This window comes from Dryobates pubescens, chromosome 10 (genome assembly GCF_014839835.1).
Source record: "Dryobates pubescens isolate bDryPub1 chromosome 10, bDryPub1.pri, whole genome shotgun sequence".
Lineage (NCBI taxonomy): Eukaryota > Metazoa > Chordata > Aves > Piciformes > Picidae > Dryobates > Dryobates pubescens.
In genome coordinates this window covers 27,205,592-27,474,384 of record NC_071621.1, presented here as the reverse complement: position 1 = coordinate 27,474,384, position 268,793 = coordinate 27,205,592, and the positions used below count along the sequence as shown (strand labels likewise).

General features: G+C 41.7%; 1 protein-coding gene across 1 annotated transcript; it reads left to right on the top strand.

Moving 5' to 3' along the window:
* Window positions 1-51,160: 51,160 nt before the first annotated feature.
* On the top strand, window positions 51,161-243,349 carry DDX10 (DEAD-box helicase 10). Its single transcript, XM_054164752.1, has 18 exons — window positions 51,161-51,346; window positions 54,227-54,287; window positions 54,516-54,646; window positions 56,578-56,736; window positions 57,857-57,977; window positions 60,805-60,994; window positions 63,881-64,007; window positions 64,824-64,986; window positions 66,008-66,092; window positions 84,305-84,406; window positions 91,012-91,099; window positions 91,689-91,777; window positions 103,574-104,027; window positions 162,795-162,908; window positions 165,484-165,645; window positions 181,098-181,154; window positions 230,983-231,116; window positions 242,880-243,349. The coding sequence occupies exons 1-18, from the start codon at window positions 51,161-51,163 to the stop codon at window positions 243,067-243,069; spliced, it is 2,613 nt and encodes an 870-aa protein (XP_054020727.1). The 3' UTR covers window positions 243,070-243,349.
* Window positions 243,350-268,793: the final 25,444 nt, after the last annotated feature.

The following is a 268,793-nucleotide window of genomic DNA, read 5'->3' as shown; positions in this document are numbered from 1 at the left end:
CCTAGAGTCCTAAGAGCACTCTGCACTAGCCAGAATGGTCTAGGGATGTAGACAGAGCAAGGCTCTGTGGGTAGAAGTAGTACCTTTTGTTAAACCAATTTATACAGTTGGAAATTAAGCCTTGGAGGCACACAACCCCTTCTTCAGATCTGAAATAGAAACAACAGCTTTCAAAAGGAAATACCAGGAAAAATCACACAGAGTTTATTTAGCTAATGCACCAATTGGACCACCTCTGAAAGAGAAAAACAGAGAAAAATAGTAGACTAGAGGGGATGCTGGGGAAGAAAGGTCAGGAAAAAGAAAGATCTGTTCTCTGTTTCAGGAAAATGTCACTTTTCTTTTGAATTCCTGGCTCTGCTTCCAGTTGCTATAAAGCACAAACAGGAAGGGCTCAATGGAAAACATGTGGGATGTGAGTGGAAGAAAAGCATATATTGGTTATCAAAACTATCTGAATGAAAGATGAAAGACAATGCAGAATGCTATGCTTGGTATAGTGACACCGTGGTTCTTGTGCATATTCATTTTGGATGGGCAACTGAAGCCATGAAATGAGATCTCCAGAAGTTGCTTCCTGGTCAGCCCAACTTTTCAGCCTTTGTCACCTGCCCTGATAATCAGCACTGGCAGGCCTTTAATCCAGTGTTACCAGGAAGAGCTTTCCATGGAACAGTCAACCCTCCCTCACACAAATCTAGATTACCTGTTTATCCCAAAGATCATTTAGCTGTAAGTTTCTTTAAGAAAACAAGGTAAAATTTAAACACTTTAATTTAAACAAAGTAAACATTACTCCTTTGATTCTGAAACCACCGCTGTATTCACTATAGTTACAGCACCTCCATCTTGCCACAGAATCATAGAATTGTTTTGGTTGAAAAAGACCTCTAGGATCATCTTAAGAAAAAAAAAAATTGAAACAGTGAGGACAATCAATCACTGGAACAACCTCCCCAGGGATGTAGTAGAGTCCCTAATGCTGGAGGTTTTGAAGGTGTCACTGGACTGTTGGGTTAGATAATCTCATCTAGGCTCCCTTTGCCATGAAAGGTTACATAGAATAGAATAAACTAGGTTGGAAGAGACATAGAATACATAGAATAAACCAGGTTGGAAGAGACCTTCAAGATCATCGCGTCCAACCCATCAACCAATCCAACACCGCCCAAACAACTAACCCATGGCACCAAGCACCCCATCAAGTCTCCTCCTGAAAACCTCCAGTGATGGCGACTCCACCACCTCCCCAGGCAGCCCATTCCAATGGGCAATCACTCTCTCTGTATAGAACTTCTTCCTAACATCCAACCTAAACCTCCCCTGGTGCAGCCTGAGACTGTGTCCTCTTGTTCTGGTACTGGCTGCCTGGGAGAAGAGACCAACATCTGCCTGTCTACAACCTCCCTTCAGGTAGTTGTAGAGAGTGATAAGGTTTATTCTATTCTAAGATACTGTTTTGGTGATAATGATAGTATAGAAAAGGAAATGGCAAAATACAACTCACTGATGGTTTTGCTCTTCTTTAGCTGATGCTCTAATGGTAGTTTTAGCATTCTATTGACGTCTGTGTAATGCTGAAATTTCTTTCTTTGTATTTCTTCAAACCATTCTCCAGTCACTCCTGGCAGCCCTGTGTCAGACTTCTTTCTCTTCTGAAGTTTGCTAGGAAGTAAAACAAAAAAATGTTATTTTTAAGCCATTTTAGACATTACAGGCACACCATCGGTGACTCTTCCTGTTGCTCATTTCAAGTTTTTACAGTGTACTTCTAGACATAAGGACTTTTTAAAAGATACACTGGGACATGACACATTCATAGCAATCTCATGGAAGTTTTAGTGACAGCAGAATTCTCCATGTTTAGAATGAGATTATGTGACCAGGATAAGTGGACAACTCATATGCTTGCATTATTCTCTGCCTTAAAGAAGTGCCTCCTTCTTCATTCATTTAAAAAATGAGGTAATAATTCATAAGCATTATAAAACTAATTGAAAGTAAGATTAAGTTCAGCCAACAATTGAATTAGAATAACTAGTACTCTAACAAAGCAATTCCTGGTTTATTCACTTAGTTAAGCAGAAGCAATAACAAGGTTGTTCAGGTTTCCAAAAGGAAGCTCACTGAGGCCCTGACAGTGAGGTGCCCACCACACCTTTTCTATGTGACTGAGAGTAATAATTGTTAAATTCAGCGAACAGGTTCTCCTGCAACATGTTCAACAAGTTTATTGCATTTCCATAGATCCATAGAATGATTTATAGAATGGATTAGGTTGAAAGGGACCTCAAAGATTATCCAGTTCCAACCCACCTGCCATGGGCAGGGACACCCTCCACCAGACCAGGGTGCCCAAGGCCCCATCCAGCCTCACCCCAAATACCTCCAGGGAGGGGGCATCCATGACCTTCCTATACAACCTCTCCAGTGTCTCACCACCCACACTGGAAAGAACCTCCTCCTAATCTCCAGTCTAAATCCACCCTCCCCAAGCTGCAATCCATTCCATTTTGTCCTACCACTACAAGCCCTTGTAAAGAGTGCCTTCCCAGCCCTCCTGTAGGCCCCCTTCAGACACCAGAAGGCTGCGCTAAGGTCTCATTGGAACCCTCTTGTCTTCAGGCTGAACAGCCCCAACTCTCTCAGCCCATCCCCACAGCGGAGGCTCTCCAACCCTCTGATCATCTTCATGGCCCTCCTCAAGACCCCCTCACAGCAGCTCCACATCTCTCATATGCTCGGGGCCCCAGCTGGACACAGTACTCCAGATGAGGTCTCACAAGAGCAGATTAGCGAGGCAGAATCACCTCCTTCAACATGGTGGCCACACTTCTTTTGATGCAGCCCAGGATGTGATTATACTTCACATAATCACAGAAACATTCAGGTTAGAAGAGACCCTCAGGATTACCAAGTCAAACCAATAACCCTACTCTACAAGGTTCATCCCTAAACCATATCCCCAAGCACCACATCCAAACGACCCTTAAACACATCCAGAGTTGGCAACTCAACCATCTCCCTGAGCAGTCCATTCCAATGCCTGACCACTCTTTCCATGATTTTTTTTCCCCTAATGTCCAGTCTAAACCTACCAAAGTTGCATCTTGAGGCTGTTCCCTCTTGTTTTATCACTAATTACCTGTGAGAAGAGACCAGCACCAGCTTCTCTATAATGTCCTTTCAGGTAGTTGTAGACAGCATTAAGGTCTCTCCTCAGCCTCTTCTTTTTCAAACTAAACAGCTCCAGCTCCTTCAGTTGCTTTTCATAACATTTATTCTCTAGGTGCTTCACCAGCATCATTGCCCTCCTCTGCACTTGCTCCAGCACCTCCACATCTCTCCTGTATTGAGGTGCCCAAAACTGAACACAATACTCAAGGTGTGGCCTCACCAGAGCTGAGTACAAGGGGACAATCACCTCCCTACTCCTGCTGGACACAGCATTTCTAATACAAGCCAGGATGCCATTGGCCTTCTTGGCCACCTGGGCACACTGCTTGCTCATATTCAGTTTCTTGTTGATTAGAACCCCCAGGTCCCTTTCTGTCAGACAGCCTTCCAGCCACACTTCCCCAAGCCTGTAGAGCGTTGCTTGGGGTTACTGTGACCCAAGTGCAGGACCTGGCATTTGGCCTTCAAAGTAGTTCCAAGAGAATAGAGTAGTTCTGTAATTTAATTGAATCAAAATTCTAGTAAAACTCCTCCATACAGATTAAGAAAATCTTCAACAGAAGTTTCATAGGTTTCTATGACACTGCTAGAAACAACCAAAAGATTAGACAGCAGCATGGCCTCAGCAAGAAGGAAGTCAGCCATACCAGCCATCAGTTAGGACAAAAGAACCTTTTAGAACAGAAGACACTGTGAACTGAATAGGCATAATTAATACAAAAAACCCACACACAATCTTAAGTTATTCACCTGTTTTAACAGTATTTTTAAAAGCAGCAATAATCATTACAGCCCACATGTTTAATACCTGACATGAGTGAAATAAGTCTTTGTCCAGCCTCATGTGATGCCCTTGGTGTACGGATTCGGTCTATCCACTGCTATTCTGGGTCTTCATTAACTACAAGTTCTTCCACAAATCCATGAATTATTACTGCTCTGTAACACTTAGGAACTGACACAGTGTAAAAAAACTTGACTCCACAGGATGACTGCCTAAATCTGTTTGAATCAGAGATCTACTTTCACCACAACAGTGATGCCCCCCACGTATACCGTGAATGGTATTGTATTTTCCTCTCTCCTTACTGCATAGCTATTTTACCTGTGTTTACTATGTATGGAAGCAACTAATAATGAATATAAATGTTCTGCCACACAGTAATGAAGCCTGAACAAGCTACACACGGGCTGCAACTGAACAATCTTCTAGTAGCAAGTTTAGTTTTTAGACCAAGAAATCACAGGAATGAATTGTTTGTTTATCTGGGCATAAAAGTACAAGGTACAGGTGAAAAAGAGTTGGAATAGTGCAATGGAGATGCAAGTGACTTGTTTCCAACTTAGATTACACAGGTGCCTAAAGTACAAATCCATGTCCCAGCTGATTCTAATGGCTTCAGAACAAAGACTTTGTGCACAGCCTGGGGATGCAATACCAACGTTTTAGCAAGTCTTTTATGTGAATCTTCCACTTTAATTAGTGGTAAACCCCATGTCTAGGTATACAGGTGCTCACAGGTAACATGTATTTTTTTTTCAGTTATCACTTTAAATAAGAATTCACATTCTCTGAGACATTACTTGCTGGAACGTGTCCAGAGGAGAGCAACAAAGCTGGTGAGGGGTTTGGAGCACAAGCCCTATGAGGAGAGGCTGAGGGAGCTGGGGTTGCTTAGCCTGGAGAAGAGGAGGCTCAGAGGAGACCTTATTGCTGTCTACAACTACCTGAAGGGAGGTTGTAGACAGGTGGGGGTTGGTCTCTTCTCCCAGGCGGCCAGCACTAGAACAAGAGGACACAGTCTCAAGCTGCACCAGGGGAGGTTTAGGCTGGATGTTAGGAAGAAGTTCTTCACAGAAAGAGTGATTGCCCATGGGGATGTGCTGCCCAGGGAGGTGGTGGAGTCACCATCACTGGAGGCGTTTGGGAAGAGACTTGTTGGGGTGCTTGGTGCCATGGTTTAGTTGATTAGATAGTGTTGGATGATAGGTTGGACTCTGATCTTGAAGGTTCTCTTCCAACCTGGTTAATTCTATTCTAGTCTAGTCTAGTCTAGTCTAGTCTAGTTCCTCACAAAACCAAACTTAAAATTAAATATCTAGCCTGGATGTTCTTTCACATGGAATTAATACATGGTGTATTGTCCCTGCTAGTACCTAATGTTTATCTGGTAGCATCTGAAGAATAGGAGGGCAGGAGAAGACTTTTTTGGTAAATGAGTATTTCCCTACAGAGGGTTAGGCAGACACATGCACGAGTACTAGCCATTTGAAATAAGCTTACTACGAAGGCAAAAATGTTAATCATCACAGATATTGCCGCACCACAGGAGTGACTAAACACCATAAACGCCATCTGCAGTACTGAAAACAGCCTGGCAGTAATGTGAAACGGGAGAGGCGAGGAACAAAGTGCTCTCAAGCGCCAACTTCATGACCTCACTCCTGCGGCCTCAGCAAAGGGGATCCAAGATACCAGGAGTAAGAGCGCACAGAGCCAGGCATGAGGTACTTTGGGAGTGGCTGCAGTCCCAGCGATTGCCCGGAAAGCAAGCCCACAGCAGTGTTGCAGACCATCTCTCACACGCCCCTCGCGTCCTTCCTGAGCCATGCAGAGCGAACCGGTTTCCCCGCCGACCGCCGTGGGTTAGCTTGGGCCCCCCGCGCCACCTAGCGGCGGCTGCCGGAGCCTCGGCCTCCGGTGCCCTTATTCCGGGTGGATCTGCAACCGACCCCCTCAGGGGAAGCGGACAGCCCCTGTGTTTAAACTGATGTTCGCTTGACCTCTGGCTTCTGGAGAGAAAGGAAAAAAAACAAGCCCTACGCTTAATCTAACAGCGACAGAGTCGGGCGTTGTACGGACATGCCTTCCACTGAAAAACGTATTACACGTCTTGCACAAACACCGTCATCAATGTTTAAGCCCTGTAAAGTCTTTATTGGTACACACTTGGCACGATCTTCAGGCATTATCTGTGAAGGAACTGCTTTTGAATTGTGCTGGCATGCCCAACTCGTGCCATAAACCCTTTAAATTACCTGTGTATATTTACATTTGCACACGCATGCAGGCCCCATGTACTGAACCCTATATATAGTTATGTGACTACCAAATAATATTAATGTGATACATGATGTGTAATTGCAATATCACATGACTATTAAATATATATTTGTGATGATTCCCAGCCAAACCACAACATTTCCCTATATACTTGCTCTGTCAAGTCTACATGCCCCCTCATGATACTAATGAACAACAGTTGTGCAGTGGAAGGAAAGCCTGTCTCAAGAAACAATTACAGCAGAAGATGGTATCTGCAGTCAGTATTACAGTGAATTTGCCTTTAAGGCAGCGCTATTGTTAGTTGGATTGCAGATTATATATTGAGACACTGCTCCCTCTGAGTGTCAAAACAACTAATGCCCTCTAAACCAAACGTACTAAGCCTGCTTTCCTGTCTGCTCCATCCATCCTTCCTCTTCATTTCTCTACAGCTGCTTTGGACACTCAGATCCACTTCTTTTCGAGATGACACAGTAGCATTGTGACTGAGAAAAGTACCTGCAAGCTGTTGCAGGATTAAAGGCAATGCCATTCCCAGGAGAACTTAGAGGAGACTGCTCCACAAACCAGTGAAGGCAGCAATCCCGAATGACTTCACAGGGTATACACCTCATTACCTTTCCCCATCTATTATCCTACACAGCATCTAAACTAATGAATCACTTGGGAGCAATTCCTTTGCATTGTTTTTAAAAACAACTCTTCCTTATTGGCACAAGGGTGTCTCAGTATTTCTTACACAGACATTTCCAGGGAAACGTTAAATGTTTGTATGTACTAGACTTTCATGTGGGTTATCATAAATATTGTGAGAGGAGCTGCAGCCTCCCCTGCCACTTCCTGTTAGGATAATAAGGAGCTTTAATTACTACTGTAAGAGGAAAGGTATTTTCTCTACCATCTTTGTCCTGAATATAAAGCAGAAGAGAGATGCGTAAGGTAGTAGAACCTGGGTTGCCAACTAGGGCATCTGGGGACATCTCTGCTATTTGTAGCGGACAGAACTTGATTCCACTTTTGCCCTAGTAGAAATTATGATTCCTATTGATTTCTGCAGTAGCAGGATTTGGCTCTGAAGGTCTCTTACCACACACCTCACAAGAGAAGAGATAAACAGCAACGGCTGAGCATGAGGAATTGCACTGAGTGAAGGATAAGCAGAACAGTACTTGCTTATTGCATCAAAGCTCTCGGTGTCTAAGAAGACAAGGCTGGAAGGATTGCAGATAAAAACAGTGCCAAAAGCATCACACAAAAAACTACAGCAGTGCAGATAACTTGCAAAAACAAGTTTCTGTCTTTACTTTGTTTGTATTCCTTAGGTTGTCAGTGAGAAAAGGCAGTGACTGAAGAACCAATTCTTCCCTATTTTTTTCCCTTCAACTTACCACCTTCCCATGGCTTTATACATTATGCTGCACTGTTGAACTGTACATCTCTACCATTACTATGGTCAGTTAATTAAAAAAAAATCCTGGCTGTCACCACAGCCACAGGCAGCTCTAAAATTCATATGCAGGTTTCCCCCCCTCCCCTTACAATTCCTTTTAATTTTATAATTTAAAGACATACTCTCAGGTTGTCACCTTACTTGGAAAAAAAAAGGGGAAAAGAAGTATTACTGACAACAGCTGAAGCACTTTGAAATAATGATTATCCAGCACTTCATATAAACATATAGTAGCAAAAGCAACAACATTCTGGTTTCCAAGGTGCTGGAGAAACTCCTATGGCAGGTTAATCCTCCCAGCAGGAAAAACAGCAATTCGTAGAGCCAAGATAGTTTTTCCTAACACATCAGATACACAATAGGTCTGTTTTCTAAGGCAGTCTTCATGCTTAGTAGATGGTGTATTATTACTTACATTAAAGCAATCTTTTGTTGATTTTTCTTTGTTACTGTTTTCTGTTTGTTTAATATCAATAAATCAAATCAGCTTCATTATTACATGTATGCAGAACATTATGCAGAAGCAGGTGAATCACTGCACATAGTATAACACAATGCAAAAAGATCTAAATGAAAAGGCAAAATTGTTTTTGCTTTTGTACTGGTAAAACTAAGTATAGAATAGAATTAACCAGGTTGGAAAAGACCTTTGAGATTATCAAGTCCAACCTATCATCCAACACCATCTAATCAACTAAACCATGGCACCAAGCACCCCATCCAGTCTCTTCTTAAGCACCTCCAGTGATGGTGACTCCACAACCTCCCTGGGCAGCACATTCCAATGGCCAATCACTCTGTGAAGAACCTCTTCCTAACATTCAGCCTAAACCTCCCCTGGCACAGCTTGAGACTGTGTCCTCTTGTTCTGGTGCTGGTTGCCTGGGAGAAGAGACCAACCCCCACCTGTCTACAACCTCCCTTCAGGTAGTTGTAGACAGCAATAAGGTCTCCTCTGAGCCTCTTCTTCTCCAAGCTAAGCAAGCCCAGCTCCCTCAGCTCTCCTCATAGGGCTTGTGCTCCAAACAGTATTTCTCTGAAAACTCAATGCTGCCTCTGTTTTGGTGAACAAAATCTTGTATTGCCAATAATTCTTCAATCTAACCTGCTAAAGTTATTGCTGATCCACCACTCAGATTTAGTTCTCTCTTCTCCCAAAATACTAGTCCTCTGCCTAAGTCCTCATCTTTTTTATGATTACTGCTGCTGTCATTTTTGTTATTATGTATTGATTTTTAAAAGGCCATTAACCTACAAAATTGCCTTAAGACATATTTGTCTGAGTAAATGGCCAATACAACTAAAGATGCATATGGGCAAAGAGGATGTGACACTGGAGAAGAGTAGGCTCAGGGGTGACCTCATTGCTCTCTACAGCTACCTGAAAGGAGGTTGTAGCCAGGAAGGGGTTGGTCTCTTCTCTCTAGCAACCAGCACCAGAACAAGGGGACACAGTCTCAAGCTGCACCAGGGGAAGTTTAGGCTCGAGGTGAGGAGAAAGTTCTTCATGGAGGGAGTCATTCATCATTGGAATGTGCTGCCCAGGGAGGTGGTGGAGTCACCATCCCTGGAGGCATTCAGGAGGGGACTGGACGTGGCACTTGGTGCCATGGTCTAGTCATGAGGTTTGTGGTGACAGGTTGGACTTGATGATCTTTGAGGTCTCTTCCAACCTTGGTGATACTACAGTGTTTCTTTCTGACCATGAAGCAAGTAATAGGTCCATGCAATGGAAGGACTTTCACTGTTGTGAATAGGCATCTGGTCAGGCTGCTGGAGAGTCACCTAGTGGTCACAGCCCTGGATGGAAAGGTGTTACTGGAAGTGCCAAGAAAAGTTCCCCTGAAAGGCAGGGTAAACACCTAACAGTCCTGCACTGAACTGTGTATGTTTTCAATCCTACTTTGATGGACATATCAAGTTGCCATTTTACAATTATACCTAAATATTTAGATTCCAGAAATGTGCAAAACCAGGATATGGAAGTAGCAACAAAGTGGAAAGGGAATTAGTCTTCTAGACTGTATATACAGTAGACAGAACTACTTTAAACACAAAGGTACCACTTCTGCACATGATTTTGATACCCACTCTGTAATACCTTTTCAAGCAGCAAGTAGGGCTACGTAAGCAGAGAGCTGCAAACAGTAATTATCATTTTATCCCCAGAACACTTCCCTGATAATAGACATCAGATTGTGAGTTGTGATATGTGAGTTAAAGGCAGAACATCTTTTCTGCCCTTACCCAAGTTCTACCTTGGCTATTCATGGAGAACATTGTTCTATTTCCACCTCTCATCCTTTTAATTAAAAAGTTGAAAAATCACAAAATCTGAGATCATTATGCTATCTTTACTCAGCAGATATATTCTTCTAAATTAAAGCTGATTAGCTGCTTTGAAGTAGCCTAATACAGTGGCAATGTGCACACTGATTACGTACAATCCGCAGAGAGACTATCAGTGTAAAGGAAACATCAGCCTCTCACTGTGTGTTGGATACTTCTTTCTGCTCTGTAACCCACAATGCCTTTTTGTGTCCATAATTTGTTTATTTAAGCACTCCATGTACAGTGTCTGAAAGCTACCTCTGTTTTTCCCCAAAGCATTAACTTCTGATATTAAACTAGATGAATATACTCCAGGCAACTCATTCTAGCTGCTGTTTTCCTTCACTGAGTCCATTTTCCCTTGATACTTTTGTCTGTTCTCCAGACTAACACTTTTCTTTGAAACAGAAAGCTAGGAAATGTTGTAAGGGCAAGGAAGAGGTTCATTCTCCTGCTGACCACATAACTCCTGTTTGCTCTGGCAATTCAGGAATAGAATAGAGTAGAATAGAGTAGAGTAGAGTAGAGTAGAATAGAATAGAATAGAATAGAATAGAATAGAATAGAATAGAATAGAATAGAATAGAATAGAATAGAATAGAATAGAATAAACCAAGTTGGAAAAGATCTTTGAGATCATCAAGTCCAACCTATCATCCAACACTATCTAATCAACTAAACCATGGCACCAAGTGCCCCATCCAGTCTCTTCCTAAACACCTCCAGTGATGGTGACTCCACCACCTCCCTGGGCAGCCCATTCCAATGACCAATCACTTTTTCTATGAGTTCTATGAAGAACTTCTTCCTAATAGCCAGCCTAAACCTCCCCTGGTGGGAATCAGTACTTCTCAGTTAAAGCTCAGAAATCAGGAGCTCAATGACTATCTTCATAAAGTTTCTAAAGCACAGAGCACTGTGCTGAGGGTGATTAATCACTCATCTCAAGCTGTAACAATGCCTCAAAATACTATTTTTGACATGAAACTATAGCAGCTACCTTGGGTTTACAGTGAAAACATTATTTCATCACTGATGGAACAAATAGAAAAGGCTGTAAGTATATATATCTTTTAATTGAGTTTACACATACTTAGAATATCAAAGCTCACAGTCCTTTTGGGCTGTTGGTCAACAAGAGTGAATGAGGTGAAATACTGCGAGTAATGTCACAACTGTTGGTGACTCTCCAGCTTGGGCTGACAGCCATTTCCTCTACAGTGAGTGCAGAACAGAGGGAAAGTTCTACCCTGAAAAAGTTTTACAGATTGTTTACAACCTGTGTACAGGCTGCAGATATGTTAAAAAAACCAAACCAAACCCAAAATCAAAACAAAGGTGTTTCTCTATTACGTAGTCAACACTCACAAGCAACCTACCAATATCATATGGTAATAACAAAACAAATCCATGATGCAACGGAAAGGAAGACTGCCTATCATTTTTAAAGTGTTTCACATAGTTTCTGAATGGTAGCAATTAATATCTCCAAGGAGATGACTTCATTAATAGGAATTCCCATTAGCATTAGTACATGCTAATAGGTGCAACAGAGAAAGTTCTCCATGCAAGGAGTCTGATTTGTTTGCAGGGATAGATGTAGTCTCAATCCAAAAACATCACATGACAGGAGTAAGTCTTGAATGTCTGTCCCAGCAATTCTACACAGAAATACAGATGTATGATGTGTATGCCATATGATGGGTGGAAGGCTGTGGATTAGGCCTTCTTGGGTGTCTCAGTGGATCAGAAGGTAATGATTAACAGCAGACATATTTACTCTTCCAGGGTAGAGCAGCTAGTTGATTGTGAGACCTGTTATAAAGATTGATAGCATGCAAAGAGACAGTGCAAGTCATTTACAGTATGGCCATGTATTACAAATTTAACTGCTTTACAAAGACATAAAAGGCAGAAACTAGTCATCATGATACTGTGCAATTGTCATTATGCAAAACCATTCCAAGGCAACAGTGTAAGGGGAAACCCAAGAAAACAGACACAGGTCTGGTGAGGAGCTATGAATGAGGGGAATTCATATCCAATGAAGAGCGAGTCTCATCTCTGCAAGCAGATTTGTGTATGAAAGACCATGGGTCTGGACAGAGCTGAGAGCTTAGCTGGAGCTAGAGGCTCCAGACTGGCTTAGGTGTTTGTAGAAAGTAAGCTTGAAGCCTAAGTCTCTCAAAACACACCTTCACAATCTCAGGTAACTGTGCAGAGCCTCACACAGAGCAGAAGCAAGATTCTGGTGACAAAAGTAAGACAGAAGGTCAGAATACACTCACACACGATTAGAAATACTTTTGATGTGAACATTTACATGCACAAATCCTCAGGGAAGGTCCCAGTTCTTCCCTACTTGCTTTAATACCTTTCTCACATGAAATCTGTAAGTTGCAAAACTTTGCAGATGGTCAACTACAAAGAATTAAGTAATTTTTCAATTTAAAACAAGTAGAAGAAAGGCCAAAATGAGGCCAGTCCTTAGTCTATATAGACCCATATTAAAGTTATGGAACACAGAAGAAACTGAGATGTGCCCAATGTTCAAAACTGCATTGGGCCAAACTCCATTTGATTTGAAAATGAGATTCAGGGAGCAAAAAGATTCTAAAGGATGATTAAATTCAGTATACATAAACCACAAACCCTACATTTTAAAAGAGGCAGATATATGCAGCGATTTTCAAATGCTATCAGAACAGTATCACACAGAAACCAAAGAACATCAGCTGAGGTCCTGACATACAGCCCAACAAGCTTTGCTTCCAGCCATTAGCCAGGTCTCTTCAAGAGCCACATCTACAGGAGGTGCTAGGGCTGCATGTCTAGACAAACCCAAGAATCTGAAGTACCTCAGAGACCAAACCCAACAAAACTCCAGCGCCTTGGGCTTTACCGTGGAAAAGCATGTGCTGCAGTCTCTGAGAGGATTACCAGACACATATAACCTGAACACACCAACCACTGCATCCCAGCTGTGCCAGTACCTGGGGAGATACCAGCCACTCTGAACATGAACCAGACTTGTTCTTTTGCCACACCTTTTTGACTTCCTGGCATTCATATGTTTTAGATACATAAGAACTTGAAGGTGCTGATACATAGTGTGTAGACCTGTCAATACCTGGAAACACTCCTGGGGTCTTTCCAAGGTTGCTCACTATTCCTTACAACAGTGACAGGCATTATCTTCCAGAGGCCCAGTGACTCTATCACACTTGCCACTAGCATTACAAACTTTTAATAGATACGTATAAGAAAGTTAAGCTAACATGAAAATGATCATACTTTATCGACATTTTCCATATTTCAGGCAGTTCTCCATGCATCTCCATCACTTAGCTTGCTCAGCATGAAAGCTGCAATGCCAATTATCATTTTAACTTCTGCACCTGAGTTGTGGAGGAGACAGAGGGAGTTGAGAACATAGAGGTATTACTATTGGAGTGGTCAAGCCTGGGAAAGGCACCAACTTCCTACAAGGTGCACGAGTCCTTAACTGGGTTACAGCTCCACAGAAAAACTAACAAAACCAGACTGTTCTGCATTAGCTAGTCCAAAATAACTCCCTGTATTGACTGCCCACTCAGTAGTTACTGCTAGTTTGCACTACTCTGCCTGACCTATTTATTCTTGAAGCCTGGTCAATTTATCCACATGGAAGCTCGATTCTACTTTCGCCATTAATTCTGACCTGGAAATGTCAAGCCATGGTCTTACCAGAATACAGAATTAACCAGGTTGGAAAAGACATTCTAGATCAAGTCCATTCTAGATCAAGTCCAAGCTATCACCCAACACCATCTAAACTAAACCATGGCACTAAGTGACTCATCCAGTCTCTTTTTAAACACTTCCAGGGACGGCAACCACACCACCTCCCTGGGCAGCCCATTCCAATGGCCAATCACTCTTTCTGTGAAGAACTTCTTCCTAACATGCAGCTTAAACCTCCCCTGGTGCAGCTGTGGTGTGGCTGACCACAGTCATTGTCACTAAGCCTGACCCTGATGTGACTTCATGGCTTGACCTTGGCCCTGCACCATCACCATGGCCCTGGCCTGTGATCGCCAGGCTGTGGTGGACCCAACTATCCTCCCTAGGCCTGATCCTGACCCTGACTCGTCCTCAAGCCTGGCCTGGGCCCTACTGTGCCACAATGATGATCAAGCTGGAGCTGCCCCTGTCTCTCACTGGAGCAGTGGGATGGTGGGGCAGGTGCTGGTGGTGAAGCCCTGCCAGCCCTGTGGGGATTCTCTGCTGCCCCAACAAGAAGAAATACATTCAGTGCACTATCAGATAGACTCTTCCAAACAAAACACACCTCAAAAGGTGTTTCTGGGTCTCATTCTGCCACCACACACACTGTGGAAAAACCACTGCTCTCAAACACACAGAAGTGCAAAGCTTTGGTGGAAAGGATTGACATTTTGTTAACAGTGAAATTAGTTTACTCTGAATGGACAAGACCAACAAGATAGCAGCAATGCTGGTTCAGCCCCTGCCCTGTATGTGTAAAACTGGAGTTCTACCACAAACTTGAGTTTAGCTAGTCCAAATGCACAGGGCTTAAAACCAAAGCAGAAAATGGCATGTGCTGTGGCTTTGGCTGTTAATATCTGCTCTCCTGCAGGCCCCAGTCCTTAACTCCGAGCCCTACCACAAGATAGGATTATTAAAAAACAGTGATGAGGAAAAAACTTGATTTGCAACTTAACTAATTGCCTTTGGCTACAGTACCCCTACTCAATCAAGAGAAGTCCAAAAGTGGGATTATTTATGACAGTAATTGTTTACCAAACCAATTAAAGGTCATAGTCTTTCCTGCTATTTTTGCTTCCATTTACACTTCTTTAGCATATTAGCCCTTCTGGGCTTCAAGGACCTATTTTTGTAAGTGTTTACAAACCACTAAACATGCCAGTGGTACGGTATCAATAACAAAGAATAATAGTACCTCCTCCACAAACAAGACACAACAGCACACTTGTGCCCTGAAACATCCCGGGTGGAGTATCTCTTATGAAAGAATGTCTTTATGAATGCTTTGTCCAGAGAGGGAGCTCCACCAGAATGACAGTACACCCAAGTGGTGCTGCCCTCACCCATGTAGCTTATGAGTATTTTGGGGTGGATTATAAGAATTCTTTATGATTGTAAAGAGTTGGGGCCCTAATCCAGATCTCTAACACCCAAGAAGTTAGTTACTGAGGTGCTGGGAGAGGGTCAAGAGGACTACTTTTGAGAACAAGCCAAAATAAAGGCTGCAATGTCAGACTCCTCAAACTGTAAGCAGTACAAATAACTGAAGCGCCAAGAAGATGCTGAGTATGCCTGCATCCCTGCAACAAATGCCTTCCAAGGTCATGAACATGGAAAAAGGGAAACGATGAAGTGCATTCCCTATGCAGTGGTTTATTCCCACCTTCTATTGCCAGACCTGTGAGAGAAAATGTCAGTCAAGAGAATACAATAAGTAATTACTTGCAACAAATGCACTCAGTAACTGATCTGCCATAAGGCAGAACAGTTGTGTTCCTGAAACAAATAACTAGTTCCAAATTATTTGTTGCAGAGACTGTCTAGAACAAAGCAAAGAGGGGATTCATTTTTCCCCACAAGAATTTTGTTTTGTTAATGGGTCACCAAGAGGGAAGCAATGAATGGTGCTGACTATACCTTACAATTAATTTCTTCTGCTGTTCTTTTTAAAATTGAGGATAAACTAAAACCAATCTCTTGCTTTGTTGCCTTCTATTCTCATTGTCATAGATCTATACTGATAAATAGACTAAATAAAAAACAAATCTGGAAGTATGCAAAACAAATCAAAGAGAACGAGTGCTCTTTCTGCCCCAAAGCTCCACTTCCCTTTCCACTTTCTTTTCATTTCTAGCTAGACAGTGGCTAATGCCTAACATACATTCTAGAGTTGGTAATTACATTTTTTTTCTATTCTTCCTAATAAAAAAAAAGGAAAAAATTCCTTGCCCAATACAGGCATAGTTACTTCTCAAAACATAATCTAGCAAGCAAACTGCTGTCCTGGGAGACAGGTTAATTTCCCTGCTCAGTTGCTCTGTCTCTCATTTATTTTCAGTGTCTAGTTTGAAAGCAAAGCTAACAATATTTCAATTTTTCTGAAGGAATACTATACTAAAATGGCACAAGGCTATTGTATGTAGTCATAATAGGAGCATTATATAAACCAGACAAAACTCCTAAATTAAACTTAATAGTTAAAGAATTCAGAGCTCTTCTGCCCTTTTAAATACATTTTCTTATTTATCCATTGCTTTTCTGCTGTATCTTCCAACTGTACATTTTTTGGACAGTCAGCAAATGTTTCAGCTCCCTGTTCCCATGCCACAAACCCCTACCTGATGCCTCTTTTAAGGAGGTGGCTCCATGTCTCCTGGCTCCTCTCATCTCAGCTGCTTCCTCTTGGCCCTCGTTCTGTTTCATCAGTGGATGTGCTTCTATGCACCCAGTGCTCAGATGGACACATCAGAGCCCCAGAGCTGACTGGGAAGACAACCTGCTCTGGCACTCTCCACCTCTCTACACTCAGCAGAGGGAGGAGCTGTTTCAGGAATAAAAGGCAGCAGCTCCACCTCTGTACCCTGTAGCTTCATAACCTATCGCTGCTGAGTCTTGCTACAGGGACGGCTAGTCCCTCTGCTACCTGCCAGGCTCTGATGTGCTGTCCTAAAGAGATGGGAAGCAGTCAGCCTCCCTTGCCACCCTGCTCATCAGCTTCTTGGAAAAGGGACAGAAAACACAGGCATGTACAGGTTTGTTAAGCCTTTGGGACTTGGGGCTTTGCATGCAAATATCAGCTGTCAATTCTATTTTTAATTACTGTCCCCAGCAGCTGCAGAACAAAGCTTGAGAAGATGAGATGGGTGTACCCTGAAGCCTTGAAACCAAAAAGTCGAATATGACCTGGAATGTTTTTATGTCATAATTTTCAGGCCTATTTCATTATGGATGGCAAGTTGACCCGTGGTATTAATAACTGTGCCTACAGCATGCATTCATTGTCTCCTCAGGGAAACGGAATTGCTACAGAGCCATCTGACCACAATGCCTTCTGAACATGCTGCATTCCTCCTATCTCCCTCCGTCCATGCATCTAACTGTGATTGAAATATTTGGGAGATGCTTCTTTCACAACCATCTTGCAAACCCATCAGTTTCAATAATTAGGCTTACTAATATAGCATTTTGTGACTTGAGTTGGACTTCTGTCTTAACATTGCAATAATTATGACAGAACAATGTATGTATACTGATACACAGAACCTACATTCCCCTTTTTCTCCCATGCTAATGTTTACAATGCTTGAGGTTTTCTCCAAGTTGGTATTATGAACGAGACTCCATTTGATGAACAAAGAATACTGAAGCTGGCTGTTACCTGTGTTGAAAACTACTGTGCATTTTTCCCCTTTAAATTATTAAATATGTGATCACTAAGTTTCTAAACTATTTTCAGTATATAGTGAAACAGTGAACATCCATGTGATTTATACCAAAACTGACTGTTGCTGCTTCTCTGAACATGTTCCATGGGAGCAGTCAGGTACATCTGGTTTGCTGCTGATGTTCACAGGTACTGCCGAGAAGAGCCACGAGAGGGCACTAGAAAGGAGAAAACAGGCAAAAAAAATGCAGTCCTGGGAACCAGCAGCCCAAGGCACATCAGAAGCTTCAGCTCCCTGTCAGTAGCGAGAGCAAATAAAGATCCAACAGGTCACACAGTTAATTTCTGCATAAAAGAGGAAGCAATACTGAGAGGTCATTCAAGCCAGGCTTAGAGGTCTGAAGCTTGAGAAGGGAGCTGAGAAAGGAATGATGATACCCAGAGGACGTGCTAGGGCATCATAAAGAGCAGGGAGGGACAGCATAAAGTGGGGCCCAAAGCTCCACAAATGTGCACAACTGGCCGCACAAGTCACACATTGCCACTCCACACAAAGGCTGCAGACAGGAAGAAAAAGGGAGATGGAAAGGGGTTGTGTAAACCAGCTAGCATTTTCTCAGAGAATGCTTCCAATATGCATTTACTTTCCTCAAGGCATGGGCTGCCTGGGTGAAGAGGATCCAGTGGTTCTATCAAATTTCCAGTGTTGTTAAGTAATAGAAATAAAGAACTACATATATACACACACATATATATCTCCATCTGGAAACAATTATGATTACATATCTGAGAGCTCTCAATGCATTTGAGGAGAAATTCGTGCTCAGTATTTCATAATCCACTGCAATGCCTTTGTGTTTATGTGAAAATCAACTCCCATGAACCATGGTTAGAATTTGTTGGACACAATAAGCCATCTTTTGATCTTATTTCTGAATTTGTCTTTCAAAATTAACTGGTGTAAACCTTTTCATTTATTTATTTATTTAATGTACAAAATTGAGCTTGTAAAAAGAAAAAAGCTTGTTCCTGGGTTTGGTTCCTGAGGTTTTTTTATTCCAGACTTGTACCTGGGAATGGATTTACACTGATCTCTTAAGAGCTCTGCAGACAGCTATGTGCTGGCTCATATGGCATCAAACTGCACACAAAAGATCAGTGCAGTCATTAGAACCTGCCTTGGGGTCTGCCAGCAAACTTCTCATTCCTCCTCTCCATACAGCTCAGATTGTGTATCCAGGTGCACGCCACATTGTAAATAAACACGGTCACTTCACAAACTTCACCAGGGAGCCTGCTGCTTATTACTGACTTACTCTCTGGCCCTGCCCAATTCCAACTAGCTCTTTGGAAAACCATGCTCAGGAGTAGTTTGTGGGGCAACTCACTTCAGTGACTTCATGCAATAAAGTAGTACTGATGAAACTGCTCCTTCGATTCCACAACAGGACATAAATCAAATAGCTTCAAAATCACACTTTGAAAGCATCCCAGGAGGAGGCTGCCACAGTGGCCAGGCATTATTTTTAACCTTTTGAACCGAAAAAAATGTGTACAAAGTCAATTATCAAAATAATAGTAATAAGAAGGACACAGAATCAAGGGAGAGGGTATATGGGACTAGGAGGAGCAAATGCAGTTTTCTTTAGAGCCTCTGAAGCTCACAGTAGTCATATAGGAATTGTAGGATTTGGCCCTTGAGGGTGATCACTGTTATTACTTAGATTATAGTAGCACAGGATAACTCTACACCGCCTGGAACCCGTCTGCTCCTAATGGAGTCCCCTGGCCTGAAGAACTTAGAGTCTAAATAAGACCAGGTAGACAAGTGGAGTGAGAAAGAAAGTACTTTTATTAGGCCCAAGATCGATTAAGAAACTTGCCCAAGGACACATACAAAGACTTTGACATATCCAGTGTTTAACCTAGGTTTTGGTATGCTGCCTTGATCACAAACATTTCACCTATCTTCTCCTCAGCTGCTGAATTCCTCTTCAGCTGAGATTTAAACCAGACTCCATCTCAGTAAAGCATCACTAGAACATCCACTTACATCATGTTAATTTTGACAGCTTTTGCATAAAGAGAAATCACTTTCCATGGACTCAGCACTAAGTACACAGACAGAGAAACAAATACAAATTTGGGGGCAGGTGAAAGCCTGGAGTTCAAGAGCAGACTGTTTTTTCCCACAAGCTTCTACGTCATTGGAAGCCTCAGTGCATTTGCTCCAGCTTTAGTCTCATAATGCTCCAGCTTTAGTCTCATCCAGAGTTTTAAACTTGGAACCATTAAGCAGAGTAGTCCTCCATATCCAGCAAAATATTTCTCCTTTTTTAGGTTATAATGGGACACATGAAACAGAAATTAATGAAAGAAAGAAAGGTAACACCAAACTATGGAAGAAAGAAATCACAAAACTTAACTCAGTCCAGGCTCACATGCTGCAGAAAACTAAGGAAAGTTTTGGGTGCAAGTTAGTGTTGACACATAATGTTTAACTATGCCCATCATAAAATCCACTTGATTGAAACGAAAAAGACACAGTACAAAAATCCACTTGACACAAATGTTACTCATTAAACACTCCTTCTACACCTTACAGGAAAGTATTACTTGTGAAGAGTGCCCACATATGAATCTGAGAGAACACTACCTTTTGCTTGCAAACTGCCCACAAGGTACCCCAAGTCATATTTGAAGGAAGAAAGTATAACCTTTAATAATAAATAGCTCATTTTCCAGCATTATTTTTATTAATTCTTAGATCTTTGCCTTCACCATCAGCACACATGGCTTTAATGATTGCTCAGAACAGAAATGGGTGCTAGATAAAAGGTCAGGGTAGTTCTGTTTCTTCATTATGGCTCATGTAAGATGTTGTGACTTGTGTACCTGAATGCGGAGGCGAATCAGTTAAATCACTTGAAAGAGTTTTGTGAACAACCTTTCAGTTCAGCCTGGCTTGGCTTCCAAAAGCTGCCAGGATTGGCTCCGGGAGATGCCCAAGAGCCGCCGACCCGCCAAGTTATATAGAATCATAGAATCGTTAGGGTTGAAGGAACCTCAAGGATCATCTAGTTCCAACCCCTCTGCAAGGTCCCGCAAAACTTCCTCGTCCCCATTGTCTCCCCGGGTACCAGTGTTCAGCCTACAGTCCCTGTTAGCGACACGGTGAAAGGCAGAAGCAGTTTCCTCCTCGAGGAAGGGCGAGAGCCACGGGGAGCAGCAGCCGTGACCGAGAGCCGTCCCTGCCACAACGCGCCATTCTCCAAACGTCCCGAAGCCACAGATGCCCGAGACGGGCGGCTCCGGGGACCCCGCCGTGCCCCGACAGGTCGCAGCTGCCCGCCTGCCACCTCTTTTCCGCTTCACTTCAGTGGGACGAGGCAGCAGCCGCTGCCAGCCCGCGCCGCCCGACCCGGGGCCGTCCCAAGTCCCGCTGGCCCCGCACCTCCGACCCGCGCCTTAACAGTACCTGATTCTGTCCTTCTCAGCCCGCCGGAGCTCCGAGTCCCTTTGCAGTACCTGAAAAATCGCCCTGGCTTCCTCCTCGTTTAAAAAGCTGAGATCTAGCTCCTGGGGCGCTGCGGTCATGGCTTTACTTATTTTCGGACAGGTGGGCGGAGGCAGGCGGGCAGCGCTGACCTCCTCGGAGCTTGGAGCGACACCAGCATGGCCAAGCCCCGGGAGGATCGCGCACGCCAGCACCCACGGGACTCGCTTCCCGGAGCTGTAGCCGTCCCCTACCGCGCCGTTGCGCGTTGGCCAACACCCTGCGGTGCGAGTGAGTCCCGGCGGGTCGGGGCGGGGCAGGGTGCGGAGGCCGCCCCGCTGCCGTGGCCGTTGCCGAAGCAGCCGCTCACCCTGTGCTTGCGCCCCCGTCGGGGGCGGGCCAGCGCTTGAGTCAGGTGTTCGCGCCGAGCGTTTGGCGCGATGTTTACCTTGGCGCTGCCAGGCGGAGCACAGGACGCCCAGGGGGACCGCTGCGGAGCGGTGCGCATTCCCCAGTGGAACGGTGCAGTACGCCGGCGCGACAGTGTGAGCACCTCCGCGGGACGGTGCGGGCCCCTCTGCGGCGGTTATGGCGCAGGTCCAGCCGGGCATCCCTGCGGCCGTGAGCGCTCCCCACGGCACCGGCACTCTGCCTGACCGCCGCTCGGCCCCTCGGCGTCCCGCCTCCGCGGGGCCGCCTCTCTCGGTGCCACTGCAGGACATACCTATGGGTTTGCAGACTCGATGCAAAGCCGAAACTTTTCCAAGACGGGAAAGAACTAGTCAGTGTTTCAGATTTACTGTCCTTTATGTATTCCCGAAGAAATAATGGAGAACAGAAGTCCTTGACCTGGGCGTTATAATCACCTTTCAGAAATATCATCCTGATTTCATTCTGATCGTTATAATGCAACTGCTGGTGCCAGCGGGAGCTGCACAAACAGGTGTGTGTCTCTCTAGTATGTATCTATCTAGTATGCTAGACTGGTAATAGAATGGTAATAAGACCTCTGAAAGTTTTCCGTTGAAGAAGGGTTTTACTCTGCACCAAACTGCAGATGTGAGCACAGCTGTACAGAGAAAGAAAATGAAATAGGAATTTGTTACGGGAAAGTGAGTCAGTGGAAACATCAGCATGGTGCTGTGCAGCCAGAGCCAGGCTGAGCTGTATCCGACCACCTTCCCACCCTGCAGCAGTCTGATGTGGGGGCTGTGTAAGAGTGTTTCTCCACTAGGAAGTCATGTGGTGCAAGTGGAAATAAGGACCTCAAAGCATAGTGTGAATAGGTTGCAGGAGGCTCCACCTTTCTGTGTAGCTTCTGGCATCAGTAATCTGGCCCAAAGAAGAATTTACCTGATTCTTGGTGACCAAACAACAAAAATAAGGCAGTGAGACAACTGGTGTGTCGTATCAGCATTACAAAGTTTGTGTTGGTTCATGACTAGAAACAGCTGCTCTCTATGGAGTTGTCTACCAGAAGTTTGTTCTGTGAACAAACCTTGCTTCTCCATATGTCTCTTCGTTACTCCACCTCATTTTAACGTATTTTTAATGTCTTTTTCATATATGGATCATGATGGCAAGGGAACAGCCTGTATTCCAGTATTTAGAATCTCTAGCACCTTATGTGTTTTGAATTTGTTGTGTAAACCCAAGACACTGATTATTTGTTTTAAATGTTTCATAGCTAACAGCTGTTCCAGGAAGATACAGAAATGTTTTCTTGTAAGCAAGTAGCATTTCTTCTGTTTAGCAACCTGAAACACAGCAACAAAATAGCATATGAGAGGCTGCAGACATGAGACGTCTATTAGTAATGTTAATTGCGAGTGCCACGAAGGAGGATGCTGACACACTGTCCTTAATTATAGGGCAAATTCTTCAAAACCTGCATTTCACAAATACTGTTGTATAATGGGTGGTGTCAACCCTCCTTACTTTCAGTGGAGGATTTCAAACTGCAAGACTCCAGAAAGCCATAAGGGCTGTTTCTAAAAGCTGATTAGTAACTAGAGAGTTGAGGGGAATGTGCAGGAGGGTAGGTTGCATCTAGTAGTAATTGACCTTGAGGCTCGTATCAACCTTGAGGCTTGGAAGAACTGTAAAGTCTTGTCTGTTCCTGTTGAACTAATTGCTGTGTAAATTGTCACACAGATTAGTGAAGGCTACTTTAATTAACTCCCTGTGTTAAGTGAAAAAGGCTTCATGACAAGGCAAAGAATAAAGATGAAGGGCCTTTCATTTAAAATGTATTAAATCTGCTTATTGTGTTTGAAATACTTTTAAAACTAACCTGGGTCAAAAATAGTTTGATCATACTACACATAAAAACAAAAGCAGTGCCTCTCCCTCTTACAAGCCTGTCATTTAGATCTCAATTTACTCTAATAGTCATTATTGATTTATGTGTTTTAAATTAACAACTAGAAGTCTAGATGGGTTTCTGGATGTGGTGCCTTGCAGTGCATAGCTCCCACTGCCACAGGTAGACATTTCCACTGAACAGTGAGTATCCTTCAGGGTCTGTCATGAGGGCCCCAGCTGTCACTTCAAAAGAGCTTTGGACTTTCATTTAGGCATTTTAACTGTGAAGTAGTGCACTTTGAAGATTGACTGTATGTTCAACATCCAAATGCTGCTTCTGTTATTAGACCCATTTGTGTGCTACACAGCATCTTGTGAGGCAAGGAGGGAGCCAAGACCAGGCTGAGCAAGCTGCAGAGTGTAGGCCATTGTTGTCCACCCTGAAACTGCCACAGGCAGTGAGCCTGTTCCCAAAGGGAAAGCCAATCTTCAAGGTGTACCACATTCACAAGTCACATCTTGCAGCCTGTGTGGCTGCATACTGCTTCTCTTAACAATTTCCTCAAGCACTTCCTCCCTCTGAGTCTCTTCATTCACCTGCTTTTCTTTTCCTCCCAATCCCTTGAGCGTGGGCTGCTCCTTTCCCCATATTTAGGCTCTGCCCTACAAATATGGCAGGTTTCCTCACCTTACAAGTACTTCTTGCTGCTTCTGCCTCTCATCCTAATGCTTTCCTACCCTATACACTGTCTATATGAACTTCTGTGTTTGTTTGGTTTTTTCCCAGTACTGTGTTATTTCTGCTGAAACAGATTTGTTGATCCCTTAGAATGGCAAAAGGGCATCATGCCAAAAGGGCATCATGCCAAAAATGTGACCTGGTTTTTGACCACCAGAAGAAAGGTAAGAGGGATATCCCAAAAGCAGATTAGCACTGCATGGCAGTAAGAAGTCACTGTGAGAGCAATCTCTGAAATAGTGGCTGTGCTCTTCCCCTTGCACTTTGTGATGCTGCTTTTAGTGTATTGGTGCTGCTTTGGACTCCATCCCACCCCTTTGTTTTGCCTTTTTTTTTGTTTGTTTATGACTGTCTTTCTTCCTCTGCTCCTTCCAACAGTTATCTAATGCTACCAAATCTAGGGCTAAGCCATGTCCCTGTGCACTACATCTATGCATCTTTTAAACACCTCCATCTACCTGGAGAGCCTGTTCCATTGTTCAATAACCCTTTTGGTGAAGCAGTTTCTTCTAATACCCAATCTAAACCTTCCCTGGTGCAACTTGAAGCCATTTGCTCTTGTCCTATCACGTTACTAGGGAGAAGAGACAGCCACCTTGCTACAACCTCCTTTCAGGTAGTTGTAGACAGCAAGAAGGTCTCCCCTGAATCTCCTTTTCTCCAGACTAAACAACCTCAGTTCCCTCAGCTGCTACTTGTAAAACTTGTTTTCCAGACCCTTCACCAGCTTTTTTTGCCATTCTCTGGACCCACTCCAGCAACTTGATGTCTTTCTTGTAGTGAGCTCTCCCAGATGGAACACAGTACTCCAGGTGTGGCCTCACCAGTGCTGAGTGGAGGAGGAGAACCACTTCCCTGGTCCTGCTTGTCAAAGGATGCTATTTGCCTTCTTGTCTACCTCAGCACACAGCTGAGTCATATTCAGCTGGCTGTCAATCAGTTCTGATTCCAATTTGAATGCTCATTGGGACTGCACTTTCTGTGGACTGGAGAGAAGACTGCAAGCAGGATCCCTTGCAAGGCAAAACAAGTTGGGTTTTTAGGAGGTCGCTGCAACGAGCTGTGTCCTGGAGAGGTATGTGAAGAAGGCAGTTACCAGTACATCTCTGGAATATAAGAGCACTGGGTGGAATGGGAGGAGGAACACGTTTTGCTGAAATGATGCAGGATTTCTGCTTTATTGTAGGTCTGATGTCTTGACTGTCAGAGCCATAGGTTGGCTAATAGTGTGTAAAACATCTGGTCTCTTGGCAGAAACTATATAATCTTCTCTTGCTGCTTAACTAATAGGCACATCATCACCAGAGGCCAATGCCTTTGACATGGCTGAATTATGCATTAAATATAATAAGGCTATATGCCAATGTGTGCAACTTATTAAAAGAGGCTTGGGTAAAGGTAAAAAGAACTAAGCATGACTAACAGTATGAAAGAGATGTTATTAGAAGCAAGAAGGCAACCTTTAAAACACTGAAGTCATATCCAGCTGGAGAAATCAGAAAAATTCATAAATCCTGCCATAAAATTAAGCAGACCAATAAAAAACAAGAAGAAAGGGTTGGGATGAACGACTTGCTAGAGGACTCTAAGGCAGCACTAAGAACAAACAGTTCAAGAAGGTAAAAGAAGCACTGCAGAGGGAGATAACCTTTGCAGAGCAGAAAATTATGTTCCCTGTGGAGGAAACTAGGAAAACGCACATGCCAGAGTCCTTTTCCAAGAGATGACATGACTGAAACTGAAGTGACTGCACAGGAGTTTATGTGAGTTATTTGCAACATGAACACTAACAAACAACCAATAATAGAAGTTATTTCATCCACTGGTTCTGAGAAGGCTTACCATAGTCTTATAACAGCTCACTAGAGTTCTTGCTACCTGAGGACTGGAATGTGGCAAATAGAAAGCAGCTATAAAACTGTTTTTGGAGAGAATCAAGGCATCTACAGGGTTATGCATCAGACCTCTGGGCAAATTTGTGAAAAATGTAAGTAAGGACAGGATGAGTGGTTACCTGAATTGATACAAGTTACCCTGGCAGAGCCAGTGTGGCTTCTAAAAAGGGAAGTCCTACTTTACAATCCTCTTTTTGAAAGGCGTTAGCTAATATTTGGACAATGACAGCAAAGATGACCCAATCTGCTTGGAGTTTTGAAGACTTTTGACAGTACCATCATCAACAGTTTCCAAGGAAGCTTAGTAATCATCAGTTTAAGTAAAAGGTTCTTTTGTGGGTAAGTAACAGGTTAAAAGAAGGCTAAAAAGGTTAGGAGGAAGGTCACTGCTGGAGTTTCCCAGAGCTCGCTATGGGAATTCATGTTGTTCATTACACTCTTTAGTGGCATGGGAAAGTGGGCAGTGAGGTGAGCAAGTTTGCTGATGTGGTATGAAAGTTTGTGATATGAAGAATGATAAGGACAAATCTGGGAGGAGTGGCTGAGACTCCATAAGGCTGTGCTTCTATTCAGTGAGATCTGGACAAGCTGAAGAGCTGGGCAGAAAGAAATGTAATGAATTTCAACAATGACAAGTGTAGGATTTTGCACCTAGGGAGCAATAACCCCAAGAACCAGTAGAGGTTAGGGACTGACATGCTGGAACGCAGCTCCACAGAGGACCTGGGGAGTCCTGGTGGTTAACATGTCAACCATGAGCCAGCAATGTGCCCTTGTGGCCACAAATGTATCTTGGGATCCATTAAGAAGAGTGTGGCCTGCAGGTCAAGGGAGATTCTCCTCCCCCCTCTACACTGGCCTAATGAGGCTACATTAGGAGTGTTATGTCAAATTGTGGGCTCCCCAGTTCAAGAGAGACAAGGAACTACTGGAGAGAGTCCATCAGATGGCTATGAAGATGACTAGGGGACTGGAGAACCTCTTTATGACAGAACACTGGAACAAGGTTGTGGAGTCTCTTTTTTGGAGATACTCAAAATTCACATGGATGTGATCCGTGCCACCCTCTCTACATGAACCTGATATAGCAGGGAAGTTGAACTATATGATCTCCAAAAGCCTCTTCCAACTCTTGTCATTCTGTGACTCTGTGACAAAGGCAGACTGTGAGGGACCACAAAAGGCCTTTGTGCAACAAAGTGGCTGAGAAATGTGTGTGGGAAAAAATCGTGGCTTCATATATCAGTTAGCTTTTACATATAAGAAATTAACTCTGAACTGACTGTTACCATTTGGAAGCAAAGTCTTTATGGTATGCATAACTTGTGAAAACTCTTCTCACAAGTAAGCAGCGAATAGAATAGAATAGAATAGACCAGATTGGAAGAGACCTTCAAGATCATTGTGTCCAACCTATCATCCAACACCACCTAATCAACTAAACCATGCAACCAAGCACCCTATCAATTCCACAAGAGAAAGTGGCCTCAAGTAATAATGCCAGGGGAGTTTTAGATCAAACATTAGGAAAAAAGCATTAGAACAGGAAAGTGGTGAGGTCATCTTCACTGGAGGTGTTCAAAACATGGCACTTCAGGACACGGTTTAGTGGGCATGGTGATGTTGGGTTGATGGTTGGACTTGATGACCTTAGAGGTCTTTTCCAACCTTAATGATTCTATGATTCTACAGTATGGAATTCTGTATGGACTATAGATTATATTACTTATGTACAGTATGAACATTGATTAATGTATTTATATATTCATATATATATTCATATATATTTTCTATACAGATTATGTAATTCTATATGTTCTATATTTCTATTTGGCATAGAACAAGTGGAAAGGAGTTGACTTTGGCATTTCTTCCATTATAGGTGCCATCAAATGGACTTAATAGAAGCTGATTTCAGCACAAAGGAGATGAACTTGTGCAACTCCTTGCTGAAGGATTTTATGGATGCAAAAGGCTTCAAGGGGAGACTGTGTAAGTAGATAAAAGAGAGAGTCATTCCAGATTATTTAATAAAGAAACCACTTTGGAAAATCCCTGAGCTGAGAATAGATTCACTTTTGTCCTTAGACGTTTTCTTATGACCACATCTGGCAATGGTTATACTGTGATAATAGCATGCTGAACTAGATGGACATGTGGTCAGAATCATTATGAGCATTTGCATGTTCTGACAAACATGCTTGGAGAGCATCTGTGTGAAACCTGGGGCAATGGGTGCCATCACTTCTGGATATGAGTTGGACTAGCTGGGCTAGCCTTAGCTGGGTGTTCTTTGAGAAAAATAATTCCTCAGTGTTAAAGATCTGTCTCTGGGGTCTCACCTGCTATACAGCTAGATACATTCAGCAGTCATGAATATATTATTTATGGGGCTGCAGAGGGCTTCTTGTCTTAGATGAGACATTGCTGAGGTTTTATCTTCTTTTGTGCCTTTTGTTCAGCTGTTCTGATAATGGGATCATGACCAGTTGCCATGAGGTCTTGTTAGAGTGGCCATCCTCAAACAGTTTCCAGGTATTTACAAGTAATACTAAATATTACATCCTTGGGACCAAACAGATCCCTTGTTGATACCTGACATTATTCATGGTCAAAGTCTTGACAATTTCACAGCTCATCAACTACAGGTAACAGAAGTGTGTCAGAGTTGAAGGAGAGTGGTGTCAAGATATGAATGCATACAGAGAGATAGGTGAGGCTGCTCTGTATGATGGGATAACTTTGCAGGATTTGGAGTAGAGTTGTGCATTTTCTTATAACTGAACTGCTTACAGGAATTAGATTCAAACTCAAAACTCCTCTAGTTGTATCTGAATTCCTTATCAGGATAGCTTCCTTGCTTATGCTAGACCAGCACATGGGGAGTATAGGCAAGGCATGCAAATTCAGGTCCATGATAGTACAGACATAACTCAAGAGTCTTTGTGCTTCCCTCTGCAAAAACTAGCCCAAATCTGACTGCTGCATCATAAAGCTATCTATAGCCCTTGGAGCTTCTGTAGCTATGTAGGGTGATATATTTATTCCTTCTTCACAAAAAACCTGATAGAGTTTAAGAGCAGCCTTCATCACAGATATCTGGATGCCTTCAATGATGAGATAATTGCTTTGGGGTGATAGGTGAACAATGGACATTGGTTATTTTGACTTTAGCAAGACTATCAAGACTATCTTTGGTTGTATTCTTGTAATCACACTTAAGAGAGACAGGATGCAAGGTTGATGAGAAAGTTATTGGATCATCAGGCTCAAAGTGTTCTGAAAGTCTAACTGGCAGAAAATTCTTGAAGTTGAAATAGGTGGGTGAAGGAAAAATAAGGGCAAGTAAATAAACAAAGCTTCTCTAAAGCGCTATCTGAGCATGAAAAATGCTATGCCACCATACATTTTGAGAACAAGCAGGCTAGAAGGCTGCCTTTCAGGAAAGGACCTGGGGGTCATGGGGAACAACCAGAAAGTGAGCCAGCAACGTGCCCCTGCAGCAATGAAAGCAAAGTGCATATTGGGCTGCATTAGTAAGAGTGTGGCCAGCAGGCCAAGGGGAAAGGGTATTCCCTGGGAACTCAGGAGGCTGCATGTGGAATATTATGTCTGCTTTTGGACTCTCAAGTAGAAGACACATTATCATACTGGAGCAAGTCCAGTGGTGGGGCAAAAAGCTGGCTGCACATGAGGCTGAATGAAATGGGTTTGTTCAATCTGAAGAAAAGCTTAAGGTGATCTAATTATTTTGTACAACTTTCTAATGGGTGATTACAGAGAGATCTGCCTGGAGGTCCACCACAAAATGACAAGGAACAATGGGCATAAATGGCATCAAAACATTCCTATTTACCATTATGAAAAAGAAAATTCATAGTGTCATATAATAGTTTGTGCTGGAAGGGGCCTCTAAAGATCAGCTAGTCCAATCCCACTCCTGGGCAGGGACACCTGTAACTACATTAGATTGCTTATGCTCCAAGCCCCACTCAGCCTGACTTTGGGCATTTGATTCAATACAGATGGTTCAGGGAGGTTGCAGACACAAAAGACTTGCTTAGGGAAGGCACTGGACATCTAACATTGAAATTAGCTCTGCTTTGAGCAGGGAATTCAGTCTGCTGACCTCCTCAAGTCAACAAAGTATGCTTCTGTGATTCTAAGTGGTTTATAGCATATATGTCACACTTACATCTTCAAAACAGATTTGTAGGGATACATAATGCTTCTGTGTACTGACTGCAAGATGTGAATGTAGCCCATTGTGAGGAAGTTTGTTTCATGGCACACACCAGCTCATCTTTGACTAGAGAATCATAACCAGATTATCAGAGATAGTAACTATTGTCAACAGTGATTGATGTCCTTAGAATCTCATCATGTGCAATGCTAGGTGAAGAAGAAAGGTAGCAAATCTAAATAAAACCCAAACAATTAGTTCAGTTTTAATTTAATCAAGAAAATGAAAAGAAACCAAACAACAAAAGCCTCACAATCTAAACTAAAGGTGCATAACAGAAAAACTTAATGATATATTTAGCTACATTGTTTGAACTAAAAGCATATCATTCTTTGTTTAGCTCCTGAAGCAAGTACAGTTATTAATACTCCAGAGAAAACTCTGGTTTTATTTACATGCTCTGTTTTGGAGGAGCAACTATGATTTAGCAAAATCAGAATGTCTCTGTAAATATACCACAGGAAATGAATATAAATTGTGGAGTGAAAAATGCCTCCCATTCCAGCAAAGAAACAGGTCGTCTAGAACTTAATTACACCACAGATATTTCTGTGATCTTTTGTAGCTCTTAACTCTAAGAGTGCTTTTATTGCAGGAGGATCACTAGTATAAGGCAGGATCCTTACTCTACTTGGTTTACATAAATACTCCTAACAGTGGAAGTTGGAGGAGTATCCCGTTCACATAACTCTTTAAAATATCAGTGGCTATTGATGTTGATCAGCTATGAATATGGCATGTGTGGCAGTTTGGGCTGGGTGCCCCACTGCTGCTGCCACATAAGACGCACCTCTGGTGTCCTGAGGGTCCAGCCCAGTGGGACACAGGAAGCTGTGTATTTCATCCCATAATGTCCTGCTCCCTATAAATCCACCTGCAAAGTCCTACACTTCCTCTTTCTTCCCTTGCTGCCCTTGTGGGAGATGCTCCCTGTCTGGTAATGGAGGGGGAGTTATCGCACGGCCTTTTAGGCCTTGCTAGGCTTAATGCCAAGAGGAAAAGGGGGAAGGGCAATCTCAGATCTGGCCAACTGAGATTAGCCTAACAGTGGAGGAGGGGAAGAAAGAGCCCTGGGGGTTCTGGGTGTACCCTCAGGTGGGGAAAGGGGAGTGCTGGGAGGCTTCTGGGTATGCTTTGGGATCTCCTTTGTCACTGTGCTTGTAGCTTCTGTAAACCACTCACTGCTTTTCCATTTAAACTTCCCATCACTTCTGCAATCCATTTGTTTGAGTCTCATTTTTCTGTCCCGGTGGGAGGCAAGGGAGGATCTGCCTCAAACTGGGACAGCATGTCAGAAGAACAAACATAAAGAGTAATACTGACTAAAACCATATTTTTTTTTTAATAGCAAGCAAATTCCACATAGAAGATGAGGTAAAAGACACATTTGTGGTTCAGTTCAACTCACTAGTTAATCCTCTTCTACATAACACTGACAATGAGTCTAAACATCTTCAGCGGCCAGAGAAAATATTCATCTCACTAAATGTAAACACTGTCGTGTAGACAGCTCTAATTGCCTTTATATTCAATGAAGAATACCAAATGCTTACAGTACACAATTTATCTGATTCTGTAGTAGACATCTAAAAGAGGTCAGATGAATCATGCCTTAAAAGAGGCTCTTTCTCTCTACTGAATATAAAGGGAGACTAGCATGACTTGTTCCGAATTGTACACTCTGTATGCCTAAAGTTAGGTGAGAGGAATCCCATCCCACCTGTTGGTACACTTAATAAAAGAACAATACCAGTACAGTATAAAAATAAACAAACTGTCCCCCAGGCCTTAAAACAAGTTTTGGGTTGTTTATTTTTAATCTTGAGCAATTCAGCTTTTAATGTAGGGTTTGGTTCAACTCCCATTGAAGTCAATAGCTATATGTTTTAAGAATAATTTAATGAGGCTTGTCAATTATTTTTGTTTACTCTCTCATAAAGGCTACTTACCTAAATTCAGTGATAAATAGATAGCAACTGCTTAATGAGAAAGGATATCCTATAAATACAGGTTATACTTTAAAAACACATTTTTGTAGATTAGATTTTTTTTTCCCCTTCCATCTCTGAAATGAAATATGTAAGCAGGGTAGATAAATCCTTAGAGATAAATGTCCTTAATAGTTCTAATTCATGTAACACCAGAAGGTTCAGGTGGTTTTGTTTTCTTTCCACAGGATGATTAGCTTTTTAATTAATATGAGTAATATATTAAAGTCCAGCAGGATGTTACTGCTCTGCTTAAGTGATGATTCTGAAATTTGCTCTGCCCTTGTCAGTTTCACAGAGCTCCTCAGTCCTTGAACCCAAGTAGGAACAGGCATGTAGTGTTATTATAACACAGACTACAATGGAGCTGTCACTGGAAAGTCTGCCCAAAATTTTAAAGGCCTAGTGCAGGTGGTGAAAATGAAGGGCTAACTGAAGGTTTACTATGTAGCCTGGGTGCAAGCCAGTCCTCCGTGAGTGTGACTGTGATATGTAACTAGGAGCCTGTGCTGGCACTAATGGGAGAAATAAAGCCAAACAATTTGTGTTTTCTTTCCTCCTTGCTGAATCCATGCTAAATATCTAACTGGCTTTGTAGTTAATTGATTTGCATGTGCAACTGGTATAGGTGTCTTGGAGGAGGGTAAAGAAGGAATTCTGTTGAAATTAACATCTGGGTGAGATTAACAAATGTCAGAGTTAAACTGTAAACTTCTATTCACTAATTCAGCTTATATTTGTACTTGAAAATCTGCTTCAGCATAATACAGGCTTCAGGTTCTGAAGCCAGAACATTACCAGGAGCTGTGTGAGCAGTGTGAGAGAGAAGGCTCTTTCCTGGGCTCTGTGCTGAGAATTGTGCGTTACAGATTCCCCAGCCACCCCCTGTTTGACAGTCCTGTTGCAAAGGCAAAAGAGGTTAGCTCTTTTAAACATATTAAAAAATCAAATAACAGCCTTGCATATTAATAACAGGTTAAATTTCAAGAACTAGAATAGTATGGGAGTGTTGATGGCAAAGGACCCTCTCCAGTGCACTTGGTAGTAAAAGAAGAGAATTTAACTAGGCGAGGAAATCAAAGCAGCTTTGAGAGGTTAGAAACAAATAATGATGCAAAATCAAATGCTTTTATTCTCCCTACTTCATTCTTGTAGAATGAGATTTTTGCTAAACAATGAGTTCTGTAGATGAGCTCTGCTGTGCCTTGGCTTTCATCCACTCAACATCCTAGCTACCTTTGATTGCAGCACCAAATCCAGCTACTTGTGAATAGTCAGTCTGTGTAAGCATGCAAGGGAGAACCGTGTGCTCTGCAGAGCTCTTTAGTGGGGAGAACTGAAGATGACAGCATGTAATACTAGTAGGGTAACGTCAGCACACCTCTCCTCCTGGGGAGCTCTGTGCTGAAGTTGTTCTAATTGTGTCAACCTGTATTTAAGAAAATTTGGTGCAGTCTAACTGAAACTCTGAGTCCTGAAGGGATGCAGAATTAAGAAGTCTTTCCTGTCCCAATTGAATGACATTAGTAGTTTTCCTGCAAATTATCACTTTGTTAATGAACCTTACAGACTTTGTATTTCATACTGAATGAAACATGATGTTTGTGTGGATTAAAAGTGACAGTGCTATGTAATCCATTATTTTATTTTTTTTTAATGAGGAATAATGAAAAACAGAGGAATTATATCAATAATCCACAGGGAATGTGTTAGAAACTGCATGTATATATAGAGAGATAGATAGATAGATAGATAGGTACATAGATATAGACACAGATATAACTACAGCATTTTTTCTAGTAACTTTTGGTAGAGTGACATGTTGAAGAATTTGAGCTGCACCCTCAGCAAGTTTGCTGATGACACCAAGCTGTGTGGTGCAGCAGACACGCTGGAAGGAAGGGATGCCATCCAGAGGGGCCTTGACAGGCTGGAGAGGTGGGCACAAGCCAACCTCATGAGGTTCAACAAGACCAAGTGCAGGGTCCTGCATCTGGGTCGAGGCAATCCCAGGCACAAATCCAGGCTGGGCAGTGACTGGCTGGAAAGCAGCCCTGAGGAGAGAGACTTGGGGGTGCTGGTGGATGAGAAGCTCAACATGAGCTCTCAGTGTGCACTTGCAGCCCAGAAAGCCAATCAGATCCTGGGCTGCATCAAGAGAAGTGTGGCCAGCAGGTCAAGGGAGGTGATTCTTCCCCTCTACTCAGCTCTGGTGAGACCCCACCTGGAGTACTGCATCCAGTTCTGGAGCCCCTATTACAAGAGGGATATGGAGGTGCTGGAGCGTGTCCAGAGAAGGGCCACAAGGATGATCAGAGGGCTGGAGCACCTCTCCTGTGAGGACAGACTGAAGGAGTTGGGGCTGTTCAGTCTGGAGAAGAAAAGGCTCCGAGGTGACCTAATTGTGGCCTTCCAGTATCTGAAGGGGGCCTACAAGAAGGCTGGGGAGGGACTTCTCAGGATCTCAGGTAGTGATAGGACTAGGGGGAATGGAATGAAGCTGGAGGTGGGGACATTCAGGCTGGATGTGAGGAGGAAGTTCTTTACCATGAGAGTGGTGAAGCCCTGGAATGGGTTGCCCAGGGAGGTGGTTGGGGTGCCATCCCTGGAGGTGTTTAAGACCAGGCTGGATGAGGCTCTGGCCAGCCTGATCTGGTGTGAGGTGTCCCTGCCCATGGCAGGGGGGTTGGAACTAGATGATCCTTGTGGTCCCTTCCAACCCTGACTGATACTATGATACTATGACATATAATCTCATTTTCCTGTCTATACATTTTGTCTTATTCAGATCTATTTCATCAGACAAAAGAATTACACACAAATTTTGTAACACTGTAAAAATGGGATGGGTTTCACCTTATTAAGTACTGTCACAAAAATGCTAGTAAAAGCATTTTGATGCCACAAGAGCTATCAGAATAATTGATTCAGTTTTAGCTTCTTGGTTTATTTACCACATGAACGACATAAAAGCCTTTCTTAAGAGCAAATGAGAAATGCAGAACCAAGATGGCAAAGTCTTAGTGATGGCTGGGCTTTAAAGGCAAGGGGGTTTATATGAGATGTTCAGTAAACAATCATATTCATCTTCTCTGATTGATTTGCTGGTGTAGGTGTTGCCACATGGCCACATGGTAAAATTGCACAATAATGATTTTGTGCCACACATAGCATGGAAATTCTATCTAATATCAGAGGTGAATCCACAAGGACTTGCCCACCATGTAGGTCCTTTGATACTAGTCTTATGGCTGTATAAGAGATCCATATATAGTGGTGGTGGGATACCTGGCAACCTGGTTTTGAGATCAGTTGCTGCCCCAGGAAATGGAAAATTGCACTGGCAGGATTGACTCTTAATCTGGCAGGACTGACAACCTTAAGTGTTTTAGCAGGTTGGAATGCAACATGTTGCATTACCCAGGTGACATGCTATTACTCAGCAACGGCAGCAGCTGCCAGAAGCAGTGGAAATAGCAGGATGGCTCCCAGCTGGACAGTTTTTAAATTCATCTGGAGGGAGTCAGGAGCTGCCTGTTACCTTCAATGTATCTCCCCTGTATGGGCAACCTCTGGTAATGGTAGCAACTTTTCTTATGATCTTAAAAATCATAATGTTGTTAAGTGCTGGGCATGCTGTTCTGGGGATGGGAAGAACAGTAATGAAAATACAGTAGGTTTCTAAGGAGCAGCTGAATCCTGCTACTCAGAACAGCTAAATTTTCCCCTCTTGCCTTAATTTCCTTGGTGCTGTGATCTCCACAAAAGAGCCTTGAAATGGAGGCAAAAATAATTCTATGGCTTTGCAATTAACCTTTGTCATGTATGATTAGGTCAAAGTAGCAAAAATACTTTTTCATTCAAACACCTCATTCAAGATGAGAAACAAAACCAGCTCTTCCTCCATGCCCTGATGGTGACACGTGTACCTGTTTTCCATCAGCCTTGATGAAAGAGAACAGGACAATTAAATGACTGTCAGGCAAGGCCATTGTAGTTTGAGTGCTGTCATAGGCTGACCCTGGCTAGCAGTTGGGTCCCCACCCAGTCTCTTGTTTGCTCCCATCAAGAGGGCTGGGGAAGAGACTTGGAATAACAAAAGCTGAAAACTCAGGGGTTGAGATAAAGGCAGTTTAACAGACAAAGTAAAGTTGCCTGTGCAAGAAAAGCTGTTGGACAGGTGTCCAGACATTTTCTGGGAAGCAGGACCTCAGCATGCATAATGGTTACTTGGGAAGACAAATGCTTTAACGGAAAACATCCACCTTTCCTACTCCTTTCCTCGAGGTTTTATTGCTGAGCACAATGTTGTATGGCATGGAATATCCCTTTGATCAGTTTGGGTTGGCTATCACGGTTGCTGCCCATCCTCAGCCTACTTGCTGGTGGTAGGGCAGAGTATGGAAAATAAACAAAACAGAAGTCTTGATGCCATGTAAACACTGCTCAGCAGTATTCAAAACACAGATGTGTTAAAAACACTGTTCTAGCCCCAAATGCAAAGCACAATAGGCTTCTATGGAGGTTAACTCAGTCTCAGCCAGAGCCTGTACAAGTATTCAAAAACCATATAGGCATGGCATTTTGTGACATGGTTTAATGGCCATGGTGGTGTTAGGTCAGTGGTTGGACTCAACGATCTTGGGGGTCTTTTACAGCTGAACCAGTTCTATTATTTTGTGATTTTAAGTGCTGATCATGTTCTACTGCTACAGCAAAAGTCATCACAAGCAAAAAGGAGCTCTTGTGCTGGAAGACATACCTGATGTCTGGGGATGGTATGTCACTGTCAACCTACAAATCAACTGTAAGTCCATAACATGTGAGTTGTCTGGTTGATGTTTATCTGGAAGAGAAACACACTGTTCTCTCCTTTTCTCAAGCTTAATACATTATAATTGTACCTATGTATATGCTTTGTCTGCATTCAAAATTCAAGCAATCAGGCACTACAGCTTGATGGGCACACGCTCATTTCCACTGATAGGTAAATGCTTGGAGGAAGCAGCAAGGAAGCACAAAGCTAAGGGTATAGGGAGGAGCCCAGCCTGGGGCATGGCTTCACAGGTGGGGCAAATGCAGAGTGTCTGAGCCAGGACCAGGAGTGGCTCCACTGCAGGAGTGTAGTGAGGGGTGCAGCCCCAGGCACAGCTCCAGAGGTGAGGTAGGCATAAAGACATGAGGTCTAGGGTGGGGTGCATGCTGGCAAAGTGCACAGATCTTGGCTCTGTGATGGAAAACAATAGAAGAGGAAACCAGGAAAGAACCTAACAAATAACCTTCTTACCTGGGAAACCTAATTTTGGCTCCAGTGTGGGCTATTGTGATACCTTGCTGGTGTATGAGATGGTGGAAGCAACAACAAGAGCTGGGGATGGAACAAAACAGGTTCTGAGAGAGGCCAATAGGTGGAGAGGTTGAGTAAGATATTGGGAAAATTCAGAATGAGTTAAAGGAAAATATTAAATCAGAACCCTCAGCATCCAAATCCAAGAATCACCAGCAAGCACTGATGGCTAGGAGGGAGGGTAGGAGAAACTGATGAAAAGGATGGTGAAACAGCTGTGGAGAGTCTCACAGGTCACTTGTACAGGGAGGCAATGCCTAATCTGTAGTGTGTCAATAACGTAACAACATATTTGGCATAACTTTGAACTGGGAAAATACTTTTGACTAGGTCATTGATTTGTGTCATGAAGGTTAAGTGTTACTGACCTAGTTGTAGGAGGCTTCATCTCTACTCTAGTGGATGATCAAGCAGAGTGACTTCTAGGGTGGGAAGGATGTTGAGAATCAGACTGTGTGAGTATATTAAATCAACCAGGAGGTTAGAAAGTGCACTGCAGAGCACTAGTACTGTGGCCTGAAGGGAAAGTCAAAAGGAGTAAGTCTTAGGCACTGGCTTACAGCCTTCTTCAAATCCTGCTCTGGATTTTTAATTCACATTACTTAATGACATGTAATTTTCTGTTATCACTAGCATATGATTACATAATTTTGATTTCACAGAAAACAGCAAGGATCAAATTCATGTTCATGCTTGTATTTCACTACAGGATAAAACAGTGAAATCAGAGCTAGGCTTCTGAATATGGAAGCTACCCTCCTGGTAGTGCAATGAGGCTGGTGAGAGGCCTTGAGCACAAGCCCTACGAGGAGAGGCTGAGGGAGCTGGGGTTGTTTAGCCTGGAGAAGAAGAGGCTCAGGCAAGACCTCATTGCTGTCTACAACTACCTGAAAGGCAGTTGTAGCCAGGAGGGAGTTGCTCTCTTCTCTCAAGCAATCAGCACCAGAACAAGAGGACACAGTCTCAAGCTGTGCCAGGGGAAGTTTAGGCTCGAGGTGAGGAGAAAGTTCTTCTCAGGAAAAGTTGTTAGCCATTGGAATGTGCTGCCCAGGGAGGTGGTGGAGTCACCGTCCCTGGAGGTGTTCAAGAGGGGATTGGACGTGGCCCTTGGTGCCATGGTTTAGTCATGAGGTCTATGGTGACGGGTTGGACTCGATGATCTTTGAGGTCTCTTCCAACCTTGGTGATACTGTGATACTGTAGTTAGGAAACAGGTGTCTGGATAGATGATTTACACAACCAAGGTATGCTGAGAGAGAACAGGTAAAGCTTTTCCAGTGAAAATGACCCAACAGAATAGTCCTGAATACTGTCTAGCTGCTTGTGTTAAAGGCAAATGCAGTTTGTATATACTGAAGTATTTGCAAACTAGCTGAGTAACTTCCTATCAATAATCTGTCAGTAACTTCGTGAAATAAGATCTCACTCCAGTGCAAAGTGACTATAAGTTGGAGGCATTGTTAGTAACAGTACTAGCGTGTTATGTTCATGTGGTGATAATGTAAACTCTTGTTCAAAGTACAAGGCAAAGGAGCCATTGAGGGTTTTTCCTATCTTCTATTTATAATTTCCCTAAATATTATGTTTATTTTCCACCTACTGCTCTTGTCTTCCTGATGAAAAGATAACCCCCATATTTCCAGTACGACTGCATATGATTTTACTGTAATGATGGATTTCTAGCTTATTTGAATCACTTTACTCTGTGTTCTTTGTCCTTTCACTACACCCCCTGATACAGTCTCCCCAGAGACTTCTATTCTCCAGACTGAACAACCAACCCAAACTCAGCCTATCCTCAAAGTGGAGGTTCTCCAGCCCTCTGATCATCTTTGTGGCCCTCCTCTGGCCTATGTCTTTTGTATGCTGGGATCCTTAGAGCTGAATGCATTACTCCATGTGGGGTTTCACGAGAGCAGAGGAGAATCACCTCCCTTGACCTGCTGGTCACACTTCTCTTGATACACCCCAGGATATAATTGGCTTTCTGGGTTGTGAGCACGCCAATTCATCCCACTAAGTGTGGTATCAGCACAGGTATTCATTTAAACATTTATGAATAATGTAACTTAACAGCTGTACAGCTTCTATATAACAACCTACATATCATAGTATGTAGGTAAGCTATGGATGTCATAAGCAGCAGCAAAGCAAAAAAATTACAGTAATATCTTAGAAATTATGTAGCAACTTTATGGCTTCGACTGGAAGCTCTTGGAAGACCAAACCAGCAAATTACTGAATAAATCCATAAAATTATTTTAAAACATTAGCATATGCCACTGATTTTGGAGGAACCCTCTTGTAAGAAAGCAAAAGCTGATTTTCTTTGTTTTGAAACTCAGGAGAGGTCACCAGTTCTCATCTGTATGTATACATACATGTCTGATATAAACAAACACAACTTCTGTGTCTGCATTCTTCACTGAAAAACTGTTAATGCTGAATTCTATATGAGGAACTACTTTAACACTGCTATCTTGATAACCGTTGGTAGGAGCCTTCTACCATTTCTATCCAGCCTGTAAAGCACCTTCCCAAATTACTTTTGGTAATAAAATTAAAGTCTCTTCTGGGTTTTGTTCCTCTCTTTGAATAATCTGCTATTGCTCCTTTTATTGTTTCTGTGTTTACAATCTGCAGAGATAAAATTATATGATTAAGTGGTCAGGGTAATAAACTCTGAGCTTTTATTAATGGTCTCCTACTGCTGAAGAAAGTAATGAAATAAATCCAAGACATTTATATTAAAGCAAATATAAGCCACTACTGGAGCAAAATTTACAACCTGTTAATGTTGATCCTAGACCACAGAATATGAAAGCTTAAAGGTTTCAGGGCAGTTTCCATCTGTCCAGTAAAAAGTTAATCCAACACAGCAATAGCAACTGAGACCACTGAAATGCTTCAGAAGCAATATACTGTGAATACTCCTTGCATGTTTAAGCTGCTAAAGACAAGAAAAATGGTGATAAATTTATAGCATAGACCTTTAGGAAGAGACTGGATGGGGTGCTTGGTGCCATAGTTTAGTCAATTAGATGGTGTTGGATGATAGGTTAGACTCAATGATCTTGAAGATCTTTTCCAACCTGGTCTGGTCTGGTCTATTCTATTCTATTCTATTCTATTCTATTCTCAAATGTGCAGCTTATCAGAAATCTACCTGTTCACGAGTTCTAATACTCTGAGTCTAAGCTCCTCCTGGCAGCTGTAAGAACTGCGAATGCCTGCTCTTCCACACTCCCATGTAGCCTGGTGCTGAGCTGTTGTAAGAATTGGAGTCATGCGTTGGATTTAAGCATCTCAGTTGCTATATTGGCAAGGAAGGTTTGAGGTCAGGTACCACAAGGAACCATTTGCCTGAACTCTTTAGATAAATACTTTGCACATCAAACCATCATGTAGAGAGTAAAAAAAACCCAACCCTGCCTATTTGCCAAGGATTTGATAGTTCATTATGTGGTTAGTCTGTAATTCCTTTAAAAGGTACAATTAGCTATGTCTATCACTGGATTTATAAAAGCTTTTCTGTCTTTCTAGAAAGAGTATATATTCCAACATCTTATTTTTCACTGCATTTTTTAAATGTAAATTGATGCTCATGGCCCTCATGAATTACAGTATATCTCCAAGGTCTTTATTTGGCAAAGCATATTTCTCCAGTCCATACTGGCCAAGAACAGACACTGAATCTGTTCATCCTGCATAAGGATTTTTGGGGGCCTAAAATAATACATTTGCATATTCCAACCTTTAGCAGTTGCCTTGCCTACCTCACAACCTTGAGGAGTGTGAACAGCTTTTAAAAATCTATTGACGACAGTCATCTGCCTTCCGTGTTGCATTCGTTGCCCATTGAACCCCTCCCTGAAGCTGCAGTAATAGGATTCATTACAGAAGGGCACCCATGAACAGGAAGTTTCTTGTTAATATTACTGCAAGGAATGGGGTGGAGTGGTTAGAACAAAGATGCAAAATAACTGCTATCAAGAGCGAAGATCAAAGAGAAGGTGATGAATGGGTGGTTTTGGTTGTTACTGCTTTTGAAAGGTGACTGAAGGATAAAGCAAAACACACACGAAAATTGTTGTGAGTAAGTTAAAGCTATTGGTCTGGATTCTCAGTCCACCAAATTCACTTGTGCTGCCCTGATTAAAACAATTCCACATTATGGGAAGCAAATTGATTTATTCGCTTATGTGAGAACATGAATAGCAACTCAAATGTCTCCCTTTTCCTAAATTTAAACTTATCACACTATCCTGGTTTTGATTCTCTGTTCTGTACTTCTCAAGCATGTGTTTTTTTAAGCCAGACTTGTCTTTTTCATTATCTCTGTGGCTCATTCAGTAGCATTATCACAGTATCACTAAGGTTGGAAGAGACCCCAAGGATCATCGAGTCCAACCTGTCTCCACAGACCTCATGACTAGACCATGGCACCAAGTGCCACATCCAATCCCCTCTTGAACACCTGCAGGGACGGTGACTCCTCCAGCTCCCTGGGCAGCACATTCCAATGACAAATGACTCTCTCCGTGAAGAACTTTCTCCTCACCTTGAGTCTAAACCTCTCCTGGCGCAGCTTGAGACTGTGTCCTCTTGTTCTGGTGCTGGTTGCCTGGGAGAAGAGACCAACCCCTTCCTGGCTACAACCACCTTTCAGGTAGTTGTAGAGGGCAATGAGGTCACCCCCGAGCTTCCTCTTCTCCAGGCTAAACAATCCCAGTTGCCATATTATACTGATACATATTATGTACATTTTTATAGCATAACAAGCAGCACAGATTTATAGTAAAACACAGTAGCAGCAATAAATGATAGGAATAACAGAAGCTTTTTTTCACTACAGATTTGAAATTAATTTCTCTGAACTTGTTGAAGCTATGCTGAGCACAGTGGTGGAGTCACTGTCCCTGGAGGTGTTCAAGAGGGGATTGGACATGACTTGGTGCCATTGTTTAGTCATGATGTCTGTGGTGACAGGTTGGATGTGATCTTTGAGGTCTCTTCCAACCTTGGTGATTCTGTGATTCTTGCCACAATGTGTTCCTGTGAATACTCTGTCATTAGATGTGCCTCTTATGTGTCCCTAAAAGGAGCTACCTTCTTTCCACATCTGAGGTATTGCAATGAGAGTGAAACCCAAGCCTTGTGGATGTGGACACCTATAGCAAACTCCAGTAAGGAATGGATTTCAAGTATTAGCAGGTTTTGAGTTGCTGTGTTTAAGAAGCAGCAAGTGTTCTGGGTCTTCTAAGAGAAGCTAAGCTATTAAGATGTTCTCTAGTTTATTTACCTCTTCTGTGCACTGTTTTCCTGATGTCACAAGGCTGTTGAGGAGCCAGATATTATGGAAAACCCAAACTGACAAATACAGTTTGATGTGAATGAATACATACAGTATTCTCCTGTGCCAGACAGAGAAAGCCAGAGCACAGAATATTTGCTTTGTACTTCACTGCCTGACATAAATTCTTCACAAACCATTTGCAGTCTGGGGAGTAGAAAGCCGAGTGCTGTTTCTATTAAAGCTCTACATGTAGCCATCCCACTGGACAACTTGCATCTATACAACATAATGGTGTACAGCAATAGCACTGGCCCTTTGTTAATTTACTTTCAGGTTCTCCTATTTGTGCCTCACAGGACAGAGAGACAGTGATTACATAAATAAGATTTTTATAATGCAAAGAGTTTCTTCATAATACCAGGTTTTATGGGTTGTGAAAATCAGCTCAGAGCCCATCACTGCTACATATAAAATTAGAACAGCTTTTCCTCATGTATATAATTTCATCTTTGTTTACACTGAATTTTAATTGCTGATTTATCGCCAAGCAAATTATTCTACAGTCTTCACAGGAAATTCTTTGTCAAACCAGATAATATGCTCTTGAGAACAGCAAGGCTGCTCTGCAAGAAAAGGTGAGCTAGGAGTGGAGTGACAGCGAGGTGGGTAGGGACAGTGTCCTCCTCACTGATGAGCCATGGTCCCACAATGCTTGAGCAGGGAAAACAGAGCAAGTCCCATAGTGGCATTTAGCTCAGCGGCATGTCAGACACACAAGTCAAGTCAAGGAGTCAACAGAACAAGAGGACACAGTCTCAAGCTGCACCAGGGGAGGTTTAGGCTGGATGTTAGGAAGAAGTTCTTCACAGAAAGAGTGATTTGCCATTAGAATGTGCTGCCCAGGGAGGTTGTGGAGTCACCATCACTGGAGGTGTTTAAGAGGAGACTGGATGAGGCACTTGGTGCCATGGTTTAGTTAAGATGGTGTTGGGTGATAGGTTGGACTTGATGATCTCAAAGGTCTTTTCCAACCTGGTCCTACTCTATTCTATTCCACGCATCAGAGTTTGTGTCTAGGTCACTGAGGTGCATGGCCAGGCACAGGCATACTTGCAGTGTAGCTCCAAGACCGCTACTAAGGCTTTGCCTCCTTGTTCCTAACTCTGCAGATTGCTTCTGAATATGTTGAAAATCATGGCCCAGAAAAGACCCTACAGATTGCCAGTGGTGCTTTCCTTTTACTTTTGAAATGTTTATGCAAAAGACACCTATAACTTAGCTATTGTTCAGGCATATTTGATTTGCTCCTTTGTGAGCAAAATAGGAGATTGCCAAGTAATACCTGCATAGATAGGTGCTGACAGTTGCATGGTTATCCACATCTCCCCTTAGAAGCCATAAACCTGAGCTTTGTGGTGGGAAATTTATACTGCCAAACTCTACTGACAGAGCTTGTAAGCCCAGGCTGAGTGGCTGTGGCTGTCAAGCTCCTGAATTTGGCTCCTGCCAAATTAATCTTCTGTAGAGCTCTTACAGGATTTTTGTTTGCTTGTTTTTATGAGTTGTCAAACCTGTATGATTTAAATCTGAAACAGAGATGCTACTTGCATTAAAGAATAATGAACATTTTGTGAACTGGATACAAAAATTAGACACTGAAAGATTTGTCTAGGCTTTAACTTTGCCTGTGAATCAACCACATCTGCTGAAATAAATTGTTTCCTGAGTGTTATTGTTGATGCTCAAATTTAAAGGATTGCTAAATGAAATGAAACTGGAACACTAATCTGCTGAGAAGCTCAGTGAAGCTTTTTAGGTCCATGTTTTCACATGTCTCTTATTGAGTCTTTACATTCGGTGAACATTAAATGCTTTGGGGAAGGATGTGGCACAGTCAGTTCCAGCTTGTAGGCACTTAAATGTTGTGTCTATATAGACTTCCATTACAGTGACTGGAGATTGAGTCAATACAGCTAATGGACACTATATGGGATTCAAATGACTAAATGAGATGTCTCATTCAAAATAAACCAAATAGCTCTACAGTTTCCAGCAGGATTAAATGTAAGCATCTAGTGCCCTAGAGCATAGAAGCATCTACGCAAGGCTGGCGCACACAACATGAGGCATACACAACATGGTGGACACAACATGAGACATTAGAGCTCCCAAACAGAGAGGGACCTGGGGGTGCTGATTGACAGATGCCTAAACATGAGCCAGCAGTGTGCCCAGGTGGCCAAGAAGGCCAGCAGCATCGTGGCCTGCATTAGGAATAGTGTGGCCAGCAGGAGCAGGGAAGTCATTGTGCCCCTGTACTCTGCATTGGTTAGGCCACACCTTGAGTACTGTGTCCAGTTCTGGGCCCCTCAGTTTAGGAAGGACATTGAGACACTTGAACGTGTCCAGAGAAGGGCAGCAAGGCTGGGGAGAGGCCTTGAGCACAAGCCCTATGAGGAGAGGCTGAGGGAGCTGGGATTGTTTAGCCTGGAGAGGAGGAAGCTCAGGGGTGACCTCATTGCTCTCCACAACTACCTGAAAGGTGGTTGTGGTCAGGAAGGGGTTGGTCTCTTCTCTCTAGCAACCAGCACCAGAACGAGGGGACACAGTCTCAAGCTGCACCAGGGGAAGTTTAGGCTCGAGGCGAGGAGAAAGTGCTTCACTGAGAGAGTCATTTGTCATTGGAATGTGCTGCCCAGGGAGGTGGTGGAGTCACCATCTGTGGAGGTGTTCAAGAGGGGATTGGACGTGGCACTTGGTGCCATGGTCTAGTCATGAGGTCTGTGGTGACAGGTTGGACTCGGTGATCTTTGAGGTCTCTTCCAACCTCGGTGATACTGTGATACAGGCAATCTGTGGCTAAAGCTGCCTTACAGCATCTCAGATGGCAACAGAGAAGCTGAACTAAGCCTCTCTATTTAGATGCCTATATGTATGTATGGGAGCTGAATCCCACCTCTAGGATTTGATTGTTAAGAAATGTTAAATCATTATGTTGGTTTGTCCAACAGAAATATCCTGAATGTCCCATTAAAAACCCCCAGCATTTTTCATAACAATATTTCTGGGTTTGCCTCTTCCTGTGTTCAACCAGCAGTAGAACAGAAATGTTAGATGAGAAATCACAGTATCACAGTATGACTAAGGTTGGAAGAGACCCCAAAGATCATCGAGTCCAACCTGAAATATCCAGGCACGTGGCTGTACTCCATCCATCATCAACTAACCTTCAGTAGGGAACTGTAGACAAATTGGCACAGCTTTGTTACCATACTGCTTCCCTGAAAGAAAACCTTGTACCCTGTCCTTGCATTAGTAGGTGTGTAGGTGAGGCGATTTAGCACAGCAGTTTTCTGTTTGCGTTTTTTAGAACACTGTGATCATTCTGGTTTGTGGAGGTCACATGCAGCTACTCATGCTATGGTGGCAGTACCCTTTTCATTTGACAGCACCTTCTACCTGAGAAATCTAGTACAACTGAAACAATAAAGCATTCAGATCAATTAATGTGACTTTGCATTTATAGATGAGACTAATTTGGTTTGAGAACGTTTACATGCAGCTGCTATCCCTGTGGGCCCACACTGAATTCCTACCAGTGCATGAGTATAGGATTGTCAGTAGGAATGGTTGAGTGTTTGCCCTCATCTCCATCACTGTAAACAGGCCCTACAAGGTAGTTTATCTTCAATTTCCTTTTGCCTTCCCATGTTGCCTGCCTGTGACTGATTCCCTGTCTCTGCTCTAAAATGGGTCTCATACTGTTAAATATGGGTCTAATGAGCATCAACATTTAACCCAAATTTAATTTCTACAGCTAGAAATATGCAGATAGATAGGGTAGGTTGGGTGGATTACACTTCAGAGCCACACGAAGAGGTATTATTAAGTCATTATAAATAGCCGAGAAACGTGCACCTCAGAGTTGAGCAATACACCTAGTGAATAAACTACAGAAACTAAATAATAAACTATGACTCTTCTTCCAAATGCAAGAATAATCAAGCATATAAAACCAAGGATAATAGGGCATAAGTGTCTGCTGCATAAAGATGAAATGCCAGTTTTTACATGACTGACAAACTAAAATGTAATATTGTACTATGCTAATGGACTGGGAAAACCAATGCATTAACTGTCTCCTGAAATGACTCTGAAATACAAAGACCTCAAAGAACTGGGCTAAATGCAAGTCCTTTCCACCCCCCCCCCCCTAAAGTTCCTTTCTAATTGAAAGGCAGCATTTATGTGTGTCATTTTTACATTAAGCCTCTGTAGCACCATGCTGTACACCTTTCTGTTTCAGCAATGGCTTTCTTCCAAGATGTGTGATTGTCTGAAAGGTTAACTAATCTTTCGTAATTTGATTTGTCAACTCTGTATCTGAGTCAGGAAATCAGCTCAGTTTGCGAAAGAACTGTCAAACATGTTCAGAATTAAACACCTATATATGGAGTTCCCTGGACTGGAATAACAGCCTGTGCCCTGGGACTATACACAGATCCCAGCCATCACAGAAAGCAGGCCTGATTATTTAATGGTTCTTTCTCGGCCTATCTGTTACCATCACAGTGTATTACTCATTTGTATTTCTGGGTATTACTCATTTATATTTCTTACAGATCTGTTACGGCCCCTAGTGGCTTAGACATACTTAAACACCATCGTGGTCCTGGCACCAAAAGCCCAGAGAAGTGCAAAGTGCTGCAGGGCAGACTGTAGGTAGTAGTGAAGTGACAGGGCCTGCAGAAGCTGGGTGTGTTTGACATGAGGGGAAACAAGTTTCAGCAAACCTCGTCATCTATTTCTTGTGAGGTTTGTCATGCTTATTTCAATATGAAATCATTTCAATCAACTCCACTTCTGTTGGCTGAAAGGAAAAAATGTTTCAATTTTTGTATTTGTCTTAACCTCCATCCTGTGGCTTTAAAAAAAAAAAAGAATCTACATATAACATTTTGAAGAGACAGTTTTATTTAAAGACTGAAAGTGTGACATGGTAAATCATTCATTTTTTCAATTACTTTCCATTTTATAGGCGGCCACTTTGTCTGAAAATCTGAGTGAAAGCTTTTTGCATGACTGTTCTCTTTGGTTAGGGATTTCATCACAACTTCCCCAACATTCAGGTGGGGACTTATAGGCAAGAAGTTCATTTCGAGGTCCAAAGACAAGCTGGGAAATAAATTTACTCATCAGGGTCAGTTTCAGGATGAGGATGAGATTCAGGAGCAGGTAGGGTGGCCATAATTGGAGGCAGGCACAGCTGTTGAGGACCAGGCATGTCCACAGTGAGAAAGCAGGTCCCAGGGCAAGCCAGGAAGTTAATCTGCACCTCAGCATCTCCATCAGTGGGGTCTAAGGCCAAAACCAGCTATAGGTGTGGTTCAGCTGGGGACCAACATGACAGATGACATAACTCAGAGCCTGAAGCCACAAGGTGGAGCTGGTCCAGGGTATGGGGGGAAAGCCTCAGGTGAGGCTAGCCAGGGCCATTAAGGTCTATGAGTGTTCTCAGGGTGCTGACCTTCATACTTGGTGCCCCTTGTCCTCCTTGTCACCATGAATAAACTTGCCCACACATACACATTTGTTATTATGAGTAGGAAAGACAGCACATGTGGGAGTGGAATCTATGGAGAACAACTGCTACTGAAATAGATCTTGTCTAAAAAAACGTTGCTGTCTTCTCTGTGGTCTGATATAGAGATTTGTTACATTTATTGTTATAGCTAAAATCCCTTCCTTCATTTCTCCAAACCACAAGCAAGCAACTGTGCTTGAATCATGTATTTGTTGGCTTGTAAAACCAAATCTGTCTTCTCTCTCTTGCTCTTTATTACTCAGGATGGTCTTTGGTTTTGCCACAGTTTCAGGGATAGTGCTGTTACATGGCAACTGAAGTAGTCTTGCACAGCATAAATAAATCAAATTATGACAGTAGAATTTTTTCCTGTATAAAAGAGAAACTTTTACAAACCACTGACTCTTTCTCAGGCAAGCCCCTCAGGGTGAGAGGACAGCAGAAAAAAAAATTAGAAAGGTGTTTCTTAGGCCTTTTCAGGTTCTCAGACCTCCAACAAAGGGCCTAGAGGTTCTCCAGCATTTAACCTTCTACTGTAGGATACAGGGCAGGCTGCTTTTGACTTTGTTTTTCCTTTCCTGGCATATGGACCTCTTGGCTAATAAGCAAACACGTTATTAAAAAGGATCGGAAACATATAAGCATAATTAACAGTGTTTTTCATTACAGCAGCATAAAAAGTTGTTTTAGAAATAGGACAGCAAGGCATTATTTTTCATATAACTTTTCCATTGAGGATTTGCATCCACAGTGACTCAGAGAACACTGCTGCTCCTCTTCTATGAGGGAGATGAGCCTGCAGGCAAAACATAGGCCAGGTGAGCAAAGACAGCATGTTCAGACACAGCACTTTTGCTGGTGCATTTCCTTACAAAAAGGTTAAAATCACTGCAGTGCTTCAACAGCAGGAATGCTTCACAGGGAGGCTTTCATTTGTTTGTTTTTCTACTACAGGCAGACAGATAGAAACCCTCAAAGTGGCAGTTGAGCCTCGTGTCAGTCTGATCATCTTAGATGGAGACCTTGTTTTATATGTCTAGCTAATGTGCTGTAATCGTGGGAAAGATGTGTCACCCCCAGAAGCACATCCTCGGGGTGGGACAGCACCTCCTGCAGACAGTTTTTCACAAGGTACTTCTGCAAAATAAACATTTTTGTTTCAAGAATAAAATCTTCAGTATCTTTCCTTATTCATCTTAACAGCAAATAAACCCCTAGAGAAAACCATTGCATTCAAGCTGTACCTAGTAGGAGAGATCCCATTGAGGCATATTTAATGGAGATTGTTCCAGCCCTTCCTGAAATTAGGAACTTAATATTTTAAAGGGAAACCAAACATTTCTGTGATTACAGGTTTCCCTGATCTCAGGGAGGAGGGAAAAACATCTTCACTTGACACATGTATGGCAAAAGTAGAGCTAATTAAGAGACACTCCCTTTTCCCTCGGCTTTCTGGAATTCCAAACCCTCATCAGAGACAGTAATTATTTTAGGAGTCTTTCACTGCTCCCCTCATCAACTTGTTTACTTCCTTCTTGTGACATGGCATAAATATGGTTGTAATTTTCTACTCCTGCCGTGGCACAATAACTCTGCAGCCTTACTTTGTTTTTAATCCTGTGTGCTGATGAAGTTCTCAAACTGACTCAGCAAATTGTTTCTGACTGTAGAACAACTGCAAAGCAAAGCAAAGCAGACCTTCCCAGTAGGGAGGGGTTAAGAATTCATGCACGTAAGGATACCATAATATAATTTTGCCGGGTGGTACATGTCTCCTATAGAGACCACCCTTACACCACCCAGCCTTAAACAACACCGTCTGTTTGCAGTATGCCCTGTGATACTCTGCCAGCCCTTTAACAGTTCATGGCTCTGAGCCAAAGCCAACAAGATTGACAACTGCATTATGGTTGAAACACATCAAACTGAGCTGAAATCCAGTGCCTTGAACACAAGGCCCACCCTGTGTCTTCCCATTGCTTTTTAGTTCCCAAATTCGTCATTTTTCGCCTGTGACCAAATAGCAGAGACAGCATTATCAGGCTTGTCACAGAAGCCTTGCTCCCCACGCCACCGTGTTGTGGAGGACAACCTTTATGCCAGTACTAAGCTGGGGTTGCTTAGCCTGGAGAAGAGGAGACTCAGGGGTGACCTTATTACTCTCTACAACTACCTGAAGGGAGGTTGTAGACAGACAGATGTTGGTCTCTTCTCCCAGGCAAGCAGTACCAGAACAAGAGGACACAGTCTCAGGCTGCGCCAGGGGAGGTTCAGGCTGGATGTTAGAAAAAAGTTCTATACAGAAAGAGTGATTGCCCATTGGAATGGGCTGCCTGGGGAGGTGGTGGAGTCGCCATCACTGGAGGTTTTTAGGAGAAGACTTGACAGGGTGCTTGGTGCTGTGGGTTAGTTGCTTGGGCGGTGTTGGATTGGTGATGGGTTGGGCGCGATGATCTTGAAGGTCTCTTCCAACCTGGTTTATTCTATGTATTCTATGTATTCTACTAAGCACATACTCCTCATCTATTAAGGCTTTTATTTTTTTCACTGAGGTATTTTTCCCCTTCGTTTTATAATCTCGATCACAGAGCACATTTTGCATGCCGTGCCGGGAACTCATTTTTGGGGTAAGAGTACACAAAGTCTTGTTCTTCTTCAACTCTCGCCCCTCAGGGCGCGGGAACCCTGGCAACCCAGCCGAGCGGAGCCGGCCCCGCCTCTCCACGGCGGCGCGGCCGGTGACGCGCTACCCCTGCGCCCGGCTCCGCCCCCGGCTGGCGTGTGCGCCCCATGCGGGGCGGTGGGCGCAGCATGGGGCGGGTTGGCGGCGATGGCGGCGGCCCGGCGGCACTGGACCCGGTGCGCAGCTTCGAGCGCTGGAAGAAGAAGTACACCCGTCGGACGAAGAGGCTGCGGCTGCAGCGGAAGGAGAGGAAGCGGCCTGAGTGGCAGGTGGAGCGGGAGGGCATCGCCCGCCTGGTGCAGCGCTACCCCGAGGTACGGCAGGGGTGGGCGGCTGGTGCTGCTGGGTCGGGACGAGGACTCGGGGTCTTTGCGGTGGGGACAGGAGGACACCCGTCGGGCGCGCGTGGTGGGCCTGCAGGGCTGAAAAAGTATCCCCTTTCCTCGTGTGGGTTGGTGGGGTAAGGGGAGGAGGGATCTGTGGCTGGGAGGGGGACTCCTGCGCAGGTATGAGGAGCATCTCTGGTTGGCAGGGCTGTTCCTCTGGCTGTCGGCGGTGCCTGTCGGTAACAGGTGTGTTGGGTCCTGTGGCGGGCAGAAGGGCTTTCACCTCCATGAGGAAGGGAATCTGCTATTCCTTTAACTTTACCCCCACCGGGCAGAAGAGAGGGAAGCAACGGCAGTCCCAGTGGTTCTGTTGGAGGTGACCGTGGGAGCCGGGGATAGTGACACCCTCATGAGGGGAGAATCATAGAATCCTAGAACTGTTTTGTCTGGAAAAGACCTTTAAGATCATCAGCTGTCAACCTAAGATCACCCTGGCCATCAAACCACATCCCAACGTGCCATGTTCACAGGGTTCTTGAACACTTCCAGGGATGACGACTCCACCACTTCCCTGGATGATTGTGGCCTTCCAGTATCTTGAGGGAGCCTACAAGAAGGCTGGTGAGGGACTTTTTAGTGTGTCGGGTAGTTACAGGTCTAGGGGGAATGGAACAAAACCAGAAATGGGTACATTCAGAGTGGATGTTAGGAAGAAGTTCTTCACCATGAGAGTGGTGAGATACAGGTTGCCCAGGGAGGTGGTCAGCATGAAATATGTAAAAAATGGGTTTATATAATAGTGTTACTGCTTTTTATCTAGAGATAAATTAATGCATAAAATTACTTCTTTTGTTTTCACTAGAGAGAAGTAGTTTGCAAAAGAGTAATATTGTCATCAGGGTGCTTTAAACAGGTATAAATCCTCAGTTTCCTGCAATAGACAGAGCCTACAGGCAGCTTAGTACTTCAAGCATATACAAGGCTCATCTGATGGATCCGTAGCTCTTCATTTGATATCTTCCCTATGAGAAGAGGCTAAGGGAGCTGGGATTGTTTAGCCTGGAGAAGAGGAGGCTCAGGGGAGACCTTATTGCTGTCTACAACTAGCTGAAGGGAGGTTGTAGCCAGGAGGCGCTTGGTCTTTTCTCCCAGGCAACCAGCACTAGAACAAGAGGACACAGTTTCAAACTATGCCAGGGGAAGTTTAGGCTCGAGGTGAGGAGAAGGTTCTTCACAGAGTGTTGTTAGCCTTTGGAATGTGCTGCCCTGGGAGGTGGTGGAGTCACTGTCCCTGGAGGTGTTCAAAAAGGAATTGGACGTGGCACTTGGTGCCATGGTTTAGTAGTCATGAGGTATTGGGTGACAGGTTGGACTTGATGATCTTTGAGGTCTTATCCAACCTTATTGATTCTATGATTCTGTAAGTGGCAGGAATGCTTGGTTCCCATGTTGGGACACTGCTGTTCAGCAGTCTGTTAGAGGTAAATGATACCCATTAGAAATGCATGAGTTGTGTAAGCTCCAAGTTTGACATTTGGAAATCTTGGTTTATGGGTGCTAGTCACTATGCATTCAGAGCTGTGTAGTCTTGCTTCCTCTTCATCTGCTCAGGCTTTGTAGATTTTTTTGTTAAAAATAGATTATTTTTTTGTTAGTTTTGTTTGGTTTTTTCTGAGTTCTGTGGCATTTTTTCCTGTCTTGCTGCTCTTGGTTGTTGTGTACTTCACCAGTAGAAGCTGTCCACATCTTTTGGTGATCTCCTGTCTGCTAGAGCAGACTTGAAAATATTACATTTTTCTTAAGGTCTCTACTTGACACCTCAGTATTTTTATAAATCATTGAGCCAACTCATGGACTCAAGCAGATGCTCTTGGGGGTTTTGTGTTTGTGTAATTAACATCTTTCAAGTATACTATGGAGGTGGATGCATACAGAGAAGTAACTTAGATGTTTGGGAAATGCACAATTTTTAAAGTATGTTTTGTACCCAATAGAACACCTTAAAAATCTTCAAGAGTACCTAGAGCTAAAGGCTGATGTATCTGGTGAGCTTTAGAATATAGGTAGGCTCTTCTTGTCCCAGTTTTGTAGATACGAGACTGCTGCAGTTCTGGATGCCCAAGTATGGGAGGCTACAAAGTTGGATTTTGGGAGATACTGTATGTATGTGAAAAGTTTAGCATGAGGTTTAGGTGCAGGTTCTGCCTGGGGTTTGTGGCATCTGGCATTGTAGACAATTTAGACCTGGCATACTGCAGTATTTGTTAAAAATGTGATTAAAATGTTGTGATTTTTTTTTTGGGTATTTTTTTTTCCCTGAAGAATACTACCTCTCATCTTGCAAACTCACCCAAATAAGAAAAAGATACCAGTAAATGGAACCAGTTCAGTGGAGGGCCATTGAAATGGTGGAGGCTGGAGCACTTGGCCTGTGGGGAAAGGCTAGGGGAGCTAGACCATCAGATTGCCTTGGAGCTGGGATAGGGACTTTGCAGGAGCTGTTAGTGTCCATTGGGAGATCATGGAGAGGATGGCACAGGGTGGAATAATAACAGGTGTAAGCTGACAGAAGAGAGGCTCAGCCTGGAACACTTTTTCCCCAGGAGAACAGTCAGAAGCACAGGTTGCCTGGAGAGGCTGAGCAATTTCTCTCCTTGAACAGTTTCAAGACTGGACTGGATGAAGCCCTGAGCAGCCTCATCTGACCTCAGAACTGATCTGCAGTGAGGGGGAGATTGGAGTAGAGGCCTCCTATGACCACTTCCAAGTCATACTAAACTACTATATGTTAACAGAAGCTTAACAGTACTATTTAATGTCTCTGTTATGCTTAGATTGTAAGCACTAATTAATCTTGCTTTGTTTCAGATAAATCCAAGTGAAATTCAAAGATTTTCAGATTTTCCATTGTCAAAGAAAACACTGAAAGGTGAGTTAAGTCTTCTTTGGAAAGCAAGTTATGTAAAAGTGAATCTGAACGCTTTTTTTGGGTTTTAAACTGAGATTTAAGTAAGTATTTTCATGCACAGTGTTTTTGAAATGGAGAGGTACCTCTCTGGGAAACACAAAAGTAATTTATTTTTGTTTGTTTGGTTTTTTTTCTTTCTTTCTTTCCTTTCCCCTCCTGCACTCTCTTCTCTTCCCACACTGCAAATAGGATTGCAGGAAGCTCAGTATCGCATGGTAACGGAGATACAGAGGCAAACCATAGGTTTGGCTTTACAAGGCAAGGATGTACTTGGAGCTGCAAAGACTGGATCAGGAAAAACCTTGGCTTTTATTGTCCCAGTGAGTAATTTACATCCTTCTATTTGTAACTAAACTAAGTTGTCCAGGAAGAATTCGATGTCAAACATCTCAGGTTAATAGGTCGTGAGAGAAAAGTTGTAATCCAGCAGATCTAGATGTTCCAGGAAAGCCAAGATACTAATTCAGTGAAACTGCTTGAGGTTCAGAAAAAGGTAGATTTTTGGCCCTATGAATATTCTGAGACAGATAAATTCTGGTTTGATCCTTGTGTTAGCAGACCCTGTGTGACTGAGGCAGGGCTTTGTTTTTCTCTCAGGAATCTGTTTTCCTGGAGCACCTTTAGTTGTCCAGTTCTTTTAAAATCTGAAAAATAAGTGTGTGAAATAGCAGGGTGAAGATTCTCCAGTTCCTTACACTTTTTTTTTTTTTTTAGGTAAGTGTTTTTCACTATGATAAAGGTTGAGAATTTGGACCTTGTGTAGCAAAGTTGAGCTTTGTCATTGTGGGCTTAATTTCTTGTCTTTTGTAAACTCCTTAGAAACCACTCCTAGGTGCATGCAGGAAACAGGAAACCTCTGTTATGGAGAATATGTTTGACTGTTTTACTCAAAACATCATTTTTTTCTTTTTGAAGTTGGAAGTATAATTGAGATATTTACTTGTAAGGGGATCTCAATGTCCTTCTTAAGTTGAGGGGCCCAGACCTGGACACAGGACTCAAGGTGTGGCCTAACCAGTGCTGAGTACAGGGGCACAATGACTTCCATGTTCCTGCTGGCCACACTATTTCTGATGCAGGCCAGGATGCCATTGGCCTTCTTGGCCACCTGAGCACACAGCTGGCTCATGTTCAGCTGTCAATCAGTACCCCCAGGTCCCTTTCTTCCTGGCTCCTCTCCAGCCACTCTGACCCCAGCCTGAAGTGCTGCATGGGGTTATTGTGCAGCACTCGGCACTTGGACTTGTTAAATGCCATCCTGTTGGACTCTGCCCATCTGTCCAGCCTGTCAACGTCCCTCTGCAGAGCCCTTCTACCCTCTAACAGATCAACACCTGCTCCAAACTTGGTGTCATCTGCAAATTTACTAATGGTGGACTCAATCCCCTCGTCCAGATCATCAATAAAGAGATTGAATAGGATGGGTCCCAGAACTGATGCCTGGGGGACACCACTAGTGACTGGCCTCCAGCTGGATGTGGCACCATTCACCACCACTCTCTGGGCCAGCCAGTTCCTAACCCAGCACAGAGTGCTGCTGCCGAAGCCACGGGCTGACAGCTTGGCCAGGAGTTTAAGTCCTTTGTTTACAAACTGTATTTTAAAGCAGTTTTGGAGGGGAAAAGTGGTAAGAGAGAAGATGAAGAGTCAAAAAAGATAATTGTACAAGGATAGCTTACAGCCTTCAGTATTTCTGAGTGCTTCTGGTATTCACATCTATGAAGTCTGTGTTAGGATTAGCAGAGTAAGACAGTGTTTCTGCAGTGTGAATGCATGAGAGGAGGAATGATCCCTGTCTGAGGTGTATGGCAGCTTTATCTGTAATACTCTCTATATAGCAGGACCTTCAGAATTGAAGCTGCAATAATTGACTTTCTTTTAGTTGCTTGTTCTGTTTCTGGTTCCCACAAAAACTTCATTAGCAGGGAAGTTTCTTGTGTTTTTCTACATCTGATTTCTATTCTCATATGAATGATTAGGGCTTAATTTCCAGAATTTAGCAGAGAAGGATTACTGATGCAGTAAAGTGCTTATGATTTGCCACTCATTACTGCCTGATTGGTACTGAGGAACTTTGCTGCAGCAAGTATCATTACCATTAGTTAGAACTGATTCATAATCAAACGATGTGATGTGTATGCTGATGTTTCTTCAAGTCATTATTTTACAGCTTGACTTTGTTACAGATCTCTTGTTACATGTTTTCTCTCTGGGATTTTTAGAATGAGATTATGGTGATTTTTTTGTCTAGGCTTTGGAACTCCTGTATCGGCATCAGTGGACTTCAGCAGATGGACTGGGGGTTCTGATAATATCACCCACCCGGGAGCTGGCCTATCAAACCTTCAAGGTTCTGCGTAAAGTTGGAAGGAATCATGAGTTCTCAGCTGGCCTTATCATTGGAGGAAAGGTGTGTCCTTTCTTGGAGTTTGTACAGAAGCACAAATGAATGTTAAATTAGATACTGCTTTAGGAAAGAAACCCTGGAAATGAAAAGTCAGGGAGGAGAGCAGTTAGTGAGAATTTATCAATGACTCACACATTTTAGAATAGAATAGAATAGAATAGAATAGAATAGAATAGAATAGAATAGAATAGAATAGACCAGGTTGGAAGAGACCTTTGAGATCATCAAGTCCAACCTATCACCCAACACCATCTAATCAACTAAACCGTGGCACCAAGTGCCCCATCCAGTCTCTTAAATACCTCCAGTGACTCCACCACCTCCCTGGGCAGCCCATTCCAATGGCCAATCACTCTTTCTGTGAAGAACTTCTTCCTAACATCCAGCCTAAACCTCCCCTGGTGCAGCTTGAGACTGTATCCTCTTGTTCTGGTGCTGGTTGCCTGGGAGAAGAGACCAACCCCCACCTGGCTACAGCCTCCCTTCAGGTAGTTGTAGACAGCAATAAGGTCTCCTCTGAGCCCTCTCTTCTCCAGGCTAGGCAACCCCAGCTCCCTCAGCCTCTCCTCATAGGGCTCGTGCTCCAAACCCCTCACCAGCTTTGTTGCCTTTCTCTGGACATTTTCCAGCAAGTCAACATCTTTCCTAAACTGAGGGGCCCAGAACTGGACACAGGACTCAGGGTGTGGCCTAACCACTGCAGAGTACAGGGGCAGAATGACTTCCCTGCTCCTGCTGGCCATACTATTCCTGATACAGGCCAGGATGCCATTGGCCTTCTTGTTCACCTGAGCACACTGCTGTCTCATGTTCAGCCTACTATCAACCAGTACTTCCCTTGGAAGCTTTTGCATATATGTGGTCTTTCTGCATGACTGGATGGACCTTCCTGCCAAGCTTCCCAGGACTATCCTGTTAATTTAGATTATTCTGAAATAACTTTTTGCTTCAGCCACAAATGTGAGCATGCTAAAGAAATTGTGATGTCTCTGTAGAAAGAGGAAAGGCTGATCCTTTACAGGTTTTTGTAAGAGCTGTCAATACGTTAAGGGGGCCAGACTGTCTCTGTTACTGGGCTTGTAGTGTGAACATTTAGAGCTGAGGTAGTTTAACTCCTTTCCAGGATCTGAAAGAAGAGTCTGAAAGAATCCACAACATAAATATGCTAATTTGCACTCCGGGACGGCTTCTACAGCACATGGATGAAACTTCGTATTTCTATGCATCTGATCTGCAAATGTTGAGTAAGTATTTTACTCAGAAATATTTTGGAACAGTTCATAATTGCATGGAGCACTTCCTAGAATAAAAATTTATCCTAGTCATGGTATGTAGATGAAATGTTATGTAAGTTCATGTGTGCTAATTGTTAGCAGGAAATGTGAACCAGCCTGTCTTGTGTGTGCTTTCTCTCAAAGCGATTGCTGAGCCTGCCTTCTTTAGGGTAAGAAGTAGTAGGTGAGCTAGTGAGGAACCCAAAATCAAATTTAATGCCCCATATTATCTTTTAGATATGTCTTGGCTAACACTATCCTCTCCTTTCTGGCTATGGCTGCCGTGTTATCCCTGACATGATCGTTAACTGTATGGAACACCCATTACAATGTGTGTATTTTGGGCCAGTTCTGGAAAATGCATTGCTTTGAATTTTAGACTGAGTGCTGTCCCTTTCATTGTTTTGTTAGCATTCTTAACATTGCTTCTTTTCATCCTTCCAACCTGAATAAAAATTCCAGTGTAATGGAAAGGTTTGCCTGCCTCTAAGAGCTGTGCATAATCTTTAGCATAGCTTGAGGAACTTTGAAGTAATTAAGAAGCTAATGAAGCTGATAAAGTGTGAAATTATGCTTGTTACACTGAGTACCATTCATGGCAGTTAGACAAGAACTGTATTAAACATGGGCCCTTTTCTTAAAGCTTTGTCTCTTTACTACTCTTTTATTCCCTGTGTTTCAATGGTAAATTCACCTTGGGTACAGGAGTCTGGTTTGCTCTGTCATGGGTTGTATAGCACTGTTTTGTATTCCATGCTTTTGTTTCAGTAACAGGAGAGGGATTTTTCAATTTGCAAGTTTTTGAACTGTTTACATGCTAAATGCTTCAGCATTTGAAACTGAGGGCTGCAGTGCATAGATATTGGGAAATGCTATGACTTGCTGTTTATCTGATGTTGTAGTTTGAGCTGGGTGCCCCCCTGGTGCATTCACTTCCTGTGTCCAGAAGTCCAGCCCAGAGGGATGGACACAGGAAATTGTGTATTCCCTACCATAATTCTTTGCACCACTATAAGATCCAGTGCGGAGTCTGGCACTTCCTCTTTCCTTCCCTCTCCGAGACTTGGTAACTGGGGGAGAGATCTCCCGGCCATGGGCCTGATTGGGCCCAAGGCCACAGGGGGATGGGCAGTCTCAGGCCTGGCCAGCTGAGACTAGCCCAGCAGAGGGAGGGGGAAGAAGGAGCCCTGGGGGTTTTGCATGCACCCTCAGGTGGGGATGGGATCTTTCTTTGTCACTGTGCTTTGGGTGTTTCTGTAACATTCACTGCTTCCTATTTAAACTTTCATCACTTTTGCAATCCGTTTGCCTGAGTCGTTATTTCTGCCTGTGGTGGGGAGGGGATCTGCCCCAACCCATTACATTTTGGCGCCCAACGTGGGGCCAACTGCAGCTCGGATTGCAAAAGATGGAGAGTTTAAATTTAGTTCTGGGCGTCGGTTTGGGTTTGGAAAGTTGGGGCTCAGGTTTTGTGTTACTGGGGCGACTGTGTGAACTCCTGTGGGCTGCAGAAGGATAGCTGGTGCGTAGCTGATGGCATGGAAGTCCCTCCTGTTGTTTGGGAACAGCGAGGGGTGGTTCTTTCTGTGACTTTCTGCCCAGGGTAGCTTAAGAATGCTCGAGTAGCCTAAGAAGGCGAGACCTGCCTTCTCCTCGTTCTCTGCGGAGCGGCGGGGAGCGGAGGAGGGGCAGCGGCAAGCAGAGTGTGGTCGGCCCGCGGCCGCTGCGGGGAGCGGACACCCGCAGCGAGCGGGCAAGCGACTGCTGGAGGTGACTCGGACTCTGCATCGCGGCGACAGAGACGGCGGGGGCCGGGCCAGGCCGCGTTCAAGCGGCGGCGGCGGCACCGCCCGAGCCGGGCTGCGTTCAGGCGGCGGCGGCAGCTGTAAATCTTTCCCTGGTGTTTTCGGACGTGTTCCGAAAATGGCGCCGAGCACCTGGCTCCGCCTCCCTGCTTCTTCAGCGGGCTGTGGCGCAGCTCCTCCCTCTTCCGGGGGTGGAGGTTGTGCAGCCAGATGCTGTCCTGCCTCGGTACGCGAGCGCCCAGCCGGGGGGTGCGGAGTGCCTCTGACATGCATCCGTGTAGCTTTGGTCCGCGTGAAAGCGGTTGGCTGCGGCACCCTGGATGGATTGAAAAAGGCAGTCGTGGAGCCGGATTGTTCCGACTGGCCTGCCCCAGGGGTGGAGAATTTGCCGCTGAATAGGAGAGTAAAGGCTTAGCTGAGAAGTTGTGAGGTATTTCCAGGTGACCAGGATGTCCCAAGGAGTCCACAAGGAATTCACACTGCAGGAGAAGGACTGCGTCTCTGGGAGGTTCCATCACATGAGGAAGAACAACTGGAATGGACTGATGCTTGAGCCTGAATGAGAGACTGTTTGAGTGGATGCCCAGATGAAGATATGGACTCTGCCAGACATGTCATCAGAAGTTTTCTGATCTGATGATGTGTTTGGGTGCAAAGATTATGGTATGAAATACAGGGGTGGCATGTTGTAGTTTGAGCTGGGTGCCCCCCTGGTGCATTCACTTCCTGTGTCCAGAAGTCCAGCCCAGAGGCAATCCGTTTGCCTGAGTCGTTATTTCTGCCTGTGGTGGGGAGGGGATCTGCCCCAACCCATTACATCTGAAAACGTCTTTCATGGAGGACGTGAATATATGAAGAAAGTTCTGCCGTATACAGTAGTTAAGTTCACCTCAGCAGTTTAAGTAGGCACGGAGTTTTGTACCATAGGGATTTAGTGTATGATTATTATTGATTGCCTGTGTGATTATTATCCATTCTGTCTCTCAATTCAGTTCTTGATGAAGCTGACAGGATTCTAGACATGGGGTTTGCTGAGACTATGAATGCAATCATAGAAAACCTGCCTAAGAAACGCCAGACCTTGCTGTTTTCGGCAACACAAACGAAATCTGTGAAGGACCTTGCAAGACTGAGTCTGAAAGATCCAGAATATGTCTGGGTTCATGAGAAAGCCAAATTCAGGTATGTTAGTATAATGTTCTCTTTGGGGGAGAAAGAGGAGAGGAGTGCAATGAATGTTAAACAGACAGTGATCCTACCTAACCGCTTCTCTGACTGTTGGTTCCTTGAATCAGAAGTTACCTTGTGCATCTTTCTCCTTCCCTCAGTATCTGATCCTGTTGTGTGCCTTCCTGAAAGCAAGGAATTTCCAGATAAAGGAACACTAGTTTTGACTGATTGATTCCTGGGAGGCTGAAGCTGCACTCTTCTCGTGGCTTCTGGGAAACCTTTTCAGACTCAATTGTTTTTTTCTCAGGAGCAAGCATCAGAACGAATTATAGCTTGGGTGGTGTAGTGTCCTGGGTATAACAGCACTCCTGAATTGCTGCTTTTTTTGTTGTTTGGCTTTCTTGCCTCCTAGCATGCATTCTGACTGTGTGGTGGGTTGAAGTTTCTCCCCAGCATTAACTTTGCCAGACCAACTCAGTTAGAAGCAAATGAAGCTGTGTTTACAAGCAAAAACTACCCTCTAGGATGGAATGCAATGAATATGTACAAAATATACAGTATTTACAACATTATACAGGTATTTACAATTAGCAAAGAACATGGAAACCCCCCATGTTAGAGACCAGGGAAGCCGTTCCACTGCCCTTCACTGCCTTACCCCCTTGTCCCAAGAGAGAGAAGGAGCAGAGAGAAAGCAGAGGACAGCAAAAATGGTGAGGGATTTGGAGCACAAGCCCTATGGGGAGAGGCTGAGGGAGCTGGGGTTGCTTAGCCTGGAGAAGAGAGGGCTCAGAGGAGACCTTATTGCTGTCTACAACTAGCTGAAGGGAGGTTGTAGCCAGGTGGGAGTTGGTCTCTTCTCCCAGGCAACCAGCACCAGAACAAGAGGACACAGTTTCAAACTATACCAGGGGAAGTTTAGGCTCGAGGTGAGGAGAAAGTTCTCTACAGAGAGAGTTGTTAGCCATTGGAATGTGCTGCCCAGGGAGGTGGTGGAGTCACTGTTGCTGGAGGTGTTCAAGAGGGGATTGGATGTGGCACTTGGTGGCATGGTTTAGAAGTCATGAGGTGTTGGGTGACAGGTTGGACTTGATGATATTTGAGGTCTCTTCCAACCTTATTGATTCTATGATTCTAAATGAAGTGTGTGGTCTGGCAAGCTCAAAAAATTTCCTGTCACTAAATGAAAAAATGTGTGCAGTGGTGTTTTGCCACTTCTTTTTTTTTTGTTTTGAGATCTAGGTGGACAGTATTTCCTATTTTGCATTTATGTGGGCTCAATCACATAAGGGTCAAATTGCTTATGGATAGGTATGATTCTTTTTCAAGTTCTTCCATGTAAATACACATATATTTCCATACATAAGATGCAAGAGGAAAGTGGAGCACAAGGATAAAAATGGCTTTCATAAGAGCAAATGAGAAATCATCAGCAAAATGAACAGTAGAACCAGTTTAAATCTTGAGGCAGTTTTAACTATTTGATTTATTTCTTTATTGTACTGTAAATACCTTTTTATAAATTGGTAGTACTGTCAAAGGCATGAATAGAATAGAATAGAATTAACCAGGTTGGAAAAGACATTTGAGATCATTGAGTCCCACCTATCACCCAACACCATCTAATCAACTAAACCATAGCACCAAGCACCCCATCCAGTCTCTTCCTAAACACCTCCAGTGATGGTGACTCCACCACTTCCCTGGGCAGCCCATTCCAATGGCCAATCACTCTTTCCATGAAGAACTTCTTCCTAACATCCAGCCTAAACCTCCCCTGGCACAGCTTGAGACTGTGTCCTCTTGTTCTGTTGCTGGTTGCCTGGGAGAAGACTGCCAGAAAAAAATAGTGTGCTTAATATCCTCTTAGGAGAAGAGGCTGTATAAGCCTAGTATGTAGTCTTCATTTTGAGGACTGACTATACATGGGTCTCATGGATCTCGCGTTTTGTGAAGTCTATTTTAAAGTACATCTAACATTTTAAAATATTTGGGAGAGGGCAGTTAGAGAATAAAGTGAATCAACAAAAGGAAAGTATTAATTTCCTTTAGAATTTACTGCCTTGGTGTGTAGCAGGGTTATTGCCTTAGGGAAGCAGTTTCCCCTGAAACACTTAGAAAGCGAAAGGCACTGTGATATAATTAAATTGAATAGCAGAACAAAAACTGGAGGAGTGTCTTGTAATTTCATCCTCCAGAGTGGTCACCTTTACTAAAATGATTTTGAATACCTTTGGTCTGCTTAGAGTGAAGCAGAGAGGGACTGCAAGAGATGAGCATTTAGATAGATTTCAAGGGCAAGTATGCCAAAGGATTTTTTACTTTTCTAAAAATCTTCCTTTGTAAGGAAGGAAAGGTGAGTTAGGATGACAGTTCAGAGCTTTACAAAGTCACTTTGCATGTCAGGATTTAATCAGTAGAAGTACATCAATGCTTTGTGTGTGTGTGTGTGTGTGCATGATTAGACTGTGTTTTGACATTGCCTTAAGCGCAAATGATGCTTTAATAGGATTAATAGAAAAAAACTGTATTTTAAGTCAAGGCAATTTGAATGTCACTGCTTAGACATGGGAAGAGCAGTAAATGAATTTAGAAGTAACGTCAAAAGTTGTCCACCTCCCCCCACAGGCTTTGAGTAAGGAAATTGATTTGTCTTTCAAGAGAAGCTTTTTTTGTGGAGCTGCCAAGACTTGTTCCTCAGACAGGGAGAACGTTTCAGCCCAACTCTTCTTTTCTTCTTTTTCTGGGTATTTGTCAGATACTCTTGACTTAGAACAAAGGTCAGACAGCTCTCTAGACAATTGTCTGTATATTCTCTCTCTTCCCTTCTTTTCTTTCTTGTTGTAGATGATTTGGGAACTAAGGGAATCTAAATGTACTTTTGGGGTTTGTTTTCAGCACCCCGGCAACTTTGGATCAGAACTATGTTGTTTGCGAGCTTCAGCAAAAAGTAAACATGTTATATTCTTTCCTGAGAAGTCACTTGAAAAAGAAGACCATTGTGTTTTTTGCAAGCTGTAAAGAGGTATGGCTGTTCCACCCATTCTCCTGTGTGTAGCATTTTAAAACTTGAAAAATGAAGATATTTGTGTAGATGTTAGGGTGTCATAGAGGCGAGATTCTGGACTAGTTTGCAACAGGAAATTGGGGGAAGAACCAAATAGCATCTACTCCTGTAAGCATGTCATGCAGGCCCTGTCTGCTGGGAAGGTCAGTGACCAGGGCTCAATAGAATAGAATACAATGGAATAGAATAGAATTAACCAGGTTGGAAAAGACTTTTGAGATCATTGAGTCCAACCTATCACCCAACACTATCTAATCAACTAAACCATGGCACCAAGCACCCCATCCAGTCTCTTCCTAAACACCTCCAGTGATGGTGGCTCCACCACCTCCCTGGGCAGCCCATTCCAATGGCCAATCACTCATTCTGTGAAGAACTTCTTCCTAACACCCAGCCTAAACCTCCCCTGGCACAGCTTGAGGCTGTGTCCTCTTGTTCTGTTGCTGGTTGCCTGGGAGAAGATTGCCATTAAAAAATAGTGTGCTTAATATCCTCTTAGGAGAAGAGGCTGTACAAGTCATTTTTACAGTTACCTGCTCTGGCTCCTTTTAGGAAATGTCATCAAAAGGCATACCAATCTTTTGCTAATTGCCTCTTGTACCTGGGCATGTGACAAATTCTCAAAATATCATCTCTTGGCTCTGATGTGGAGAAAAGTGTATTCCATTTGATGTGCTGACTGTATACTGGGTATGATCTTAACACGTTTAACATGGACTGATAAGGTTTGGGGCTTTTATTTTACATTATTTTTTTTCCTGATTTGTTGAGTAGGTCCAGTATCTATTCAGAGTGTTCTGTAAGCTTCAGCCTGGTCTTACCGTACTGGCCCTCCATGGCAAGCAGCATCAGATGAAGAGAATGGAAGTCTACACTTGTTTTGTTCGGAAAAAGGCAGCAGTGCTTTTCGCTACAGATATTGCAGCTCGTGGCCTGGGTATGTACCCACAGAAGCAGGAGTTGGTCACTTAGTGGTAATCTCACCCTACTGAGTTTTTATCAGTCTTTATGTTCTGAAGACCAGCTTAATTTTTAAGAAATGAAGCTGTAGTTTGCTTAAGGCCTCATTAGGTTATCTCAGGAGAGACAGGCTTCTTAGAGTTCTGCTCTTTCTTTACTCTGAAGATGCCCACTTCATTTCTACTTACTTTATATTTTTGTCCCAGAAAGACTTAACATCGTCACTAGTTTTGTAATGGCATTTGTTAGTGAGCTGGAAGCTGGAAGTTAGTTAGTTAGTTAGTTAGTTAGTTAGTTAGTTATAAAAATCTATAGACAACCTAGTTTTTCCAGCCTAGTTTTTTTGGGCTTAGAGTGCAGGTATAATTGTGGAATACAGTGCATGTACAAACTTGGTCAGGAAAACACAGACTGACTCCAATGCAAAGCCTGTTGCTGCTGGGTGAAGAGAAGCAGCTGGAAAATGATTATTAATGATACTCACATTCAGTGTTGACTTCTTTGTCAGGCTTGATCATGCCCTCCTGTCTTTGAGAGCGTGATATTTCTAATGTGGGCAGCTGAAGTAGTGCTGTCTTGCCACGACTAACTTTAAACCATGGTGGTGTGAGATATTGATGCTGTATTTGAAAAGTGGGTCAGATACTGTTATTTAATTATTAAATGTAGTGATATTCTATCATGTGTGACACAAAGCATGTCTGTTGTTGTCAAGTGTGAAATTATATTCCATTCAGTGCCCTGTCATAATTTAGGAAACGAATACACATTAATTTTAGCTTTCTGTGATGAAGAGAATGATTGTTTATGATATGCTAATACATGCAATTAACTTTATTTCAGAAGTTGCACCCAGTGTCTGTGAATTTGTCTAAATGATGGTTCTTCAGGAATCAATGCTCCAAAATAATATGTTTGCTCTCGAATAGGAGGTTTTTGAGTACAATGAGCTTAAATTTTTGATGGTTTGTTTCTTTTTTTTCCCTTTCTTTACCCAGATTTTCCAGCAGTGAACTGGGTGATTCAGTTTGATTGTCCAGAAGATGCAAATACATACATCCACAGAGTGGGAAGAACAGCCAGGTTGGTTTTCACTTTTCATTAAAATATTAGTGTTTGAAACTAGATCACTGTAGAGACAGATAATTGGCTAGGGACTCCTTTGAAAAAAAATCAAGGTATGAATTGGAAAGAAACAAAGTTTATTATCACCAAAGCACTATTTTGATTATTTAAGAGTAATAAATTGACTTAATAATTTCTTAGTAAGCTTCAGACATTCATTACAGCAGACAGAAACAATGCCCCAATTTAATCTGATCATGGAAGATTAATAACAAAGAAGCAAAAAAATCTCCTTTTGTGCTTGGCAACAGGCAAAGGTTGAGCTGTGCATGTTTGGTGGAAAAGCTTGTTTTGCCACTGTCCTTTATAGATAAATAAGGCTTTAGTCCCTGGATGCAATTTTTGGAGCCATTGAAGACTCTTCAAAAGAATGGAAATATTTCTTCTTTAATTTGTGGGGGGAAAGAAAACAAACAGTGTTAATTACAGGTTAATTTTTCAATGTTCTGAAGTTTTTGTAGAATCATACTCTTAAGGATAGCTTTAGTTAAAATATTTGTGGTTAAGCCTTTATGATGGAAGGTAGTTACCCAAATACAACCTGGTCCTTCATCACAGGAGTAGTTTTCTAAGAGAAAGAGGACCTGTTATTGTGTAGATCAAAAAGTTTATGCAATTGTCTGAAGGACAAAATGCAAGACTTGGCATTATCTCTTGTATGGAACTTAATTTGTAGTATGGTTTGCAGTACAGGCAGTTTTCAAACCTAATGGCAGGTCAATTGCTCAGAATAGGGCTTCAGCACTGTACTGTAGGGATTTGAAACCAGGCTTCCTGGAGCAGATGGCATTAAATTTTGGTGACTGTAGTTGGAGTGTGCACTTACAGCCCCCTTTCATCATGTGGAAATTCTAGCCATGTTTTCATTGTAGTTGGTAACTTTTCTGCCCCATCCTGTCCTGTGCTCTCCATTTTCCTGACTATTTGTTGTAATAGAAGAGAATAATAATTTTTGAAATGTTTTAAATTTTGATTATTTTTAAAAATAACTATCTGGAAACAGAATTGGTGAATCAGAGAATCATTTAGGTTGGAACCATTGACCTAACACCATCATGGCCATTAAACTGTGTCCCAAAGTGCCACATCTACATGTTTTTTTGAACACTTCCAGGGACAGTGATTCCACCACAGGCTGCCCAGTGGGCAGCCTGTTCCAAAGCCTGACCACTCTTTTAGTAAAGAAATTTTTCCTAATACCCAATCTAAAATTTCCTTGGCACAATTTGAGGCCATTTTCTCTCATTTTATCACTTGAGATTAGGGAGAAGAAACCAACGCCCACCTCTCTACAACCTCCTTTCAAGTAGTTGTAGAAAGCAAGAAGGTCTCCTTTCAGCCTCTTCTCCAGGATAAACAATCCCACTGCTTCCAGATACTCCTCATAAGTCTTGTTCTTCAGACCCTTCATCAGTTTCGTTGTGCTCTCTGGACACACTCCAGTAACTTAATCCCTTTCTTGTAATAAGGGGCCAAAACTAAACACAGTACTTAAGGTGCAGCTTCACCATGCCAAATACAGGGGCATGATCATTTCCCTGCTCTAGCTGGCCACACTATTACTATGCCAGGATGCTGTTGGCCTTCTTTACCACCTGAGAACTCGAATTTCTCATGTTCATACAGCTGCCAACCAGCACATCCAGGTCCTTTTCTGCTGGGCAGCTTTCCATCCACTGTTCCCTAAACCTGTAGTGTTGCATGGTGTTGGCATGACCCAAGTGCGGAACCCAGTGCTTGGCTTGTTAAGCCTTGTACGACTGACCTTGGCCCATTGATCTAGCCTGTCCAGATGCCTCTGCAGAGCATTCCTGCCCTCAAGCAGATCAGTGCTCTCACCCAGTTTGGGGACATTTGCAAACTGATTGAGAATGCACTCAATCTCCTCGTCCAGATCATTGATAAAGACACTAAACAAGACTGGGCCCAGTACTGAGCCCTGGGGAATACCACTGCTGACTAGCTGCCAACTGGATTTAACTCCATTCACCACCACTCTTTGGGCTCAGCCACCCAGTTTTTAACTGAGGGAAGTGCCCACCCATCCAAGCTATGAGCAGCCAGTTTTTTTAGGAGGATGCTGTGGGAGACAGTGTGAAAGGCTTTACTAAGGAGTGCAGGTAAACAACAGCCTCATCAACTAGGCAGGTCACCTTGTCATAGAAGGAGATCAGGTTTGTCAAGCAGGATGTGCCCTTTGTGAACCCATGCTGACTGGACCAAATCACCTGGTTACCCTGCACATTCTGCATAATGGCATTCAAGATGATCTGCTCCATGACCTTCCCTGGCACCAAGGTCAGGCTGACAGGTCTGTAGTTCCCCAGGTCCTCCTTCCAGCCCTTCTTGTAGATGAGCATCATGTTTACCAATCTTAGATCAGCCATGTTTGTTACATCAAATCAGCTAAAACTTGTAACTGATTGTGTAAATCTAGGTATAATCTCATGCATGATAATTGAGGAAAAACCCTGTATAGGCTAAGTTAGAATTCTGGAGTTTGTTTTGTTTAGTTTTTGTTTTGTTTTGTTTTTATGTTTGTTTGGTGTTTGTTTGTTCAGGTGTATTATTGTTTTGTTGGTTTTTTTTCCCCACTCTGTTTTTAATTTAATCCTGTATGGCTTCCACAGAAGCTTTGTAATGTTTTTCTGTGTGGCATACTGTCATCGTGGGAGGGAAAGCAATGTATTGGCACATTTTTTAAACTGACAGTTTACAGGAGGCTTGTTGAGCTCTTTTCAAGCCTCATCACTGAGTTATAGCACCTTCATAGAATCATAGATTGGTTTGGGTTGGAAGGGACCTCCAAAAGTCATCCAGTCCAACCCCCCTGCAGTGAGCAGGGACATCCTCTTCCTTGAGTTACAATCCTCAGGCCTTTTTCCATTTCTCATTAGACACTGAGAAGGGCAATTGTAAGTGGGTTTAGAGATGGGAAGCAGCTATATAAAGATAAGTAACTCCCCCTTTCCATAGTGCTTCTAGTAACGTCTGACCCTGACAAGGACCTTAGCCTTGCGACCTTAAGCATCTGTCTTGAGGAACTTCTTAAATACAACTGTGACAGTTTTAGGCTGTGCCTTTAAGGACAGGATAGCTACAGAATACTCTAGCTGAATGCTTTGGTGTAAAAAGGAAAACAAAGAGAATTCTAAACGAATTTCATTGGTAGATCAGTAGGAATGTATCTTTAAGGATTTAGTCTGAGTTCAGTCTGTGTAGCTGCTTTCTTTCTGTTGTGTTCTTGGCGGTGCTGAACTTGGACTTCTGAGATAAGAAAACTAATTTTTTTTCCCCCCTTAACAATTGCTTTGAACTAACAAAATTTCCCCTAATATCCATTTGCTCTCTTTAATCCTTTTTAGAAAAAGGGGAGGAAGGGGGAAAAGGGGTTTTGGGGGGAACCTAGAGGGGGAATTCTCCTCCAGAGGGAGTTTCTGTGTTATGTTCTTTCCTGTATATTTTTGTATATACTATAAATACTGTACATTTTGTATATATTCACTGCATTTCATTCTGCTTGTAAAATACAGCCTTTTTTCATTCACTTCTCTGACTGAGTTAGCTGTGGCTTGTGTTGTGTGGCGGGAGGGTTGAACTTTCTCACTACCACAACAACCTTCTGTGATTGCTTAATCACTACAGAAAATTGAGGCAGAAGGTCTGTCTGTAGGCCATGTGCTGTGCTGAATGCCTGCCCCTGGCTTGCTAGGCTGTTGTTTACATTTCCTTTGAAGTTAATTTTTTTGGTTGCCACACTTTACTGAAATTGGGAGTACATGGGAGTGAATGATACCAAAAAGCAATTTCCTTCTGTAGGAAAAGCTGTATGGGTACTTTATGTTTCTTAATCTGATGCAAAGATCAAGGAATGGAGAAACATGCAGACTCTGCCCTTAAAGTAAAGCAGTCCTGGAAAGCGTGTTGTTTACTGAACTTAAGGACATGACATGAGTCTTTGACAATGCAACAATGGAGATGTCTGGAGTTGTAAGTGAACAGCATGCACTAAGTAAATATGCTAAGTGCAGTTTTGGATGTGGCTGCTTGAGAGTGTACTTACCTGTGAAAGTGTTGAGTAGGAGACTTTACTTGTTTTCAGTAGCCATGATTAGTATGAGAAGCTTGTGGGTTTTTTCTAGAAACTTGATAAAAATGAACTGCCTGCAGTTTAGTAGCCCTCATTAATGGGGTTAGAGATAATTACAAATTTTCATGGCTTATGAGAGTGTGTAATTGCACAGAATGAAAGCTAAATTAAATATCTTGGCTAATTAAGAGACTGTGTTAAGCTGCAATTAAAATTGGGCTGCCAAATAGTGTTTACTTTTGAAATCAAGTTGTTCTGTGTTACCAAAGTAAATACAAAAATCAAGAGAGAAATTATTTTGGGAAGGGAATAGAATAGAATAGAATAGACCAGGTTGGAAGATCATTGTGTCCAACCTATCATCCAACACCACCTAATCAACTAAACCATGCAACCAAGCACCCTATCAAGTCTCCTCCTGAGCACCTCCCTGGGCAGCCCATTCCAATGGCCAATCACTCTTTCTATGAAGAACTTCTTCCTAACATCCAGCCTAAACCTCCCCTGGTGCAGCTTGGGTCTGTGTCCTCTTGTTCTGGTACTGGTTGCCTGGGAGAAGAGACCCCGATGGGGCTGAAAAACCTAAGGCTGGCAGTTGGGAATGTGTTCTCACATCTGTTCTATGGTTTTGCAAAGCTGTATCTAAGATGAAAGAGAATTATTTAGAAAAAAGAGAAAATATTTTATGTTAAGTGGTTAAGGCCACCATGTTCCCTAAGTAGCATTTTACTTGCATTTTATCCTGATGTAGAACATAAATTGCAACTTCTGCATCTTTGATTTACAGTAAAGTAGTATGAAGAAAATCTGGGTCTTCTCCAGTAATGCTTTTAGTGGAGAATTGGCATATCTTGATTTTTTTTTTCCCTGTCTTTTTGTCACACAGTCTCTTAGAAAAGTCTGTAATTTAAAATACTATCTCACAAGTGTTTTCCTTTGGGTTTTAGTTTCACAAATTCTGTGTAAGTAAGAGCTACTTGTAGCAGTTGTCTGCCTAGCTGATTTATTCTGGCTTTTAATTTGTGTCATCGCCCTCTGTTCTGTAGCCTACAGAGCCTGCAGTTCAAAACATTCTTTGATCAATTTTTGTGAAACAAGTTACAGTGCCACTAGGGGACAGCAGAAGATTGTAATTTGTGAAGCACACTGATAACTTCTTTTTCCAGCTGTTCTTCCAACCATAACTTGTGAGTTATGTGGCATAAGAAAACCATACCGGGTTGTTTTTCTCTCAGTCGTAACTTCATTGATGAGTAGAAAAGCACTGAAAAGTCGCTTTTATCTTTCTATTCATCCTAAATATCTTGTATTTTGGATGTGCCTATACCCTGGCACATCTCAGTAATTAATTTCTTTCCTATTACGACATTCCTCCCTTTGCTATACATTTTTGTTTCTTTTTTTTCCCCCTTTTCTCTTCCTCCTTCTCCTTCAGGAGGAGACTATTAAACAACTGCAGTTCAGTGAAGTTTAGTTATTTTGCTCTCAGGCCTCAGTGTTTTTAAAAGACATTGACAGTGAATGTTAAACATAATAAATCTTTTTGCTCCACAGTTTTTATTTGTGGTATGTCCAGGATGTTCAATAGAATAGAATAGAATAAACCAGGTTGGAAGAGACCTTCAAGATCATCGTGTCCAACCTATTATCCAACTGACCTAATCAGTTAAGCCATGCAACCAAGCAGCCTATCAAGTCTCCTCCTGAACACCTCCAATGATGGTGACTCCACCACCTCCCTGGGCAGCCCATTCAAATGGGCAATCACTCTCTGTAGAACTTCTTCCTAACCTCCAGCCTAAACCTCCCCTGGCGCAGCTTGAGACTGTGTCCTCTTCTTGTTCTGGTGCTGGTTACCTGGGAGAAGAGACCAACCTCTGCCTGTCCACAACCTCCCTTCAGGTAGTCGTAGAAAGCAATAAGGACTCCCCTGAGACTCCTCCAGGCTAAGTAACCCCAGCTCCCTCAGTCTCTCCTCACAGGGCTTGTGCTCCAAACCCTTCACCAACTTTGTTGCCCTTCTCTGGACACCCTCCAGCAACTCAACATCTTTCCTAAACTGAGGGGCCCAGAACTGGACACAGCACTCAAGGTGTGGCCTAACCAGTGCTGAGTACAGGGGCAGAATCACCTCCCTGCTCCTGCTGGCCACCCTGTTCCTGATACAGGCCAGGATGCCATTGGCCCTCTTGGCCACCTGGGCACACTGCAGGCTCATGTTCAACCTACCACCAACCAGTACCTGTAGGTCCCTCTCTGCCTGGCTGCTCTCCAGCCACTCTGACCCCAGCCTGTAGCGCTGCATGGGGTTGTTGTGACCAATGTGCAGAACCTGGCTCTTGGATGTGTTAAATCTCATGCTGTTGGACTCTGCCCATCTGTCCAGCCTGTCAAGGTCCCTCTGCAGAGCCTCTCTACCCTCCAGTGGGTCAGCATCTGCTCCCAGCTTGGTGTTGTCCGCAAGTTTACTGATGATGGACTCAATGCCCTCATCCAGATCATCAATAAAGATGTTAAAGAGCACTTAGATCGGACCTGGGCTCAGACTTCTGATAGTATTTAATCAAGGCTAAGTTTCTCAGGTGCTTAAACTGAGGGAGGAAAGTCACTGTAATTTTGTTGTTGTCATCATTAAACGTAGTGTATATACAGACATGTCTGTTCTGCTTAGCTCTCCATATGCTTTTTTTCCTTTTGATAAATTATATTCTGAAAACAAATGGAATAATAAAAGCTTGTGTTCCCAAAGCAGGATATACTATTACCTACTATCTTTGTACCTGCTGGTATGATGATTAGAGCCAAGAAGTATGAATAAATACTTAAAGAGGTCTACAGCTGAGGGGATTCTTTTGTGTATTGTGAATATTGAAGAGTTTTGGAAAGGTGAAAGGGGTAGGTCATGTAATGATCTTATTCTGTCATGAAACAAAATGCTTTGAAGCATGCTCATTGGGGCTCTCCTTAAGTAATTGGACATTATATGTGTGAAAATGAGACTAATGAGCCTTTAAGCTTTTAGAGTAATCCTTTAAAGTGGCAATAAAGCATTTAAAAGTGCAAGTAACCTAATGGAACCTTTTTCTAATGGAGGAAGCTTGATTTTTATTATTTTTTTTTTAATTAAAAAAAAAAAATTAAATTGCACAATACATCCCACATGTCTTGGGTCAGGATTGAAGATTCTTGGTGGTTTTGTTTTGAAGATATTTAAGACCCTTTGAAACGCATTTGCTTACGTTTCTTTACAAGTGATGCAGTATTCAGACTACCTCATGTTATGTTGCAGCCAAGTCATCCTCCTGACTCAACTTAAGTGAAAGCAGCTGCTCTTGGAGGTCACAAGAAGTTGTTGACACCACATATTTAACTTGAAATTCACGTTATTAAATTCTCTGAAATTAAACATGGTACCCTAGCTACATTCCTGACAGTGGTCTGTGATGCTGTAGTAGTACTGACTGGCCCTGTCTTATCCATTAGAGTTCTCTTCATAATGGCATAGTATGAATGTTGCAGTACACTGAAATATTAAGTGGGAAAGGTTATTACCTGCTGACATGAAGCTATCCTGTAAAACGTAATAAAAAATAAATAGGCACATGCATTTTAATTCAGTAGAGTGGACACAGCTGCTGTGGAAAATGGATTGCTTACAGTCTGGGCTGGAGGACACAACAACCTCCCAAGGCCTTTGGAATTCAGTTTATTCTGAGACTAGCATGATGAGGTTGGTGAGCCACTGTCTATTGTTGTTCGTTATTTCCTGTGACTTAAGTCTGTCTGGCCAGCAAGGACACCTAGCCAGCATGACAGAATGAGGGAGATAGGGGTGGTGGTATGAATAAAACCCAGTTGTATTGCTCTCAGAACTTGGCAATAGATGTAAATATGCCACTGTCCAGAGACAAGGGAAAGGATATGAAGTGATCAGAGGGGAAAAAACCAACCACAGAACAGCCTCAAAATAAACAAACTCCAAAGCAACCTCTTGACTTCATAGCAAGATCTACTGATAAATTTTTAAGATACTGAACTGAAGGTCTGTGTGATGAAGAAATAGGAGAGAACAAAGCATTAGAAGCAAGATGAAGGATAAACCAAAAAATTAAGCCAGTTCACTTTTGCTGTTTATTTAAATGCTTCTTGGGATGTCGGCCTGTTTACAACCTACGGGAAAGAGGTCGTCTCCCTGGCTGAGTAGAGGAACCGGCAGCAAACAAGAGCTGTCTGTAGCGTTTGCTCAGCTGTGAATGGCAAGCACACTTTGGGGTCTGTTGTCAGTTCTGCTGGGATGCTTCAATAGGTGTTGCTGCACAGTTTCCATCAGCAGTGCACACAGATCTCTTGTTAAAGATTTGTTGTTTTGAAGAAAAATATCTATTGCAGAAAGAGATCATTGATCACATGGATGGGATAGAAATTCCAATAGTCATGCATTTGTTTTTTGTCAGTTACATAGAATAAAAAATTACCATGTTGGGGAAGAAACCCAGCAGTGTAGAAGGTATGATAAACTCTTCGTGCTCCTGGGCTTAAAGAAATAGTGTTTTCTTGGTTTGAAGCTTAGCTTTCACCAGTCCTCATCATGTCAGAAGGCTTGGAAGGTAGTAAAATTGGAATCAAAGTTTTGCCTGAACTGATACTACTATGAGAGACCTAAAGCTCTTTAGGAGTTGTGTTTAAAAGTGGTAGCTTACATAATCAGGTGTAATAGTTGAATTCTGAAACAAAACTATGAATGCTTGTATTTCTGTGGAAGGCCTTAGGGGTAGGTATAGGTATTAGTTTCTCTTTGTTGAGGGATAATGTGTGGGCGAACAAGTTTATTTGTATACCTGTCTGGTTAAAATAGGTCTGCTCAGAATAAAACTGTCCATTTTGATATGTTTTGGATGGTTTTTTTTATAGATGTATTCTACTGTTCCTTTATATAGAGTGCAAAGAGTACAATATAGACAAATGTCTGTTTTCACTACTGTTAGTATTTTATCAAGAAATTGAAAATAATGCTAGAAATAATAGAATTCTAATCACTGTAACTTTTTCCCTAGTCCATATTATATTAAGCATGATTATTAGGTTACCTTTTAGCTGACCTATAGATTGGGAAGTCACTATTTGTAGCCTAGCTTCTGAAAACTAGATGTATATTTGTGTGTTCAGATGGTGATTCTGTCTTTTCACAAACTTCTTTCAAGAGCTGAAGAAACATACCATGTCAGGTTTTTGCTCCTCATTGTTAAGTCTGAACTGCAATAGTGTGTAGACCTTATTGCTGTCTATGACTACCTGAAGGGAGGTTGTAGCCAGGTGGGGGGTGGTATCTTCTCTCAGGCAACCGGCAACAGAACAAGAGGACACAGTCTCAAGCTGTGCAAGGGGAAGTTTAGGCTTGATTTTAGAAGTTCTTCACAGAAAGAGTGATTGCCCAGGGAGGTGGTAGGGGCAATGTCCCTGGAGGTGTTTAAGAAAAGACTGGATGAAGCACTTAGTGCCATGGTTTAGTTGATTAATTAGGGTTGGGTGATTGTTTGAACTTGATGATCTTGGAGGTCTCTTCCAACCTGGTGATTCTGTGCAATACCTTTATAATTTCATGGGCATATTGTTTCAGTCTTTAGAGGAGTACCTCTTTGCTTTAGAAGGAGGTGTCTATGTTGCTTTTGGAATTTTGCTAGTGAGTTATTCCACATCATGGACATGTCTTGTTCTGGATTCTTCATGTAAGCTGAAATGGAATGCAAAGATGTAAGGAACATTATTCTGGCAATATCAAGTGTTTCAGAATATTGATGTTCTGAGAATGACATGAGTGGTCTGCAGTGAATAAATGGTTGCCCTACATGGTGAATAATTGGATTCACAGTGGAAGTAAGTATTAAGTGATTTTGTATGAATAGTTTGACAACCCTGTATCGTGAGCAGAGGGTCCAGCGGAAGAGTGAAGCTATGCAGAGTGTATCATAACGTGCATGCAAACCCAGGCATATTTAGTGGGCTTGGTTTTGATGCTGTTCCAAATGCTTAACTTACTGACCTTAATGTTTTAAGGAAAGCAGTCTATAGCTGACTTGTGATAAGGCTCTAACAAATTTGATCTGGGTGAGAAAGAGACAGCTGAGAAGTTGATATGGTTTCCTTGATGTCTTTCGCTGAGGGACCTACTGTGCTGAGTTTCTGCATTCCTAATGTATCTGAAGGTGGCTCATTGGCTTGGAATACAGAACTTTTTTAAGGAATGGGCTTTGATTTAAGCTCACAAGTTTTTTCAGTGATATCTTACTTCCTTCTGGGTCTTCTGACAGATGAGATGACAGCGTATGTTGATGCTTCCATCCTGACCCAGTTAGGCTAAAATTAGGTCCGTAATGAAATCTTGGTAAAGTCCCATTTAAGTTACAGATGGAAAAAATGCACAAACCATTTTTATTTTATTTATTTACTTATTATGAGGGGAGATATGTGACCTCCAAAGCATAAAAATGATGTACTTATCATTCCTTGTATGGTTGTGTGTGGTAAATACCTTCAAAAGCATTGTCACCTCATTTATACTGAGTTTTCTGCAATGGGAAATATTCCAGTTCAGGGAATTGTAATGCAAGTATCTTTATATCTGCATCCCTCCTCCCCTAAATTTTGTAATTATCATCTCAGTTCTCTCCTTTGCCAGTTTCTAAAATAGGTACTTTTTCCCCCCTTGCCAAACAAAGCATCAATACTGCCTTTCACTCTCTTGAAATTTGGCATCAACTTACATCCTCTGAAATACAAATGTTAGGGAAACGTTGCAATACATCTGTTCAGGACAACCTGTATAAGATTTCATGTATGGTTTACATATCCATGCAGGGTGCCCTTCAGTTCTCTTTCCATTGCTTGCTGGTGGTTTGTTGTTTTTTTCTCCCTGCCCCCCTTTCCTCCGCCTCCTGGAGAGGTCTACCCTGAAGCAGAGCATTGGTTCCCATTCCTATTTTACTCTGGTATCCCTGTGACTTGTCTGTCACTGACAGTTAAAATACGGTGCATTTGACTGAGCTATATGTTGTGATGGTTATGGCAAAGATGGAAAAATTACTCAGTGTGTCTAGAACAAGCTCAACTCTAGATGCATGGCAAGGTGGAATTAACAACCACAGTACATTTCATCTATTGCTTTTGTGCTGGTGGTAGTATTGTTTGCTTTAATAGTATTGGCAGTGGGTATATGCAACCTCTGGATGCAATCAAAATGTGGGGAGAGGGGATTTCATAAATGTTTATGAATATCTGAGGGCTGGGTGTCAAGAGGCAGGGGACAGGCTCTTCTCAGTTGCACCCTGTGATAGGACAAGGGGTAATGGATATAAACTACAGCACGGGAGGTTCTACCTCAATGTGAGGGAGAACTTCTTCCCTGTGAGGGTCACAGATCACCAAAACAGGCTGCCCAGGAGGGTTGTGGAGTCTCCAACTGTACAACACAGTCTCAAGCTGCGCCAGGGGAGGTTTAGGCTCGAGGTGAGGAGAAGGTTCTTCACCGAGTCATTCGTCATTGGAATGGGCTGCCCAGGGAGGTGGTGGAGTCACCATCCCTGGAGGTGTTCAAGAGGGGATTGGACTTGGCACTTGGTGCCATGATCTAGTCATGAGGTCTGTGGTGACAGGTTGGACTCGATGATCTTTGAGGTCTCTTCCAACCTTAGTGATACTGTGATACTGTGAACCTGTGCTAGATTCTATGGTCCTGCTCCGGCAGGGGGGGTTGGACATGATGATCTTCATTGATCCCTTCCAACTGCTGACATCCTGTGATCAGTTCTGTGTTGGTGAATAAACTATCCTCTTGATTTTACTGTGGTTTTTTTTTTTTCCTTTTTTTTTTTTGTTTTTTCCCTTCTGTATGAAACCAAACTACTTGGCAGCAGTCTTTCTTGCTAGGAAACTGATGTTCCTGACCTTTACAACAGTATGCTCTACTTAAAATTAGCCAGTACCACATTGTCCTAAATAATGTATCCTGCTTCCTTCTTGTCCAGCCTTTGTTGCTTGCCCTTGATTGTAGACATCCTTTTTCTCATCTGCAGTCAGTGTAAATGTATTGTTACTACCCTTTGCTTTGTATCACTAATGATGATTTGCCATAGCTTCCTTATTAGGGAGTCAACGTTGAATTGAAGTTGTCTTGAATTGAGCTTATCCTCAAGACCTTAGCACAGTGTTAAGTTGTTCTTTTCTGAGAAATAATAGGCTGCCTTTTGATAAACATTGAAGCCTGTAGATGCTAGAAAGTAAGGAAGGTAATGAAGTAGAAGTATGTGAGTGTTGTTTTTTCTTCTTCAAGACTTTGTGCAAGTAAGATGCAGCTTTGCACAGAACTGAAATGAATTGGAAAAGAAACTGTTAAAGTTGCAACGCAAAGATGAGTCCCTGCTCTGGTTTTTTGATCACCTTGAGGAGATGACAAGATACATAATAACATCCATTACTACATAGTCCAGGAAAGTTTGATTACTTTGAGGTTTTTAATTTGCTTTTCTTCAGCACAGATGAAATGCATACTTGGTGAATAATGAATCACCAGAGCAAATTAGCCTTTTAGCACAGGTGTTTGGTTTTGGTGATGATGGACAACTTGCTGACAAGAGTCAGCAAGAATGGAGAGAACTTCTAATGTCTTCTCATCTGTAGAAGTAGTCCTCCTCCTGAAGAAATTTGGTGGGTACAGTTAATTCTTTTGCTGCTTTCTCATCTATAAAGGTTTAAAGGTTCTTTCCATTGAAAATAATTACAGAAATGCTAGTTTGTTTGATGTGGTGGAGAACTTTATTCCCTGTTCTTTTCTCCTGTGTTTTAGGCATTGTAGTAGAAACAAATTTTGAGCAGAAGATCTAAGTGTTCTTTATGGTTTGTGCCAGTAGCTTGTGCTTTCTTAAGTTTGCCAGTCTAGAAGCTTTTAGTATGAAAGACACAGAGAAAACTTTAGAAAACTTATATTTTCTGCTGCAAGCTCACTTTTGGAGGTTATCTTTAAGAGTAGAATTTTTTTATTAGCACGTTACTGTTATTATTTTCTGCGAAATGAGTTAATGGTCTATCCAAGTAAAAATCCTTTTGTAGGCTTGTGTTTTGCTTTAACTAAACACCCATTGAGGGCACTGAAACAGATGCAAACCTTCCCAGATGATATTTAAGCCTGTTTTGTTTTCAGCTTTCTCAGTTCTGTAATGAATTGATTTTCCTGTTAAGCTCCGAAGAACAGCATCAATATTAAACTATCTGCTTTAACTAATTAAATCATGCTCAGAATGTGAAAATGAACAAATGCAGTTCCTCCTTAACTTCAAGTACCTTTAAATTATTGACATTTCAAAGACTGAATGTTTCCAAAGAAGGTATGGGAAAAAAATTGCATTGCTTTGTTGCCAGATGTCTTTCAGTCTCTTTGTATTGCTGTAGGCATCAGCTTTAAGAAATATTTTGCTCAGAATTATGGTTGATTTTTTGTTTTTTCTTAGTAATAGCCAAAAGATGAGAAAGTACAGGTGTTTGGAAAACTCTGGCTTTTCTGTGCCTGTTTTTGTGTGATTGTGTCTTTACTTAGTTATAATATTATTTTCTCTGTATAAAGGCTTTGCAAGACTTAATGTAAATACTGAATTAGTTGATGCCCTCAGGTACCACATTTTAATTCTTGGGGGGTTTTTTGTGTGTCAAGTATCTGTGGAATGTGCCTTTAGAATTCTATCTCCTGAAAAGATAACTGACTCAGCATATAGTGTGTTAAGCACTAACACAAGAATACATTTCTGATTGCAGGTTCATCTCATCCTGCATCCTGTTTTGATGGGCACCTTGTGGGTCTTGTGGTAAACTTAATAAAACAATGCCAATGTAGAGTAGTATTTCATGTACTGTACCATTCCAGACTTTGGGGTTGTGGCTTGCAGAGAGGGTGTCTGCAGTCTCTGACCTGTAATGGCTATTTCTTCCTTTATTTGTATGGCACTGGCCTTTCATCCTGTGTTGCACATGGAATAGAATAAATATGAATAAACCAACAATTTAAGAATTCCAGGTTAGGCACTTCAATAGAAGACATTGTGGAAATAGCAAAACTACATATATCACTTCATGCTTTTGATTAAATTCAAGGAGTTCACAAAACTAATTCTCTGTAGGTGTTTATATAGTGTGATCAAGGTCTTTTTTGTCCTCTTGACAAATGAGGAATATTATTGTGAAGAGACTACACAGACATACTTTCTGGCCATTCACATCGATCAATTCAGAATCCTTTCCTTTTGCAGCATCTGTTTTGGGGAGAAGAGCAGAGCTGTGTGCTATTCTGTACTTTAAATTGGTGAGACTGCTGTTGGCAGAAACATTATCTCTGTTTTTCTGTTTAGTACAAGTCTTGGGCAGATAAAAGAGAATATTTTCATACTTCTTTCCACCAGTGCTCTGAGAGTGCAGGTTCTTTTGATGAATAATTAGCTGCCTTGGAACTGTGATCATCAGTTTTTGCAATAAAATGCTAAGTTCTCGAAGGTTCAGTGACTTTCCAGGATTTCATTGCTTGTTCAAGCAGTGATGATGTCTGACACATACCCACTTTGTGGAAACATCATCTGGAATTTGGCTGGGTTCCAGTATGTAGAGTTTTCTTAGAAGTTGCACTTGTTCTGTGTATGCAAGTCATTCCCAACCTTTATTGTTGTATAAAGGGCACAGGGTGTTTGGCCAACAGTGCATTGCCTTGGTAAAGATAAAAAATGGCCTTACACCAAGAATATGCATTGCTTTGGAACTCTTTTTTTGGAAAGATTTCTATAAGCTGTTATTTCTGCATTAAAAATGTCTTAGATCCACTAACTGAATGTATTAAAATCAAGTGACTGTAGTCTTTTGTACAGTTCCTCTCTCTTGCCCACAACCCTAAAGCAATATTTTTCGGGGCTAATGTCCTACCATTTCTTTTGGTGTTCTTGCCAAACCATATCTAAGCAGTAAATGTGCATAACGGTACGGCAGAGACTCTGCTCTTGAATCAGTTTGATTCTCATCTAAAATTTCAAAATATTAAATCTGAGCTTAAAATCTCACAATGAAAACATGTATTAAATGTTTTAAAATCACCTCCCTTTCTGGAGATACTCAAAACCTGCCTGGGTGCATTCCTGTGTGATCTGGTATCGGTTATCCTGCTCTGGCAGCAGGGTTGGACTAGATGATCTTTCAAGGTCTCTTCCCGCCCCTAACCTTCTGTGATCTTTACAAGTCAGTCCCCAAATGCAGCATGTGTGGAGGGGAGGCTGGGGGGGGAAGGCATCTGAGAGCATTTTTGTTGTGGTTTTTCAAATTCATCAAATGAAAACAGAGAGCTGTAATAAAAGCTGTCAGCCTGTTCCAACTGCAGATTTCATTGCTGCTCGCATTGCTTGTGGTGCTGTGACAGATAGCGTTTGTAGTTTTCAAGCGGTTGTGCGGTGCCGTTTTTGCCAAGCCATAACTGCTTATACTTGGAGAAAAATGGGCTCCCTATATTCCATCTGAAATGACTTTTATCAGTTAATGCTGTGATTGTTTGGTGTGCCTGAGGGCACTCTCTGGTCTCCAGTTTCACATCTTTCTTAAGACAAGGAATCTTGACTCTAATACTGCCTTAAACAGCACTTATGTCCACTTTTAGTGTACAGGTGCAGAACTGGTGTTTTCTTCTGTCGTTGCTGAGCTTTTATTGGAAAGAAATGTGACCTGCCCTGGCATAGCCTTGTTCTCTGTGCTCTGTGACCCAAAGAAAAACTCATGACATCTCCCAGACTTCTGCTGACAGTTTATGCCTTTTGTGTAATCTTTCCTTGATGGTTCTCTTGATGGGGAAGTGTGAATGCAGCTGGAGTAAAAACCCACCATGAGAGTGTATGATGGAGTAACAGAAGGTGAAGATGAAGGAAATGACAACAGAGTGGAATAAAAAGAGGGGTATTAGTTCAGTTTAACTGTAGAAAACAGAAAGGACAAACCAGATATGCTTAAGATGGATGAAAAGTTTTACCAGCAGAGGGAAAAAATAAAAGACAAATATGACTGGAATAGAAACCAAACCAAAGGCCTATTAAGGTAGTAAATGATTTGATATAAAATGACACTTGAAAAATAGTACAATGGGAATTTTCTTTTTCAAAGAAATGGAATAGTTGTAGTAATGGTGGTTTATATATAGGCTTGCAATCTGCTGCTGCCTTAGGACTTCCCTGTGAGTAGCTCTTGTCAGTTTAGAGCTGCTCTGCATAGGTTAACGTTCTTATTTTGCTTTGTTCCACACATCGCTTTCATCAGTTGGTTGTGAGCTGGATTTTGTCCAGATTTGGCATATTCCTGGAATTTAGTTGAATTGATGTTTTTTATGTAATGAATATTTTCCTATCAGTCAGTCTGTACTTGAGAACTATTTGTAAATGTAAATGAAGAAACACTGTATGTATTGTAATAGATTTGGACTTACAGAACGCAAATTACATCCTGGGCTGCATCAAAAGATGTGTTGCCAGCAGATCCAGAGAGGTGATTCTGCCACTTGGCTCTTGTGAGACCTCACCTGGTGTACTGTTTGCAGGTCTGGAGCCCTCAGTGTAGGAAGGACATAGACCTGATGGAGCTGGTCCAGAGGAGGGCCACGAGGATGATTAAGGGGTTGGAGCACCTCTGCTATGAGGACAGGCTGAGGTAACTGAGGTTCAGCCTGGAGAAGAGAAGGCTCCAAGGAGACCTAATAGCAGCCTTCCAGTACCTGAAGGGGGCCTACGAGAAGGGTGGAGAGAGTCTGTTTACAGAGGCATGCAGTGACAGGACGAGGGGCAATGGCTCTAAGCTGGAAAAGAGCAGATTTAGATTGGATGTTAGGAGCAGGTTCTTTACTATGAGGGTAGTGGAATGTTGGAACGGGTTGCCCAGGGAGGTGGTTGAGGCCCTTTCCCTGGAAATATACAAGGTGAGGCTCAATGAGGCCCTGGGCAGCCTGCTCTAGTTGAGGATGTCCCTGCTGGCTGCGTGGAGGTCAGACTAGATGACCTTTGGAGTTCCCTTCCAGCCCAGCCCATTCTATGATTCTAATGCATACAAGCTAACTCATCATTAATGCTTCTTTAGGAGGACATAAACCCATTTTCTGCTTGTTTGCCAATGCTGCTGGGTTTATTTGCTTTTTATGAAAACCCTCAAGTAGCAAAATGCACCAAAAAGCAGGAACTGTCATCTTCTTTTACAAAGAGAAAGTGAACAAGAAGATGCATTAGGAGTGAAACAGATTTTGGTTTTTAGTATTTTTGGGGGTTTTTTTGGTGTGCCTTTGCCAACCATGTATCTTGAGTACTTGCCCACTCAGCTCCATTTGATACAGCTGTTAAGTGCACCGAAGAGTGAATACTAGATATATTCTTACAGGATCAGTCTGATTGAATCTTTTCTTTTGCACCTAAAAATGGCTGCTACAAATGAAAGAACTCTGATGTGTTTCTTTCAGTTATGCTTCCTGCTATGACCTTTTAGAAGAGTAGCCTTTATTGAGCATAGAAGTAGGAGTTGTGGTTTGGGATCAAGGTGCTTAGCATTTCTTAGCCTTTACCTTCTTTCACTTGCAGGATATGCAAAAGAAAATGAGCTGTTACCGAGTGTTAAAACTTGCTTATTGTTAAAGGATGCATGCAGGTAGTTAGATCGTTTAGTGTTATAAGCTATGATCAAATGCTGTTTGATTACCACTAATATTTCTAATCTAGGGAGGAAAATATCTACAGATCTGAATGCATGTCTTAATCCCAGGTATTTAGAGCTCTAAATGGAGTTTTGAAATCAGCTCAAATGGAGATGCTAACAAGTCATGTAACTGGTGTGTCTCTTCTTCTCCCTTTGTGAAGTGAGGATTTTTTTGTCTGATTTTTTGAGCTTCTTTTAAGAAAGCAAATATAAATTCCCACTGGTATTGAGAACATCTTAAAAAAAAAACAAAGGTATTTTCTGCATTTTTGCTTGAGGGGTCTCATAAATGTTTGTTTCCCCCCCCCCCCTTTTTGTTTCTCTCCGTTGCTCTGATCAGATACAAAGAAGGTGGTGAAGCTTTGTTAGTATTGCTTCCCTCAGAAGAAAAAGGCATGGTGGAACAGCTGGCACAGAGGAAAGTACCTGTCACTGAAATCAAGTAAGTGATTAAAGGCCTGTCTGTTACTCAGCCTCCTGTCTGCAGGAATGTGTGATGCCTCTATGACAATCCTGATTGAATTGCCAAGTGCTTGAATTGCCTGGAGCTGGACAAACAAGCGAGATCATTTTGTCTTGATAGTGTTGTAGAAGAAAAAGACCTTGAGAGGTTACCTATTCCATCCCCTTTCCCAAAGGCAGGATCAGCTGCACAAGTCATTCTTATCAAATGCTTGTCTAACTTGCCAAATAGTTTCATCACAATTTTCCAAAGTGAGCTCATTTATACTCAGCAGTCCTTAATATTAATGTTTTTTTCTTCAAGTGTCTGATAAGCCTTACAAGTAATTTAAGTGGAGTATTTCCTTTGTCCTGTGCCAAGAATATATGAAAAATTATGCATTCTCATACTCTTTATGACTATTTTTTATGTAATTGAACATTATCATGCTATCTCCTTCTTGTCTTTTGCAGATTAAGCAATTACAATTTCTTTAATCTCTCCTTGTATGTTTTTTTCAGTGTCTGTACCATTCTCGTTTCTCTTGCCTGTCTTTGCTTTATTTCTAGATTGTTTCTCAATTTGTCCCAATCTTTTCAAATCAGTTAGCTGAAGAACAAGGAATAGAAGGTGTGGCTAAATGGTCACTGTACATACTTGAGTGCTTTTACCATTAGAGATCTCTGCCATCTGTACAGAAAAGAAAAAATTGCAGAAGCATATAATGATAGTATGTAAAAATTAAAAGGCACTTACTTTTCCAGTTTCTTTTGAGTATGGAGTAATGGACATGTAGGAAAGACAAAAATCCTAGCTGTATTGATCCATGTAAATCCAGATGAGATAGTAATTCAATTTTAATAAGGACAATATCTCACCCCTCCCTAATAAATGCATCTTCTGTTTCTAATCCAAGTTAAATGTGTCTCTGAAGGGATATCCATGAATGCATCTCATACATTTCTACTTCCCTCCCCCGCCCTGTTAAATATCACTCCCAAATACTCATTCTTTTACCATGCCACTAGGCATATGTATAATAAATACAACCAAGGAACATGCTGAACTGGAATAACTGTAAGCAAAGTCAGAGCTTTTGATTGATTATATGAAAGTATTAACAGCCTGCCTCAAGATCCAACTTTTCAATCTGCAAAACATGCCACATTAGTATTTGTAACAACATAATAAAGGAAATGCTTTCACTTAGAATTATCCATCTAGTGTGATTAAGACTTAAATGGTTTATCATTGTACTTGCAAGAGGCTAACTGAAGTCCTTAAAAACATTTTCTTGAAACTACTTGTGAATTGCAAACCAATTTCATCCTTTTTCACTGCAGATTTTCTTAGGTTGTTTACTTCTACCCAGTTTCTCTGTCAATACAACCCTGATGTGTTTTGTCAATTGATAAATTGTTGAAGAAGGTGCATCAACCCATGGATCATGTTCCTGGTTGTCTGTTGCAGTCTTCTGGTGGTGTTTATACATATTACCTTAATTACAGAATCTCAAGAATTGAGTCTTGTGAGTTAGAAGGTAATGAGCATTGCTTGCTGCTAATGGAGTTTAACTTTCCAAACTTCCGAAATTAGAATCATAGTATCAGTCAGGGTTGGAAGGGACCACAAGGATCATCTAGTTCCAACCCCCTGCCATGGGCAGGGTTACCTCACACTAGATCAGGCTGGCCAGAGCCTCATCCTGGTCTTAAACACCTCCAGGGATGGCACCCCAACCACCTCCGTGGACAACCCATTCCAGGGCATCACCACTCTCATAGTGAAGAACTTCCTCCTCACATCCAGTCTGAATCTCCCCACCTCCAGCTTCATTCCATTCCCCTAGTCCTATCACTACCTGATATCCTAAGAAGTTCCTCCCCAGCCTTCTTGTAGCCCCCCTTCAGATACTGGAAGGCCACAATAAGGTCACCTTGAAGCCTTCTTTTCTCCAGACTGAACAGCCCCAACTCTTTCAGTCTGTCCTCATAGGAGAGGTGCTCCAGCCCTCTGATCATCCTTGTGGCCCTACACAGAAATTCATTCTGAAAGCTTCTTATATCTCAAATTTCACTGTCAGTTAAAGTTTTCTTTGCTGTTCTTGTTAACCTGTTATCTGGAATAGGGATCACAAGAACCATTTTTATGTTAGTCTCCTTATTTTGTATTTTCTGACTTGCAAGCAGTTCTTAACATTTATTTTGACAGAGCTTTTAAAACTGTTCCATCATTTGAAAGGAGAAAGGGGAACAATGCATTTATTTTTCTGTATGTCTTTTCACAAGGGTAGAGTTTGGGCCTTTTTCTTAATTTTCAATTTCAAATCTGAGCTCCATGTAGAGCCTGTTCATATACAGTCCCTTTCTAAGCAGCACAAGCTGCCAATTTACAGGTAGTGCTTTTAACAATACATCTCTTTTTCATTGTTCAAGCAGAGCAAGAGAAAATGCAAAATATGTAATAACAGATACAACATTTTAGAGTGTTCAAATACAGCAAAAAGCTGCTCTGAAAGTATTAGATATTATGTACATAGAAGTAGTCTCTAATTTCAAAGTTTTAGATGCAAACTGTAAACTAAAATGATGAGACTACTTCATGGAATCCAGTTTTGCTGAATAACAAGATAAGAGCTGCTGCCTGAGGAGTTAGAACAGATTTTGTGTCCAGAAAATTTCACCAAAGGAAGTATATCTATATCCATAATGTAATATTGCTTTCTCTAATATGGTGACAAAAATGTGGTTCTTGTAGAAAATAACAGTAACAACAGCCCTCCCTTTTTTTCCTGACACTGGAGAATACAGGGGATATATATTCCTCATGACATGTATTAAAAGTTGATGCCTCTTGATGACTGTCATTACTGCAGAACAGTCCATTGGTGTCACTAGCCAGCATCGTTATGTACCTGTATATGATCTGCTGATGTGAGGCTGGCAACTCTAAGCAGCCTTCCTCATCTCTCCAGCCTTCCAAGTTGTCCAGTGTAATGATAGGGAGCCACTTTGCAGGCTGAGCACAGGGCAAAACATGCTGCTGCTTGGAAGCTCGGTGGAATGCAGAAACTGTTTTGCTACATCATGGTACCACGGTAGTTTTGGTGATTGTTGAGATTTTTTGTTGTTGTTTAAATTCCACTTTGGAGAGCATGGGGTAGATAGTGTATCTAGTTAAAGCGTTGCTTGTATCCTGATGTTAAAAACTTGGGAAATGAGAGAAAAGCTGCATGTATATCGACCATGAGATTGGAGTATTGCTCGATCAATTCATAAGACCCAGCAAGCTGTGTGCATATTTACATCATGGCACAGTCAAGTGTGGCTTTTTTGCAACTGCTATGTAAAACAGCACTTTCAAAAACCTATGCTGCTGCTTAAGTGCAAGATTGGTGCTACAGAGTAATGAAAGAGATAATCAGCCTAGTTAAAATGACAGTCAATGTCACAAAATGCCCTTCTAGTCTGTGCATGGTTGGTTGTAGCCCACTAGTCCTTAGCTGTTTAGGCAAGCTTGTAAATTTCAGTAATTCATTTCAGACTTTAAGTTTATCTTTCCAAGTAGTCACTTGTATATAAATAGAATAGAATTAACCAGGTTGGAAAAGACCTTCGAGATCATCAAGTCCAACCTATCACCCTACACCAGCTAATCAACTAAACCATGGCACCAAGTGCCTTATGCAGTCCACTCTTAAACATCTCCAGTGATGGTAACTCCACCACCTCCCTGGCCAGCCCATTCCAATGGCCAATCACTCTTTCTGTGAAGAATTTCTTCCTAACATGCAGCCTAAACCTCCCCTGGCACAGCTTGAGACTGTGTCCTCTTGTTCTGTTGGTGGTTGCCTGGGAGAAGAGACCAACCCCCACCTGGCTACAACCTCCCTTCAGGTAGTTGTAGACAGCAATAAGGTCTGCTCTGAGCCTCCTCTTCTCCAGGCTAAACAGCCCCAGCTCCCTCAGCCTCTCCTCACAGGGCTTGTGCTCCAAACCCCTCACCAGCTTTGTTGCCCTTCTCTGGATATGTTCCAGCTAGTCAACATCTTTCCTAACCTGAGGGGCTCAGAACTGGACACAGTACTCAAGGTGTGGCCTAACCAGTGCAGAGTACAGGGGCACAATGACTTCCCTGCTCCTGCTGGCCACACTATTCCTGATGCAGGCCAGGATGCCATTGGCCTTCTTGGCCACCTGGGCACACTGCTGGCTCGTGTTCAGCCTACACAAAGAGTTTTATTTGTTCAGAATGAAATAACATTCAAACTCTTTAAGCCCAAAATCCAACTCAACAATGACCAGCTTTCTTGTATTTTGTTTTTAATACCAGCATGAGACTGAGACAGCAGTGGGTGTCTGTCACGATACAGCACTGGAGAGTACAGAATCCCATATTATGACTCTTAATATTCTGTGTTGAAAATTTACCTACTTGTTAACAATTGCATAACCTCAAAATGTACCTCAGTTCCATATTCTTTGTTGACCTTGCTTAGACTTAACACCATTTTAGCTTGCTATGCTTTTAACTGTAAAGTATTTTATGTTTTCAACCTCTTTCAAACCTTTTTCTTGCAAGTTTCAAACAAATTACTCAAACTAAAATCTATGTGCAGACAACAAAAGACCATTGCATCTTGTCTAAGACTACTGTCCATTATGCTTGGAGCCCCAGTGATGTATTGTCTCCTATAAATAATGAATTGTATTCCTTCACTAATCAAGTCATAGAAAATAATGAGTAACTTGGTATGAATTTTGAGTTTAACAGTGACAACAGTGAGTAGCTGACAGTCCCAGCTCTGAGGCCAGTTCTGCATTTACTTGAAGATTTAGTGTAAACTGTTTCCCTAGCTTATGAGAATGTGCAACTGCCAGATGCTTTGCTGACATCAAATACAGCTAATGCAGCTATGGAGGATAATCAAACTGATTAGTCATGTTTTGTTTCTGACTAAGCCATTGTATGTTTGCTTATTTTCTGTAGGTGCATACAAATAGTTATTTTTTTGGTGTTAATAGAAAATGAAATCATTAACTTACCTCTTTTTTTTCTTCTTTTCTCCCCTTCTTTGAAGATGAGCAGTATTTACCTGTGTTGCCTCATCGAGTTTTATTTAACTTAGATGTATTCTCAAGAACAAATACAGCTATGACTCAACACTGTGCTTTGACATTCCCTCTAGTTGCTATGGAGCAAATTTCTCTTGACCCAGCTGATTTATCTAAGTGCCTGTTGTCCTGGGATTTGTGGTTCTGGTGTGACCTTAAACTGTGCTGTAGCTGTTGTTAGCTGTCTGATTGCAGCTGCCATTGAGTGAAGACAAGGCAAAAAGACACTGGCTTAATTTAAGTGCCTTGAGGTCATCTTTTATTAACTTTTCCATACTAAACATCAATCCTACACTACTTTGGACTGCTGTTCAAGTAGGGGTGTGAACTTTTTGTTTGTTTTGTTATTCATACTATCCTTTCTTTACTTTTTGTGTCTTATTTTGTACTTGTCATTCTGACTTTATCTCAGTGTGTTTGTTTTCTTTTTATACTGGCCCTCAGTTCTTCTTTAAGCTTTCTTCTGAAGCTTTAGGTCATTGTAAATATGTTGATTTCTTCTAGCCAGCCTTTTTATCCTTCCTCCTGTCTTTCCACTGAACTTGTTGCTTTCTAATGCAATTTGGTGTTAAGCTAGCCACTAAACATGATGCACAGCAGCAAGAACCAGAATAAGAAATCTGGTAGTTGTGCATCCATTTTGACCTCTGAGGGGTGACCTCCTACCATGTGTGATAGGTTGTCTGACACACTTGGCTGGCACTAACAGATCAAAACCAGAAGTAGATAGATAAGAAAAGATCTGGGCAAATAAACCTAGAATATTATAGGTGTGAAACTTGGAGCCTGGGAGAGGATTTACATAATTTACTAGGTTTCATGACATTTTCTATAGTAGTCACTGGTTTTTATTCACCTGATCAGTATCTTGAGGAGCTCTTAAATCTGTTTAATCTCCATGTCCTTTTTTTTTTTGCTCATCTGGCTGTAAGAGAAAAGTACTTAAATTTCACTGTTCCCAGGGCAATGGATCTTATTTGAGCTCTCAAAAATACTGATTGCTCTCTCAGTATAAGGTAGTGCTATAATTTATTATGCTTATTCTGTATTTCTTCTCAACATATTATAAATTCAGTAAGGTATTCACTGCTGATTTTGGCTTTGTGTAAATTTTACCACATTCACTGAAAACCAGATCGTTTTATGCTTATTAAAACAATGCAAAAGATGTGAAGGTACTCCTGAGTGTTTTTAGAACAGAATGGAATAGAATAGAATAAACCAGGTTGGAAAAGACCTTTGAGATCATCTAGTCCAACCTATCACCCAACACCATCTAATCAACTAAACCATGGCACCATCAGGTCTCCTCCTAAATACCTCCAGTGATGGAGACTCCACCACCTCCCTGGGCAGCCCATTCCAATGGGCAATCACTCTTTCTATGAAGAACTTCTTCCTAACATCCAGCTTAAATATTTTACTTAATAGCTGCTTTCTTTTGCATATTCTAAGAGTTAAAGCTGTCTGTCTTTATTTTTTTTAAATTAGAATTAATCCTGAGAAACTTACAGACATCCAAAAGAGGATGCAAGCTTTCTTGGCTCAGGATCAGGAGTTAAAAGAGAAAGCTCAAAGGGTAAGTTATCTGCTTCACTATGGCTCCTGAGGCACGCTAGTTGATTAGAACTGCTGCCGAAATAATTGACCTGCTAATAAATGCCCTAGCAGCAGTGTGTGGAACTGCTAAATTGTTCTAATGGTATGAGTTGAAACAATAATAATGTATTAGCAGTTTGTTGTAAGTATGTCTGTGTTGTAGCCTGTCTCTGTTGCCCTGGGCTCACAAATAGGCTTGTGATGCTAATGCCACCTGAATTACTGCTGTTCTGCCAAAGTTAAGACATGGGTAAGGACATATTTATTTTAGTGTCTTGGGTATGAAAGTAGTTTTTATTTACTAGTTACAGTTTATCAGCTGTTTGAAAGTTTTTACTCTTCTCTTTGAGTCTCTTCCCAGCTCTTTGAGATCTGAACCTGGGGTGGAAAAGCTCCATGGACCAGTACAGGCTAGGACCAAATGGCTGGAAAGCAACTCTGCAGAAAAGAGCCTGGGCAACAGGCTGTCCTAATGGACAACAGGCTGAACATGAGCCAACAATGACCCTTTGCAGTAAAGAAGGCAAACCACCCTCCTTTTTGTTAAATTCTTCTATTTCTTGTTTCAGTGTTTTGTATCCTACCTGCGGTCAGTTTACCTAATGAAGAATAAGGAAGTATTTGATGTCTTCAAATTACCTCTAGCAGAATATGCCCTGTAAGTATGATCAACTGGGACAGTGAAAACTGTATATTGAGGAGTTTTGCAGCTGGTGATAGCTTTAAATAGCTATTTTGACATGCTGATATGTTAACACAGAGAATCGGTCAGTCTTATAATGGTTTTACAGTTCCATATTTATGTTGTGAGTTGGCCTATTTTTGAAGACATTCTAACTAGAAATTATGTGTAAAAACAATCTATCTCTAGAGGGAGAAATAACTTACAGCAGAACATCTGCTATAGACAATTGAAGACAAAACTTGGGAAGTAAAAGGATGGAAAACAAGAAGTTTTGGTGTTTGTTTTGTTTTTGCTTTTTAAGACTCACCCTTCAGCCTCATAGCTAAATGCCAGCCTTTAGAGTCCATAATTTACAAATAAATGGGAGTATCTAAAGATGATATCTTAATGTTGCTCTTTAACATCTTTATTGATGACCTGGATGAGGGCATCGAGTCCATCATCAGTAAATTTGCTGACAACACCAAGCTGGGGGCAGGAGTTGATCTGCTGGAGGGTAGAGAGGCTTTGCAGAGGGACCTCAACAGGCTGGACAGATGGGCAGAGTCCAACGGCATGAGATTTAACACCTCCAAGAGCCAGGTTCGGCACATTGGCCACAACAACCCCATGCAGTGCTACAGGCTGGGGTCATAGTGGCTGGAGAGCAGCCAGGCAGAGAGGGACCTGGGGGTGCTGGTCAATGGTAGGCTGAACATGAGCCTGCAGTGTGCCCAGGCAGCCAGGAGGGCCAATGGCATCCTGGCCTGCATCAGGAACAGTGTGGCCAGCAGGAGCAGGGAGGTGATTCTACCCTTGTACACTGCACTGGTTAGGTCACACCTTGAGTACTGTGTCCAGTTTTGGGCCCCTCAGTTTAGGAAGGATGTTGACTTGCTGGAATGTGTCCAGAGAAGGGCAACAAAGTTGGTGAAGGGTTTGGAACACAAGCCCTATGGAGAGAGACTGAGGGAGCTGGGCTTGCTTAGCCTGGATGAGATTCAGTGGTGACCTTCTTGCTGTCTACAACTACCTGAAAGGAGGTTGTGGACAGGCAGAGGTTGGTCTCTTCTCCCAGGCAACCAGCACCAGAACAAGAGGACACAGTCTCAGGCTGCACCAGGGGAGGTTTAGGCTGGACGTTAGGAGGAAGTTCTACACAGAGTGATTGCCCATTGGAATGTGCTGCCTGAGGAGGTGGTGGTGTCACCATCACTGGAGGTGTTCAGGAGGAGACTTGATAGGGTGCTTGGTTGCATGGTTTAGTTGGTTGGGTGGTGTTGGATGATAGGTTGCGATGATCTTGAAGGTCTCTTCCAACCTGGTCTATCCCATCCCATCCCATCCCATCCCATCCCATCCCATCCCATCCCATCCCATCCCATCCCATCCCATCCCATCCCATCCCATCCCATCCCATCCTGCAGTCTCATTATGAGTGTGATTTGGACAATGCTCCTTGAACATACTTTACTTTTCAGAAAATTCACTGCACTTGGTAAAGATGAAACACCTGCACTGGGCTGAATAGCATCTACTTTGCAATGTCTCTCTTTTGTCCCTACATGAACCATTCTACATTTTGTATGGGTGGGGAATTAATTTTGACAGATTGTCTTTACACATGACAGCCATCTGAGGTTGTTTTAAGACATGAAGTTTTCAAATAATCTCTTGGGATGTAGGGTAGTCAAAAAGGGACAGGAAGATGCTCAGATGCATGGTAAATTAATTTTATGTCTCTGGAATTTCATACACAGAAGACTTAAGTCTTCAAACTTGTCAGCATGTGGCATAATGAACTAAAATGTGACAAATTACCAGACAATAGAACACCTGGTCTTCCTGTGCTGTGCTGCAATTAACATGATGTTCTTTAAGGTACATAAGAGTATTATCAAAGATGCTTTCTAACCTTACTGATTGAGAAATTTTTGCAAGGGAGAACTAGGAGAAACTTGAAAAATTTCACTACCCCTTTACCTGTGTGATTCGTCATCATCTTCAAAACTTTGTTGTTTGTTCTTCTATGTTGAATATAAGAGGTAGTGGCAGAAGATTAGGCCTAAGAGGGATCATGGAGTCATAGAATTGTTAGGGTTGGCAGGGACCTCAAGGATCATCCAGTTCAAACCTCCCTGCCATGGGCAGGGACACCTCACAGTAGATCAGGTTGCCCAGAGACACATCCAACCTGGCCTTACAAACTTCCAGTGATGAGGCTTCTGCCACCTCCCTGGGCAACCTGTTCCAGTGTCTCACCACCCTCATAGTGAAGAACTTCTTCCTATCATCTAATCTGAATCTACCCATTTCTAGTTTTGTTCCATTCTCCCATGTCCTATCATTACCTGACACCCTAAAAAGTCCCTCACCAGCTGTCTTGTAGGCCCCCTTAAGGTACTGGAACGCCACAATAAGGTCTCCTTGGAGCCTTCTCTTCTCCAGACTGAATAGTCCCAACTCCCTCAGTCTGTCCACATAGCAGAGGTGCTCCAGCCCTCTAATCATCCTCATGGCCCTTCTCTGGACACACTCCAACACCTCCAGATCCTTCCTGTAATAGTGGCTCCAGGACTGGACACAGTACTCCAGCTGTGGTCTCACCAGAGTGGAGCAGAGGGGAAGAATCACCTCCCTCGACCTGCTGGCTGTGCTTCTCTTGATGCATCCCAGGATGTGATTGGTTTTCTGGGCTGCAAGTGTACACTGGTGGCTCATGTTGAGTTTCTCATCCACCAGCACCCCTAGGTCCTTTTCTTCAGGGCTGCTCTCAAGCCAGTCCCTGCCCAGCCTATATCAGTGCCTGGGATTGCCCCCACCCAGATGCAGGACCTTGCACTTGGTCTTGTTGAACCTCGTGAGGTTGTCATGGGCCCACCTCTCCAGCCTCTCAAGGTCCCTCTGGATGGCATCCCTTCCCTCCAGCGTGTCTGCTGCACCACACAGCTTGGTGTCATCAGCAAACTTGCTGAGGGTGCACTCAATGCCACTGTTCGTGTCACCAACAAAGGTGTTAAACAAGACTGGTCCCAGTACTGATCCCTGAGGGACTCCACTTGCCACTGGCTTCCACTTGAATGACCACACAAATGTAACTAGTGTGCTAAGAAGGCAGTTGACACATGGTAGTAATCCTGAGTTTTTGCAATTCCAGTCCCTCTTTATGGATTCCATGGCATGCCATTGAGGATCTGATACTGATGTGGACAGAGAAATCTTGTCTTCTCTGGCCTCTGTTTCAGGATTTGGCCTTCATCAAAGTTAATTCTAATCCCAGCTTTGCAAGGCTATTATCAAGTCATGGAAGAAACCAGACAGTTGTTTGGAGAAAGTTGGAGAGGTTTAGTGACAACTGTGAAATAGGTGGAAGCATAATCAGAAAGAAGATAATATATCTGGGAGATAATTTGGGGATTCTGCTCCAAATGAACAGTTTCTTGACGCTCTTCGTCCCCACTTTCCAGATTCCTAGTCTACCTAAGAACACCCCACAGCTTGCTGGCTTTCAATTCATTGCACTTCCACTGAAGCAGTGGATCAGTCAACTTAATTTATCTGGAAGCCCTTAAAGTCTTGTGTGCTTGAATCCTGCATCCAGAAGCAACCTTGCTTTATGCTCTGCATACAAACTCATGGCAAAACCTGGAATAAGAAGCCTTTCTTCCCTTTACCTTCAGTGTGTATTCTCTGAAAATGTGTATTCTCAGTCTTTCTGTGAAGATTCAGTGCTGGCTTGATAGATATTACTCCACTGAAATCTTACAAAGCAAATAGGCTACTTAATGCCTTTATCAGGTTTTCATTTCAGTCTGTCAGGCTGTTGCCCACTTTATCTGTTGCTCTCTTGCCTGGTATGTCTGTGCACTGAGATTCTCTTAAACGCTGAGTCTGCAGAAAGGCAGCAGTCTTTTTGATTTCTATATAGTATATAAAAACATTGTATATCTAGAAAACAGTAAATGTATTGGAAAAGTGTGTATGTGCATATCTATACAGACACAGATTCTAGAGACTGATCACTTCTAAGATGTGGTAATTTAGTATTCTCTCCAGTATCTTCTCATTACAAATTGCTATCAAGAATAATTTGCTGGAGCAAGACCTGCCCAGGCCTTGTTAACAGAGGCAGCCTTTAAGATTGAAGGAGAACCTTGAGGCTTGCATAAAAGAGGAATTTTTCTTTTCATTGCAAAGGGCAGCTTTGAAAACATAAGAAAATGTAAACAACAGAGTGGAAAGGAATAATTGGTTAATCTGGCTTCCTGGATAGGAGACAGGGATTTGAAATGTTTCACTTTGTGGGCACTTAATTTTGTTAAATATGAACATATATACATCAGTGTCCATAGGCAGATCATAACAGTTGAATGTGCTGGATAGACAGGTGAGTCACGACTTTCAAGATGTTGCCAAGGAAGGTAAATTCCTCTGTGAATTTCCTCATGTCTCCTTGGAGGAAAGCAGCATATTTTTCTCTGTTTATCCTTGTATTGGTATCTGCAGAATAAATAAAGCAGCTTGAAGCCAAGTTATTTGGGAAATGTTTCATACATGCAACACCTGCTAATTTTGCAAGTGTTGTTTACACATCAGTGTTACAAAACAGTAGGTAGCTGCAGATGCTGTCAAGTCTGAAATGGATAATACCAGGATACCTGATCCATCTGTCCACATCTGTCCTCTTACTGCTTTCCCTCTTACATGGAAAGCACCCACTGCACTCTTATTCCAGTTCCCCTCACTGTGAATGTAGGCTTGGGCAGAAGGTTTCATTCATTGTCTTGCTCCATCTGCCATGAGCAAATGCAGGCCTGCCCACTGTGGCCCCCAGGCAGGGCTTATGAGAGGCTTTGCACATCTCATCCCTTTGTTGGTTCTTGGCTCTCCTTTTCATTGCCCTTATACTCAATTTCCTACACTTCAGCCTCCTTCCAACTAAAAAGCTTGCTCCTATTTACTTTTTCTCAGTTACTTCTAGTAACCTGTAACCAGACTTAGTATCTTTCATGCTGTTACATAGTTAATCTCAGCCTTATGCAGTATTACTCATACATGGACCTCCGTATTGCTTCCAACACTCTGTCGAGTTTGGGCATTTTGCACACAACTTCCCCTCAATCACTTGCAGATCCAGCAGTCCCTTTCTGAGCTTTTTGTAACTACTTCTGTAAGCTTCTGAGCTTTCTGATCCCGCAATACGGATCTCTGAAAAAGCTGCAGTCTCCTCTTTCAAAGTCCAGGGTCATTAGTCTCTTAGTCATCATCCTTGTTTTAGGATCTTGAACTACCTTTTCTCATTTTGCAACCAAGCATGCTGCTGACCTTCACTCACCTTAGAAGTAAATGTATTTTCATATGCATGAGTAGCAATTCCAGCAGAGTGCCTCTCAGAGATGGCTAATCCAACTAACTTGGGGAAATGGTCTTTAATGCATTCTAGAAATCTTCTGTGGTTTGTGCTCTGCTGTGTTGCCCTTTAAGAGAGTGTCATGATGGCTCGTGTACCAAGAGTGCCAGGGTCAGTAAATGCAATGTGGACATTCCTGGGATCTAGACAGCTTAGACAGATGATAAGGCCAACTGCCAGGTTCTGCACTTGGGTCATAACAACCCCATGGTAAGCTACAGGCTTGGGGATGCATGGTTGGAAAGCTGCAACCTGGAGAGGGAGTTGGGGATATTGGTTGATAGTTGACTAAATATGTCAGTGGTGTGCCCAGGTAGCCAAGAAGGCAGATGGCATCCTGGCTTGTACTAGAAACACTGTGGCCAGCAGGAACAGGGGGGTGATCATCCCCCTGTACTCAGCACTGGTGAAGCCACACCTTGAATATTGTGTTCAGTTCACTGTAAGGGCATTGATGTGCTGGAGCACATCCAGAGAAGGACAATACAGCTCATTAAGGACATAGAGCACAGGTCCTGCGAAGAGCATCTGAGGGAGGTGGGTTGTTCAGTCTGGAGAAGAGGAGTCTGCGAGGAGATGTCATCTCTCTAAAACTACCTTGAAGGGAGGTTGGAGCAAGGAGGGGACCAGCCTCTTCTCCTTGGTGACAAATGACAGGATCAGAAGAAATGGTTACAAGCTCTGGGTTTAGCCTGGATATGGGGAAATATTTCTTCACTGAAAGGGTTATCAAACATTGGAATGGTCTTCCCAGGGCAGTGGTAGAGGCACTATCCCTGGACGTGTTTAAGCAGCGCGTGGACCTGGTACCTGGGGATATGGTTTAGTGCTGACCCTTCAATACTGGACTGGATGATCTTGAAGGTCTCTTACAACCTAATATATTCTGTGATTTTGTCACTCTTCTAAGTGATTGGATTCCAGCCATGACATCCACTTTGTTGGCCTTCTCTTTGATCCTGACCCATAAACTCATGGCTAGCTTGATTCTCATTATTAGTGGAGTGCCATGCATTTGAGCTCCTTAACGCAGAGGGCTAAAGCTGGCTAGTGAAATAAATGACACAGCAAAAGTAATTTCTCTGTTTATTTTGGTTATTATTCAGACCATCTGGATAGTCTATTACATCAGATTTGTGTCATTTCTGTTGATTTGACTTCTGTTTTCAAATGGTTGTTCATACTGTCTTCTGAAAACATTTTAAATGTTAAATGTAGATGCAGCATACATTGCAAAGCAAGTAATACACATTTCTCTTATTGAAATAGCTTCTGGGAATATTTAACCTTTTTCAGGCTATTTTTATCTGTCTGAACCAGTTCTGCAGTGAAAGAAATCCCTGTCCTGTGTTTTTCTATGTTCAAATCATTTTGAAGAAGTTAACTCATGGAATATGTCTTACATTTAGTGAATGTAGTAACGATGTAGTAACTAGCATGAAGCACTGACTTGTGGAAAACTGTTGTGCAGCAGTTCTGCAGAGCCAACCTCACTGTTTACAGCTGGCTCATATTTCAAAAAGGGCTGGAAGTCTTCTAGGTGCAGATTAGCAACTCCTGTGAAACTTAAAAACTAGAAGATTTCACTGGTCTTAAATTTCCTGTTTAGTTTGGTTTGTGCAAAGGCAGGTCTTGCTGTGAGTGTCTACTGTTCCATCTTTTTAAAGAGTTAAGATAGATGCCCAGTTTTTCGTTCAGTCCAAGTACAGGCATGATGAAGGCTGGGAACAGACTCTGTAGAAGGGCTTGTAGCCATAGGATGAGGGGCAATGGTTTTAAACTGGAGCAGGGTAGCTATAGATTGATCATAAGGAGGAAGTTCTTTACAGTAAGAGTGGTAAAATACTGAAACAGGTTGCTCAGTGATGTGGTTGAGGCCCTATCCCATGAGACATTCAAAATCAGACTGATGTGGCTCTGTGCAGCCCGATCTAGTTGGAGGTGTCCCTGCTGACAGCAGAGGAGTTGGACAAGATGACCTTTGAGGGTCCCTTCCAACCCAATGCAATCTATGAATCTGTAAAATTATGGTGTTAATGTAAACCTACTCGAGATCTTTGTACAAGCATTAATTAACAAACCTCAGAAGTATTTTAAGTCTGATACACCATTTATTTGAATTAATTGTAAGAAATGTTTACTAATGTTTGATTTTCATTATTCAATAGCAAACAAAAGTGGTGTTCCTAAAGCCATCTAATGGTCTTCAGAGTTTTACACTTCTAACTTAACCTCCTGAGAATTTTTGTCAGCTTGCTTTGAATTGAAAGAGTTACCTGACCATTGTCGGTGTTTGCTTTAGTTACTTCTTTGCATTCCCTGATCAATGTTAGAGAACGATGATATCTGGCCACCTTGTTGTCTGCTGATGAATAGAACTGTCAGCTGTACTTCTATTTATATTAGCAAGATAATCTCTTTTCAATATTGCTTTTAGAAGCTGATTTAAGATGTGTTTCTGGAAGAGCTTGCTCCCAAGAAATTGTTGCACTTCACACCAAAATATGAACTTTGGTTGTTCAGCTTAATTTGTGCTATCATTTAAAAGCTATCTTAGTTGGAGGACTACACTTCCATGTTAGCATGTTTTTAGTGGGTTTTTTGTCTGTCTTCATAAGAAAACCTTGCACATTTCTTATTCTAGAATAGTGCGTGAAATGCTAACTCTAAAATCAAAGAAGAGCCGTAGCTTGAGTTGGAGTAGGGTTGTGGTCTGAGCAGCATCTAACGAATTAAAGAAAACTAATATTGCCCTTTCCAGTTGCTAGAAAGAAAAGCTGTTTTCATGTATTCAAGTTTTTTTAAATATGACTAGACTCTAGATGTAGCAAATGATTAAGACACACATTCTGAAGAAAGATAAATATTACATATGAGGAAGCTTTTAGCCATAGTAGAATGCATTTCTCCCAAATTGTTCTCCATTTGGACTATGGTATGGAAAAGAATTGTTCTCCATTTGGAATATAGTATGGAAAAGAGGCTCTGAGGACTCAAACCACTGACATTGATTTGAGAATGTCATTGAAAGACATTGGGCATTGTTTATACACAACTTCATTTAAGCTTATCTGCTATTACTTTCTTACCAAATTTGACAGTAACACCTTCCCTCTCCCCTAGATCTGAGGCCTGTGTTCTTTTGCTTGAGATGCAGTTTGAATTCTGATAGCACTGATCTTTTTTTGGTAGGGCTGCTAAGCACTGTAGAAAAATGGACCTACAATAGCTGATAATAAATTTTATGCAGTGAGACATCAGTGTGGAACAATCTGGCGGGTAGTGGAACGACAAAACCTGTGTTGAAGTTTCTTCCACATCATGGGCTACTCTTTTTCACTGTTTTTTTTAACTTCTGTTGTGGAGAGAATAGTTTCTTCAGCTTGTCAGACTTCAGTCTGCAGCCATGATCCTGATCTTTGATACTAACACTCGACACACAGAGTTTGCAACCGTGCATAGTGTGTGTTTGTCTGCGTGACAGCCTACTTGCAGTAATTTGTCAACAGCTGACAGAAATACTTTATGTAGAATAATGTTGTGGAATCTGGAAAAGCAAAAGAGTGTTTCTTCTGCAAAGGATTTGTTTTGCTACTTTGATCCCCCTGTCAAAGAGTTTGCGCATTCATTGACGTTGCAGCAGTCTCTTTATTCGTGTTTTACTGTGCCTGGTGTTAAGGCCCAATTCCAGGTTTGAATCTCCTCCAGCTGCTGCAGTAAAGCATTACATCTGCTTGCTTTGATTATTTTTGTTTCAGTCAATAGGCCAAACTTTAACACATGGTTTCGTTGCAGAGGTAATTACTGTTAGTTGTCAGACAGAGAAACAAGTTTCAGATTGCTGGTTGCTCCAATTTCAGTTCCCAAGTGTGTTGTGTTCCCCTCACAGCAGTGCACTGTCAGTAAATGTGCAAAATACACTGGATAAGGGCTTCCTTTTATAATTTTTTTCATAAACTTCTATGTGCTTTATTATTGCTGTAATCATTTGTAGAATAACATCACTGGCTTATCAGAAATACTTCAACAAAATTAACTTTGCATTAAAATGAAGACTTCATATATTGCAAAACTTACTCCTCATCCTAGCAGTGTGGGCTGCTTTTTTGGGGTCTGTGTCCACTTTTCTGTGTTTCAACCTCTGGCCAGTGCCAAAAGTGCCTTGTTTAACCACAGATGTGGTTGTGTTTGGGCTTTTATTTGTTATTTAAGCCAGGTGCCTTTCCTGCTGAGTAGTCTATGTCATTGACTGCCTTTAACACTTCAAGGGTCTCTGGGGCCTAGACTTTACTGTTGCTGCTCTGCAGTATCGTTTGGATGCTTCATGGACTGTTGGTAATTGCATTTCTGCTAGGGAATATAGATTTGATTTTTTTTCTTTCTCCTTTGACATAACCAAGGCTTCTTTATTCAGAGCTGACTGGTGGAGAGAAGGCATAAAGCTGTCTACTTGAAATGAGCAGCACTGAGAAGAGAGGTGGTATATAACTGCAGAATCTGAATTGCAAGAGTCTGGTCTTTTATATGTCTATGTGCATATGGATATACATAGCCATTTTATTTGTTTAAATACTCCCTTGCTAAGTGTCTGGTAAACTTGGAATGGGCTGCCCAGGGAGGTGGTGGAGTCACCATCACTGCAGGTGTTTAAGAAGGCACTGGATGTGGCACTTGGTGCCATGGTTTAGTTGATTAGATGGTGTTGGGTGATGGGTTAGACTCCATGATCTCAGGGGTCTTTTCCAACCTCGTTAATTCTTCTCTTCTCTTCTCGTCTCATCTCGCCTCTCCTCTCCGACCCTCTGCGACCCTCTGCGACCCTCTCCGACCCTCTCCTCTCCTCTCCGACCCTCTCCGACCCTCTCCTCTCCGACCCTCTCCTCTCCGACCCTCTCCTCTCCGACCCTCTCCTCTCCTCTCCGACCCTCTCCTCTCCGACCCTCTCCTCTCCGACCCTCTCCTCTCCGACCCTCTCCTCTCCTCTCCGACCCTCTCCAACCCGCTCCTCTCCGACCCTCTCCTCTCCTCTCCGACCCTCTCCAACCCTCTCCTCTCCGACCCTCTCCTCTCCGACCCTCTCCAACCCTCTCCTCTCCGACCCTCTCCTCTCCGACCCTCTCCTCTCCGACCCTCTCCTCTCCTCTCCGACCCTCTCCTCTCCGACCCTCTCCTCTCCGACCCTCTCCTCTTCTCTTCTCTTCTCTTCTCTTCTCTTCTCTTCTCTTCTCTTCTCTTCTCTTCTCTTCTCTTCTCTTCTCTTCTCTTCTCTTCTCTTCTCTTCTCTTCTCTTCTCTTCTCTTCTCTTCTCTTCTCTTCTCTTCTCTTCTCTTCTCTTCTCTTCTCTTCTCTTCTCTTCTCTTCTCTTCTCTTCTCTTCTCTTCTCTTCTCTTCTCTTCTCTTCTCTGCATTATCAGTTCTGTATTGTGATTGTAAATGTGGCTATGTTCTCTGCATTCCTTGCACAGTAGCAGTGTCTCCCCACATCTTTTATTTGCCTAATGAGAAGAGCCATTGTGAAGGAGACTTAAATACTGTGGTGTTTTTTTTTTATTTGGATTTGGTGTACAGTACTGGTGTGCAGTAATAGTTGGCAATTACAAAGTTTAGTGAAGGCAAATAATCTGTGTTCCTCTGCAATGCTCTCTGTTATTCTTGCTATACAGTATTTTTGCTTTGTGGCTGATTATTTTCACTTCCTGTGGAGAGTAGTAGTAGAACTTTGAATTGTTGTGAATAACTGGGTAAAATAGTGGTATTGTTGGCACTGTTAGTTAAATATTCTGTGAGGGAAAAGCCTTGCTGTAAAGGGATGCAGAGAGGTGATATTTCCTTCAGAGGAGAAATATTTCTTCCTTAGCTTTTTCTGTAATTAGTCCTTTATCCATGCTGTGTTTGTTCATCTAATCTCTCCATCACTGCAAGATGGTGAGGATGATATTCTGAGTGCACATCTAGCAGTGAAGGACGCTGACAGAGATCAGTGCTGTTCCAGTCCTTGACATTTCTTCAATACCTAATTTATATTGGTGTTTCTTCTACCATATTTTACTGTGAATCATAGATAATTTGCTCTCTCTTGTCTACAGTTTTTGAGGTTCTTTGTTTGCTTTTTTTATTCCCGGGAGGATTTGTAGTTACAAATCTTCCTTGAGAATTCTCAGTTATTTCATCTTCCTTCCTCTCCCAGTGCTGCATCTTTTAAGGTTGTCAGCCTGTTGTCAGCCAAATACTGTTTTGTAAATGAGTTGGCCCAGGTTTATCACTATGAATTACAACCATTAAAATTGAATCACTTGAGCCATCAGTGAAGGCTTCTAATTCGGTAACATTTTATGGATCTACCTTTCATAGTAACTGATTTGTTTCATTCCATGCTTTAGATCACTCGGCCTTGCAATGGCACCTCGTGTGAGATTTCTTCAAAAAGTTCAGAAACGGCTGCCTGTGAGTGAGGCAGCTGATGGGACAGATCACCTGAAGGAGGCAGAGCAAAATACAGATACCCTCTCCTCAACAAACGAGGGAGGAATGGAGAAGCATGGGACTAATTTGAATGGAAAAGTGCCTGTTAACAAAACAAAGGAAAAGGAGAGAAGGAAAGAAACTGAGGAGTGTTCAGCTTCCAGTGAAGCTGAGGAGAGTGGTGAGTCTGAGGATGAATCTAAAGAGTTATCTGAGGAGGAGGATGAAAAAGTTCCTGCACCAAGTGGGATACCAAACCCAGACACCATGCAGTTCTTTGAAGATGATGATGACGATGATGATGCTAAAGATCTTGATTTGCTGACAGTGAAACGACGGAATGTTTTTGGTGTGGAAGATAACCCAGCACTGGTAAGTGCACTTCTTACAGCGAGGCTCATGAATCTTAATGATTTTGTATTGGATATACTCCAAGTGAGGAGGAGGAGAAAGCAGAAAACTCTGCCCTTAGAAGAATACTTCCTTGAAGTCAGATGTGTTGTCCACAGGTCAGAAGTGCTCCCAAAGGAGAAGTGGTGTGATTTTACGCTTTTATCACTTTATGTGATTAGCATAAAGTTTTATTTGCATAGCGAACATCCTTGCAGTTACTTTAATTTATGAATAACCTGATTTGAATATCTAGGAAATGTGGAGAGTTTTAATTCTTATGATTTACTGATTCTTGTACCTCTCCAAATAGCTGCCACTTCCAGTCATAATTTCGATGCTATACCGCAGTGCCATAGCGCTGGGAAGCAAATTGAAATACATGATGAGCCATTTCCCGTAACAAATGATCTTTGCAATAATGTAACCTTCAAACCATTATTTTTACTTTCAACAGGACCTGTGCTATTAGGAATTAAGCCAGTATCAGAGAAAGTGAGAGAGGGTGCACACACTTACGGTGAAGCGTGGTTATAAAGGCTTATTAAAAGTATTCATGTAGATCTTTCATTTCCTTGTCAAGGAGCTTTATAGTTCAGGATTTCTCTGGGCTTGGTGTTCTGAGAAATGTTATTTTAAACACAGTGTTACAGTAAGCATAGTTTGGGGTGTTTGGGAAATTATAAAGCATATAGTGGATTTTTTTGTTGTGGTGGGTTTTGGGAATTACCCCCCTCAACAGGAGTTTGGAGAATTACCTTCAAAATAGATCACCAGACTAGCACAGAAGGTTTTGGAAGCAAACGAAGCTATATTTACAAGCAAACTAAAATCTAGGAATGTGAAATGCAATGACTATGTACAATATATCTGTATTTACATGTGTTTGAAATTTATAAACGACACAGAGACCCCTCTGGACAAAGCCAGGGGGCTGCTCAAAGCCAGGGGGCTGCTCACAACCTCTCCTCTGCCGTTCCCCTTCACCTCCGCCCCCCCCCACCCCCCCCCCCCGTCTAAACAGACAACAGTTCAGCTGGTATTCAAGGTCAGGAAAGAGATAAGGGAGCAATGCATAAACAGAGAGAAGAAGCGAAAAAAGAGATGGAATAGTTTATGCAACTGCTTTTTCTCCACATTAGGAAGTGAATAGAATGACACATACCTATTTGTGTTACTGTTCTGTGTCCAACGATCATTTATTTACCCTTTTACTCAAAAATGTCCAGAAAGTTCCTATTCTTGTTTTTGCAGTTCAGAACTAGGCAAAAGTTCCACCTTCAAGCCACAACATTTGTATATCCTTAACCATCTAGAAACAATATATCTTTTGTAAAGAGATTCCAGTGAAGCAGCCATCTGGTTTAGCAAGATTGTTTTCTGAACTGGTATACATGCCTTCTGTTTTGAGTGAAGTATTTCTTTTTCCAATGGGCATCTTAAATCTTTCTTTTTCTGTGCAGTTATTTAATAGCACAGGGCATTTGTCATGAACTTACTCTAATCATCCTACCAGCTGCATTTATAAGCAGCATCTTTCCTTTAGTATTTAGCAAAGTGTATAATCTAGTTTTATCAGCCTTGTCAAAGATGAGCAGTTGCACAGGAACCTAATCACTATCTGCACTCTCTTCTCTTCTGTGAGGAGGTGCCACAGATTGCCATCTTGTCCAAGAACAAGGGGAAGAGGATGCTTCTGGGATTACCTTTCTGTTCCTGTTATTCTAAGCCTGAGCTGTCCTGCCTCAGCAGAGCCACTGCCGGGCAGGAGCATTTATTAATATGTTTTATTTTCATGTAGAAAATAAATTGCTGGTTTAATAACAAAGTGGAGCAAAGAATTTATGCCTCAGTTGAAGAATGGTTTTCTCACAGCTTTCTTATTGCTCCCACAATTTTCCATGCTGAAATACACAGAGAATTTCATGTTGGTTTTATTTGTCGGAGAATGATTGGGGAAAGTTTGTTCAGGAGGTGGTGAAAGGAGAAACTTTGATGTAGAAGAGTGAAGGAAGAGAAATGTTATGAAAAGTACCAGTAATTTAAAAGTAATTCAGAAACTCACTGGCTACTTTTAAACAGTTTTTCAGTATTAAATGTAGGTGACTTTATGCTCAGGCAAGTCCCTCTGCAGCCTTCCTATAGGATCACTTCAGGTCTTGGAAGGCAGCTATAAGGTCCCCCCAGAGTCTTATCTTCTCTAGACTGAACAACCCTAGCTCACTCAGCCTATCCTTACAGCAGAGGTGTTTCAGCCAGCAGCTCTGTGTCCTTGGAGCAAGTGTGTAATTGTCTAATTGGGAGATTGTGAGTATGCCCACAAAGGTTGAATTCAGTTTGAATTTATGCTCTTAACTTGTGTGATTGTTAGATTCTGCAGCTTCTCTACTCTTACATTGTGCTTCTTGTTGACTGCAAAGCAGTCCCACTGTGACTGGTGAGCTTTAGGATGTTTCTGTAAATGGCAACATAGCATTCAGTTTCAATTTTGGAATAGCTCTTCTTAGAGATACCACTGGTTCCTCATTCTTGTGTCTTCCATGGAATATCCAGTGGAAGAATAGAATAGAATAAACCAGGTTGGAAGAGACCCTCGAGATCATCGTGTCCAACCTATTATCCATCCCACCTAATCAATTAAACCATGCAACCAAGCACCCTATCAAGTCTCCTCCTGAATACCTCCAGTAATGGTGACTCCACCACCTCCCTGGGCATTCCAATGGGCAGCCACTCTCTCTGTGTAGAACTTCTTCCTAACATCCATCCTAAACCTCCCCTGGTGCAGCTTGAGGCTGTGTCCTCTTGTTCTGGTGCTGGTTGCCTGGGAGAAGAGACCAACCTCCCCCTGCACAACCTCCATTCAGGTAGTTGTAGAGAGCAATAAGGTCTCCCCTGAGCCTCCTCCAGGCTAAGCAACCCCAGCTCCCTCAGCCTCTCCTCATAGGGCTTGTGTTCCAAACCCCTCACCAACTTTGTTGCCCTTCTCTGGACACGTTCCAGCAAGTCAACATCCTTCCTAAACTGAGGGGCCCAGAACTGGACACAGGACTCAAGGTGTGGCCTGACCAGTGCAGTGTACAGGGACAGAATGACCTCCCTGCTCCTGCTGGCCACCTGTTCCTGATGCAGGCCAGGATGCCATTGGCCCTCTTGGCCACCTGGGCACACTGCAGGCTTATGTTGAGCCTATCATCGATCAGCACCCCCCGGTCCCTCTCTGCCTGGCTGCCCCCCAGCCACTCTGACCCCAGCCTGTAGCACTGCATGGAGTTGCTGTGGCAAATGTGCAGAAGGAGGATAAGGACATGTTAGGCTGGCTCTGAGTAGTTCATGTGGTGGTGTGGTGCCCTGATCATTGATTGCACATGGGTCACAGAATCACCAAGGTTAGAAGAGACCTCAAAGATCATCAAGTCCAACCTGTCACCACAGACCCCATGACTAAACCATGGTCGATCTTTGTAATGAGGGAAAAGAACCAGGCAAAAAGAGCAGGGTTATTTAAACTGATGGTGGAGTAGAAGAGGATTTGCATGATTTTTATTTTGTTTTTTAGAAGAATGTCCATGCTACCCAACCTAACAGTGAAAGGTAGGTCGTGGTGTTAAATGAGACATCTGTGATGTTAGTTCATCTAATAGCATGACTTGTGGCTCGGTTCCACTCTTTCCCCTGGATAGGTGTGTATGCTGTTTCCCTTGTTTTGTGACAACAGATAAAAAGAAATATCTGTTCTCTGCATTGCTGTTTAAAAGAACACACCTTGGATAAGGTGAAAGACCTTGGCTGATACTACAATTTCATTCGAGCTTCTGAGCTTGTTTTTTTAAGATGTGCTCACTAGCTGCCCTAATGGAATTTTACTTACAAATACGTCAGGATTTTTAGCTAGTGATATAACTCATGGGGCTTATTTAGAAGCACAGTGTTCTTATGCATAAAAAGAAGGTCAGCTATATGCTTAGAGCCATTAACTGATATGCAATATTTAGCTGTTGTGTTAACATTATGGAAATTGTTTGTTTAAAGTGCATTTAGCAGTGTTAGCAGTACTGATGCTGCAAAGACTTTAAATGCTCCCTGGTTACAGACTATGTTTTTAATGTTAATTTTATGAAATTGCTTGTTGCATTTGGAAATGCAAAGGCTCTACTTCTTAAATTTAAAGCATTACTTATTTTGAGAACTGAGATTAAGAGTCCAGTAATTTTTTTCTTGGTTTTGTTGATGCTTTTAAATTTAGTCATCTTGTCAGACATACTGTCAGACTTGTCTTATGCTATCAAATTTTCTGCATAGGGAAGAGAATACCAAACTATTGAGCTCTTAAGATTGTAGTGACTCTCTCCATGTCCCCCCATCTCTTGCTGTATGAACCCTTAAAGCTTTTCAAGTGGGGTATTTACTGGATACTTGAAACAGTGTAGTAAACATAAACATACAGAGGGCTGCCTTAAACAGGACTTGCAGATTCCTTGGAGTTAGTCTGGAAGTGCCTGGTGTTTGAATATTGTGGTGATAGAGGATGTCATGTTTCTGTCTTGACTGCCAGCTTCCCTTGTAATCCAGTATCGCATACAATGAACTTTGCTTACTTCTCAGACACATAAACACTGCAACTGACATATTATGACCTTGTTATATGCATATTTATAAAAGTAGGAAAGAACAGACAAGGGTGAATCTCCCTAACTAGAGATGAAAAGAAGCAGAGAGTGACAGCTAGTTGTGATGTGGTCTTTGAAGAGAAAACGCATGAAGCAAGCGTTTAATATGCACCAAAGTGAGGACATAGTTCTCTACAATTTTCTTCTGTGATGTTGGGAAGAAAGCCTTTTACCCTCCACAAAAATAACAAATAATTTTCAGAGATGTGATTCATCCTGACTGCTTCTCTTACATTGGCTTTTCCTTCTGAATGGGATTTCTCTCCTTCTGTTCCATGAGAGAGATTTTCACTAATCTTATGTTTATATTCAGCTTCTTCTATGCAAAGCATTTTAAAATTCCTCTCACCAGCTCTTTGTAGCTCTTATTCTTTCATATCTATTCATTTTAAACAGATGACATTGCCTCCTTAATGCTTTTCAAAGCATAGCAAGATAGAAAATACCCAAAGGAGAGAATAAGCAAGGGAGCAATCTGCCTGACTCTGGTAGTAGCATTGTTTCCCTTAGAGATAGCTTTCTCTGCTCCTGCTGTAGCAGCGTGTTGTGTCCATGAGAGGAAAGGTGCACTGGGCAGCCTGCTAGCTAGAAGAAGAGCATTATTCCATGGAGACATGTTGCAAAGCTTGCATTCTGGCAGTGAATATATAGGAGTTATTTATTTTTAAGTTAAATAAACATCAGTACAATGATGCGTTATCTATCATAAATTCTCCTTTCTACACTATGGAAGTGCCCTAGGTTCTCAGCTTAGTAACAGTGTGCTTATGCATTTCTAGTTGAATTACAGCAAGTAATGATTTATAGGAGCTGCAGAATATTTGCATGCAAGTGAAGTAGGCCTACATTTGAACATTACCCAAAAGTGCTTCAAGAATCCAGTGTTATGGAAAAATACTTTTATTGGCCGTGAATGGAAGTGAAACCTGTTGATGGTACCTTGAAACTTTTTTTTATGCACAGCAGCCAGCCCAAGGCATTCCACAAAGTGGACAGAAGATTTACAAGAAATCATGTTTTCTTTCCATGTAATTTCACTAAGTTACAATCAAATCTTGTTTTTTAAGAATGTCTATCATAACCAAGTATTTATTCTATGTAATTTTAAAAGGTCTTGTCATTCAGGAGTGATTTTTTAAGCTACACAAATGGCAGAGAAAAACATTTATTTGTGTTGTTGGACAGCTTTTATTCTTCAGATTTGACATTGCTTTGTAAGTAGAACACTCATGACTTGCTTGCTGGATTAAACTATGTAACAGAGGCTTTTAGGACAGTCCATTTTTAAAATGGACAATCCACATTAAACTCCAGTTCTGTAGATCACTTATTGTTTTAATCTTTCTTCATTGCTCTTTCAGGTTTCATTAAAAATAGAATAGAATAGAATTAACCAGGTTGGAAAAGACCTTCCAGATCATTGAGTCCAACCTATCATCCAACACTATCTAGTGAACTAAACCATGGCACCGAGCACCCCATCCAGTCTCTTCCTAAACACCTCCAGTGATTGTGACTCCACCACCTCCCTGGGCAGCCCATTCCAATGGCAAATCACTCTTTCTATGAAGAACTTCTTCCTAACACCCAGCCTAAACTTCCCCTGGCACAGCTTGAGACTGTGTCCTCTTGTTCTGTTGGTGGTTGCCTGGGAGAAGAGACCAACCCCCACCTGGCTACAATCTCCCTTCAGGTAGCTGTGGACAGCAATAAGGTCTCCCCTGAGCCTCCTCTTCTCCAGGCTAAGCAACCCCAGCTCCCTCAGCCTCTCCTCATAGGGCTTGTGCTCCAAACCCCTCACCAGCTTTGTTGCCCTTCTCTGGACAGCAAATGTGCCTTTAAGGCAACATTCCAGATGCTTGTGCCAATCCCTGTGACATTTATGACAATTAAAAAAATAGGATTAGAAGTCTTCCTGAATTTACTTGTAAGCTATAAACTTTGAATGATTGGCTGCTACCTGCCTCTTAAAGTATGTGTGCAGCATAAAATTGTCATTCTAAATATCTTAAATCGTGTTTAAAATCTGAAGAGAAAGTATTACTTTTGAATTTTATTTGAATATCTGTCCTTACCACAGATCTTAGCTTTCTGTATCATAAGATGTGGAGTATGTAATTCTGATGTGCTGGGCTTTGCTTCTGTGGAAAATTTTATATTTCAAGGAGCTTTTATACTATTGGGAAAATAGATATTATACTGTATGGTATTTTTAATGCCCACATTCCATCTTCATGTCCACATTCCATGCTTCAGCCTTTACTCCTAAGACTGAACTCCCCTATAAATCCCAGAATCAGCTAAACAACCCCAGCTCCTTCAGCTGCTCCTAACAGGGCTTGTGCTCCAAACCCCTTACCAGCTTTCTTGCCCTTCTCTGGGCACATTTGAGCAACTCAACATCTTTCTTGAATTGTGGGGCCCAGAACTGGACACAATACTCGAGGTGTGGCTTAACCAGTGCTGAGTACAGGGACAGAATGACCTCCCTGCTCCTGCTGGCCACACTATTCCTGATATTGACCAGGATGCCATTGGCCTTCTTGGCCACCTGGGCACACTGCTGACTCATGTATGGATTCCTGTGTGACCTGTGCTAGATTCTGTGGCCCTGCTCTGTCAGGTTGGTTGGACTTGATGACCTTTGGAGGTCCCTTCCAACCCCCCCTAACATCCTATGATCCTGTGGGTCACTGTTGCTTTTGTTGATAAGAATTTGGTCTAGAAGAATGCTGGATGTATAAGGGACTTGCTTTGAGCACTTCTGTTACAATTCTTTGAACAGTACCTTCTCCTTTGAGTGAGGAAGGCTTCCTCAGGTCTGCTGGGAATTCACAGGTTACTGGTTTCTCCAGCTGGCTGCAATGTACTGCTTGTCTTCTAGATCAAGGGAGTGGCCAGAAGTTAGTAGTTGCTGCAGCACACTCCTGAATGAAGAAGTGACAGCTTTTTATTTTAGTTACTAACGCTGTGGGTTAAAAAGATTCCTTAATTCCATACATCATCTGAAGCAGCCTCACAAGCTGTCTTCACTCTGCTGAACCTGTTGAAGTGTCACATCGTTCACTGTCCTAATGAGAAGATCTTTTGCAAAATGTTTCTGTGGTTAACTGTGCTAGTTTGACACAGAACAGCAGTACAACACAGGCGTGAGGGAAAGTAGCACACACACACAAAACACCCTCTGTGTTGAGATAGTTAAGGGTTTAATATAAAGGAGATCACATAATGCACAATTACCTTAGCTTATTTGCAGAAAAAGTGCAGCAGAACACAGCTCCAAGCAGAAAGCCAGTGAGCAGAAACCCCCATGCCAGTGAGCTAAAAACCCAATCCAGGGAGGTGCTTCCTCATCCCTCCCTGTCTGGCTGCCATCCCAGCAGTAGAGAGCTGACACCCTAAATCCTAGAACCCCAAGAAAGCAACTGAAACAGGAAGCCTCTGACCTCAGTTTAGGAAGGATGTTGACTTGCTGGAGCGTGTCCAGAGAAGGGCAACAAAGTTGTGAGGGGTCTGGAGCACAAGCACTATGAGGAGAGGCTGAGGGAGCTGGGGTTGCTTAGCCTGGAGAAGAGGAGACTCAGGGGTGACCTTATTGCTCTCTACAACTACCTGAAGAGGGGTTGTAGACAGGCAGAGGTTGGTCTCTTCTCCCAGGCAAGCAGTACCAGAACAAGAGGACACAGTCTCAGGCTGCACCAGGGGAGGTTTAGGCTTGAGGTTAGGAAGAAGTTTTACACAGAGAGAGTGATTGCCCATTGGAATGGGCTGCCCGAGGAGGTGGTGGAGTCACCATCACTGGAGGTGTTCAGGAGGAGACTTGATAGGGTGCTTGGTTGCATGGTTTAGTTGGTTGGGTGGTGTTGGACGACAGGTTGGACATGATGATCTTGAAGGTCTCTTCCAACCTGGTCTATTCTATTCTATTCTATTCTATTCTATTCTATTCTATTCTATTCTATTCTATTCTATTCTATTCTATTCTATTCTATTCTATTCTATTCTATTCACAATTTGAACTTCAAGCCCCATAATACTTTGCTTCAGACAACACTTCCCTTTGGAAGCTGACATGAGGCAGGATGGTATGAACAGCAGCAGATTAAAACTCAACCTATGACACTGACTTACTGAACTACTTTGAAACTTGTATTTAACAATGTAAGTTTTGAACCTGTTCATTAGCGAAGATTTTTCTGGGACATTGATGCCCTTTTGCAGTGCAGAATGATGTGAGCAGGCTATAGCATTACTTCAATGCTCAGGTTTCTGCATCAAGTGTGAATTCAGGCTAAAATGAAGCGTGTTATCTTGCGATTGAATAGTCTCGAATTGGCAGAGATGCATGGTCTGATATCTCAAGAAGTATTAATGGGTGATATTAAATGATTTGTTAAAATATAATAAGTGCTTGCAGTAGGCTACTGAAGCCTGCAGTAGGCTACTGTTAGTTGTCCTTGATAACTGATTTAAATCTTGAAATTATTTAGCTTTTTTAAAAATATTTTTTTTTAATTTAATATCTTTTATTTGATGTATTGCAGCAGTTTCATAGATGGAGGTGAGGGTGCCTGGGTCGAGGCAATCCCGCACAAATCCAGGCTGGGCAGTGACTGGCTGGAAAGCAGCCCTGAGGAGAGAGACTTGGGGGTGCTGGTGGATGAGAAGCTCAACATGAGCTCTCAGTGTGCACTTGCAGCCCGGAAAGCCAATCAGATCCTGAGCTGCATCAAGAGAAGTGTGGCCAGCAGGTCAAGGGAGGTGATTCTCCCCCTCTACTCAGCTCTGGTGAGACCCCACCTGGAGTACTGCGCCCAGTTCTGGAGCCCCTATTACAAGAGGGATATGGACGTGCTGGAAGGTGTCCAGAGAAGGGCCACGAGGATGATCAGAGGGCTGGAGCACCTCTCCTGTGAGGACAGACTGAAAGAGTTGGGGCTGTTCAGTCTGGAGAAGAGAAGGTTCCGACGTGACCTAATTGTGGCCTTCCAGTATCTGAAGGGGGCTACAAGAAGGCTGGGGAGGGACTTCTCAGGATCTCAGGTAGTGATAGGACTAAGGGGAATGGAATGAAGCTGGAGGTGGGGAGATGCAGACTGGATGTGAGGAGGAAGTTGTTCACCATGAGAGTGGTGAAGCCCTGGAATGGGTTGCCCAGGGAGGTGGCTGGGGTGCCATCCCTGGAGGTGTTTAAGACCAGGCTGGCTGAGGCTGTGGCCAGCCTGATCTAGTGTGAGGTGTCCCTGCCCATGGCAGGGGGGTTGGAACTAGCTGATCCTTGTGGTCCCTTCCAACTCTGACTGATACTATGATACTATGACAGCTACTCTGCATTAAAACTGCCTAGTTGTAATCAATATTCTGTGAGACCATGGGATTTGTAAATTCTAAAATGCTACTTTCCTTGAAAATCATTAGTGCTGAATGATGGTACTGGAAGTATTTATAACTTATTGCATAGTGTTTGGGTAGTGATTGATCTTGTTAGGACTTGAGTGCTAAAATTGTGAAATGCTACTAGAAATTGTACAGCACTAATTTTTAAAGGAAGCAGTGCTTCCTGAAATAGTAATAAAGCACACCAACTAATTAATACATATCCAGTCTCCCAACTACTGTCAACATAATGGGTAGTTAGAATTATGAGAATTACTCTTTATGTGTTAATGTCTTCTCTGATACAGATATCTGCTACTGTAAGCATTGCTTAACACACTACCCAGGCACATTTTAAACAACATTTTGGGCAGCTTTCTGAATTGCTGTCTGGGCTGTGTTAATTTTTTTAGCTAGAATAATTAAATAAGTATGGAAAAATAATGTGTGTTTTTGGTGCCGATTCCCCAGCTGTTAGCCAAAATGAGTCCTGGGGTAATTTATTACGGTATCACTAACATGCAGATTGGAATGTAATGACTATTTTAAAAAGGAAAAGTCTGTGCAGTACACTGTTTCCAAATAGTGACCTGCTGACTTACCAGGAACTAGGCCTGTGATTGCAGAAAATCTGCTTGGTCATGTGTTGTTGATGCTGCTTGTTTCCATGAGACTTTGATTTGTCCCAGCCGTGAAGAGTAGTAGTGTTGACAGGAGCAGTTGGGGAGGAGTATCCTACCTTCTGCAGGCTGGGTTCTCTGCTCTCCATCTTGGATAAAGAAACAGCTACTGCCTCTGGGAATAAAAATCTCTTAAGAGAGCTTTGCTTTGAATGAAAGAAAAAAAAAAAAAAAAAAGGCCACAGCCACTAGCTTTATTTCATGCAAAGGTAAATTAAGTGCAAATGTCTTTGGGCCAGCCTGGTGAAGAAGTCTTCCCATCCTTCATTATCTATAACCATTCTGTTCCGGTAGTAATTCTCTGCTTCTTTCAATGCAGGGTTGTTCCTCTCCTTTGCCTGAGCTGCCTGTGTGTTTGTTCCTCTTGAAGGAAATCTCAATTTAGCTGATGCTCACCAGATCAAGTTAGACTGCTTTTCCTGCCACATATATTCTGTATAGACCCCTCTGAAGTAATTGGTTGCGTTTGAGAAGTGAGATGTCTGGCAAACGTACCTAAGGAAAATGGGGCTGCTTTACTAAATCCCTCTCAAAAACTTACAGACAGGAAGAAGTGTTGGTGTCCTTGAGTGGGAAAAGCTAATGGGAAAGCAAAATGACAAAGGTAGCTTTTTGAGGAATTACATGGCAGTGTTATTTCTCTCAAATCTGTCCCCTACGTGAGCAAGAGCACAAAGCATGATTTAGAACTGTGTTTCATGGTATTTTTTTTTGGTGGTAATACTGTCTGTGCTTCATGCAGGGAGACTGTGCAGGTAGGCAGCTGGAGAAAAAAAATCCAACCTTGCTAGTATTGTGATTTTAAAATTAATTTTATCTACTTGCAGTGTAGAAGAGAAAGTGTGTGTCTGATCGTGCTGTGAGCAGGATGGGAAGTACTCTTTGTTTTAAACTGGAGTTGCTGAAAGTGCCTTCCTTGTTTTCATAATCTCTGCATTGAGCAAAAATAATATTAGATGATGTTCTGTTTATGCTGACCCTTTCATATCTCTGAGTTGGAGTGCTAGTGTCCTCTGTGGTGGCAACTTTCTACAAGCTTCACAGCAGAAAGACTGGGTCTTCCAAAGCAAAACAGTATATATTTGTCTCCTTATGTCTCTGGTTAAATAATGCATGGACCTCATAATTTTGGGGAAATACTATTCATTGCCATTTGCAGAGCAGTGTTTGTGTCTCAGATAAAATACTGTGTGTGTATGTGGTTTTAAATTTGTTTAACAGCTGTGGGTTATAGTGATTTGTTACTTTGTCCAGTTTTTGTGCCAATAGCTTCACCTACAGTGTAGCCTGAAAAAAAACCCAAGTAAGTTCTTGTTTATCTCTTCCTTTTTATGGCAATAAAAAGCTAAAGGTTTTTAAACACAAGTGTACTGTTTGGAATACATTAAAATGTATGTTACATGTGAGAGTGATGTGGTAACAAGAAAATTACTGAGAGATGCTGTCAATGAGAGACTGTGGTGAGTCCATGAGTGTTGATGCAAAGTGTATTTTGATTAGTGGACAGGAAAGAAATACTCTTCTTATTTTCAGTGTTAGAACACATATCTGGAATGGGAGTTTTTAGTATGTACACCTCTTAGACCAGTTTAGAAACAGTGTTGGAAGAAGGAGGTGCAATGCAAAAGAAAGCTTTTAAGTAGCTGCAACTCTGTTAAAGATGGGACTGAAGGGAGAAGGGAAGATAAGGTGAGAGACCAGAGCTGAAATGCAGTAGTTTTATATGGGGATGATAAATGCAACAGGCATCTTTCCAAGGTGATTCCTGGGGAGCATGTAGGATACTCGCAGCAGACTCCTTTCACTCTTAACATCATGTTGCATGAAAACATGTAGCACCTCTATTTGTGCTGACTTTTGAATATGTGCTAGTGTGTCGCTCACTACCGCAGGTTTGAATATCAGCTTCTCAACTAGTATGTGATTTATTTGTTTCCCCTTTAGCGCTGATCCTACAGTAGGTGCACTTTGTAGTTGTAGAGGGAAGCGGTCATCTGTCTGATTTCCCTGGAAACTATAACCCTGCTATTTTACTCTGTCACTCCTGTATTGAATGCAGAAATTGAATTCTGCTTAAGTGTGTCCTGCCTGCATCTGGAAACACGAAGAAATTTGAAATCCATCACTACTAGTAACTTTTCCCAGTGGTCTTACTAATTTTAGCCTGTTGCATTCAAAAGATGGTTATGGGATTGAAGAACAAAGACAGCAGAGGACTCAATAAGAGAACAGCAGCTGAGATTAAAGATATTCCGGCAAATATTCATTTGGCCTGAAAAAGAGCCTTTATTTTAGCACACAGAAGAATGTGAGAAGAAAATGCGCTACTGTTATGGAGGAGGTGAATGATATGATATAAACTGAAACTGCAATGTGCAAATGCCAATTAAAACAACATTTATCTTAGGAACACTTTATTATTGAATGCTATCAAATCACAGAATCACAGAAACATTCAGGTTGGAAAAGGTCAACCCACAGGATCACCAAGTCCAACTGATAACCCTACTCTGCAAAGTTCACCCCTAAACCGTATCCCCAAGCACCATGTCTGTACAACCTTTAAACACATCCACAATGTTGCAAGTGGTTTGGAAAGCATCCTCTAGTTCCTTAGGTATGGAAAAGATGGTGTGGGAGTTGAAGATTGAATATTTTAACTGGCTGAACTTGAGTCAAATTTCTGCTCCTTGCTCATTCAAATGCTATAATTAGCTTAGCAAGGTGAGGCTTAAAAGAAATAGAAAAGCTTTATGTACCACGTCTGCAGGTAATTTTTCTCTCTTTGCTTTCAAGATCAGCATTTACTCTAAGCCAAGGAAATGTTATGTTTTCATTAGTTTTGTTCTTGAGGCTCTACTTTCACAATCCTTTTTTAATGTGGAAAATTTGAGGCATAAATTACTTTGACTTTTCTCCATTTTCAGGAAGTATTTTATTCTTTTCAGTACAGCTGAATTTTTCAGTGGGTCATTGAAGCTAATCAATCTTGACATTACTCTGTTACTGCTAATCTTTTATGCTTGGAAAAACAGCATCTTCATATTTTATTTTACAATTGGACACTTTTAAAGCAATAATAGTCTTACAAAACATTTCATGATGTAATGTAGAACAGTTGCTAATGATTAAAGCTAAGACAGTTATAATGGAATTTTTACTGGGTAAATTGAGATGAGACTAACAAGGAAGTAGCGATAGGAGAGATGTTAAATTCCTCTAGTGGAAAAACACTGGAGAATTGAAATGCAATTTTAGATTGAATCTTTCTATCAAGAGTGAGCATCTCCTTGGAACACACATGTTGGCATGTTGTATTCAATTTTTTTTTTTTCTTAGTTACTGGAGTAATAATTAAAAGGAATGTCAAATGATGCTGCTGTTAAGCTACATTAAGGTGAGTACACAAGTGTTGTAGACTAGACTAGACTAGACTAGACTGGAATAGAATAGAATTAACCAGGTTGGAAGAGCCCTTTTAGATCAAGTCCAATCTATCATCACAGTATCACAGTATAACTAAGGTTGGAAGAGACCCCAAGGATCATCAAGTCCAACCTGTCCCAACAGACTTCACGACTAGGCCATGGCACCAAGTGCCACGTCCAGTCTCCTCTTGAACACCTCCAGGGACGGCGACTCCACCACCTCCCTGGGCAGCACATTCCAATGACGAATGACTTGCTCAGTGAAGAACTTTTTCCTCACCTCAAGTCTAAACCTCCCCTGGCACAGCTTGAGACTGTGTCCCCTTGTTCTGGTGCTGGTTGCCTGGGAGAAGAGACCAACCCCTTCCTGTCTACAACCACCCTTCAGGTAGTTGCAGAGGGCAATGAGGTCACCCCTGATCCTTCTCTTCTCCAGGCTAAATCATCCAACACTGTCTAATCAACCAAGCACCCCACCCTATCTAAGGCACCAAGCACCCCATCAAGTCTTTTCCTAAACACCTCCAGTGATGGTGACTCCACCACCTCCCTGGGCAGCCCATTCCAATGGCCAATCACTCTTTCTATGAAGAAGTAAATTAATTAGTTTCATTGTTGCTTCTTGCTCTGAAGTCAAGGAAGCTTGGTCAAATCCACAGAAATTAGAAAAAGCAATTTTTATCCGTGTATAACTGTGTCTAAATAAAGCTTTTGAAGCTCAAGAATTATTAGCTCTTTTTCTCAGTGCTTATAAAAGACATATTCCCAACTACTTTAGTTCTCATTTTTTGCAGCAGGGAGGCTCAAATCTACATTCAAGTATTTTTATTAACAAGAGATCAAGTACAAATTCAGACAAAAGTTCTACAGAGGAACCTATTCTACAGGTCAATGTTTATATTAAATATTCAAACTTTAAATCTGGATTAGTGATCAAAGTGTTGTTTCCCTTGTGTATATTTCTAATAGTCCTCAGTGATACTTGTCTAGGGTTTCAGAGGACTTGGGGTGCATTGGGATTTAACCTAGAGCTTAGTACCTGGACTGAAGGACCATAGTAAGCAGTGTGCATGAAAAGGTATGCGTCAGGTTGGCTTTCAAGAAATGCAGTCTATGTGTGCCCAAAGAAAGGGCAGGAGAGTAGTGTTCTGGTTTGGGGTGGTAAGGGGGAGGGAAAATTGTGACCTACAAAATAAGTCAAATGCTATATCTACTAAATTTTTCAAGAGTAAACCCAAACTTTCATGTTCTTATTTCTGTCACTTTTGATCATCTCACTTAGAATTTCATTCTCCGTGGAATGTGGTAGGCATTTGTGATTTGCAAAAATGGGGCATGTGTTGCTGAAAGCCATGAATATATTTGCAAAGTCCTGCAGAAGGACTCACAGCTCCAAAGTATCTTTACGTACACCAGTGACCAGGGTTTACCTTGGGATTGTTTAATGAGGTGGCTCAGCATAATGACAAACCAATTGTTTAGATACGGGTGACACAAAGGTTTTTCACAAGCAGGGCTCTGTGTTTGAGCATCATGGCATTAATGCAGGGTGACCCAAGCTCTTCAATCATTAGAGGTTAGATGGCAATTAAGAAAATTCAAAGTGGTGAGGGAAACCCAGGTTATTATTTATAGCTGTGAATCCTGCTTTGTTTTCCTGTGTTTGGTTTGCTTTCTCTGAGCAAATGCTATAAGCTCAATCTCCATGCTAAGTAAAAATACTCTTTCTCTTTTTGTAACACATAGATTGCTTAAAAATGTTTGGGCAGTTCTGTTCTCTGTACATTAATATCCAGTGTTCATCAACTGAGTGTCTGTAGCTTTTGTTACTTGGTATTTGGAAAGTGATGGAAAGCTGTTGAAGGTCAAAGCCTATGTCTTGTGATAAGCTATAACACAAGTATGAACAGTCCATTGAGGCTTTTAAAATGTGTTCTTTCCTTTTTCATTTGTTCCTTTTGCGTGTCTTAACAAGGAAAAGCTCTGGATTTTATCCTGCTCTGAAAGTGGTACTTTCTATCCTGCCTGGATCGATGAATTTTAACTGAGTTTCACTGTCTTGAGACTTCTGCCATTCTCTTACCTTTGGCTGAGGGACCGAAATCTATCAATGAGAGCTGTTTAGCGCTATCTGTCATCTGCCTTTTCAAAGTGCCCTTCCTGACTGTTTGCTGTACACGGCTGGAGTGTATAGCAACTGTGCTTGCCATGTTCACAGCCTAAAAGGACTTGGTACAAAATAGGAATTCAGTGCTCGTGCTGTGAGACCTGGGGCATCTGAATGTCAGACTCTATCTGATAGAATTGCATTCTTCTCCTACTTTAATAGGATTGCAAGGATAATATAGTTTAAATTTATAGTTGTCATAAGGATAAGGTCAGGAAGTAGATCAGACATGAATTGGTATTGACCCTGTTTTCTTTTCATGTGAGTTAATTTACCGACTTACTAGACTACTAGCTGCTCAGGAGTCAGTGCATGACTAAGTTGTGTGACAAGTTGGGGTTGTCTTAAACCTTTTTTTATTTTAAAGATATATAACTTACATAAAATATTCAACCCTTATATGTTTCATGTATACAAAGTATTTGAACGTGGCCTGTGGGATAGGTGCGGAGGTGATAATAGGACGAGGAATGGTGGCTTCAAACGTGAAGAAGCTAGATTAGACATTAGGAGGAAGTTCTTCACCATGAGGGTGGTGAGGCACTGGAAGACATTGCTTAAAGAAGTTGTGGAAGCACCAAGCCTGGAAAGTGTTCAAAGCCTGGTTGGATGGGGCCTTGAGCAATCTGGTGTTCCTGCCCATGGCAGGTGGGTTGGAACTAGATGATCTTTATGGTCCCTTCCAACCCAGACTGTTCTGTGAGTCTATATATAATGTAGAAGGATTTATTATCTAAAATATTATTTTCACATATATGAATTACATATCTGTGTGTATGAGCAGGCAATTAGCAAAGCATGCAGAGAAGCAGGTTATACCCCTCTCTCGGGCAGTTTTGGTATTGAAGCTATTACGTACAATGGTCATGAGATAAACTTATTTCTGTGCCTTGCTTCGTGTTCCCTTCTCTCTTATTTCCTCTATGTTATTTTTCTTTCATTAGTGCTGACTCTATCACAAAGCAGGAGTTAGCTGACTCGGGAGAGATAATTTCTCACCAATCAGTTTTCTTTGTGCAGAAGGATAAATCTGCTGACTTCCTCAGCCTTGTATTTAGTCTGAAATGCTGTGCACCAGATTTTCAGGAAAGAGAATGAATTGATACCATCTTGAGCTCTGTTTTGTATGTAATCAAGGCTGTATGTGAAGATGCCCTATTCATCCCAGGGAACAGTGGTAGGAGTTCCTGATATACTTTTCAGGAATAATTTTTATGTAAGCAACCCTGTTTGCCTTCAGATGTAAGTAGTTTGAGATGCTGGAGGACAAGGGTTTATGTTATGACTCTATATGGTAATGAGTAATTAAACTTGAGGAAACTTCACAGAATCACCGAATCACCAAGGTTGGAAGAGACCTCAAAGATCATCAAGTCCAGCCTGTCACCACAGACCTCCTGACTGCACCATGGTACCAAGTGCCACGTCTAATCCCCTCTTGAACCCCTCCAGGGATGGTGACTCCACCACCTCCCTGGGCAGCACATTCCAATGGCTAACAACTCTCTCAGTGAAGAACTTTCTCCTCACTCAAGCCTAAACCTCCCCTGGTGCAGCTTGAGACTGTGTCCTCTTCTCCCAGGCAAGCAGTACCAGAACAAGAGGACACAGTCTCAGGCTGCGCCAGGGGAGGTTCAGGCTGGATGTTAGAAAAAAGTTCTATACAGAAAGAGTGATTGCCCATTGGAATGGGCTGCCTGGGGAGGTAGTGGAGTCGCCATCACTGGAGGTTTTTAGGAGAAGACTTGACGGGGTGCTTGGTGCCGTGGGTTAGTTGTTTGGGCGGTGTTGGATTGGTTGATGGGTTGGACGTGATGATCTTGAAGGTCTCTTCCAACCTGGTTTATTCTATGTATTCTATGTATTCTCTTGTTCTGGTGCTGGTTTCCTGGGAGAAGAGACCAACCCCCTTCTGTCTACAACCTCCCTTCAGGTAGTTGTAGACAGCAATAAGGTCCCCCCTGAGCCTCCTCTTCTCCAGGCTAAACAATCCCAGCTCCCTTAGCCTCTCCTCGTAGGGCTTCTGCTCAAGGCCTCTCCCCAGCCTCGTTGCAATTCTCTGGACATGTTCAAGTGCCTCAACATCATTCTTAAACTGAGGGCCCCAGAACTGGACACAGTACTCAAGGTGTGGCCTAAGCAGTGCTGAGTGCAGAGGCACAATGACTTCCCTGCTCCTGCTGGCCACACTATTCTTGATGCATACCAGGATGCCATTGGCCTTCTTGGCCACCTGGGCACACTGCTGGCTCATGTTCAGCTGGCTGTCAATCAGCACCCCCAGGTCCCTTTCTGTTTGGTAGCTCTACTTAAGTCACCCCTTTTTTTAGGTTATTCAAGCTACATGATTTCCTTCAGTATATATGGTTATGGTGAGATTGAACTTTGGCAGATGCTTCCCATGTCCCAGGAGCAGCAGAAGTTACCAAACTATTGCATACCATTGCCTCTAATTACTTACAGGGAGGGAAGGGATTTTATTTTGATATTTTGTTTTGTGTTTTGTTTGTTTTCTTTCCTCTTTTTCTCTAGGCAAATTTCAGAGAAGGCAATGCTCAATCAAAAGGTATATACAATAATAATATCAGTGAAAGTATATGAGGAATAGTAGATTTTAAGAGAGAATATAGAAACCTATTGATATCCAAGCAGAAACAGGAGTTTATCAGTGACATTTAGAATTTTTTAGTTCTTCTGGGACATGACTTTATGTGACGTGTGTGAATTGCTAATACTGCGTGCTTTTATTGTATTATTTATGTTGCATTGGCCAGTTAGGCCAAGTGAAACCTCCTTTGGTTTATCATGAAGCTTCTGCAGTTGTCAGACATTGTTTTGTGAACATCTGTCACTTAATATTGGGTTGGCAACTCCCCAAATTTTTAATGAATAAATGAATTCTAAGTTCTGAACAGGCTGTGCTTCTGTCAGAAAGCTTTGGTGGCTGGCTGAGGCAATGCTTCTAAATACTGAGTCTAGACTAATTAGGCTATTCTAATATGTGGGTTGTTGATGAAAGCACTTAAAACTTTGGTTGAAAGAATCTTCAAACAAACAACAGAAAGAAAATCCCTAACCAATCAAACTATCCAAGAATTCCCTCTTGAGATTCAAATTGAGAAGTATTGCTAATCCCAGCTGCATAGTCAAGAGTGATGTGCCAGCTGTCCTAGAACTAGATTTGACAGCTGACTGCTGTAGGCTGAGTGACAAGTGACAGACAATAGGGGAGATAATTTTTCATACTCTCTACAGGGGGGAGGGAGAGCATATGAAATAGGTTGTTTTGTTGTTTGTTTCTCCCCCCCTCCACCCCCCCCAATTTTTTTATTAATGGTTTCTTAGCACAGAATGAGCAACCAATGAGGCAGCAGCAGCAGCCCTTACTCTCCATGCAGGCATTGCCAAACTGAGTGCAGCAGTGTGCTGCAGTAGGAAATGTGGGGTTTTGGCAGATGAACTATTCTGTTCTGGAAACTGAAATACAGTATTTTTCTTCTTCAGTGTTGTAAAGGCACTGAGATGCATGGGTTAAGATGGATGAAATTTTCTAGGTAGACTCAGAAGTCTAGAGACTTCTTAGACTCCTTATTTCAGGAGAGAAAGTTTGCTTTAGGAAGAGTTACAAACATTTCTGCATGGCCTGGGGCAGGTCACTCAGTTTTTCTGGATCTTTTGCAAAGGTTTTGCCATATATACTTGAGCCAAAATGGTTATTCCTGTAAGTGCATTCAGAGATTTACAAGTATACTGTCTACATTAATTTTCTTTACTCACCCGTGGAAAGACAGTGTATTTTTTTTAGAAGACAAATTATAGCTGGCTTTGGAGTGCTCAGATGATTGCCATGATGGAAGCCACATAAATTCTAGCATAAACACCCTGAATTTTACCAGGTAGGACCTCTGTGCTGGCTGCATTGCATTCTGTCACCAGTGCTGGCAACTACCGTGTGTTTCAGAGCTGGATGTCTTCAAGACGTAGTAGAAACTAATATTGTAGTAGTGAGGAAGATTTCAGCTGAACCAAAAGAATCCACACCAGCATCTGGTCACATTCTGAAACTGGAAACATCTTTCCTCTACATTTCTGTGATATGAAGGAATTCTCACAAATACTGATTAAAGAGAAATGTTTTGCTTAAAAAAAGACCTGTTTGATTCTACAACAATTCCAGAATGTTCATTTTCATCCGTATTAGTTAGAAATAAGTATGGAAAGAAATAAAACAAATTCTATTTTCAGGTTTTTAGTTTTTCTTCTGTTAGGAGATATTATATTCAATTACTCTTTCATTCTGTAAAGTGTTACGCATTTCTAATCAAACCAAATTCTTGATATCCATTACTGCCACTGCATGTGTTTCACAATCTTAACAATTATGTATTGTATAAAAAAAGAATTTCACAGTATCACCAAGGTTGGAAGAGACCTCAAAGATCATAGAGTCCAACCTGTCACCACAGACCTCATGACTAGACCAGGGCACCAATGCCATGTCCAATCTCCTCTTGAACACCTCCAGGGATGGTGACTCCACCACCTCCCTGGGCAGCCCATTCCAATGATGAATGACTCGCTTGGTGAAGAACTTTCTCCTCACCTTGAGCCTAAATTTCCCCTGGCACAGCTTGAGACTGTGTCCCCTTGCTCTGGTGCTGGTTGCCTGGGAGAAGAGACCAACCCCTTCCTGGCTACAACCACCCTTCAGGTAGTTGTAGAGGGCAATGAGGTCACCCCTGAACCTCCTCTTCTCCAGGCTAACCAACCCCAGCTCCCTCAGCCTCTCCTCGTAGGGCTTGTGCTTGAGGCCTCTCCCCAGCCTTGTTGCCCTTCTCTGGACACGTTTAAGTGTCTTAATGTCCTTCTTAAACTGAGGGGCCTAGAACTGGACACATTACTCAGGGTGTGGCCTAACCAATGCAGAGTACAGGGGCACAATGACTTCCCTGCTCCTGCCTTCAAGTTCAGTTGCGATATCTAAATTTCATATGGTGTCTTCTGCATCTTTGCCTTCATGCATTCTTAGATTTTTACTATATTTTTTTTTTTGTTCTATGGGTAAATGTTCTAATGTTTTTATTTTCTCTGTATATCAAAATTAGTAAAAGTGTTCTTCACCCTTTTAGTTTCATCTGTGAACTTGCTGTAATTGTTTCTAAAGACAGACAAAAACAAATCGAGACATCAACATTTATAGAATTTCCCTGGGAGAAAAGATCAAGGCTTAAAATCTGGACAGTTTTAGTGAAGCAGCTTGCATGTATTTCCATCTGATCCTGAAAGCTGAATTTGCCCTTGGGGTGAAAAAAAAGTCACACACAAGCCTTTCTTGTAAGATTATTAATTTTAATTAATTTTTTACTAATTGTTTAGGTTTCCTAAAACAACCTTAAAATATGATTTTTAGCTTCACCTCTTAATTTAAGGGGGAAAGTAGCAGAGTTGGAATGTGATTTACTTGAATTAAAAAGCCATGAAGCCAGACTGGGGTTTTTATTAGGATAAAAGTAATAATATTAGAGGCAGTTCAAATGACAATTTATTTACACTATTTTGTTTCTATACCAGTTGTTCACAAGTAAAAGACAACAAAGAAGTTATTTTTCTTTGTTTTGCTTTTTGATGGAGAACAAAAGCATCTTTCCTATTTACTCTATAATTATGTGCTAGATAGAGCTATCACTTTCCTGGAACTTTGAATGTTCAGCATTTATTCCCTGCAGCTTTCTTGGGTTTGGGAAGGCAAAAAAAAAAAAGACACCCCCCCCCCGAATTGTCTGAACAATTGAATCAGCATCTTTTGTTAGCCTTTAATTCCTTCTTGTTGTTATGTCCTATCTGCTTATGTATTGCATTCTTGTCCAGTTGTATTCGTGTGGGAGGTTAATTTTGAGTAGTAACTTGGCAGGCGTGATAGAGTAGGTATGACACTCGGCAAACACATTTCTGTTATGCTGTCTGAGTAGAAGCAATATCTTAAAAAAAATGAGTAAACTGTAAAAACATCAAAAGACATCTGCCTTCTAGAGATACCAGGAATGTGGAAAGGAAGCTGATCTGCCTCACCTCCTTCACAGAAGTCTCATTTTGCAGGCATAGATTAAAATGATAAAGAATGGAGACAAAGCTGGAGCCTCATTGTCTTTGCACTCTGAGGGAGCAAGTGGGGAGCTGGAAAATGGAGTTACAAGAATTTAGTCTTGCTATGTGCAATTGTACTGAAGACCATTAAGATACCCTCTTGAGGTGCTGCTGTAAAACAATCTTTTTGTCTCTCTGTCACCCCTTTCTGAAAGCATACTCAGTGCCAAAAAGCCTGTGTAACTCAGTAGTTAACGGATGCATATTCAAACTTGTTCTGAAAGGAGTTGCAGTGCATGGTGAAGTAACTTGGAACACTACTGCTTGTAACTTTTCCTGGCAAAATCGTTACTGAATATGATTTTTGATGTGAAACCCTGAATAACTTTCACAGCTGTGAGAAAAATTACTGATACACAAAGTGAGGAGCTGGAGTTTAAAATATAAATGGATTATTTACTTTGACAGAGCTATATGTATGCAAATCTTTGGAATCCTTCCTTTCCTTACATAAAAGGAAAATCTGCTGACTTCAGAGGAATAGCTTTTTAATTGAAAATGTTCTGAAAATGTTGGATTTTCTTGCTAAGCATCAATCAACTTTGTGATGCAGGCTGTAGTACTGCAATTTGTTTGGCAAATGAAGGTAAGATCTTGGCTTTGGCCAGTGGAATATTAATAAATTAAGAGATGAATCTGATCTTATGTATATATTTAAATGCTGAGGCTGACAGTCTGCTGCACATGCACTCACTTTTGCTAGTGTTTCTAATACTCAAGTAATGTAAGCTTATGTGTAGGTAGTTTAAAATTGCAAGGCTCCTCTCTTCAAAAAGTGTCAGAATCCCACTCAGGTCTCTAGACTGTCTCAGAAAGCATTTACTGGTGTTGTATGAACTTGTGCTCCGCTCATTTGATCCGTGGTCCCATACTTTTAAAATAGATTTGGAATTTACATCAGATCAAGGAAGTTTAAAGGTCATGTATAAAATGCATTCTTGTAACCAAGTCTGTAATGATGCTCATGTCAGAAATGCTTCTCAACGACTGTGGCAGCAGACAGCTTGCAATAGCTATTGGTGCATTTCCTTAGAGTGTGAAGATGTGCTTCAAATAACCCAAAAGTTTAAAAAGCACTTTGCTTGTGCAGGTTTTTATCAAGTAATTGGATTTGTTGTTTTATAGTTTGCTAAGTCTCCATGAGTGTACTTGTCTCAGCAATATGTCCCAAGAGATGCTGTTATTATTTCTTGAATGACAATTTAAGTGCTGAGCTCAACCGCCTTAATGAGTGGGCTGAGCCTGTAACTGGGGAGAGGAGCTGTTACTGACAACATGTTCCCTCTAGATTTGGTTAGGGCAGTAAATAAAAGGTACATAATTTGCATAAGCCTATTAACTGATGTTCTCAAGGGGAATATCAATAATTGCCAATGCTGTTTTCAGTGCTGACAGCTGATCCATTTACAAATTAGGTACTGAAAGGGGTTCCAGTGAAAGGATAAGGTGATTGGCTTGGTTACACAATAGTGTCAGGAGATGGAGAAAGTGCAAGTCCTCCTGTGAGCATTGAGTGTCTGTTCTCATAAGTAGTCTGAAGTGAATGGAAAACAAGCTATAGCAGTACTGTTGTCTGAAGAGTAAGGTGGTTTCAAAGATTTAAGTCCACGTGCAAAGAGATTTGTGAGCACAGTACAAATAATGTGCGGACATCTATTTTAACCTAATAATGTAGAGGTGCTTGATTTTCTGCATAAAATAAGCCAGAAATAATCACAATTAAATTGGACATAATTTATTTGCACTGGCTTCTTTAAATCTGTGTCATAGCCAACATTTGTTTGAACCAGTGAAATTTGTGTGGAGATTGAAACTCCTGTGCTTTGTGGTGTTTCTTGGAGTTGAATACTGTCATGCTTGTTAAATAGAGAGCTTCTGTATGCTGTCTCTTTGGACACAGACTAACTTGACTTGGTAAAAATCTATGAAAAGGCAAAGTAAACTTTCCATTAAGTCTTTATATCATTATTTTTACTTTCTCATTTAGGTGTCCCCTGTAGAAGGCTTCCCATTGTGTTACCTTACTATTTGAGAGGGTGACATGATGGTGAGGTTGGCCAAAGTTTGTGTGTGGCTGTGTCTCCCAAAACCAAAAATTGCTTCTTTGATAAGCACAGTTATGGAATAAGCATACAAAATCCTCCCTTTTCATTCAGAGATGGGCAATTAGTCTAGCCTGAATTGCTGAGATGCCAGTACTTGCTCAAAACAGAGCTTTAATGTTTGCCTGTGATGTCTCAGAAGCAAATGTTTGATTTGTGTTGTCTTTTAACACAAGTATATAAAAAGGTTTCTGGTACCGGTAGGGTTTGAAAGTGGTGGCTGGTGTAAAAGAATTAGCTCTGGGAACAAAAGGAGATTTAGCAGTGGTTGAAACTGCTTCATTATTCTAAAAAAATATTTGTCATAGCTTAAAAAACAGATTTGAATTTGCAGAATACCTAAAGTGTTCTTCAAAGTCAATATTGGTTTGTGTTTGAAATTACCATTTTATTAATACTGTGTAATTAAAACAAGAAGTGGAAACTTGTGAGCCAGCATTTGGGAATACTTTTATTGATAAATTCTGTGATGTATTTTGTGTGCTTATCCAGCCTGCAGGTGTGCATAACTGCTTAGACATTTGGCCATTTGTTTAAACTTAAATTAATACAGGGCTTTTCAAGAGATGCTAGAGGATAGTTATTAGTAGGTATTGACTTTGGGATAATGGTTCAAACAATAATTATCTCTGGTCTCTTCACACAGTGTGAAATACTTGCAGAAGTGTCACAGAAATGTTTTAACACGTACAATTTCCATTTGTTGAATGCGTTCTGATTTCAATGCGTGGTGCCTTTACGCCTGGAATTAACATGTCAGATTATTGTTGCAGCAGTTTTCAGTTCTGTGCTGGCAAAATGGTCAGTTGTGATTAACTCTGGCAATGTGGTCAACAGGATTTTGGTTTGTCAGGTTAGATTGCCTTGGTACCAATGCAGGAATATTTGCAGCAGGAGGAGCTTCAAACTGCTGGTCCGCCTGCATTGCTAAGGTTTGCCTATTGTTCTGTCTTAAATGGCAGGATCTTTAGGATACAGGCTGTCGTTCTTTTAAGCACTTGCTTAATTCTCAGAGCTGCACGGTATCAAGATAAAATATTTTAACATGTAAGTATTTTGAGAATAATCAATCACTGGAACAACCTCCCCAGGGATGTATTAGAGCCCCACCAATGGAAGATTTCAAATTGTGACTGGACAGAGTGCTAGATAATCTCCTCTAGGCTCCCTTTCTCATGAAGGGTTTGACTAGATGACCTCCTGAGATCCTTCTGTGATTGTACTTTAATGTGATTATGTGATAGATTGATAATATACCTGGTGTGCAGGTATCTAAACTGAGGAGTATCAGGAGCATGCCAAACTGCATACGTCAACTGTTCAGTGCAACGACTTTAACTTGCAGCGCAGCCAGAATTGCTGGATAGCTGACTCACTTGGCAATCAGCTCCTGAACATGCCTTTTCTGATATGGCACTTCAGGGTGAAGTCAAAGCCAAAACCCTTATGGTTATACTCTGCAAAAGTTCCAGAGCTGATGACTGAACAGCTTTTATACCTTAATGTTGGAATGATCATGACAGGCAGCACAGTCAACCTTCAGTTGTCCTGAGTTGAGCCACCACTGTCCCCAGTCATTAGGGATCTGATAAGAAGACATGAGCAAGCCTGACACTCAGACTTGCTCTAATATTACTTAATCCTTCATTTCCTCTATAACAGTGGAGCAGGCAAAAGGCTGATTTCAGAATAATTCTGGAGTGATTTTAGGATTTCTGTGTTGTACACTTTTTCTTGACTTTATGTCCATCTTCAGGTGAATGTCAACATTGGTGCAGAGAGCTGTCCTGAGTGGTTTAGATGTAGGTACCTATACTGGACTTGTAGATTTAAGAAGTTGTAGATTTAAAAGTTAGGGACCAGAATTTTGCTTCTTCAGGTTGTTGTTTTCCCCACTTGGCTTGATACTGTGCTGCCTTCAGGAGATTTTTGGGGAAAAAAAGCTGAGTTTTTGGTTGTTTTGTAAAATAATTCTTGCAGAAACATTAAGAATTACTGGACTGCTGCTAAAACAGAGTAGAAAATGTATTCTTTTAATGCCTTTCATTATGAAAATACCAGCAGAACTGATTTCTGCTCTTTCAAAGATGTTAAGGAGTGATAGGAATAGTTAAGTTTCAAAATTGTTTTCAAGCTGTTTAAATAAAAGGATATTTAAGGTAAATGTTACCACTTTTGAAAAGAGAGTCTTCATCCCTGTAAGTACATCGTTATTCTTGAATATAATGCTTTGAATTATATGGGTGCAAATGAATTTATAAAGGTGAATGGGTTTTTCAGCATTGACTCAAAGCAATAGGTCATCATTAAAATAGGGGTCTGAAGATATTTTTCATTCTACTCCTGATGAGCCTTCCCTTTATTGGTCTTCAACAGCATAATTTCCTCTGCCTCACTTTCCTTTATTCTATGTAAGAATTAGAACAAAGTACTTGTGCGGATCAGTGCTGATTTCCCGGTCAATGGTGTGCTAATTCTTCAGTCTTCAGCTTGCCCAGTATTTTGCCTGTCCCAGTATTGAGTCGGCAAACCGAAGAACCAAGTCAAGAGCTGTACTTAACTTCAAAGGCAAATCTTCCTTTATGAGTGCTGCTGTACTTGTTCTGAGGGGTTTTTTAAGTGGTGCTTCAGTGTTTTTGAGGGATACTTAAAGCTACTAGAGAGAATCACAGGTTTGACTGTTTTCAGAGCACCTGGTGCAATGTCTAGTCATTTAAAGAATGCCTTTATTTTCCTAGTATTAAAATGCTATGAGCCAGAATGGGTCCTTCGAGAAATCCTCCAACCCACAAGTTCACTGTAGATGAAAAACTGCTGTGTTAAAATGCGGTTCTGGTTTTTAAACCTTCTCCCCTTCCCAGTAATGAACCTTGAGATATAGATGAGACAGCTTATTTAAATTGCCTTTAGCTGTGTATATTTAAGAAGAGATGGAATAACCTTTCGTGTAAATTGAAGCAAACAGTAGTTTGCATCCCCTGTGCCAGTGTCATTGTAAGCAAGCTGCTGCCTGAGCAGTATAATACATATTTAATTGGAGGCTTTTTCCATCCATAAATATTAATAATTTAACTGATATTAAATGAAATGGTTCAATGCTTAACGGTACAAAACTAACCCAAAAACATCTTATAATGCTTTGTGGTTTTGATGAAAATGTGATAATTTAATGAAAATGGGTTTGATTGGGAGTTACTGATATTTGAGAAGATTTTATAATTGCAGAAAACCTGGAACTTCTAGTATGAATTCTTAACTCATTGCAGGGCAGCTGGACTAGATGACCTTTGCAGGTCACCATTCTGTGATTCAGCCTGGAGCTTTTAATGTGTTTAGAAGAAAAATAGATTCTGTTGCTTGCTGTTTTTTTGTTGTGGTGGTGGTTTTTTTGCCTTTTTTTTTTGTGTGTGTGTGTGTGTGTTTGCTTTGTTTGTCAAGAGGAGATTGTTTGTATTGCTAAAGACATATAGTTTCTAAAAGCTAAGGGATCTTTTTCTTGGTCAAGACCTAATGTGTAGCTCAAGTGTTTTACTCCTTTTGCTGATTAGCTGCATACTTTGTGTTTTGCTGTCTTAGAAACAAGAGCAGAAAACAACATTCTTTGCTTATGTCCTTACCCTAATCATTCAGCACTCGCTCTTTCAACTTGAAAAGGTGTGTGAGCACTGACTTCAAAGTTGAAGTGTCGAAATTTCCCACATCTTGTATGTGGAATGAGACTTACTGGGCCGATTTTCACCTTGTATTTCTCTGCAACTGAACTTTTCATGCCTTCTGAAGTGATGTGCTGTGTGCACTGTAGGTTACTCCATTGCTATGTGCAAGCCAAGTCCCTTGGGATGGTGGGGAATGTGGGAAAGAGAGAGCGTGGTGTGGTGCCACAGCTTGGTGGGATCTGGTGGAAAGCCAGCTTAGCCCTCATCAAGTGCTGACAGTATTTATTATATAGAAAATACATAACTATCACATAGACATAAACATTTATATATAATGTAGAAATGTTAAGATTATATGGTTAAGGTAAATATATTTATGTGTATATAAAATAAAATTTGAAATATATTTAAATACATAACGAGGCCTCTTGTGTGTATAGTATAAGAGAGATGCTGAAGTGCTGAAGTGAGTCCGGAGAAGGGCAGCTGAGCTGGTGAAGGGTCTTGAGAACGAGTCCTTTCAGGAGTGACTTAGTGAACTGAAGTTGTTCAACCTGAAGTGGAGGAAGCTGAGAGGAGATCTTCTCTCTCTCAAAAACTACCTGGAAGGGGCTTGTGGAGAAGTGTTGGTCTCTTCTCACAAGTCACAACTGCTAGAACAAGAGGAAATGTTACCAAGTTAGACCAGGGGAGGTTACAGTTAGACACTAGGAAAAACTTCTGTGCTAGGAGGCTTATCAAAGACTGGAACAGGCTGCTCAGGGAAGTGGTTGACTCACCATCCCTGGCTGTATTTGAAAGCTGTCTAGATTTGGTGTAGTAATAGCCCTGGCAGAGTTAGTGGTTGGATTTGATGATCACTGTAATGATCCTGAGTGTGATTCTGATTGTTGTGCAAGGACCATCAGTTGTTGCATATTTTGTTGGCCTCATTTACTCGCCAGAGGAGTCTGCTGAGAAGTCTGAACTAGTTAATGCTTTCTGTTTCACTGTGAAGCATTTTCAGTGTTAAGGACATGTATTTCACTCTCTGCAAGGTTATAAAATTCTGTTGTGCATTTCATAAACTGTAACAGAAATATATTTAATGTGTAGGGTAGTGAGTCACTGATTGTACAAGTAGATTCTAGAGGCCAGTACTTACCTGGCTGTTCCCTGTAGCCAGAAGGCTCATGTGTAATCAGATTAGGCATTAAAATACTTGATTTGAATTATTTTTTCTGCCTGACTGTAGGGAATCTTATATATAGACAAATTATAAATGGAAGAGTAGGCGTCTCACAGGCACACTGTGCCCATAGAAGTCACACCAGGAGTTTTAATGACCTGAAATGCTCTTCTCTCTTTGTGTTAGGAAAATTTGCACCTTTAAGCATCCAATCCCTATAACATTTTTTGAGCATGTATGCTTGTTCTTTACCTGTTCAAGGAGTGCTTTATTTTCTTGGGAATTATTTGCCATGTCAGGAATCTGTGTAATTGAGAGCTAATAAGGGCATGTCCTAACATAGTTGGCTTAATTCTAAATACGTCATTGTCGATCTTTCTGGCAGGGCATGCTGGTAACACAGATGTCTCATTCATGTATGAATAAATTCAATCTCTAGTGTATTGCTTTGTTTCTGCAAAATCCTCTGATCATATTTATTTTAGTGTTCACTCTTTGTGAGTTCAGCAGGCCTGATTCTTTTGCATCGGGTGAATTTTGTGACAAGCCGAGTGATTTTTTGGATTAGTTTCACAGGAAATAATACTGCAGTTGGAAGAAGTATCTTTGTCAGCAGGTTTCAAGGCTTTTTTTGGGTGTGCATATGCATTTAGCTAGCAAACACTGTTGCTGTCAGTGGTCTCTAGCCCTTGAATGATTGTTTTCACTAAAATATAGATCAGTATGTTAACACTTTCTCCCATATGTGACAGCACATAGGTGGGCTGTGTTCTGTAAAAGACTGTATACTAAGCTGGCACTGTGAAGAAAGAAGTGGGGTATATGTTAAATCTGTTGGCTTCTGTTCTCAATAGAGTGGAAGTACAGAATTATCTCTGTCATAGAATCATAGTAACATTTAGGCTGGAAAAGACCCTTTGAAATAATTGAGTCCAATCATTAACCTAACAGGACCAAGTCCACTGATAAACCATGTCCCTAAGCACCACATCTACACCTCTTATAAATACCTTCAGGGATTGTTCTACCACTTCCCTGGCCAACCCACTTCAGTGCTTGACAGCCCTGGTGTCCAACGTAAACCACCTCTGCTGCAACTTGAGGCTGTTCCATGTCATCCTGTCACTTGATACTAGGGAGAACAGACCAACACCCACCTCTCTATAACTTCCTTTCAGGTAGCTGTAGAGAGTGAGCAGGTCTCCCCTCAGCCTCTTTTTAGCCAGACTGAACAATCTCAGTTCTCTCAGGTAGGTCACTGGAGGGAAGGAAGAAATTAAATCTCTGGTTCTGGACAGCAAGACAACTTCAAAAATGTTGTTAGCTACCTGATGCAGTTTATGAAGTAGCATAGATTGAATTTAATAGTTCTACAGATGAAATTTACTGTACAAAAAGGTGTATTTCTAGAATGCAGCTAGATGGCAAAAAGATTGTAGTATCAGATCTATGCTGAAACAGTATTATGTTTGTCAAGATTTTGTATCCTTGCTTCTCTTCCTGAATGTGGCTATTATTTCTACCCTGCAGGGTGACACAGAATCTTGAATGCCACCAGGATATTCATCACTAGTCCTTCAAAATTTTTTCTTTCACCTCAAAATTTCTTTTAACTTCTTTCTTGTATGTGGTTGAAGTTCATAGATTCAGAGCATTTTCTTTATGGGCTGTTGAAATCTCAAAGAGTTTTATCATCTTGGAATTCTTAAAAAAACCCTAAATAACTTAGTACTTACTCTCAACATTTTAGCAGCATATTGTTTGATTCTATTTTGTGTGAAGGAGAGTTTTCTAGAGAGTTCATTGCACACCCTTATCCCCACAGTCTTTGTAACATGTAAGATTTGCTCATGGCTGCCCAGTATATGATTATCTGTCTTACTCCTCCAAGATGATCAGAGCAGATGTAGCTATTAGAATACAGAGTGTGTCATGAATACAGAGTGTTTAGTTTTCTGTTTTGTTCCTGATTTATTTGCCTTTCTGATTACACTTAAATGTTAGAAAAACTATGCACAGTGTTTGAGACCTTTAAAGTGGGTGATAGAATACATAGAATAAACCAGGTTGGAAGAGACCTTCAAGATCATCACATCCAACCCATCAACCAATCCAACCCACCTAAACAACTAACCCATGGCACCAAGCACCCCATCAAGTCTCCTCCTGAACACCTTCAATGATGGCGACTCCACCACCTCCCTGGGCAGCCCATTCCAATGGGCAATCACTCTCTCTGTATAGAACTTCTTCCTAACATCCAGCCTAAACCTCCCCTGGCGCAGCCTGAGACTTTGTCCTCTTGTTCTGGTACTGGCTGCCTAGGAGAAGAGACCAACATCCGCCTGACTACAACCTCCCTTCAGGTAGTTGTAGAGAGTGATAAGGTCACCCCTTGGTCTCCTCTTCTCCAGGCTAAGCAACCCCAGCTCCCTCAGTCTCTCCTCATAGGGCTTGTGTTCCAAACCCCTCACCAACTTCGTTGCTCTTCTCTAGACTCATTCCATCAAGTCAACATCCTTCCTAAACTGAGGGGCCCAGAACTAGAGCTAATGTAGAACTCATAAGTATGTGGATAGTACTATATACACATTTTTCTGTTTAATGTTGTATTTTCTGTAATTCAGTACAGCAATTTATTATCAATTTGCTCAGTATCACTGTGAATCCAGGATGCCTGGGGAAGGACTGTTGAGAAGGGCTTGCAGCGACAGGACAAAGGGCAATGGTTTTAAACTAGAACAGAGTAGATTTAGCTTAGACGTAAGGAGGAAGCTCTTCACAATGTAGTGAGATGCTGGGACAGTTTGCCCAGAGACGTGGTCAAGGCCCCATCCCTGGAGACATTCAAGGTCAAACTTTATGGGGCCATGAGCAACCTGATCTAATTGGAGATGTGCCTGCTCATTGCAGGAGGGCTGGACAAGGTGACCTTTGAGGGTCCGTTCCCATCCAGTGCAGTCTGTGATTCTCTAATCCTTCCCGATAATACAGAATCACAGAACGCTAGGGGTTGGAGGGGTCCTCCAGAGATTGAGTCCAACCCACCTGCAAAGCAGGACCAATTAGGGTATGTCCAGGTGGGTTTTGAAAGTCACACGGTGGCATCTGCTGGTGTTACTTTGGGAGGTTCGTTCACAGGCTACATTATCAGCTGTTTGTGCCACCTACAGGTCTTTCAGGTTGTGCTTAAAGGACTTGTAGCCTCCTCTGCAGTCCTGCTCTAAAACTTACAGCAACACCTTTGTGCTATCTTTAGTGTAGCTAGGTGCTCGTAGTTAAATTACACCAGTGTCTCTTTCTTTGACTTAAATGGTAATTTTCCATGGGGCACTGCATCAAAAGCTTTATTGCAGAACAGGTATTTCTGCATTGCTATTCTTAAACCAATTTCTTTGATAACTGAAGAATATTGGTTTAGCCTGGCATCTTTTGCCAACTCCTGCTGAATCTTGTCCTATTTTATATTTTTATGTCCTCTGTTACTGTTTCCACCAAATGTTGTTCCAGATCCTTTCATCCCACTGCGTCACCCAGTGATAGTTGCTCCATTTTCCTTAGGTTTAATTTGTTACTATGCTGTATCATTCTGAAAGCAGGTTCAGACAATCTGTAATCCTCTATCCTTCCTGCGTAACAGCTCCACTAGTAGTTTTCTTCCTCTGTCATAATCTGCAGTCCTAGGAATCAGTTTGACTTCAGTCCTATTAGCTGGCTTCTATGGTTTCTTTTTTTTACATGGATCCCTATTTCTGCTCCTTGTGGTGTTCCTAGTAAGTTGTCTTGCAGTGGTTATTGATTCAGGAACCTCTGTGATCCTGCAGGCTTGATTTTGTTAAGGTACATATTCTAAGAATTTTTTTGGTAAACCCTCTTTGCTGAGGGAGCTGATCAGACCTCTACCTAGTCTGCAGTTGTTTACCTTCTCAGCCTGCCCTTCCAGGGCTTTAATTTTTCATGCTTGGATTATCCAAGGCAATGTGTGCTCATGACACTGATACTCTGTATCTGGGAAGCACAGGTCCAGAGGGACCAAGTCTTTGGAGAGAATGAGATGTCATATTTAGGGAACTCAGGCCAAATTTGACTCTGTAGGTTGTGTTTGCAGTTCCAAATAAACTGCTTTCCTGAAGTGCAAACTGATTTAATTCTATTGTTGCTTGAGTCTTATTTCTTTAGCATGAATACGCACTGCTTTTCCTGTGAGCTTTCTGTAGTGCCTAGGGGAAAGGAAATGAGGTTTCTTAATGTCCTTTTCATATCATACATTATTGAACATTAATGGGTGAGCATAGCAATAAAACACCCAAAACCTGAGAAAAGTGCTTCCAGTAGGACAGTTAGAATCCATTAGTTCTCACAACAAACAAATCAATTTTTATTTCACACAGCCACCAAATGTCATCATCCCAACATGTATAGGACTCGTGGGCTGTTTTCATTACATATTTGTTGAAAAGTTTATTCAATGTCATATCCATGATTTCTGTCCTTAAATTTTACTTTACTCACCTGACTTCTTAGTAGTTTAATAATGGCAAGCTATTTTATTAAAAAAATGCTAAATAATCTCCTTTATTCCCCTCCCCCCCCCCCCCCCCCCCCCCCCCCCACCTGTTCCTTTTGTTCTTTTATTCTGAGTGGCTGTGATAGTTATATCAAGGTGGTCTAAAATTGGAAGTTTTTTCTCAGACTGTCCAAACAAAACTACATAGAATCATAGAATTGTTAGGGTTGGAAGGGACCTCAGGGATCATCTGGTTCCAACCCCCTGCCATGGGCAGGGACACTTCACAGTAGATCAGGTTGCTCAGAACCACATCCAGCTTGGCCTCAAAAAACTTTAGGGACAGGGGTTCTACCACCTCCTTGGACAACCTGTTGCAGTGTCTCACCACCCATGGTGAAGAATTTCTTCCTACATGAAAGTGATAATTTGTAGTTGCTATAAATAAGCAAGCATTTTTTTCATTGGCTGTGCACAGAGACAAATATGCAGATCTGTTTCTTAACAGATTGTGTATCTGTGTTACCAATTAACACAGAAATTTCCAACTTCCTGTTGATCTCCACTCGTGTGTCACCTTGTAGTTGGTATATTCCTGTCCCCGCTAATGTGCCTCTAACCTTTGTGTGCCTCTGAAGAGCTCGTTAGTTTATCTTTAGCCTAGAATTTCTTTTAGAACTTTCCAATGTAAAAAGCAGAAAGGGCTTTCAGCAAAAATTGCTTTATAGTTTAGCTTTCCACTACTCTGTTGCTTTTTTAAAAGGTTTGGGGTTTTTCCTTTTTTCTTCTTGCCATGTTTGCTGCCTATGGAAGACGATTTGGTCTCTAATGAGCTAGTGTTGTGATGCAGAACACAGCTCTACTGCTCTGTGGTGCTGCATCTTAACTTCTGTTCCTTTTCTGATGGGACCTTATTGTTGAGTCTTTTTTATTGTCTTTTTTGTTGTTCATCTCTCTCTCACACACTGCACACAGAGCCTGTAAAAAAGGTCATGAAAGAGAAGAAACAACAGCAGTCTAAGTAGTATATGTAAGGGTAGTAAAGAAGCAAATGCATGATTAATACTTGTGTGTGTTTGGGATTTTTAGAGGGATTTTATTTTTAGAGCTTACTATTTGTCTTCTGTGCTTTTTATTTACTGCATTATGTAACCTCAGTTTTCTGAAATTTGCATTTCTGCCTTCATGAATACATTTTTTTTCAGGAACATTTTGGGTTGATAAAAATCTTTATTGAAATATCTGTTTATTTAGGAAATGCATCTCTGGAGGCTCCAGAAGAAACAATATCCTACAGCGTTTGAGCTTTGATATTTCTGAAGTGTTTATTGCTATAAGAAGCATTTATAGAGAAGGAAAATAGTAGGATATTAAATTGCAATCAGAATAAAAATTGCTTTATGGATGCAATTTGAAAGAAATCTAAGGTATTGGAGCCAATAGCTCACCTATCTCTGCCTTTATTACATGATGCACAGGCAAAGACTGTAATTTTTTTAGCATAAAGCTTGCTTCATTGGAGGTTAACAGTTTACATTCAAAAAAAGACTGATATAAAGGCTTAATACATGCAGTTTCCTTTTGAACTGCTTATTAAAACAATTGATCAAATACTTTCAGATTTATTGTTTGCTTTCATCTTGTTGTAGACATGCATTTCACTTGTGTAGAAGTAATGTTTAGCAGAGTGACTTGGTAATGGCTCAGCAATACGATGGCATCTCATCTGGGCATCAAGGTTCTGCATTTGATGTTGTGTTTGCCTAAATAGTAACAGCATCCAGGACACAGTGAGGGCTTGTGAAGGAGAACACTGGGACACAGAGGAGATGTGGCATTCACCCAGTGGCACAGTAAATGAGAATTTCCTTTGCAGAGTACAACTCCTGACAAATAACACTGAAGAAACTGGGGACGGAGAACACTTTCTGTAATCAAAGCGCTGACAACAGGGAAGCAGGAGGATAAAAATAAGCACCATGTATTTCACTGTGCCTTCCATTCCTGTAGCAATGGAGATTTTTATATCTCTTATAAGCAACAGGAATATTTTGTCTGTAGATACTTTGGGCTGAGTCCAGTAGAATCTGGTGAAGCATTTCAACTCCACAGTGTACCTGAGTTGCTGGTTCTTCAGTGGTTCGTGGACCAACACTAATCCTTGAGGTTTATGGAATGAGGCAAGCTGAACACTTAAGTAGTGTTGGAAGAAACAGAGAGGCTGTCTATCTTGAATTCTGTAGATTAAAGTAATGTAAACATCCTGCATTTGAAGGCAAGGGAGCGCTAAACATCTCTCTCCTTTACTAACCAAAAAAAAAACCCCAAACCCCACAGGATTTATGTATGTTAGTAATGTACATTTTAAATAATCTACACACAGTCCTGATTAGATGCAATTTGTGTTTTGTTTGGCATAGACATGTTTGTCATTTGATTGTGATTTGTTTGGCATAGTGCAATGGGGCTTCATTGCACTAGGCACTTAACATATTGCATATGTAGTGTGGTGGCTTCCAGTTTAAGGCAAGAAAACAGGTGGACACAAAAGACAGATGGAGAAGCACAAGGTAATGGAGACAATTATGAGTGTTGTAATAAACTGTAGTTGCAAAATAACATCTGCCCAGCTATGGAAAGAAATTTTACAGGTTTGGGTTTTTTCAGTAGAGTGTGCTACTTACTCATTCTGCCTCAAGGATGTATCAGTGCCTGCATGTATATAATTATATGCCTGAGCAGTGTTGGTTGATAGTTTTTATTATGGTGGCAGAGAGTTGTTCCTTAGCTTTCAGCTTCATTCAGCACCCAGATTTGCAGGTGCCTGGGACCTGCTTATTTGAATTAGAGTTGATAAGGGGATATCAGTGACTGTTGATCTTTAATAATTCAATATTATGTTTTCTAGTCTTGCAATGAAGTATTTTCCTCTGTTGCTGAATTACTGTTTTGCCTAGATTTGACTGAGGTTTCAGAGATTTTTACCCTAACAGCTCAGCTAAGTGTAATCATCTGTAATACAGTGCAGAAGTACTAGGGATGTAAATGAAAGTGCTTCTGTTTTATATGTGGTGTTGTCAAGTTTTGCCTGAATTGGAGTCCCTCACTATAGGAAGGACATTGAGGTGCTGGAGTGTGTCCAGAGAAGGGAAACGAGGCTCCTGGGAGGCCTGGAGCACATGGCCTGTGAGGAGCATTTGAGGAAGCTGGGGTTGTTCAGTCTAGAGAAGAGGAGGCTAAGGGGAGATCTAGTTGCTGTCTACAACTGCCCGAAGGGAGGTTGAAGCCAGGAGGGGGCCAGCCTCTTCTTGATAGCAAGCAACAAGACCAGAGGAAATGGTTGCAAGCTGCACCAGGGGAGGTTTAGGCTAGACACTAGGAAATACTTCTTCACAGAGAGTGTTACCAAACATTGGAATGGTCTTCCCAGGGCAGTGGTGGAATGACCATCCCTGGAGGTGCTTAGGGAGATGGTTTAATGTTGACCCTGGATGATCTTTGGGGTATCTTCCAACTGAATGTTTTTTTGTGATTCTGTAAGTCAGAGTCTTGTATAAATGTTTTATGTTGAGAACTTTAACCTGAAACAACATCTATCAATAAGAATTGGATGGAAATGCATCAATGAGGTATTACTTCTTATTGGGGCAAGCTTAATACAGTGTGGGCAGAGTCTGAAAGGTGGCTCTGGAAAGAGCAGAAATAGTAAGGAATTAAGATAATTGTGTGTAAAGACTGATTCTGGTAAGTTGTGCCATTTGAAATATAACCGGTGCAGTGTTCTAGTACCGCAGCACCTTTTTGTGGTGGGGATGCAGGGTGGCTAAGAAAAGCAGTAAGTTAGTAAAATGTGCAATGCCTGCTACTTTCTCTGCAGAATATTTGTGAGGAAAAGAATTCTATGTAATATATTTACCCTGTGCACAGTTGATCTTTGTACTAGACAACAAATTGTGCCTGTATTGTCTGAGTAAAAATGGCTCCTTTACAGCTGAAAAGTAGCATATCAAACAGCGACTGTCTGCTGGGTTATTTAGACTGGCTAAGGCACTAAGGAAGCAGTTTTCTGCATAGTTTTTAAGTCTGCTACAGAAAATATTTAGCCAAAATGGTTGGTGAATCATTGTCCCTTTAGATGTGGAAATGATGTAATTGCAGGGTTTTAGGAGGAACTTACCTGAAATCTCATGGTAATACTGTGGAGTGAAATGTATTTGTAATAAACCAGGTGGCAGAACTCATAAGTATCATGTAGGTGCCTGCTGGTCAGTAAACTGCTCCCCATTATTGTTTTGTCTTGGGTTTATATCACTAAGACTCACTTAACAGCTAGAGGTGCACTGTGCTCTGAATAAAGAAAGCAGTAACGATGAAAATAGTTTTGTGCTGGGTACTTAAAATTTTCTCTCTTTTTTCCCCCTCCTTCCAGTTCACCTTTCAAAGTCTTATTCTTAGATTCATCTTCTCATCTTATGTCCTCTAAAAAAAAATAAATAAAAAATTAAAAAACTTTTCCTAGGAGTGTAGTAATTTTCCAGATAAGATTTTCAGGAAGTTTGAAAGCTGTCTCAATCTTGAATCCCTTTCATTTCTCAAATCAGCCAAGCAGCTGTGAAGCATGCTAACTAAGTGTCCAGCGTACTCAAATCCTTATGATCTTGAAAGAACCCTACTGGAAAACAAACTCATAGGAGATTCATTTAAAAATCTAGGTGTTAACATTTTGTAAGTGATTTAGCCCCAAATCTCAAAAAAAGAAATTGAGTCTTCCTGAATGTCTCAGTCTGGAGAGGGAAAAGAGACTCAGTTCTTTTGAATATTCCTGTATTGTGAAATTAGAGGCACAAAGGAGGCCAAAATATCAACAGCTAGGCTATTCATTACACAAATAAAGTGGATCAATCAGAAGGAGAGAGAGAGAGAATAGAGAGTGAGAGGGAGAATAGGGAGAGAGAAGAGGAAAGGAATTATATTACCACACCCCTCACCCTGCAAGACAGTTTGAGTCTGTGGAGAGAGGCTGCTGCAGCTTTGGCTGTAGAAGAGAGGTCATCCTTGTTGGCTGTGCTGTCCCCTAAGCAGCCTCTTCAGCTCCATGTGTTGTAGCAGGCGGAACTTAGGACATGGAGAGAGGGTTCCTCTTGGTCTGCTTCTTCCAGGCTACATGGTGATGTCTCTGTCATTTTTTTTTTTTCTCCTGGTCTTCTCTCCATTTTTCTTCAGAGCAGCATTGCCTTGGTCTTTTCCTTCTCTCGCGTTTTCCTTCTCAGTGGCATTGTTCAAGTCTTTTCCTCCTGCGTTTCCCTTCTCCTGCGTTTCCCTTCTCCTGCGCCAGTAGTTGCTCAGATTTTTTATACAGTTTTTAGGTATGTATATTCCAGAGATTATCAATAGCAGTGGCCTTTGCCCATTTCCAGGACAGCTGCAGCCTGGTGAGCAATTGTTATCTATGCACCTTCCTGAGAGTCGTTCCAGTAGCTCTGCCCAATACACATCAGCTGTTGTCTGGGCAAGCAGCAAAGGTGCTTTTATCTTTGCTGAGTCACATCAAGAGAGACAAGATTTAGTCTCTCACACTGAACCACAGTCCTTGCAAATGAGCAATCCATAAAACTATGTACAAGTAAAAGCTGATTCAGCAAATATTTCCTCCCCATTTTTTGGTGGTGGTTTTTTTTTCCCTTTTTGTTTGTTTGTTTTTAATTCACTTTACAGGGTGATTTTTTTTTGAAGTATGAATTTCTCTTTATGCAGTGTGAGTGAGACTTGTCAAAAGGGATTTTATTAAAACAGTGTAAGCTAGCAAATAGATTCTAAAGTTCATGATCTGTTTTGCATAAGCTTGTATTAAAGGTAGATGTAAAATACATTGAGACACATTTAGTGGTGGACTGGCACTGAGCAATATGTAGCTTTGATGACTGAACTTTCCAGTTTTATTCTATCTAAGATATTGATGTCTTTGCACTGATGACCTGTAGCTGACTCATTATTTTTCCCATAGCTCTCCTAAATACTGAAAGCTACTGATGTTCTCAACAGCAAGTAGATAAATAAGATAATAAATTATGGCAGTTATCTTCTGGCAACTGCTAAACAGACAGAAAATGTATGATGGTTATGTCCTTGAAAGAAGCTGGCTTGTGCAACATAGTGTGAACTTTTGATCGTGCTTCTTGTCATGTCCTGATTATTGACCACTGAATACTCTGAGCTGCTTTTACCATTTAAAAACAAATCAATCAAATTTCCTGCCTTTATAAGGCAGGTTTTGGATTAGACAAAGCAGTATAGTTGCATGCTAGACTGAAATGAAGCATTACCTTTTATCCATAATGATCTCTCAGGCTCTGCTTGTCTGTGTTAACCTCAGCTTGGATATGTGGGGTTTTTTATGCTTCTCCTCAGAGTAGTTGAAAATTGTAGATAAAAAGAATCTTACCCACATTTCTGTAAATGGCTACAGGAGTAAATTTTATTGAATGTGTGATAAAAAGTTACTGCACCATAAAAACCTGCATGGAAACACTGTAAAAAGTGCTTGTAAAAGCATTTCAGATATCTTTTTCCCCCCACAGGAGTAGGGGTAAGCATGGTATCTTCTCCTTTTTGAGACAGATCAAAACAATCTCTATGCAGGAATAGACTGGGATACTCTCAGCTCCTATAGCTGCAGTAGAAACAAATTACTTCCTTGAGTTTTCTTCCTTTATAGATGATCTTTCATGATCTTGGAAAAAAAATGTATATATATGAAATGCTGTGAATGTTATGTCAAAGTGATGTATCTGTGGTTTTAACTGGAGTGGCTTGTGCAGAAGGGTCAAATAGGCTGCTCGTAGAAACTGGCCTCTTTGCAACAGCCATATCTGACTGCATTATCACATTCCAGAACTTGAGAACTTTGGAGAAGAAGGATTTAAAATACTGTTTGTTTCAAGAGATTCCATCTGGTATTAGTGTTTTGAATAGTAAGAGGTTGCTTGCAGTGCAGAGAACATGAATGTTTTTCTGCTCAGCAGAGGAGTTTCTTATGTAGCATCTTTTAGGAAGGATTTTTTTCTCTGAAAAGTTTTAAGAGGATGTTTTTGTTTAATCCAGAATAAGTTATGTCAATGTGAATGCATATGTTTAAAATCCATTTTCCACACTGGCAGCTGATCTCCCATTTCTCATGGTTTCCTTACTTCCCCTAACTTTTTCTCTGCAGTTAAGACTTTTCAGCTGCCTTTACATTCTGGAGTCCTGCACTTTCTGGGTAAATGGTATTGGGGATTTTTCCAGCCATGATCAATGAGTGGCTCCTGGCACAAGATGAAAACACTTCAAATCAAAATTGGAAACATTTCTCACTTTCTGAGAAGTCTTGACTTTCAGACAGATTATTCTTAATTGAACAAATGTCATCTCCTGTGCATTCTCTTGAAAGTGCTTCAGAAACTATTTATTTCCCCTTCTCCCTGTAAAAGATGAGTACTTCCCCTCTTCTCTTGTGCTGCCTATCCAGACTTTTTGTTGACGGAACTCTAGAGAGATGGCAATGGGATCAACAGGTTAGCCCACAGAACTGCCAGGAACTCTTTTTTTTTTTTGGATATGTTTTTGCTGGTGGTATTTGTTTGTTTGGTTTTGGTTTGCTTTGATTTTTTGTTGGGGGGGGGGGGGTGGCTTGCTTGTTTGTGTGTTGTTTGGGGTTTTTAATTAAAAATAGTAGATTCCTAGATCTAAACACACTTAGAATCATAGAATCAATAAGGTTGGAAAAGACTTAACAGACTTTTTCTTTCTTCTGGTTTTCTCTCATCTGTTTCAAGTTACTTTTCCAAGTCCCAGACTTTTCTCTACACCAGTTGCTCCAGCTGAGTTAGGTGGGCTTTTCCATCTCACAGGAATGAGAATAAACATGGGGCAAAGCTGGAGGGCATGATTAGATTGCAGTAGCCCAGTTGTGCTAATGTAAGCTTCTGTGTCCCTACTGTGTTACCAGCTCCGGGCTGTTTTGGTTTTTTGGCATGCCTGGTGGCTCCAGTTTACTTCTTCATTTAAGTTTGTGTGCCCAGGAGTTTAGCTAAGGCTCAAATGGGATAATTCTTTGGTGGTAGAGAAGTGCAGTGAAGTCCAGCCAAGTGATATGTGCCAAGAGAGGAGTTCTTAATTTAGGGAACTTTCTCGGAAGACTACATTCTGTGAATTATAAGGATGGGAATTAAGTTTTTCCCTGTTCAGGGTCTGTGAAAAAAATTTTAAAGGCATAGCCTAAAACTACCACAATACTCTTAGTATTGAATATAGTGAGGCATAAATCTGTTTGTAAAAATACATATCTGCTGTGATAAAAGTTACTACATTTGTAGTTGCTGATATTTTAAATGAATATGTAAAAACCCACCACAACTACCTGAAGACACAGAGCCAGATTATAGTCTAAGGTTTTGTCTCCCACCTCAAATTGCATAGAGTTAAGGTGGGAAAGTATTAACCTTTACTCTATGGCTTATTAAAGTACAAGAAGTTGATAGCTGAATCAAAAGAGAGTTGATTCAGAACTGGCTTGCTGCAAGATCTTACGTATGTGCATAATTTCATAGCGTGGTCACTGGAACAATTCTGTTAAAACACATGGGACAAACATTAATGCAGACTTAAGGAAAATAAATGGTCTGTGTTTTAAAGGTCAGCAGAAGTCATCATCTTGCCTGTGTGAGATCTCTGTGACATGGAGGATGTAGAATAATTTCTAGTATATAAGTGGAACTGGTTTAAAGAGGGGGGGAAGTGGTCCTTTTTGGTTCAGTACTGTGACCCAATGTTGCATCTAATTTGGATTGCTCTTTCAATTGCTTTTTATAAATATTAAGCCCTAATGTTTCTGAAGACAGCAGTTTGGTTAAGTAATCAACTTCCAAATTCATTGATTGTTGAATCAGACATGTTTGGTCCTAAGGTTTATAAATTCTGTAGACGCATTGGTTCTACATCTGATGCTTGACAGAGATGAAATGTCCCTTTTCAGATTTCTGTCTTTTTAATCATGGAATAGAATCATAGAATCAATAAGGTTGGAAAGACCTCAAAGATCAAGTCCAACCTGTCACCCAAGACCTCATGACTACTAGACCATGGCACCAAGTGCTACGTCCAATCCCCTCTTGAACACCTCCAGGGACGGTGACTCCACCACCTCCCTGGGCAGCACATTCCAATGGCTAACAACTCTCTCTGTGAAGAACTTTCTCCTCACCTCCAGCCTAAACTTCCTCTGGAGCAGCTTGAGACTGTGTCCTCTTGTTCTGGTGCTGGTTGCCTGGGAGAACAGACCAACCGCCCCATATTATCCATCAGATTTGCTTTTGACCTTCTTTCTGAGTAGTTTGGCCAGATGTCTTTTAAGAAGGCAACCTCTGAGAATTCAGACTTCAAAGTGAGATACATAAAATTTGTGGAATATACATTGCCAGTTTTTAATGTCTACCTTTCATTTAGTTTTTATTGTGTTCAAAGTTAAAGCTCAGATACTTGTAATGCTATCTCTACTTATGTTCTTAAAGTTGCTAATACAAAATTGTTGTTTGTTGCTGAGGGATTCCTTATTGCATCCTTCAAAATAGCTTGACTTGTGACCCTCTCTCTACCTTCTCACAGTTAATATGTGTTTTTGAAGCTGGTGATAGGAGTTCTCTCTTTTCTCTATTCCTGCTCTCCATATTGAGATTATTATTCTCCTGTTGTGATCTACACCAGAATTTCACTGTGGCCAGCAGGAACAGGGAGTTGGTCTCAAGGTCTAAATCTCTGTACTCAGCACTGGTGAGGCCACACCTCAAGTACTGTGTTCAGTTCAGGGCCCCTCACTATAGGAAGGACACTGAGGTGCTGGAGTGTGTCCAGAGAAGAGCAAGGAGGCTTTTGAGCGGCCTGGAGCAGATGGCCTATGAGGATTGTCTGAAGGAGCTGTGGTTATTCAGTCTGGAGAAGATGAGGCTGAGGCAAGAACTCATTGCTCTCTACAGCTACCTGAAGAGAGGCTGGAGCGAGGAGGGAGCCAGCCTCTTTTCCTTGATGGCAAGTGACAGGACCAGAGAAAATGGTTACAACCTGCACCAGGGAGGGTTAGCCTGGATATTAGGAAATACTTATTCATAGAGAGGATTCTCAAATATTGAAATGGTCTTCCCAGGGCAGAGGTGGAGTAACCATCCATGTAGGTGTTTAAGCAGCATGTGGATCTGGTGATTAGGGAGATGGTTTAATGTTAACCCTTTGAGTGTTGGACTGGATGGTCTTGAGATCTCTTCCAATTGGATGTTTTCTGTGATTTTGTAAGTTAGAGTGTTGTGTAAATATTTTTTGTGGGAAACTTTAGCCTGAAACAACATTTATCAACAAGAGTTGAGTGGAAATATGGTTTAGTGTTGACCCTTCAGTGCTGGGTCGAAGATTGGACTGGATGATCTTGAGGGTTTCTTCCATCTAGATATATTATGTGATTCTAGTCCTCTTCTCTCTCTATAAAAGTCTAAATCCTGCCTTAATGTTTTACCATGAGGACCTCTGTGCTGAATTTTTACATGTAATTGCCATGTTTTTAATGGAAAAGAACAATAAATTGAGGAGGCTTTTTGAAACCTACACATTTTCCTAACTGTGTGACATGATAATGATTTGTCCACCTTCGCTGCTGCTTCAGAAGCAACAGAGAAAATCTTGGTGTACTTCAGCATATCAGCCTACTACACTTCCATCATTGTATCCTGGCAACTGAGAGTATTTTTAAGTAAATGTTTTGCTTTTTTTCATCAGTCTGTCATTTTCATCAGTCAAAAAATCACTAAACTGAAAACTTCCGACAAACCACCGCAGAAGTCTTGAGGAGTGAGAGGGACTGAAACAATAGTAACATGTCTTTTTAAATGAAACTTCATCACCTTTGTGAGTACACCCCTTTATGTGTGGGGCATTCTAGACTGAGTTGTATGAAAACTGTTGAAAGCATAAGCTCTGAGGAGAGGTATTTGGGACCAGGGCACTGTGGCCATACAGTGCATCCTTCATTTGTAAATTTGATCTGAGACTCACAGTTTGTTTTTACAATCTTCTTAACTCTCACACAATTAAGCACTGGGAATTTAGCAGAGTTTAGACTATCTGCATATAGGCTGCTGAAGCAATTGAAAACTTCTAATTGCTTCTGCTGGAGTCAGAGATATGTATGATTTAAAAAAACATCTTTTAAAAAACAGACTGAAAATTCTTACCCCACCTGGAGTACTGTGTCCAGTTCTGGAGCCCCTATTACAAGAGGGATATGGACGTGGTGGAACGTGTCCAGAGAAGGGCCACAAGGATGATCAGAGGGCTGGAGCACCTCTCCTATGAGGACAGACTGAAGGAGTTGGGGCTGTTCAGTCTGGAGAAGAGAAGGCTCCGAGGTGACCTAATTGTGGCCTTCCAGTATCTGAAGGGGGCCTACAAGAAGGCTGGGGAGGGACTTCTCAGGATGTCAGGTAGTGATAGGACTAGGGGGAATGGAATGAAGCTGGAGGTGGGGAGATTCAGGCTGGATGTGAGGAGGAAGTTCTTCACCCTGGAATGGGTTGTGCAGGGAGGTGGTTGGGGTGCCATCCCTGGAGGTGTTTAGGACCCGGCTGGATGAGGCTCTGGCCAGCCTGATCTAGTGTGAGGTGTCCCTGCCCCTGGCAGGGGGCTTGCAACTAGATGATCCTCGTGGTCCCTTCTAACCCTGACTGATACTATGATACTATACTATGATACTACAGAATATAAACTTTCCTATAAATTTGACCACTTGCTACAAGTTGGCTTCTGCAAAGAAAGGATATGTGAAGGCTTTCAACTCAAAAACAAAAGGTTTAAAAATGTATGGGAAGGCAGATTTAAACTGCAGACACTTTTGGAGCCCTAAGATAAGTAGTTGCTAATGCTCTGAGGTATAGTACCTGTTAATGTAGATGGCTTTGCTTACAGTTATCAAACTTCTAGTATGCATCCTTTTTGGAAGTAGTTTTGCCATTTTGTCCAGGTCATTTCTTTAGAGGAACAAAAGCAACACCCTAACAGACTGACTCAGTCCCATTGCCTGTGCAGGTTCAAATGGATGTTGGACTCTCCAGTGTTTTTCTCATCATGATTTACTGGATTTGGAGAACACAATTGCTTTATGTGCTTTGTGTACTGAGATGATAGCTGGCTGCTACTGAAAAGTCTGTGTGTCTCTCCTTTGCCAGCTCTGCTCCCTTCCTTGAGACTGTAAGAGTGCTTGTGTGACCCAGGGAGTGAAAAGTAGCAGAATACGATCTGCAGCCAATTTTAAATCCTTGAAGCAGTATTTCTCAGGCTTGGGAAAAGACCTACGGTAGTGAAGGGCAGCAATGAGAGTTTTTGAAGAAGCAACACACAGGAACTACAAGACCATTTCTTGCAGTTTTTAGTTTGCATTGAATTCATGGACTCAACCTTTTTTGAAGTAGAATAATAATAGGCATGATGTATTTTTCGATGAGTGTTATTGTTGTGGCTTCTCTGTCAGTCTTTAACTGTGAAGAGTTAACAAGACAGAATTTGTCTTTCCATATTATCCTTGATTGACATTTTGTTGGAAAAAGCTGGCTGTATTCTTCTTGGCTCTCTTGTGAGAAAAGAGCCCCTCCACTCCCCTCACCTCCCCACTTTTGTTTTTCTCCTGTGGCATGTTTTTCTCCTGCTTGCTGTGCTGCCACTGTCACCCCATGTGGGTCTCTAATGCTGTGCTGTTTGTTTGGTGCATGGGATTGGGGAGGAGGCCCTGATGCGGTTCTGAGGTAGGTACTTGAGGTGCCACTTTACCAGTGCTGATTACAGGGGTATACCCACTTGACTGGTCCTACTGGCCCCTGTCTTCCTGATAAAAGCTAGAATATCATTTGCCCTCTTGGCCATCTGGGCTCATGTTCAGCCAGCTGTCAACCAGCACCTCCAGGTCCCTGTCTGTTGGACAGTGTTTCAGCTACTCCTTTCCAAGCCTGCAGCACTGCTGGATGTTGTTGTGGCCAAAGTCCAGAACCTGGCATTTGGCCTTATTGAAACTCATACAATGGTCTTGGACCACTGATCTGGTCTGTCTAGATTCCTCTGCAGAGCCTCCATACCCTCAAGTAGATCAACACTTACACCCAGCTTACTTTTGTCTGCAAACTTGCTGAGGGTGCACCTGATCGCCTGTGGTGGTTTAAGGCTTTACCTGGAGTCCAAAAGCCCCAAAAGAAGAGATATTTGTTTCCTCTCCCTTTTTCCCAGTAAGGTAAAAGTGAATTAAGCAGGAGAAAGGAGAGGTAAAATCATGAAAGAAAATGGTCTGGAATCGGTTTGGAAGTAAAAAAGGTAATTTTAAAGCAATATCTATATATAGCAGTAACAGGGAGGGCTACAGTGGTAAATAGAGTAAATAGAAAAATGTACAAAACCAGGCCCAGCTGCCACTGGAGTCTCTTGATGCAAATGGATTCAGTTCTTTAGAAAATGGGTTGCAGCATGGAGATAGGACTGCCACATGGTGAATGCAGGAAACAGCAGCAGCAGATGACCTCTTTCAAGCAGGTGAGGCAGGGAAAAGAGCTAAGAGGTGTTTCTCCTTAAACAGGCTTCTTGGACAGGAAGGGGGAGTGGAATATACCTTTGACCCAGGGGGAGCCCTCCTTCTGGGAGGGGGAAAAAACAAATCTCTCTCTCTGCCCACCTGTATCAGGTTTCTTTTGTCCACCTGGGGCCTGGGTTCTTTTCAGCCCCCATGAAGGATGGGTGTAACCTGGGACATGGCCTTATCCAAATCATTGATAAAGATGTTAAACAGGGCTGGCCCCAGTACTCAGCCCTGGGCAACAGCACTCATGAGCAGCTGCTGACTGGGTTTAACTCCATTCACCACAAGTATTTGAGCCCAGCCATCCAGCCAGGCTTTTGCCAAATGAAATGTATGCCCATCCAGGCCATGAGCTGCCAGTTTCTCCAGGAGAATGCTGTGGGAAACAGTGTGGGAAACAGTGGGGAAAGGCTTTACTAAAATCCAGACTGACAACAAGCACAGCTGCCTAAGGAAGTTATCTTCAATGCACTAGGAACCTCTGGGACTGTTCTCTCTCTGCTGAGTTGTATTTCCAACACACATTTGGGAAGTTGAAGTCCCCCACAGGAACACAGGCAAGCAATTGTGAGACTTCCAGCTGCTTATGGAATGTTTCATCTGCCGCTCTGCCCTGATGGGTGGTCTGTAGCAGAATCCTAATATGATACTGGCCTTGTTGGACTTCCCCTTGATTCTGGGTCATTAGCCCTGCTAAAAGGATCTTGGGGCATCCCATCTGTTGCCAGCAGGCCTGCTGTTGTGTATACCAACTTGGGACTGAAAAACCCAAAGCCCTGATGGTTATACTGGGCTTACAGCCAGAAATTGATCTGCTGACTCCTTCTGTTAATTCACTCATCAATCCCTGCAGCTGGAGGGATGGAGAACATGAATCGTGCTCCTGGTCCCTTAACCAGTTGCCCCAAGGTGCTGAATTCTCCTTTAGTTGTTTTTTGGACTTCTTGTGATCACCTTCCCACTTGAGAAACCAAAAGTGGGTAACAATCTGAAGGGCTCATGAGGGTGGGAAGTTTCCTTGTCATGTCCTTTACCTGGTGTCCAGGGAAGTAGCAGACTTCCCTATGAATTGGGTCTGGTCTGCATACTGGGCCCTCTTCAGAAGGGAATCACCCATGCCAATGACCTGTCTGTTTTTTTTTATGGAAGCAGTTTTGATGCATGGTCTAGGGCCACTTAGTCTTGGTGGCACTTCTGGCCTGGGTGAACCATCTTGCTGATTATTAGTTGGTACCTCCTGTAGGACCCCATACTTGCAAGGGCATCTGGTAGGGTGGGGGTGTTACTGGGGAGACACATCTGCCATGTCAGGCAGGAGCTTGTCACCATTATCCCCTGCCCTCTAAATCACTGTGTTGAGCTATGCAGGTAGAGGCCAGGTAAGTGCTGTTAACTTGTGTAGGCTCTTCTGTTTTGAGAGAAATGTGTTTATAGGCCTCTAAAGGGGAAGGAATATGTCATTTATGTCAATCTAATGATGAAATAAACATTATTAAACAGTAATGATGGTTATCACACTAATCTACTGCTGAGAAACTTAGACTGCTCAAGTGAACAAAAATGAATTTTGAGTATTCAAAAATATGCAGTCTGTGCTATTTGTGGTCATAGCCTGTGAAGGCTATCATGGTGGTGGGGTAATTAAATGGGAGCAGCTTGTGGTTTTAGCACCTGCAAAACAAGGGAAAAAGAGTGCCAAGATAAATATATCTATTTGTCTTTGCAGAGCAACTTTTTTGTTATTTTCTGATGGCAGATCAGGAGAATGTAGCAAACAAAATGTTCTAAGAAGCTTCAGCCTTGGCTGCTGTTGTGTTCCTGGGGCCATGGGTGGTGACTTTTGAGGGAGAAAGGAATGTCACAGTGCTCACAAATGGTAAAATGTATTCAACCTTGACAAAAGAAAACATGAAAATGTGGTCTTCTCACCTCACCTTTTGACCTAACAGTCCTCTGAAGAGTATTTTTAAGCTATAATTTTGATGATGCTATGACATTTATTTAAGCCTTGTCTGCCTTAATGATTGTGCAGAAACATTTTTTTTAATAACTGTGTCTAGAAAGTAATCACATTGAAAAAAAAAAGGAAAAAAAGAAAAGGGTCTTTGTTAACTAAAAAAGCTCCAAATTTCAATTCATTGCCTTCTTGCTGTATCATTTAGTGATTACATTTCTCTGAGTATTTCAATTTAATTAAGTGCAGCCTGGGAGAGAAAGAGCAATTCTAATTCTTCTGGGGACTGAAAAATTACATGTTCCAGAATGTAGCACACCTGAAGGGCTTAAGGATTCTTTTCATCTGAAGCAATGCAACCCTCCCCTTCTCTTCCTGCTTGTCTCCCTTCACCCCATTTTGAGTGTGGGCTTTGTTTCATGTCAAATATTAGTGGGGGATTAGCTGCTGGATCTCAGCATTGGTGGTGTTGTTGCAGATCTGCAATAGAACAAAAGATGCAAAGCAGGTGTGCTCAGCTCTACATGAATGTGTTATGGGGTTTGGGTTTGTTGGATTGGTTGATTGTTTTGGTTTTGTTTTGCTTGTTGTAGTTTTTCTTTGAAAGGGACAGGCAGAAGATGGCTAAGCTTGAAGTATTCTGTAATTCAGTTCAGTATCCAAGACATGTTCATGCTCTTGTTTGCTGGAAATAGCATCTTCAGCTTGGCCTTTTCTGGCTTACAAAAAGGTAAGCTCTGGAACAAAGAAAAGAAAGGGCAGTCAACAAAACCATAGGTTTTGTTTGTTGCTTGACATTGTATGAGGAATACTTGTTTATTTACTAAGATGTAATCCTCATTTTAGGATAACTGTAACACTTCATCTGCTTCTCTTGACTGTGGGAGTGCTGGATTTTGCCAGAGGAAGATTGTGGTGTCTGCTGCATCACCTTGCAATCAGAACATTTTATGTCTTGGTCTGGCACTGTAGCTATCAGTGGTATTAACCATTATTGTATACTTGTATATTTTCACTTTGAGGCAGCCTGTGACTTGTTATTATGATATTTTAGCTTCAACATGTTTCTTTAAAATATATTTTTCTACCAACCTTAATAATCCCAAGAATAAATGAAAGCTGGGTTAATATGTTTGGTTTTGAATTACAGTCTTCTGAAATATCTTTATCTTCCTTTAGCCAGGCATACTTAATTACAACTTAATTTACTTGTTGTCTAGAAATATGTGAAGTAGTTCACTATTCTCTTTTACACTTTGCTTTTAAATAAACTGCATGAAAAATCAAGACCTTGTGTTGCCAAAGGCCTAATGCTTTAGAAAAGGAGGTTGTTGCTGCTTTTGCTCACAAGTGATGGAGATTTTCAGGCTATTGCAGTAGCTGTACTGACATGTTCTGTTGTCCAGTGCATTAAACAGAGACATTTTTCATGGCAAGATATAGAATCATAAAATCAGTAAGGTTGGAAAAGACCTCAAAGATCATCAAGTCCAACCTGTCACCCAATACCTCATGACTACTAAACTATGGCTTTAAGTGCCATGTGCAATCCCTTTTTGAACACCTCCAGGGATGGTGACTCCACCACCTCCCTGGGCAGCCCATTCCAATGGCCAATCACTCTTTCTGTGAAGAATTTTCTCCTCACCTCAAGCCTAAACCTCCCCTGGTGCAGCTTGAGACTGTGTCCTCTTGTTCTGGTGCTGGTTGCCTGGGAGAAGAGACCAACCCCCTCCTGGCTACAACCTCCCTTCAGGTAGTTGTAGACAGCAATAAGGTCTCCTCTGAGCCTCCTCTTCTCCAGGCTAAACAACCCCAGCTCCCTTAGCCTCTCCTCATAGAGCTTGTGCTCCAAACCCCTCCCCAGCTTTATTGCCCTTCTCTGGACACATTCCAGCAAGTCAACATCTTTCCTAAACTGAGGGGCCCAGACCTGCACACAATGATCAAGGTGTGGCCTAACCAGTGCTGAGTACAGGGACAGAATGACCTCCCTGTTCCTGCTGGCCACACTATTCCTGATACAGGCCAGGACGCCTTTGTTATGGTTTCTTGTATCACGTGCTGTTTCTTTGCTCTGAAGGGCAATTTAAATGGAAATGGTAGTGTGGGGAACCGCTGGCCTTGTGGTCTTTGTGCATAATGTGATTAAAAGCAATAATACTACTTGTTAGAAGCTTTTCTTATTCCCTCTGTGTTTTTTTCCCTGTTGCTGTGATTTTGAAAGCATTAGTCTCTATGCTATTCTGTATGCTAAGAGTACTGTTTTTCTTTTTAATACCAACCTAGATTTATTCTTATCTTCACAACCGTTACCGCAAAAGCCATTTTTGGTTCTCTGTGTAGGTTGTTCTATTCTGGAGAATGGTCTCTCTCAACATCAACATGTTTTAAGTAAGTTTAGAAAGTGAATAATGCGTAGATATAGCAAGTAATTTAGCTGTCCAAAATTTCCCTGTTCAAACTGCAATATTGTGTAGCAAATTACCAACCAATAATTTTGACTTCGTGTTCCCCCCCCCCCCCCCAGTATTTTGCTTGGAAGTCTTGTATGGTGATAGTTGAAAAAACCCCAAAGTAACACAAAACACACACACACACAGAAGAAATACCCCAAACCACCAAGAGTCTACCTGGACTTCAGCAAGACCTTTGACACTGTCCCCCACAGCAAACTCCTGGCCAAGCTGTCAGCCCATGGCTTGGACAGCAGCACTCTGCATTGGGTTAGGAACTGGCAGGAGGGCCGAGCCCAGATAGTGGTGGTGAATGGTGCCACATCCAGCTGGCAGCCAGTCACTAGTGGTGTGCCCCAGGGATCAGTGCTGGGCCCCATGTTCTTTAACATCTTTACTGATGATCTGGATGAGGGCATCGAGTCCATCATCAGTAAATTTGCTGACAACACCAAGCTGGGGGCAGGAGTTGATCTGCTGGAGGGTAGAGAGGCTTTGCAGAGGGACCTCAACAGGCTGGACAGATGGGCAGAGTCCAACAGCATGAGATTTAACACATCCAAGTGCCGGGTTCTGCGCATTGGCCACAACAACCCCATGCAGAGCTACAGGCTGGGGTCAGAGTGGCTGGAGAGCGGCCAGGCAGAGAGGGACCTGGGGGTACTGGTCAATGGTAGGCTGAACATGAGCCTGCAGTGTGCCCAGGTGGCCAAGAGGGCCAATGACATCCTGGCCTGCATCAAGAACAGTGTGGCCAACAGGAGCAGGGAGGTCATTCTGCCCCTGTACTCAGCACTGGGCCACACCTCAAGTACTGTGTCCAGTTCTGGGCCCCTCAGTTTAGGAAGGATGTTGACTTGCTGGAATGAGTCCAGAGAAGGGCAATAAAGCTGGAGAGGGGTTTGGAGCACAAGCCCTATGAGGAGAGGCTGAGGGAGCTGGGGTTGCTTAGCCTGGAGAAGAGGAGGCTCAGAGGAGACCTTATTGCTCTCTACAGCTACCTGAAGGGAGGTTGTAGCCAGGTGGGGGTTGGTGTCTTCTCCCAGGCAACCAGCACCAGGACAAGCTCAAGCTGCGCCAGGGGAGGTTTAGGCTGGGTGTTAGGAAACAAATTCTACACAGAGAGAGTGATTGCCCATTGGAATGGGCTGCCTGAGGAGGTGGTGGAGTCACCATCACTGGAGGTGTTTGGGAGGAGACTTGATAGTATGCTTGGTTGCATGGTTTAGTTGATTAGGTCGGTTGGATAATAGGTTGGACACGATGATCTTGAAGGTCTCTTCCAACCTGGTCTGGTCTATTCTATTCTATCGTCATCAGTCTATTAAGCCAATTTAAGCCATCACTTGAAACATGCAAGATCATGTTGATTTTGGTGCTCTACTGATGTACTTCAAAAAGTTCATAGAGAAGCAAACAGGGTGATATGGCACTGGAATGGATTGCCCGGGGAGGTGATGGAGTAGCCGTCACCTGGAGGTCTTGTAAGAAAAGATTGGATGTGGCACTTGGTGGCATGGTTTAGCTGATGTCATGTTGTTAGGTCATAGACTGGACTTGATGATCTCAGAGGTATTTTCCAGCCTCGGTAATTCTGTGATTCTGTGAACAATTGAAAGGAGTGCTTGTTTTGTCTTTTGGGTAGCAGCCTATTTCCGTATCACTGAATCACCAAGGTTGGAAGAGACCCCAAAGATCATCAAGTCCAACCTGTCACTACAGACCCCATGACTAAACCATACCTTCACAACTGTCATGGTAAAAGCAGTAGGATACATAGATGCTATCCAAGTTGGTTGGAAAATATCTGTGAATTTAAGCTTCCTGATTTTTAATTTAATTAAAGAAAAAAAACTTAGAATATTTCACCACAGCAGAATTTGTCTCACTTGATTTACGTTAAACAGAACACCCATGATGTGCTAACAAAAGAAGCTTGTTTTCCTAGAAAGGGTTGAGGCAGTTGTGTTGTGGAAGTGGAGGGATGCTTTGAAGAACTTAACTTTGTTCCACTGCATCTCAGAGGCTTTGGCTTATTCTAGTGTCCATGACAGAAGAAATCAGGAAGGGCTGAAATAGCTGTCATTGCAGAGAAGTGGGCTGGAAATAGAGATCACCTAGCTACCGCAGATCACCCAGGAAAGCACCATCCATACATCTCCATGGGGTCATGCTTCTCTGGTCCCTTATACTAAGTGGAAACAGATGGTTTCTTGTGTCAAGGAAGCTTTCCGATGTTGGCAAATTTTAGGTGCTTGAAGTAATACAAACTGGGCTTTGAAGTCTGGGTATTTTGCTTCTTTTGATGTTTTCCTTCTTATGTTTTATAATTATGTGTAAAGTGTGAAGTTTGCATCTCACTGCTGCTTCTGTGGTTAGATATTTGTCAGGAGGAGTGAAAATTTCTCTCTTTAACCTAATCTCCACTGTAGGCAATCAAAGCCTTGTAATCTGAGTTTGGGAAGTTCTGGGGGTTGAGGGGAAATGCTTGGTAGTTAGGCTGTTTCACACTAGTGGTTGGGGGAAACTCAATCTTCTGAAAGTTTCGTTGTGCCACCAGACAAAACTGTGTCTGTACGTTCTCGACAGCACAAAGAGGAAGAAAGCCCTTCTCTTTTCCATCTGATGAGCCAGTCAGCATGAGGAGCTGACATGCCCTGTTGGCTCACTTTAAAATGCCCAGGCTTAAGGTTTGCTCTGGCATTAGAGGCATGGTCTGGTTGTCAGCAGAAACCCTCCATTCACTCATGTCTGCTGATGCGACAGTGCTTCTGCCCGTAAAGCCTGTGACCCCAGATTTCAGCTGTTTACTGAGCAGTTAAAGAGAAATCATTGCTCCTGCCACTGTTGAGGTTAACTTGAGGTTAATGGATGGAGGAACATTTTTGACAACCTCCAGCAGCTGGTGGTATCTGTTAGTATGGCGAGGTCAGTGTGAAGAAAAGAGACGAAGCCATGGAGAACGTGTGTAAAATTCCAACCTCCTGCTCGTAAGTTGCCAAGTGTCTTCTAGTAGTAGGAAAGGAGAAAAATCGAAATGATTAAGCAGAGTGGCTTGAAAAAGCAGAGAAATAGAGATTAACACAGAAGATGAGGAAAGTCTGAGGTCTGCTATGCATTGATGTTACATAGTGGTTGGACCTTAAAGGTCTTTTTCAGCTGGAATGATTCTGTGATTCTGTGATCATTGTAGAATGGTAGAGGTTGGAAGGAAGCTTTGGAGGTTGATTCCAGCCTCCCTGCCAAAGCAGGATCACCTTGGGAAGGAACTTGATGTGTCTTCCACATCTCTAGAGAAGGAGACTCCACAACCTTGCTGGGCTGCTTGTTCCAGTGTTCTGTCATCCTTTAAGAAGTTTTTCCTCATGTTGAAGTAGAACTTCCTGTGTTTGTTGTCTGTTGCTCCTTGCCCTATCACATGGCACCACTGAGATGAGACTGGCCCTTTCTTGACACCCACCCTTCAGATATTTGTAAACATGATTCTTATCAATGGATGAATCAGACTCCTGCTTGATGGTGAATTGATTTCAGTAATTTCAGTATAATTTCAGTATCACTAAGGTTGGAAGAGACCTCAAAGATCATCGAGTCCAACCTGTCACCACAGACCTCATGACTAGAGTAGGGAGGACACTAGTGCCCACTGCAGGCTTGAACTCACGACCTTCCCCATTAAAGGTCTTATGTGCTACCAACTGAGCCACACCACTCCCCCAATGCAGCTGTTCAAGTGTTGGGTCAAAGCAAAGACAGGTGGTGGCATTAGAAATTTGGATGAGGGTGTTAGCTATTTGGGTGAGGGACTCACAGTGGAAGTCCCAGCATGGGTGGGGGAGTAGACCATGAGCTGAGATGAATGTTCACAACCCATCCTGCAACAAGACAGCAGCCAGTTAGAGGAACTTCTGGCTCAGATATGTTCAAGAGAGAGAAACAGCCACTGGGGCAAGGAGATACAGGGAGAGGCTTTTGAGATGTGAGGAGCTGATGCTCTGAAAAATGCTACTGGAGGCATATGAAGGGGGAGATTTGGGTGACCGGAGATGGAGTCTTTAGGACTATATAGAGACTCCTGAAAAATGTGAGAGGCTCTCAGGAGAGCAACGAGGCAGCATTTATGGGACCTCATGGTAGCCCCAGGGTGGTATAATACCCTTTGGCTGACCTGCCTGACTCATCTGGAACACTTGGGACAGGGAGTCCATGTCATAAACCACCACACTAAGCCTAACTTCTCTCTGACTAACTTCTCTCACTAACATTAACTTCTCTCTTGAGTGGCCCTGCTTCCATTGCTGAACAGTGAAGTCATGTAGGCAGTAAAATTATGTCTACATCTGTGGTGGTAATGTTTTGTTATCTGAGCCCATATGGTCTTAAGCTGTGACAGTCATTCAGGAGACAGTGGCTGAGGTTCAGTGGAGCCTTGATGCAATAAAAGCATCCTAATAAAAATCACAGATTAATTATCTATGGGATGCATAGAGTTTTATAGTGATGTTCTTCCCTGGCTTTTTCAAAATCCTAATCTCACAGTGCTGCATGATTCACATGCTGATCTTACACTATGCTTTTTAGGTGTATAATGAAGGAATTTAGCTTCCCATTTGTATCCTCTCCGTTTGGAAATGTTGTCCTTTCCCATTTTCTTTCTGTGCTACTTTGCATCATCAAAATACTTCTCAGAGTCACACAGAGGAGGCAGAGGGAACAGGGTACAGCTGGAAATACTGCCTGTGAATGCATGCAAACCCAGCCTGTTGGATATTTGTATTCCATAGCCAGGAATTTAACCGGTTTGAAATATTCAGTCACCTTTTTGTTTAACACCAGCATATTATACTGGTAACAATATGAAACTGCCAGTGCAGAAGTGAAAGACCATAAGAATTAAATTAAAATAAAACCCCAATGAAACAAAAGCAGCAGGTGAAAGAAAATGCTGTGGTAGTGAGAAGTATCATCCTACCACCCTGAAGTACTGAATTCTTCCTCTGGATAATTTCTGTTTTAATAGGTAGTCCATATTTCAGGGTAAGAGTTTTATACAGAATTTTGAACAATTTCTGTTTGTAGGATAAGCAGGAGGAGTGAAGGTAAAGTGCAGCCTTCTGAGCTGTTGAAGGTGTGCCTAAGTAGTAGTTGCTGCACAGTGCAACAGTAATGGTGTGACAATACTGAGAATGTAAGTGCTGCTACAGTCACATTTTTCTATAATAGATATGGTCATTACTTGATAACACAGTGCAGTAGCTGTCACAAACTATTTTTCCTGTTAGGAAGACTGTAATTTTTCTCTTTGATAGTTCATTTTTCAGGGCATTAGTGTGCTAACCATAATGACAGTGACTTTCTGAGTTAATTTTTTTTTTTGCTTCCTTTTTATAGTGGATTTGGTATAGAACTTGAACATGATTAAAATGACTGAAATAGAAAAGAAAGAAAAAGAAATTCAGCTCTCCCTTCTTCTCTCCAGTTGCTGTGACCACTTTCTATTATTTATTGGAAGCTTAAACAGTGTAGTGACTGTTTTTCAGGCACTGTTTTCCTGAGTAGTAGAGCTTTACAGTCTTTACAGCATGATGCATGAGTTGTGGGTCTTCTTCTGTTAAGTCTCCATGTATTCCTCTTGGGGTATCTTTTGCTATACAATACTGTCTGCAATGGCAATTATTGCTCAAAATGTCCTCTGTGTATTGTGTCTGGACACATAGGGCCTTCATTCCTGGAAGGAGAGCTCTCAGAAGTGCTCGTGGTTGGGAATCTTCATGTTCTTTGCTTCTATGATGTTGCCACCAGATGGGTGGCTCTGTGAAACCCATGCAGGCCATCTGTGAATGTGACATTTTGCTTTCCACTGTGTTTTATGGCAGTGATTAAAACAGTCCTCCCAGAGTTGCATACTATCTCCAAAATGTGAAAATACTGTAGATAGTTCCTCAATCTTTGTCAAAAATAGAAGTGGCATCTTCACCTCTTCTTTCTAACAGCTAGAGTGCAACCAGAAAAAGAAATGTGATTTCAATAGCAGTGTGTTTTATGCAGGGATCCCACTTTTCTGATAATATTAGGAGTTTTTTTCTGATCAGTGCTGGTTTCTCAGAAGTAGCCAGGAAAGTGCAACCTCAACCTGTTGGAAAGTGTTAATGTCTGGATTTCACCATCTCTGCTGACTCATACACTAGTCTCCCTGGTGCCTTCATGACTTTGTTTCACTGCAACTTTTCTTCTCTGATGCTCTTAACTTTTGTGATTCTAAATGTTATTTAATAGTAAATTTTCTAAACACCTCCTGGCACTGATGTTTTGCATTATGATGGGGCTGCAAGGGACAAGAGTTATGAAATAGGAAAGCTCTTGAAGGGCCACTCACCCTTTACTCATGCAACTCAAACTAATGCAGTGCCTGAAGACAATGTGATGACAAAGTGAGATGAAAGTGGTATCTGATCAGTTGTAGCTAATCGCTTCAGTCAGTTACTCTGGATTTCTTGTCAGATGAGGCTTGCTAACACTGTAAGCTGGCAAATCTAATGTCCTTGTCCCAAAAAAGCAAGTGAGGTTTGAATGAACCAGGTGTCCCACTGCTGCCAAGATTGAAGTTATGCTGAATTGTTATCAGAACAGAAGTTCCGCACGATACAAGCTGCTTAAAACTCTTTAGGGCAAAATGTCCTTTTATTGGAAATTACTCTTGCTTATATGCTACAGGAATTACATGAATTGTTTTTAAGAAACTTTGAAGCATATACTCTGACTAGGGGAAAAAACCTCACAGGAAATTTCCCTTTATTTTGTACAGAATGCATCAAAATCAAAGACGAAGAAAAAACCCACTAAAACCCAAGAAGCCAAAAAAATCTTGAAGAAGAAGTTTAAGGTCAACACAAAAATAGTCTTTACTGAAGATGGAGAGGTAAGATCCATTCAAAATAACATTATTTTAATGAGAACTAAATTTGTGATTTCTGTAAAAACAAAAGTTATTTTTACCCCTGTAAGAAGGTAGAGGTTACAGAAGTGCATGGTGTTTTGCAACTGGTTTAAGTTTTGCAGGTTTTCATTTAGAGTTCAGTTCCACTGGGTAAAAGAGAAATGCTGAGCACTGGCCTCTTTTTCACCTTTGTATGTGTAAGATACTTCCATGAGAACTGTTAGTAGAAGTGCAGAACTTTACCTCTTTTCTACCTATTACCTTCAGTTTCAGGTGAAACCAAGAGCCTGTTTTCTCCTGTACTGAAATGCAAAGCAGTTTTCCTGTAGATACTTTCCAAAGCTCTCTCAAATCCTGAGTTCATATACTGAAATAAAAAAAACCTCTCTGTTTTTTTTTTCCCCAGCATTTGCCATTTCTAGATTAAAAGCTTAGTTAGGAAAGCCAAGGAAGTACCAAATTTTCACCTGCTAGTGCTGATGTAGCAGTACAGTAAAATTTACCAGTAACATAATTGAATTTTTTAATAGCCCCTGAAAAAGGTATTGATTTTATGTAGAGAAAGGAGCTGTTGTGGATGCTAGTCACTCTAGGATTTCATTGTAGCAGTAACCTCACTAGCAAATCTCTAGGCTCCGTAAACTTTTAGAATAGAATAGAATTAACCAGGTTGGAAAAGACCTTCGAGATCACTGAGTCCAACCTATCACCCACCACTATAGAATCAACTAAACCATGGCACCAAGCACCCCATCCAGTCTCTTCCTAAACACCTCCAGTGGGCAGCCCATTCCAATGGCCAACCACTCTTTCTGTGAAGAACTTTCTCCTCACCTCAAGCCTAAACCTCCCGTGGTGCAGCTTGAGACTGTGTCCTCTTGTTCTGGTGCTGGTTGCCTGGGAGAAGAGACCAACCCCCACCTGGCTACAACCTCTCTTCAGGTAGTTGTGGACAGCAATAAGGTCTTCCTTGAGCCTCCTCTTCTCCAGGTTAAAACAGCCCCAGCTCCCTCAGCTTCTCCTCACAGGGTTTGTGCTCCAAAACCCTCCCCAACTTCACTGCCCTTCTCTGGACACGTTCCAGCAACTCAACATCTTTCCTATACTGAGGGGCCCAGAGCTGGACACTTGATTCCACAGCTTCAGATGCTGTGCATGTTGTTTTGCCATTTCCAGCATTAAGAAAAAAGTAGCTGCTTTTTTTTTTTAAAACTCTAGATTAATTTCAGTAAGGCATAAACTGAAAGAGAGTTCACCTTTACAAATGTATAATTTGCTTTTGTGACCAAATAAAGCATTTTATATTGCAGATGAAGGGAGTAATGCCATGTAATTACTGACATTAGACAACATTGAAAAGGTTTTAGAGGTTGCCCAATTGACTGGAAATTATGTCTTCAGATATTTTTAGATATTCAAAAGCTGTTGTCTCATCTTCAAATACATATGCAAATGCTTTATCTATTCAAAAGGATCGAGGATGAAGAAAAAGAATAGCACAAAGATTATAGTTAGAAAGGTAGCACAATACAGGAGTTCACTTACTTAATTCTGAGCTCTGTAAAACTGTGCTTTAAAGTTTTATCATTCTGATTCACATACTTCTCTTTGGTAAAATAAAGCTCTAAAAAGAAATTGTATCTTTCTAGAAAATAATAAGTACACAAACTCCCTTTTTCAAAAAGGAAGTGGAAACAGCAGGCTGGGTTTATCAGTATCCAGGTGAATAACACCCTGTGTGCCTTAGTGAGTCCTGAGCATGTTTGGTTCTCCATTTGTATCTGAAAGACATTCCATATTTTCTGCCATATAGTTTCTTTTTAAGAGTTAAGCAAGAATTATTTTGCAGAGACTACCTCCAGGTGATGTCTGCTCCTACCATGAGTGTAAAGTATTAGATCATAAAATGGATGGGAATATTTTTGTGTGTGTGTGTGGTCTTTGGCTTCATTTTAGAGTTTCAGCTGCTTCAGGGAATATGGATGTGTTCAGCACGTCACCCACTAAGTCAAACTTGAAGCATCAGATGTTTCTGAAGTGGTTTTCATGCCATAGCCCATAAACCCCTCCACGTCTGTTCTCCTTAAGTCTCCAAAAGATGAGTTTACAGTCACAGTTTTTCAGGCACTGTGTTGAAGGCTAATCTCATTTTTCTCTCAGTTAATAGGTTGGAATACTGATTGTTTACATGAAAACATAGTCTAAATTTAGATTTGCTGGGGTTTTGTTCACTTGCATATATTTTGGAGAGCCATTAATTGAAAGCAAATATCATTTTTCTCCCAAAGTGACTAGCAGGATTATAAATCATTTGTCCCATCAGGCAAAGATTAAAACAAGGGCAGAAGTTCATGTGAATCCATTAAACAGTAATATGGTGTCATATGGAGACCTAATGTGATGTTAAATAAGGTACCAGAGTTTGTATTGTGCAATAGTTTGTTTCCTCTGGAAATTTAGTCTAGAAAAATAGTGTACTGGAATATTTAGGGCATCAAAACGTTGGTGTGGGAAAAATTATTCTAACCATTCTTTTTCTCCCTGGCATGTAATTCAGTTAGTGCAGCAGTGGCCACCTGTGCAGAAATCCAGTTTGGTGAAAGGAGATGAAGAAGATGATGGCAGTGGTATCAACTTAGATAAAGCAAGAGAGATACTGCAGGAAGAGGACAAATTTGACAAAGAAGAATACAGAAAGAAAGTAAAGGAAAAACATAGGGTAAGTTCATTTCTGTCTGTAGATACTCTGATATGGATTACTCAGTGAGGATAAATACTTCAATATATTGTGAAATAAGGTAATGAAATACATCTGCCTTTTCAGGACTACATTGCATACAGGAAGACTTCTGATGTTAAGTAGCTGGATAAACCAAAGCCTGATGCTTTGTTGTACCAGTTGTTGGTAGCGGTGGATCTTTATTTACAACTTTGAAATCTGCTAGGAGTTTAGTATAGTTTTTTAAAGCAGAGTTCAATGAAAGGGTTTGTTTCACAAAAAGTGTTGTTTGGCATACATTCTCTAACAAATGCTGAAGATGTTTAGGGGGAAGGGGAAGTAGAAGATGTGTTCAGGTTATTACATGCTCAACATTCAGTGTTGCATTTGAGGTAGGCAAAAGTGTGAGCTGTAATAGTAACAGTTAGGAAAATAAACCAAGTCCTGCTCTTTGGCCTCATCCAGGCAGAGACAAGCACTGTCTGCTTTCTCATGTTAAGCTGGTTTGTGAGCAGAAGATCCACTCTTCAGTGACCCATGAAGAAGATATACTGTTACTATGTGGGGCAGATACTACCTAACCTTTTCCTTTCCTTTCTGCAATAATGCTAGTTATTTCAGTCCTGTTTTGTTTTAATTTCCTTCCTGCAAGCAGACTGCTGTAGATCTTTGTCCATTTGACGTATTTTTTAACTGCAGATGTGACAAGTCTCTGATACTTGATTTTTTTTTGCCTTGGTTACTGAACTCTCCTACAATCCTCTCCTTCCTAGGTTTTTGGGAAAGCTGTAGTTAAATGTCTCCTCTCTGCTTTTGCTTCAGATTTTCTCCAAGTCTTTGCTTAACATTTTCATCAATTTAACTGTATTTGTTGCTTCACTTTCAGTAGTTTTCAATTGTATCTTCATTCTTTTTCCCTCATCTTAATATTTTTCTTCCTACTGCAGCTGATGTTTATTGTTTCCTGTTTTGTATGTTTTGCAGTTCTTATTTTTTCTCTAAATTTTTGAATCATGCTGGATTTATTGAATTCATTATGTGAGTAGATTAGCAGACTACTAGACACAAATGTGTTTCCATTCTGTCTAAACCAAATGTAGAAGTCTGCTACATGGCTAGGTAGATCAGTAATCGAAAAGTCATCTGGAGTGGAATGTGTGGTAGTACTTGAAGTCTCTACATTGGTTTGAAAATGGCTACTTAGAATAACAAAATAATTTATGGAAGGCTATTAGAGCATATGTTGTTTCATCCAGATTGTTGTATTTTGCACATGGGCTCGGAATTTTGTTTGGATTGTGAATGACTGTAGAAAAAGCAGTGCTTTTTATAAAGGTTATAAGTTTATGGATCATCATTTATGGATCCCTGTCTTACAGTTTCTTCAGTATATTCATAGTATCATAGTATCAGTCAGTGTTGGAAGGGACCACAAGGATCATCTAGTTCCAACCCCCCTGCCATGGCAGGGACACCCCACACTAGATCAGGCTGGCCAGAGCCTCATCCAGCCTGGTCTTAAACACCTCCAGGGACGGGGCCTCAACCACCTCCCTGGACAACCCATTCCAGGGCTTCACCACTCTCATGGTGAAGAACTTCCTCCTCACATCCAGCCTGAATCTCCCCACCTCCAGCTTCATTCCATTCCCCCTAGTCCTATCACTACCTGATATCCTGAGAAGTCCCTCCCCAGCCATCAAGATATTCTTCAAGATAAATATCTTTGGGCATAAAAAAGGAAGCTTTTAAAATCAAAACTTTCACAAAACAGTGTGGTGGTTTGGTTTTGCTTTTTTTAAGGTTAGTATAACCTGTAAACTTAATATGAACTTTCCTTGCAAAACGGTTTCTGATGAAGAGCAAAACTGTTCAGAAAGTATCCACAGGCCATGGCTTTTAAATCCATGTGTGAATGCCATTTAAATGAGCACAGTTTTCAGTGTGATCAGAAAAATGTTTTTGTGCATTCATGAGATGCTTGGATTAGATGAGATGTGTCTTGCAGTGCCTTTAAGGCTTGTGGAAACTTGCAAGGCATCTATGCTATAATTAGGTTTCCATCATGAGTCTCCCATTTTGTTTTCCTCTCCTTCTGCAAGTGGAGAAAAATTGAAAATCAGATGGATTAAAATAAATAAAGATCTGAGGTATAATTGTGATGTAATTAATGCTTATTGAAGTGTTGGAAGCAAAATAAATTTTACCAGTTGAGCACAGGGAAAGGGCAGCAGTGCTGATGTAGATGATGTGAGAAGAATTCTGCATTAATGGATATTTAATGACAGCCCAGCAAGAGCTATATATTTGAGCTCTTTTGAAATGTGTAAAATGTTATTAAAAACAATAAAGGGAGAAGTGAATTAAAGCATTCAGAGCATGTTTTTACACTCCATTTTTCAAGTTTTCAACTGAAAATATGCTGTTGTTAGGAGCAAAATAGTGGCAGAAAGGGATTCATCTTGCTTCTTAATAATCTCTCTTTCTGTATAATAACCCAAGCTCAGAAAAATACCCATCGGTGATGAAGGAGAAATGAACAGAAGCCTTATTTCTTACCTCTTTCCAGTAAGATATGCTGTGAACTTAGGATGATCAAAGTGAAAAGATGGCTATACTTTTTTCCCCCCTTTTAAAAAATGTTATTTTATTTTATTTGGGTGGTTATAGTAACAAACAAGCTGAGGTTGTTTTTGGGGGCCTGCTACTGCAAGATGCAGTAGTTCCATACCTCCCTGGAAGACATTAAACAACAGTGATTGTAGAGGTATGACAGCAGTTAGGTTTCATGTCACAGGGGGCATCTTTTGGAAGATGCTGCACTGTAAGCATTGTGCCAGCTAGACTTCAGGTCACAGGGGGGAATCTTTCAGAAGATGATGCAGGGTAAGCATTGTACCACAAGTCTGTGCTTTAAATGTAAGAGATCTCCTATATTTTTGAGACTCCTTGCAGAATCTTCTAGTAATACTGCTGTTACCAGGAGGGAAGTGGAGATATTTTGTATCCCTTGGCCTACTGAAATGGAACCAATTTGTATCACCTGAAGTGCAGAGTCCTGTGGTCTCTTTAGTTTTGCTCATGCTGTTCTTATTGCAGTAAAATATATTGACCTGTTTTTGAAAGCGTATTGAAGCAGGATACTTCTGTTTGGTTTGTTTCCTGTTCCCTAAATGCCTTTGATAATTGGTCAGCAGATAGTTCTAATGAGGAGGATATGTTGTGATATTTCACTCTTTGTATATTTGCTTTTCCAATTATTATTACTTAATTAACTATTTCCAAGGCTAAAAGAGGAAATTCTTCATACCAGACTTTATGGAAAGACTTCCATAAAATAAATAACTTGTAGTTTCAGGTAGAGTATACTTATCCTAGTGAACTTATTCAATAATTTATGGTTAAGAATCATTCTTAAAAATGGAAAGTTGCAAACTGGTAATGGAAACCAAATTCCTTAAATTTCAACTGATAAGTTTCTCTGCATGTCTATTAGATGGAGGCTTCTGCTGTTCCAGGTTACAGACCCAGCCCTAGCAAGGCTGCAGACTTGTTGCACAGATGCACATGCGCAGGACACACGTGGGAGGCACAGGCATGAGAGGCAGCGCTCACAGAAACACGAACAGCAAAGGCAGAGCAAGCTTATTCCTTCTTGTTGGCTGGTTTGCTAGAAGAGCTATGAACATCCTTACTCCTTTAATTCACAAGTGCACTCACATTCACCTAGCCCTTAAATAAGAGCATGGGCCCTAGATATGTCCAGTATCCAGTGCACACCGTAGGGCCTTACACAGTCACTGGCCTTTACCTTGTTTTTTTTCCAGATGGTCTTTCCATTCAGTCTCACAGTGCCTTCCAAGCATTCTGTTATAACTTTGCTCTTTCCCATGAGACTGATAAGCATAGATAACTTTGTTTCTCTTGCTCTTATCAGTTACAAAGCTTTGTGTAAACTTTCTCAAGGTTGTACTGGTGTGGTTCCTTTAGTGTTCATCTATCTGTGACTTAGGAGTTCAGGTCTCTTGTTACTGCCTGCCTTACTGCTCATTTGGCTTAGTGTTTTTCTCCCTTTTGTCTTTATCTCACTGTGATCAGGATATCGTTACAAACCACATTATTATATTCAGGATAGACCACATAGATTTAAACATGGAATTCAAAAGGAGTATTTTCTAATTTTCATGAGTATATAGGGGAGGATGCACATAATTCTTTTGAGTCTGGAAAGGATGCATCCTCTGAGGAAGAAAAATGGAGTTATAATGCAGAGGATGATATAACAGCATCTGTACTGAGTTTAGAGCTAATGCTTTAAAATCATGGGGCATTTAGGGGAAGAAAAGGTACTAACAGCTATGTATAACATCTAGTGTTGGAGAGTGTATTTGGAGAAGTATGGTCACCTTTTCACAACTTAAAATCTGTATGAATGTAATTTATTTGATGAAAGACACACCTAATGTAGGAACTTGGGAAAAATACATGTAGGGTCACTTGTGAAGGAAGAGTTAATTTCTTTTATAACCTGCAGTTATCCAAAGGTTAGAATCAAACTCAGTTTATTTTTAAAAGCAGTAATGCAGGTAATTTTAACTAGTGGGAGAACAATGATGTGACTGAAGCAGTGAAGGTGTCAGTCTTGGGTCACATGGAAAAGCTCTTGAGGGAGAATGCCCTGTACATTGCCCCTTCTTTTCAGCAGCTCCCCTCCAATGGGGCTCTAGGCTCTGTCCTGCTCCCAGTTATGCTTTTGCAAATAATTTCTGTTGATGACAGAGTAGTTATTATTTAAACAGGTTTGGTTTATAGTTTTATAAAGTAATGCTATAAGTATTTGTAGCATAGGGTAGTAGATCAATGAATAGTGTGTATAGCCATTCAAGAAACAGAAAAGATGTCCTAGAGATTTTCTTTATTTTATCAAGGTTTTATTAATGATTAAAACAACTAATTATATGCAGTTAATAAAAAGAAAAACAGATGCTATGCAGCTGTTCTGGTTTGGGCTGGTGTAGTGCTGTATTGTGGATTTAGAATGACCAAAGTGTTGCTAACATGCTGACATTCTAGTTGCTGCTGAGCAGTGCTTACACTAAGTCAAGCAATTTTCAGCTTCTCCTGCTGCTCAACCAGCAGAGGCTGGGGATGCACAAGAAGCTTTGAGCAGATATAACCAGGACAGCTGACCAAAATGAGCTGAAGAAATACTCCATGCCATGTGATGTCATGCTAAACAATAAAAGTGCGGGGAGTAGGCCTGGGGGTGGCAGCCCACTGCTAGGGGACTGACTGGGCATTGATTGGTGGTGAACAACTGCTTTGGGGTCTTTTATCACTATAATTATTTGCCCTTCCTTTTATGTCTTATTAAGCTGTTCTTATCTCAGCCCACGGTGTTCTACCTTTTTTTTCTTTCCTGATTCTCTCCCCCATCACACTGAGGAGGAGTGAATGAGCAGCTGTTGGGTGTTTAGCTACCTGATGAGTGTTTAGTTGCCTGCTGGGTTAAACCACAACAATGGCACAAACCATTTGGTACACTGGAAGACAAATGCACTCATGAAAAATAGTATTTGTAGTTTGAAATCAATCAATACATTAATTTTGAAGAGAGTTTGTATCATATTTCAAAGGAAATGATCTGAAGGGGAAAAAAATCCTGATGAAGTATTACGCTCTTTATTAAGTAAAGCACTTGAATAGTTCTTCACTTTGAGGTGAAATTTGTCAGATTTCAGTGTAATTGTGCAGTTGGTTTAATGCAGTGCTGGGTGAGGATGATAAAATTCTCTCATGTAAAGAGTGTTCCAGCATAGGAACAAAATATAAAGGGAAGAGGTTGCTGCTGAGAGGAGTGTTCAGATGAATGGCAAAATAAATTAAGAGAGTATTATTTTGTTAGGAAGCCTGAGCCCTTTCAAGCTGTTGCGTGCATGCAGTGCTGCTGTTATGTTCCAAGTGCAGAACTATTAAGATAAGGGGAATGGACACTGACAGTGGATTGACAGGCATCCCTTTTCAGTCTTAGCAGCACCATCTGTCCAGCCTTGCTGTGCTGCTGGCAGAAGCAAGGGTTTGCTTACTGTTTACTTTTCTTGCACTTCAACAGCTGGATGGGCTATGCTTAAAGCTTCAGATGCCCTTGAATGTATTAGAAGAATTTTCCAGCAGTCAGAGTTCTTGGCCTCATCTTCTTGATGTGAAGAATAAGAAAATGAAATAACTGTGTGAAGGTTGTTGGTGTACATCCAAATCAGAAAATGGAACTGTGGGTGGAGGCTGAACTGCATGCTTAACTTCAGTTAGGGCAGAGCTGCAGCATTAGTGCTGTAAAAGGAGCTTCCATGCCAGGCTGCTTATCCTACTGAGGGGTTTAATGGCACAACTGCCCCAAATCCTGACCTCTACCTGTCATGGCTCTTTGAGACGACCTAGCAGCTTTTGATGGGAGCTGTACCCTTTGCTTGCTGAGGACGCGGGTACTGGTGGGTACCTGTATCTACGTGGTCAGGCACAGACAGCAGTGGGATTTTTCTGCCTTCTGTCAGATCTGGTGTATAAGACCTAAATATTTCCTTAAGAATGACTGCATTAAGACATCTCAAGAGTCCATAACTTGTATAGATTATGAATTCTCATTCTTAAGTGGCATCATCTCTTCAAAACCAAAAGCAGCCACAGGATTAGATGAAGTGCATGTTCATCATCCTTTTCCCTCTACTTTTCTCTAGAAAACACTGCTGGTTTTTGCAATGCAACTCCTATTGACATAGACATTAGGATTTCAGTTCACAGCTTTAAATGCTACTTTTAAGCAGCATTAACTAACTTAATTTGTGTTGTAATTCTGTTGAAACTACATTTTGACTTAAATTAAGATTACCTTTACCTCTCCCTGTGTTTGTGTACATGTATGAAGGGTTGGAATGGAAGGGCCTGTGAATTCATTTGAAAAAAATCTATTTGATGCCTGTAGGCTCAGAATCTGCCTCAGATGCCATTTGCACTTTTCCTGTGTGGTCTTAAATAAGTAATATTAAACCTATATATTTCAGTTTCCCTCCCAGTAAACATCAGCTCTACAGATGAGGTTTATATTGTTGTTTATATAGTTTGTTGCTTGAAGAGATTATTGAATAGATTTCTAAACCCAAATGTTAAGATATTAAAGACACCCCAGCAAACAAACAAAACAAGTGATACACAAAATAAACTAATAGCTTTCTCTTTTTGCTCTAAAGACACTAAGATTTGTTGGGTTTATGCTAACCATTTTTCTGTGCAGTTTCCAGGTTTAACAAAATAAATATTGAAATAAGTGTTAATAAGTTGATTCAGTTTTATCTTTCATTTGGGAATGCTGGTCTGTGTTGGTTGGAGTTCTTCTCCTGTCCACCTGAGCATAGCAGAAGTGCCATGGCAGTGGGCACAGTTTGATTCTGTATTGCTCTCATGTGTGTGCTGATCATGTAGCTGGAAGTTCGTAATCTTGCTCTGTGGGCTGGTGCCGTTTTTATTAGAGTTGGATTCTCAGATACCAAATTGCTTGCAAGCTGAGCAGTTAATAATAATAATAAAAGCATATTTTGCATGCAAGCAGCACAAACTTGGTGTGAAATCTGAGAAAAGACAAATGTGGGATGCCACAGTGCCATTTATTGAGTCATATTTAAGAGCCCATTTTTGTTTTCATGTGGGTGGAAACCACCACTTGAATGCAACGATGCCAACATTCAAGAGATGATGTGAACTTTGGAACAGCTCTTTGTGTAGTTTCTACAGCTCAGCTCACAATGTTTAACTATGTCCCACTAAAATAACAAGACATAGTAAAATACATAGAATACATAGAATAAATCAGGTTGGAAGAGACCTTCAAGATCATCGCGTCCAACCCATCAACCAATCCAACACCACCTAAACAACTAACCCATGACAAGAAATTGTATCTAGTTCTGTTATCAACTAAGATGTATTAACAAATGACAGCCAGATTTTTCCAGGCCACAGGGTGATTTGTGCTAAAGGTTGGCCACCCTTAAGATCTGTTGTGCGACAGACCATTGCCTCAGCTTTTAAATAGAAGAGCTTGGTAGCTCCAAGTTACAATATCAGTATGTAAAGGATCAATTATTAACAGTGCAGTGTTAAAAATCTTTGAACTAATCCTGTGAGAGTTCTTGAGCCTTTAAATAATAAAGGCTTCAGGTGACTTAGAGGAACAGGACGTTTTCACAGGAAAAAGATTTGCCTTAGCTGTGTTGAGTGAAAATATTTCTTGCCTTTGGGTAAGCAAATAAACGGGGCGAGTGGAGTTTTAGGCTGGTAAAACTTCACTGTATTGCCAACTAAACAACTATGTTTAATGTAAGTGAGCAGTTATGACATCTGTGCAAATTATTTAATATAGAGGAAGGAGACTTTTATCTTACACAAACAGGTTGGACTTGATGATCTTTGAGGTCTTTTCCAACCTTATTGATTCTATGATTCTATGATCTTTCAAAAAACAAAAAGCTGAAAGCAAAATTACTGTATGAAACATGACAACAATCCATATATATATATATTTAGTATTTCAGCAAAGCCTCTGGACAAAGTAAAATGAACTCTTATCTGTAGAAAGAAGAGAGTCAAAAGAAAAGGGGATTTCCTGGGGTGAAGGTAGGGGCAGGAAAGAGCTTTCAGTTTTCAGAATTACTGAATTTTATTTTCATCTTCCTTTTAAAATTTATTTTCATAGTATCATAGTAGTATCAGTCAGGGTTGGAAGGAACCACAAGGATCATCTAGTTCCACCCTTCCTGCCATGGGCAGGGACACCCCACACTAGATCAGGCTGGCCAGAGCCTCATCCATCCTGGTCTTAAACACCTCCAGGGATGGGGCCTCAATCACCTCCCTGGACAACCCATTCCAGGGCTTCACCACTCTCATGGTGAAGAACTTCCTCTTCAAGTCCAGTCTGAATCTCCCCACCTCCAGCTTCATTCCATTAATTTAATTTAATTTTATTAGTTTTTATTTTCTTATTGTAACTAAAATTTTGGCTCCTAAAACATCTATATGTGAAGCATTCACATTTTTCTAACCTCACCAACTAGAGAGCCATACTACTATTTTATTACTATTTTTCCTCAGCTTGAAAACATGGAATGTAAATGTTAGAATATTTCTTTTTGCGTATGTGGTGGGTTTAGGCTATGCCTCTCAAATTTAGTTACAGATTTCGAGCAGAGAAGTAGAAAAATAGCAACAAATCACTACTGGGTGTAAAAAGGAGAACAAAAGATTATTCTAAACAAATTCATTGGGTAAATATCTGGGATAAGATGAGCTGTACCATAACAATGCTTCCCTTTTTTCTTCTCTTCTGATCTCAGCTGTTTTGCTTGGCTTGGGAGAGTTAACCTGCTTATTGGCTGGCTTTGGCTAAGTCAACTTCTCTGCTCCTTTTTCTTGTTCCTTTTGTACAGGGGGGTAAGGGGGTAGGGAGAGAGAAGCTAGTAGCTTCCCCTGATCCTTGGCCAGGGGGGTCCTTTTGCTGTCTATTAATTGTAAATATATGTATAACATTGTAAATACTGTATATTTTGTATGTATTCATTGCATTCCATTGTAGAGTGTAGATTTTGCTTGTAAATACAGCTTCATTTGCTTCTAACTGAGTTGGTCTGGCAAAAGTTAATGTTGGGGGGAAAACTTCAGCCCACCACAGCATGTGTTGGAGTCTTGGTGAGACATAAAAGGGGTATGAGTTTATGATTTAAAACCCAACGGTTGAAAGAAAGAGGAAATACGGGTGGAAAAAGAGGCCAGTGGCTGACTTCTTAACCAGAGTTAAGAACAGTGAGCAGCTCTTCTGTATGTTAGAAGCTGCTTTAGAAGCTGCTTTGCCCATGGCTGTGGCTCCTCGTTAGGCTGAGCTGCTTCCGTTGCCTTTTTCTAGTGCAGGAAAGGTAGAAAGTTTCAAGAACTGTGATGCTTCTGTGTTTAGTTGAAAGCCAAATGATTCAGCCATATTACATGGTGATGGGTAAAAGATTTCATCCCTGTGATTGCTGAGGTGTATTAACCATCCTTGTTAACTAGGTGTGTAATTGGAGAGAAAACAGAAAAGCTTATTTGGAGAAAATTTCTAAAAGCAGACCAAGAAGGGCATTGAGCTGTGGAATACCATTAATAGAGAGCTAAATAAAGGGAATAGACTGCTAACCAGTGTGGTTTGGTGGAAAGTAGGTGCAGTGAACTCTGTGCTTGCATGTATTTTTATCAGAGCAGAATCTGGTATGTAAATACATCTATGGAATACACTGAAAAGTCTGCTTTTAGGTTCTTTAATTAATAAACATGGCACAGATTAAATGGACCTAAACCTCAGTAACTGGAACATCCCAAACCAGTAACTTCTGATTATGTTTCGAGTGCACCCATGGGATTTGTTCCTTGGGAAGTGTGACATGTTTTTATAGTGACATGGAAGCAAGCTGCCTTGCTAAGTTGGCCTCAGACAAATAAAGCTGTTTTAAGATAGGCAGCAATACAAATGTCTAGGAAGAAGAATAACACTAGAATAGAATTTTAGGACTGAGACCTCTTCCCTTAGAGATACAGACCTTGAAAAAGATCTGGGTGGTCAGTGGAGACAACATGAACTATTGCAGTGGATTTTTCCGACAGGATCAAAAGGATTGATAGAATTATTGAACATACAAACAGACGTGGCAGATGAGGTTGGGGAAATGGTGAGATCTCAGAGAAGTCTGTTCCTGAAATATTAAAAAACCCTATATAGTGAGAAACATCTGGAGTTTATTTTCTTCACCTCACAAAAGAGAAGGTTAAGAGGAAGCATGATAAGCATGTAACTACATAAGGACCTAAATTTTAACAGAGGTTCCTTCAAACTGTTTGAATTTAAAGGGAGACTGTTTAAACATGGTCTAAAAATCAAAAGATTAGTAGGCTCAGGCTAATAACAGCAGCAACTACTAACAGAAGATAGTTTTGAAAGATAGTGGTGTGCTGGCTTTCAGTGAGATATTTTAAAATCTAGATTAAACAGTCTTCTGAATGAGGATATGACCACTACAGTAGAATCAGGGTTTAGTTTCTACAGCCTGTGTCATATTTGTCATGCACATTGATCCTGTCACCTTTCCAGTTTCCTGAATAGAACAGAATTAACCAGGTTGGAAAAGACCTTTGAGATCACCAAATCCAACCTATCATCCAACACCATCTAATCAACTAAACCATGGCACCAAGCACCCCATCCAGTCTCTTCCTAAACACCTCCAGTGATGGTGACTCCACCACCTCCCTGGGCAGCCCATTCCAATGGCCAATCACTCTTTCTGTGAAGAATTTCTTCCTAACACCCAGCCTAAACCTCTCCTGGTGCAGCTTGAGACTGTGTCCTCTTGTTCTGTTGGTGCTCAATCCAAACTGCTCCTTAAATGACATCTAGATAATCTGCATTTAGCCACTGTTCGAAACCTTCATTGTTCTATTTGTTGCTGGCCTAAGATAACAAATGAATATTCCGTTTACTGCCTCTAGGGAGATTTTTTTGGCTTTGGTCTACAGGGGCTGAAATCACATTCTTGGGAGTCAAAGTACAACAAATTACTGCATCAGTTTTTGGCTAAACTTTGATAGCCTGGAAAGGACATGGCTAGATCTATCAGCTGTGAAGAGGGTGCTGTGTGGGTATGAATGAGAGCTATTCAGCGCAAAAGAAAATATGACTGCTTGACTTCGCTGTTGTAGATAGAAGAGTATTTAATCAGGTTGTGATCAGATACCTGATAGCCTCATGGTGCCATGTTATCAAGTTATATGCTATTAATGTCAGCCAGTAACAGATATAATTAAATAGTCATTCTTTGAAACATGATCTTTTGTTTTTCTGCCCTAGTAAATTGAAAGAAATGAAAAATTGCATTTAATCTCTGAATTACATGCTGCTCTTACAAGCAATGATTTATAGCTTGAAAACCTGGCATTCTTGCTGTATTACACTTTAGATATTTTCTGTTATTTTTTCCCATGTGTGAAAAATAATATTGGGCAGCTTAATTTTTTATACCTAAGTTGCAGGCTTATCCATAGACAGAATCTATTCGCATGAAATAAATCAATACTGAGCTGTTCGACTGGCTCAACTTTGCCTCATTGGAATACATTTTACAGCTGTCTTACAATATATTGTCCATGTGCCCATATGTCTTCCCTAGCAGAAAGAGTGTGGGAATGAATGACATCATAATGAAAACACTCATCTGAATCTTTGGAGATCTGTGTTTCTGGCTGTGCTGTACCATTTCTTTGTAAGCTAAGGCAAGGTATTTAATTTCTGGGTTTTACATAGTCATATGAAAGGTTGTCTTTATTATGTGGGGATATTACCTTGGCACAACAGAATATACAGTTGATCTTTAGGTAATAAGAAATAAGGTCCTGACTGGGGAAAAGTATTTAGGCATTTGTTGAGCACACTGTAGGTGCTTACACGTGTGCTTGAATCTGTGTATAAGCGTAAACAGTGCTGTAATAGGATTGTTTTCTGGAATGAAAGCCTAAGTCAGAGCCTGATGGCTGTTCCTGCATTTGGAAGCAAAATAGCTCAGTGAGAGCAAGATTGCAAAGAGAGATGGTTGGTGCTGAGAACCAGGTTGCATGCGATGTGGTGGTGTGGGGGTTACACTGTATCAGCTCTCACCTGGTGCTTTGAACTCAATCACTTTGAGGAAAGTAATTTCTCAGACTGGTAATAAGCAAGATCCTACACACCACCACTCCTCCCAGTAAGGGATGGCACTGACAAACTAAAGTGTCTTCAGCTCAGGTAACTCTCTTTTGAGAAGAGAGCAGAGGAGACGGACTTGTTCAGTCTGGAGTAGAGGCAGCTTTGAGGGGACTTGACAGCAGCCCCTAGTGCCTCCAGAGACATCACAGAGATGGAGTCAGTGTCTTCACAGCAGTGCAGAGCAAAAGGGAAGAGATGATGGCCCTAAGTTAAAACAAGAGGTTCAGCATGGATATAATGGAAACTTTCTGTGAGGACAGTCAGGTGGTGACACAGGTTACTCAAAGATGCTGTGGAGTCTCCAACCTTGGGATTTGTCCAGGCTGGATGAAGCCATTTGAAGTGTGGCCTGACCTCAGAGCCAATCTTGCTGTGAGCAGGAGGTTGGACCAGAGACCCTCTGAAGTTCCTTGCAGTCAGAATGATCCTGTGAATGCTCAGTGTTGGCTGGAGTGCATTAGCTGTGCTCCTGAAGACTGCCTTGTAGTTTGAAACATAGCAGAAGCAGGCCTGATTAAAGCACTGGCTTCTGAAATGTACTTCTGTGGTAGGATGAACTTCTAACTCCAACTCAGTGCCAGTGTAGATGCATCCTGTGCAAAATCTGCCTTTGTTTTCCATTGACAAGGAACCAAACCCTCTCTGTCAAAAAAATCAAATCGATCTCTGCACCTATTGATTTTAGAATCTTTTTGTGCTATTATCTTTCTTTAGTGACTTAGACATGCTGTATGGTGTATTCCTCTTCTGTGGCAGTGTGTCAATCTCCTGCTTTCATAGCTGTCTTTTTACAGCTCTGTTTTAAATCCCTTGAGCAGGAACTTTCCTGCTATATTGGCTTCAGCCTGTGGTTGTAGTTAAGACACTGAATTTTCATATACCATAGAATTTTTCTGTCTAAAATTGTCAAGACTATCCAGTTTAAAAACTACTTTATCCTGCTTGGTAGTATCTGGTGTGTTACTTTCAAACTCTGTTCCCTTTCATTTTTCCCTTTTTGGATAGTTTTAGCAGAAAGATGAAAGAACCCTAATGGTGACCCCAAAGAGCAAACAATTCACAACTATAAACCATTTAAACACAGACTGAGGGAAATTGAGAAACTTAAATTAATTAGAAAAGCATAAATAAAAATAATCAAAAATTAATACAAATTTTACTTGGAAGAGAAGGAATCATAACATGAATGACCTGGTAAGGATCATGAGGTCTAGCTTGTGGGAGAGCAAACTGCCTGTGTTTGTACCTGTGTCCGGTTCTAGTGGCCTCTTTTGTCCTGTATGATGCCCTTGTGGCCTTAAAACATAATTATTGATGTTTATTGATTTTTGTTACATTAGGAAACCTGAAATAATAAGACAGTTGTGTTGTTTCTGTCTACAGTGGTGGAGGTTTTGTTTTGTTTCATATCATGCATTCAAGGCCCTTATATATAGCTCTGAATGTGTTGTGCTTGTACCAGCCAGCTTTGCACACAGCATTGGAGAACTATATAAAGCAGAGAGACAGAAACCTCATGTGGTTTTGTCCCTGTCTTTTTGGTGGGAGGATGAACTCTATCTGTTTAGTTTTGATTTGGAGAGAAGAGGTCGACTTAACTCAGAGTCTTAAAGTAAGCTAACACTTCTGTGGGTTAGATAGTTGGGGGAACAGAAAAGGGCACATACCAGACAAATGGCTCAAAAGAAACTGGATGTAGACACAAGTTGAAATTCTTGGTGGTTGTGCTCTCATTTTCCCAGGTCTGCACTCAAACATGCTGCCTCCCCAAACAGCTGTGTGTGGTACCTACCAATGTGATTTGGTGACTTCATTGTGATGTTATGGCACCAGGACTCTGGGAGCTATTGCTTTCTTATTACTTCCATGAGTGAGCTGAAATGTGACAGTTTTCAGTCTCCTCTGTGCTCAGGTGTTGCCTTTGGACTGATATTAATGTCCCCTTTTAAGTGGTCTTGGTTCTAAATGTTCTGACATGAGTCATGACTTACATTGCTCAAAGAAGCTGAGAGAGTTGTATTGCAGGAACAACAATGTCATCAGCATCCATAAGGCAAAATACAAAGAGGAAACTTAAGATTTGCGCATCAGTGCAATTACTAAGCAACTGCTGGTGGAGAGTGTTTCTTAATAACAGAGATGTGAAGGCTAGGAAAAATGTGTTTTAGCTTTCACTCCCAGTTGCTGTAGCAGCCATTTAGTTAGGAAAATTACCTTCTTAGTTTGTTAAAATGATTTGATTTCATATTAAGCCACTAAGAAATAATAAAATTGGATCTCTTGGTGTAATTTTAACTGTGTTGTTTTAGAAACAAATACCAATGTTGTCCAAAAACCTGCATCATTCCTTTAAGAATAACAAGCCTTGGTGAAGATAAAATGTGAGTTTGAATCACTGTTGCCATGATTTTTATTTCCTTCAAAAGTGAGAAGAATGAATAATGTATCAATCAGAGACTTTATTTATCCTCTTTCATCAGTAGCACATAGAGTGAATACCACCAGTATAGCACATGTCCATTAAAACTAACTGGGTGGATCAACCCTAGCTCAACTTAAAATATTAGAAGAAAATGAACAAACCAAAACCAACAACCCAGGAGTTTGCTTTAAAAATGTGCCTCTTTTTGTGTTTTAGGAGAAAAGACTGAAAGAAAGAGCAGCAAGGAGAGAAGCCAGGAATAAGAGCGCACAGGTAAGGATTTTTGTTGCTGTACTCAAGCTGCTGGTTGTGGGTTTGAAACTGGTTTTTTAAATGGCTTAATTCCTTTTAAGCAATGTTGTGACTAGTGACTCTATAAAGGCATTTTCTGTTGGCTTGCCTTTTCCTACTCCTTTGCTCTGATGTGTTTGTAATGACTTACCGTGGAAGGATACTGAGAAAGCGTGCACATGTGTGTAAGCATATGTGTCTGTATACATACATAAACCTTTGGGGAACCTTTGGGAATTGCAGCCTGTTTATTCTGTCTATCAAGTGGGTTGCAATTTCAGCTGCAGTGCTGATGCCTTTTTTTTTTTTCTCTGAATACATCATCATAACTTCCTGGCAGTTGACCAGGATTTTCTGGTCAAATCTCAGTTAAACTTGCTCCTTATGAACCCTTTTGGTTTCGCACAGCAAGTATTTACATTGAAGTTTATTCCTCTTGCTCAATTCCACAAATAAAACCTTTGATATCCTTTTCTTTATAAGCACATTGCCAATTTCCTAGAGGCTGTCTAGTGTTTCATATTGCTTGGTTTGTAATAAAATGAGATTTCATTCAGCTGCAACATTTTTCCAGGATATGGACAGGGTAATGTGTGTCATTTCTACCTCTGCATCTCCTTGTCCTTCACACGAACAGTTACGGTTTGTTCTTGGCAATTAGCAAATAACTTTCTCCCTTGAGGAAACTGATTTGTTTGAATTTTGTTCCTTGTCTGATTTCTGCAAGCTGGCTATGTGCTGGGAGGCTTGAGTGTAGGAAGATGCTTCGTTCTGTAGTTCTGAAGTGGAAAATAATTACAGTTTTGAGATGAGAAGCCTACTTATACTAAGTATTAAGTATGATTCTGTCTTCAGAGATGGAAAGCTATGAGAGCTGTTGGCATCATGACTCCCCATCAAGCAATAGAAATTTTCTGAATGTAATTGAGTGCATAGTTTTTAATGTATTGAGCAAGCATTTTAGAAAAATAATTATGGAATGAATGATTAATGGGCATCTTAATAAAGGGAGAAAACATTGATCAAATCAAGCTGCATCACATTCTTAAATGCTGCTTGTTAATTTGGGCTCTTTTTATGGAATAATAAAAGCCCATCCCAAAGTCATGTTATTCAGAAGCTGGAGAAATAAACCCTTTTCTTTCAAAAGAATCTGTTTGCTGATGTACTTCTCCTATCCTATTCTTTGTCAAACAGATGAATCTGTTGGCAAATTAATGAAGTTGATCTCTATTGAGAAATGATCTGTGTGAGGGTTGTGTGTATCCATGGGGGCAGTATTGATTAAATGCTGAGCCTCACTCTCAAAACTAAGGTAACTCGCAATTTGATGCACCTCTGCCTCTCTCCTGTGCATCACTCGTACTTGGAAAGCTGGCTTGCTAGCCCTGGTCTAGTGTGAGATTGGCATAGGATTTCTGTGAGAGTACCAGCTGTGCAAACCTGCTACTTTATTAGTTTTATTAATTTTATTCATGAAGTGCTTAGCTCACTTTCTGCAAGAAGGTGCAAGTCTCAGGAGCTGACACGTCTCCTGAGTGAAAAATGTTGGGCTTTTTCTCTCATTTAGAGGCTGGTTTTGCCAGTACTGTATGCAGCTGAGTCCTGTCATTTTCAGTGGGGCTCATTTAAGGGAAGATGCTTCTGCTGAGAGAGGTTGCCAGCTTGGAGCCAGGCCATTCACACCTGGAAGTGGAAGGGAGCAGTAGATGGTAGACAAAGGTGGCAGTTTCTGTCTGCTGGGAGTCTGAAGAATTCTCTACTTCACAGTGTCTGAGAGATACTTCAGCCACAATAGCTGAAGTTCTCCATAGGCCTGTGGGATATGACTCAAGCAGCTCCTAGGAGATACTCAGGGTAAAGAAAATAAAAGAAGGAAACAGTAAACACAGAAACTATTGAAAGAGAAACTAGTTTAGAAAATACATGTTGCCTAAATCAGGAGTTCAAAAATCTTTGCATTTTCACTTGTGCTTTCAGAATATGGCTTGTGACCCATTTACTCTGCCATACACAACTCATTTTGCAATTAATAGCATTTTCTTATAAGAGAAAGTAATGAGGATAACCAAAAAAGTAGAAAAGTAATTTTTAGCTATATTAATATAGTTTCACAGCTGGAGAAAAGGACTTGATCAACAATTATAAGCAGTTCGTAATTGAAAAGCAGCTGTGGTCATAATTCGTTGTTCCATGTCTATTTGCACTAATCCCCTTACATGTTTTGTTTTATTAACTGCATCTCTCCTACATTCTAAACTCCTTGGGTTACAGAGTTTCTTATTTTTCACTAGTATGCCAAAATGGAAATTTACTTTCCCATTCTAAACATTAAGTAATAATGAATTGCAGAATCACAGAATGATAGGGCTTGGAAGGTGCCTCTAGAGATCATCTAGTTCAACCCCCCCCTCCAGAGCAGGTTCACCTAGAGCAGGTTGCACAGAACAGCATCCAGGAGGCTATGGAATGACTTCAGAGATGGAGACTCCACCACATCTCTGGGCAGCCTGTTCCAGTGCTCCATCACCCTCAATGGAAAAGAGTTCCTCCTCATGTTTAGATGGAACTTTCTGTTTTCAAGTTTGTGCCTGTTACCCCTTGTCCTGTCACTGGCCAACACTGAAAAAGTATTGGCCACATCCTCCTGACTCTCACCCTTAAAATATTTATAAGCATTGTTAAGATCCCTGCTAAGACTTAAGCCCCAAGTCCCTCAGCCTTTCTTCATAAGAGAGATGTTCTAGTCTCCATGCCATCTTTGTAGCTCTCTGCTGTACACTCTCAAGCAGTTCCTAGTCCTTCTTTAACCGGGGAGCCCAAAACTGGACACAGTACTCCAGATAAGGCCTCACCAAGGCAGAGCAGAGGGGGAGGAGAACCTTCTTCAACCTGCTGACCACACTCTTCTTGATGCATCCCAGGATACCATTGGCCTTCTTGGCCACAAGTGCACTTTGCTGGCTCATGGTTGTCCTATTGTCCACCAGGACTCAGATGCTTTTTTTTCCACAGAGCTGCTTTCCATCAGTTACAATTTATGCATCTCTACTTTAATGTAATTCATTTCCTTTTGTTGTCCATGCCTGGTTGCTTGACTGGACAGGGCCTGGCATGTTATTCTTAATGTATGCTGGTTTTTTTCCAAAATGAAAAGGGAACTAAAACTTTTGTGGGTTACAGTTTATTTATTTTCACCCTTTCAACCATACATTTGTGGGATTTAACCTTAGTCTTAATCTTATCTTAGATTCTTGGTTGGTGATATTCTTAGTCCTGTACATGTTCATCCATTTCCTATGCCAGGAATCTTGTCTTCTTGATTTTGGTTTGTTTTGGGATTTTTTTACATTTATTCTACCTACAAATTTTTAACTGGTGCCCTTCCCTTTTTAGTAACAGCTTTCCATGAGTTTTACATTCCTCTATGCTTTTCAGGAGGTCTATCTGTATTTTAAGTTGGGGGATTTTGTCTGTTTTGGTTTTATCTTCCATTTAAAAGTTTAAATGCCTTGCATGAGTGCAGTTGTTTGTATAAGCCAACAAAAAGGAAAGCTCACAGGAGAAATGACCCCCTTGCTTTTTCTTCTGGGGTCACAGGAACAACTGCAGGAAAGGTTTCACCCAGCCTTTGCTGCACTGGGATAGGGCAGCCTTCCTGCACATGGAATTCTGGCATGCTCTGCTGAATGTGCTTGAGCAGGGGATTAGATGAGTAAGTGGCTGCAGTGTTATAGACTCCACCTTGGATAAATCCCCATGCAGTAAATAAACTGAGTAAGAAGTGAGGGCTCCTGAGGGATGCTTTGGAGAAAGTATTGCTTGCAATTTATGCCCATTAATTAAATTTGAGTACAAAAGGCTGTGAAATCACATGAAGGAGGTTCTCTCTTATGTTCCTTTTGAAGAAAAGCTGGAAACTTAGTTTTTGGGGGATTTTTTTCCCTCATCAGATATTTGTCTCCCATTTTGGGAGAATTTGAGATATTTAAAAATGCAGTGTTTTAAGATGAAAAAAATGCCACAAACATTTTGTCCTCTCTCAGTACTGGTAAAATTGCAGTCATCCTCTCAAACAAATTTTGATGCTCTTTGCTTGAAGATAGTCTAGAGAAAGTTAGACAGGTTTTTTTTTTTTGGTCTTTTGACCAAGAAATAAAGCATTGTGCAGAAGCAGCAGCAACATGGGCAGCTGCTCTGAGAGAGTAGCTGAGTGTTACTTGGTGAATCCAGTCCCTGGCCTCAAGCAGGACATCCCTGTGCTGTTGTGGTGGTTTGAGCCTTAACTGGGACTTAAGAGCTCAGATGGGGGCAAGGCTGAGAATCCCTCTCCTGCTCCCCCCTTCTCTTTCCCAATAGAGAGGAAAAGAAAGGAAAGGAGCAAATCCACCAAGAAATAATTTGGAGTCAGCTTGGAAGTAGAGAGGTAAAGAATTTTCTTTAATATATATATATATGTAACAGTAACAGGAAGGGTTCACAAGGGTAAGGAACAAGGATGGATGGGGAAAAAATATGAATACAAACCCAGTCCTTTGCAGAGGCATGGATGTAGCAGGGAGAAGAATCAGGCCTGACCACGTGGCAGAGAAGCAGGGAGCCAGCAGCAGTCCTCATCCAGGCAAAGGCAGGGGCCAAGAGCTCTAATGGCTGCAGTGTCCTCCTTTTTATAGGATTGCTGGACAGGGAGGGGAAGTGGAACAGACTACTCAGTTTCCCAGGGGGAAACCCCCTCCAGGGAGGGCAATGCCCTCACAAGCCCTCTGCCCCCCTGCTTTCAGGATGGGCATTAACCCATCACAACTGTGCAGCGCTCTGCTCTTGACTTTGCTCTTACACTTCTAGTACTCCATTACATACTAATTTCTTAGTAAACACAAAGAGCTTTTATACTAGATTTCAACCATTATTTAAAGGTCTGTGCTCTGCAGGCAGCTGTTAGCATTAGTGAAGCTAAATGGGACCATATTTCTTGAATAGCAATTTCAGTGTTTTGCTATCCCGATGCCTTACAGCAATATTGGTGTGGTAAGAATTATGAGGTGAGGAAGGTTTTGGTTTCTTTAAAAAAATATTTACAGGAAAGGCATTACCCAGGAGCAGCTGAAAAAGTCTCTGGGTCAAGGTCAGGGAGCAGAGTGGAATCAGGACAAGGTGCTGCTTTTTGCCCCAGCACTGATGTGCTTTGTGATCCTTAGCTATCAGCTCCCAATGTGTTCTGAGAAATGATATCTAGCCTTTGAAAAACGAAATCAGTATCTGCAAGAAATGGTTTGGTGAGCATCTGTAAGCAGTACCAGAAGGTAAAACTTGCTCATTACTGTTTTGTGCATCAATTCAGACATTGCAATCCTATACAGTTATTCCCTGCTGGTGTCCAAGCAAAACAGGAAAACTTGAAATAGTGCTGGCTATCAGACTAGAGGCTGTCTATCCAAGGTCTTTAAGGAAAATGTAGCCTCCTGAAGACCTAGGGAAAACCAGCTTCAGTCCTTGAGAGAATTTTTCTGGTTTGAAAAAAAAAATGAGATGGACAAATCATTGGAATAAAGTTGAGGATAGTGGAAAATTGACCTGAGAGATATCCAAGCAGTCAGTTGTCAGGGGCACTTTTTCCTAGCAATGATTTCTTGTTGAGTAATTGTAGAGCATTAAAAGATCAACAGCAACAGGAAGATAGCAAGTATGCTGTAATTTCCCTCTGCTCTCTCTCCAACATATATTTATTCTCAAAGGAATTAGTACTTGTGTATTAAATTTTACATATTTTACAAAATGTATCTTTGATATGCTTTGTAAGGTTTTCACAGAGTCCAAATGAAGTTAGGAATCTTTCTACCCTGCTCTGAAGAGATTTATGTGAGCATATCTACAAAAATACACTGGGGTGAGCAGGATGCATGTACTTAAGATATGACAGATTCAAGCATTGATAGCTGCCTGTATTGCATCACTGCAAGGGATAATCCTCAACACAGCCTATGGTTTCTGCACCTTGCACTATGTTCTGCTGAGATTTTAACCAGAAAAATACTTTAAAACACTGTTGTCTTTTGATCTCCAGTGCCCTCCATGGGATTTGGGATACACTTGCTGAACAGAGCTCAAAAAATCTTTGTACCTTGTGACAGAATTCAAAGAAGAAAGGGACAGAGTCAGATCTCTTGGGTAGCTGTTGCTAATAATCCAATCCTCTGGGAGAAATACAATCTTTAAGATACGATGAAAATTCTGTATCTGCTGTGTATTGTTCCTGTGGCTGCTGGAACAGACTACCATTACCAGGTGATAGAATAGAATAGAATAGAATAGAATAGAATAGAATAGAATAGAATAGAATAGAATAGAATAGAATAGAATAGAATAGAATAGAATTAACCAGGTTGGAAAAGACCTTTGAGATTATCAAGTCCAACCTATCACCCAACACCATCTTATAAACTAAACCATGGCACCAAGTGCCTCATCCAGTCTCCTCCTAAACACCTCCAGTGATGGTGACTCCACCACCTCCCTGGGCAGCACAGTCCAATGGCCAATCACTCTTTCTGTGAAGAATTTCTTCCTAACATCCAGCCTAAACTTCCCCAGCTCTGCTTCTGCCTTGAATTTCCTTTTCCTTGAGGTCTAGCCCATGATATGGTGTTTAGGCTGGAGGCTCCAGATGCTGTATGCATGTGGACAGTAATTTCAATGTGGAGAGTGGTTTACAGGAATAAAGACAGGTTCCCAAATCCCTTTGATCAGTTTATCACTAAGTCTTGTTAGGAAAATCTCATGGGATTCGCTGTATATTGATGGTTAATCGTGAAGGTACTTTCGTTCTAGATCAGCTCTTAAGATCCTCTTATGGATGGTGTTGATGAGCCATTGCTTTATGTCCCTGTCATTTCTGGAGCTGGAACAGGGTTGCTGGCCTAGATCCCTCTGGTTGTCTAGATGTGGAGATTGCAGAGTGTATTTTGTTCACGGAAGATCTCGTGAGAGCATTACGTTGTCCTGGTAACAGTCTCAGGACATCTTGTCACTGCTGTTTGATAGTTGCAAAAGACTTGACATTTTCTTCATCAGTGTTTATTCTTGATTCTGCAAACCACAAAGAACAGTAAAAAAATGAAGTAGTGATGTTTCTGTTCAGCTACAAAGTCTTCTACTCTCTCTCATGTGTGGAGCATACAACTGAAATCACCATTTGAATTACATCCTCTTTATTAAGACAAACTTCTTACTTAGAACAAGTTAATTAACCTTGGGTTAAAAGTAGTTCTGGTCTGTTAGATTTTGTCTTCTGTACACAGACCCAGAAAGCTTTTAAGTGTCTTTATTTATTCATTGCAAGTTTGTGTTTGTATTGTTTTGAATTTCCTTGAGAAGCTGTGTGGATAAACAGTAATTTGGAATACCAGCACTTCAATCTACCAATACAGTAATTTCAAGCAGGTTTCTTAAGGCAGAATCATGATTTCAGGTTCAAGTTGTTATATTGAAAATAAAGAATTTGCTGACTCTAAACCAACTTACAGTCTGAAATATTTTAAAAATCAATACATTCTACAATATAAATATTGTTGATAAATTCAAATGAGTACTGCGTGCCTGAATGGAAATGTTACCTGTATTTTGCTCATTGAAAATAACATGTTGATGATTCCAGTTAATATAATACTTCAACTGCTTTAAGTGAAGCCTGTAGTAAATACTGCCTTTACTGCATTTAAGAATGTGTATGTTTAACCCAAAATTTCTGTGTTGTAACCCTGAACAAGTAACAGGGGAGGATTCTGACTGGTTGATTTGCCAGCTCTGCATGCTTCTGTGAGCCTTTTCATTGCAGCCACCAGCACACTGAGCATTTTTAATATATTTATCAGACTGACCATATAAACTGCCACAGCAGTTGACTTTTATCACAGTATCACAGTATCAGCGAGGTTGGAAGAGACCTCAAAGATCATCGAGTCCAACCTGTCACCACAGACCTCATGACTAGACCATGGCACCAAGTGCCACGTCCAGTCCCCTCTTGGACACCTCACCTCGAGCCTAAACTTCCCCTGGCACAGCTTGAGACTGTGTCCTCTTGTTCTGGTGCTGGTTGCTAGGGAGAAGAGACCAACCCCTTCCTGGCTATTCCTGGCTACAACCACCTTGAAGGTAGTTGTAGAGAGTAATGAGATCTCTCCTGAGCCTCCTCCTCAGTATAATATTAATAACTGTTACTTTTAATCATACATGGTATATGATGACAGCCTGCTGCTCTACATGTAGTAAGCCAATGAGTTACTAGTTGCTGAGGTGATTTCTTCATAGTGCTGGCAGAAGCATACATTTACAGGAACTGTGGACATTGTGCATGCCCTCTTATCTCCTTAAAGTCTGCTGGGATGAGGCGAGTGCACACTGAATGCATCTTCATTACGCTGCCTATACCCTATGCTTTGTTTTGGTTTTGCTTTCAAATTTATGGTAACAAGAGGAAATGTCTCTTTTCTATAAACTTTTCTTACTTTTCTTAAATTTTTGGGGGTGGCAGATCTAGGGGAGCATTTCATGGGAGATGTAGCATAGATTTGAAAGAGCAGAAGAACAGGATTTCTAGTGTGTTAGGGAGCACAAAAGTTATTGTCTTTCTTGACTGCAAATGATTTTCTTAAATTTCTAGAGCTATACTGAAGAAACTTCTCCAGTAGCTAGGTTAAACTCCAGGACTGCTTTATTCATTATTCTTTAGGAATCTTTTTGTTTCTAGAATGTCTGTATAACTTCAATAGCATTGAAACAGGAGTTTTGAAGCCAGCTTAGACTTGTGCTGCTGAGCTTCAGAGCCTTAAAGGTGTTAAAGATGAATCATATTTGTTTATTTCAGAATCAACAATATTTTGGCATTGAGGGGAAAGAAAACTGAGATTATTTGTATTATTATTATTAGAAGGTTAGGCTATGAAAATTGCAAGATTATGAATTGAAATAAGTATGTGCCTGCATATATGCAATTCCCTTTTCCTCTTGAACTATGTGGGTTTTGTTGATATTTATTTGGATTGTGTAGTTACAAATAACTCTTGATAGTTGTGAAATTAAACAGTAATTTGGCAGCATTCCACCCAGGCTCTTGAATGAGGTTCAGAAGATAACTGAGTGGCTGCTTGAATCACTGTTTGAGTTCTGTCTTCCCTTTGAACAAGGGAGGTTTATATTATTCCACTTAATTTTTCCTTTTTTCCTGTCTCTGTGGATATTGGGAGCAGGGTTCCACCATCAGGTATCTCCCTGCATACAGCAGTGTGGTGTAGCACAGGGAAAGCAATATTAGAGCTCTTGTTCTCTCATAGATGCCTTTCTGAGGCTAATGATTAACCCCCCAGTAGCTAAGGTTATATGCATTTTTCCATCTGAATACACACTTCATCAATTCAGCAACATATATCCCTTCAATACATGCATCCAGAAAAACAGTAGGTATGCAAGAAAGCAGACAAGGAAGCTTTGTGCATTGCAAAGTGCAAACACATATATTCAAGGGCCTTCCTAGCTGAGCTTCAGACTTCCATTTCAGCACTGCCTGAATGTTTTCATGCTAGCCATATAGCAGCATGTTTACAAATTTAAGGAGAAGAATAGGACACTGGAATTTTGTTTCATGATCCCTGTCCATCAGAATATAAACATTTCTCTTTTGAGTATGCTCTCGTGCAAAAGTGCAGTTGTACAACTTAAGCACAATGAATTGCTTCAGAGTGGCAGTTTTTAAATTAGCAACATCTTTTCTTCTTGGCTTGCAAAATGCCTTTTTCAGTTTCTTCACTGATTGGGTGCCCTCTGCAGCAGTCCTGGTCTGAGCAGAGCAGAAGTGATCACTTCGCTCCTGGCTGACTCTGGCTAAGGAATTAATGGCAGTGGCCAGTGCTGGAGCAACACATCCACTAGCACAAAAAGAAGAGAAAACAAACAAATGAAACAACCCAAATGAAAACAAAACAAAAGACAAACATAAAACAACCAAGCAACCATAACATTCCAGGGGGGGAGGGAGGAGGGGAAGGGGAGCTGTTTGAATGTTATAATGCATCATTTACACATTGTCACCTTTGTAAACAGACCACTACAGGAAGTTAATTGTAATGATACTTCATTTATTGATCTATTATTAGACACTACTATAGTGTCTAATAACCAGTCTCTCCCTCTAAAGCACAAAATTTAAAGCTGTTTTGTGAAGCTCATTTGCTGTATTCCATATATGTTTTGGGTAGCAAGTTACTGCTTGTCAGGGTGATGTTCTTGTTCTCTTTGCCTCACCACAGTCCTTTGATGCCTTAACCATCACAGTACAGTAGATTTGCCTGGAACTCAACTTTAGGAGATCTTAACCCTCAGTTCTGAAGGTGTGGGAAACCACAAACAATCCAGAAGTAATGATCTAAGGTGTGCAGCAGCTTTCACACAGACCTTTTCTTTAGGAAGTTCTTTCTGGATTGCTAGGTCTTTTTCTGTAATGTTGTGAAAAGCATTTTTGTCTGTACAAATATTATACAGGTGATTGCATTTCACAAGTAAGTTGCATCAGACTATTCAAACTTGTTTATTATGCATCTTGCTTTGTTCTGGTATTACTCTGAGCTGCTTCCCAGCTTTCCATATGTGTTTGAAACTTTCTTAGATTATAGACTCTATAAGCAGCGACTCTATTTGGCTGCATATCTCAGGTATGAACTTCTTAGGAATGAGTTAATTGGCTGATGAGCAGGGGTAATCTTTCAGATGTGTTTTGATGATATTGGCATCCTCAAACAGTACGGAATCCTCATTAGTTTTAAACTAAGCATCTCTGTTTTCTCTGTATCCTCCCTGTTTATATTCTTGGAATGCGTTGCTTGCAGTATGGTATGTAGTCTGCTGTAGCTACTGTCAGCAGTTGTAATTGCTACTAGTGATGAAAATTGATTTGTGCAATCAGAAAACCATTATCTGCATTCTGGTTGATCATGCTGCACTTGCCAACATTTAAAAATTCTTCTGATGGCTGTTTTTTTCAGAATACTCTGGGGTCATGTAGTCACCAGGATTCCAGCTGCTCTATGGTGTATTCTGTGTGAGCATTAAAAGAAAATGAAAATGCTCTTAATGACTCAGCTCAATGTGTGTTTCTAATTATTTTGGGGTTTTTTTTACAGAGAGTTTTAGTAGATTTTGTCAGAATCCTTCTTTGTCAGATAGCCAGGAGCATTGCAGTGTCCCATGTGTTACCAGAGCATGCAGTGTTAGGTTTTCTCTTCTTTAGCACTATCATCTGCATTAATAAACCAGTTTAGGAAATGCCAAACTAGTACCTGACATGTATGATTATTTAGCAGACTGCATGGGAAGTCTGGTAAAGCCCCTTGCATCCCCAAAATGGAGCTCTACCATCTATTTGGAGGTGCATCTTCCTTGGTTGGCTCCAGCTCTCCCCCAAGGTTTCTTTTCCTTAAGGTAATGCACAATGTTCTCCCTCCAGCCCCATTTAATGTTTCCTTTCCCTTTTGTTTTTTTGAATGTGGTTTTGATGTTGGGTTTGTTGATATTGTTGTTTGGTTGGTATTGTTGTTTGGTTGGTATTGTTGTTAGGTTGGTATTGTTGTTTGGTTGGCTGTTTATATGCGTTTTTGTCTGGGGTTTATTGATTTGTTTGGTTGATTTGGTTTTCCTCTGGTCTTCTATGATTTTGGGGGGATTTTGGGGTTTCTTATGGCCTGGTGTTTCCTCATCTCCTTTTCTGTTATCTCTCAAGGAGATAATTCAAGTTGCTACTGTTTCTATTTGGTTACTTTCTGCCTTGAGACTAAGACTAGAAGCAGTGGGGAGCAGCAGGAAGATAGGTAACAGCATCACTTGGGAGCAAAGCTGTAGGAGCTGTGCTTAGTCTATTTTATGTGTGTGTTTTTGTTTGCTTGATTTTGTTCTTTCTGTCATGTCTCATATTTTCATGACATTCTTTCAAATAAATGCATACTGATTATGTTTTGCTGGGCTGGGTGGTTCCGGTGCTGCTGGATAAATGCTGATTTTTTTTTCCAGTCTATTTCTTATACTGTAGGAGAACTGGAAGAGATTGAGTTTCTATTGCTCTTTACACATAAGAAACCTTTTAGTAAAGGAGCATCAGTAAAGGCTCAAACCTAATTACTCATAAGCTGGGAGAAGCCAGAATTGAAGTTGTCAGTGCTTGTCCTGTGCTGTATAAAAAACAGTGATGCTGGCCAGGAGAGATGAATCTATTTCTCCCTGTCTGCTTGCCTGCACTTCCACTTGAGCCAGATCCTCAGTTTGCTTGGTGTGTAGCAAGGAGTAGAAGAAAGTGAAACATTTTCCAGCTATTAAGTGTTTTAATTTGCCTATGGTCTGAATGTCATCTGTTAGACAAATGGATCAAAAATCCTTTGACAATCAGCAAACACAGATGAACTTTGAGCTGAACTGTTGCTATCATCCTTATTTCTAGCATTTACTGATTTTTAAAACAGTTTTTTCCCCAAAAGCCTTTGTGTTTTTTTTGACTGGATTTCCCAGAATACTCACCTGTCCTTCTTTCCTAATATTTATTTTGCAAAGAGAAGCTGGATCCAGGAAACCTTTTCTGGATTAGAATTTTTTATATACAAATGGTCATTTAACCTGTGCTGGCACTAACATGGACTCCTATGATGCCTTGTTTGCTTGTCAGGGTTTTTGGTTTTCTTTCCTTTTTATGTTTTTGTCTGGGAGGTGTAAATTCAGGCAGCGTCAGTGTAGTTGTGGAACTGTGTGCTGTTCTGGTCCCACTTAGCTTAGAAAGGATGTATTAGAAAGGGGCCAGAAAACATGAGAAAAATTCAAAAAAGCCTGATGTTAACAGAGAAGGAAGATGAGGGGAGATCATAGAATCAATAACGCTGGAAAAGACCTCAAAGATCATCAAGTCCAACCTGTCACCCAACACCTCATGACTACTAGACCATGGCACCAAGTGCCACATCCAATCCCTTTTTGAACATCTCCAGGGTTGGTGACTCCACCACCTCCCTAGGCAGCCCATTCCAATGGCCAATTACTCTTTTTGAGAAGAACTTCTTCCTCACATCCAGCCTAAACCTCCCCTGGTGCAGCTTGAGACTCTGTCCTCTTGTTCTGCTGCTGGTTGCCGGGGAGAACAACCCCCTCCTGGCTACAACCTCCCTTCAGGTAGTTCTAGACAGCAATAAGGTCTCCCCTGAGCCTCCTCTTCTCCAGGTTAAACAATCCCATCTACCAAAACATTTCCTGACTAACTGAAGTAAGAAAATACAGCTCTTTATTCTTCACAGGGAAAAGTCCCCAAGTACAAATCCTTCTGAAATCAAGCTTTTGCTGCACTGCATGACACAGTGTGGATTTGGCCTAATGAAAGGAATTACTTTTCCTCTCCCTCCACATTTGGACCCTGTGTAAAATCCATGCAGGAAGCTGGACATGCAGAATTTGGAGCAGTGAGATTCTGTTCTCAAAGCTTATGCTTACATATAAGAGCTGCTGATTGAAGGCCATGAAGGGTTGGTTTGTAAATGCTTTACTTGCCAAACATTATAGATTGGGCCTCTTGACTTGGTTCTTTAATTTCCTTACTATCATTTCTGTTCTTGTTATCATTAGAAAGTGCAAGTTTGCTGTATTGTAACAGATGAGAGCTGCAACTTGTGGATGACTTGACATGTAGTTGGGGTGACTGTGCACGTGCCAATCTCTACAAATAGGATACTTCTTCATAGTGCCTGAAATCCCCTGAGTTCTGGAAATAGGTTTCCTTAGATGCCCAGATGTTAGTGGAAATTTGTTTCATAATCACAGCTTGCCTTGCTGTTTGCACAGTATTTTGTCTATAGTCTCATTTCCTCTTTTGAGCTTGTGCAGTTTCTTCCTTTTTTGTTTGATACTTGTTTTTCCCCTGGTCATTAGGCTTCCATTTTGGTGAGGAATGGGGAAATTAGTGTCTTCCCACATGAGGTTTTAAAAATTAGTTCTACAGAACTGAACTGCATTTATAATAATCCAAGAGATTTTTGTTCCTATGTTGCTTTACATTTAGATCAAGAGCTGGGAAGGGAATCTTTTAGACACATTGTTTTGTACTTATTCTGGGCTTCTCTTGCATGGAACTTTTCAGGCATTGCCCATGTGATGGTGTGGGAAGAGGGTTGTTTTCAGATAGCTTTAGAAGACTATAGGGAAGATTTGCTTTCGCTCGAGTTAGAGAAGGTTGTGTTTTGTCTTTGACTCTGAGGGTAATGTAAACACCTTGTAGCTGAAGGAGAGAAGCTGGGCAGAATTTGGTTGGATGTGTTAATATATCGTTTTGTTATTTTGACCTATTGTATGCCTTAATTACATGCATGCCAGTAGAAAATGACCAATTGAGATGTGACACATGTGCCTTCTGATAAACTATATAACTTTACTGTATAACATAATAAAAGTCTTTGCCTGCTTACATCTGCTCCAGAAAGCATTGCTCAGGGTGCTTAAAACAACTCTACAACAACATATGGTGACGTGATTCAGACACGCAGCCTTCTGATCTGGAGTCAAATATAGTCAGCTGGCTCTTTAGACTAATGAGAGGTGATCAAGTGTCCTTCTGCTTGTGACATGGGAGAAAAAAAATGTTCCTGTGTTTTCAAAAATGGGTTAGTGCACTTTCATGGCACACCAATACTGATCTTGCTTTGTGGGAAATGCTTAGAAATACATAGAACTGCCTTGTAAGCAGTTATGCAGAGCAGACAGTTACTACTGATAGAAAGGTAGATTAAGTATTTGTCAGTAAGGAGAAAAACCTCTATGAAAAACTGGAAGAGCATTTCTCCTTGTACTTGTTACTTGATTTTTCTATGTGTCATTATATGGATAGCAACCTAGCAGTTTTATGAAGTACTCCATTAATATCTGATCTTTAGGCTACTATTTTTGTGGTTCAGTATTTCAGCATATTATGTTTTAAAAAACCCTGGTTTTCAAATGGATTAATTGGTTTAAAAATTTGGTCAGCAGCATGTAATAGGATTAGACTTGGTTTATACAAATATATTGCTTTCCTCTGTTCATTCTTACTGGACAATCTGCCAGAGCTTCGAAATTTTCTGCAAGAGAAGTTGTGGGTGGACAAGAGAAGGTGATTGATTAATTACTGTCACAGTCAACTTATATTTATGTGAGTGGCTATTTGAGCTGAAAGCTCATAAAGATCATTAGAGTTCATTTTAAGTGACAGTCTCAGAACAGTCCATTTTCTTTGATAATTCATGTGCTGTTAAAAATGTCAAAAGTTATTAGCTTTTTGTTGTTGTTGTTTAAAATTTCCATCACATAAGATTCTAGGAGATCACATACCTACAAAAGTAGTGCTTAGGGTAATTATCACTGTTCAAGGTATTTACACTAACTTAGAAAAGGCATAGAGTTGATGAGATTCATCCCTCCCAGTCACTTGTGTGGCAAAATTCTATGAATAATACAGAAGGTGATCCACTTCTTTGGTTGGTGTTATGTTATTCTGATTTAATGTTGAAAATAAATCAATGTGCTATTGTGGTCATATTTAGAACTCACAGGTTCACTAGTATTATTTTTCTCATACCTGGTTAAAACATGCCAGCTGTAGCAATGTTACCTCTAGAAAGTTTAGCTGGAAGGAAGTCTAGTTTACCTCATTGTGAAGTGCAAATGGAACTACCCCTGAGCTGATCTGGCCAGTGAGGTAGTAGGCAGGCATTATGGTCTGAGCGTATGGTAGATGTGGGTGCTGAGAAGTGAGTTTTTCTCAAAGCAAAGGCTATAGGTGAATGCATCTTTCCTTGAGTGTTATTTGTCAGATGATACTCTAGAGCTTAGCTTTTAGTTTCTGTGCAACAGCAAGGAAAACCAATAGATGGATTGAATGATTTAATGAATAGCACAGATCTCTAGGTGCTTGCTGGTCCCAGTGGTACCTTGAGAGCCATAGTCTGCTTCTGTATAGCACTAGAAAACTGCTCAGTTGGTTGAATACCTTTTCTTGTGCTCTGTCACAGCTGCAACAAAGGTAGTGTGTATAAAAGTGAAGATACTCTGAGAATTAATGGTTTCTGACTGCTTTCAAAGAAGTACTCTTGTAGGTGCTTAGTGCTACCTAAGTGACTGATTTAGCTGTACACTCAATTAGTCTTTTCTGACGAATTTCCTTTCAGGTGTCAACACCTAAGATTTGGATTATTTTCAAATTAATTGTGTCCCCTCTGAAGTATGAGCATTTTATTAAATCACTTTGTATTGGAGTTGCAGTTAGGCTGTCAATTGTGTATTCAGCATGTCTGTTTTGGACAAATACGCAGTACTAGGTTCTCAGCTCAAGTCTACTCTTCCTCTTTATTTCTAATAAAATATGAGCCTGATAACTGTTGGTTTGGGGTATCTGAGAATATTTCCCAGCATGATACCTGAATAAAGTTACTTTGTATAATTTTGTTTTAAGGAACACTCCTATTTACATGCCAGCTTTTCAGGAGCATTAAACACTTTTATTGTTACTCCTCACTATGTAACTGTCATGAGGTCCTGGGTGACAGGTTGGACTTGATGATCTTTGAGGTCTTTTCCAACCTTATTGATTCTGTGATTCTATGAACGGTTGGTGAATAGAATCATAGAATAGAATCATAGAATCAATAAGGTTGGAAAAGTCCTCAAAGATCATCAAGTCCAAATATAAACTTTATGTGAGGCTTCTAGCCATATCCTAAACCCTCAAAAACTGGGAGCTGCACTAGGAGCTTGCAGGTATTTCACTTCAGCACTTGTTTGCAGTACTGCTTCCTGTTGAACATTTGAGCAGTCATGTGTCCATAGGAGCAGCTTGATGCCATAACAAGAATCACAGAAGTTAACCAAAATTAAAGTTGTATGTATAACTAAAATAGTATGTTATAGACATATTGCAAGGCACCAGCATAAAGTCATTTTGTCTTGCTTGTCTGTCTTTCTCCCTGTAAGCCACTATAGACCTTGGAGGGATGTAGATGGACAAATCCTCAGCTGACTTGACTGAGTGTTGGTGAGGGTGCCACTTTGGGAAATTGGCCTAGGGATCTCCAAGTATCTCTTTCCACCTACTTTTCTATCTCTTCCTTAAACAGCATATTCAATTTTATAAAATAAATGTTATGCTTATCTCAGTGGAACTATCCAGAAAGGAATTAGAAAAGCACAAGAGCAGAAGTACGAGCACGTGTAACTGAAATTCAGAAGCTTGTGGTGAAGACACCATATGCCCAGAATTATGCCCCAGATATTGAAACTTGTCCCAGCATGTGTGGACACATGCCCCTGCTTTCCTGAGGGGAACAAAGGCCAAGGTGTTAGCCAGGCAGAACAACCAACTGTATGCACCCATTGCATGGGGTGCTCGTGCTAATACAGAGTATGGGCATAGTTCTAGCTTCATGCTTTCTATAGGCTAAAGCTGGTTGTGAGTGTGGTTACAAGAGTGCCCAATGGCCAAATCCAGCCTTGAGAAACTTGTAAGTATTACCCCAACTTGTAAACAAGTTGCCCTCTTTCACTTTGCTTGAGCTACCAAGCTCTTTGCTTGAGCTACCAAGCTCATTGCTTTTGTGCTTAAGCCTTTGATGCTAAGCTTCATAGCCATTTCAGGGTGGATGTGGAGAAAGTATTTAGGGTCCAGTGAAGTTTACCAAGGCAATGTGGAGTGTAGAGCACATGATCTATAAAGAAAGGATAAAGGAACTGGACTTGTTCAGCATGGTTGGATGTGTTGGAGTATTGTTTTGTTATTTTAACCTATTGTATGCCTTAGTTACACGCATGCCAGTAGAAAATAACCAATTAAGATGTGACACATATGCTTTCTAAAGAGTATAGAACCTTACTGTGTAACATAATAAATGTCTTTTCCTGGTAACATCTTGGCCTGGAAGCTGTGCTTGTAGTGACTCTAGGGTGATTGAACACTAAGACCATATTACAACAGCAAAGAGACAATCTAATAATGTGTTTGAATGGCAGTTGCAGAGATGGTGGAGCCAAGCTTTTATTGCTGTGGGCAAATGATGTAAATTTGCCAAAACCTGTGACTGAAAAGTTTCAGAGCAAAGGAGTGAACACTGGGGGAAAACTTGTTTACAGGGAGGGCAGTAGTGACATGAAATAGATTGCCCAGAGAACTTGAACCTCCCTGCTTGGAGGGTTTTGAGATGTAGATGGACAAATCCTCTGCTGACTTGACTGAGTGTTGGTGAGAGTGCCACTTTGGGAAATTGGCCTAGGGATCTCCAAGTATCTCTTTCCACCTACTTTTCCATCTCTTCCTTAAACAGCATATTCAATTTTGGTTCCTTCCTCTGATCATTCTACTTCTAGAGTTAGACCTTGGAGTTTTCAGTCAGTAGGAGGTGAGCAGATAGAAGGCAGCAGCTAAATCTGGCACCGAAAAAAAATCACTGTGCCACCTGCTTGTTCCTTCAGAACTCATGTCCTAGCACTGCACTGCTACATATATTTTCTTTCTTTAAATAGTTGCATTTTCCCTGGTGAAATTACACAAAACTTACATAAAGGTCCCAGTTGACAGATGTAAAGCAAAGAGGCAGCTAAAATTAGAAGAGGCAAAAAGAGATGTTGGGAAACTGCCTGAAAGATCTTATTAGCAACAAATTTATGCTGAATTCTGCCAGTTAGGTTAGCTTTGTTTATTAGGTCAGACTGTATCTCAGACAGAGAAAAGAAAAAGATGTCATGCTGAAAAGCATGCATTTAAAATTTTATTGGAGTCTATCAAAGGTCAACATATATTTTAAAATGGTTGATATGGCCAGGGTGTTTGAATTGGCCTTTGGCAGAAGCAAAGTGCACTGTGTGAGCCTCAAGACATTATTTCTGAACTGCAAAGATAATTTACTTAGAAGCTTAGCAGAAACCTGCAACTCTGTGATGCACTGAATTGTTGGTGGAAGGACTTTTGTGTCATAGTGTTGCTCCACAAAAAGGAGCTCTCTAGTAAGTCTTCCTATTGGGGTGTCTCATCCATTGCTCTCTGTGATTGGTGAATGCAGAGTTTGTCTGTTTGTCTGGCAGAAAAAAAAATGGGCTCCTGTGATTAATTTCTCTTTTACACAGTTGCCATATGGACACCAGTCAGGAGTAAGCTTGGAGTCATATTTCACAACATGCTGTCTTCTCCAGGCAGATGTGTTTCTTCCTAAAAAAGCCAGGCACCCATTGCTCTTCTGCAAGTGGATGATGAAAACACTTTACAGGTGGTCAGTGAGGAATCATTGTAATGTTGCCAATTTAATGTTGAGGTCTCTTCCAACCTTGGTGATACTGTGATACTGTGATCTTCCCAATTGGTAATGCCAGTGATACTGAAACCATTCAGAAAACGCCCACATGTAGACAAAGGCTCAGAGGTTTGTGCAGATAACGTTAGTGACTTCTGATCCACCAAATAAAGGACCAAATCTGTTAATTAGTGCTGCTTTGAAAAGAATTGTCATACTTCTAATTCCTTATTAGAAATCCATGAGAATGTGTTTCCAGGTGCTGAAGAAAATCTGCTGCATGTTTCTTTCTGATAGGCATTTGAAAGACAATTGCCTGTATAATTAACTAGACAAGGCATTTCAAAACCAGTCTTCAGCTGAAATTGTTTTCAGAATTTACAGATTAATATTTCTACAGATTGCTAATTGCATGTGACTGTCAGTCACTGAGGGAATTAAACTCCTAGAAGGCTTCTTGTTAGGAACATAGAAGTGTATTAGAAAGATTAATACAGTCTGCATATGTAAAAGTGTTTGGTTATGGTTGGTTTTTTCCCCCTACATCATTGAGAGCATTTGCAGTAACATCAAAATGTTTCAAACTAGAAGGATATTCATTTGTATGACTGCCTAGATCTGTATTGAAATATCAAGGCTCGAGGTGAGGAGAAAGTTCTTCACTGAGAGAATCATTAGCTGTTGGAATGTGCTGCCCAGGGAGGTGGTGGAGTCACCATCCCTGGAGGTGTTCAAGAGGGGATTGGATGTGGTGCTTGATGCCATGGTCTAGTCATGAGGTCTGTGGTGACAGGTTGGACTTGATGGTCTTTGAGGTCTCTTCCAACCTTGGTGATTCTGTGATTCTGTGATCACTGCACCTGTTAAAAGATGGTTTAAAAAATACTGTTATATATAAATTGTTGTGCAATCCAAAGCTCTGATCTGTCTTAATATGCAGATAATGACTTAAAGCAAGGGTTAGTTTTTTGACTGAGACTATACTGTTCTAGAGAGGCTTTCCTCATGTTAAAATCTGTGAATATAAGGATGGATTTCTCTGTAAAAGTGTATGATTTCTGCTTCCTATTTCTAACTTTTGATGTGAGCAATAAGAATTGGAAAAAATTCATCAAGATCTGATTACTGATAGAACAAAGGTAATGCTGACTCAATAGCCTGGTATTCAGTTATGGATAATGCCCAGTGAAGTTGTTTGTTCCCAAATTGGAATGGTGTGCTGGTTTTGGAGCATGTCTGTACCCTCTCTGTAGAAATGAGGTAGAACAAAGGGACTTTGCAGGGAAGCAGGGAGATCTCCTAGCTTGGGTGGAACAGAAACAGCCTTGGCCTGAGATGGAGTTGTCTGAGGGCCTGTGGGAGTACTTTTATTTATCAGGTAGAAACTGGGGTGGTTGTTTGCTTAGTCCTCCTTGCCGTTCTCATAGTAACTTCTAGAGATGTTCCTTCTCTAATCCTGTACAGTGACTCCTGCAGGTCACCCTATTGTTTGCTATCCCACTTTAAGCCTGATGTTACAAATTTTAGTCATAATAACTGACTAATTCTCATAAACATTGTATTGCATGTGAGCAATGCTGTTGTAGTCTTTTGATTCACCTATTCTCTGTCTTCTGGCTACAATCTGAGCAGGGAGGAGGAAGATACTGTTCCCCAAACAGATAGTGGCAGCAAGGATTTTCCTAGTTGCTGGAACGTGGGAGCATTCCAAACAAGGAGAGTATTTTGTAATTGTATGTGTTGAACAAACCTGATTTGGTGAAAGTTTTATGTTGTAAATAGAACTACCCTGCAGTTTTATCAGTTCCTCTTTAATGTTTATCAGCTAGACCTCTAAGCCATCTGCAGATCCTTTCAGCGTGGAAGCTGTTTGATAATATATCCTGAATATGCACAAGAGAATAATTTCAAGCACACAGCAAGAAATTGAAGTTTTCAAGTTTGGCTTTGATTTATTTTGTTTGATCTGCTGTCTTTGTGGTGATTTTCAGCAGGACTTGTAGCTTGTCCCCTCTGCATACTGATCTCTAAAATTACTTTTGGTAGTAAGATGCCTAGCACCTTTGAAGTTGTCTTTATATAGTACCATCCTTAGAAAGGCACCTTTAGCTCAAGTGCTTTACAGGTATTTCAATCACAAGCTCTATACTAGAGTGAAATAATGTTATAAATACTATTAAAAAAGAAGGTACTTGCCTGATTTGTGTTTCATTATCAAACAAAATCATACAGCATCTTTTCAGTAAAGTTTACTCTCTAGTTTTCAATTATTGGCACCTTGAAACATCAAACAGATCTATAGCTACTTGAGTTACTCATCTGTAACCCTTACAATTTAATGGAAATGTTTTCAGTCATTTTTTGCATCTCACTAGTTCGAGACAGCTGTATAATGCTGAAGCTGTCAGCACAAAAATCTCTTTCCCCACCAAGCATTACAGCTCATGCATTTTAAGTATGATACTTGTAAGCAAAGACAGTGAATTGCCTTATTGAAATAATGTGACAAAGGCTGTTGATAAACTACAGTCTTGTATTGCAATACCGACAACCATCCAACCTACTGAAGGATCAGTAAACTGTTACTTAGCTCTGAATTCTGAACTGCTATTCCTCTGCATGCTACCTAGCTAGGTTAATAAATTGTTATAGAGTATTTCAGCCTATGTAAATTTTGCAGACCTTGTGACAGTAGTACTCAGTGTCTTGTGTCTTTCCTTGCAGCAGTCTCTACAATCAGGATTTACTTCTGTTCCCATGTACAAGCAAAGAGTAGTGGGAGATACTGACTGAATCCCTTGGATTTTGTTTCTGAGCTTGGGCTGAGCTGGTTTTCCTCAAATGTCAGTCAGGCTAGTTGTTCTCTTGCTTGGTAATCCTTCCTTTCTCTTATCTGAAAGGCTTTTCCAAAGAAAGAAAATATAAAGATGGAATTGAAAACATTATAGTGCATACATGATGTGATGATGCAACAAGCATTTCTTCCAGCTGAGGAACAACTGTAGGTGAGGAAAAGTTTCAGCATTTCAAAAGGTATTTGTTGTACGAGTATCAGAATTTCAACAGCTTTGTCATTTATTTGGCAACAAACCTTACTTTCAGATATGTATAAACCTTACTTTCAGATATGTGTAGATTACAATTAAAAATGCAGATATGAATTTGGTAGCTTCTGAAAACAACAAATGTTTTGTGTATATTTATTAAATCCTCTCCAGGTGCAATACTGTATAGCCTTCATAACTTTTGATGGATTGATTGCCAGCACTTTTATGGCACTGTTCCCTCAGTTAACAGCAGTAAAGTTTGAACATTACAGTGTCAGACTAGCAAAACAGAAAAAAACACCCCATCATACTTGGCTTGCATAATAAGAGTCTCATTTGAGAGTGAAGCTGCAAAGATGTGGAAAATGTGCTCCAAGGCTTGAATAGAATAGAATAGACCAGGTTGGAAGAGACCTTCGAGATCATTGCGTCCAACCTATTACCCAACACCACTTAATCAACTAAACCATGCAGCCAAGCACCCTATCAAGTCTTCTCCTAAACATCTCCAATGATGGTGACTCCACCAAAGAAGGGAGGACAGGGCTGCCCAGAGAGAACACTGCTAAATAGTCTGAGGGTTCTGGATACAGAGGGGCAGCTTCCATGTCATGTATGAAGGAGAGAATCCAGGATAATGGACTGTAGCTTCTCCTTGACTTTTGCTTGAAATGTTCTGGTCTCTTCCTTTGGAAGGTGTTTCTTTGAAGTTCTTCAGAGAAGTTATTCCATTTGAAATTGTGGTACTTTCTCAGTGTTGGTGAAGCATCCTCATAAGTCACCTCCTCTGGGAATGCTTTTTGAAAGGCAGTGGGACAGATTACATGGGAATATTCTTCATCAGGATCACACAATATCCACTAATTTGAGGAACAACAGGAGTTATTATTATTTTTCAAAATTCTGTTTGGCCATTGTGTATTGATTTTGTAAGTTTATTCATCTTATTGCTGTCTACAACTACCTGAAGGGTGGTTGTAGCCACGAGGAGGTTGGTCTTTTCTCCCAAGCAACCAGCACCAGAACAAGAGGATACAGTCTCAAGCTGTGCCAGGGGAAGTTTAGGCTCCAGGTGAGGAGAAAGTTCTTCCCAGAGAGAGTTGTTAGCCATTGGAATGTTCTGCCCAGGGAGGTGGTGGAGTCACCATCCCTGGAGGTGTTCAAGAAGGGATTGGATGTGGCGCTTGGTGCCATGGTTTAGTCATGAGGTCTGTGGTGATGGGTTGGACTTGATGATCTTTGAGGTCTCTTCCAACCTTGGTGATTCTGTGATTCTGTGATATTTGTTGGAACTAGATGATCCTTGTGGTCTCTTCCAACCTTGACTGATACTATGATACTACTATGATCTTTGAGGTCTCTTCCACTCTTGGTGATTCTGTGATCTGATTGTTACATCCCTTCTTGTAGCTTTTGAAGTTATTTAAATGAAAAATCCTGCCCTAACCTGCCATTGGAGTGAAAGCCCTAACTTCATGGAAGCTCCTTAAGTGCATTTTTGAAAAGAAGACCTGAATATAGTTTCCCACCTTTTTCTTTTTATATATATCTGAAGATAGACTTCAATTTTGCAGAAATCAATACTAAGTATTAGTTTGGACTGGATTTTTCCCAAATAAAAAGGCCTGCTAGTATTACACATTGTTCTGGTTTTAGGATAGCTTGAAACGAATAATACAGCTGTCACTGAACAAAAAAGATGTTTTATTAGGTAAAAATGTTTTCTTAAAAGTCATTAAAGTAATTTACACCATTGACATCTGTTTTCATGGTCAGGTGATTAGAGAGACTATCAACAACTGTACCATAAACTGCATTTAAAGGAATCAGGGTGAAAGAAGCCCTGAGGAGAGAGACTTGGGGGTGCTGGTGGATGAGAAGCTCAACATGAGCTCTCAGTGTGCACTTGCAGCACGGAAAGCCAATCAGATCCTGGGCTGCATCAGGAGAAGTGTGGCCAGCAGGTCAAGGGCGGTGATTCTCCCCCTCTACTCAGCTCTGCTGAGACCCCACCTGGAGTACTGCATCCAGTTCTGGGGCCCCTATTACAAGAGGGATATGGAGGTGTTGGAATGTGCCCAGAGAAGGGCCACAAGGATGATCAGAGGGCTGGAGCACCTCTCCTATGAGGACAGACTGAAGGAGTTGGGGCTGTTCAGTCTGGAGAAGAGAAGGCTCCGAAGTGACCTAATTGTGGCCTTCCAGTATCTGAAGGGGGCTACAAGAAGGCTGGGGAGGAACTTCTCAGGATCTCAGGTAGTGATCGGACTAGGGGGAATGGAATGAAGCTGGAAGTGGGGAGATTCAGGCTGGAGGTGAGGAGGAAGTTCTTCACCATGAGAGTGGTGAAGGCCTGGAATGGTTTGTGCAGGGAGGTGGTTGGGGTGCCATCCCTGGAGGTGTTTAAGAGCCGGCTGGATAAGGCTGTGGCCAGCCTGATCGAGTGTGGGGTGTCCCTGCCCATGGCAGGGGGGTTGGAACTAGATGATCCTTGTGGGTCCCTTCCAACCCTGACTGATACCATGATACTATGACTTGGCTTCTGTGATCAAGTCATAAAGTTAGGGCTAAAATGAAAAGCAAGTTCTTTGTATGTGTTTTACACTTATGTATTTCAATATAATATGAATACATTTTAATGTCAACTTTGTTAGTGACTTCTTTCTGCTTTCTCTAGCATATATCACTGAGGCTGGTGTAGAGTCCATTAGATACCTCACTGGTACATTTTCCTCTTGGGTTCACTGTTTAACTGGTCACTGGATTTTTTTTATTTCTTTGGGTTTTTGCCTTTGCATTATTAGAGTTGAGTGTTTCTTTTTGTTCTGCTCTGTAACTAGAGGTACAACATCCTCTGTAAATGTTTCTTTACAAATGTATAGGTTTCACAGGAACTTGGAAAAGATCTTCTTCCCAAGGCATTTCATAGTTGTGGGCTTTGGTGCTCATACTGACTGGATCTCTTGTAGACTTCTGGGAAGTGTTATAGTATATGCCAGCAGGGTTGTTTTGGAGTGGTTGTCTGGCCCTTCCATTCCTTTGTTGCTTGAATTTTTGGTTCTATATTAGATTTGGTTTTCAAACAATTGAATTGTTTCTAAACAATAAATGATGAAGATGTAGTGGCACTTTTGGCATAGTACATTGTTTTTGCTCTGGATGTAATGCTTGTTTGGGTTGTAACAGAGTTCAAATTAGAGCCAATTGCCTCAGATTTTCTGTACTCTGTAATCTCAGTTACTTGAACCCGTGCTTAGGCAGGTGTTTTAATTTATCTCATCTTTGTCAGATGTGAAGAAAGTTGAAGCTGTTAATCTCTCGGTGATGTCTTCTTCATATTGAAAACCTGAGTGCTGGGAAAAGATTTGTTTCCTCAGTTGCTACAACTTTGCCTGTTTTGAATTCAGCCCCAGTTGAAAAGAATGTAAAACCATCAGGTCTACAGAGTAGCACTTCGTGGAAGTAAAGACAAAACATAATTGTAAAGCAAGTGGCTTGATGCTAATATATTTAGTTGGAAATGCTGCTGTAGCCTCCAGTCATCCAAACGTTGGCCTGAATATATATATATATATATATATATATTTAATAAATGTGACTTGCTATTGCATATGTTCTTATGGCAGCTACATTAATCTTAACTGCAGTAAGAGAGCTGCATGCTCGCAACAGTTTTGAATTTATTTTTCTGAAATGGAGAGTTCATAAGAGCCCTGCTTTATAGTGTATTTCATAGAGTACTGCACCAGTAAAAATTCAATAATATAGCAACTGGTTCTTGTAGCTATCTTTTCATGAGACACAGTGGCCTTCCCAGCAGGGAAATTTGTACCTCCCAGGATCTCTGCACTGAACTGACTAGGTCACATGATCACTAGAATTAAGATTTCTTCAGAGGAAGTAAAATATCTTCCTATTTCAAGTTTTTATTTCCTGAGCTTTATACCACGTGCTGGTTAATACAGATGACAGTGTGCCTTAAAAGAAAAATGGTTGGAAGCACAGCCTACCTCAGAATTTGAGATGGGTTTAATAATTCAAACTTACCAATTTTCTTCTCATCTCTTAATAAGAAAATGGAAATAAAGAAATTGATGTTGTGATTTTTTGTTTGTTTGTAATTTTGTGGTGGTTTGACCCCTGGCCTGGAGGCCAGATGCCTGCTAAAGCCACTCTATCACTCCCCCTCTTAAGTGGACAGGGGGAGAGGGGAAAAAAAATATAACAGAAGCCAGTAATAGTATAGGAGCGATTTTAATGACACTAATAAGGAAACAGCAATAGACTGCGCAGAAGCAACAAGCAGAGAGAGATGTTAGTCTCTACTTCCCATCAGCAGGACGATGGTCGGTCTCGGGAAGCAGGGCTCTCTAAGCTTGGTGATTACTTAGGAGGATAGATGCCATGGATGAATCCCCCCACTTCCTCCCTTCACTTCCTCCCTTCACTTCCTCCCTTCACTTCCTCCCTTCACTTCGTCCCTTCACTTCGTCCCTTCACTTCGTCCCTTCACTTCCTCCTTTCACCTCCTTCTTATACCTGAGCTGATATCATATGGTATGGAATACCTCTTTGGCCAGTCTGGGTCAGCTGGCTCAGCTGTGTCCCCTCCCAAGATCTTGCCCACCCCTCAATGTACTCTTGGGGCAGGGAAATGTTGAAAGGACACAGCCTGGATACTTACTCAACAGTAGCCAAAACACTGCTGTGTTACCAGCTACTGCTGCAAAACACAGCATTAGAAAGATGCTATGAGGAGAATTAACTCCAGCTCAGTCCAACCCAGTACAAATTTCAGTGTATTTTCAACTAGCCCATAATTTGCTGGAGTGTACCTCAACTTCTAGGAATGTGGCTAATGGTTTTCTTTAAGTCAGTTAATGTGGCACCTTTATTTTATGGAACTGGCCTAACTATTTAGAAAAAATGAGCTAAACTTAAACAGTTTATGACAAAGCCATGAGAAATTTGTTTGATCCTAAAAATGCCTGCTAGCATCTTTATATAACCATGAATAAATCCATTCTCTGGTAATTAATGTTTGTAATTAGGATTTATTTTAAGAGCCTATACTTATTCAGGTGATTAGCTAAGAACAACTGAGCTTAGTGCTTTTTTGAGCATCACCTAAAATAGGATTAAAGGTAGGGCACTAATAGGTAACAGTTTTCTAAAAGTTTACATTTAAAACAAGAGTACATGAATAGGCACAGAGCAGAGTTAAACTCTAGGCTTTTCTGTGAGATGTAACCTGGTAATTGTGATAAATGTTAAAATAAAATTGCTTTGTCTTGGCTAGATTGTAGAAATAGGCTCTGGGCAACCTGGTCCAGTTGAGGATGCCCTTGCTGAGTGTAGAGGGAGTTGACCTAGCTGACCTTTGGAGGTCCCTTCCAACCTAGACCACTCTGTGATTCTAGATTGGAAATTGTGTCAGCTATGTGTAGCTGACATCTGATTGTCCATATGCCCATTTTAGCACTTTAAAATATCCTTAAGGTCCTAAAATGCTGCAAAAAACTGCTGTTGTAACAAGCTAACAGTGTTTGTATGTATGCAAACAGGATTAGCTTCCTTTAGGAGTTTCTGGGCACACTGTCTTATTTAGGGACTGCATTTTGGGCTTTCACTTAGAGCAGACTACAACAAACATGGCTGTTTCCCTTGAGCCAATCTTAACTGAGAATTTGCTGCTTTCTGCTCATACCTGATCTTCAGAATGTTGATTGCTGGTGAGTGTGAGTTCATTTAATTAAGAATGAGTTGGTAGATATTGAACTAATCTTCTGACATAAAATTACTGCTGTTCACCTCCATGGGAATGCTACTTTGTGCAGTAGTGTGAGGAAAGTTTACCTATTGACTGAAGGTAAATGTAAGTTGTTTCATATTCTTCTGCATTGGACCAAAGGGAATCCCAGCTTACTGTGGTTCTGGGCAGCTTCCAGTAGGGCAAAGCAATCTATGAAAAGATGATTTGTGTGTTGAAAATGTATGTTTACCTCAGGTTGGAAAGTACTTCTGGAGAAATAAACATGCCTGATTTAAATTAGAGTGGATAATAGACTTGTTTCTTATGTGTGAATCCATTGACACAATCAGTCTGTCAGCCCTTTCAGCACAACCTGCTCTTTTTTCTTTTGTATACTCACATTAAATATTACAAATTCTGTGATTCTGTGAAATTCCTGTCATTAGGAAAACATCTAATTGGTGTAGCTATGCAGGCATTCTCTAAATACCTGATACATGACAGGGTAAATCACTGCTCTTATTAACAGACTAATAGAAATTAGTTGCAGTGAAAAGAATAGTAGAACAGTTAATTAAAAGCAATAAAGAAATAAATGAAAATATCATGTGCCAACATGCTTTTTTTTTGGCTGTTAAATGGACAAGCAAATTAGTAATGATGACTGGAGGGAAGGGATGCCATCTAGAGGGGCCTTGACAGGCTGGAGAGGTGGGCACAAGCCAACCTCATGAGGTTCAACAAGACCAAGTTCAGGGTCCTGCATCTGGGTCGAGGCAATCCCAGGCACAAATCCAGGCTGGGCAGTGCCTGGCTGGAAAGCAGCCCTGAGGAGAGAGACTTGGGGGTGCTGGTGGATGAGAAGCTCAACATGAGCTCTCAGTGTGCACTTGCAGCCTGAAAAGCCAATCAGATCCTGGGCTGCATCAGGAGAAGTGTGGCCAGCAGGTCAAGGGAGGGGATTCTCCCCCTCTACTCAGCTCTGGTGAGACCCCACCTGGAGTCCTGCCTCCAGTTCTGGAGCCCCTGTTACGAGAGAGATATGGAGGTGCTGGAGCGTGTCCAGAGAAGGGCCATGAGGATGATCAGAGGGCTGGAGCACCTCTCCTGTGAGGACAGACTGAAGGAGTTGGGGCTGTTCAGTTTGGAGAAGAGAAGGCTCTGAGGTGACCTAATTGTGGCCTTCCAGTATCTGAAGGGGGCCTACAAGAAGGCTGGGGAGGGACTTCTCAGGATCTCAGGTAGTGATCGGACTAGGGGGAATGGAATGAAGCTGGAGGTGGGGAGATTCAGGCTGAACGTGAGGAGGAAGTTCTTCACCGTGAGAGTGGTGAAGCCCTGGGATGGGTTGTGCAGGGAGGTGGTTGGGGCCCCATCCCTGGAGGTGTTTAAGACCAGGCTGGATGAAGCTCTGGCCAGCCTGATCTAGTGTGAGGTGTCCCTGCCCATGGCAGGGGGGTTGGAACTAGATGATCCTTGTGGTCCCTTCCAACCCTGACTAATTCTATGATACTATGAATATACTGAAGAAACTATAAGACAGGGTTCCATAGCACTTAACTTTAGAGAGGTTAGCAAAACATTTGTTAAACTACAAAAGCATGGAAGGTCTCAATATATGTGCAGATCACTTCTTGTTAGCATATTGGTTTTCTTTAACATCTGTAGAATCGTTCTGGTCAGTGCGCATGGGAGAGGGAACCATCAGCTGTCTGTGTGGTGTTTGAGAGGGACCAGTATGCTGTTCATAGGTTGTTTGAAACAGCGTGAACTTCACTTAACTCTTGCCAATACTTAATATTATTCTTAGCAGTCCCAGCCTGTGTGCGTACTTGCATTGAAAGATTCCTGTTTAATATATGCATTTACATTTAAATCACCATTTCAGTACGTTGCAGGGAGCTGAATATTCGCACAGAATTGTGCTACACCACTTGGTGCACTCAAATCTCCAGTTTAAAAAAGCAAACAGGAGCATCCTCTGTGTGGGAAAGGTTCTAGAATTTACTGATGTCAACTGCATTTCGTACAAATGTGCCATGATGACTCTTATTCCAGTTTTATCCATCTGTAGAATTATTCTATTTAGGCCATTCACTTAACTCTTTTATACCCTTTGAAGAAACCAGGGATTTAAGACTGATGAGTTGATTTATTACAGCGTATGCAGTACTTTGGTCATGCCATTCTACCTATATTGGAAAGGAAATAAAATCCATAAATAAGGTATCTGCAAGTGGAGCAGTTTGGAAAATCTCCATTTCAATTTTGTCTTTATTCTGCCTCAGCTTAATGAACCACATTTGTTCAAATTCAGAGATGTCAGTGAAGCAGCAGCAAGAATGTTTTGGTGCAGTAGTCCTTGTGTGTCTTGCAGTCAGTAGTTCTATTTAGCATGCAGGAGGTTTATTTTTGTTCACTTCTCATTCTTTCCAAATGCTATGGAATATAATTTGGTGCATCTTCATTTCCGAGTAAGTGTGCTTTAACAAAATGAAAGTGACTGCAGCAGGCATGATGCAAACCATATCAAAAGCACTCAACAGAATCATAGAATCACTTTGGCTGGAAAAGACCTCTAAGGTTATCAAGTCCAATTGTTGTCTAACTCCACTGTGTCCCTCAGCACCACATCTATTTGTCTGTTTAAATGCCTGCAGGGATGGAGATTCAACCACCTTATTGGGAAGCCTATTCCAGTGTTTGATAACCCCTTTCAGTGTAAACTTGCTTCTAATATCCAATCTAAGGAGAGGCTGAGGGAGCTGGGGTTGTTTAACCTGGAGGAGTCTCAGGGGAGACCTTATTGCTGTCTACAACTACCTGAAGGGTGGTTGTAGCCAGGAGGGGGTTGGTCTCTTCTCCCAGGCAACCAGAACCAGAACAAGAGGACACAGTCTCAAGCTGTGCCAGGGGAAGTTTAGGCTCAAGATGAGGAGGAAGTTCTTCACTGAGAGAGTCGTTAGGCATTGGAATGTGCTGCCCAGAGAGGTGGTGGAGTCACCATCCCTGGAGGTGTTCAAGAGGGGATTGGATGTGGCATTTGGTGCCGTGGTTTAGTCATGGGGTCTGTGGTGTTGGGTTGGACTTGATCTCTGAGGTCTCTTTCAACCTTGGTAATTCTGTGATTCTGTAAACCTCCTCTGGTGCAACTTGGAGACCATTTCCTCTTGTCCTATTACTTGTTACTAGGAAGAGAAAAACAGCACCCACCTGGTTGCAACCTTCTTTCGGGTAGTTGTAGGGAGTTGCAGATTGAACTTAGATTGGAAAGGTGAGGAGGAATAGGAAAATGTGAACAAAGTTGACAAACTGCTTGTCCTGAAAAGCTGTGGATTGAAATTCTAAGTATTTCATGTTTTCAAAGTGAAATTGATCTTGAAAATGCAGTACACTGCATTTCTGTGATAAAATTAATTTAACATTTTAGCAGTGAAGCACAAACAGCAAAGGTAGAACCAAAATAACTTTTCCAATATTTGAGTTTCTTCTTATGGTAATTATTTGATGGTAGTTCTCAGTTTATCAGCACATCTTTACAGCTGTTTATGCATATTCAGCATTTCATCAGCATGTGCACACAGTCTGTTTGTTGTAGGAAGGATGTAGTTTAAAAAGTCATTTTCTGCCCAAAATCTTGACTTCTCTGAAGTGTTTAATGTGTGCTGCATGTTTTGTTTGTCCATGCCTGTCATCTCTCTAGGATGCTTGTTTGTACAACTCAATACACATGAAGTGTTGGAAATTATTTGTACCAGTACCTAGCCTTGCCCGGCCTCTGGCTACCCACTGGTCTGAAAAGCAAGAAGAAATACACATGTAAAACCAGAATTTTCTGCTAGTGCAGTTTACTACCAAGATTTTTAAAAGGCAGTTTTAAACACAACTTGTGCTGAATTAGTACTGGAAGTGGAACAGGTGCTATATTCTCTCTGTTTGGGAAATGGACTGATGTTGCTCAGGTCAATCAGAAGTCATTCAGATAAATCCAAAATTGTTAGTTTCTTCTCTTGGACATTAATTAAGTTTCCCTCCAGTGGGAAAATAGTTTTCTGGTCTTTCAGTAAAGCCATTTTTCTAAGAGAGAGTTACTTTCAGCTTCTCCTTAATACTAATTAACCAGTAAATCTATGTTTATGCATTTGATTGCTATCAAAGCAGAAGTGATATAGAATTGGTAAACAGAGATGTGCTGATTACAAGGAATTTTTATTTGGACTGTTCTGAAGAGATATTTATCTAGGTCAAAAGGTGAATGCTGTAGTACTGGACTACCAACAAAAACTATTTCTTGGCAAATGTAGAAAGAGGATCCTTTGAAGAAAAGCCTTTAAATGGTTGAAAACAAACACACACCGAAACCAACCACAAAACCACCTCTCTTTGGAGTCTGTGTCAGTATATCATTCTCATAGGTTTCCTAAAGCTCAAAATACTGATTCCTTTATAAGAATCAGTCTGACAATTTGCTTGAGAAGTACTATTTGGTATTGGTAATTTGGTGTGCTAGTTACCCTAGTTTCATTTTTTGCTTGAGACTTATTTGGAACTGTTGATTGTGCAAATGGAATGTGTAAAGTGACTCACGAGGCTGAGGTTCTGAATTTAATGGGCATTGCCAGTTTCTCTTGCTCATCAAAGATGCAAGAACTTTTAACTTGTGACTATGTGCAAGCCAATGCAGTATGTAATCATTGGTCAGAATTGCATGGTATTTATGCATGTGGTGTTCATGGATTAACAGATAGGACTCCATATCTTCAAGGTGAGTTGCTTGTCAGAGAAAATGCAGTGGGAAAGACCTGGCGACACAGGTGGGAACTACCTTTCTCTTGGCAGCTTCTGCCTTCACAGTGGAGATGGCTGAGATTAACTCAAACCAGCTGTGAATTACATCTCACCTCATGACACAATCCAGAATCAAGATTGCATGGCTTTCATATGCAGAACAGTAAAGGGACAGCTTAAAGGGCTACTGCCAGGTAGTTTTGCTGCCTCTTTGCTGGGGAAGAGAGCTTCTGAAAGAAAGAAGGAATGTATTGCAGTCAGGACTTAAGCCTTCTGAGCTTTAGCTGGGTTTCATCTTTGTGATAGAAAGGAGTTATGAAAGTTCATTAAATGCAATGTATCACATGGAAAAATGCAGTGAGACCTCATCTGCTTAGTGCTGAGAGATCCTCAGTATCAGCAGAGAGGAGCTATGCAATATGATGCATCTGAAATATTTCTTTGATAATTTATTTCCTGACAAAAGGAATCTATACTCTATAGCACCCAACGGTCTCATTTATCAGCCTGTTGTCACAGAAAGTATTTTGGGTGCTGAAACTGATTGCCAGCAAGGTGGCTGAAGCCCTTAAAGATGTTGATCATGTTCAGCAGTGGTACCTCTTCATCACTGCTGTGAAGAGAAGTTAGGGAACAGTGCCTTGAATTATGAAGTCCCTTTAAGAAAAGGCATTGGCAAAGAACTTTTAAAAATCTCTTTTTAGTTATGCCTAATGTATAAAACATGATTCTGTGCCTACTTAATAAAAATAGACTTAATACATAAAGCAAGTTTAATTAAATCTCATAACTGGAGGTGTCAGAATGCTGATCACAGGTCTGAATGCATTCCCTTCCAAATTTAGTTATACGTTCTGAATTTCATGATGGATATTATGTACGCAGTGCTTTGGGAAGTCATGCATAATGGAACAAGCATTTTCACTTAACAGTACCTCTAGCAAATGTTCTCCCTGCTAATATTGTATGCCAAGTAGAATGTGATATAACAAATGATTTATTTATTTTTCGATAGGTCATTAAATGTTACCCTCAAAATTTTGTGAAACTGCAAGAAAAAGGAAATGTAACCTGATAAAGCTACATGTGTGAGGAGATAGGTTTGTGGCTGTAATCAAATCACAACTGGGTTTTATAATCAGGTGACTCTGCTGCTGCAGAAATAACTTTAGTGTGCCACTTGCAAAGTTAGGTGAGCTCTGTAGACCGGACCAGGATAATGGCTCACAGTTTCTCAGATGGAGAAATAGAATAGAATAGAGTGGAATAGAATAGAATAGAGTGGAATAGAATAGAATAGAGTAGAATAGAATAGAGTAGAGTAGAGTAGAGTAGAGTAGAATAGAAAAGAAATAGACTAGAATAGCATTCGAATAAACCAGGTTAGAAGAGACCTTCAAGATCATCACGTCCAACCCACCATCCAACACCATCTAATCAACTAAACCATGGCACCAAGCACCCCATCCAGTCTCCTCCTAAACATCTCCAGTGATGGCGACTCCACCTCCTCCCTGTGCAGCCCATTCCAATGGGCAATCACTCTCTCTATGAAGAATTTCTTCCTAACATCCAGTCTAAACTTCCCCTGGCACAGCTTGAGACTGCTGTGTCTGTAAAGTTATAGTAATGTTTACATTGTTTCAAAGACACAGCTCCTTTGTTTCTTTAACACAACAGTTGTTTTCTATATATCATTTTAAGTTTTAGATTGGTCAATAATTAGAGAGTTTTGTAAATCTTAATCATTGTATGACAGGTAGCAGAGAAAAGACCAATTGAATATATTTTTTTCTCTATCAGCTATGCTATGGTTACTGCCTTTGAATTTTTGTCAAGATTGAAATAGTAACTACACTGACTGCTAACTTATCTTTCATCACAGTATCGCTGTGTAGGTTCTCAGACTCAGTCAAATCTTAAGGATGGATATCTAGCAGTTACTAACACAGCTACAGTCTGAGTTCAGTTGGATTTATTTTTTGTTTGTTCTTAAGTAATTTACTTCAAAAGCTAAAAAATTACACATTTAAGTGTCGTCCTGTGGTCTGATGCATCCCCCAAGGACCTCAGAAACGCAGTAAATTGTGTGTGTGCTTCAGTAGTTTGCCAGAGATTCATGGTTTAGCACACGCAGGCGTGTGCCTCTGCGTTTGGTGTTCCAGGGGTGGGATATAGCCAGTACCACTAGAACTCAATGGTAGCCTGCATCCTAGATCTGCTTGCAGTTTCCAGATTCAAGCATGTGGAACAAACCCCCAAACCTGCTGTGAAGGTTTTGTTCAAGATACAATACTAAGACTTGAATTTGTTCACTGTGAAGGCAAATGATGTGGAGGTTCCTGCATTATATGTTTTGAGGTTTATGTATTTTATCCTATGGCAAACTTTTCAGTGTTCCACAAGGACTGGAGGAGGTGGACAGTGTTGCCACAAGCAGGGGACCCCAACTGAAATGAGAGGCTGATGTGAACCACTGCAATATCACTGCTTGGTGGAAGTTCTTCTCTCCTACCCTCTGCTCATGCACTTTGGCTGTGTCTCCTTCTCCAGTTCCTACAGTCCTCCTCATACATGAGAGCATGAGCGTTTGGTGGCCTGGTGAGCATGTTTGCTGGTTGGATGCCAGATCAGCTGGGCACGTGTGTTTTGATTTTTTTAACTGGTGATCCACTCAGAAAATAGACTTACAGAGTCTTTTTGTCCCTGATTGGGACAAGCAGTAGCTCTGCACCAGGCAAGGAAAGCATTCTTCAAACCTGTATCCAGGCTGGTGACCTGTGTGATAATTGGCATGATCTAGAGGAGAGAAGTTGAGGAAATAAGTCAAATACTTAAAAAGTAAATGAGCAGTCTGTTCTTGGACTGGCACAACATGTAATGGGTTTGTAACAGGGTATTGACATTGTCAGGGTAGTGAGATTGACCAGTCTCAAGACGTTACTGTTACAGCAGTTCACCTAGTTCATGTCTTTGATCTTTTTACAGCAAATATGAGGTCTGGAATGAATTCTCTTTATTAATTTATATCAAGCAAAGGTCTGGAAAATGTTGATATATTGCAGAGTTAGAAACTAAACTTTGTGGAGTAACACTCATGAAAATTACTTAGCGTCAGGATTGCGTTTTATTTGCTGTATTTTTATTTCTAGTCCAGACAGTGCTTTTTATCAATGTGACCTATACAGAAAGCATGTGAAGCAGCTGTATTATCCTGTTGCTAGTGGAGGTCTATATAAGGTAATAAAAGTTTATGCCTTTACATTGGTTGTGACCAATGAATTAATGAGAACTGGCAATATGTCTACACTCAAGCCAGTAGAGACTGTTTTCAGGTGGCTATTTCAGTTTCCAGTATTTACTAATGCATGGCAAATCATAATTGCAAGCAGATTGTGTCATGCCAAAAAGTCAGTAGAACAAATGAGCTGCATGCATTGGAGTTCATAATGAGTGTTAAGTTTAGGCTAAAATTACTTTTCCTGACAGCTTTCTAAGCATACTATTATGTATTTTTAAATCTTCAAGATTAACATTTATCCTTCTTGTTCTCCCTTTCCTTGACATTTTGTATGTATGTTGCAAGTGTTTGGGGGAAGGCAGGAAGGAAATAGCCTTGTATTTAAAAACATGCTAGATGAAAATTGAACAGCTCTGTAAAAAAGACCAAACCAGTTATTTAAATACATATTTTGTTAGTCACATTAATTTTTTTATCATGATTTAAAAGTGGTAGATAAAACAAAGGGATTGAGGAATGATCTATGAAAAGATTTACTAGTGTCTAAAATCATTATAAAAAATAAAGTTGCTGATAAAGTTCCAGATAGCGAAGTGATTTAGAGAACAGTTACTAACTGACAAAGCTGACTGTGTTTTCATGACAAGTTGCATCATTTCCTGGTTGTGAAATAATATTTCAATATGCAGTTAAAGGTTGAAAAACATACTAGGATGATCTTTTCTTCCGTGGATCTGCTGTATTTAAGAGGGTTCTACTCAATCTGTTAATCAGTGACTGTCAAATAATCTACATAAGATATATATTTTAGAAAATAATTAAAATTCCAGTTGAAGCCTGTTTCAGTTTCAGGTGGAATAGGAGATAACTTGACACTAACCATGACTGAAGAATAAATAGCAATTGCTCGGCAAATAAGTGATGATTCTTTTATAATTTGCTGATATTGTTGGGGGAGGGGGGGGAAAGGAAAAGGGAAAGGGAAAATGTGGGCTTTAAATAGTTGTCACAAAATAGTACCAAATTGTCTGTAAAGTCCAGTATAAAACAACTGTGCCTCAAAATACTGAAATAAAAAGGAAAGTAGCAGTGGTTTCTTGTGTAAAGCGCTGTGTGAATTAGGTTTGCTGATTCTAATGAGGATTATAATTAGTGATTCAAATTACTGATTTAAATTGACCCATCATGGCTTTTATATCTCTGATTCCTTGAGAAACAAATGTAAAATAGCATTGTTTGGGTACAGTATGAAAAATTCAAGTTTGTACCTGCCTGTGGAATGTTAGTAACATTATGTCTGCACATACCTAAAGTCATAGTAGTATCATAGTATCGGTCAGGGTTAGAAGGGACCACAAGGATCATATAGTTCCAACCCCCCTGCCATGGGCAGGGACACCCCACACTAGATCAGGCTGGCCAGAGCTTCATCCAGCCTGGTCTTAAACACCTCCAGGGATGGGGCCCCAATCACCTCCCTGGACAACCCATTCCAGGGCTTCACCACTCTCATGGTAAAGAACTTCCTCCTCACGTCCAGCCTGAATCTCCCCACCTCCAGCTTCATTCCATTCTCCCTAGTCCTATCACTACCTGAGATCCTGAGAAGTCCCCCCCCCCAGCCTTCTTGTAGGCCCCCTTCAGATACTGGAAGGCCACAATTAGGTCACCTCGGAGCCTTCTCTTCTCCAGACTGAACAGCCCCAACTCCTTCAGTCTGTCCTCATAGGAGAGGTGCTCCAGCCCTCTGATCATCCTTGTGGCCCTTCTCTGGACACATTCCAGCATGTCCATATCCCTCTTGTAATAGGGGCTCCAGAACTGGAGGCAGTACTCCAGGTGGGGTCTCACCAGAGCTGAGTAGAGGGGAAGAATCACCTCCCTTGACCTGCTGGCCACACTTCTCTTGATGCAGCCCAGATTGTCTGATTGTTCAGATAGTGCTACTGAAATGTAATTTTCAGGGAGTCCAATAGAGCTGTGTTTCACAAAATCTATTCCCACAAGAGCTGAATGCCAAGGTAATCAATCATACAGTGGACTGTATCCTGTTGTTATGGATATAATACGTTATTTATGCACTATAAAGATTTTTCAGATGATGTTGAAATGAACAGGCAAGCAAATGAACAACCATAAGGTGTGGTATGTCCATAACTGAAAACTGCAATTTCTTGGGTTAAAATTTGTAATGATGCTTTCAATGCTTACAAAGCATTTGAGACTGATTTGCTGTAAGTATGGACTTTCAGGGAGTAGCGAGAAGTCTTTTAGAAGTCTATAACATGCTAATTACACCTACAGGTGAGTGCCACGTCTTCTACTCTTATTGTTCATATACCGCTTGTATTTTGATTACTGATCCCAAAAGTTGTAACTGAGGTCACTGGAAATAGGGTAAGTAAACCATTTTAGTGCAGTACTGAAGTAGTACAGTGTGGATTCTTCATGATACATTTCATAGATACTATTAGGCATAGCCTTAGGCTTTTCATGGAAGGTTGTCTCAATTTCCCCCTCAGTATATTGCTTCAAACATTTTGTTCTTGGGCTGAGAATGAGATGATAGTCTTCTTTACTAGACTGAGTTAACAAACTCTGATATTTGAGAAGCTCTAAAAACTCTGATATATGAGAAGCTCTAAAAGACTGATAGAAAACAGTATAGCAGTGGTGGAAAATAATTGCATCCATAAATGCCTGTGTGTTGAAATGAGGACAAACTTTTTCCCGTCTCACTGTTATATCTGGCAGTGCTTTCTAGTTTGTTTTCAGGAAAATCTGCTGTTGTGCCTGCAGAGTGGTTTTTAAACTGTGATCTTTTTATGCTCCCTGGCTGAAAAGAAACTGCAGCTTAGGGACTTTCAGGGGCAAAGGCATAGCACTGCTGTATTTACTATCCCTTGATAAATTTTAATTAGTTACCTACCTACTTTTTGAGCCCACAGAAACTTTTAACACCTTCTGTATTCTTTGGAGGAACATTCATGGCTATGCTACTTACTTGTCATGCTGAGGGGCCTTTGGATGTTTAGTCACTTCTTCCCTAGTTCTGCTTGCTGTTGTTGATATGAGCAGGTATTGCTTGCTTCCTTGTATTTCATCAGGCTGTATTCATTTGTTCTCTTGTGACTTTTACTTAGCCCTTATGCTCTTTGGGCCAGGAGCTGACTTTCTGCTACATTTTGTAGAAAAGAATTCATGGCTTGCAAAGATGGATTCAACAACAACAACAGCAATAATAAATGACCCCGCAAGCACACAGCAACATCCAGGTGCTTTTTGATTTGCTGCTTACTTGTTTGCATATTTGAACTACTGTGTATCTATTGCTGCTGCTAAATAGACCCTGAGCAAAGGCAGAGGCAAAGTCTTGTTTTCACAGCAAGGGGCTGAGTCTGTGCTGTGACTGGCTTTGCTACTTCTGGGCTTCTTTTTCCGAGTTCTGTATGTAGAAGCACCACCAGCATTTAAAATAACTTTCCCTGTGAGGAATTAATTTGATCATATTTCTCCCTGTAAATGTATGATTTCACACACATATTTTGTACAGGCATTTAGAGTATGTGAGTTAGGCAGAGCAGTGAAAACATGAAAGTCTTGTCGTAGGACAAATGCTTAGTGCCAGCGTTGCTGTTTCTTGTGTGCTGAATACAAATCAGCTGTTTGAAGAAAAAGAGCAGAAGTAATCAGCTTTCAGAACTGTGTGACTTAGTAATTTTCCCTTCTGATTATTTCACATCAGTGTTGCTGTCAGTTTCTTCATTCTTGAAGAATAAAGATCACTAAGGAAAGAGTGGTCTCTGCTCCCAGAGTCTCCACTTTGAGCAGTGGTGGTGGTGGGACACCTCTGCTGCATCCCAGCAGAGGATGCAGTTACTTCAGGCTGGCTCAAAAGTGCCAGAAAGCAATACAGAGAAAATTCTCTTGTGTAAGCAGTGTCTCTGTGGATTTATGCTGAGGCTGCCTGGAAAAAGGCTGATGTGTTGAAATGTTTGAATGCAGAAACTACTTTGGAGAATTACTTTCTGTAGCTGAGCTTACAGCCTTGAGTGTTGTGAACCTAAAAGTTCAGAAAGATAAAGAGATGTTCCAAGGATTATGTGTGGAGAATATGTTTAACAGTGCTCTGCATTGTGGTTTTCTGATTCTTGTGAGAGGAACTGAGACTTTTGGACACATCTGTTGCCATTGTTTAATTTTCCCACACTTTTTTTACTCATTTGTATTTATAAGGCACAGTGAATGAAACCATTTTTTCCCCCCTATACTGCTTTCTCACTTACAAGCAAAATGATACCTGACAATCTAGCATTAGAAAGGTTTCAAAATAAAAATGGTTTAGACTTCTCTAGTTTAAAGCCTTTGCATTATTTAATGCTTTAAACCAGTTTTGTTTCAGATGGGGATTTAATGTGTTTGGTAACATCTCTATCTGGCTGCTAGCATGACAGGCACAGGAACCTTTATACTTTGCCAGAGATGAAATTACTGCTCTCCTAATGGTACTAGGGATCCTAAGTTTGGCAAATAAACCAGCTCTGTGCTCTGGACATATTTCATTACACCAGAACTAGCAGCTTGCAATCCTGTGAAATGTGCACAAGGAATCTCTAAAATGAAGAGTATATATAATAGGTTAAACTCTTTTCCTTGTCTAAATTTCATATATTCCAATATGTATTTTGCTCATTCTGATGCCACCCACCTAGTAACTGTGTTTCTTTGAAGTTCTGTTTTCAGTTAACTGTATAGTTGTTTTATTCTGACCTTTCTTATTTCTTATCTCTGACCTTTACGCTGGTGGTCAGAAGGAAGTTTTACACAGAGAGAGTGATTACCCATTGGAATGGGCTGCCCGAGGAGGTGGTGGAGTCACCATCACTGGAGGTGTTCAGGAGGAGACTTGATAGGGTGCTTGGTTGCATGGTTTAGTTGATTAGGTGGTGTTGGATTATAGGTTGGACACGATCTTGAAGGTCTCTTCCAACCTGGTCTGGTCTATTGTATTCTATTCTATTCTATTCTATTCTATTCTATTCTATTCTATTCTATTCTATTCTATTCTATTCTCTCATCAGAATTACATTAGTCTGTTCTTTTGTGGAAATGACATTGATAATTATGGTTAGCAACAACTTGAAGAATCTTTTCTTCAATAAATATTCAACAGGGGTCTTACAAGAGCAAATTTTAGAAACTAAAAGCTTAAGGTCAGTTGTGAGATATGCTCATTATAATTCAAATGCTGATGAGAGCAAACACATTTTTTTAATATATTCTCTGCATTTCATTTTCAGGTAGATGAGTTTGTAATTGTAAATGTACCAATGCATCTCAGGAGAGCCTGAGGGAACTGGGGTTGTTTAGCCTGGAGGAGGCTCAGGGGAGACCTTATTGCTGTCTACAACTACCTGAAGGGAGGTTGTAGCCAGGAGGAGGTTGGTCTCTTCTCCCAGGCAACCAGCACCAGAAAAAGAGGACACAGTCTCAAGCTGCACCAGGGGAAGTTTAGGCTCAAGGTGAGGAGTTCAAGAGGGGAAAGTTCTTCACTGAGAGAGTCGTTCACCATTGGAATGTGCTGCCCAGGGAGGTGGTGGAGTCACCATCCCTAGAGGTGTTCAAAAAGGGATTGAACGTGGCACTTGGTGCCATGGTTTAGTCATGAGGTCTGTGGTGACAGGTTGGACTTGATGATCTTTGGTGTCTCTTCCAACCTTGCTGACTCTGTGATTCTGTGAAAATTACATTATCTTTCTCTACATGCATTCTTTGTTGCTGTTAGTTCTGGTGTGGACTTTTTTTGTAAGTACTTTGTAGAGGTTAAGTCTGCAGATGAAACATATGCATATTGCAATGAGAATGACAGAAGCTTTAATAATATCAAAAACCTAAAAGTGAATGTATGGAAATTTCTCTATTTTTTTTTTGTATTTTCAGTGGTTCTGAACTGTGCTTGTGGCAGGAGCCATTTCCAGCACAAATTGATTTGCTATAGTTACACAACAAAGATTTGAATGTCAGTGTACATGCATCAGTGCATGCTAGTTTGGAAGGCAAGACTTACCCATCCACTGACCATAAAATGTGAGGCTTTTAGGAATGCCAAGAAATAAAATTACGTATTTTCATGTACATTACCACTGGTAAAAGCAAGATTCTGCTGGCTAAACTAGGCTAATTGTTTTGTTTAAGATGTCAGAATGCTTATAAAGATTGACTGAATGAAATTGAACCTTTGTGTCACTGCTAGTGATTGGGAAGATGAATGATCTGAAGATGAAGCTGAGAGTTACTCTGTCCCTTCTGTTGAAACCCAAGAATGATAATCTCTAAAGAGGTGTGAAAACCAGGAGCTGTGGCTTACTCCTTCCAGAGCCTGAAGATCAGTTAGATCACATTAATGCAAAAGCAACTTTGGTTTCTCCAATTTTTGATTGCCAGCCTTTCTGGCCAGACCCATGGAACTTGGCCAATCCTTCTGAAACAGCTGACCCCATTTGTGTCCTCATCTGTGGTGTGCCTTGAGTACATCTCTGTGCTTCAGGCAAAGAGAACAGAAAATCCCCCAACATCCTGATCTCTGCTGTTCCCACTCTATTGTATATCACTTCCTACTAATACATAAAAGGAAACAAGCCTAGAAGTGGCAAGCCCAGTTGTGGAATAGACATATTTGTCACTGTCCTGGTTTTAACTCAGCTAGCAGCTGAGCCCGGGCAGTCTGCTCACAACAGATGGGTTTCCTCCACTCCTCCTCTCTCCTCTGGATGGGCAAGGAAGAAATGGACTGGAGAAGCAGAGATAAGGAAGATTTACTACTGCAGGGATATCAGATAACATGCACAAAAAAATTTACAGCAAATATAGCAGTGGGGGAACAGACAAAATGTGGTCTGTCTGCACCTATGAATCAATGCATCAAAGGGCTGCACCCCAGCCCAGAAACAGGGAAAAAGCTGCAAAAACCTGGAACAGGGAACTTTATAAGCTACAGATAACACTCTAAATCCCATAACTCCTTTCAGCTCCAGCCAACCTTTTCCTTTCGCAGTGTGCATAATGTCAGTATGGTGTTGAATAACCATATGCCCTCCTGACTTCCACTGCACCACTGTGGGGAGCAGGAGTAGCTCCCTCCCACTCTTGTCCCTTCTAGTGTGGCCAGCCAGCTAAAACCAATACAGTCATCTATTAGAATTAATGTTCAGTGTTGAAGCAGATGATGAAGGGTAGATAACAGGAAGAAGCTTGCATGACTTGGCCACAGTTCATGAAGGTTAGCTTTAAACACCACTGCACACATCTTAGAAATGTGGTTGAAAGGTGGCCTTGCCCCTGTTACTTAGCTTGCAAGATCATTCCCTCAGTGGAAAGGGATGCTTTCTGTGTTTGGATCTGAAGGCTGTTGATGAGTGTTAGATGATATGGATTGTAGTTGTCCAATTTTGGTCTGGTTTAGGCAGCTCTTTGTGTGTCAGTTCAGCACTCGGTTTGCTCCACTGGCTGCCAGTCAGTTTCCACTGTTGTCTAAGGCTTTGGTCATGAAAGCAACCGTCAGATCAAACACTCCAGCTACACTGAAGGCTGTATTTCTATTTGTGAATTGCCAGAATATCTGTATTCCTTTGGGGCAACGTGGATGATGATATATCAGAGCAGCCATGCATCAGCTGAGGGTGCAATGTTGTGTGTTGGGGATACAGGCTATGGAGAAAACCCCGAAAGACAAGGCGGTCAGGTGAATCCACTGCAAGATGTTTTAAAGGAAATGCTACAGACCTCTCTGTTCATTAATGTGTTTCATCATAGGCAAAATACAGAAAGAAGTCTCAATTTTATCTGAAAAATTATTGGCAAAAAGAAGAGAATTAATAAAATTTGGGATGCTGTCAGGTCATGATAGGGATTATATTGTTAAATATGCTTTTACATAAGCCATAATATGCTACACGTATTTAAGTTGTGGACTTACGTAGGGTAACCTCCTAGCAGTATTGAAAGCTTACTTAGCATTAAAATCACAGCCACCACTGATTGGGAAGGGCCATATTATTAGCAAAATCTAAAGGGTGGCATAACTCAAAAGGAACTGAATATTGCATGAGTCTGACTGTTGATAGACTCGAGTCTGATCAAGTTCTAAACAAACATTAAAGGTACTGGTTTCAGCTGATCAGTGGTACTCTCCTACTGTGCTTTATGAAGTACTATGGGCAGCACTGACAGTGCTAAAATTATTTCTTTCCTCTTCAGCCTGGTTGCTAGGAACTGATAAACTCCCTAAAGGGTTGAACATAAAAACTGCAACTCCAGACAATTTAATTGGGTTTTAAATATAAAAGACTTATTAAATTAAATATATATTAAATGTCACAATAAATATGTATTCTATAAATTAAATATTAAAGGTAAAACATTTTTTATGCATGTGCAGGTCTTTATGGTATGTTTTTTCAGTTCTCTCTTTTTATCTGATGGTAATAGATAATTTTAACCTGAGTGCCTAGTGCCTGGTAGAAATTAGACATCATTCTGCTATTTAGAACTTTTGAGCCCCTTGAGGTTCTGTTTTCTTAAAAAGGTACATACATTTCTTCATTTTATGTTTCTCTTAACCTGTGTAACACATTTACCTGAGGTCCACCATCCATTCAGCCTTCTTTAGGAAGAGACAAAGTTGTCATTGGAATCATAGAATCAATAAGGTTGGAAGAGACCTCAAAGATCATCAAGTCCAACCTGTCACCCAAGACCTCATGACTACTAAACCATGGCACCAAGTGCCACATCCAGTTCCCTCCTGAACACCTCCAGGGATGGTGACTCCACCACCTCCCTGGGCAGCACATTCCAACTGCTAACAGCTCTCTCTCTGAAGAACTTTCTCCTCACTTTGAGCCTACTCAGCACTGGTTAGGCCACACCTTGAGTACTGTGTCTAGTTCTGGGCCCCTCAGTTTAGGAAAGATGTTGAGTTGCTGGAACATCTCCAGAGAAGGGCAGCAAAGCTGGGGAGGGATTTGGAGTGGCTGAAGGTGCTGTGGTTGCTTAGCCTGGAGAAGAGGAGGCTCAGGGGAGACCTTATAGCTGTCTGTAACTAACTACCTGAAGGGATGTTGTAGCCAGGTGGGGGTTGGTCTCTTCTCCCAGGCATCCAGCACCAGAACAAGAGGACACAGTCTCAAGCTGTGCCAGGGGAAGTTTAGGCTTGAGGTGAGGAGAAAGTTCTTCACAGAGTTGTTAGCCATTGGAATATGCTACCTAGGGAGGTGGTGGAGTCACCATCACTGGAGATGTTTAGGAAGAGACTGGATGGGATGCTTGGTGCCATGGTTTAGTTGATTAGATAGTGCTGGATGATAGATTGGTCTTTTCCAACCTGGTCTGGTCTGGTCTGGTCTATTCTATTCTATTCTATTCTATTCTATTCTATTCTATTCTATTCTAAACTTCCCCTGAAGTAGCTTGAGACTGTGTCCTCTTGTTCTGGTGCTGATTACATCTTGTATCAAAGACAATTGAAAGTTGAATTGGAGGTATTCTGTTGAGAACCTGTCCTGTTTGTCTCACGTGGTGTGTGTTTCCAAATTGTCTATGGTAGTATCTTTACTGACTTGGTGCAGTGTGGAAGGTTGAAGACAATGAGGTTTCCAAAGCAGAACAAAAATTTTGCTGATTTTTTTCTACAATGTTGAGTTTGCATAAAAAGAATTTCTTTATACCTCAGAGAGAGACCATTCAAGTGCAGAAGTGCTTTCATTTCAGTGCCATCTTCAAAATGGAAGACATTGTGCAAAGTTTCTGTGGAGCTAGATTGCAAATTAGCTTGGCTGGTCTGGTGTGAAAAAAGAGAGAGCTTGTCACCCTGAGCAAAATGGAAATAGCAAAGCGATTGCCACTGAATTCTGTTCTCCTGACTACCTTGATTTGATGTCTGAGTGGGTTTCCTTCCACCGTTGCACTTCAGGGTCAATTCACACTCCAAAGCACATTTTATGGTAGCCTTAGACATAAAGTACAGGAGGTCAAAATCTGTCCTTCAGTTAATCTCTTGATAGTGATTGCTTAGGAAGGATCTAATCCTGAGTCTGCAAATTGCATCCTATTTGTATCTGAAGAACTTTAGCAAGTGTTATCCTGGACTATGATTTTAGTTTTGTCTTCAGCTTATGTGGGGAAGTGATGTGAAATTATGTTGCAAGATTTCTTCTCCCTGACTGGCTGATACAAATTTGAAGCAAGAGGAGGAAAAGAATGAGATTTTATTGTTCAGCAGTGGATGATAAATTTTCATGTTCTTAACAATTCCAATGTCTTACAAATATTTTAATGACTACATACAAAAAAATACAGCCTCATGCTCCCTGATGAATTGAAGAAGCATCTTTGCCAATTATGTCTTTTGTTACAGTAAGCATTACCTTGAACACAGCTCTGCAAATTTTCTGCTGGCAAAAATGAACATGAATGTGTAATGAAAGCAAAGGTTTGATCTGTGTATGTGTAATTGTCGTATGTGTGCATATATAAATGGCAAAATGTAGGAAAGAATGCAGTCTCAACATTTTACTGACAGAATCACAGGAAGACTCAGGTTGGAAAAGACCCTCAGGATCAAGTCCAACCAATAACCCTACTCTACAAGGTTCACCCCTAAACCATATCCCCAAGCACCACGTCAAAACAACTTTTAAACACATCCAGGGCTGGTGACTCCACCACCTCCCTGGGCAGCACATTCCAATGCCCGACTACTCTTTCTGTGAAATTTTTTTCCTAATGTTCAATCTAAATCCACCCAGGCACAGCTTAAGGCTCTTCCCTCTTCTATCACTGCCTGGGAGAAGAGACCAGCACCAGCCTCTCTACAATGTCCTTTCAGGTAGTTATAGACAGAAATGAGGTCTCTCCTCAACCTCCTCTTTTTCAAACTGAACAGCCCCAGCTCCTTCAGTTGCTCTTCATAAGATTTATTCTCCAGGCCCTTCACCAGCTTTGGTGCCTTCCAGCACCTTGGCATCTCTCTTTTATTTATGTGCTCAAAACTGAACACAATGCTTGAGGTGTGAATGCTGAGAATATGGATGAACAGCCCAAGTCTTAAAAATAACTGCCCAAAAAAAGTTAGTATTACAGAAGTCTATTGGGTAGTGTCACACACATTCAAAAATACTTTTTTGCATACTACAACTTTGAATTCTGCTGCTTTTTTCAGCTTTTTTCTTGCTTTGGTTTGGGTTTGGTTTTTTAAAAGATGGAATTAGTAAGCACCAGTTGCATTGAAAGAATAGGTGGAATGGGAGGGACCAGTAAAGAGGAAATAGGTAATTGTTAAAGAAATGGAAATAAGCTATAATGCAGAATACTCTCCAAATGTGGAAATTAATTAACAAAAAGGTGGCAATTTTGTGTTGTTAGTAGTACTCTGTAATATTGTGCTAAAAGCTGAGCTAGAGAATAATTTTGTAAGCAAAAAATATACTTTTAATTTTTTATATTTTTTTAAGCAAAAATCACCTTAAAAAACCCCCTGCAAAACCAAACCCTGACTTTGTTATGAAATACCACCTGAAGTTCTTGGGGATCAACGTGATTTTAAGTCAATGGTTATGCTACACAATTACCTCTGCTAGTATCTATCACAGTATCACTAAGGTTGGAAGAGACCTCAAAGATCCTCGAGTCCAACCTGTCACCACAGACCTCAGGACTAAAAGGAGTCAAGAACAAAATACATGTTTATTATGTTTTTCTTCTGTATTATGATTGCAAATCTCTGGCTTTTATCCCTTTCTTCTTGTTTTCAGTGCACTGGAAATGTGTCACTGGACAAACAATGAGGGACTCTTGCAGGGATGACTAATCTTACCCTTTTCCCTTTTCTTTCATTCGCTCTATATGCAAACAAAAAAGGGACCTAAGATATGGGTTTTGTTCTGGTTTGGGATTTTCATTATTCAATATTTTTTTTATATCACAGTGAGATGTGAGGACAGCATTCTTTCAAAATCCAGTGATAGAATTATAGAATCATAGCATTATTAAGGTTGGAAAAGACCTTTAAGATGGTGGAGTCCAACTATAACCCAGCACCCTGACCACTAAACTGTATCTTGGAGTACCACATCTACAAGATTCTTGAACACCTCCAGGGATGGCAACTCCACAACCTTCCTGGGCAGCCTGTTTCAATGCCTCACCACTCTCTCATAAAAGAATTTTCTTCCTCTTATCCAAACTAATCTTCCTCTGCCACAACTTAAGCCCATTTCCTCTTGTCCTATTGCTCGTTGCTTGGGAGAAGTGACCAGCACTGGCCCCACTACAACCTCGCTTCAGGTAGTTGTAGATAGCAATTAGATCTCCCCTTAGCCTTCTGTTCTCCAGATGAAACAACCCCATTTCCCTCAGCTGCTCCTCATACAACATGCCCTCCCTACCCCTCACCTGGTTGCTCTTCTCTGGACATGCTCCAGGACCTCAGTGTCTTTCTTATTCTGTGATGCCCAAATGAGTACTCAAGCTGTGGCCTCACCAGAGCCAAGAACAGGGGGCACGATCACTTTTCTAATCCTGCTGGACAAACTGTTTTTGATACAGGCCAGGACAGGGGAAAAAAAACCATAACATTTACTTTAAATCTTTAGTGATGTGAAATTATTTGTAGAGCGAAGGATCATTGAAATGAGAACTGTTTTGGAAACTCAGCTGTGTGCGTCTTGATTAGATATGTAAACAAAAGGTAGCAAGGTCTTTAATTACAGTTTCTTGGCATTCAGTTTTGCTTTTCAGCATGAATATGCATAAGTCTAGGGTTCAGGTTGCTTAGAAATGCCTGGAAGCTTTTTGTTTGTTTGCATTTTTGTGTGCATATACAATCGTATTCGCCTTCCCGTCTGCCGGCTTTCTTCCTGCCTGCTAGCCAAAGTTTACAAAAGAGATATTGTCAGTTCAGGACTGTCTGGAGCAGAACCTGTATCTGCAAAAGCAGTCAGCTGAAGTTTATTACCCTGAATTTTATTATCCAAGACTTTTATGGAACAGCATCTTCTGTTTCCTCTTTTTTAAGGAATTAGTGAGGCATTCTTGCACCCTAGGAAAACTTGGCAATGGCGGCAGCCTGGCCCAAGACATGCTGCAAGGATGGAGGGAAGTTGTGCCCCAGAGAGGAGGAGTGAGGGGGTCTGGGAGGAAGGCTGAAGCACGTGCAGCACTTGTGATGAAGGGCTGAAAATCACATAGAGCAGTTAGTTCAGCTTAAGCAATGTTTTGGTTTTTAACTGCAAGGACAGCTGGATGAGTTTTAAATCGGAGTATTTAATGAACTACAACTTACAGTGATATTTCTGAGACAGTAAATGGTTACTCAAACACTTGATCTCTGATGACTGTTGAGATTTGTGCAGCAATAATCTTTTAGGTTTGATAGATTTAAAATGACATGGTTAGGAAGCTAGAATTTGAACATAAATTCTTGTGCTTCTTTTTTTTTTTTTGGATTAATATTTCTTCAACCTTTAACAAACAGCCTTGGAGGAGAGTACTGGTGGCTGAAATTACTCCCATTTTCCTGCTTTTTCCTAGATCACACCTATTAATGGGTTTGTGCAAGTATCATAACTTGTCTTCTGATCCTCCTTTTTTCATCTGGCAGGATGAAGAAGAAACAGTGGCCTTTCTTGCTCACAGTGGAAGTGAAGAAGAGTTTGATCCAAGTACTCTTCCAGATCCTGATAAACAGAAAGATTCTGATGAAGAGCAGGATTCAGAAAGTGAAGACAGCTCGAGGTATGTGTTGCATCTTCTGCATTCACTTTGAAATGTTTCTGGTTTTAGAAACTGTTTTGTTTAGCTGTTAGGAAGTCATTTGTGCTGGGTGAAACTTGATAAGCTTTATGATTCAGCGTGGCTCAGACACTTCAAGGCTACAAATGAAATGGAATCTGAGTTACAAGTAAATATATAATAAAATTAACAATATTAAACTTTTATTCTCGATTTAAAACCGTTTTAAATTGTATAAACCAGCAGATCTTGTTTCTTGTAGTTTTACAGGAAAGCACAGGGTGTGGATGAGGATCTGTAGGTAATAGCAACATAATGCAGTTCTTCAGCACATGCTATAGGAATATGGAGGGATACTGCATGAAAACCTATGTGGTTTTTGTCATTGGTGTCACTGCAACAAGAAGTCCATCTGTGTTTCTGACAAACAGCCTATTGACACTTAAACAGAATCACACAACGGTAGGCCTTGGAATGGACTCCTGGGCATCATCTAGCTTAGCCTGGAAGAGTCTCAGGGGAGACCTTATTACTGTCTACAGCTACCTGAAGGGAGGTTGTAGCCAGGAGGGGGTTGGTCTCTTCTCCCAGGCAACCAGCACCAGAACAAGGGGACACAGTCTCAAGCTGTGCCAGGGGAAGTTCAGGCTCAAGGTGAGCAGAAAGTTCTTCACAGAAGGAGTAATTGGGCATTGGAATGTGCTGCCCAGGGAGGTGGTGGAGTCACCATCCCTGGAGGTGTTCAAAAAGGGATTGGATGTGGCACTTGAAGCCATGGTTTAGTTAGTCATGAGGTGTTAGGTATGAGGTAATAGGTTGGACTTGATGATCTCTGAGGTCTTTTCCAACCTTATTGGTTCTATGACTCTATGATTCTAAGTACAAACAGCACCAAGGTAGAAGGATATATATACAATTGGAATCAGTCCTGGCCTAGTCCCCTGACCAGGCTTCAAACTAGGCCTGAGAGAGGCCCTGAGCTAGGCCTGAGTTACGCAGCAGGAATATCCTCCAGCAGCCAAACCTGCCCCACACTGTAAGCAAAAGCACAAGTCTCACGCCTGGAGAGAGAGAGGGCTGACCGGAAAGTCTGCGCCTTATACAGGGAGATGCAGGAACGGGGGCGGAGCAACAATATTACAATGTCCTGTGCCTCTCTCTTGGGACAGACTTTCCCATCCCCTCGGGGGATCTAATCTATGGTTATACCAGTTAAGCCACAACTTCCCTTAAGATGCTAACACTTCTCCATCCGGGACCATAGCACTGCTGGTTCTGTCATTTTGCCTGTGAGAGTAAATACTGAGCTGACTTCTGTAGTGATGCATTGCTACAGGTAACAAAGTATAGAGGAAATACCTCAAAGAGCATCAAGTCCAACCCATCACCACAGACCTCATGACTAAACCACGGCACCAAGTGCCACATCCAATCCCCTCTTGAACACCTCCAGGGATGGTGACTCCACCACCTCTCTGGGCAGCACATTCCAATGCCTAACAACTCTCTCAGTGAAGAACTTCCTCACCTTAAGCCTAAACTTCCCCTGGCGCAGCTTGAGAATGTGTGCTCTTGTTCTGGTTCTGGTTGCCTGGGAGAAGAGACCAACCCCTTCCTGGCTACAACCACCCTTCAGGTAGTTGTAGAGAACAATAAGGTCTCCCCTGAGCCTCCTCTTCTCCAGGCTAAACAATCCCAGCTCCCTTAGCCTCTCCTCGTAGGGCTTGTGCTCAAGACCTCTCACCAGCCTCATTGCCCTTCTCTGGACATGTTCAAGAGTCTCAATGTTCTTCTTAAATAGAAGGCCCAGAACTGGACACAGGACTCAAGGTGTGGCCTAACCAGTGCTGAGTACAGAGGCACAATGACTTCCTTGCTCCTGCTGGCCACACTATTCCTGATGCAATAATGCATATATATGTGTGTGTGTGTGTATAATATGTATGTGTATGTGTATGTGTGTATATATGTGCTTCAACTGGAGTTGAGGTAGGGATTTTTTTTTTTGGCCATATATTGAAGCTTGTGAGGCTTTAGTTTACTATGTGTACTTTAAGAATGGGTTTTGGACTATCTTTGGAGGTGACTTTAAAACCATGTGCAAAGTCAGGACTTGTTCCATGGTACACTGCTCTCTACGTTGTATTCATGCATTTGAAATGCAACTTAAAATCTAGGAGGGTTTTACCAAGTAATTTTTTGTTTTTAATTGCAAATTTTACCTTAAGTCTGATAAAGCATCATTTATTTGGAAGGCTGGAATTGAATTGGTCTTTGGAAGTCAGTCATGTGTGGAAGCTAATTTGTCTAAGAAGCATATTTCAGATTTTCAGTATGAGATACCAAGGCTCATCAAATAAAATGCATTTTATAATCTAATTTCTTTAAGATGATATATCCATTTAAATCTGCTATATATATTTGGTAATATAGTTTATGGCCATTTAAAATCTCTGCATTATTCAGCTCTTTACAAGGTGATCTTGCAAACAAACCCTTACAAGTTTTGTTAGGATTTTCACGTGCAATGTTGGCACATAGTTGCCATGCACACCCTGCTGACTTACACAGTTAAAGTTTTTTTGGCATTCATTTTAGGACTACAAAATTACAATTTGGTTTTTCTCCATTAAGTAAGATGTGTAAAAATGTTATGTCCCTTTAGGGCTCTGGGGGTTATAATCTGATTGGGCCATTTGTTTTGCTCTCAATCTGGGCTTTATGGTTTCCCTGGCTAGGAGAAAGACTTTCTTTGAATAAGGCTTGGTCTTAGAAGTTCTTCACAGAAGATTGCCCAGGGAGGTGGTAGGGTCACTGTCCCTGGAGGTGTTTAAGAAAGGACTGGATGAAGCACTTAGTGCCATGGTTTAGTTGATTAGTTGGAGTTGGGTGATCAGTTGGTCTTGATGATCTTGGAGGTCTCTTCCAACCTGGTCGATTCTGTGATTCTGTGCAACAAGCATGTCTCAAGAACTGCCATAGCTTGAAGCTTAATAAGCAGCCTCTGTCAACTACAGGACACAGTACAGGTCTCAGTTGTTCCTGAATTTTGGTTGACTTTTTAATAACAGGAAAGTTCCTTACCTTCCTACAAGGACTTCTAAAAAGGTTTTTGTTTATTTTCCCATCTTTACACAATTGGACCAAATACTTTCCTGCTTTTAAGTCTTGTTTGTGTTTGCTGGAAACCTGGGACAATAGATAGATGTTTTCAGCCATAGTTAAAATGGCAAGAAGAATGAAATTTGAAAAGTGAGTCAAATTGCTTCAGTTTCTGCAGCATTTAAGCTGAGTGGGAGCTAACAAGGACCCAAAGAGCAGCTTCAAACACCGTAGCTAGGCCTGACATTCAGAGATTTTAGAAGAGGCCACATCAGTTTAGGCACTGCACCAAATATGAATGAAAAGTACTACAAATAAGCCCGAGATATCAAAGACCACAATTCTGAGTTTATAATGCAAGCATTGAGTGGATTTGTCAGTCACTGCTAAGGGTAGTAATTAAATTGGACTGAGAGGCAAGAACAGCCAGGGCAGGTATGCAAGAGGGAGAGGAGAGTGAAAAACAGTGGGATGCTCTCAAGGGCAAAAGCAGTGAGTGACAACATACTGATCATATATTTGGAAGATTACAGGATTCAGGACAAAACTTCATTTCTGTCAGGGCCTGAAAGGGAGAGTGTCAGAATTAAGAGCCACAGATGGCTCCAGTGTGGAGCACAAGCATGTGGTGGTTAATCCCACGCTGGTTTGGCCTGGGTAGGAAACATCAGTCATGTCTTTACAGGCTAAATGGACTTGGCCAGCATGTGGGTGTAAGTACTGGCACACGATTGTCTGTATTGTCCACCACTGCTGTGACTTTGGATAGTGCCAACTAGAGCTCTTCTGGGCAACGTCCCAGCTCATTTTGGTGTGGTAGGACAGGCCAAGGGCTGTTCCCAGTAGGCAGTGTTAATGAAGAGACATTTCTTTTATGGGTGTGTGGGTGAAAAATGTAGTGGTCTGTTCTCTAGCTCTGAAGTCAGCTTTTGAAGCTCAGTGTAACTATGTCTGAAAACTTGTGAGATGCTCTAAGCATTGCTTAAGAGGCTTTTGTGAAAGCAGAGGTGCAACTGAAAGGAGTAAGATGCAATGAAAGAAAAGCAATTTAAGGCTGGAAAAGAGGAAATTGAGAAAGGCAAGAGAATTTGAATGATGAATTAGCTTTTGGGTAAAAGATAGTGGTAGCTGAGGAGGCTGGTGGTGGGAATGAGGCCATGGAGAAGTGTAATTGATTTTTCATGAGGGAGGAAGGAGGTGGAGGGGATGTATGTATGAAAGGAGGAGGGAGGATGATGGGGATTTGGTAGATTGAGAAGAAAAAAACATGAGAACAAGCAAGAAATCTTGCTGCCAGTGGGAAACAGAAGTTTCTATGAAGTCAACATTCATGCCTCATGTGCCTCTTTTAGAGCTGTCACTGAATTATGTGATAGGTTGCTCCTGGGCTGGGGAATGTTGACCTAATGATTTTTTACAAAAATAAGTCATCCAAGAGCGAAATTAGGCTTTGAGATTAGAAAACACCATTCTGTTCTGCTTTGTATTTTCAAGATTCAGAGATTTTGCTCAAAGTGTTGGATTAAAGTAAAAATATCTTGGGCCACACCAGCTGCTACTGGCTCTGAGGGGAAAAATGGTTTCTAAAAGGAATATCTGGAAGGCAAGTGTGTGAGGCCTCAAGTAACTTCCTTCAACAGTCTTTAAAAATAGACTATCTGTCCATGATTTTAAAAAGTCAAAACATTGTTAAGCTTTTCTCCCAGCATTTTTGTTTAAATTGAGGGAGCTATACAAATAATGAGTTAAATTTGCTTTTAAATAAAATTCCCTTCCAGCCATACCTCTACAAGCAGAGTAATTAATGACTCCAAGCATGTAATGAGAGATTAAATTTTTGTATATCTAGTCACATTCATCATGTTTGTTTTAAGGCTATCAATGCAAATTGTTAATGAGGTGAAAAATTTAAATGTGTTGCATGTGGATAGAAAAAGTGGAAGAAAAGCAGCTGGATTTCATAAATAATCATTCTGCAGTCAAATTGAGGTTCTGATATTTCTGATCCCTCAACCTCTTCAAATAAAAGTGTTGAGGAAGAACAAAGTTGTGATTAACCTCGTTGTTCCCTTCTTTAAATCTTTCAGTAGGTGTGACTGATCTCATTTAGAATAGAATATTAGACTAGAATAAACCAGGTTGGAAGAGACCTTCGAGATCGCCGTGTCCAACCTATCATCCAACACCATCTAATCAACTAAACCATGGCACCAAGTGCCCCATCCAGTCTCTTCCTAAACACCTCCAGTGATGGTGACTCCACCACCTCCCTGGGCAGCCCATTCCAATGGCAAATCACTCTCTCTATGAAGAACTTCTTCCTAACATCCAGCCAAAACCCCCCTGGTGCAGCTTGAGACTGTGCCCTCTTTTTCTGGTGCTGGTTGCCTGATGGTAGAATCTCCTAGTGAAATTAGGTCACTTGTGTTTTGCAGGTCAGACTAGATCCTTACTGTGATTCCTGTAAGCTTGTCAGCTGCAGAAATTACCTGGCTGGGCCAGGTACTGCAGCCTTATGGTCAGCAATGCCAGCAGTGGTAATCAAGGAAGAAAAGTACCATTACAGCTTCAGACATGTGATTTGAAACCACTGCCACTTTTATACCAGGGACTTTAGAAAGGAGACCTCAGAACAGAAGTGAGATGCTGATGGTTGATTTGAGTGCTTTTTCTCATCAAGTCTTCCCATGCAATAGTGAGAAGTATTATGTGTATGCTCTTACTAGTTTGGTTTCCATTTAAATATTATGATACTTGAGCTCCAAGACAGACTTGTCTTTTGCTTTTAGCACTATTATACTGGTATTTCATTGCAAGTAAATTATTCATCCCTTTCCCTGCAACTGTTCTTTTATAAATCTGGTTTTAGAGTGGGTTTGATTTGTATCACTGGAATGACAAATAAGGGAATCATAGACTCATTTAGGTTGTAAAAGACCATTAAGTTCACAGGGCCCAGCCATTAACCTAGCCATGACAAGGCCCCCACTAAACCATGTCCCTAGAATCAATAAGGTTGGAAAAGACTACAGAGATCAAGTCCAACCTATAACCTAATACCTAACACCTCATGACTAACTAAACCATGGCTTCAAGTGCCACGTCCAATCCTTTTTTGAACACCTCCAGGGATGGTGACTCCATAACCTCCCTGGGCAGCACATTCCAAAGGCCAATTACTCTTTCTGTGAAGAGCTTTCTCCTCAGCTCGAGCCTAATCTTCCCCTGGCACAGCTTGAGACTGTGTCCTCTTGTTCTGGTGCTGGTTGCCTGGGAGAAGAGACCAACCCCCTCCTGTCTACAACCTCCTTTCAGGTAGTTGTAGAGAGCAATAAGATCTCCCCTGAGCCTCCTCTTCCCAGGCTAACAACCCCAGCTCCCTCAGCCTCTCCTCGTAGGGCTTGTGCTTGAGGCTTCTCACCAGCCTCGCTGCCCTTCTCTGGACCACATAAACTATCTTTTAAATACCTCCAGGGATGTTGACTCAACCACTTCTCTGAGCAGTCTGTTTCAATGCTTGATAACCCTTTCAATGAAGAAAATTTTTCTGATATCCAAATTAGACTTCCTGTGGTACAAATTGAGGCTGTTTCCTCTTGTCCTATTGCTTGTTACTTGGGAGACCAACACCCACCTCAATTCAGAAAATAGTAGAGAGTGATAGGATCTCCCCTCAGTCTTCTCAAGGCTGAACAAATTTAGTTCCCACAGCCAATACTCACAAGACTTCTTCTCTAAACCCTTCATTGCCTTTTTTCGGGTGTGCTCCAGAAACTCCATGTCTTGTAGTGATGAGCCTAGAACTAAACACAGTATTCAAGGTGCAGCCTCATTAGTGCTGAGCACAGAGGAATAATCACTTCCCTAGTCCTCCTGGTCACCTTTTTCTGATAACAAGTCAGAATACTTGGCCTTCTTGACAATCTGAGCACACTGCTAACTCATGTTCAACCAGCTGTTGACCAGTACCCCCAGGTCCTTTTAGGCTGGGCAGCTTTCCAGCCACGTTTCCCCATGCCTGTAGTATTGCGTGAGATAGTTGTGACCCAAGTTCAGGACCCAGTGCTTGACCTTGTTGAACCTCATACTGTTAGCCTTGGCCCACTGACTCAGCATGTCCAGACCTAAGAAAGAATGCAACATGATGTATTTTCATTACCATGATATATTTTCATTACCATTTCCATGCACTGTAGCGTTCTGACAGCAAGTAAGAAGTTGCAGTGGGCTTTATGGAAGGCACTGCAGTAATTAATCTTTGTTAGGATTGCTTCCATGGCCTTGTGAATTAAAATTTATTATCTGGAAAAAAGGTTTGTGGCACAGCATGTTTGATTAACAAAATGCCACCATTTATGGGATGAATTATTCCTAACTTTTCTGAACTGTATCTTATTAGCAGATTCATTCATTATTCCTGCATATTTCTCTAGGAAAGAGCTCATGTGTGGCCTGCAATTGAGTGGCAAGGGTGGATTGTTTCCAGAGCAGCGCTGGTGAACCCAGGCTCCAAAACAAGCTCTGATTAATGTTAACTGAAGCAGAGGCCGGGTAGAGATTTCACAGTACCAGGTTGTTTAAATAATGGCAACTTAACTGTGTGGCCATGCATTTCAAATGGCTGACTCTCAAGCATTTAAAATCTTAACAGCTTGTTTAGACAGCTTGTCAAGACATACCTTGAAACCCAGAAGCAAATTAAATACTAACAATTAAAAGCTTTCTGTTTCTCCTAGTATCACCTCAAAACACGCTTGTGAGGTTATTTTTCAGTAATTAGAGGATTTTTTTTGTGTATAGCTATTAGGGTTATAGTTAGATCCCATGTTTCCCAGATGCCATTCATGTATGCTGGCATTTATTAAAAGGACAGGATTCATAAAAGACACTGTAGTGTTTGAGTAATAAACATTACCTATCAAGTGATGGTATCTTCCTTCCTTGTTGCAGTTGGTACCACAGAAATTACTGTGCCTGTTGAGAAGTCAGCTGCTAGTACCTCCTTGCCTCTGTAAACACAGCCCATCCCAGTCAGTCCTTCCATCAGGCAGCCTCAGACCCTGCAGGTTGTTCAGGTAGCTGAAAAGCTGAATTGCAGCAGGTGGTAAAAGGAAGGAATTGTGATCCAGCTGCACATGCCGCTTTCAAAGTGTTATAAATGGAAGATAAAAAAGTGGCACTGGCTTTAGTTTGGATCCAAATTGGGGGTTGCTTTCTAGATGTGTTGCTCCGTTAGAAAATAATTCACCTTAGAATAACTTACCAGTTTGTGCATTCGTGAGGAATAAGGGGCTGCTTTTGTCCCTGGGAAGTGACCAACAATGAAAAGATTATGTCTGCAGGGTGGGCTGACTGTCCTTCAGTTAGCAGAGATCAAAGAAGAATTAATTTGACAATAAGTGCAGAAGTCATCCCTGTATAGCAGCTCTCACACACTGAGCCCTTTCACATGCACAAGGGGGAATTACACTTACTACCTTTGCTCCAAAGAGCTTCCTGCCCAAACAGCTAAAGAGATCCATTGAGGTGGAGTATGAGATATCCCTTAGAATCATGATACCAAATGCATCTCCTGATGATTTTCCACCTTCCTTTTAAAACTGCCACTTCGACTCCTTGTGCTCCAGAATCATACAGCCCCTCTCTATGCCACCTGAGCCTGGTAGAAGTCCTTCCTGCAGGAACAGGGTTGGGGGATGGACTAGGTGATCTTTAAAGGCCTCTTCCAACCCAAATTATTCTATAGACAGGCACTGCCCACTGTCTGTCTTCCACCTGTATCTCAAAATGATGAACTTACTTGCACATTCCACATGACTGTCTGCTTTCCTTCCTAAGTTGGCTTTACTAAATACTTTTTGTGCTTCTACTTTTTGTGCATCCGGAAAACACAAGCCTTTAGCTCGACATAGGGAGATATCATCCCTGTATATATCATCCCTGATAGGCTGGACACGATGATCTTGATGGTCTCTTCCAACCTGGTTTATTCTATTCTATTCTATTCTATTCTATTCTATTCTATTCTATTCTATTCTATTCTATTCTATTCTATTCTACTCATCACTTGGTGGCTTTGCTGCTGCTGCCTCCTGTGTTATGCATTCCTCTTTTTACCTCTCCAGCTTACAGCCCAGTTGGGGTCAGATTAGTGTGAAAACACATCTGCTAATGTGTGCATACGTCTTTAGCATGCACTACTAATGGAGCCCCGTGATCCCTCAGTAATAAAAAGAAACAGCTTGACTCAGCATAATGTTGCCAGAAAGCTTATGCTGAAAATTAATCATAATTGTGTTGATGTGCTTCTTGTTTGTGGAAAAGAGTTAGAAATCTCATAATTTATATTTCTAGTATAACTATAGTATTTTTATATACGTATATATAAAAAACTATAGTATATTTATACTATATGCTATAACTATAGTATATTTATATTATAACTATATATATAGTTTTATATTTAATTTCTGTTTAAACCTTACAAATATCTAGGCCTATGAACCTCTGAAACTCCAAAAGTGAATACAGTTTTTTGTGTTTCAAGTGTGCTATTTCACAACTAGTGAGATTTTCCACATGGTTTTATTTGCCAAGACGTTTCGAAACTAATGTCTTAGATGAAGCATTAGGCGATTATGAGTGCAAACTGGGCTTCAGAGCCCATTCAAATGTGAATAAATAATCTGCTCTTTTGCAAACAAGCTAAAATGCTTTTACTAAACAAGATTTCAGCCTTAACACTTGTACTCTCTCCTGATCAAAATGAACACCCTGAATCTCCAGCTCAAACCTGCACTGCCCACTTGGAAGAATCTTACTTCTTCAGAGTATTGCTGTGAAAAGCCACTCCCATGCAAACAACAGCTTGAAGCCAACAAAGTTGCTATATCCTTTTAAAAGTCCTAATTTTGGGAAAAGTATTTGGTGCCCAGTCATCAGCTATTCATAGACTGGTTTGGGTCAGAAGGGGGGCCTTAAAGGTCATCTAGTCCAACTCTCCTGCCATGGGGCAGGGACATCTCTGAATAGATCAGGTTACTTAACACGATTAACACTATTTCATTTGGATAGGCAGGGGAGGGCAGTATAAATGTAGGGTGTTTTGTTTGTTTCAGTTGTGGAAATGCAGTTTTGTTTCTCATGTGATTTCCTTGCTGTCTCACTGCTGTAATGACTAGTCAAGAGTTGGCACTGTTCTTCTATGAAAGGTGGGATGGACAGATGAAGGAGGCAGGTGACATCTTCAATCCAGTGCAAAGCTGTCAGATCTCATGTTGCTCCTTCATTTTAATGGAAAGGCAGCCAGGAAGCACAGTGTATGAGCCAGGAAGAGGAGGAGGTGCTGTGATGCTGATCCTTCTCAGAGTGCACCGGGGAACTTCCTGAAAACTGTCATGTTTTGGGGCTAATGTTTGAGTTACGCTGGTTTCCAGTCAGTGGTGAAACCAGCATTTCACAGACCGATAATTAGTACAACAGCTGAAGGTAGTTTGAATTGGGCCTTGGGTTCCTGTATTCATTTAAGGACAGTATTCCCAAGTTGGAGCTATTATAGAATAGAATAGAATAGAATAGAATAGAATAGAATAGAATAGAATAGAATAGAATAGAATAGACCAGGTTGGAAAAGACCTTTGAGATCATTAAGTCCAACCTATCACCCAGCGCCATCTAATCAACTAAACCATGGCACCAAGCATCCTGGTCTGTATCAGGAACAGTGTGGCCAGCAGGAGCAGAGAGGTCATTCTCCCCCTGTACGCCGCATGGTTTAGATGATTAGATGGGTGATAGGTGGGACCTAATGATCTCGAAGGTCTTTTCCAACCTGGTTGATTCTATTCTATTCTATTCTATTCTATTCTATTCTATTCTGTTCTGTTCTGTTCTGTTCTGTTCTGTTCTGTTCCATAAAAGCTTGGGCTTTCCTTATGTTGCTGTCATGTGGCCAGGAGACAGCAGTCAAGTCACCAGCATTCTAGTCTCCAGCTAGATTGAAGGCTGTAAAAGGCGATTCATGTAAGTCTTCAAATCAGCAGAAAAAGTGGGCATTCACCAGGGAAAATAACTAGGTTTGGCTTTTTCCTTCTTTGTTTCATGGCAGAGAGGAGGTTAATATCTTCCAAGGAAAGCTTCTGAAACAAAAAAAAACCCCAACCAAACAAAAGCAACCCACCAAGAAACAAACCAACCAAACCATCAACAAACAAAAACCTAAAAAACCCAACCCACACAACTAAAACCTAAAAGAAGTGTAGCATTTACTGGTGAAATTACGCTTCTCATGTTGTAATTCTTCTTGTGTGTTTATTTCAGACAAGATCTTGAATGCATGTCTACTGACATATCAGTAGACAAATCAGCTTTGTCATGTTGTCTGTCACTCTGTAAGGCAGAAAATCTTAGATAAATCTGATAGCAGTATCCTGACATACAGTAATCAATTAAGAGAGCAGAACATCCAGCACCACCTCAGCCTGAAAGCAGTTCTAATTTAGACATTCTGAGTTCATTGGCTTCTATTGCTTCACTCTTCTGAATTGTAATTTTGTTTGCTCTTATCTTGACATAAATTTGCCCCGTTTAAAATGAATTGTTTGATTACATGATGATATCGATTTCCACAGTTGTTAAAAAGACTTAATTGATTTGTTTCTGCAGTGAACTTGAGGAGAAGAGTGGAAGAAAGAAAAGAAGCTATGGAAACAGTGCTGTAGCGGAAGAAATACCACCCAAAAGAAAGAAGGCGAAATTCATCCAAGAGGAGGACCCTTATTTGCCCTTAGATACTGGGCTTTCTCTAGCAGAGGATGAAGAGCTCGTACTACATCTGCTCAACAGTCACAGCTGATTATTTTTCTGCCCATTTTCTTTTCAGGGGCATCACCACAATTTCGTCAGCAGCCTACACAAGATGAATTTGGCACCTGGGCAGCTGGGTACCAGTGAACGCAGATAAATGAGTTCCATGTGCAATGGGATCGCCTTAAATTGGCTCACAGATTATAGGCAGTGTTTAGTTTGATTTACAAGGCTTTCTAAACAAACTTTCCAAGCTGAATCCCCAGATGTCATTTTGCAGTAAATGTTCATAATTTAAAGTCTCCAAGTTCTGAATCAATTACCTATTTTTTTTTTCCAAACTGCTTTAAATAGAACCAGGATGCTCCTTCCTTGATTGTGTCAGGTTTTGTTATTTTAGAAGATACATATGTACTAAAATTATTGAAGAAATGCTGTTGGCAGTTCAAATATTACTACTTTAAATGTTTTTGTTTTTTCTTCTGTGTATCAGGCACATATTTTAAGAACATTTTAATAAAAATATCTGAAGCGTTGGTGTAAACGTCTGGTGTCTATTTCAGCTTTGTTGTTTAGCCTGGAGAATAGAATAGAATAGAATAGAATAGAATAGAATAGAATAGAATAGAATAGAATAGAATAGAATAGAATAGAATTGAATTGAATTGAATTGAATTGAATTGAATTAACCAGGTTGGAAAAGACCTTTGAGATCATCGAGTCCAACACACTCTAATCAACTAAACCATGGCACCAAGCGCCCCATCCAGTCTCCTCCTAAACACCTCCAACAATGGTGACTCCACCACCTCCCTGGGCAGCACATTCCAATGGGCAACCACTCTCTCTGTGTAGAACTTCATCCTAACCTCCAGCCTAAACTTTCCCTGGTGCAGCTTGAGACTGTGTCCTCTTGTTCTGGTGCTGGTTGCCTGGGAGAAGAGACCAGCCCCCACCTGTCTACAACCTCCCTTCAGGTAGTTGTAGACAGCAGTAAGATCTCCCCTGAGCCTCCTCTTCTCCAGGCTAAGCAACCCCAGCTCCCTCAGCCTCTCCTCACAGGGCTGTGCTCCAAACCCCTCCCCAGCTTTGCTGGGCTTCTCCAGACATGTTCCAGCAAGTCAACATCCTTCCTAAACTGAGGGGCCCAGAACTGGACACAGTACTCAAGGTGTGGCCTAACCAGTGCTGAGTACAGGGGCAGAATGTGTACTGTTAGCTGACAGAATGTTCTTGACAGGAAACAGGCATGTAAAGTCAGGACTGGAAGTACATCTCAAAAAGGTGTATCAGTTTTTTGAGGAAATGGTTACAAGCTGCACCAGGGGAGGTTTAGGCTGGATATTAGTAAATACTTCTTCACTGAAAGGATTCTTTAACTGTTGGAATGGTCTGCCCCGGGGTAGTGGCGGAGTCACCATCCTTGGGGGTGTTCAATCAGCACGTGGACCTGGTGCTTAGGGACATGGTTTGGTGTTGACCCTTTGTCATGGTTTGAGTTGAACCTGCTATTGTTACTCATAACCAGACTGCACTCATGCCAGCTTCAAAAATGAAAGTGCTAACTGGAGCAAAATACAGGGTTTGAAGTTGAGATTGCCACATCGGAGGCTTCCTGTTCTGATTGCTGCTTCCAGGTTCCAGGTTTTTGGGTGTTGTTCTTTTTCTCAGGGATGGCAGTGGGACAAGCAGGGATGAGGGAGTAGTTTGCTGGCTTTGGCTTTTGGCTCGCTTGCTTCTGCTTGCTGCTGCTTTGTTCTGTGCTTTTTCTGCAAACAGACTAAGGTAATTAGGCATTTTGTATCATGTTTTTCTGATGTTGTTCAGTAAACTATTCTTATCTCATTTTGTGTGTGTCTCAATCCCAAGTTTTTGTGTGTTGCTTTTCCCTCACTTCTGTGTTGGGAAAACAGAAATAGACAGGTTAACCAGCTGGTTCGTTGTGACCTGGTTTGTTCTGATTTAAGGTATTACACCCTGCAGTACTGGGTTGAAGGTTGGACTGGATGATCTTTGAGATCTGTTCCAACCAAATACATTCTGGGATTCTGTTTGGTCATGAAAAACATATTGAAGTATATATTTCTCTTTTTATTTTTATCTTTTCAATATAACTTTTTTCATTTGGGTTGTTATAGAAATCTGTCAGCAGCAATTCAGTACAAGCCCTTCTTCCTCTCTCTGTACTGCTGTACTGCCTCTTAGTTCAGTTACCCCAAACTGAAAACACACTGCAAATTCTTGTCTCCAAATGTTGCTTCTGCTGTTCTGCCAGCAGGCAGGGTATCATAAAAACAATATTATAGGCAGAGCACATCTGCAATCTGCTCCTTCCTGACAATGTGCAACGAGAAGAAATGACCAAGTTTCACAAGCAGCTAAACAAGAAAGATGGCACCTGCTTCGCAGCTCATGTGCAGTGTTTACTCTGCAGAGCCAGAGTGGACCTGGAAGACACTGTGGTCTGGGAGTAGAATCGTTGATGAATCTGTTAATGAAGAAGGATCTGCTGTGATGCTGTTGTGACTGTGCTTAGGCTCCATCATGTGAACAACTGCAGTGAATGTGATGAGTGCTATCAGCAAATGCCTCTGCATTGAGATAATAAGAATCTTCAGGGGTGGAGGAAAGTGGTAAACTAGTGCAAGAAGCACCACCAGCAGAAAGCTAGTAAAAGATGAGCCAGACGTAGATGATAATACATATGGTGATGTCTGTATCTTATTCAGAGATAGTCGCATAGTTTGTGCTGATCATTTAGTTTTCTTGTAGATCACCTCATGTCTCAACTCAAATGTTTTCTCTGAGAAGGCTGAACATAGTTTGTTGGTGCATGTAAGTGGAAAAAAAAAACACAAAAAGATTTACCACTTCTTGCTAGAATGTTCTCATTTGTATGCTGGAGTGTGAGAAACAGCCTTACCCAGTAAGCAATAAGAGTAGAAATTAAATTAGGTAGATTGGAAAGAGTGTGTCTTCTATTCTTGTGATGTTTTCATTGGCCATGAAAAATAATTTTTCAAGTGCTCCTTTGTATTTTGGGATAATGAAATTTCTAAAGTATTTGTGCCATCTGATCCAGAGCCATTGTTTCTCAAATCCTTACAGAGTTTGCCTGTCAAATGTGACTATCCTGGAGGGGATGGCTTGCGTCTAAAGTGTGACTCCCACAAGAATGGAGCCTTGTGAAAAAGTCGAGGGAAGGGGCTTAAGGCAGATGTGCCGTGTGATGAGTGCATTTGTCAGCTGGGAACTGCTGTGTGTGCTAGAAGGAACGAGACAAAAAAAGGCAACATTCAGCATTTTGAGGCAATGGCTGTGGTTCTGGATTATGATTCCCGTCAGCTATAGCTCTGATTTAAGAGGCTTCTTACCAGCCCTGCTTTTAGCTGTGCTTCTGGAGAAGGGAAAAGGTATGATGCACCCCAAACAAATACTCATCCCAGACATGCAAGTACTGACCTGACTGAAGGGTGTTTTACAGGGAGCTTGTTTGCATTTAACACTTGCAGACCTCTCAACCAAAAGAACTGGCAAGTGTGTCCAGGGCTAAGGGGCAGGTGGAGTGGGAACCATCTGGAGATGTCACCCATTGCCCCTCTTTCTCCTTGTCCCTGTGCTGCTGTAGATCAAAGTAAATCTCAAGACTTGCAAGTTTGTGCTTCCCATGCATTATAAATCCCAGTTTTCTGTAGGAGAAATGGAAGTGTGGAAGTCATCTGGCTTGTCTGTAGTCAAAAACTTAACTGGTGACTTCATGTAGTTGAATTTACAACTCCTAAATAGGTTTTGATTTAGTAAGAGCAGCCTCCCAACTTCGTATCTGAGCTGTCTTCTGTGTAGGACACTACCCTTCAAGTGTCATGATACCTGGTACTGAGGGCACCCTGGGGGATGAGTTTCAGGGTTCTCACCCGTGCAGGCTGCAGCCTTGCACAGTGAGGGGAGGGAAAGTCCCCTGTGGGGACTCCTTTAGGAGGAGCAGCAAGATCTGAGTATGGTGGCAAATATTTTCCAAGTCCATTGGACAGGAGACATCCTTAAACTGCCAAACAAGAACTCTTGTGTTAACTATGGAATTTCCATATCCGTTTGTATTTGTGCTTTATATTAGTAGTGATTGATTTCCTTTTGCTGCTAGCATGGTTCCAGTGTGTTGATTTATGGCTGGGCATAGCATTAAGACCTAGCACATTTAGCTAATTCTGAAGGTATACATTAGGCATTTATATAATGGTCTAACTTAGCAGGCATTTATTCAGAGTCAAATTGTCTCTTTGTTGCATACAAATGAACAGAAACATTTTTATTGCTGGGTAATTTATTGCAATTTGTTTGAAGCCTCTTTGGATGGAAACTGGAAGTCAGGTAAAAGTCATGAGAGCATTGCAGAGTTTGGGGGGTTTAGATTACTCAAGCAGACTGACATGAAATGTGCTAGCTACTGAAGGTGTCCAGCTAGCAGTATTTTTATGAGATATATAAAATGTGTCATTGCAAAGACACTGTTCTGCCTCAGCATCACAGAAATTCTGTAGGTGTTCACTCTGTAAGGACTTTATTGATGCAGCACAGTAAATTGTATGCATTGTAAGAAATTCAGCCTCTAAGTGGTTGCAAATGAATATTAACATTTTAAATGGGTATTTTTCTTTCACAGGAGAAGAAATACAAAACATTTTCTTTTTATTCCTCTTGCAACTGACTGAGCCTAGCTAGAGCATTGACCGGTGTGTCCTGCTCTCTGGCCAGATTCATAAAGAGGGAAAAGTGCCTGAAGCAAAGCATTTAAAATCAGAGATCTGTGGTAGGGAACACTCAATTCAGGCAATAAGAAAATAGTACAAGATCTGAAAGTACTGAAATGACCCTGTGAGTTCCTGTAATCCTGGTCCATAAGATAAAACCAAACAAGGAGAAAATGTCTCTTAGTAAGGGCTGCAGATAGGAGTGGGTTTTTATCATGCTGCTCTCTGGTCTGACCTGATTGATGCTTGTTTCTTGGGAGAGACTGAGTATGCCTTGCAGTGGGGATGCTCAGCTGTGGTAGGCTGCTGTTGCACAAATGGCCACTGTGGTTCAGGATGTTAGTGCTTCTGTGGTGGGGATCACTGCCCAAGGCTGTCACCTTCCCCTGACTAGTAACCTGAGGTTTGAATTAAGCGGATTGGTTCTGTCCTGAAACAGATAAATCCTTGTGCTGTCCATTTTGCTAATTGGGCAGAAGGCTGGCAGCAGGCAGCTGAGGGGCACTAACTCTTGCACAGCAGCTGGTTTTGCTGTTAATTCGATAGGAGCCTTGAGCAGAGCAAAGCCATACCTTGCACTCAGTGTGCTTCACGCTAGAAGATCCAGAACACATCTTCACTCCAAGAGAAATACAGTTTTCAATCAATAGTAGAAAAGACTATTACCTTCAATTTTGGGCCACATTTAGTTACATTCTTTGATTGCTCTTTTCTCTGATGTTTGCAGCTCCTCTGAATTTAGAATAGAATAGAGTAGAGTAGAATTAGAGTGGAATGGAATGGAATGGAATGGAATGGAATGGAATGGAATGGAATGGAATGGAATAGAATAGAATAGAATAGAATAGAATAGAATAGAATAGAATAGAATAGAATTAACCAGGTTGGAAAAGACCTTTGAGATCATCGAGTCCAACCTATCACCCAACAACATCTAATCAACTAAACCATGGCACCAAGCACCTCATCCAGTCTCTTCCTAAACACCTCCAGTGATGGTGACTCCACCACCTCCCTGGGCAGCCCATTCCAATGGCCAATCACTCTTTTCTGTGATGAACTTCTTCCTAACATCCAGCCTAAACCTTCCCTGGCACGGCTTGAGAGTGTGTCCTCTTGTTCTGGTGCTGGTTGCCTGGGGGAAGAGACGAACTCATCCTTCCAGATTAATGTTTCACTCTCAGAGGAATTTGCAAGTTTTATCTTTAAATGGTAGAGCTAGATGGCAGAAAACTGCATTGCTGTCATCTTTGTGGATCTCAGAATCATAAAATGGTTTGAATTGTAAGGGACCTTAAATAAAAGTCTTAAAAATTGCCATCAAGGCTTCCATCTATACCATGTGAACAGTTCTATAATGAAAACTCCCCAAAATTCAAAGATAAATGGGTCAGCCAAGAACATCCACAAATGAGAAAACCTAATGCCGAAGAAAATTCTTTTCAGGCCTGTTAAGAGCTATTACTGCAGTTAAATCAGTAGATGCTGATCTGTTCCGAGAAGGCCTTGTGCATTGCCTGGCTTTGTCCATGTTTGGCAAGGAGCCATTTCTCACAAAGAAAACTCTTCATCAGATTCAGTCATGTAAAAATGATTACTTAAATTGCACTGGGCTATCAGCTAGTGGATTTACCCAGGAGTGGAATCTCTGGGGTAGATGCTATCTATAAATTTCGCACAACATCAGAGATGTGTTTTGTCTATAAAATATAGATAAGTTTAATTAAACTAAATTAGTTTTGTCAAGCAGCTTGTGAAATCCTTTTGAGTTGAGGAGTAGCCGTGCTGAGATTTCAGCTGAATTAAGAGGAAACTAATGAACATTGTTCTCCTAATCACATATGGGATCCTGGAGGAAGATAACGTTCCTGGCTATGACCTCTCTGGGGCTACAGAAGTCCTCTCTGTCAGGCACAGCTTCTCCCTCTGAAGTTGAGCCTAAGCTGTTATGAAAAAACCTGGCATGAGCTAGCAGTGTGCCCAAGTGGCCAAGAAGGCCAATGGCATCCTGGCCTGTATCAGGAGTAGTGCGGCCAGCAGGAGCAGGGAAGTCATTGTGCCCCTGTACTCAGCACTGCTTAGGCCACACCTTGAGTACTGTGTCCAGTTCCGGGCCCCTCAGTTTAGGAAAGATGTTGAGATGCTGGAATGTGTCCAGAGAAGGGCAACAAAGCTGGGGAGGGGTTTGGAGCACAGCCCTATGAGGAGAGGCTGAGGGAGCTGGGGCTGCTTAGTCTGGAGAAGAGGAGGCTCAGGGCAGACCTTATTGCTCTCTACAGCTACCTGAAGGGAGATTGTAGCCAGGAGGGGGTTCGTCTCTTCTTCCAGGCAACCAGCACCAGAACAAGAGGACACAGTCTCAAGCTGCGCCAGGGGAGGTTTAGGCTGGATGTTAGGAAGAAATTCTTCATAGAGAGAATGATTGGCCATTGGAATGGGCTGCCCAGGGGGGTGGTGGAGTCACCATCACTGGAGGTGTTTAGGAAGAAACTGGATGGGGTGCTCGGTGCCATGGGTTAGTTGATTAGATGGTGTTGGATGATAGGTTGGACACAATGATCTCAAAGGTCTCTTCCAATCTGGTCTGGTCTGGTCTGGTCTGGTCTGGTCTATTCTATTCTATTCTATTCTATTCTATTCATTGAACTTGCTGTTACTGGTATTGATGTGCTTGAGCTTATCACATTTAAGGTGAAACGGTATTGGACTCATTTTTCTTGCAAGTCCATCATATATGCATTGTGTTGTGCTTCATAAGGAAGCTAAATGACTCTTCCAGTGTGTGTTTAATATGATCCATACTCACACCATCCTTCCCACCAAGTGCATTTGGTTATACTGAAATGCAATTTGTTTTTATTCCATGAGATCAGTAAAAGATAATGAATCTGGCTTAGGAACTAATTTAAGCAAGCTGGTCACCACAAATGTCTTACAAATTGCATCTCAGCAGGTTACAAGGGTTTTTTTTATGCCACTACCCTGTGTACAGTTTTTATTTATTTGGAGATGTTAGCAGGCTTTTGTGGAAACTGCTGGGATTTGAGTTTGGTATGCAGGGAACTTTGTGTTCCCTTCTTCAAGCAGATACTAATGTGAATCATTTCCCCTAGCACTGAGGTGAGTCTATTCCAGTACACTCTCGACTGCACCCCAAAGCATGCTGTTATGAGTCACAGAATCACAGAACAGTCAGGGCTGGAAGGCACCTCAAAGATCACCCAGTTCCAACCCCACTGCCATGGGCAGGGACACCTCACACTAGGTCAGGTTGCCCAGAGCCCCATCCTGTGTGGCCTTAAAAAATTCCAGGGATGAGGCTTCTATCACCTCCCTGAGCAAACTGTTCCAGTCTCTCACCACCCTCATGGGGAAGAATTTTTTCCTAACATCCAATCTGATCTACCCTCAGGCTGGACTCAATGATCTTTGAGGTCTCTTCCAACCTTAGTGATACTGTGATACTGTGAGTCCAGCTTGTGTGTCCACATTAACGTCATGGGTCAGGTGTCCCAGAGATCTGCCTAGGCTGTTGTGTGTGGTTGAGACATTTGTAAATAGTCAATAGAAACTGTTCCTGGAAAAAAAAAAAGGTTGATCAGGACAGTCTTTTGTACATAGTTGAGATGTTTAGCGGTTTGTATGTAGTTAAGGTACATCAATAACAGAATTACGCATGTGGAAGGATGGTCACAGGACCAAGACCAATTGGATGCCATGAACTAAGCAAAACAGTGCTTTGAGGGTCACCCCTAATCCAGCTGAAGATGATGCCACAAGGTCTGTAGCAAAAGAGAGTGTTGTTGCTACCAGAATGGAGATGATCATCCAGGTGGGAAATTTGATTCCCTTTGTGAGTGCTACCCTGTGCCAACTTTGCAATAATATAGTTGTTTGTGGGTTGTTGGTTTTTTTTCCTTTTAACAAATACAGAGGTTTCTGAAACCCTAACCTGATTGGTTTTGGCTGAAGTGGTCATTAGTGGGTGCAGAGCAATGCTGGGAAGCCAGTAAATTATGTGGTATCATCCCACACACTCAAATGGCTGCAAGTCAGCTTGCGTATGGATCCTCCTAGATGTCCTGCTCACAATTCCCTGGTCAAATGGTACAGTTCCTACACAGATGCTGTTAAACCTGCTCTTGGTGGTCCCAGCCTGTGGGGATTGTGTGGTGGAGACATGGGGCATGGTAAATAACCATCAAGGTTATGGTGAGCAGCAAACATCCTTTTTCACTCTAGCACTGTCTGAAATGCATGGAGCAGCCAAGAGATAAAGAATTATATTTGCCTTTATCTGGCTATTTTTAGTGTTCTCCTCTGTAAATCTCTCCATCCTGATAGTCTTATAGTGAGCTATCAAGCTTGTCTTTGGCACCCTCTGGCCCAGCCCCTCCCCTGTCACAGGGGTGAAACAGTCCCTAGCAGAAGTGCCGGGCTCTGGCTGGTGTCAAATGCATATATATACTGTAGGCAGTGATCAGCTGACATGAGGTGGTATCAGCTGTCAGGGACTGGGCCAGGAGCTTTCTTTCAAGCCTACATCCTCACTGACAACTCCTTTTGGTTTTCTCTTTAAACCCCATACATTTCTTTTCCTAATCTTACACCTAGCAGAAAGCCAATAAAAAGGATTGCATAGGATGAGCACACAGGGGAAACCCAGTGCATGGGGGAAAGGTGTCACTGCTGCCTTTCCCCAGGCTATGCTCTTGTCCAGCATCTGCTCTATGGCTGCTGGGATAGATGGTCCTTGACCCACACAGCTGTCCAAAGGGTCATCTTTGTAAAGGTGTGTTCTCCAGGGTGAGGAATCAAGTGCACTGTGTAGGATGAAGAGTTTGCATTTCTTATTTACATGTAAGAATGCCTTAATCGAGTTCCTTGTCTAGTGGCTAATTAAGCTCATTTATTCTTTCTGCCTCTTCTTGTAGATGCAGATACATTTTTTTTGCAAACTGATTTGCTTCTTCAGCACCTAATTTCAACAGAAACAATACCAAGCTGTTAGTGATGCAGAATTGCCTGGGTAAAAGAGCATCTCTCCTCCAGAAATTTGCTAAATAAAATCAGGGGAGGGAAAAATTCTGCATTAAGCTTTTCTTTGGGTTTTGGGATTTTTGTTTCTTTAATGCCTGCTGAACTTATCTTGCTGGAGTTCTCATTTTTATCCTCTGTTTCATGTGGTGGTAGCAAAGGTGGGGAGTGCATGACTTGGCCATCTTCAGCCTGCTGCAAACGCCCTCTGCCTGAGTTTCAGCAGCTGCTGCAACCCGACCCTGGTGGGATGTGGATAGCAGCATTGCTCTGCTAAGGGAGGGCACTGGGAAGAAGCCTAAGCCCCTAACAGTGGTATCTGCAGGAGTATGAGGTCTGCATAGATGCAAACAACACAGGGAAAAAAATCAACAAAGAAGCACTGGGACACCCTTGACAGGACAAGTCAAGGAGAGTGAAGCCAGAAGTATGAGACATTGGGGTGGGAGGTGGCCAGTGTCTTCTCTTGCCTGCTGAAGTCTGGCTGGGCCCCTCAGAGATGGCTTGAGTAGGTTTGCCCATGGGAACATGACCTCTCCTGGCCATCAGTAGTTACCTACGCTGTTCCTGTCTTGTGGGTACACGGAGGACAGCACATGCAGCTGTCCCCCCAGGACTGCCATAGCAACAAGTGCCAGTGAATTCATTTTGGTCACTTCTGAAATGTGCTTGAATTCTCTGTGTTTATTTATAGACAAGTGTGGTAGGCCATCTACCATTTTGTAATACTGTGTGCTTAATATAAGCTCTTCTATTGCATTAGCTACTCAGAATTATTTTGAATGTTCAAAATATGACTCTCTCTGTGATAATACAAGCTCTTAGAAATTTAGCATCAATTCACATTTCTAGTGGGTAATACTCAATATCTCACCTAAATATTCTCCTCTGTACTGTAAATATTCATCATTTTCCCCATCTACTCCTGACTGCCTGCACAGCCACTGAAATTTTCTTTCTGTCAGCCACACCATAAAGCATTAAGAGGGACAGTTTTTCTCAGCTAAGTGAAACTAGGAGCTTGCCTCTTTAGCTCTGCAGTGGTGTTAGCACCCACTCTGTGTTCGGTTAATGCATGTGGCTGCAGCAGCTGTGGCTTCTGCAGGAGCAATTAACACCATGAAATCATGTGCTGAATGCTTTATTAGGGAAAGACAAAGCTCAGTGTTTGATCCTCTGGGGTAAACCATCGAAAATAACCCCCCACAGGGCCCCTGCTTGCTCTCTGCCCCCTACTTTCTTGTTTTCCTACTCTGCTTTGCGTTACCGTGCGTTACCCACTTCACAGCTAATATCTGCTCTGAAGCAGCCTTGCAAAATACCTGTGGTCCTCCCTGGTGAGGGGTCAGCAATGGTCTGAGGGCTGGCAGGGGCTTTGTGTTGGGCTGTCCACCCTGACTCTGGCAGTTCTGCCTGCGTGTTGTAGCGGTCTCTGTCATGCCTGTTTCTTTCCTGCATTATGTCTCATATCCTGCAACAAAAGCTGGGCAGACTAGCTGGGCAGTCATGCCCAATGGGCAGATGCCACTCTCTCCATCATCTTTCATCTCTGCTGAGAGGTCCCAGTGAGGATGATGCTGCAAACCTCTGGCAGTGCTCCCATATATGTGTGCCCACATGAGGACAAACTTATCTGATGAGAGGTCTTGAGCACAAGCCTTACAAGGAGAGGCCGAGGGAGCTGGAATTGTTTGGCCTGGAGAAGAGGAGGCTCAGGGGAGACCTTATTGCTATCTACAACTACCTGAAGGGAGGTTGTAGCCAAGTGGGGGTTGGTCTCTCCTCTGAGGCAACCAGCACCAGAACAAGAGGACACAGTCTCAAGCTGCACCAGGGGAAGTTTAGGCTTGAGGTGAGGAGAAAGTTCTTCACAGAGAGAGTTGTTAGCCGTTGGAATGTGCTGCCCAGGGAGGTGGTGGAGTCACCATCCCTGGAGGTGTTCAAGAGGGGATTGGATGTGGCACTTGGTGCCATGGTTTAGTAGTCATGAAGTGTTGGGTGACAGGTTGGACATGATGATCTTTGAGGTCTTTTCCAACCTTCTTGATTCTATGATTCTATGAAATGTGGGGCTACAGACTCCCAGGTCAGGGTTGTATACTCTCCTTTAACCAGTGGCAAAGCTTCCCCCACATTAGTCCTTGCATACTTCAAAGTCAGAGTCCAGGCAGCTCTTGTGGATGATCTGCAAAGTGTTAATTAGCTATCTGTGGAGAGTGTCCTTGTTTATATATGCATTTATTTTACAACTACATAAAGCTTCACAGATTTATCATGGTTCATCTGTGCTTGAAGTGAGGAATGTGTCACCTCTGTACTGCCAACTTTTACTGCTGCCCATTAAATGTCATCTGAAAAGTGCATAAGGTTCAGTGAAGCAAGGGCTAATGTGTGAAGGAGATGTACTCCATAACCCTCAGTACCCCCTCGAGCAGGACCACTGTGCTTGGGTGGTCTCTGGTGCACTGTGAGCACTTTTGAGAGGACTTCCTGATTTTATTTTGCAACTTCAGAGTGCACTGCCAGTGCAACAGGTGCTTTTTGGACAAGTGATGCCTTACCCAGACACTAAGCCTTCTGGACAAGTACTGAGAAAATGAATCATAGAATGGCTTAGGTTGGAAGGGACTTATCTACTCCATCCTCCCTGCCGTGGGCAAGGATGTGTCTCAACTACACTCGTCTGCTCAAGGCCTTATCCAACCTGGCCTTGAACACCCCCAGGGCTGAGGCATCCACAACCTTCCTGGGCAGTCAGAGTGCAGAATGATCACAGGGAACAGAAATGAACAACGATCAGCTTGGAGAAAGAGGAGAAATTTTTCATGTTCAGGAAAGTGGTGCATTGAGTCGCCACATCATTAAGAAAACCATGTTCATGATGAGAGGAATGGATGATTAACTTATGAAGAGCAACTTTAGTATTATGTATAAGCACTAATGAAAATCTGTCTATCATGGCTCATTTCAATTAAATACGGGTGTTTCAGCTGCCATTGCCAGTCTGGGATTCAGCTGTGGCTAATGAAAATGCACAGTCTCTGCTGAGGGTTTTAAGAGTAGACTAGACTAGACTAGACTAGACTAGACTAGAATAGACCAGGTTGGAAAAGACCTTTGAGATCATCAAGTCCAACCTATCATGCAACACCATCTAATCAACTAAACCATGGCACCAAGCACCCCATCCAGTTTCTTCCTAAACACCTCCAGGGATGGTGACTCCACCACCTCCCTGGGCAGCCTATTCCAATGGGAAATCAGTCTCTCTGTGAAGAACTTCTTCCTAGCATCCAGCCTAAACCTCCCCTGGCACAGCTTGAGACTGTGTCCTCTTGTTCTGTCACAGGTTGCCTGGGAGAAGAGATCAACCCTCACCTGGCTACAACCTCCCTTCAGGTAGTTGTAGAGAGCAATAAGGTCTGCCCTGAGCCTCCTCTTCCCAGGCTAAACAACCCCAGCTCCCTCAGCCTCTCCTCATAGAGCTTGTGCTCCAAACCCCTCCCCAGCTTTGTTGCCCTTCTCTGGACACGCTCCAGCAAGTCAACATCTTTCCTAAACTGAGGGGCCCAGAACTGGACACAGCACTCAAGGTGTGGCCTAACCAGTGCTGAGTACAGGGGCACAATGACTTCCCTGCTCCTGCTGGCCACACTATTCCTGATACAGGCCATTGGCCTTCTTGGCCACATGGGCACACTGCTGGCTCATGTTCAGCCTACTATCAACCAGTACCCCCCAGGTCCCTCTCTGCCAGGCTGCTCTCCAGCCACTCTGACCCCAGCCTCCTGTTTTGCAGCATGTTACTCTCCTTTTAGGAGCAGGGTTGTTGACCCCAGGTGACTACTGAGCCAGCGACCGAGCTGGGAAGAAAACCCAGGTCTTGGTGCAATGGTCTTTTAGGCATAAATCCTACAAGTGCTTCTGGCTTTTGTTCCAAAAGAAGACAACAAGTTTTTTGTGTGCCCTGGGGCAGTCTGCTGCTAGTCCCTTCTTGTGCAATTCTGAAAAACTACTGCCATCAGCCTACTCCCCTAGTTTGAAACCAGCAGGATGAGCAAGGCACCTCTCAGCTTATTTATGATACTCAAGCATTTGAAAGTCTCTGGGTTGGCTCTTTGAAATGTTTGGCACTTTCCATGCCTCAAGGTCAGCAATAACAGTTCTGCTGATTTGTATAGAGCAGAGATGGCATCAGGGCTGATGTTTCTAAAAACCCCTCTCACTTTTGACCCCTACTCCAGCGAAATGATCCTCCAGCGTATGAACTGCCACTTGGGCTCACACAAAGCAGCACTTACTGGTTGGAGCTGTGACCAAGTACCTATATTTAGCTGTGAAAAGAAAAAAAGCCACTGGGTACTCAGAGGCAGTTTTGGGGAGCTGATTTTTTTCTGGGCAGTGGTTCAGTTGCATCAGCAATGAGGAAGGACTGGATGGAGAGGAGAGCAGGAGCTCAGCTACTGATGCCAACTTAAGCATTGGTGCAGGTTTCTTAAAGATTCCACACTGGTGATCCCTGCATGGAGGCATGAAGGAGGGTAGCTTGGTAACAAGGCTTTGGGAGAGCTGCCTTCTTCTTTCAGGTTTCTTGCAAAGATATGATCAGGAGAGTGAACCCAGGCAAGAAAAAGGATCTGGCTGTGACCCAGCAGAGGTTGTTTATGGGGCCAGAAAAGGGAATGGGAAGGGCTGGATTCCCTGCTCTGGGAGGGAGGGAGAGAAGAGACACACATTTCATTGGTGGCCTGGTGAGGGAAGAGTTCTGAGCCTGTGCTGCTGTCATGGTAAGCTGAGATGATGGATGAGATACGCTCCAGTCTAGTGCAGTAATGCACATTGGCCTTGGTGCTTCCAAATCCTGATTTCTCTTGAATTTCCTGGTTTGCCAATAGATTCTCATTTCCCCTTTTCCCTGAGCCCTTTCCCATCTTGAAATGAGGAGGCTGCCAGGGTTTTGCAGCAACAGCAGTGATGAAGCATAATGATGCCTTTAAGTCCCTCTAGTTGTTGGAGTTGTCTCATTGCTCCCTTTATTCCTTTAGGCAGCTGACCATGTTGGAGAACATGACTGCAAAAGCACCAGTAGTTAATCATGGCAGGATCATGAGCCTTTAAGGCTGTTATAGCCATGGTGCTCATTTGTCCCCTTCCAGTGCAGCTCACACATCTATGGGCAGTAACCTCAGAGCTGAGGAGCCATGAGAAACCTCTGGTGAAGGTCTACAAGGGTGTGTTTAGGGCTACTCTGACCTCATTCCTGGGAGGTGCACAACACTATTGCACTGCGCAAACCAGTCTCAGCAGAGATGGTGGAGAGATAGGTAGGTAGGTAGGTATGTATGTAGATAGATAGATAGATAGATAGATAGATAGATAGATAGATAGATAGATAGATATCTCTAAAAACTGGATGTGGGCTTGAGGTTGATGATTATGTGGCCAGATGGTACACTTTGGGACAGTTTGCTAGTACAACAAATTCTATGCCTTTTTGACTTTCAAGAGCACCACCTGTGTAGGGATGGGGTTTGCCAGGCTGCTTTCAGCATAGTGGAGCCCAGTCTGAAGGGGACCCATGGACATTTCAGTGAGAAAAAGTGTGCATGAGTGAGGTGCTGGGTGAGATTGGGCTGCAGCCCTTCACTGCCCTCTGGGAGGGTGCCTGTGCTCTCTCAGACAATGTGGTGACTGATGTACGAAGAAAAGCATTTTTATCTGCTATAGATTGCTGTGAAATTTTTCCTCTATGACTTACAAAGAACGATCCATTTCATACCCAAATTCTGCTTGAAGAAAGCTCTTTGTTGACCTGAGCAGCAGCAACAGGCAGGTGGTGATGAGCTGTGCAAGAGCCTTTGGAAAGAAAGCCATGTGCTGTGTAAATTGCTGCGAGAGGAGGTAAGTGCGCTCGTGCCAGGCTGTGTGCTGAGGCACTTTGAAGTTTCCTGCAGCTTTGAGAGAATTCAGCAATTGTCATCCACTGACAAATATAAATCTGTGATTTAGCAGGGACACCACAGATTGCTTCCTTGCCACTTGATTGGTGCCCTTGCAAAGGCATTTTCCACATTTGGGGGAGAAATTATTGTGAAAGGAGGGAAGAGCACTTGGCTGGTTTTTTGGCACGCTTTGACCACAAGTGTCCATGTAGAAATGCAACTGCAGAGATGGCTGGCTCATTTTACCAGACTGTACCTTTTGTTTAGGAGCAGCTTCTGTATCTTATTATTTCAGGAATTTGGGCTTGATACACAGGCAATTCAGCTGCAGAAGTAATTACACAGAGCTGTGAAGGGGTTATAATTCACTGTAACGTTAAAAATGAGAAGCTATTCGAAGATGCCCTACATTCAGGAGTGAAACCAGAGAGTTCCTTTGTCTATGAAGCAGATTTAATCATGGTCTGAAAATATTCAAGGCAAGACCTTGTTCTGGAGCTACTGTAGGCAATAGCAGCATGCATTAGCATCTAATGTAACTCCTGAGCCCACTCCAGCTTCATTTTGCTTTCTCTCCTGAAGCAAAAAATGGGTTTGTCATTGATGGCTGGCAAGTCAAGGACGAAAAAAAATCTTGGAATGAGACAAAGGACTGATTTCACATCTGCAAAACTTGAGAACAGATATGAAAACCTCATCCTAATTCCTGCTCTGGTGCTGGTCTTAATTACTATTTATTAAACATAGGAGAGGCTCTGCCAAACAGAAGATGTGGATAGAGGCAAGCTTTTTATAGGCCCATCCTTCACCTAGAAGAAATACACAGGGCAGGTGGAAGCAATGGCTGTTTCCCCAGGTAGAGATTTCCAGCCTCTGAGGTGTAGTCTGGGAGGAAGTTCCATCTGGAAAGATCTATGAGTGGACAAAACCTGCTAACCTGCTTCTGTCTTGCCCCTTCTCTGTCCAGAAAGGTAGCTGTGGCTACCAGCATCACCTCAATGGAGCTGTGTCATTTTAGACCAGCTATGGGTTTGTCTGCTCAGTACTTCAGTATGAAATGTGAGTAACCCCCCTGTGTCTTCAGTGCAGGAGATGAAGGGACTGGAAATAAAAACAGACAGGCAATGCCTGAGAGCAGAAAGAGGTGTAGAAAGGGCTGCCCTGTAGTGGATGCTGGTCTTTGAGTACTTTGAAGTTCACCAGTTCGTGTTGCTCTGCGGTGTGATTGCCCTGCCTGTGAGCTTGCTGCTGCTTCTCAGCATATGTTCAAACACTTCATCCTAATGATCATTTATTGTGAACAGTAATGCAAATGTGTTCTCACCAGTGATACAAGAAATCTGCCGTTGTCTCAGCTTTTCCACCGGTTTGACAAGTGCTTTACAGCAGGCGATAACAGGCCCTAACACAGCTGAGGCACTCTTGTAGCATTTTGTACCTCAGTTATGATCCATTTTTAGGGCTTCTGAGAGATTTCCCCAGGATTTTCCTTTAGTATGCAGAAGCATTTCTGTGATACGTTTTCATGGGGCAACAACCTTTTGTTTGATCCCTAGTTGTGTGTCCTGGGTGGCGTTAGAATATAGAATACATAGAATACATAGAATAAACCAGGTTGGAAGAGACCTTCAAGATCATTGCGTCCAACCCATCAACCAATCCAACACCACCCAAACAACTAACCCACGGCACCAAGCACCCCGTCAAGTCTTCTCCTGAAAACCTCCAGTGATGGCGACTCCACCACCTTCCCAGGCAGCCCATTCCAATGGGCAATCACTCTTTCTGTATAGAACTTTTTCCTAACATCCAGCCTGAACCTCCCCTGGTGCAGCCTGAGACTGTGTCCTCTTGTTCTGGTTTTGCTTTGAGAGCAAGGGTATGCTCTTCCCTTCCCAAGGCACAGATGTCCCTAAGCACTGTGTGGCAAAATGAGGTGTTCCTGGTTAATAGACAGACCCAAGAGAGTCTCAAAATAAGGCATAAATGCAGCAAACCCAACTTTAAGGAATTTCAGGTGCTGCTGAGATGTCCACGACATACATGGAACTTCTGAAGAAGTGAACATCAATAGACACTCTTATCAGAAGTATGATAGAGCAGAGGGGATGGGGCAAATGCAAACTTCTGGCTTTTCATTTTTTTTTCCACCTGGTATTGCAGGCAGCTTTCCTTGGCACTAGGGTAACACCAGGAGATAGCTTCTCAGGAAAATAAAGATGCCTTTGCCATGTCCAAGTGCTGGGTGCTGCACTTTGGTCACAACAAGCCCGTGCAGTGCTACAGGCTGGGGTCAGAGCGGCTGGAGAGCAGCCAGGCAGAAAGGGACCTGGGGGTACTGATTGACAATAGGCTGAATGTGAGCCAGCAGTGTGCCCAGGTGGCCAAGAAGGCCAATGGCCTGCATCAGGAACAGCATGGCCAACAGGAGCAGGGAAGTCATTATGCCCCTGTACACAGCACTGGTTAGGCCACACCTTGAGTCCTGTGTCCAGTTCTGGGCTTCTCAATTTAAGAAGGACCTTGAGTCTCTTGACTGTGTCCAGAGAAGGGCAATGAGGCTGGGGAGAGGCCTCAAGCACAAGCCCTATGAGGAGAGGCTGAGGGAGCTGGGGTTGTTTAGTCTGGAGAAGAGGAGGCTCAGGGGAGACCTTATTGCTCTCTACAACTACCTGAAGGGAAGTTGTAGCCAGGTGGGGGTTGGTCTCTTCTCCCAGACAACCTATGACAGAACAAGAGGACACAGTCTCAAACTGTGCCAGGGGAAGTTTAGGCTCAAGGTGAGGAGTAAGTTCTTTGCAGAAAGAGTTGTTAGCCCTTGGAATGTGCTGCCCAGGGAGGTGGTGGAGTCACCATCCCTGGAGGTGTTCAAAAAGGGTTTGGATGTGGCACTTGAAGCCACGGTTTAGTAGTCATGAGGTATTGGGTGACAGTTTGGATTTGATGATCTTTTGAGGTCTCTTCCAACCTTATTGATTCTATGATTCTATGATTCTAATGCCTAGCTTGAAGCTCAGGACAGTGATCAGCTAGGTTAGTGGTACTGCTGCTGTTACACAAGTGTAATTTCTCTGCAATGAGAAGTACTAGAAAGAAGTTTGCAACAGCTGAAAACCATTGCTTGAAATGTATACAACCAAACACTGGTTTTTTTGGTTTTGGGGTTTTCTTCAGGACTGACAACATCTATTTAATGGCTGGTGCCATTAAAATTGCCATATTGATTCATCTGCCAGGAAAATAAATTGGTGTTTATTTCCTATCATACAGCTGTATTGATCTTCTGGAAGGTGGCTTTCATCAGTGGACAGTACATTAACACCTTAATTGATGTGTTCTGAAAGCTAATTAGAGGCCAGCTGGATTCCTTGTGGGAATAGTACTTATTTTTGATGCTGACAAAGTGCTCCAAAGCAGTAGTCATATGGTGTGATTTAACAGTGATTAAAACTTGGCTACAGACATTGACAACTGGAGGAAACTGCCAAGCAGCTGAGACTAGAAAGAGTGGAGACCTAGACGTGTATCATTCCTTTGTGCTCTGTCACACACACACACACATCTCTATCAGGCAGTGAACTATCTGGAGAATGGTTGCAGCACTCTAATTATCTGCTGTCAATCACCCACTAACCAGCCCAGGCATGTGTGCGTGTGCATGCCATGTGCACCTTGTCTTAGAAACTCTTTGGAGGAGAGATTGCTAAGGTCACACAGATAAGTATGGGTGAATCAGAGAACCTCCATTCTTCCACCTGTGCTGTCTTACAGTGCAGTTTCTCTGATACAATCATGTTTTTCACATAAAATATGACCATTTCCCCTTACAACTCGTGTATCCTGTCTCCTGTGTATATTCATCCCACTACATACAAGGCAAGAGAAAGAGGCAATGACATGGGGACCCTGTCCCCATAAAACCCCTCAGGTTAAGTACACAGGTTGCCTAAGAAAGTTAGCTCAGCTGTAGCCAGCTGCATCTCATCAGATGGATCTCACCACTTGTTTCATGTTGCCTGATCATTGATGTATCTGCCTCCTGATTTGCCATGAAGAATTCTCTTTCTAAATTTCCCCCAGTGCTTTGGATGACTCTGGTAAAGAAATCTTTGTGTTTTCAGTTTACTGTATTTGATTTTTTGTTAGATTTCTCTAGAGGGGAAGTGTTCATGATGACAAGGTTAAAAGGTTTCATTGAAAATTGCAGGTGATCTTTACCCACAGCACGTCTGTCCTGCAAAGAGCAAAGTCAAAACAGCTCTGCCTTCTCCTTGTGTGTTTCTGCAGGGTCTGCTCTCAGCCTCTCATCCACAGACCAAAACATTTCTTTTTATTACTACTGAAGGCTGTGACTGTTTTTCAATTTTCTTTCATTTGTGGCAGGTACAAGCGCTGTCTGTTTTTCTGTAATTGATTCCTGTTCTCATTCCTCTCCTCTCTGCAGAGCTTTGTCAACGTCTGCAGCTCTGCCTTTGCAGCTCTGCCCAACTGCCAGTGCCTGCCTGCCTGCAGCATCCCGGCCACTGCCTGTGCTGCCTCTCCTGCTGTGAGACCCATTCGTGCTGTGAGCTGCACTGCTGCTTGGTGGAATTCTTTCATTTGTTTCTGTAGCACTGTGCCCTGCTCCTGCGGTCCTTTGTCTTCAAGAGTGTGCAAACAGTGGCTAAAATGTTTGTGTCTCTGACACAGCATGGGTTTCCAATCTGTTTCCCTGCAGCAGGTAACTCCAAATCCCCAGGAGGGCTTTCTGCGTTTCTTACTGCTATTGTAAGATCACTCATCCAGGCTAAGGAGCTGAGCAGAATCACAGAAACACTCAGGTTGGAACAGACCCTCAGGATCGTCAAGTCCAACCAATAACCCTTCTTTACAAGGTTCTCCACTAAACCATATCTCCAAGCACCACATCCAAACGACCTTTAAACACAGCAGGCACCAAAGAAAGTGCTAACCATTTCCTGCAAGCCTGATTACCTTCCTACGAGCAGAACTGATCTTAATTTCCGTGTTGCTTCTGCTGTAGCACTCATGGTTTTGTCTAAACGGAGCTGTACCTCCAGGAACCCCTGTCAGAGAAGGAGCCTGCAAGAGTAGTGTGGTCCTACAGAGGACACCACTGACTGCTGGCATTGGTCTCCTGCTCTGGCAGGTAACTGCAGCATCCTATCAAGACAATGCTTCTTACTTTATGCTAATACTTGGCCTCCTTTAATACTTGGCCTCCTCTTGCTCTCAGATGTACTCACATCTCCCTTGAGGCTTGGGGCAGCTGCAGGAGGAAAGAGGATCTCCTCGAAATTTACAGAAAGGTTTTCTGTTTCTGCCCAACCACAAAATATCATCAAGAAAAGATTTTGTTTCTGTTAGTCTAAGAACGGAATTTATGAGACAATTGTCTCTTTTGGTCAATTTTCATGAAGCCAACATTACCATCCCTTTCCCAGTGGCTTCCCACTTTATCATGAGCACAGTCTTGCAGCAATTGACCTCCACTGTTAACTTATTCTTGGTTTGAGTAATTTGCAGGCTTTATCCTCAGCCTGCATCTCAGCCTCAACACAGGAATGACAGCTCCCAGGATCTTTTTCCAAAGTACTCTGAGACCTGGGGCTCCTTTAGACCAGTAGTTCCTGAGCTGAAGTACATTACCAGTGGTTTCCCCAAAGGCCTCCACCCTGCTTGGCTGATTGTACTTGCAGGAGGGCTTTTCTGGAGAACCTGGAGGTGAGCAGAGTCCCCCAGCCAGGCCTAGCAAGGTGACTGCACTTGTGCAACTCTCTCACTGGGGAGGCAGGTATGACTGAGTCGTGTCTGCACGTGCCTTGCTGCGTGTGGCTTGAGGGATTTCTGTCACTCCAGAGCCCTTGGCATCAAACACCACCTAGCTCTGGAGTCTGAAAGTCTGATCACTGAATCTAAAGTTTAATGGATTGGCTGCCCCTGGCTATGAATGAGCTACACACATGGAGACTGCTGCAGAGAAAATGCATTTGAGAAAGTCTTCTTAAAACACATGGTGGGGCAGGCAAGCAATGCCTGAAGAAATCTTTTGATGCTTGCAGGTTTGCTGGTGCAACTGAAATCCTGCAGAAGTTGTTGGCCAGGGAGTAGCTTTAGACTTTCTAGGCTGGCTTCATGCATTATTACATAATGAGGTATCATTGAATGGAAATGGCTGTTAGAAAACTCAAAGAAGAACCAGGCTTAAGGCCTTGACCTTGCAACAGGTGAAATACATGATACAGTAACTATGCTTGACAGAACTCAGTTTATACTGATGGATCATTGCAGTGCCAGTTTCTATCTCATCTGGGCTACAGTTTAATGGTGAAAGGGCTATGGCATAGAATCATAGAATTGTTTTGGATGAAGAAGTCCTCTAAGATCATCAGAACCAACTGTCAACCTAACATCACCATGGCCATTAAACCATGCCCCGAAGTATCATAGAAACAATACGGTTGGAAAAGACCTCAGAGATCATCAAGTCCAACCTCTCACCCAGCACCTCATGACTAACTAAACCATGGCTTCAAGTGCCACATCCAATCTCTTTCTGAACACCTCCAGGGATAGTGACTCCACCACCTCCCTGGGCAGCAGATTCCAATGGCCAATTACTCTTTCTGTGAAGAACTTTCTCCTCACCTCAAACCTAAACTTGCCCTGGTGTAGCTTGATTCTGTGTCCTCTTGTTCTGGTGCTGGTTGCCTGGGAGAAGAGACCAACCCGCGCCTGTCTACAACCTCCTCTCTTGAACAGGATGGGCCCCAGCACTGATCCCTGGGGGACACCACTAGTGACTGATCATAGAAGGAAATCAAATTGGTGAGGCAGGACCTGGGCTTTGTTGGAGTCTCCTCCCACCCCAGGTGTGGCCACTTGGCCCTCCCCACCCACTCTCCTTTTTAATCCCCTCCAAGAGAAGCAGAAGCCCCAAGCTGAGCCCATCTGGGCTGAGGATCCTCCTCTCACTCTGGTGAGTGCCCATGGTGCACACTGGGTGATGGTGGTGGTGACAACAAAGGCCGGGGGGCCTGGTGGCCCCCCGGCTGTTAGGACTAGGATTGATGACTACTCCAATATCTTCCATGGGTGCTGGCTGGATCACTGGGGGCTGAGCTTCTCTGTATGGTATCTTGCTTGGTTGAGGGTCTTTCCCCAGAGAGCATGAGCCTTGCTGAGGACCTGGGACCATGCAGGTACCTACAGATTGCTGCTTTGCATGAGAGGTAGGAACCAAAAGCCTTTCTGAATCTTGGCCTATCTCCTTAGCCAGGGTGAATGGAAGTGTTTCAGCTGGTGAGCAACTGCTTGCTGCAGAACCTTAACTCACTGATTTAGTTTGTGTCATTGTAATATTATCCCACCCTAGACGGTGGAGAGTCTCACCACTGTCCTGGGGACACAGCAGCTGTATGCACCGGCTGTCCAGTGGAAACTGAAAATACTTCTACCACAGACAAGATAGGTTTTTTGGTTGTTGTTGTGTTTATTTTACATCACCTTGGGATGACTCAAGGTTGTGGACAGGGAAAGACATTATTGTTTTGTCTAAAAGATGAAAGAACTGGTGCTCCTGACAGAGATTTTCTGGGTGTTTGGAAATTGTTACTTGTCTCTGCAGAATCATAGAATCAATAAGTAGAATAGAATAAACCAGGTTGGAAGAGTCCTTCAAGATCATTGCATCCAACCTATCAGCCAATCCAACCCACCTAAACAACTAAACTGTGGCACCAAGCACCCCATCAAGTCTCCTCAAAGATCATCAAGTCCAACCTCTCACCCAACATCTTGTGACTACTAAGCCATGGCTTCAAGTGCCACATTCAATCCCTTTTTGAACACTTCCAGGGATGGTGACTCCACCACCTCCCTGGGCAGCACATTCCAATGGCCAATCTCTCTTTCTGTGAAGATCTTCCTAACCTCCAGCCTAAACTTCCCCTGGTGCAGCTTGAGACTGCATCTTCTTGTTCTGGTGCTGGTTGCTTGAGAGAAGGGACCAATCCCCACCTGGCTACAACCTCCCTTCAGGCAGTTGTAGGGAGCAAGAAGGTCTCCCCTGAGCCTCCTCTTCTCCAGGCTAAACAATCCCAGCTCCCTCAGCCTCTCCTCGTAGGGCTTGTGCTCAAGGCCTCTCACCAGCCTTGTTGCCCTTGTAATGCTGTATCAAACAGTCTTTGAATCGTCAGAGTTGTTTTGTTTTCTTTCTCCTGTTGATTATTTTCACACATATGTAACAAAGTTCAAAAGCAATTCTTTCAGGGGGTTTACTGTTGTGAAAGGCCCCAGAGTCCATGACCATGATATCTACTGTACTGACTGCCAGCTTTTAGTGCTCTTCAAACAGCACACACTATGGCTACTTTGTCATACTCTCAATGAACAGCAGTGGATTAATTAGAACATTAAAAACCCCACAATATGTTGGCTTTGGTTTTGTTCAGACAACAAGAAGACCTGGCATTGAACAGTTAGGGCAATTCGGCTCTAATTTGGATTTTAAAATACTTTGCCCATTTTTAATGCTGTGTTAGAATAAGAGCAATAAATATGTACTCCTCTGAAAATCCATTTTCTTGCCCAGGGTATAAATGTCCAATATGAAATCTCAGAGTGAGGGATATGGTTCCCTTGGACAGAGTGTCTCTGTCTAAGTGTTGCATAACTCATACTCTGCTTCTGGTGTGGTGGCATTGAAACTGTTCTTTGTATATGGCTTTATATAACTGCTGTATATAACCTGCTATAGCTTAACTGCAGCAATTTAAAAAGCAATGACAATTTATTCCCAAGTGTGCTCCCTGATCAAAGTTGGAGTCTCCATTTCAGGTGTTAAATATTTATTCAAAGTGCAGATCATACATTTCTGGTGCTGTGCAGGGAATTCATGATAAAGCACCATTCCATGTTGAACACCAAAATGTCTTCTACTTGGTTGTTTTTTGTTTTGTTTTAGCAAAGTAATTGAACATAAAATAGAATTAGAGCAGTCCTTTTACCAGCAAAACTTTGGTTAGCTCTCCACTTTTATTGCATAAGGCTGTGGGATGCTGGATGTGTGTCTCCTCCCCACAGTGGGTCTTTTGGTGCCTCTCTTGTGGGTATGTGTTGTTGACTGATAATGATGTGGGTTTGTTGCTCCTGGCCATGCCAGTGCTATCTGCCTGCTTTGTCTAGTGCCACTATCTTGATGCCCCAGCCAAGGACAAGTGCTCTTTTGTATGCCAGACAGTAACTGGTCAAAAGAAACCTGTACACAGGATTGCAATCTCAGCGGGCAAAGTGAGCAGACATGGTTTTTATCCAGTGTATAGACAAGAGGGATGAAGAGTGAGAGATAAGCACCCCCAATGGGAAACTTAAGCCAATCTGAGATATATGACTATAGTAAGAGGGATAAATCTGTAGATAATTTGCTCTCCATTTGCTACAGATAGAGCCTGGACAAGCAAGTGACTAAATTCAGATATCTGAAGTTAGCTGAGCTGAATCAGTCTAAATGAGTACCAAGGACACAAGGGCTTTTAGCATTAGATCATTTGTAGCTCAGCACTCACCTGGAGGAAGATTGCCATTTACTGATTGACCCGTGGCACTTTCTGCAGTGCTGACCCAGTGTTCTGGCTCAGGTGAAGTTTTGCCTGCTGGCAAAACTGGAAACAGTGTCTTCTGAAGTAGGTAATGTGTCTAGTAAAATTATTGGTTTTGGCAGATGGACTCCATTTTCACAGGCCTTCATAATTTTCTTTCTTCCCAGAGACTTACTCTTTGTCATTTCAAACCCATAATACTAAAATTTGTTGTTTGCTTCAAATACTATGCAGTAATTCTTTCCTGAAAGAGCTCTTTTATTTACCTTTTCTCCTCTTAGACCTGTGACATTAAGTCAGGGAAAGGGAACTACCTGACTTTGTGGTCAGTAAATGACCAATTAGCTAGGGGATGACACATCAAAGAACAGGTAACTCTTACTCCAGAGGCTCCTGAACAAATCACAGAATAATTTATGTTAGAAGGGGCCTCTGCAGGTCATCCAG

What these genes read in the sequence shown, in the direction of transcription:
- DDX10 (XM_054164752.1), top strand. Translation starts at nt 51,161, where the DNA reads ATGGGGCGGGTTGGCGGCGATGGCGGCGGCCCGGCGGCACTGGACCCG. An exon ending in GTCAAAGAAAACACTGAAAG is followed by an intron (nt 54,288 to 54,515) that starts GTGAGTTAAGTC and finishes CACTGCAAATAG; the next exon opens with GATTGCAGGAAGCTCAGTAT. An exon ending in CCAGGAATAAGAGCGCACAG is followed by an intron (nt 181,155 to 230,982) that starts GTAAGGATTTTT and finishes TTCATCTGGCAG; the next exon opens with GATGAAGAAGAAACAGTGGC.